Here is a 212,666-nt window from a genome sequence, read left to right as displayed (position 1 = left end):
ACGCGTATGTCTACTGGGAGTATTGCAGCGAAGATGACTGCAAGCTCCACTGGAAAAAGAAACACCAGAATCAGTTGTTTCCCCGATCCTCGCCCAGGATACACTTCAGAGACGCAGAGCAAGTTCACGCCCTCAGGCGAAGCCAGTCTGAAGGGGACTTGCCTATCAAAAGCGAACAGGTATACGAGAAATACCCACATCTGCTAGACGAAGCAGAAGAGTGAGGGAAACGATCTCCCCAAGGACGACCATTGGAAGCGGATGAATACTATGCTTCCTCGGACGAGTCAAAAAACTAGGAGTCCTCGACGGTAGGCCACTGGCGAGCGACACGAAGAGGCCTAGTACAGACCAGCTATGCGCCACGACGGGCAGCATGCAACTATATGTGGTCGCTAAGATACAACAGCGACACCTCCGAGCAATGATTGACTCAGGAGCGACGGGCAACTTTATGACAAAGAAAGTAGCAGACATGCAAGGTTTCAAGACGCAATTGAAAACCGAACCATACCCGTTAATGGTCATAGATGGAGAGCCCATCTCGACTAATGAAGGAATGGTGACCCACGAAACGGTCCCATTGGAAATGGTCATGCTACACGGGCACAAGGAAACGATTCAGTTTGACATCGTGCACATGGACAACCATGCGTGCATCCTTGGTGTGCCATGGCTCAAGAAACACAACCCCCAGATCGACTGGTGGAACGAGAAAGTTGTGATGAGCCAGTGCGCGTGTGAACAACGGACGGACACGCGACAACGGGAGAAACCCTCCCAGGGCCGGAAGGAGTTATGTGCAACCTCCGAGCTCGATGACCTAGCCCAGGCATCCTCACCGACGAGTATACCGGTGGAGTACAAGGAATACGAGCAATTATTCCAGGAAGGCCCTAAGAACGAGGCGCTTCCTAAGCACCAACCATGGGATCACGAGATACCCCTAGAGAAAGACAAGAGTCCACCGTTTGGACCAATATATCAGCTATCAGAAAAAGAGCTAAAGGTACTCAAGGAGTACATTGATGATAACCTAGCAAAAGGATTCATCAAACCATCCACATCACCCGCAGGAAGTCCGGTGCTTTTCGTACCAAAGAAAGACGGCTCCCTACGGTTATGTGTGGATTATCGAGCGTTGAACAACATCACAATCAAGGACAGGTATGCCCTGCCATTAATCAATGAACTACACGATAGATTTCAAGGAGCAAAGATCTTCAGTAAGCTAGATCTGCGAGGAGCATACAACCTGATCCGAATCAAGGCTGGGGAAGAGTGGAAAACAGCATTCCGCACCCGCTATGGCCTATTCGAGTATCAAGTCATGCCCTTTGGGCTAACAAACGCACCCGCATCCATGCAACGACTGATGAATGATGCTTTGCACGAATACTTAGACATCTTTACCATTGTCTACTTAGACGATGTCCTGGTGTATTCAGCAACCAAGGAGGAGCATGTCAAGCATGTCAAACTCGTCCTGAAGAAACTAAAGGAGTACAGCTTACTCCTCAAACCAGAGAAGTGCGAGTTCCATAAAAACCAAGTCGAATTCTTGGGTTACATTATCGGAACGCACGGCATCAAGATGGACCAAGCAAAAGTAACGGCAGTGTTGGAATGGCCAACACCGACCACGGTCAAGGAAGTGCAAGCCTTCCTAGGCTTCGCCAACTTCTACCGAAGATTCATCTCGGGATATTCCAAGGTAGCTCAACCACTCACGGAGCTTACCAGAAAGGATCTCGAATTCAAATGGATGGACAAGGCAGAGGCTGCTTTCCAGGAACTTAAGACGAAGTTCACGGAAGCACCTATCCTTGCTACATTTGACCCTGCAAAGAAGATCATCCTCGAAACGGACTCTTCTGACTTCGCAATTGGAGCATGTCTGAATCAACCAGATGAGAACGGTAAGTTCAAACCAATCGCGTACTACTCTAGGAAACTGTCACCCGCGGAACTCAATTACGACATCCACGACAAGGAGCTACTGGCTATTGTCGTTGCCTTTGAGCAGTGGCGAGTATATCTTGAGGCATCCACCTACCCTGTGCAGGTATGGACGGATCACAAGAACCTCATATATTTCACCACGACCAAGGTTTTAAACCGCAGACAAGTCCGCTGGGCAGAAACCCTCGCAGCCTACAACTTCACGATAACCTATCGCAAGGGCTCCGAGAATGCAAGAGCAGATGCTCTCAGCAGACGGACTGACTACGCCGGCCCAAAGGAAGAAAGACCTAGAGCAATTCTGAAGAAAACAGATGCAGGAATACAGTACAACGAGTTACTAGCGACGATCTCAGTCATCGAAGATACAGAACTCGAGGAAAGACTCAAGAAAGCTTACGCAACAGACGAATGCGCCAAGCGAGTCTTGTCCAAAGTCGAAGGCGACTTCACCATCGACGAACAAAGATTGATTCGATACAAAGGGTTAGTGTATGTCCCAAGTCAAATGAGATGCCCGCTGGTGCAAGAACAACACTCGTTACCAGCACACGGTCATCAGGGAGTAACACGAACCTTCGAACGAATCACCCGACACTACTACTTCCCAGGTATGAGGAAGCAGGTAGAGACAGTGGTAAGAGAGTGCGATATTTGCAGCAAGTCAAAATCCAATAGGCATCTGCCATACGGACAACTCAAGTCGACACCAGTACCAAAAGGAGCGTGGAAATCAATAGCTTTGGACTTCATCGTCAAGGTTCCACCCTCCAAGGACCCGTTAACAGGAATAGAATACGACTCTATCCTCGTCATCACGGAAAGACTAACGAAATATGGGAAGTTTATACCATATCTAGAAGCTAGCGACGCTGAGGCGCTCGCATATACCTTCATTCAAGTCATATTAGCCGATCATGGGATGCCAGAAGAAATCATCTCAGATAGAGACAAGCTCTTTACTTCGAAATTCTGGAAATCATTGATGGCGCTACTGGGAACAAATCATAAGCTATCAACAGCTTTTCATCCCCAGACAGACGGCCAAACAGAAAGATTAAATCAGACCCTTGAACAGTACCTGCGAAGCTATGTCAATCATCAACAGGATAACTGGGTTCAGATCTTACCCATCGCACAGTTTGCATATAACAGCGCGATGACAGAAGCAACGAAAGTCTCACCGTTCTTTGCCAATTATGGCTACCAGCCAGAAGCATATAGGCAACCAAGACTGGATGAATCACGAGCTGAACAAGCCCTGATCGTGGTGGAACAACTGAAATCGTTCCACGAACAACTTGCGACGGACATCCAATTCTTAAATGAACGATCCGCCGCATACGCAAACAAGAAGTGCAGTATGGAACCTGCCTTCAAGGAGGGGGATAAAGTATACCTACTCCGGAAACATATCAAAACGAAACAACCAAGCACAAAGTTGGACTTCAAGAAATTGGGACCATTCAAAATATTGAACAAAGTCAGCTCAGTTAATTACAGACTGCAGCTACCCAAGAAGTCTAGACTACACCCGGTATTTCATGTCTCACTACTGGAACCAGCAAGAGGAAATACCCCATTGCGACCGACACCGAACTCCAACCCGAGAATGAGATAATCGAATATGAGGTCGAAGCGATCCTAGACAGGAGGTTAGTAGGACGTCGAGAAGAGTTTTTGATAAAATGGGAAAATTACGAACCTACGGATAATTCGTCGGAACCAACAAAGAACATCAGCAAAGAACTGCTGGAGGAATATCGACGCCGCCATCCGCCAGCCATTGATCCCAAGATGCAGGGGAGTAGGCCAGTGGATCGGAGGAAGCGGGGGTCCCGATTACAGACGAGGAGGCAGCGCTAACTGCCTGTTCCTCGGCCTCAACAGCGTCACACTTCTCAGCAGCCACACGTTCGGCCTCCTCTGCCGCATCAAGCTCGTTGAGGGTTTTCAAACCTCGCCGGAGCATATCTTTACCACGGGTTCGGATGAGGCGTTTCTGCTTCCGCAGACGAAGTAACTTCGAAAGGGTTTCTTCCTCTTCGCGATCCAGGCGATCCTCCTCCCGTTCGAGCTTCACCCAGTCGGGATGCTCAGGACCCATACAGTCACATTTTTCTTTCAAGTTGCGACGAATACACTCGGCGCACCGCCGTGAATCATTTGGAGACGACACGCAAGTAACGTTTCGCCTCACGCAGTTCGCGCAAGAATCCATTTCGGGTAGTTCGTATCCGTGGTTCTTTATTCGACGGACAAGATCGTTGCGTTCCTGGAGTTTGCGGGCAGTGTCAGTAGGCATGTTGCATGTTGAAGGAATCGCTGAGGAGCAGCAGAGTCCCGGGGACATGGACGTACTTATAGGATTCGAGACGAATGCCCAGGGGAAGGGAGCGAGTGTTACGACGGAACAAGAAGGCTGGCCAACTACAGGACAGGAAGGAGGGAGGTCGCATGAGACCGGCCCTGGTACCTGGAGGGGCAGCGGGGAATAGTAGTTCCGAAAGTATCACGTGACGGACTCGCAGGATGATGAGAAGAGTCCTAAGAGTCCAGGACTCCGAGGACTCGAGTGAGTTCCCAGGAGTCCACTAGGCACGTGACGGACTCGCAGGATGATGAGAAGAATCCTAAGAGTCCAGGACTCCGAGGACTCGAGTGAGTTCCCAGGAGTCCACTAGGCACGACGCCACTATATAAGTAGATAGTATTTCCTTAGATAGGAGCTTCGTGCTCAACTCAATACAGTATTTGTTATATACTAGTAACGTGTTACTTGAAGCCTTTGTGTCTGATCCCCTGCCTCCTCTGATAAGTAAACCTTTACGCAAGAGAACCTCTGTGCCTTCTATCGTTTAGAAGTCAGCGTTACATGTACCCCAGAGCGAACAAAGCGAACTCTGGTTTCGCACACTAAACGGAGTCGATACAGCACAACTCTAGCATGACATACAACGCACCTTCCTGACACGGCATATAAACAGGGTTGTTACAGATGCAATTACAAACAGAATTACCGCCAACACAGAATGCTCTTCTCACGGATACCATTCGGAGATGTTGCGGAAATGATTCTCACAGTGTGTTTCGCGGACAAACACTCTCTTAAGAGGGGGGGTAGTGTAAGGATGCCTGTCCCTCAGTGACGGAAAGGATCTGAGTCGGGCAGGTTAGCCGAGTCGGACCCGTTTCGGGTACTTAAGGGGATTGATGTAATGGTGGGTGCACCAGATATGAGAATCTAGCCACCCAAGGAAGGGATGAATTTACTAAGACAACACACTGTCTTAGGAAACAGAGCCAAAGGGTTGTAGCTTAGACTATTCCACAACGCAGCAATCAGGTGTATGATGTGGTGAAGTGGTTTAGACAAGTTGCAACAAATGTTGAGTCTGAGAACTCAGGGGTAAGTCAGAGGTTAGCACCTCACTGACTTTTCAAAAACAGAGAATAACAAGATCAATGCTTGGAAGCTTGGAAAAGACGTAGAAGTATGTGCTAGTCGATTTACTGTATTGCCTGCTTGCCCTTTCTTAAGGAAAGGGCAATCCTATTTATGCTAAAGGAGTGTAGTTCTCTCATTTTCCAAGACTTTCCATGACTAACCAGGCTTGGTAACTGTAGTCGACATAAGAGAATCCCATAGAACCATCTCTTGGGTTCCTAGCCTAATCGTCGTAACCAACTTTTCGCTTCGCTCAAGGTTGGAGGAAGCGATCCGCGCGCACGAGAAATGGAGGGGAAGCGAAGTACGCGCACGAGAAACGTGCGTCTGTTCACCGCTACTCTTCAACAAAACCATTTCCATAGCTGTACATAGTAATTTATATTGTAACCTGATGTAATTCATTTAATGGAAGGGACTCCTATATCAAATGCCCGTGAGTGGCTCGCAGAAAATCCTTCTGAGTCGAGGCGTGTTGCTAGTCGTATTTTCAAGATCCCAGGATCAACTCTACGAGGAAGCATCAAGCGCCGTATTCAGAACCCACAGCAACGTAAAGGGGGGCAGAATAGGGTACTCTCTACTGCTCAGGCAGAGGCCCTTAAGAAATGGATCCTCGAGCAATATTACCTAGGGCTTGGAGCCAATAGGAATATGCTATTTACTGCAGTCTGCCAGCTCCGGAGCCCATTACCTCCACCGTCACAGAGCTGGCTTACTAAATATATTCAGAATCAGCTTCCGGAATTCCATTTTATCACTACAAAGCCTATTGCACAGCAGCGTACGAAAGCCCAAGACGAATCTAAGATTATTGAATGGTTTGAAAAATACTTCCAATTTATATGGGATCGCAATATATTACCGGAGTCAATTTGGAATATGGATGAAACGGGATTTAGGATTGGAATTCCTGGAGGTGAGAGAGTTATGGTACCACAGGCAGTAAAAGAACTCTATACTCCAAGCCCTGAGAATCGTACGTCTATTACAGTTATGGAGACAGTATCTGCAACAGGAAGAGTAATTCCACCTGTACTTATTGTACCGGGTAAAATCCATATGGATTCTTGGTACCCAGAAAATCTTAAAGGCAAAGAACTGATATTACTCTCTGATACTGGCTATTTGAATAGCCAGCTTGCCTTACGGTGGCTAGAGCACTTTGCAGTGCATACAGCTCCATATGCAAATGGGAATCCCAGGGTTCTACTCCTTGATTCTCATATAAGCCATACGAGCGATGATTTCATCATTACAGCAGACAAATATAACATCATCGTTTTCGCCTTTCCCTCACACCTTACACACATTTTACAGCCATTAGATGTGGGAATATTCCAGCCATATAAGCACTGGCACCGAGAGGCTGTGCTCTATGCCATACGGAATATGGACGTTACATACGACCTACCCTCATTTATGAGAGATCTCACCAAAATCCGGGAACAGACTTTTAAGGAGTCTACAATACTCTCAGCTTTCCGGAAAGCTGGAATCTGGCCAATAAGCTGTAATACAGCCCTCACGAAGCTACGTACATACTCGCAGCCTACTAGCCAGCCTCAGAAGAGCCTACGCCTACCTTACCAATACGGCCTATTACCCCTAAACCCTCCACTTTTCGGGGGGTTGAAGAGGGGCTACAGCGCTGGAAAGACCGGGTTCCGGAGGCCTTTAGTAGCCCCTCACGTACGAGCTATACGAACTGGCTTACTGGGGCTGAAGAGGTTATGGCGGTAGGCCGGCTCCAAGAACTTGACCTATGGGTGGCTCGGCGGCAGGTGGAGGAGTCGAAGAAGCGGGCGAGCCGAAGCCGGGCCCGGCTTCAGAACGGAGGTGAGCTCGTAGCTGCCGAAGCCCACGAGCTTCGGGCCCAGAAAGCCGAGCTTCTAGCCCAGAAGCTCGCAGCCAAAGAAGCCCGGGAGGCTCGCCAGGCTAGAAACCAGGCCCAGAAGCAGCTCCACCAGGCTGGAATTAAGGCCCGGAAAGAAGAGCGTTTCCGGAAGAAGAGCCTGGCTACTCTTCAGGGATTAGGCCTCCCAATTCCTGATCCAGAAACCCTCGAAAGTGAGGGCGAATATGAGAATGGGAGTGGAAATGGGAGCGGGAATGGGAGTGATCATGGGAATGAGGAAATGATAATTTTTTAAAATGGTGAAATTTTGTACCTTTACATACAATTTACTATAGGGAGGTACTTAGGACTACAATTTTTCTCGTGCGCGCACTTCGCTTCCCCTCCATTTCTCGTGCGCGCGGATCGCTTCCTCCAACCTTGAGCGAAGCGAAAAGTTGGTTACGACGATTATGCCCGTTCTAGCTTATACCCGTGATCTTAGCGCTGCCGATCCTGCAGAGCTCGCGCTCTCTGCAGGTATAGTCGCCGAGGGCCACGAGATAGTTGTAGCACGCAATTACGTCGTCGACGTCGGCGACGTATTCGCACCCCTCGCTAGGGGTGCGGCAGCGGGTCACTTGTGTGAATTCATCATCTCGGGGCGCGACTGTAGATGGTGTGTTGGTTTGCTGAACTATGCCCTCACTACTCAAAATACATCGCATCTCATCCCCCTTTTTAACCGCACAGATGGGACTGAAGCAAAGATAAGTCTCCGTTATTTTAAAAAAAAGGTGCGGGGTATATATATATATGGGTGCAGAGCTCACTTCGATCATTCTCATTTACCAGCCTCCAGCCCCTCCCTGCACCTATCAGCCTTTCTAGGTGCTCATAAGGCGCCTGTTATTCAGGGTTTAGATGTAAGCCAACAGGCCAATTTCCTGAAAGCAACTCCTTAATATCATAATTTCCCGCTGCCATAGCCACATCCAACGGACTCCTGCCATGGCCATCCCGTGCTGCCGTATTAGCACCTTTTTCAATGAGGAGCCGCACCATATCAACAAATACCTCCTTGGCGGCGGCGACGGCATGAAGCAGGGTGGTTCCATTGTCCAGCTTAGCATTCGCATCCTCACCTCCGTCGAGCGGGACTTTCATGGCATCTAAGCGCCTCCTGCTCAACCTTCGTATAGCGGCGTGTATCCGCAATCGAAACTCTTCAGATTGACATCGTAACCAGCGTCAATCAGCAATTTCAGCGAATCCGGTCGCGTAAAACGTGCTGCAGTATAATCCGCACCGTGGTGTCCAAGGGACCGCGCTCTCTCTAGAGTTTCGGGTCGGTCAATCGTTGCCGCCCAGAGCAGGTATTTCGGAGCTCCATCGCGGCGGTGGTAGAGCTCGGGGGTTAGTAAACTGTAGAGGTATCGCTTTGCCCTTAAGAATGTTGCTAGGTCGCTTTGTGAATGGAGTTCGCGTCCAATAACTAGTAGAAGCTCGCGTGGGAGATCAAGGAGCCGCATTGAGGAATATTATCTGAGTTTAATGTTCTTCGGGGGAAGCGCAAAGTCTAGATTGACTAATTGGCGGGTTAGTAACTGTGTTTTGATGCCCCTTGGGGAACGGCTTTGGTTGGCTGGACAAGCCAACCCCTTACATAGGACACCCCGTCACATTTCCCTTTACAGTGCAACAGATCCCATCGCCATAACTCCATCATAGAACTCATACTATGCCTTATATATATAAGGGTCTCATCCGAGTTTTAAGCCCCCACTACCGTGAGAAATCGACCAGCGTTGTGGCTGCTGTGGCGCGCAAATTCATCCCTCTATCTTCAAATACTTTTCCCTCCAACATACCCATAACCCCTCCCCTGCGCCTCTGGGCGGATCCGAATACTCATCGTACAACTCCTATGGTGCGGATGCGTAGTGTGCTGGAGATTTACGTATCCGATGATATTCGGGGTTTACAGAACGGAGGGATTGGGGGTGCAGACCAGGACTCCGAGGAAAGCTTCGCGGAATCCGCGCATGAAACTATCTACATCCGCTGAAGACGCTGGCTTGACCAGGTAGTTTGTTGTGTTCTCGGAACTGGTGCGGTCGGAGAGGATGGAGAGGATGAAGGCTTTGTCGCGCGGCGTGCCTTCTAGTCCGCGGTAGATTAGACGCTCTGAGCTGAATGAGGAGGCCATGTTTCTTGAAGTGTTGGGATGGATTGAGATGTTTGTATTGATTTTATAGTGGTGAAATGCGTTAATTTGCTTTACGCCATGGGCGAATCTAAGGTGGGAGACGCTGCCCCTGCCAGGCATGCAACCTGCGCCATACTGATCGAGTTAGTACACGTTACGCAACAACCAAAGGGACCTTCCTATATAGTATAGAATAATATATGAAGCTACTTGCTCATCTGATCCCGGGTTGAAGGACAACTTGCTTCATCCGATGATTAATTTGGATGGTAATTGAAACTTTGTTGGTTTTTTTTGTTATACAATGTCTAGGCTACTTGATACAACACTCTAGGTATAATCTTCTCCCTCTCTCTTTCTCACATACGTCTTCCTCAAGGGAGGTGGGAGGTTAGTTTAGTTTAGTCGCTGCGCGGTGTGTTGCGGTCAATCTCCTTGCGCATCTCATGCTTGATCTTTGTGAGCGTTCCAGCGCCGCCGTAGACGAGTCTGTTGGTTCTTGTCAGCTATTATGTCTTCGGAAAACATCCCCCAAAGGGCTTCGCGAGTAAAACAAAAAGCGCTCAGGAAGAAGGAAACTTACGCGGTATAAACCTGCACCATATCAGCCCCTGCCTCCAAAACCTTCAACGCCTCCTTCCCATTCGTAACACCCCCACTCCCAAACACCGTCTTCCTCTCCCCACCCTTCCCCTTATCCAACTCCTCCCTATACTTCCTCACCAGATCCACCGTCCCCTCAAACAGCTGCGGTCCCGAATACCCGCCCGCCTCCTCCCTCAGTATCCGCTCCTCGTCCGCGGGCAGCATGAACCCAGCCGGAACGGGCGCCGGCCGCCTCTTAGTGGTGTTTCCAACGATGACTCCGTCAACGCCCGAGTCCCACACCGCGTTACAGATTCCCTCTACCTGCTTGGCCTCCCGCTCATCAGGGGAAACCTTCACCATAACCCTCGGCACGACCTTCCTATCCGTCTCCCCCGCCGCCTTAACAACCGCCTTCAAAATCGCCGTCAACGGCGCCTGCGCCTGGAGGTCCCTCAGCCCCGCGGTATTGGGACTGGAGACATTGACAACCAGCACATCAGCGTAGCGCGCGAGGCGCTTAACACAGTACACGTAATCCGCGACGACAGAGTCAATATCATCGGGCGTGCTCGCGTTCTTCCCAATCTGCACACCCATCAATTTCCCCTCCGCCAGCGATCCCGGTGGTACACCAGCCTCGCCATTAAGGACACGACGCTCGCCATCATCACCACCGCCAAAGCCGGCAGAGATGGCGTAACGACGGACGCGCTCGCGGAGACGCGCAGCAACGGCGTCGGCGCCGAGGGAGTTGAGTCCGAAGCGGTTGATCAGGGCGTTTTGGGAGGGGATACGGAAGAGGCGCGGCTGGGGGTTTCCGGCTTGCGGCTTAGGCACTATGCCGCCGACTTCGGTGTATGCGGCGCCGAGGGCGAGGAGGGCGTCGGGGACGGAGGCGTTCTTGTCGATTCCGGCAGAGGTGCCGACGGGGGAGGTGAGGACGTGGCCGAAGATTGTGGTGCTCAGATCTGGTCCGGCAGCGTGGGCGCGCTCGCGGGGGTGGAGACCGAGGGTATAGAGTGTTGAGAGGGCCGTCAGGGTTACGGAATGGGCGCGTTCGGGGTCGGGGACAAGGTAGCGGAGGGAGGGGACGATGAGATGGCGGTGTAGCGCCGTGAAGCGGGTGTCGGTTGCGGAGAGGTAGGTTATGAGGAGAGCGGTGGTAAGGAAGGTGGTGGTGACGAGGCGCTTGAGGGCTGTGACGATGCGGGAGGGGGGAGGGGGGGTGCTGGTCGTGGAGGAGAGGCGGGTGAGGCGTGCTGGGGCGCGGGGGAGGGTTGGGCGCGTGAGGGTACGGAGGGCGAGGGGGGTGCGCGAGAGGCGCGGTAGGAAGCTCATCGTGAGGGGATTGGTGAGGGCTGTCCTCCGCTGCGTAGGTGAGGTGTGTGGGTGTTCAATTGGGGGGGGATGTTAGGGAGGGAAGTGATGTCGGGGAGGTTTCAAAAAAAAAATCGGCGGCTAGTCCCGACGTCGCGGAGGGATCCCTGGCAGAATAAAAAAATTAGAGTTATCGCGGATCGTGGAGATGTAGATCGATAAGGTAAGGGGGGCGCCACGGATTTATTATGGAATTATATTTTTGGGGGGATATAGTGGTTTAATGGAGAAATTCAGTGTGCATAGTGGGAAATATATAAAATATATCGCCGAATTAATACAGGGTTAGCAATTCGAATATAAACTTGAATACTAGGCTATATTCATATTCATGAATAAAAATTATACTTTCTTATATTCTACCTAGCCTTACCTCTAAGCTAGCTTATAACTTAAATAATAAGTAACTTTAGATAGGAAACTGGGCTGCTGATGATCAAAAGCGGCAATCCTTGCATCTCCTTAACTAGCATGGCGGAAATCTAGATTTAAGAATCTCAGCATCATTGTCCCACATGAAAAATTCCGACAATACTACCAACAGTATTAGTATTACCTAAACTACTACACATGAATCTCACCGAGCAGTCATTTCGACACTTTCCTCCAACATCTCATATAGCAAAACGATTTATTTTTAGATCAATCATTTATATTCCTTCTAATCCGACTCAATGGTCAGTCAAGACGCTTTTCAGGCTGCGTCGACTATTATATGCAACCGCGAGTCTGGTTCGTGACATTATGTCGTACCGTAACTATGCATCATAAGTAGGAGCTATCCCTATGCCCGGCCCATCTGAACGCCAATCTAAATAACAAAACGCATTCATTCATCCATCCACATTCCGCAAAATAAAAAAAACACATAGATCAAGTGGGAACGGTCCGCGCTCTAAGCTGCTAGGTGCCGTCCCAAAACACCACTAAACACCCCCTCTAACACATCTTGTACTCGCAGGCGCCCTCGGCCGTCCTCGTGACGTCCTCAGTCTCGAGCTTGTACGAGATCTTGACGTCGAGGTCACGCGGGTTCTGCTCGTTGGGCTTGTTGGTGAGGACGCCCTTGATCTTCTCGCCTTGCTGCACGGTAAGGACCTCACGCAGGTAGAAGACGGTCTGCTTCCAGTGAGTGTACTTGGTGTGTGGGCCGGTGGAGAAGCGGATGGCCTTGTGGCAGGCGGTGAAGTCGATATCGAACCACGCGATAAGGGCGTGGACGAAGTCATCGCGGCGGGCCTCGAGGACGAAGGGGGAGGTGAAAGCAAGGTCGGCGACGGTGCAGGTGTAGAGATCGAGGGTGAGGACGGCGGTGGGGTCGGTGACGACGGCCTTGATCTCGACGGTGTCGACGAGGGGCTCAGTGAGGGCGGTCTTCTTGAGGGGAGAGTAGTCGAATCCGTAGACGTTGTCCCAGAAGCCAATCTTCTCATCCTTGTACTCACCGTCCTCAATGCCAGCCATGAAGATGGTGGCCTTGTCGGGGAAGATCAGTCCGTTGGGAACGAGGTACTTGTCTCTGGCCCAGAGGACGGTGTCCAGCATGGACTCGTAGAGAAGGAAGTATCCCATCCACTCAGAGATGATGATGTCAACCTTGTCAAATGGGAGCACAACATCCTCCATCTTTCCTTGTAAGAGAGTGATCTTGTCGGTCAGGCCGTTGACCTCGACAATCTCCTTTGCCTTGCCAATAATCGTAGACATATCGACACCGATAACGTGCTTTGCGCCAGCCTTGGCGGCGAACCTGGAGACTGAAGTCAGTGGCGGCGCATAGTGAGCGACAAAGGGCAGGAACTCACATGCTGAGAATACCAGTTCCACAGCCGACATCGAGCACAACCTTGTCCTTGAACAGGTGCTTGTTCTGCACAATAGCGTTCATGTATGACCTGGTTCGGACCTCATCTTTCTGAGAAAATTGTCAGATAAGGGACTTCCGCCACCTGGGAAAGGGGCATAGCTACCAACATCTCCTCGTGAATGCCTTTATTGCAAAAGTCTGATTAGCGGAGAGGGACAGGGGGAAGTGGCGCTGTATATGTGCATACCATGGTGGTTGTAACTGGCAAGAATATTAGCAAAAGCTTGTCTACAAATTCTCCAACATCTCCATGCACGCACCTGTTGAAGTAATGGGCCTCGGACGGCGCCAGGGTCTTGAGATCGGTCGCCATAGTTGGAGATCGTAGGGGTAGGTAGGTAAGGGTATTGAGGGAGGGTGCGCTGCAAAAACAGAAGTAAGATGTTTATACAAGAAGGTTTTGTTGCGGTGAGAGAAATATAAGAAAGAGAGAATGGAGGGGTGTTTGCGTGGGGAATGTACGATGCCAAGACTTAACGGGCTGGGGGGAACCTAATCTTTTTATTTACATCCTGAAATTTTATCTCCCCCACTGTAAATGCCCGTTAAAATTCAAATGACCGTTATGATTCGAGAACCAGTTTTCTCCACGGTTCGAGCCGCTCAAGATGGCGCTAGACTATTCTTGGATGTGGATTTGCGCCGCTTATGTCGATGGTGCATCGTAGGACCAGCATCTCCTTAAAACAAGAGTTGCTCCCAAGAGTCAACTATAACATCCAAGGCTTGGCCCAGTACTCCAATTGCCACTATTCAGGATGATATTGAGGTATCTACGAAACATTGGGGGCCTCCCTCTTCTCCTTCTTGCCCTATGCCTCTTGATGGGGACAACCACTGCCTCAGTGGGTGACAGGCTGCCGGAGTTTCGGAAATGCTTAGAGGTCCGTCGAACCCCAGCTTCCTCCTGTCCATCCCCCTCCTAACCAGTCTCCAGGTGTGCAAAGCAGAGAACTGCAAGAATGGCGACTCCTCCGTTGGTACGTCCAGCGCTCTCCCACTACTCTCCCCCAACTGATCCCGCGACCAGCTCTCTTCCACCGCCTGCTCCTCTGGACCTGCCCTGCCGAATGCGACTACACCTGCCAGCATATAATCACCGACATGCGCGTTTCTTCGGACCCCCCCCTCCCCATCGTCCAATTCCACGGCAAGTGGCCCTTCCACCGCATCCTCGGCATGCAAGAGCCTTTCTCCGTCATTTTCTCCCTCCTCAACTATGCCGCGCACTACCAGGGCCTCCACAAGATCCGCAAGTTCATACCAGAATCCTACCCGCTGCGCAAATACTATGTCAACCTCGCATACGTCGGCATGGTTAGCTGGATCGCCAGCTCCATCTTCCACACCCGAGACTTCCAGTTGACGGAGGAACTGGATTACTTCGGCGCCGGCGCGAACGTGCTCTACGGCCTATACTACACCCCCGTCCGCGTCTTCCGTCTCGACAAGGGCGGCGCGCGGGCGAAGAGCGTAGTTCGCGCCTGGACGACGCTGTGTATTCTCCTGTTCCTGGCACACGTCACGTATCTGAAGTACTACTCGTGGGACTACACGTATAACATGGCTGCGAACATCGCGGCGGGGATCCTGCAGAATGCGATGTGGACGTGGTTCTCTATCACGCGGTATCGGGAGTCGAAGCGCATGTGGGCGGTGTGGCCGGGGATTGTGGTAGCCTGGGTCATGATTGCGATGAGTTTGGAGTTGTTGGATTTTCCGCCGATAGGGGGGCATTTGGATGCACATGCGTTGTGGCATCTGGGGACGGTGTTTCCGACTGTGTTGTTTTATAAGTAAGCAAGCTCCCTGTTGGTATGATGTGACATTTACTGATACTCTGTTGTAGCTTTTTGCTCAAAGACTCGCAAAATGATAAGCCTTCAACCTGGCGGTTGAAGGCTTAATAGGGGGCAGGTTTGAGTCTTAAAAGTTGGAATCTATTGTGGCGTCGCTTCATTGGAGCTTAATTAAGATACCCAGGAATACCATTAAATAATATACAATAATCGTGCAAGCCACCATACTCCACATCCCAGACCCAGCCCTATTTTCAGCTTTAATTTAACCCTCCTCCTTATCCATCTCATCTCTCCCTCTCTTCCCAGGCTTCGCCGGTCTCCTTCCCTTCAGCACAGCTCCCTTATTCCCACGATCCTCATGTAGATTCTTCATCTCGTTCCTCGCATGCCTCTGTGCCTCCTCCACCCTCGCCTTAAACACCATAACCTCATCCTTAACATACTTATACTCATTCTGCTTCATCCCCAACGCCGCCTCGATCCTCAACCAGATCTCCACATCATACTGCGTAACGATACTAATCGCATGACCCGACTTCCCCGCACGCGCTGTACGACCCACACGATGGATATACGTCTTGCTATCAGGTGGAAGATCGTAGTTCAGCACGACATCAACTGACGGAATATCAAGACCACGCGCCGCAACATCAGTCGCAACGAGAATCTCGCGCGATCCAGCGCGGAACTTGTTAAGTGCGCCCAGACGCGCCGACTGCGACAGCTGGCCGTGCAGCGGGATGGCGCCGAAGCCGAGGGTGCGCAGCAGGATAGCGAGGCGCTGCGTCTCGTTCACGGTGCGGGTGAAGACGATGGCGGACTGGCCGGCGAAGTCGTTGAGGAGGTAGATGAGGTAGGTGTCCTTGTGGGGATGGGGGATGAAGAGGTAGCTCTGGAGGAGGGTCGAGACAGTTTGGTACTTGTTGGTGCTGATTTGCACGCGGAGGGGGTCGCGGAGGGAGGCGCGCTGGAGAGACTCGACTTTGGAGGACATGGTGGCGGAGAAGAGGTAGGTGCGGCGCTCCCGGGGGAGGACTTTGAGGATCTTGTCGAGGATTGGGCCGAAGTCGAGGTCGAGGAGACGGTCGGCTTCGTCCATGACGAGGTACTTTAGGGCGCGGAGAGAGAAGCCTTTGGTGTTCTCCAGGTGGTCAAGGAGACGACCGGGTGTCGCAACGATGATATGTGGCTTCTTGCCTAGTGCTATGGATTGGGTAACCATGTCCATGCCACCGACTATGACGGCGCATCGGACTGAGATGAGAATCCCCAGGCCCTCGAAGGACTTGGAAATCTGGTATGCCAGTTCACGGGTCGGGGCGAGAACAAGCCCAAACAGAGGCTGCGGTTTATCTAGCAGAGCCTGTAGAATTGGCAGAGCAAATGCCGCTGTCTTTCCACTACCAGTCTCTGCGAGGCCGATGAGATCGCGTCCAGCTAAGGCGGGGGGGATCGATTCTTGCTGGATTGGGGTTGGGCTCTTGTACCCAAGGGATTCGCAGGCTTCGCATAACGAGTCAATGACTCCCTGTAAGGAATTAGCATTGAGCATGTCAAATGTCTATCTGGGTCCGTACGAGGTCTTTGAATGTCTTGGGCGCAACATCTTCTGCGTCGACTTCTACATCGCCCGCCTTCTCGGAGGCTTCAGGTGTGGGGGAGCTGCTACTCCTCGTCGAAGCTGCTGGCTCTACTGTTTTCGTCGTCTTTGGTACATCTCCAGATGCAACATCTTTAGTAATCTTCCTTTTTTTAACTACAGACGACATTGTGGTGTTTAATGTTCAAAAACGTCCCAGTAACGGTCCAGCGAAGAAAGTTGTGCATCGGGAGAAAATCTTTATCAGCTTATCTCAATCCCTGCGCTAATTTGTAACACAAAGTTACTACAGCCTCGAAATTATTCCTGACTTTTCATAACCCCAACTGCAACTGCCAGCTTGCAAAACGACGCAAAAATGGCACATAAACGCACCAAGAAGCGCACTCATGTCGGGGCCAAGGGTGGTGAGAACAAGGCCGTCACTGCGAACCAGGTCAATCGCACGCCGAAGAGCATGGTTATTCGCATTGGCGCTGGCGAGGTGGGACCGAGTGTAAGCCAGTTGGTCAAGGATGTACGATTGATGATGGAGCCTGGCACTGCCGCGAGGCTGAAGGAGAGGAGATCGAATAGGCTGCGGGATTATCTCACGATGGCTGGCCCCTTGGGTGTGTCTCATCTTATGCTCTTCTCGAGGTCGGAGTCTGGGAACACGAACATGCGCTTGACTGTTACGCCGAGAGGACCAACGCTTCACTTCAGAGTCGAGAAATACTCCCTCTGCAAGGATGTTAAGAAGGCACTTAAGCACCCGAAGGGAGGTGGAAAGGAATACCTGTCGCCGCCGCTGGTATGTTGAGCGCACTCCCATAGATTGAATATAACTAACCCACCCCAGCTCGTCATGAACAACTTCACAGCCCCAGCTGTAGATGAATCAAAGGCCGAGTCAAAGAACAAAGTCCCCCGCCACCTCGAGTCCCTCACAACCACCATGTTCCAGTCCCTATTCCCACCCATCTCCCCCCAGACCACACCACTTTCATCCATCCGCCGCGTTCTCCTTCTGAACCGCGTAATCGACCCGAACGATGACAGCTCATACGTTATCAACCTCCGCCACTACGCCATCACAACCAAGAAGACGGGCCTGTCACGACCGCTGCGCCGCCTGAACGCCGCCGAGAAGCTGCTGCACCAGGGTAACAACAAGAAGAGCAAGGCTAGCTTACCGAATCTGGGAAAGCTGGAGGATATTGCGGATTTCATGATCGGCGGCGAGAACGGTGAAGGGTACATGACTGATGCGACGTCTGGAAGTGAGGTGGAGACGGATGCGGAGGTTGAAATGCTGGAGTCTACGACTAGAAAGGTTCTTAACAGCAAGGCGAGGCAACGCGCGAGAGCCGCGGAAGGAAAAGAGGGTGATGCACCTGGTGTTGAGAAGCGTGCGGTCAAGCTCGTTGAGTTGGGCCCGCGGATGAGACTTCGCATGACCAAGGTCGAGGAGGGTGTATGCAACGGAAAGGTTATGTGGCACGAGTACATTAACAAGACCGCCGCAGAGCTGAAGGAGATGGATAAGGTCTGGGAGAAGAGGAGACAAGAGAAGGAGGCGAGGAAGAAGATTCAGAAGGAGAACGTAGAGAGGAAGAAGAGGGAGAAGAAGGCCAGCGGTGCAGGTGCCAAGAAGGACGGCGAGGAGGAAGATGATGATGATGAGTACGATGAGATGGATGTGGATGAGTGGGATAGCGAGGGGTTGGAGGGAGATGCGGAGATGGAAGTGAATGAGGATGCTGAGGAAGAGGGTAATTGGGAAGAACAGCAGAAGGATATTGCCGCTGGTTAGACATCTGGATTTAAGGAATAGGAAAGGTTTGGAGTTAGGGGCTATTGTACGGCTGGCGAACAAAGAGTTTTTACCAAGGATAATCTATATAATGAATGTATGGATTGCAAATATACTACGTGATGAGTGCATTCTGCATAGCATTCAAGTATCTCCATAAGCCGTAACCCATCACCAATACCCCTTTGTAGCTCAGTTGGATTAGAGCATCGGACTGTAATGTAACGCAAACCATCCGGGGGCCCCCGGTTCGATTCCGGGCGAAGGGACTATAACCCTTCAGACGAGTTAACTCGTCTACGGTATTCTTTTTTTGCAGTTTTTATATATATATATATCTATTTGTCTGCATTGCAAGTGAATCAGCATCAGAATTACTACAGGTATAAAAATCATAAATTTAATATTGCACGCCCAGCTCCATATTTCCCATTACCAAAACCACAACAGGCAGAGTTGTTGTCCTGCCAAAATTCACCTCCACAAGGCTAAGCGAAGCTTTTGCTTTCCACTCCAGAAAAAGTTTAAAAAAAAACTCGCTTAACCTCCCCCGACCGCCAAACCCCACAAGCCAGGAAATTTCATCTGAACCAGCCCACCACCCGATTTCGAGACTCTTGACCTTCCTCATCACCACTACACACCCGCATCCATCCAACATCCCCAACCTCGACCATCCATAAAGTTATCACTTTGATCAGAGTAGCTATTTAGCTCTCAATCCACCTGAGGCAACTCACGCAACCACCACGACAACTCCGATAATCTCGCGACGATCAATACACTGCGGGGTAGCCAGCCAAGCACCCCAAGAAGCTGCCAATCCCACCATCCCCCCATCCACCATGGGGCGAACCCCAAATCCCCCCAAGGTCAAACGGCCCAACCCCCTCAGCACCATCAAGCCCATTCGTGCCCCGACACCCGTGGCGCGCCCACCTCCCCCTGTCGGCCCTGCGAAGGCACGCAGGCTATGCCCCAACAAGACCTGCCCGGCGCCCAAGATCGAAGATGGGATCTGTAAGACCTGTGGTACTATCGTGGAGGAGTCGACGATAGTGTCGGAGATCCAGTTTGGAGAGAGCTCGTCGGGGGCGGCAGTCGTGCAGGGTAGTTTTGTGGGCGCAGGGTCGGGGGCGGCGAAGAGTATGGGTCCTGCGTTCCAGAGAGCTGGTGGGGGTACTGAAGATAGGGAGAAGACGCTTAGAGAGGGTATGTGAAAACTCGTGGAGAAGGGCTGAAGGGATATGGTTACTAACTGAGACATAGGAAAACGCATTATGCAGGGTTTCGCGGGGGAACATAAGATTCCAGAGTCGGTGCTCAACAGTGGCGTGCAGATCTTCAAGCTTGCTGCTATGAACAACTTTATCCAGGGAAGGAGGATGAATACAGTTGCTGCTGTATGTCTGTATACGGCAGCGCGTAAGGAGAGACCTTGTAGGGTCATGTTGATCGACTTTGCGGACTCTTGCGGAGTAAGTTATTCCCCTCTACATTCAGGGGAAGTATATTGACGTCTTGACAGGTCAATGTTTTCAAGCTCGGCCACACATTCAAAGCACTCCACCAGAAGATTTCGATCAGTGCAGACGGCATCATGCCAGTCCTACCAGAAGATCTAATCTACCGATTCGCAACCAAACTCGAATTCGGCCAAGACACCACCAAAGTCGCCGAATCCGCCGTCCGTCTCGTCCAGCGCATGAGCCTCGACTGGATGGTCATGGGCCGCCGACCCTCCGGCATCTGCGGCGCGTGTCTGATCCTCGCAGCACGCATGCACAACTTCCGCCGCACCGTCAAGGAAGTCGTCTACATCGTCAAAGTCACCACCGCAACGATCCAAAAGCGCCTCGAAGAATTCAAAGTCACCGCCAGCAGCGACCTCACCGTCGAACAGTTCCTCAGCAACCAATTCCTCGAGTCCGCACACGACCCGCCCGCTTTCTACCAGCAATCCGAGTCCTACATCGCGACCAAGAAGAAGCGCAAGCGAAAGCGCCACCCGCTCGAGGGACCAGAGGGGGACGACGAGGAATCAGAGATCCAGCGCATCCTTGACTCCGCGTCCCGCCAGTCCAGCGTCGCTTCCTCCATCGACCCGGGGCTCGAAATCAACCCCTCCGGCACCGTCCGCCGCGACGCTGATGGCTTCGCTGTCCCTCCCCTCCCTGCGGCGCGCGCTATTCCCATCGACCCCGCGCTGCTCGAAAACACCGACAACGACGCCTCCCTCAACCGCCTCGTAGCACAATACGGCGAGGCCCTCCCCCCCGGCGACGGCCCGCTCAAGACCTCCGCCTCGCCTGGCTCCCCCGGGAAATCAAACGGCAAGGCCACCTCACCGACCCCCCCGTCCGCTGCGAAATCAGTAGTCGACCAAGCGTGGGAAGAAGACGAAGAAGAAATCGAAGACGAGATCTCGGAGATGATCGCGGACCCCCACACAATCGAGCACGCCAAAGCCTTCGCCACCGCCGAGCAACGCGCGCGCGTCCACGCCATGCTCGCCTACGCGCAAGCACCACAAGTCTCGATCCCCATGACCGCCTCAGTCGACGAGTCCGAGTTCGCCGACGACCCCGAAGTAGCAAACTGTCTCCTCTCCGAAGCCGAAGCAGCGATCAAAGAGCACATCTGGGTTAACGCCAACAAAGACTGGCTCCGCGATCAGGCCGTAAAATTATACAACCAAAAAATCGCTGACAAAGCCCCCAAAGCGCGACGCAACAGGGTCAAAAGGCCGCGTATTGGGGAGGGCCAGACGAGGGCGGCGAGTTCGCCGGCGGAGGCCGCGGTGGAGGTGCTCAAGGAGAGGACGTGGAGTAAGAGAATTAATTATGATGCTATTAGGGGCATCTTTGAGGGGCCGGGGAGTAAGGCGACAAGTGTGGCGCCGAGTGTGGAGGAGGTTGAGGAGGAGGGGGATGCGGAGAGTACCGCGGAGGATTATAGGGTGGATGGGGAGGGGGGGGTGGGGAATGACTTGTTGGAAGAGTTGGAGGAGGAGGAGGATGTGGATGTGGATGTGGATGAGGGGTGGGAGGAGGGGATGGAGGATGAGGAGTTTTAGGGAGTGGGGTTTTGCTTCTGTGTGTGGGGATAGGTGGTGGGGGGGGCGTGAAAGGAGTTTATGGGATTCATGGATGGGTTTTGCAATTGCTGTTTCTGGCGCGCAAGGGATGGGTACAACAACTGGCGTCTAATAATGAACGAGGGATATACCAACACAGCACCACCAGGTACACGGAGTTCTATGCATACATACTTCTCAACACCAAACGAGACCAGGTAGACAGATAGTCGAAACGCTGCACATATCACGCTGTATAATACAACCAAGGTAGAGAAAAGTAAACCTTTATAAATACAACCACTACAGCCACCACAATTAAGTAAAGTGATCGCAGCACCCCTCGCTATGCCACCCCATGCACAAAGGAAACCTTTCTCAGCGCTGTAGCCTTTCTAATGCCCCCTCACCACGCTATAGCGCAGAGACATCCACCTGCACCGTTTTGATATTCAAACTTTGTGCCCCCCCCGGTACATGAGTCCACGACGTAGTCCCCTCACACTCACGCCATAACCCCCCCCTCCGGCGGCTCCCCCCCACCCGGCGCCGCATCCGCCGCCTTACTCCCCGGAATCGGAGCTAGCGGGATCTCCGCCCCCTGCCCTCCCGTTGCCTCCGGCCTCTTAATACTGCCACTCGGCATGAGTAACTTCCCCTCCAACTTCTCGCCCCTAATAACCTTAAACGCCTCCTCCTTATCCAGGGTCTCATAATTCACCAACGCCCGGGCAAGGAGGTCAAGCTCCTTGCGTTTCTCCACGAGCAAGGCATGCGCGCGTTGCCGGCCTTCTTCGATGGTGCGGCGCACTTCGGATTCGATGAGTTGTTTGGTTTCGGAGGAGAGGTGGTTGTAGTTTGTGTTTAGGTCGACGTTGCCGGCGGCGGCGGACATGCCAAATTGGGTTACCATGGCGTAGGCGATTTGGGTTGCGCTTTCGAGGTCCTAAGGGGGGTGTTAGTTGAGTCTGCATAGGAGGGAGGTAAGATGGGGGGAAGGGGGGTGCTTACGCCTGAAACGCCACTGGTAACCTGGTCAGCGCCGTAAATGAGTTCCTCAGCCATTTTCCCACCGAGACACACGTCGATGTGGGCGCGGTACTCGCTCATGGTCTTGGAGTACTTATCGATCTCCGGAAGATGCATAGTCATACCCAGGCTCTGGCCGCGCGGCATGATAGTAACCTTGTGCAGGGGATTCGCGCCCTTGGTGAACATACCCACGAGCGCGTGCCCGGCCTCGTGGTAGGCCGTCATCTCCTTCTCCTTGTCCGTGATAACCATGCTACGCTTCTCGGCGCCCATCATGACCTTATCCTTGGCCCACTCGAAGTCCTTCATTGACACGGCGAGGGCCTTGGCTTTGCTGGCGTGCACGGCGGCTTGGTTGATCACGTTCTCGAGCTCGGCGCCGGAGAAGCCGGGGGTGCCGGCTGCGAGCTGCTCGAGGTTCACGTCAGACCCCTTGACGACGTTGGTCATGTGGTGCTTGAGGATAGCCATTCTCCCGCGAACATCAGGGAGCCCAACGACGACGTTACGGTCGAAGCGGCCGGGGCGCGTGAGCGCCTTGTCGAGGGTCTCCGGGAAATTGGTCGCGGCTAGGATGATGACGCCGCTGTTCTGCTCGAAGCCATCGAGTTCGGTGAGGAGCTGGTTGAGCGTCTGCTTAGCGTATGATGCGTCGCGGGCGCTGCGCTTGCCGCCTATGGCGTCGAGCTCGTCGATGAAGATGATGGCAGGAGACTTTGATTTGGCACCTGCGAAGAGCTCGCGGACGCGCTTGGCGCCGACACCAACGTAGATCTCGTCGAATTCACTGCCGGACATGAAGAAGAAGGGGACGCCTGCCTCGCCAGCCACCGCGCGTGCTAGGAGAGTCTTTCCGGTACCGGGAGGGCCGACGAGGAGAACACCCTTGGGAAGTTTGCCACCGAGAGTCGAGAACTTGCCCGGGTTCTTGAGGAAATCCACAAGCTCCTGCAATTCCTCCTTGGCCTCGTCGCAGCCATGCACATCAGAGAAGCGAACTTTCTGGTGCTCAACCTTGGCCTCATTATCCGTCTTCGCATTCCCCACCTTCTTGAATATCCCCACCGACTCAATCAGTACCGTGAGGAGCGCAAAACAGACATAGGTGAACAGCGCAAAGTAAAGCACAAGCTTCACCCACTTGAAAATCACACTCCCAATCGTCTCCTCAACAACAACATAAAGCGGACTTTCCTTCACACCACTCCCCCCCTCATTCCGCCCCCTCGAAACCGCCACATTCCCCCCCTCGACGACGCCGCGACAGCTTGTCCAATAGCCTGGAGCTGCGAATTGTTCAGCCCCCCAGCATTATTCGCCATCCCTCCAAACCCGCCCACATCATTACCAACACCAAACCCCGCGCCACCACCAAGTTCAGAAAGCGCTTTCTGATACGCAGACTCGCACGCGTTGTTGGACGCAAAATGTCCATTCTGATACCGCTCCACCACAATCGCGCCCAAGTTCGCGCGCAGCAGCGCCTGGTAAAACGCATTCTGTGCTGTAGCGCTATTGGGGTTCTTGTTCGCCACCTCCTCCATGTGCGCCAGCAGGTTGCGGGAGGTGTTGGCGCCGAAGACGGTGCGGTGCTGGGGCTTGACGATGCGTGTGAAGGGTGTGCGTGGCTGAGAGAGGCGGAAGGCGGTGATGCTGCTTATTTGTCTGGACGTGAGGAGGGTGGTGGGGAGACGGCGGGCGAGGGGGTTGGCGGCGGCGATGGTGCCGCGGCGCATTGGGGAGAGGGTGTCGCGAGCGGTGAAGGGGGTGAAGGCCGCATTTCGATATTCGCAGAGTTGTGAGGTCAGGCCGCGGGCGGTCTGGAGACACTCTGGGAGGACAGGTTTCGATGGCTGGAGAAGTCGGGTTAGTATCAATGCGCTGAACAAGGCCGCCTGGGTTGATGAAGAAGTAGCAAGAGTGTGATTAAGCTTACTTGTATAACCGTCGCCGCTTGAGGCTGCGCAATTTCCGACCGCTGCGAAGGCCTAGACTGCTTCGAATGTGTCCTCGAGCCGGCACTCCGCAACGGCGCACCCATCACATTAACCATCGACGGCCATAGCTCCGTCGTAGCCGCAGCAACGCTCTGTAGACCACAAATCAGCACACTGCACTCATCACACTCCCTGTTCCTCCGCAATTGCAAGACGGGTTGTTGGGACAAAAAAAACCTACAGGCAAGGCAGAAGCTTGGAACGCCATCCTACTGGCTCCCCGTCTGAAACCCCTCTAGATTGCAACAAAGGAAAGAAAGATACAATAGATAAGAAACGGCGCTGAGATGACGGAGTGTTGCGGCCGATTGTTGAGGACCGTTTGGGGGTGCGTTCGCGAGATCGGTGATGTTGAGGCGACAGATCGAGGACGTCGGCATCACCAACATTTCGGCCCGTGTTCAGGGTTGGGGGCTAACCGGATATGGTAAGGTGGTACGGCATTTGTTGGTCTGTGCGGCGTTTACGAGATCGATGGGGGTGGTTGGGGGAGATAATGGTGGATGACAGATCTGATTAACGACTTTTGGGAATTTGGGTGGAAATGTGAAGTTGGCATTTGGAGTAAATGCTCGATATAAGGGCTTTGTAGATGGGATACTAGCTATACAGGTTAATATCTTCGACATCCTCATCGTCGACAATTATCCCCTAATCCTATAGACATAGTAAATATCTAATTGTTAAAGGCAATAGTCTATTCCTTTTCTTTGTGACAATGTTAGCTCCTTAGCTAAAGACCCGTTCTAATGCTGCTAATGTTGCTGGAATTGCTAAATAGTCTTGAGCTATTTTAATTATTAGATACTGATACTGCTTTGCTTGCTAATATTTAATGATATTAGTCTTAGGCATCATTAAGCCACCGTTGTCATACTGACATTCGTTGCACTCAGTTTGCTATCAAACTCAAGAGCAAACTTGGAAATCTCCTCCTCAAACCTACAAGTCACTATACATATTTTGGCTTATCACACCAACAACAAGAGCAATACTACTCAACGATTGCTACAACCATCTATGATTCATTACACGTCATCGCTCCTTAGTTACTGGGCCGATATTACCACATAGCATATCTCTACAACCCTCTATGATTCATTACATGACATCACTCATACTACCACATGACATATCTCTACCAACTAGAGGCCTAGGAGCATGAACGATAGCTCTAAAAGCTCCTACGAACCTCTATGATTCATTACATGTCATCGCTCTTTAGTTACCCACAAGATTGGTTAAGTTATGACATAATTTGTCTATGACATAATTTGTCTATGACATAATTTGTCTATAGGGGTACTCTGACCTTGGACCTCCTTTTACTTCCTATAGGCTACGAACCTAAGAGATGGTTCTATGGGATTCTCTTACGTCGACTACAGTTACCAAGCCTGGTAATCATGGAAAGTCTTGGAAAATGAGAGAACTACACTCCTTTAGCATAAATAGGATTGCCCTTTCCTTAAGAAAGGGCAAGCAGACAATACAGTAAATCGACTATCACATACTTCCACGTCTTTTCCAAGCTTCCAAGCATTGATCTTGTTACTCCTTGTTTCTGAAAAGTCAGTGAGGTGTTAACCTCTGACTTACCCCTGAGTTCCCAGACTCAACATTTGTTGCAACTTGTCTGAACCACTTCACTACATCACACACCTGATTGCTGCGTTGTGGAATAGTCTAAGCTACGACCCTTTGGCTCTGTTTTCTAAGACAGTGTGTTGTCTTAGTAAATTCATCCCTTCCTTGGGTGGCTAGATTCTCACATCTGGTGCACCCACCATTACAATGGTCCTTTTGCACGACTGCAAGTATGTTTATCGAAGTGATGAAGCCATTCTAGACCTGTCTCATTGTTGGTCCATCCATTGCTTGTTGGTTTAATTACCCAATTGTGAGGAAGGCCGGATTCAGTATACCAACTTGAAAGGTGACATTTCCCTTGAACTACTAAAAACGGAGGGATACTCCCGCCTTCAGCATTCACACAAACAATTGCTGTAGCCCATTCCCGATTGCCAGGCTGAACTGCCTTGCCTCTTGTAATGGTGGGTGCACCAGATGTGAGAATCTAGCCACCCAAGGAAGGGATGAATTTACTAAGACAACATACTGTCTTAGAAAACAGAGCCAAAGGGTCGTAGCTTAGACTATTCCACAACGCAGCAATCAGGTGTGTGATGTAGTGAAGTGGTTCAGACAAGTTGCAACAAATGTTGAGTCTGGGAACTCAGGGGTAAGTCAGAGGTTAACACCTCACTGACTTTTCAGAAACAAGGAGTAACAAGATCAATGCTTGGAAGCTTGGAAAAGACGTGGAAGTATGTGATAGTCGATTTACTGTATTGTCTGCTTGCCCTTTCTTAAGGAAAGGGCAATCCTATTTATGCTAAAGGAGTGTAGTTCTCTCATTTTCCAAGACTTTCCATGATTACCAGGCTTGGTAACTGTAGTCGACGTAAGAGAATCCCATAGAACCATCTCTTAGGTTCGTAGCCTATAGGAAGTAAAAGGAGGTCCAAGGTCAGAGTACCCCTATAGACAAATTATGTCATAGACAAATTATGTCATAGACAAATTATGTCATAACTTAACCAATCTTGTGGGTAACTAAAGAGCGATGACATGTAATGAATCATAGAGGTTCGTAGGAGCTTTTAGAGCTATCGTTCATGCTCCTAGGCCTCTAGTTGGTAGAGATATGTCATGTGGTAGTATGAGTGATGTCATGTAATGAATCATAGAGGGTTGTAGAGATATGCTATGTGGTAATATCGGCCCAGTAACTAAGGAGCGATGACGTGTAATGAATCATAGATGGTTGTAGCAATCGTTGAGTAGTATTGCTCTTGTTGTTGGTGTGATAAGCCAAAATATGTATAGTGACTTGTAGGTTTGAGGAGGAGATTTCCAAGTTTGCTCTTGAGTTTGATAGCAAACTGAGTGCAACGAATGTCAGTATGACAACCATATCGGATGTTGGTTTTAGACGGGCATGAAAGTCACGAATCAGCTGCGTTTCAGGAATATTGCAAAGCAAACAACATCATAACTCTCTGTCTACCTCCTCACTCGTCTCACCTAACTCAGCCACTTGATGTTGGGTGCTTTAGTGTTCTTAAACGCATGTATGGGCGTCAAATTGAGACCTTTATTAAGGCTCATATAAACCATATTACAAAGGTTGAGTTTTTTTATAGCTTTCCACGCAGCTTATAACCAGTCAATAACAACTCAAAATGCCAAAGCTGGATTTCGCGGAGCTGGTTTAGTGCCCTTTGATCCGCAAGTAATCATTTCAAAGCTAGACGTCAAGTTGCGGACTCCTACACCTACAGGACCCCCCTCTATAGACGCTGATCCTTGGGTTTCTCAAACGCCTCGCAACCCAATAGATGCTCTCTCACAGACTACTCTAGTTAAAAATCGCATTGCACGGCACCAAGGAAGCTCGCCAACCCCCATTTTTGCTACTGTTACTGCATTAGCTAAAGGGACAGAGATTTTGGCACATGAAATGACTTTATTGTCAGCTGAAGTCCGCACCCTTCGAGCAGCAAACGAAGCTCTTAGCAAACGCCGGAGGGCTAAAAAGTCTCGTGTCCGTCAAGGGTGTGCACTTTCTGTAGGGGATGCACATGATGATTTGTCCCAAAGGGCAGTTACGGAGCAAATAAATCGCGAGAAGCGCTCTGGAGGGGTTGGTAGGAATGAGGGGCAACCAGGTGTATGACATTGTGGCACTTGCGGGGGGGCTGGCCATAATGCACGAACTTGTCAGGAGGTCATAGAAGTACTTAGCTCATCAGATTCTGAATAGTTTTAGTTTTAATACAATATACCTTACAGTGGTGGGTATAAAAAAGTTTCACGACTCGGTGACATTCACGACTCGGTGTACAACCACGTTACCACTATAAGCTAGGTCATCATTTACTAGGCATACCTTCACGACGCGATATCTAAGCAAACTTTCTAGAGTAAATACGACTACTAGAAGGCTAAGTGTGAAGATCCAGAACTTATTCGTGGCTAGTTTGAGCTTGTGTGTAACACAATTGTGAAATATGGCATCCATGAAGCAGATACATAAAAATTTTATGAGACTAGGTTTTTAATAGGCATGCTCTTAAGCGCAAAGGTGGCTACAAGCTCTAAACGACGTGGCCGGCCCCCAAAGCAGCCTGGCAATCGGGAATGGGTTATAGTTATCTAGAGTGTGTGTGCAGACGGCTAGGTAGTCCCTTCATACATAGTTGTGAAAGGCAAATACCACCTCCTCCCTTGGTACTAGAACGGCAAATTCCCAAAGAACTAGAGGATTCATACAAGCGAAAATGGTTGGACTACAAACGAGATTGGTCTGCAATAGACCACAGGCGACAACGACGTCGCGGACGAAGGAGAAGGACTTAATCGCAGCAGATTGGGTAGATGGGATAGTGAGAGGGGGTTTATGACGAGGTAATATCTCTGTTTATGTAGGGACGAAGCCATGATGCAAAAGCAGTATGTATATCCTGAGCTATAGCTTCAAGGATTGTTCTAGTCAATCGGCTTCTGGAGATCAAGGATGATAGATAATGAGAGTGATCTACGATGTAATGTCTTCAGCTGCATGCTTCCAGAACCCACACCTGACAGGAACAAGCTTAAAGATGCCATTCTCAGCGAACTCCCAAGCAATTGTTATCGTGTGAGAGTTTCACACCCATTATCCGTGAGCGAGCATGGCCGTTCTGGGCTCCATAAGATGTTGTTGTTCCTTGGCTTCTCTTTGGTATTATGTGCTTAATATCGAGACCGTTGATGTGCCCCCAAATGCCGCCCACCTTTTGCTGCCGCCTCGGGACTTGGCTTGTGGGGTGTCGGCCTGCTTATTATTCGTTTGTGGGTCATGCTAGAGCTCCCCCTGTATTACTGTCGCGGCCCGCTATTTTATTCCACAGATGTCAGGCCGGATGCCTTTCAGAGCTGGTGAACGTTCCGATCCCGGAAGACAGGGCGATATAATAACGCGGGTCGTTGCAATTATACAAGTGGAATAGTAGGTATATGGGGCATGAGCCGCAGTTGTGATACGTGGCGGGCTGTAGTGTACCATGATACGTTTCTCTTGGGACAAATTCTTCAGCAAGAGCTTTTGTCTAATTATTTCCCATTTTATCCAGCATCGCTCAAACATACACTGACAGCGCTACCAACTATGCCCACGAAGCTCTCCTCCTAACTAATAATCGTCACAGGGAACAAAAATTTCATCGGCTCCCCCCTCACAGGCAGGATATCCGTGCGCGCCGTGGCATTAACCGTCTTCCCATCTCCCCTCAGATAAATATGCGCCACCCCAAGGAACTGACGCTCATAATCCGGCCCCTGCGTCCAGATAGCCTCAACTCTTGATGTGGCGGGCAACTCGCTGCCATCGACGTTGCGGCAGGGCACCCACAGCTGCTGGATGAAAATGGGGCTGCACTCGACGTTGATGCCTGGGGCGCCTGTGCGGTAGCGGGCTGCGGCGGCGAGTTTGAAATTCGAGCGGCAGCCACCGGGGGAGCAGCCCCATTTGTAGTCGGTTGCTTGGAAGGTGGGGATGTCAAGGCAGGTGTTGCGGGATTGGTGCTGGGGGATGGCGGAGGCGGAGGCGTAGGTTGCGGCTGTTGCCAGGAGGGCAGCGTAGAAGTCTGTACGCATGGTGGCGAGGAGGGTTTGTTATTGAGATATTTTATAATTATGTGATTATTATGAGTGTAGGGTGAGTGGAGTTGATTGGTCAATGGATAATACTGGGCATGATCAATGCAAAACCTTGGGAGTCTCCTCCCGTTTATAATCGTCGGTGTTTGCACCGACCACCCTACAGGTGGTCGGCGAAAGCCCAAAAGCGAGATGAAGCCCGCCAGGGGTCTTGTACATAGCCGAAGAAGAGATTTACACACAAATTATATACGTTTCTCCCTTTCATCTATACACTTGTGACAAAACTGCTTCGTCGTCGTACTTGAATCTAATACAATGGATGATGCCCTCCAATTCCTCCGCGACAACCCTTCAGAAAAGCCTATAACCGCTGCACGAATATTCAATATAAATGCGAAGACCCTCAATACGAACCTCCGATGAGCGAAACTCAAAGCCCAGGCACCAAACCCTATTTACGGAGGCCAGAATAAGATACTTTCAGAGGCACAAATCAAGGCTAACGTAGTTCACAAGCGAGTCGCCTACACAAGCTCACCGCCGATTATTCCTTGGCATCATACGAAATCATAAAATATCTCAACAATTAATTAATTAAACTATTCTAACTCTTCGGCATTTGAATCATCAGATGTATCTACAATATTTGGACAAGTTCGTACGTTGTGACCAATTTGTCCGCAACATCTACAACAACGTTTTTGCGGCTCAGTTTGCTTCGTACGACCCCTACTTTCTCGCAAATCAGCTTGTAATTGTATATTAGCCTCTCTTTGAGCCTCTGAGTCTTGGACAGCTTCGACAGTAAGTACTCCTCCTTCTTGCAATCGACGTTTCTTCGTACGACGACGTCGACTAAGTAAGTCATTTGCTTTGCGAAGTGCAGCGTTTTCTTCTCGTAATAACGTCAATTCATGTATTGCACTCGCTGCACCTTTCGCAACCTGATCAATGCTTCGTAAAAGCAAAGTTGGTGAACTATTCTGATGTCATATAATCTGGTCTTTAAGGTATGTTAATTGAGATTGTGTCTCAAGTACATTGTGAGGAGTTTTAGGTTCCCAAATCACAGGTAGAGTTGGCGTAGGCGTTGGTGTTGGCGTACGAAGTCGAACATCAAGCTTTGAGATTACATAGTCTGGATCGTACGGAACAAGCCCTGTAGCACGAAACCCTGCTCGAATGTTTGATTCAATCATTGCTGTACGAAACGCTATGTGAAAGGCAGGGAAAAAATCTTCTTTCGAGATGTGTGTAATATGCGCACGCATCAACTTCTCAATCTCAGTTCCGTACGAACGCTTTAATGGTCGAAAACAACCAACGTCAAGTGGCTGAAGGTTATGAGACGAATGTGCTGGCATGCAAAGAATAATAATATTCCAGTCCTTGCAATACATCTCAAATTCGATTGGGTGATGACTTTCGTGCCCGTCAAGAATCAAAAGTCGATATCTACCCTTCGTACGACTCTGTGTATGTCGATTAAAATGCTTAATCCAATCAAGCCCTCGCTCTTTTGTTGTCCAGACAGTTTGACGTAACAGCAACAACCCAATTTAACGGCAAAGAAGCATTTTCATACCAAGACGAAAGGTGATTTTTCCCTGCAACAATAATAAATGGCGGTAGCGCATATCCGTACGATCCAATGCCTTGAATTACTGTAATCCATTCCCTATTACCTTGATGTGTCATACGAGGTCTGCTCTTTCGTTCAGCATTCGTTACAACCATCTCAGATGATATTTGGCCCATTAAAAATCCCGTCTCGTCAAAGTTGTATATGTCCTCCTCGTGAATCCCATATTTAGTAATCATGTTTCGTACAAGTCGAAACCACGCATTATATGCGTCAGGATCTTCGCATTGAACTCGCTGATAGTCGATCTTTCGATTAAAATGTGTACAGAGTTGTGGTTGTCGTCGTACGAAGTTTGAAATCCAGTTCTTTCCGACGCGTCCGCTGTCGCGTTCAGCAAGCAATCGATTCGCCATATCTTCAACAGCACTGCGTCGAGGAGGAAATGCTCGCGAATCTAGGTCAAGAATATGTCGTACGACAACTTCTTCTTCTAATATTGTCAATTTTCGAGACTTAACTGAAGTTGTATATCGTGCAGGTTTTCCAGAGTGTCGATCTCTCAATGTCATACGAGGAAGATTGTAGATTCGCGCAACGTGAGTTACACTTAGTTTTGGGTTTGATTTAAGCACTTGAAGTGCAAGAATCATACTTCTTTCTTCGTACGAAGTTGCCATGTTTAAAAAAAAAGTTATGTAAGTTTAAAGTCAAAAGTATGATGCCAAGAAAAAATCGTCGGTGAGCTTGTGTAGGCGACTCGCTTGTGAACTACGTTATATACAAATATGTAGAGGATTCATATTTTGCAGGCTATGGGGCATCAAAAGTGATGGTTTTTACAGCAATTGGCCACTTGCGGGCAGTGGAAATACTGCCTAAACCAGCACCTTCATGGCGCTGGTTTCAGAGCTTTATAAAGAGCTCTTCGATCCTCTTTCAAGTTGTCAAAACGAAGCCAATTGCACGAGTCTGAGTTACGACCCATGATATTCCTGCGGTACAAGACTGGTTTGGAGTGTATTTGGCATGGTGTACTCAACACAATATCCAGCCACAGGATATTTATAACTTTGACGAGACTGGTTTTCGTGTTGGAGTAGCACCAGGGGAGGATGTAATAGTTCCTGTATCTATTACAGAAGTATGTATAATTCAGTACTTGTAACTTAATACAATTAAACTAACACTATTAAAGATGTATGTTCCAATGGCCGAAAACCGCAAATCTATTACCGTGATTGAGTCAATCTGTGCTGTTGGACAAGTGCTTCCACCAATTATCATTGTACATGGACGACAACATATGGCATCTTGGTATAATGAGAAATTGACTGGCGATGAGCTTGTATTACTTTCAGACTCAGGATATACCAATAGCGAGCTCGCAATGCTATATTTGGAGCTATCATTCATACAGGAGCTGGGCCTGATAAACCTCTAAAGGTCCTCCTTATGGACAGCCATATCAGTCATACAACACCAGAGTTCGTTATACGGGCAACTTCAATGAATATCCATCCATATCCGCTTCCTTCGCATCTTACGCACATTATGCAGCCACTTGATGTTGGTGTTTTTCAACCTTATAAACACTGGCACAAGAAGGCAATTCAATATGCTATGCGTAATCTTTATATTGATTATAATATAGCTTCATTCTTTCGGGATTTGAACGAAATCTGCCAGCAGACATTCAAGAAAGGAACAATCATTAGGTCCTTTCGTGAAGCTGGAATGTGGCCAATCAATTCTAAAGAAGCTCTCAAGAAAATGAAAGTTTATACGATTTGTGAGCGCACTCTTGATCCTCCACAAATTCCACAGACTCCAACAAAATTTGTGCATTCTGAGCTCAAATTACGGCACTGGCAAAGTAAAATACCATGTCTTTTGTCTAGTCCTTCAGCACGAGAATGGGATTCTTGGGCACGTTGCTCAGAAAATGTACTTGTTCAAGGAGAACTGGCTATTCTACAGTATGATTTATTATCTACAAAAGTAGCTAATCAACAGAAGGCGAAGCTCAAAAGCCGCTCTGTCGCTCAAGCAAATACTGGTCCATTAACTGCTAAGGATGCATGGAAAAAAATTAATGACAAGGCTAGAAAAGACAAGGAAATTCAAGAGCGAAGGGCGAAATACAAAGCACGAGTAGTGCTTAATAAAGTCAAAAAGGAGCTTCATATTCGTGGAGTTGAGGCCCGTAAAGCAGAGCTTTCAAGAAAGCGGCAAGTTAGCCAGATGTTAAAGGCGAAGGAGGAGGTGCCTTCTGATTTACTTATTCCAATTCCAGATCCAGAAAAAATTGCGCAGGAATCAGAGCTTCAAGAAGAAGCCAATACTCAATTAATTTCAACGATGGGGTACGAATCACAGGCTGACGACAATGATGAGACAGGATTTATAAGATTCAGTGGATTGGATACAGACCTATTTGCGGACAGGGAGGACGAAAATTTAGACCCAGGGTTGTTTTAAATTTGGGAATAGCTTTAATTTTATCACTCAATTGCTGGTATAATTGTTTAGATAGTGGTTGTATTAGATTCTACATAGTTATGATATCTGGTAGGCTTCAACTCGCTTTCAGGCTTCAACTCGCTTTCAGGCTTCAACTCGCTTTCGCCGACCACCTGTAGGGTGGTCGGTGCGAACACCGATGATTATACTCATCTCAAACATTTGTCTCACCACCTCGTATGTGGCCAGCACTGAGAAGGCACGTGAGTTAGGTGATTGACATGTTGACGTGTTGATCAAGTCCACTGGTGCGGAGTATGGGTTGAGCAGCCGCATAGCGTCGTAAAGAGAACCTGTCATGTTGGTCGTCTCATATTGTGAATCATTTAAGGAACCTGTCATGTTGATCGTGGGGTATCCATGGGACCTGTTTCTTTGGCTGAACCCTCGTATTTCGTCGTTGGGGAAAGCCACAATCCCGAGCAATTTAGCAACTGTTACTGTCACACTTTTAGCGTCTAACAGTCCCACTCCGGCCCCATGTGCCCAAATAGGAAAGGGGACTGTCACACTGTGACAGAGCCATTTCTGGCCTAGTAAATTAGTAGTGTATTGTGTGTAGTTTAGCCATAATCAACAATTTAAACGACATCCTATGTTTGAAATAGGTGAATACTGACTGTACTCTGTATATCTATAATCTATAACATATTACATTATGGCGACCCCCTACAGGATTGATTGGCTACAAAATGGCGAAATTCATGATTGGTTAAGGTGAATATAGACCCATTTATTACTTCTCTAGGCTTAAGGTGCACAGTTTTCACACTAGGATCCACTATTCTATGGTCTGTACCTGCCATCCGTAGCCCCTATATGCTCCCATAACTATTTAATGTATATAGCTCTACCTCCTAAAGGTAGCTGTACGCTGTGCCTTTGATATAGGTGTTCCCACTGCCATGTGTACTAGGAGTTGTCGCTATTCTGTACGAATCGCCTAAGTCAAAGGTATGCAACGTGCTCTCTATGCTCTACCTCCTAGAATTGTCACTATAGCATATAGGCCTGTGGTAGGGCATCACCACTAACGGTAGTACTTCCCTTTATACTTAGTGACTACCAGCTTACAGACTGTCTATAGCCTCCTACTGACGCCCTACTTAGTGACTACCAGATTACAGCCCGCCTACAGCCTACTACAGACGCCCCTCTACAACAGCGCAGCCATGGTTGCCCTTGCCGTTAGCCTACTATCCCCTTACCACTTCACTCTATTACTCTATACCGTACGTAGTCTACCCCTACTAAGGAGCCTATTGTGTCATACTGACATTCGTTGCACTCAGTTTGCTATCAAACTCAAGAGCAAACTTAGAAATCTCCTCCTCAAACCTACAAGTCACCATACATATCTTGGCTTATCACACCAACAACAAGAGCAATACTACTCAATGATTGCTGCAAACTCTTCTACTACATCTGTTTATGCTACATACATCACGGCATATCATTTGAACACTCATTGAACAAGTTATTAAGAAAATCTCCTCCTTAAGGGGGTGGGCCAATACTACCACATGACATATCTCTACCAACTAGAGGCCTAGGAACATGAACGATAGCTCCAAAAGCTTCTACAACCCTCTATGATTCATTACACGTCATCGCTCCTTAGTTACCCACAAGATTGGTTAAGTTATGACATAATTTGTCTATAGTGGTACTCTGACCTTGGACCTCCTTTCACTTCCTATAGGCTAGGAACCCAAGAGATGGTTCTATGGAATTCTCTTACGTTCACTACATGATTGGCAAGCTAGTTGTGGGTCGCACTTGATTTCTAATACAGTTACCAAGCCTGGTTAGTCATGGAAAGTCTTGGAAATGAGAGAACTACACTCCTTTGGCATAAATAGGATTGCCCTTTCCTTAAGAAAGGGCAAGCAGACAATACAGTAAATCGACTAGCACATACTTCTATGTATTTTCCAAGCTTCCAAGCATTGATCTTGTTATTCTTTGTTTCTGAAAAAGTCAGTGAGGTGCTAACCTCTGACTTATCCCTGAGTTCTCAGACTCAACATTTGTTGCAACTTGTCTAAACCACTCCACTACATCATACACCTGATTGCTGCATTGTGGAATAGTCTAAGCTATGACCCTTTGGGTGTGTTGTCTTAGTGAAATCATCCCTTCCTTGGGTGGCTAGATTCTCACATCTGGTGCACCCACCATTACAATGTTACAGCTACGGTAACGTGATGTCATGGTTAAGGACCAGGGATCGATGGAGAACGAGTGTTCCGAAGAGGCAGCAATTGAATTGTCTCAGGGGTGTTTCGTGTGCGAGGCGTTCGTTGCTCCGTAGCTTCGACTGTAGGTATGGGGGCGTCCACCGGCGGTGTGGACGGGATTCTGGTCTGGGCTGCCGTCAGGGTAACTAGTAGATCCTTGACCTCCTGTATCTGTGCTTCAAGGTGGGCCATTCGACTCGGGGTGCCTTCGGATGGCACAGCAGTCGTTGCTGCAGCAGTGGTTTGTCTGGTAGTCATTCTGGGCAGTTGACCATCGTTGTCTTGGGGTATTTTTGATGTCGGCTTTTTCGACATATTGCCTCGGGTGTGTATCGGTGCCGATACGAAAGAGCTTGACTTCCGGTAGCTTGTAGCTATCAATGCTCTTGTCCACAATTTCCTCTGTGCTAGGAGGGGGTTCTTAAGGATCTCGTATCCTATTTGGCGCCAACGCGTCAGCTACTTTACCAGCTTGTTCTGAAGAATCAAACCCTGATCCACTGGCTGTCCGTGAGATCTCTGGAATCACGGCTATTTGAAGTCGTCAGGTCTCTCCTCCGAAACGTCACCGAGTCGCAGTCGATGGTGTAACGGTAGTTCTCCTGAGTCGTTCCGGTGTGGGATATTATTAAGTACGGCCGTCCCCGGCAGGCGTGATCTTTTTTGTATAATGTAAGGACATGTAATGGTGGGTGCACCAGATGTGAGAATCTAGCCACCCAAGGAAGGGATGATTTTACTAAGACAACACACTGTCTTAGGAAACAGAGCCAAAGGGTTGTAGCTTAGACTATTCCACAACGCAGCAATCAGGTGTGTGATGTAGTGAAGTGGTTCAGACAAGTTGCAACAAATGTTGAGTCTGGGAACTCAGGGGTAAGTCAGAGGTTAGCACCTCACTGACTTTTTCAGAAACAAAGAATAACAAGATCAATGCTTGGAAGCTTGGAAAATACATAGAAGTATGTGCTAGTCGATTTACTGTATTGTCTGCTTGCCCTTTCTTAAGGAAAGGGCAATCCTATTTATGCCAAAGGAGTGTAGTTCTCTCATTTTCCATGACTTTCCATGACTAACCAGGCTTGGTAAATGTATTAGAAATCAAGTGCGACCCACAACTAGCTTGCCAATCATGTAGTGAACGTAAGAGAATTCCATAGAACCATCTCTTGGGTTCCTAGCCTATAGGAAGTGAAAAGGAGGTCCAAGGTCAGAGTACCTATAGATAAATTATGTCATAACTTAACCAATCTTGTGGGTAACTAAGGAGCGATGATGTGTAATGAATCATAGAGGGTTGTAGAAGCTTCTAGAGCTATCGTTCATGTTCCTAGGCCTCTAGTTGGTAGAGATATGCCATGTGGTAGTATTGGCCCACCCCCTTAAGGAGGAGATTTTCTTAATAACTTGTTCAATGAGTGTTCAAATGATATGCCGTGATGTATGTAGCATAAACAGATGTAGTAGAAGAGTTTGCAGCAATCGTTGAGTAGTATTGCTTCTGTTGTTGGTGTGATAAGCCAAGATATGTATGGTGACTTGTAGGTTTGAGGAGGAGATTTCTAAGTTTGCTCTTGAGTTTGATAGCAAACTGAGTGCAACGAATGTCAGTATGACATTTCGGCAGGGCCCGTAGGGCTCGGTAAACTAGGGCACAGGGCGCCTGGATAAAAGGGGGCTGGAGGCCTTGGAAGAAGGACTCCAGTGAATAGTCGCTGTATATACCTATTGTGCTTACTGAATACGAGACCTTCCTGCCTCCTGACCTGGTTCCCTGGACTCCCGTGAGACCTTGGGCTTACGCTTTACACGTACACGTACGGACTCTTATATTTACCATTCTTAATGCCTATAATAGCTTCATTAAGTGTTACATCAAGCTCACTAGCTTTACTGCTTCTTTGGCGTACCATGTTAATGTTCATGGTGTTGTTGTAAAGTTGTTGGTGGTCGGCCATCCCCACTACTGTAGTTACGCCACGACCTACGTTACTGATATGCGCAAGGTACTGATAAACCACGTTAATCAAATCCAATAATTTTGACATACATTTTAATTTCAGCTGATGTAGTTCCACTCTTGACCAAAGCTGACCAAGGCTTAGTTTGATACTATCGAGGACGAGAAGGGTCCCCGTAAGCTTGGTGATGAGCGCGATTGTGAATTTGCGATTTGTGGCTTCTGCAACAGGACCACCATCGGAAGGTGCCAAGTGAGCATTCCTCTACTTTGCCTGCAAAGCCGCCAACTTATCCTCTACAATCTTCTCAATCAACTTTTGCAACGCCTCCGGCACACCCCCTCCCTCAAAGTAACCCTCCACACTCTTCGCCGCGTACTTCCCCATCATATCAACCTCCACATTCACATCCCCACCCACCGGCTTCGCCACCGTCACCACTCGCTCCTGTGTATACTCAATGAGCATGACCTCAAACCAGCCCTCCACGTCATCCACCTTCGTGATCGTCAAGCTCGCCCCATCCAGCGCCACAAACCCCTTCTCAACAATATACTTCATCACCTCCTTGTCCCTCGGTCGCAGCCTGAACGTCACGGCCTCTCCATCCGGGGTCTTCGCATCAATAGCCGCAACAGTGTCGACATGTCCCTGCACGAAATGTCCGCCCATGCGTGTGTGCGACGAGACGGCACGCTCGAGGTTGACGGAGTCGCCCTGGGCGAGGGAGCCGAGGTTCGTGCGGCGCAGGGTTTCGGGCGCGACGCCGACGGTGAAGGTGGAGTCGGTGAAGGAGGTTACAGTGAGGCAGGTGCCGTTGACGCTTATGGAGTCGCCCTCGTGGCAGTCGATGAGGATGGGGGCGGCGTTGGAGATTACGAGCGTGGTGCCGCCGGATGCATCGGAGAGGTTGAGGGAGGAGACAACTGGGGAAAGGTTAGCGGGGCATTGAGAGCGGAGAGGAGGTAAGATGTACTTCCAAGGATTTCAACGATGCCGGTGAACATCTTGGCTGGTGGGAGGGTATTTTGGAGTGTTGTTGAGCTTGGTAATTGAGATTGGAGTCGCCTCGGGAGGGTTTGGCGGGGTGCAACTTTAGTACGGGGTTCTCCCGATTACCGGCTCGTCGCTTCCTCGGGGATTCTTCTGGAACACTGGAACGCCAACTCCCGAGCCTCGATGCACTGACCTCCTTCTTCACCTCCCGTGGTACCCCAAAATGATCGTCGGCGCCACAAACTTTTGAAGCCCATTTTTTGTCGCAGGAGGTGTCTCCGGTGAGACTGGTGGGACGGAGACATGGGTGTATATGGCTTCCTTTTTAACGCATCTGCTATTACTTTTCAGGTCGTACAGGCACAGGAACGAAATTTAGCCATTGGGAAGCCTTAGCGGGACTGGGGGATAGGGACGACCCCGAATTATTATGTCCTCGTTATGTTGGAACTGTGCGGGGAAAGGTATGTTTTTATTTGAGAGATTGCAGCCCTGTTAGTATAAGTACTGTTGTTAAGGCCCGTCGCCGTCATTCTCTCCATCCCATTGAGTCGCGATGGCATCACTGGCCATCATGTCCATCTCGAAGCTCTCACTCCTGGCTTGTCTCCGCCGCGGCTGCTCTGCCCGGAGGCAACAGCTGGACGCCTTCCCTCTCCTCCTGAGGAACCGGCACTTTCGCCCCCTTTAAGCCGATCATCACTTCGCCTTTCCCCAAACTCGGCGCGCCCCTGACGCCCGAGATTCTCGCGACCTTCGCGCAGCCGACTCTCGCCAACATCGCGCGCAACTCGTATGTCAGGCGTAAAGGCTCTCAGCTGCTGCTCAACGGCGAACGTTACATTGGCGGGGGTGCAAATGTTTATTGGCTCGGCCTTGACGAGAACGTGATCCCGCCTGATGGAGAGCCGTTTTACGAGCCGTTCAAGGCGAGTTACCCGACCCTCGGCCGCATCACGGAGGTTATGAACACGCTGGTGACGATCGGGGCGAAGACCATCCGGAGCCAGACGTTGGGGGTCAGCATGGGGAACCCGCTGAGCATCATGCCGACTCTCGGGGTGGTGAATGAGGAGGCCTTCGCGACGGTTGACTGGGCCGTTTTCCAGGCGAGGCAGCACGGGTTTAGAATCATTATCCCTCTCACTAACGCTTTTGTACGTAAAATATCTTCCTTACACCCTACTAACAGCACTTCAGGACTACTACCACGGAGGCCGATTCAATTTCCTCCGCTGGCGTGGCATCAACATCACGCAAAGCGATGCTTCCCCCCTCGTCGGCGAGTTATTCACGAACCGCCAGATCATCAACGACTTCAAGAACTACATCCGCATCCACATGACACACAAGAACCCCTACACCGGGCTCACCTACGCACAAGACCTCACCATCCTCGCCTATGAGACGGGCAACGAGCTATATGGCAACGTCTGGGGCGACATGAACGTTCGCGCGTGGGTTCAGGAGATCGCGAAGTACACCAAGAGTCTCGGCCCGCACAAGCTAGTCCTCGATGGCACGTACGGTGTCAACACTACGCATCTTGATATTCCGGAGGTGGACATCTACTCGGACCATTTCTACCCGCTGGACGCGAAGAAGCTGTCGGCGGGGATTGAGAAGGTGAGGGGCGCGGGGAAGGTGTATTGGAGCGGGGAGTATGCTTGGCGGGATTGAATGGGAAGGAGACGCCGCAGGGGGACTCGCTGGAGATGGTTTGCGGTTATTGAGGCGGATCAGAAGAGGGAGGATTCGGTGGTTGCGGGGGATGCGTTTTGGAGCTTGTTCATGCACAATGCCGGTAAGCTTGCATTCACCCACTCACCTTTCCTCTTCGTTCTGAAAATCCGAAGTTGACGTACCGGGGTATGATGCGCAGTACACGAATTATTAGGTGCGCGGCAAGGCGCGGCATGGCATGGCAATGTCTTGGGTGGATCTGCGCATGTTTTAAGGGAGTTCTCGTGCTATATGCAGTGTATTTTCGTCGCCGTCACCAGTATCATATCATATCATATCATCCTCTATCCCTCTTTCCTCATCCTCATGCCCATCCTCGGCACTCTCTCTCCACCTCCCGCCGGGTTCTTCCGGATCCAAGCATATTTAGCCCACACAAAAACTCACTCATTGGTCCAAAATCCGCCTTATGACAGAACTCTGACTCGTAACTGGGTACACGCTGAACTGGACTGGGCTTGTGTGGCCCGGCTGGTTAGAAAATGTCACCATAACATACCGGGCTGGCTGGTGGTCGTCAATTACTTACCTCTAAATACCCTAAATATCCTCAAATTGTCCTCCTACGTACCAAGTAGCAGTTAGAGTTAACCTCGCTGTCGCTCTCGCCCAGGAATAGACGACATACCTACCTACAATCCACCCACAAACGCTCTACAACCAAACCACCCGCAACAATGAACTGCCCCTCCCGCACCGACGACACCGACGGCCGCGAAGGTTGGAACCAGAGCCCCAACCTGCTCGCCGGCACCATACGTGCCGACTTCAACGGCCGCACAAATGCCACAGCGCGCCGCTCTTTAGATCTTGATGTACCAGGAGAGGATGTTCCTATAGCCCAGTCCCTAGTCGATACGCCGCCGCCCGAGAAGGGGGAGAAGGGGCCGGTCGTTGGGGAGAAAGGTGATCTGGCGGGTCATCTGACGACTGGAGACGGAGATGGCGGTGGAAGTGGAGGAGGAGGAGGAGGAGGAGGAGGAGGAGGAGGAGGGAGAATTCGGAAGAGGAAGATGTTCTATGAGAAGATGGGGAGGATGTTTATGAAATATGCCAGTTTTATCGGGCCTGGATTTATGGTAAGAAGAGAGAGTAGTTTGGGTACCGGTGCTAATTCCCAGCACAGATATCTGTCGCCTATATCGATCCGGGTAACTACTCAACAGCCGTGGCAGCAGGCGCAAGCTACAAGTTCCGGCTGTTGTTTATTGTGTTGCTGGCGAATATCATCGCCATCTTCCTGCAGTCGCTGTGTATTAAGCTGGGGACGGTGTCGGGGATGGATTTGGCGCAGATGTGTCGTGCGCATTTGCCATGGTGGCTGAATATATTTCTTTATGTGCTGGCAGAGGGAGCAGTAAGTGTTCTATTATGATTGCTATTTGCAGTGGGACAAAGCTGACTTGTGTATAGATTATTGCTACGGATATTGCTGAGGTATGCACTTTCACACCCTCAGACACTCTTCCCAAGAACCCATGTCCGCATATGACTACCCAGCCTTTACTATCACACTCAGACACTCTACAAGCAACATACTAACTAATCCTAGGTCATTGGAACTGCAATAGCCATCAACCTCCTCATTCCCCAGATCCCCCTCGTCGCAGGATGTGCCATCTCTATTGTGGATGTCATGCTGATCCTCATCTTCTACCGCCCAAGCGGCTCCCTCAAGGGCCTACGCACATTCGAGTTCTTCGTCATGGCTCTCGTCCTCGCCGTCGTCATCTGCTTCTGTATCCAGCTCTCCCTCATCAAGGATACATCCGTTGGCTCCGTTTTCCGCGGCTACCTGCCATCGAAGGAACTCGTCGAGCCGCAAGCGTACGTCTCCCCATCTCCCTCCCTACCAACTCCATACCCACAGAACCCCTCCAACTAACTCGCACCAGCATCTACCAAGCCTGCGGAATCCTCGGCGCAACAGTCATGCCGCACTCCCTCTACCTAGGTTCCGGCATCGTCCAACCCCGCCTTTACGCCTACGACGTGAAATACAAACACTACACCCCCACCCCCCCAACCAGCGGCACCTCCTCCTCCTCCGCCCTCCCCTCCAAAAACCCCTACCACCCCTCCCTCCCCGCCATCCGCTCCTCCCTCACCTACTCCATCACCGAACTCACCATCTCCCTCCTCACATTCGCCCTCTTCGTCAACTCCGCGCTCCTCATCCTCGCCGGCTCCTCCCTCCCCGCCTCCACAGCCGACGCCTCCATCTTCGCCATCCACTCCCTCCTCGCCTCCACCATCGCCCCCGCAGCAGGAACAATCTTTGCCCTCGCTCTCCTCCTCTCCGGCATCTCCGCCGGCATCGTCTGCACCATCGCCGGACAAATGGTCTCCGAAGGCGCCCTCCGCTGGACCACCGCACCCTGGCTTCGCCGCCTCATCACCCGCTCAATCAGCATCACACCAAGCATCATAATCGCCGCCGCAGTAGGCAAGGACGGCCTCACCGCCGCTTTGAACGGTAGCCAAGTCGCCCTCTCCGTCGCCCTCCCATTCGTCTCAGCACCACTCATCTACTTCACGTGCCGTAGCCGCTACATGACCGTGCGGCCGCCACGGCCGGTCGAGCCGCACGCCGATGACGACGGTGATGACGAAGCTGAGGTGGTGGAAAGTGCGGTTACTGCCGGGGAAGGACCGATGGGGGCTGCGGATGCTAAAACGGAAGGAGCGACTACCGTGCCTGCCGTTACAACGACGCTACCGCCGCCGGGTGGTAGCGAGGCGAAGACTAATTCTTCGCCGCGTGATCGCGAGCCGCGAGTTGATGTGGCGGATGTGGTAGAGGGGGCGCGTGTGGCCTCGCTGGACGAGGATGCGGATGCTGGGGTGGTGAATTTCAGGAATGGATGGGTGACGGGGGTGTTTGCAGTATTGGTGTGGTTGTTTATTACGGTTATGAATGTGGCGAATTTGGTGTTGTTGGGGGTTAATGGGGGGTGAAGGGGAGAAGAGGGAGAAGGGTGTGCTTGAGGAAGGCTTGGTGTTGGTGATGTGTCACGAGCTGTGGAATGTGGTGGGTTGTTTACGTGCTTTGGGCTTGGGATTGAGGTAGTTTAGGTGGGAGAATAGTCAATTTATACTTTGACTAACATAGAACTCTAACTAGAGAATAAGATCATTGAATATGAGGTCGAAGCGATCCTAGACAGAAGGTTAGTAGGACGCAAAGAAGAGTCTTTGATAAAATGGAAAGGTTATGAACCTACTCGAGTATAGACAATTCATAGGAAACGGTAGGAAACCTTAGCTGTCTAAAGTTGCTAGAGGCGTTTCACCGTCAACATCCTAGTAGTTGAAGAACCTAGACACAGTGTTGCCAATAGTATATTGGTCTTGGCAGTATATTGCAATATATATTGCAATATGGGCCTTGGCAATACAATATGGCCTCACGCCAGATGACTGTAATACAATATGGGAATTTCATTCCAATATATTGCCAAGACGCACTATTGGCAACACTGCCTAGACAGCAAAGACAGCAAAAGGTCGTGTGTTAAAGCATCGCCCCTAGAGATAGCCTTAGAGGAAGTTAGGAGGAGGGAACAAGCCTCAGCCTCACGCCACTCGCGTTCCTCTAACTCGTCTAAGGATTTTAGACCACAATGTATTATCTTAGCACCACGGGTCTTAGGATGCCCTGGTGTTGTTCAAGACGGTTAAGACAGGCCATAGCTGTCGCTACAGCCTCATAGGTTATGCGAGTTTCTAAGCGGAGACGATCCTCCTTTTTTTGTAGTGACTGCTAGCCGCTAGCAGAAGGGCCAGAGACGTTATAGTTCTAGGAATTCAAGCAGACACATTCATTATAGCGTTTCGAAGAGGCAGAAGCGACATAGCAGAGGCTGGGGAAGCGCGCAATAGCCTTGGTTGAGGAAATCGCCATTGTAGAGCCGTATGGTGCCCCGCTCTGTCGATTTATTACACTCACGGCCCTTAGTACACGGCATATATATGATGATGGGCCGGAATGCCGGGGTGTATGGGAGAAACTCGGCAAGTCACCGCCATCCTTTAGTATTAAAGAGTGGTATGAGAAGCTTGGGTATGTAAGCTGGAAGGAGGAGCTGTTGTATGAGGAGATAGCTTTAGACGGGCAGGTGGTTAAGCTATGGGGGGCGCCAAATCCAGGAGAGTGGAAACCGGGACTGAGTCTATAGTCCTTTGGGTACCTTGTTCACGTTATAAACTTATAAACTATATCTAACGTTTATTTTGGTACCCCTAACAACGGAACTACTCTAGCTTAAAATCAACAGACTTTTCTTGTTTTGCATCTCATAACTGCGTCTACATCCGATATCTAGCCTATCATGAAATGCTACCATTCTGCTTCACCACAGCCGCAACCTTGGCTGCGAGATCATCGGCCTCGCTCCTGGTGGCGGCCTCAGCGTAAACACGGACAGCATCCTCTGTTCCGCTGGCTCTCACAAAGGATCTGCCATCCTTGAACTTGGCCACCAATCCATCGATCTGAGCCTGCACACCTTGCGGCTCAACGAGCTTGCGCTCTGCGTCCGTGGTCTTGAAGAGGTTCCTGTTGCCGACCTCGACGCGCACGAGGCGGTTGGGGAGGTCAACATAGGTGAGATCCCACTCCTTCGGGGTCCAGGACTTGTGGGCAAGGATTACCTCCACAAGGAGCATGTCAGACAGGGCGTCGCCAACGGTCTGATTGATGAGGTCGTAAAGGGCGCAAAGAGTGTCCAGAGCGTTCTTCTGGGCGGGTGATTGGGGCTCCTTGGTATGGAACGCCTTCACAGCCTGCTGTGAGAAGACGACGGTACCATGGCCATTGGCCTCAAAGTAGACGCCGACATCGAACTTGGTGGCAGCGTGATGAAGCCACTTTACTCCAGTTGGAGTGCACACAGTTGGAAGCTTCAGCGACTTGGTCACGTAGTTGGTACTGGCGCCATTGGCGTATGCAGTCTGGACAACGCCGATCTTCATCTCCTGTGCAAGACCCGCTTCGCGAGTTAGGTCGCCAATGAAGGACGCAGCCAAAGTGGCAATCTTGTCTCCATCGAGAAGACGGAAACCATTCTCAGGATCGCTAAAGTAATAAATGATGCGGTCAGCATCTCCGTCGAGAGAACAGCAGCGCTCAATTGGGCCGGCTTTTGAGGCAGGGGGAGCTCTTTGTTTGGTCTTGACGTAGTCTGCACCGCACTGACTCTTGTTAGCTGGTCCGTGCGGAAATGGTGGGGTAAATAACAACGTACTTCATGGTTCAGAGACTCTGCCTTCAGGACATCATCGTTGATAATCTTGATATCAATTCCGCCTTCCGATGCCTTATCCAAGTATTTAATCAGCTCGGTAAGCTTGGGTCCTCCAACACCATTGGCACAATCTACGGTGACGTGGCCAGAGGTCGTCTTGCCCTTCATAGCCCTCTTGAAGGCAGATGACAGCTTCTCATAGTATCCCTTCTCACTGATCTCTCCGTATGATTGCGGGGTCCCCTCTGTGTTTGTGCAGCGAGTGAGGTAGTGTAACTGAGGTGTTGTCAAAGTTTTGTAGTCGGTGTACTCTGCCCCGGTAGCTTCGAGCGCATCAACCAACGCAGCGACGAGCTTAGGACCCGACGGGCGCGTATCACGGGCAAAGATGACACGAGCGGTCGTCTCGGGGCTTATCTTGAGCGAGGCTTCCAGCTTCGTGTAGATCTGAACCAGCTCCTCGTCCGACTGGGCGTTTGCAAGCTCCGTACAGTGCGCCTCCCAGGAGTTCTCGAGCATCTCTCCCATGGGATCAACGAGCTTGATACCATTGTCCTCAGGCGGATTATGACTAGCCGTGATCATGACGCCGATAGTCTGGCCGCCAAGTTTTCGAGACCGCAAGGCTGCTGTTAAACCCGCCCTGAACACGACAGAGTCCATGAGGCTCGCATTCATGCGAAAGCCAGCCGTGCCATATTGGAAAACCCGATAGGCAGGCTTTGGGTGCTTTTTCGAAGCAGCGAGGATATTGTCGGTGGAAGACATTGCGTAACTCGTAGGCTGTGGGAGGGGAGAAACAGATGCTGCGTGATGGCAAAAGAGCGGAGAAGCTCTCTTTATACGAAGATTGCCATGTTTGGGGCTTAATCCGGGCACACCCGCTTTGGCGTAACTTATGGGAACAAACGAGGCATAAGGGGTCCAACACGTGACCCCGCGTCCCCAACGCGTCGTCGATTTTCCCCGTCGCGGTTACCTCACCAACTATATCCAAAGTTCGACATCATCAACAATGGCCATTGCTCCGGCCGACCTATATAATTGCTATTGCTTGAATTGAGGGCAGAGTTGCTGTCCCTGGGCTCTTCCTGTGCTAAATTGCTTCTGTGGTATCTTTTGTATACTGGATTCTTGCGCAATGGCAGACGAACAGTGTGCCAATCCATTACTCCTTGGCTGGGTCAAAGAATGGCTGGATACAGCAAGAGAACGCAATTCGAAAGGGTTTACAGTCTATAGAAAGGCCTACGACTCCTTGAAGTCATGTCCACTCCCATTTCAGCATCCTGCAGAGGCACAACAATTACACGGCTTCGGACCCAAACTCTGCGAGCGACTGACGGATAAACTGAAAGACCATTGCCAGACAAATGGACTTGCCATGCCTGACCTGCCCCGAAAGGTTAATGAAGGGAAATCCAACGCCGATGATGGCACTGCTCCCACGAAGCCGGCCAGGAAAAAGAAGGCCTACGTACCAACTTTACGATCCGGACCCTACGCGCTGATCCTCGCGCTGTCCACCATCCCAGAGAGTGCGCCCTCCGGAATTACGAAGCAGCAAACAATTGAGCTGGCTCAACCGTACTGCGACTCTTCATTCACTGCGTCTAGTGACCCGACCAAGTTCTACACAGCGTGGAATTCGATGAAGACGCTCCTGGAAAAGGACCTCGTTGCCGAGAAGGGTCGACCGTTGAGGAAATACTGTCTCACGGACGAAGGATACGAAGTCGCCTCACGAATCAAGGCATCACAGCCGACTGCGGATCCCAAACAGAGTACGCTCGATGCCCCTGTAGTGCCGCCGAAATCTCGACAACGTGCTCCAGCTGGACCAACACTAGGTGTAGCGGACGATGATGGGTTCATGGCCCTTAATTCGAGTCCCCCCCCTCCTTCACGATCAGAACCGCAGTATGATAATGGAATGGATGGTATACAAAATGATATTGTACCATTCGGAGACGCGCTAGCAGACGAAATCGCCCTTCCCACATTCTCACCCATCACCATCCCATCCTCAGTATTCACGCTAGAACTAGTCCTCGACGTCCGAGAAGTCCGCGCCAAGGAAGACAGAGACTACATGCGCGTCGAGCTCACCAAGAAGGGCGTCACCCCCATCATGCGAAGTCTCGACCTCGGCGACGCCCTCTGGGTCGCAAAATGCAAAGACCCGCACTACCTCCAGCGCCACGGCCTCGAGGGCGACGAAATCATGCTCGACTGGATCATCGAGCGTAAGCGCCTCGACGACCTTGTCGGCAGCATCAAAGACGGGCGCTTCCACGAGCAGAAATTCCGACTCCGGAAATCGGGGGTCAAGAACGTCATATACATCATCGAGGAGATCTCCATGAACGCGGACCACTTCCAGAAGTACGAGGAGGCGGTGGAATCCGCCATCGCGTCGTCGCAGGTCGTGAATGGGTATTTCATCAAGAAGACACAGAAGATGGATGATACGATTCGCTATCTCACGCGCATGACCGTGATGCTGAAGGGGCTGTACGAGTCTAAGCCTCTGAAAGTGATACCAACCCGCGTCCTCACGACGCAAAACCACCTCCCCCTCCTAACCCAACTATCCGAAGAACACCCCGGCGTGACGCACAACATCACGTACCAAGCATTCGCCTCTCTCGCCTCTAAATCCGAGACCCTCACCCTCCGCGACGTCTTCTTGAAGATGCTGATGTGCACGCGCGGCGTGACGGGTGATAAAGCCCTCGAGATCCAGCGGAGGTGGAAGACGCCGCGGGAGTTTGTAAGGGCGTTTGAGGAGTGTGGGGGGGGGGAGGAGGGGAAGAAGAGGAAGTTGGAGATGGTGAGTGGGCGGATGAATGGGTTGGTGGGGAGGAAGAAGGTGGCGAGGGCGTTGAGTGCGAGGATTGCGGATGTGTGGGCGGATGCGTGAGAGTGAGTAGTGGAGTTTGTATATATTTGTTATACGGGACTGAGAGAGTCTAATCGTTATACCCTTGAATTTCAATGTTCATTTTTCCATGGACCTTGATATAGTTCCCAGCCGGGTCATACAACTAATAACAGTGATGTAATAATAATACAACCCTCTCAGATATAGAGCCACATATACACACAACCTAGCAAATCCGAGCCCAGCCCATCCATTGTTTGGTTTATATTTATATTTCTACACTTCTCCCTCCAGCGAAAGGGCGTCGACGAGGAAGACTTGACGTGAGGACACAGCCGGGCCGACAAGTCTCTCTTGACCATTCGACAAATTCGGGATGGGGTGTTGGCCGCTAAACCTAAACACTCAGTCAGCCCCTACGCCTATACCCAACACCTCAGAAAAACACATACCTCCTCCCCAAAGTCCGTCAACACCTATGCAGGTGTTGACCTGCACCCCCCCGCCCCCCTTCCGCCCTTCACCGTCAATCTTCACTCCCCCCAAAAAACAGCAGCTGCAGCTCCCAATAGCGAGCCAGGTCGACTTCCATGCGTGTATGGTTCCGGGTAGTAGCTTTCGTCGCCACCCCCCCCCCCCCCCAAATCCCAAATCAAGTAAAATTAATAATAATAATTAAGGATTAAAAACACAACAACAGCCACCAACAACAAACACAAAGGAACGATCAACGTTCACCAAGGTCAAGTCCCGTTCCCATATTCTGCCCACCCGGACCCATCTGCTGCTGCCCTGGTATCCCCTGCTGTCCCCCGGGTCCCATCTGTTGTCCACCCGGCCCCATCTGTTGTCCCCCTGGTCCCATCCCCGCCGGTCCCATCTGCTGGCTCGTCCTCACCTGCTCCATCCCCGGCCCCTGCTGCCTTCCACCATAAAACATCCCCGGCGGCTGCATCCCTCCCTGCCCCGCGAGGATATCCCCCCCTTTCGGCGCCAGCAACGGATCCAGTTCCGGGCCAGGCTGTTGGTACATCCCCAAGCTGCCCGGGGAACGGTTCGGCGGCATGGGTTGCATGAGGAGGTCGGGTTGCGGGGCGTATTGCTGTTGTTGGGGTGGGGGTTGCATGCCGTAGGGTGCTTGCATTGGGGGGGGTTGCATGGGTTGGTTGTATTGGAAGGCGTTTTGGGCGGGGGAGCGTTGGAATTGCGTGGTTTGGGGGAGGCTGGAGGTGGGTGATTGGTAGGGTGAGGGTGCTTGGAAGGGTTCGACGATGTCGCGACGCGGACTGAAATATCCTTGTTGTTGCTGGTCTCCTCTGTTAATTCTCTGCTGGGGGGTTGGCGCCATATATGTCGGGCTGAACTGGTCAAAGGTTTGCATTGTTTGTTGTGGGTGTTGCTGATACATCTGGAGAGGTTGTTGGACTTGAAATGGATCTGCGAATTGTTGTGCGCCGTATCCCATCCCTTGCCCTCCTGCAAACTGCGGTTGACCGGTGAAGGGTAGCTGAGCAGCTTCATCCATCTCCTGCCTTGAGCGCTTTGCTGCAGACTCATCTGCGGGTCCTCCATACAGGCTAGCCTGAGATGTTTGCGAGAAGCCGCGCTTCCTGTTATCCATGGGATACATCCCACCCTGAGAAGATATGGAACCTAGGCCTGTAGTATCAGGTGGTTCAATTTTTGCTGTCCTCGATGCGCCGGATACGCCGGCGATGGCCACTTTAGATTGGGGTGTTATTGGTGTTATTGGGAGTTGAGCTCCTTCTTGGGCATTGGCAGCTTCCATCTGCTTGCTCTGCCGCCGGCGACTTGTATTATAGTGGCGAGGTTCGTAGTTATCAGAGGCTGGACCTCTCGGGCCCAATCGAAACCGCGGCTCTTTTCGCAGCCTCAACCGCACACCCTGGTCGCTGAAAGATCTCGTCAGGAAGGTCGATTCGGCCATGCCAGGCCAGTTCTTTGCTGGATGGACTTTAAATGGTTCCGACAGGATGGAAGTGATATACTCCACTTCCTTATCTCGGACCTCATAGAGTGTAAACTGGAGCTTGAAGGTGCCTTCTATCTTGACCGAGAGGTCACCAAAGACAAAGAACCCGCCATCACTGTTATCGCTGTCTTTCAGCCGATGCAGGGACGAAACCAGCGTGCCTGCCAAAGCGTTCTTGACCTGTTCGCGATCCTCCGGCGATTTGTTCTCATCATCGTCAACCAACGTGGTTGAGATAAAATAGTAGGGGCCTGCGAAACATGAGGGTCAGTAGGTGGCGACACCAATTCACAACACGACGATGCCCTTACTTTGAAGAAAGTTCTGCGAGGGATTAACCGTCTCGCTGATCTTGAGCTGTACGATGGGTGGCGGGTCTATTGGTTTCCGATCTGCATAACCGTCAACACATACTCCAGGGTTATAATTCCATGCGCCGACTTGCCCTTCTCCTTGCCTATGAAGACCTTGGCATTCAGAGGCTTTTGCCTCACAATCAGCTCATGGTCCGCGCTGAAGTCCATGGTCAGCGACACGCCCAGGTTGTTTAGTCCGCAGTTGCGATTCGTCGAGAAGCTGTCGCGGAACTCACCTGTCGATAACCCGACCATGCGCGGTTGCCGCGGACGCGAACTGCTGCGACAGAGGTAGCTGGCTCATAAAGGTGGATGGCAGGCCCAGGGAGTGAGTGTTCCCTTGAGGCTGGCCGGCCTAGATGGCAGGTGCTGAGACGAGCGTGGATCCGCGAGTCCAAAGAATTAAGGTTGAGGTCCCTGCCAGGTTGTTCCTTGCCTGGAACCGTGGATGTGCAGTCTTTGGTAGGTAGAGGCGTTACTAGGCGATTAGATACATGGGAGGATCATGTACATATGAAGGCGCGAACTTATTGATCTTCAAGGTGGTTCTCAAAGCTACCTAACATGGCCAGCCGGTTCGCCCCCCAAGGTGGGATAGATACAGTGGGGTGGTAGTAGATCCCGCCACCGTCCGCTCGGTCGATCTAGCCAAGGAGCGTTTGCTGTTGACAGTTGACTACGTAGACAGTCGCCCGATTCTGGCACTTCCCGGAGGAGAATGGGTGGCGCGACGGAAAGAATATGGCGCTATCTAACGTCGATGTCAGTACACTTTAATTCGGCAGCCAGCCTTGAGTCTCTCGCGCGTGAGGAGCCAGGTGCTGCTGCGTGTTAAAACAATCAATCCCCTTACATTTGAAACCACGAGGACTATTGTGGCGAGAACGTCGATTGAAGTCTGGCTCCTCAAGATAACCTGGTTGGCGGTTGGTGTTGGGACCTTGATAATGGTCAAGTAGGTCGAGGAGCGCTGGAGCCGAACCGAAGACGTCGAACCACGGGATGACCAGACCAGTTCTACACTAAATAGCTGCGGAAGGCAGTCTCGAGGGTCGCCAATGCCGGTTTGAGAGCAGAACAGTGATATCGCCTACTTCCTCCAGGAGACAGGTTTGCCAAGATAAGCCACCAAAAAGAGGTGTTAAGAGATCCTTCAAATGGGCGGGTAGACAGCCAACAGATTCCCTCGAGCAATATGCGCAGCTGCTGCTCGTCCTGGCCTGCTCCCGGCCCGCCCTAACGGGAAGGAACGAACGGAAGCTGGGTCCGGGGGGGGGGGAGGGGTTTCGTTTGTTCGGGATGAGAGATAACACAAGAGGTGAAATTGGGAGTTTTTTTCTCGGGATGGGAAAGCGGATATTGATACCACGGTTGAGCAACGGATGCACAGGCAGGCAATAGAAGAATGCGGATCCAAGAGATCAGTAGTGCCGGCAGTGGGTGGCAGTGGGTGGCAGCGGTGGAGGGTGGTGTTGATGATATTGAAGGTCCAATGTCTGGTGGAAGAGGTGCGCGGCGATGGTGACGTGACGTTGCTGCCAGGCTGCATCAGGAAGGGAGCTATACTATGCTGAATCGGCGGTTGACGTCGCAGGGCCCAGTGCAAGTGCGTAAGCAGAAAACGACAAGGCTCGGGTCATCCGCTATAGAAGCAAGATCAAGGGTAGCCCGAAACGCGGGGCGGGGCAGATGGAAGAGAGGGTCTGTTAGGGCTTTGACCATGGAGGATGGAGGGGAGAGGAAGCAGGAAGATCGACCAGCATCAGCGGCGGTGGACAAAAAAGATATGCCAACGGTTGAAATGAGTCCGTGGCAGTGCATAACCATAACCAAGGCGCCAACGAGTATAACCATAACCAAGGCGCCAACGAGTATTTGACGTATGTGTGAATGTACATGTATATCAAGATTCTTGTGAGATGGGAGCGAGAACAGTGCGAGGAGGAGAAGGGGGGGGGGAAGGGGGGGAGGGGGGGGGAAGGGGGGGGCGGTGAGGGGGGTGGGGAAGAATTTGGTGGGTGAAGTAATGATGAGTGAAGTAATGATGAGTGAGGGGGCAAGTATGGCAAATATCACGATTTGTAGAGAGGAGAGTACATTTGGAGCTTACCGGTGGATTAAGTACAATAGAGTTGCTATAGGATTGATGTTTTTTTAGAGAGTATGTCATCGTCGTCGCCACCTACCCACGTACTTCTCCTGCACAAACTGACAGAGCATGTCCCGTGTCAAGGGGTACATGGGTGATATGATGCGCCCTTCGCCCTTCAGCATCACCCTCGGCATTAATTACATTCGCAACACTGTCCTTTTGTAATGCCATCCCATCAGATCGACCGCCCGACCGACCGCCAGACCGACCGCCCGACCGACCGCCCGACCACGGCGTGGGTAACATACAGTACCTGCTCAGATCACCAACATGGCCCCGATGCAGTGCGACGCTAATCTCTCTTGCCAAAGATTCAAAGATTACGAAGACGAACGAGTGCTGTGCTGTTCGCATTGGCCTGTGGCCTGGTATCCGAAGGCGGCAATGTGCTTGGACGGGCTTGTTTGGGGAAATGGCGACATGGAACGGCTTTTGGCCGTTTGCAACAATAACCTAATGCCGCCTCGTCCAGTGCCGCCGCACTGGACGATACAGTACTCGGTGTTCCACCCACTCGCTTCGCATAGGTGGCGACAGCAAGATGTGCGACACATCAATCGATACAAGGAAAGAAAAAGACGCCTTATACATACAGCAATTATATAACTATATCGCTATCCACTATCGCTACTACCATCACTTTGATCCCTACTATACCGTAAAATTCTCACTTTTGATTTCAACCCTTCCTTCTTCCGCTCTGCCTCCTTTCTGTAGTGATTTCCGTGCCCTTGCCTTTGCTGCCTTCTGCTCTACCGCTCTATCGCCCTGTCACCCGCTCGTCCCCTTCTGCTCCTTCTTCCCTATCATGATCAGCAATCATATGCCCACATATCCAGGGCGTTGACGGGCGAATCCCTGACGCTTATTGCCATCCTGCACCCTACAAAAACCGCCATGTGGACCTTGCATTGGACTAGGGTAGGTGGTGGGTGGCGGGTGGCCGCCTGTCTGGCCACTTCAACACGCCTACCGCTCGTGCATCCGTCGCTGTCAATCTGTGCGTCCCCAGCAATTCCAATGCGTGAGAGCGTGCGACGCCGACGCCGACGGCGCACGCGCAAAGGGACCTGATGTGTAAAATGTAAAACATCCATTCTATGCGAGCCACCAAACTCACCCTCCAAACACAAATTTCAGAGTCGTCGTATGCATCGTGCATGGTCACTCTTACAATCTCGAGGGAATCGCCAAGTTACTATAGGCATGGTCAGTCAGTCGCCAGGCAAGCAAGCGATCGATAGTACTACCGCACCATACCGCCGCGCATTTATCCCCAAAACACGGCGTCAAGCTTTCATTACCGACTCCTGCACTTGCGGCATTAGCTCCTGCCAGGGTCGCTCCATCGATTTTGTGAATACCTATTCACAAAATCGACGGAGCGAACACAGTCCTGTACAACAGAAACAGAACCTATCGAGCAGCGGCCGCGTACGACTTCCCAAACCTCTCTCCCATCCCTCATCCTCCTCCCAGCCCAGCTCAACAAGAATGCCGAAAAAAGTAGTCTCGTCGCATGATTCAAGCACCACTCAGCGAGCCGAGATAGTTATCTCAGCTTGCCCCCTGGCTTCGGAGCTCTCCGGTAAAGACAGAACCCCCACGTCGTCGTACAAATCGCAAAATGGAGCGACAGCCTCACTTACCTAGGCCATCAGTCACCCCGTCAGGTCAGGGCGATATCAGCAAACCCCAATGACGACCGACGCTCCCCACAGCCCTCGGCATGCCTCGCATGGCAAGCTCCGCCGGGATGGGGCCTTGATAGTCTGTGTGGGGAATGGCGGGCGGCGGGCGGCCAGTCGCATCTCGCACCGCCACTGCGGGCTGGCTGGGGATGCGCTACCAGGTGTGGATACATGGGGTGTTCCGCTTTTTACGGAGTTGTGCTAATGGTCCTGCCACGTGTGTCGAGAGTGGCACTTTTGGTTTGGGGTAGATGGGTGATGCGTGATGCGTGATGCGTGATGCGTGAGTATCTTCTGCTCGCGCTACAGTGTTTGGCATGAGGCGATATAACTACTGTACTGCGAAGGTACTGGTAGTCAATCTACGTCCCTGAAGCAAAAAAGAATCCCACGACCGCGCCCAACACTAACCGGGGACAAAACAGACGCCCCATACAACACGAGATACGCCACGAAACTCCTCGTCGTCCCAGCCCTCCCAGCACCAACCGCACATTTTAATGTCTGATGCAGGCAGCGCACCGCACCGCCAGGGTCTACGAAAGAGGAATACGATTTCCGACAGACGACGCATCGCATGCGCGACCCCACGCCACGCTGTCCCTGTGAGACTATAGCGAGGGAGGGAGTCTTATGCCCAAGAGGGGACGGGCAGGTCTGTGCGCTGGTTGTTTGTGGAATCAGGAAACGTGGAGGAGGGATGACTTGGTGTGGAGCTGGTAGTGGTGATGATGGAGGGATTCTTGACGTCGTCCAATTTCTGTGAGCCGACCCCTTTGAGCTGAGATTCGTGAAGATCAGGTGCATCCAGCGCTGTCAGCTGCCCTGCAGCTTCCATCCGGGGGAGAACTGCGGAGTATTGAGAGATCTAGAGTAGTAGTATTGGTTGACTTTTGAGGAGTGCAAGGTGGTTCAGTTGGTTGAAGCGGAAGATTAGACAGAACTCTTTCTAGGAGAAAGGGTATTAAACCTGCTGCCCTCCACCTACTTCTGATGTTTTGAGGTATAATAAGAAGATCTATGTCGTTCTTAATGCACAGTGCAATCATGTCGCTGGTAATATGACTAGAATGGCCATCTATAATCAACATCCGCGGGTGATTTCTAGACTTTTTGCGTGACTTGGGCTCAAATACCTTCCACAACCACTCAAATCCGTGACTATTTGAAGTCTAGCCGCTACTACTAGTTGAGAAGTGCCAGAATGTAGGTGTGTCCTTTGGAACATAACTTGAATTGGTATTCTTCGCCTTGAATATAATCATAGGTGGTAAAGCACCACCGTCCGCATCAATGCATTCAAGTATAGTTACCCACTCCTGCTTCCTAGCCGTCACCTTCCAATTGGATTTCAAGGTTGAATCAACAATTATACGCGTAGATTGAGTCTCTCTAACTGCAAAACCTATCTCATCCATGTAGATGTTACATAGCTTGTACTTTCGCTCCTCAATTCGTGCCTTAAACGCGTTAAACCAAGCTTAAATCTTTATAGGAGTAGCTTCTTTATATCGTGTAGACTCTAGTTGTCTTAAGTAGACGCCTTTAAAGTTCGGATGTCGTTTTATGAATCTGTAGATCCATCTGTGGCCTATGGGGGTGGGATTGGTCCGAAGGGTCGTTTAAGACGCGATTTAGACGCGTCGTACGCGAACCATTATTGCTTTCCTTAGAACGCTTATTTAAGAGATCCTCCGAAGTATTTGATATAATCCTCATTATATTGCAGTATTTATAAAGAAAGCCTGCAGAATTCCGAAAGCACCTACAACCACATGTTCTAAGGCACGAATCTATGTCTGGAAACTATTATATAACCCTCTTATATAAATCTCTTCTATCATCAAAGCAACTCGGCCCTGCAACCCCTTCCCGAAATTCCCCGGTTTCCAGGTTGAAACTATCATATCCATTATCCAACTTCCATCCACCCTCCCCCCCACTTTACTCAATCCCCCAGCATTCTCCAAAGCCAATCTATCTCTTTTTTAAACAATCGATAAATACACATGGCGCGCATATTCCTCCGGCCCCCATTCAGCACCCTCATCTCTCACATAGCGTAACCTAAACCCGTTGGACCCAGCGCCCACAGCAGCGGCCTATGCCGTTTCTATCTCCCCCCCCCTAGCGGCACCTCTCCTCCAGCGTGATTATTAGCCAGCGCTGCTGGTCTTGTTGCAAGTGTCCCATCATCTGCCATATGTGGGGTGAATTGTCATGGGAGGTGGCGGGGTTGATTGTGGGACGGTTGGCGTAGGCTCAAATATTATATCGGCGAGCTAGAGAGATTTGAGGTCCGAGAATTGATTTTCACTTACCTGCCATTGCAATAGAAGTTCCATTGTTGCGTCATATTGTCGGGGCCAGAAAGGAGGGATGCGCCGGAGTTTTCAAATGAGAATAAGAGATGGCGTTTCGACGTGCTGATAATGATGCACTGGAAGCAGCGTCTGCGAGTATAAGCATGTATATGACTATGAATCCATGGCTCACGTCTGGAAGATCTGAATATGTGTCTATAAGTGTATTTATATCAGGAACAGTTGTGGAAGTTTCAGATATCGCGCTACGAATCTATGTTGTGGCAGGGCATATGATAATGGCCCATAAAATGGTATTACATGTTTATATGATCGGCCGGTGAACTCGGTGAACTTGAACTGCTTTTATCTCATTTCCGCCGGCTCTAGAAGAGCTCTGAAAGAAAGACAGAAGAAAGCGGCGTGGGCGGCAGGGGGCGGCAGGGCGAGGAGCGGGTCACCAGGCACACCGAGGGGGGTGGACGCCTCGGCAACCACCCCCCTGCCCTTAGAAGTATGTAGGCGCTCATAACAATAGGCGGGTCTTTGTAATATTAAGGTCTTATTGTTGTCCGTCCGATCTTGCACTTCATCTTCACTTCCAAACACTTTGCGCAAACTCACCCCCTTTATCCACCACGCAACACACTCGATCTCAGCTCTTTGCATGTATCAAACCCACTTCAATTATCAAGTCTCTTGCAAGAAAGCATGAGAATCCAAATTCAATCCTAACTTCTAGCAATTCTTCAAACAAACCATCAGAGAACATGCAAGAAGCCATGGCTTCACCATCACCCAACCTCCTAGCTCCCTCCCCTGTCTCCTCCTTCCCCGCATTTGAAGACATCGTCAACTCTGAGTCTGCCCTCCTCAAACATGTTAGTCGCAACTACGCCCACACGTCTTTTGACACCTTCACGAGTTCAGGATATGTGGATTTCGCATACACCGTCGAGAATATGCGCTGGACTGCCTTGGCGCAGCTGGAGTGCGAGCCCCTGCCACGCAGGGAGATGGATCGCTTGTGGATCAATATTGTAATGGAGTTCTGGGTGAAAATGGCGTGGTGTTGGGAGGGGGATGTGGAGGGGATTGTTATTGCGTTGCTTGAGGTGAGTCTCTGGATTTGGTTCTAGATCGGAGATGGGATGCTAACTTGGTGGTAGAGAGAGGATGGGAAGGGAGTGGAGGAGATGTGGGAGGATAGAAAGATGGAGTATCCGGAGTTGGATACCAGCGTGAGTTCTGTTCCGATCTGATCTTTCGATGAAGTGGGAGATGATGGAAGACTAATTGCTGTGAACATAGCTTTGCTATCCGATGATTGGGCATAATGGCATCTTTGAGGATTACCTTGACCTTGGGATCCGCGCCGTGATTAATCCGGAGATCCGCTGCTATCTTGAGAAGATGGAGGATGGAACTAACTATGACTCTGAAATTGGAGAGGGGGTTTCTAACCTTGAGTTTGCAGAGCTTGGTATCGAGGAGGATGGTGAGATCGATGATGGTGCTGCGTTCGAGGAAGCTATTGAGGAAGCTATTGAGAAGGTGAAGGCGAAGATTGAGAGAGAGAGTAAGGATTCTGGTGATCTGGGGAGCGGTTTTGGGACGGCTGGAGCTGACTTTTATGTTATAGGATTTGGTGACAAAGACGGGGATGAGAATGTAATTGAGATCAAGAAGGAGGATGAGGGTACTGAGAACTCCATTTATGGGATTGGAGAGGCTGTTTCTAACCTCCACTTGACAGGATCTGGCAACAAAGATGGTGTTGACAATGAAGCTGTGGTCATTAAGCAAGAGAAAGATATCAAACAAAAGAAGGATATCAAGCAGGAGAAAGATGGTACTGACACAGCCACCTCCGCAATCAGGGATGCTATATCTAACTTTCATCTGACAGAATCGGCCCAGAACATTCCTGCTGATACCCAGGCCACCATCTCAACCCCTGGAATTGGCATCACTCCTCCCAACCCACCAAGCCGCCTTGGAAATACCATCTTGAGGCCTGAAGCTGCCATCCCGGCCAGCCACTATGCAGCCAGGCCAACTATGGATGGACCCAGTGCCCCTGGACCCAGTGCTAGCAGAGCGTCAAACAATCTCGGCGAGGTGGTGGAGAGATTTTCCATTGAAGAGTCTCCCAGGATTACGCTAAGGGTTATTGCACTACAAAATCCAATCAAGAAAGAACCGTACGATATGTTCCCACACCTGGCCAACGCTCCCTCGAGTTCCATTTTCCGTGGTGAAGATGCCGTTCAGGAACTCCTCCCCAAGGCAGCCCCTAAGGTGACGACGGCCCCCAAAGTGGAGACAACGGGACTATCTGGATCCTTCAAACTGATCGATGGAGTTTCTCACTTTATTCCCCGCAATGAGGACCCAGCCCCGAAGGATAGTATCTGCGATGTGTTTGACATGGCATACGAAGACGCCTGTAAAGTCCCTGGCTTCTGGGAGGAGCCCATGTGGAATGGAGTCCAAGTTTATAAGATGTCTCCTTTGACCCTTGCTCAGCACTATGCGGCTCACAAAAAAGCTAAAACTTCCCACGCCAAAACTTTCATCTTCGGCCCAACCCCCGTCTACCAGCCTCCGACTGCTGCCACCATCCCAGCTCCTGTTTTCCAGGCCCAAACTCGTGCATACAACCCAGCTCCTCTCTTCCAGGCCAGAACGGGTGCTCACAGCTCAGCTCCCACTTTCCGTGCTGTCAGCTACCCAAGTCCCAACACAGCTCCTGTGTTCCAGGCTAATTTCTATGCTGCCAACTACTCGACTCCCTACGGGCCTCCAGGCTTCCAGGCCCCTCCCACCATCTCCAGATCCGCCCCCAACTTCCATGCCGGCAACTACTCAACCCCCAACACAGCTCCAGGTTTCCAGGCCCCTCCCCCCGTCTCCAGATTCGCCTCCAACTACAACGACCCCAACTACATCCACCTCAACTACTTAGCCGCCATACCAGCTCCTCCAATCTTCATCAATTTGACGGCCGCCGATTTCAAAGAGATGTATGCTTCGACCTTCGTCAATCTGACTGCCGCCGACTTCGACAAGATGGAGGTGCATAACTCCTTGGCTGTTCCGAAAATCCGTCAGGACCCCAGAATCAAGGCTGAGGGGGATGATGATTTCAAAATGGAGTCTGAGCGCTGCTACTCTGACTCCATCCTTGCGAGGAAGAGGGCCCGTGATGTGGATTCCGAGGATGAGGAACTGAACCTCGAGCGCCCAAGGAAGTTCAGCGGATGAAGGGTTTTTACGACAACTGTAACTGAGTGGGATTTGTTTACTTTGATTACTGGATGGGCTGTTTTTAGTTTCAGTTTCTAGTTTTGTTTTCTTTTGTTTTCAGTGTCTAGGATGGCAACATGCAAAGAGACGGAGCTATGTTGACTTGATCGGGGGTTGGAGTCGGAGAACGGATTGCGCAATCTTTGAGTGTTTTTGTCTTGAAAGACGTGCGTGCGTGCCTGTATCTAAGAATTGCTTCTTTGATAACTTAGTGAGAATCAAAGAAATTTATTCGTGCAACCCAAAAGCGTGACGAGCGACTGTGCAGAATAACGGCGATTACGGCAACTATAATTAAAGTATTGGCATTCAATTACCCAGGGCTCAAATCAATAAGCTAGCCACTCATAAATAGAGGTCAAGAGATAATTTTATCATCTTAAATATTCGGCATCGATCCTCAGCTGGTGCCACAGGAGCAACACTACAGTAACCGACGCATCGCCCTAATATCCACAGATCACAAAATCACTCTCGTACATAATGGAACCAAATAGTCAAAAGAAGTTCGTTCTCCTATGGTATCATTAAAACGCAAACGCTCCACAAATCTACCCAATCAAAGTACTCTCCACCATTCTGCCCCCAATCAAACCCCCTTCTTCCCCTCATCACTACTCTCCTCCTCCTCATCACTCTCCACCGGCGGACTATTCATCCCCCTCCTCCTCCTCTCCCCCCTCTCCTTCATCGCCCCGCGAATCTTCATCGTCACCTCCTCAAAATCCTCCTTCCCATCCAGCGTACTAAACGCCTTAACCGGGAACCCAGCCGAGCCAAACGCACCCCCAACACTCGAACTACGGCTTCGACTTCGACTACTCGGCCGCGTGGCAAAGAACCCAAAGTTCCCGATATTGTGGAAAGAATCGTTGCGACTGAGCGCATCGGCGCGCAGGCCCGCGCTGCCTGTGGAGAGCGGGCGCTCGCCAGCGGATGGAGGGCTGCGGGAGGCGCCGTCCGTGGTGCCAGAGGCGTTGGAGTCGCGGCGGGAGGTGTTGAAGTCGTTTGCGGGTGTGGGTGGGGTGAGGGCGTCGTCGTGGAAAGGGTCGGCGACAATGTGGGCGGCGTCGAAGTCGGGGAACATTTCGGGGCCGAAGGTGTTGATTAGGTCTGTGACTTCGTGGCTGAGTTGCTCACGGGTGGCTTGGAGTTTGTAGAGTGGGTTGGAGCTTGTGGGGTTGAGGCAGAGGAAGAGAGGGCGGAGGGACTTGACGACGTCCATCCCGACCTCTCCGAAGCGGAGGGCGGCGAAGGTGATCATGGGGAAGACGGTGTAGCCGATAGGTGGGATCCACCAGAGAGGTAGGGATTCGGGCACGAGGCCGTTTACCCGGGTCTTGTATGTCCAGACAACAAGGATGACGGTGTAGAAGGTGTAAAGCAGCGGGGCGAAGGCCATGGATACGAGTAGCTTCCAGGTGGCAACAACATCGCGTGCCTGAATCTTCACTGTGCTGGCTGCCAACGCCTCGCGAGATTTCTTGATGGAGATTAACTTCGATGCAATGAAGACTGGCCCGAAGAGGATGAGGCCCGGAAGCACACCGATCGAAAGGGTCGCGAGCTTGATGATTCGGCCGATAAGAAGGAATACAACTTTGACGAGCGAGAGCTTTGCATATTCAACTTGATGATCTCGCAGATTAAGATATTTGAGCTGCTTGTTGTAGTCGATGACGGATTTCTTGAGAGCGACAGTTCGAGGGTCGTCTTTGTAGTGCGTGTAACCCTTAACAAGACGTCTGTTGAGCTCCACAACCATAGGCAAGGGCAATTTCTTCCCAGTTGGGTTATACAGTCGTCTCGCGGCTTGGATAAGCATGAGAGTATCGTAATCCGGGCTCGTAACTGTGACAGCCACCAATGACTGATATACCGTTTCCAGAAGCTGACTGACGGCTTCCCGTCTTTCACCCGACTTATACATCTCGACAAGCTTCTTAGGCACTTCGACGGGATTACCGAATTCGATAACTGCGCGAGAGCGGAACTTGTGGGCGTGGAAATAATTCATGCCACAGGGAATGATCTTCAAGCCACTATCCGGTGCGGCTGCCAACGCCCCGAGGGCCATAATCGCGACACCAGCCTTCAAGGGCAAAAGCTCCGTCCTGTCGTGGCTTCCTCCTTCCGGGAAGATTCCTACAGCGCCACCAGCGCTCAAGCGATCAAACACGGCGTCGTAGACCTTCGACTGGTCGACTTTAGGAGCAGTCTTGTATCTCGCGCCGTTAAACTCTGCCGCCGGGCCTTTCTGTTCTGGGTTCGAAAACGATCCGTCCTCGGTCACATCTTCACGTCCAGTAAGCTGGCTGAGGGCAATACTGCCCTTGAAGGGCTTCTTGAGCCTCAACTCCTCGGGACCCAGGACTTCCGCAATTTCGGTGCTGGCCGCAGTGCCGTTCACAGACGGCAGGACAAGTAGCCCACCAATCTGGATCTCTGGACCGTCGAACTTGGTGCCATATCCGCGTATGAGAAGACGATCGTCTATGTCGGGCATATATATACTTCCGGTAGCCGGCTTGACCATATCCAAAGCTCGTCCAACAGGCACAGCGCCCACATGTCTTGAAAACCACCCGATAAATTTTCTCCTGATCGACTTCTCCGCAATGAGGAAGGCGACGCGTCGATGAGCCTCGATCCTCAGCGTCCGCATCAACACCAACGGGTCAACAAACTACATAGCCGTCAGCTCCTTATCATCCCAATCTTCCATGTCAGAACACATACCTGATTTGCATGCGGCGCCGCAACAAAAATAACTGGCCCCCGCCGCGGAACCTTCCAGCTCCCACGCGGATGCACCTCCCGAAAGAACAAGTCGACGAGAATACTAAACGTCCACAGGAACACGTCGTACACCCAGTTCGTCATCGGGTTCGATTCCTTATGTGCCGGCTTCCCCACGCGTACGGACGGCTGGGCCCCAACGCGACCATCGGCGTGCGTGTCGATGGCACTCTGCGACTGGCGGACGGACGCCATGGCTGTTTTTGTAACGAGGCCAACGCGAGAGTATCGAGGGCGCAGAGGGCGTTTGTGGTGTTGTCGTTGGCAGGCAGGGTCTCTTCGTGGGCAGACTTTGGAGAGAGAACTAAGCTTAGCTAGCTAGCTTCTTAGCTTCAGTTTGACCACAGCGATGTTTGTATCAGGCTAGTAGCGATTTCGAAGAGGCATTATCTTCTCACCCATCAAGCTTTTCGTTATCTCCATGTATGAATTCTGGTATAAAAATATCTGAACGAGCGACAATGCAGGCAGGACTGTTACGAAGTATTGATATGGGGAAATCTTGGTGGGGAGAATCAGTCGGCAATATAATGTGGGGAGAGATGATGACGAAAAGATACTAGCGTGCCTGCGCGTAGCAAAGAGCAAAGACGCACAGCATCCTGTTTTTGCCTCAAAACTGCCCAACAGCGTCCTGCAGCCCCCACCACGGCTCTCCAACACTGTATCTGGGAGGCGGCATGCGAGAATCCAACTTGCCCGCGCCGAAAATCCCGGTCTCTCCCTCGCCGCTGCTTCCTTCCCCGACCCTGAGGTCCAGGGGGCGCAAAACGGCTAGTTTCCCCGCTGGAACGGCCCTTCTAGACGGCGAATAGCCTGGATGGGTCGATTCGGGGGAGCCGTATTATCCAACTTGAGCCTGGCCAAGCTGCATTTTGCACTTAGCTTGCTCATAGCACGCTGTTCCTGCAGTATATTTTCTTTGCATGTGGCGTTGCGTCTGCGTGCTAGCGGATCTGTATCACTAATGACGCTGTATTAATGCAGATCTGACGTTTGGGCGTTATGTGGATCTGGTCAGTCGCCGAGGTTGATCTGATATGGCACCGGGAAGTCTACTGAGCAATACAAAAATGCTTCATTCTTATCATACGTTCATAAATCGTACAGTTCAGAACCGCTTATGTCCAGTAGTACCAGGATCAATACGCCAACCTGGTATCTCAAGTCTCCAACACCCCCCCCCCCGAAAAAAACAAAACAAAAAACAAACCTGCACCCCGCCCCAAACACCCCTATGCCTTCTTCTTCCCCTTCCCCTTCCTCCCTTTCTCCTGCCTCACCTCCGGCAAACTCACCGTCCCCTCCCTAACCTCCTTCCCCAACTCCCCTCCAACCCCCTCACCTTCTCCTGACTACTAATAAAAAACCCCAAATCGCGATTCTGCTCCTTCAGATCCACATTCTCATCCCTCACCTCCTTCACCTCCCTCCGCACCCTCTCGAGCGCCTCGTTCAGATGGCCCACCCGGTCCATCAGGCCCCGTCCAACCTGCTTCTCCTCGTGGAACGCCTTCGTCATGCTTCGCGCCAGCTCACCCGCCTTTTCGGCTTTGGCCGCCATGCGATCACGATCTCGCTGCAGCCCGGGGATAACCTCCTCTCTCATCTCCCTGTGCTCCCTCTCCAACACCTCCAGTTGACCCCGCACCTCCTCCACCGCCCGCGCTGCCCGCTCCGCATCCCTCACCGACCCAGCCGCCTTGTCCACCGCTTTCGCTACTACCTCCTCGAAATACATCCTCTGTGAGTCAAGCTGCGTCGCGAGCATATGCCCGTACTCAATCCCGATCTTCTCCATCTTCTCCCTCGGCACCATTTCCAGATCCTGTTGCCCGCCGCCGCCATCGCGATTATTCCCCCCGCCCAGCACAGCGCGACTGCTCCCGGGTAGCTCTACAATCTTGCCATCCCCCTTCGTCTGCAGCAGTCGGTGCACCCACACATCCTCCGCATAATCCCACACATGCTGCGTCGTCGTCTCCAGCGAGTAATTATGCGCCGTCTCCTTCCAATGCCCCTTCGCATGGCCCCCGTTATAGCGGCCACACCCCACATTCCCGCAAATAAGACAGATCCACAGATCCTCGGGACAAGCGCACACCTGGCACAGATTAAGGTCGTGCGTCGCGGCTGTGAATCCAAAAGGTGTGCTGAGCGAGTTCGCAGGCTGCACGTGTCTGCACACAGGACAGCCTGAACCGCGCCATTTCTGGAGACAGGCGCAGTGGAAGACGTGTTGGCACAGGATGGTGAGGAGGCCGGTCGTCTCGTCCATGCGCTCGAGGCAGACGGGGCAGGTGGGGAGTTCGACGAGGGAGGCGGTCGGGGGCGGGAGGGGCTTGAGGGCGAGTGGTGAGGTGGGTGTGAAGGGGTCGAGGGACATGTCCGGGAAGGAGGCTGTGGCGTCGGTTTGGTTGGAGAAGGGGAGGGTGTCGTAGTGGATCGATTTGATGAACATGACATGGCAGTTTTCGGGCTGTAAAACAAAACGAAACAGTTAGGAGATGGACCTAGTAACGGATCAGATGCGCGCAACATACCTCCATCCCATTAAACACCTTCCCATCCCACTCCCTCCTCCACTTCCTCGCCTCTGCACCGTCCCGAAACTTCATAAGCATCATATACCGATTCATCCTCCCCGTCATAACCATCCTAAAATGGCTCACCAGCTCCCTCGTCTTCTCCCCAACCCACCCCAAAAAATCACTCGCAGTCATATAACTCGGCACCGCCGGAATACAAAGCATCGTCGTATCCAGCCCCTCGTCCCCCTCCACCACCCCCTCCCTCCCCTCCCCCCCTCCTCCACCTCCCCCACCCCAAAAGTCTCCTGCCCCTCTCGATACAAATGCACAATCCCCCACCCCAACTCCTCCTCACGCCCCCTCAACCTCACCTCCTCAACCCTCGCCCTCGCCCCCTGGCTCTTCGCCCCGCTCCCGCCTCCCTCCATCTCGCCCATCTGTATACTCGACGCCCGAACGCGGCCGAAGCGCCAGTCGCGCGCTGCTTCCTCGGCGCAGCGTCTGCTGAGCGGTGCGGGCGCTAGGTCGTGCCGGGGGGAGTCGCGGTGGATGTCGGCGCGGCGGGGGCCGCAGTCTATTATTGAGCCGTGGCGTCCGGGGGGTGGGGTGTTGAGCGCGTCTGTGACGTCGTCGATAGTAGAATGTCGTGTAGTTTCGTTTGTAGCTTCTAAAGTGGTGGTGCGATGGTTATTATCTCCCGCGACGGGAAGCTTGAAGTGATTTGGTAGGGAATCAGAGAATGATACTAGTGTAGCAGGTAATCTCGTTTCGCCGTCAACGTCGGGAGCTGTTTTGTCGACAAAGCCGGTGTAGGGTTTGGGGAAGAGCTCGAAGCGGAGGTGGTAGAAGTAGGCCCGGTTCGTCATGGCATAGTTATCTGGGGGATGATGATAACGGCAAATGCCGGTGATGGGCGTGTTGGCATGAAAATTAATTGTTGGAGACGGCAAGTGTGGTAGCCTTACTGGATGTTGCAATATACAGTTGGGATTGTCTGATGTTGGGTGGCGGGGTAGATCTTTTTGTAGTGTCATTTTGTGGCAAGGGCGAAATTGGAGATAATGGCGCAAAGCACGCATGATTCACACGATAATGGCAAACAATCCTACCTCTTTTAAAACTGGCAAATATCACGATTTGATCAAAATATCAAATTTATAAATTTCATAGCGACAGAATGTATTATGTGACCATCGCTTTGGGGGTCATTTCAGATATCCCCATACTTCTGTATGTATGTACTAAGAGCCCATTGCCACCTAGGTATATGACCAATACGCCGAAAAAAAGAGAAAACCACATCTATGCTAGCCTATTGGCCACCACGAAGGCGGAGCACCAAGTGAAGCGTGCTCTCCTTCTGGATGTTGTAGTCGCTCAGCGTCCTCCCATCCTCCAGCTGCTTACCAGCAAAGATCAGGCGCTGCTGGTCCGGTGGGATACCCTCCTTATCCTGAATCTTGGACTTGACGTTGTCAATGGTGTCCGAAGACTCAACCTCGAGAGTAATGGTCTTTCCAGTCAAGGTCTTGACGAAAATCTGCATACCACCACGGAGGCGGAGAACAAGATGTAGCGTCGACTCCTTCTGGATGTTGTAATCAGACAGGGTGCGGCCATCCTCGAGCTGCTTGCCCGCGAAAATCAGGCGCTGCTGGTCCGGAGGGATACCCTCCTTATCTTGGATCTTAGACTTGACGTTATCGATGGTATCCGACGACTCGACTTCCAGCGTAATTGTCTTTCCAGTGAGAGTCTTGACGAAGATTTGCATACCACCACGAAGACGGAGAACCAGATGCAGGGTCGACTCCTTCTGAATGTTGTAGTCCGACAGGGTGCGGCCATCCTCCAGCTGCTTACCAGCAAAGATCAGGCGCTGCTGGTCCGGAGGGATACCCTCTTTATCTTGAATCTTCGACTTGACGTTATCAATGGTATCGGATGATTCCACCTCAAGCGTAATCGTCTTGCCCGTAAGAGTCTTGACAAAAATCTGCATACCACCACGAAGACGAAGGACCAAGTGAAGAGTCGACTCCTTCTGAATGTTGTAGTCGGAGAGGGTGCGGCCGTCCTCAAGCTGCTTACCAGCGAAAATCAGGCGCTGCTGGTCCGGAGGAATGCCCTCCTTGTCCTGGATTTTCGACTTCACATTGTCGATGGTGTCGGACGACTCAACCTCCAAAGTGATGGTCTTGCCAGTGAGGGTCTTGACGAAGATCTGCATACCACCGCGAAGACGAAGGACCAGGTGGAGGGTCGACTCCTTCTGGATGTTGTAGTCGGAGAGGGTGCGGCCGTCCTCGAGTTGCTTGCCGGCGAAGATCAGACGTTGCTGGTCCGGGGGAATTCCCTCCTTGTCTTGGATCTTGCTCTTGACGTTGTCGATGGTATCGGACGACTCGACCTCTAGGGTGATGGTCTTGCCCGTCACTGCGAAGCGTTGTTAGCTGATGTTGTTGTGGTGGAAAGGTGAATTCATGGGGGTGGCGAAAGCCATTAGCGCCATGAAGTGAGGGGGGGCGAAACTTACGAGTCTTGACGAAGATCTGCATCTTGTCTGTTTGATGTGATGTATTGTCTTGATGTGTCTGTGTTGGAGAGAAGAGTATTGGAGTGATTTGGGCAACACGATCGACGTGTGGTAAGATGAAGAAGATGAAGGCTAGGTTTGGGAGGTGTGATGTTGAAGGAAGGAGGAAGTTTGTTGGTCGTAGATGGCAAAGGCTTGTTATATAGCCAGGCAGGCGCCTGCCTGCCTTGGCAACAACCGAATAATGGCGCAGTCGCTGCAATAGTCACAGCGGGCGGTACGGGGTTAGTAATCTGCTACCCTAAACCCGAAACGGCTAGCGCCACGATAAGAGGTTGGGGAATGTGCCAGAAGGGTCACCCGGCTGGTTGACGTTGATCAGGTTGACTCGGACTCAGGGAAATAGTCGCCACCAGCAAATCAGAATAAATTCATTATTTCAGTACAAAGGGGATGAATTATTTGAGGCCATTGTAGCTTGTTTTGCAGGACCTAGTCCCTATCGCCCGACACTCCCATAAACGCACCGACCACGTGACTGAGACAGTCTTAACTTACCCCTCATTACTTCAAGCGAGGCGGTGACGTCCATGTCCTTTGTCTACCAGCCCCCAGCGACCTTGCAATGCAAAACGTTGTCCCTGTTGCGTCTCTGTTGGGTGGGTGTTTCGACGGAAAGCGCTGTTGATGGTCAGCAACTCATTTATTACCGCTTCCTCTCAGCTTTCGCATTGAAGCGCGAGGGCTTACAAAGGTCACTTCGTGGATGAAATGCAGGGCCCTGGATGTGGCCATGTTACTATCCGTCAATCCCAAGCCGTGTCTTCCGGAAGTCCCAAGGAAGGTAGAACTTGTTTTTGTTTCTTCCCCGCTATATGTAATATCGTCTAGGTCATGTCTATCTACTTAGATGCATAAACCCAAGATCGAAAAAAATAAATCGCCCCATGCCAGACGAATGGATGATATGCATCCGCCTCCATTTCGCTTCATCAATCGTAAAATCTTATCCCATAATTCCAGTTAATCATCACGCATCAATGCGTTCCTCCCCACGTCTGTATAAGGCTGCCAGGTCTGCGATCCATCAAGGACGCGAGCCAGCGCACTCTCATGGACCAAGGTGTCGGCCGTTATCCACCCATCAACCATGATGCTCATATCGTCACAAACGTTCCGTAAATAAAATGTGTGTCGTAAAATCGCTATGCTCTTTAAAATCGACAAAAGAATCAGGGATAGTAAAATCCGCTCGCTGTGCGTCATGGGGTGAAGTGTCATAAATCAAAACAAATAAAAGGAAATAATAGCAGCCACTTCGCATGCCGTGTCGGAAGTAGCGGGGAGTGAGGGTGCGGGCGGGTTATAAGAGCCTGCGAATTAGGGCTTGCGTCGTCGGGAGCGAAGAGAAGCGGACTTAGTTGGCACGGATGACAAGTTTTGAGAGGAACTTGTTCGACAGGCAGTCGAAGTCATCACGGTTAAACCTGCAGTCCGCGCGCGACTTCAAGTAGGCTTCTGCAGAATTGATCAGTAAATGTTGTCATGAATGTTCAGGAGTAAAAGCTTACCGTGCCTAGAAACATGGGATCTCATTTCTGTCATAGCGTCGCAAACAGCAACGTTATTGTTCAGGAGTTGTCCATGTCGTCTTGTCTCCCACTCCGTAAACGCAGGCAGCTTTTGTGAGATGGCGTGGAAGAGTCCCACAATGACACCGACCGGTGTGGTCTCCATGTCAGTGCAGAACTTGTCCACGGAGGCTGGGTCGGGCACTCTGTAGTGGCAGTCGAATTGCATCTCCTCCCAGACAGCGAGGAGGATGGAGGCAATCATGAAGATAGTCGGCCAGTTCTTCAATCGGTCACCGCTGTAGACACTGGAGTATAATGAAGAGAGCTCCTCAAGGACATCCTTCTGAAGCTCGCGCCACATGTCTGCAAGGGCTACCTTGATCTGGAAGTTGATCATGACAGGGGCGAATGTCTTTCCAAAGAATTTCGATTCTTCGTCATCAATCTTTCCCTCCATCTCGCGCTCTTCACCTTGGTGCTGAACCATGGTAACATGTAATGTGAGATTGTATGCCAGAACAAGTTTTAATGCTTTGCGAATGACTGGGAGCTTCTCCTTGCGGTAATAGCGATGCGCGGTCTTTAGGATTTCGGTGATGAATGGGGTGCCTTCGAAATGGTTGTCAATGAAGTCTTCAAAGGGGCCTTCGAGATGCTGGTCAAGATATTCAGACAAGGCTTCTTTCGATACGCCCTCAGAGCCAGCCGACATACGCTCGGTGCGGATGTCGAATTCTAGCGGCTCCTCGTGTACCGATTCGGTCCAGTCAATGATGAAGCAGCTGTCATCGCTAACATAGACTTCACGTGCCATGATAGGAATGGCAAAGCCGTAGCCGTGCGTGATCCACATGAGCTCTTCGCTCTCAGAAAATCCCTTGATGTTGTAGACACTGACGCCCAAGCCAACATGTCGTTCGTAGTCGGCCTTCCAATCCTTCATGAAGTAGGCGATATCCTTGATGTCGATGCGGGTGCAAGGTACTTGCCATAACCTGGCGTGGGATGGCTGGCAACCAGCACAAGGCTCGCCCTTATCGCAGGTCTTCTTCAGGAACTTGCAACGAAGGCAAGCACGGAGTTTCCTTATCTCGCCAGCTTGCTTGCGTTGCTCGGGTAGTAGCGGGCCCTTCCTCCTTCCAACGCGCTTCTCTGTGTCCTTCTTTCCATTTGACGTGCGACGAATAACGGGTTTGGTTGCCTTGGTTGTAGGGCTCTTCTTCCCACTCGCACCAGAGTTTCTCCGTGGTGGGGGCGAGGAGCTTCCGGAAGCAACTTGGCGAGTCGAGGGTACTTTGATGGCAACAGGAGCGACGGCGGCCGCAGGGCTGATGATTTCGTGGATATCATGAGAGTGGTGGTGGGATTCTCCGTGGAAGCAATTACGATGGGTGTTCAGATCTAAGTACGTGTCCGACTCTGGTGAGTAAGGAGAGTATGGCGGGAAGGTAACTTCTTCGAAACTGCCAAAGCCTGTATCCGGGAATGGTGCCGTGGCGTCCGATTGGGATGAATCCGAGTGGCTGCGTAAGTGCAAGGTCTGCCCTGGGTTGAAGATGGCTGCGTTTTGCGCTTGTTGGAAGGTATCGAAGTTCTGGTAGGAGTCTACAGCGGTCCACCCATGGTCACTGCTTGAGCTGGGTAGCGAATGTACTTCGAGGTATGTGCCAGTGGGGGAATTGCTGCCGAGACTCTGTCGCCCTACTCCGGGCATGGGGAGGCCGTGGTTGGAAGTGAACATGGCATTTTGGAAGTCCTGCCAGTTGGCCAGCCCCACCATATCCCACTGCAAAGCCTGCGTATCCTGGGCCTGGTCCATATTGTTGAAGGGGGCGTCCAGCTGGAGACCAGCCTTGCTGTTGAAGGGAGAGTCCATCTGGAGACTTGCCTCGAGGGCGGCCTGTGTCGTTGGGATGTGGTAATCGATCGGTGCGTGCTGGAGGTTCTGCTGGAAGCTGCCATCGAACGGCGCGTACTGCGGTGCCCCCATCATAGAGTTGCCCTGGAGGTATTGTTGCTGGAGCTGCTGTGGCTGCTGTTGGTGCACAGGCCAGCCCGATAGAAGAGTGGGTGAGTTATGTTGGGCAGTCTGATACTGGTGTTGTTGTTGGTTGTCGTCATGCGCGGGTGGTGAGCCATGTTTCTCGTCGGCGCCTGTCGACAAATCCAAGGCCAGCGGCCACGAGTTCCTTGCTGTCATATTGGTGTTGGAGTATGCGTATCTCAGTTCTCTGGCATCGAAGTCTAAGCCGAGGAGTCCATCCGACGAGAAGTCAAGCCTAGACGCCATTGTGACGGATTGAGGGCTTTTGTGGGGGGGGGGGGTGGGGGGTGATCAATGGTATTGTACGAAGAAGTGTCAACGACACCGCCAGTTCCTTTGCAACAACATGATGTTGCGGTGAGGTTTTGGGGGGAAGGAGTTGGTGAGGGTCCCCAAATCTGGCGGTGAGCAGTCGCACACGGCGCTAGTCCCCTTAAGACCCACAACGCTGAAGCGAAGCGCCAACTTTGTGTGTGGGCTGTCTTTTCGGACGCTTCGTTGAGTTCGACCTACGTATGTCAGTCAACACAGTGGAATAGGGAATTGAACCCCAGCCACCCCCGTGCGACCCCGCCTGTGGTCAACAGCCAACGACAAACCTCGAGACCAGCCCCTCATGCACTGCACCGCAGTCTTGAGTGCTATATGATGCTGTATGATGCTGTATGATGTGGAGACGTACGATACACGACTGTAGTGTACATACTTGGTCCAGTTACTCCGTCCTCCTCGCTCTGTAGCCGCCAATTGACACGTTATAGTTCACTTATGGCCGTTCGCTTGTATCACCGGATGCGTTACAGTGCCATCGTACGGACCGCGTCCAAGTTGCAGGGGACGGATGAAATGATGGAATGGGGGCACCGTGCCATATCCCTGCCATATCCCTGCCATATATCCCGCGATAAAACCTCTTCCAGCCCCCCCAGAGGAGCCAAGCCCAGGCGTTTTGAGTCTCTTAGCGCCTCCAAAGACCTCACCTTGCCACGCACAGAGCATGTTTTTCTGTTAGCCGCTAGGACGAACCCCATCCCTGTGGGATCCTGCACTTTCTGCAATCCCCATATGGAATCACGCTCCCACTCCCACGGCAGCCCGCGCTCAAGGAATCACATCAGGGAGACACGGCAGAGAGCCCGTAGGAGACGCACACACAGAAACGTGAAGATGAGACTGCAGTTGCCCGCTTGCCGAAGCGTCGTGGGCGCGGGATGCAAGTAGGATCTCGATGTTGCCGCAGATGAGGGGTTGCCCAATCGCCACACTTCTTAACATGGCTGCGATGACTCCTGTACTCGTAGTACCGCCGTCTTGGATCTCCACCTTTCTCATTGCGCGCTCTGCTATTGTCCAGGACATCCCCCTACTGATCGATAATCACCTTCCCGTGATATATATTGATTCAAAGACTTAAAAACTTTTCATTTAAAAAAAAAGCTAAAGCTTTAATAATCATATTCCAATTGCTGACTACGTAGATGTAATACGCTGCTTCTTCTCTCTTGTAGCTATGTGCGTTCTCTTCTATTACTTAGGTAGGGTCTACTAGTTGCGCTTTGAATTTAATCAATATCAGACTGGTTTGACTGTAAGTTATACGTTTTTATACCGCGCTTTTACTCTACCTCGACAAATCTTCATATCTTGAAACGCCTACAATGGCGACGGTAGCAACATCACTAATCTATATTTAGGTAGAGTAGAGGTCAGGGATTACGCAAGTAGGAATAGAACTTGTTCCAAAGCTATGCACATTACGAATGACCTGAATAGTTCATATCATCATCCTGTCCCCAATCCCACTCGTCGTCTGAATCGTCCTGATCGCTCGGATCCGCCGAAGAGAAGTCAGACTCCGCAAAACCGCGCTCGACCCAATTTCGTCGTCGCTCCGCACGTCGTGCGGAACGACTGACGAAATTACGTGCGGCGCACGTAGCGACCTCCTCTCATCCCGCAACCTCGCCTCCCTCCGCACCCTCTCTAGTTCCTCGGCCGCTCTTACCCTGCCGGTTCTGCATCGAATGCGGGCGTCGACCGCTACCAGGCGTGCATCGATATACGCTGGGCTCGAGGTGGAAGGAGAATGACGTGCCCTTTGTACGAGCTTAAGGTGTAAGATAATTGCTGAGGGGCCGAAGGATCAGGGCAGTAGTGCATATGCAGGATCGCTTGAAACCCGCCAGGTATCTTCTTCCTCATAAACATGTTATGGCTAAAGGTGGCCATAGGACGCAGCCTCGTGCAGCCTACGCAGGCAAGTAGGCCGGATTATAACGTCTCGGCCGATAGAAGCTCGGCATGTGTAGGTGGAAGAATCAGGGCGTGAAAGTAGCAAGTGAGTGAGAATGGCGGCGTTGATCTCAGCGGGAGAGTGAGGAGAGAGAGAGGAGGTGATGATGGTTCTAGCGAGGACATTGTGGATGTCGGAGTTATATGCTCGCAACGAGTAATGGTATCTTATTGGACGATAAATACTAGACGGGTTATTGTCGATCAGCACAGTTGAGATGGAATCAATTTTGCGATGGGGTTGATAGGTAGTAGATGCATCATAGATCGCATGATGAAACCATTATTGAACCCCCTGGAAACAGAACACACCACTCGCGATCATAGGACATTATTGTTTATGAATTCTTCTCCACGTACTATATACTCAAGTAATTCCATTTCTCCTTCTTCCTACAGTCTCTCTGGCTCCTTGCTTGCGTCTCTCTCTGGCCGCAACCAAAACAAAATTCGTCACTTATTTGAGTGACAATTTGAATCTCGCGTGCCATTAAGTGAGAGACATGTGGATATCGAAGAAGGTCTCGAGACAGGGTCATCAGAACGAATGGATCGATAGTGTGACAATCTGGTGTGGCCTCGGGATAAAGCGAAGGTTCTGAGACGACAAGCTTCAGATGATAGGTTGGTGGATAGTAGAATCCTTCGAAAGTGAGATCTTTCTGTGTATGCAGTGTGGGGTGTCTGCAGTATGCAAGGCATGGTTCCACAGTCAACCTACATAACGCGTCGTAGCCGTCGTCATCGTGATTGTCCAAATCCCCAGCTTTAGCAACTGGCTGCGAGTATTCCCGTTCGAAGGAACTACCGCGAAGATCATCAATCGATACGGCAATCTGAAATCAGGAGGCTCGGCACATAACGGATGTTCATGAAACCTCGGGATCAAGACCATGACTTCGTACATGAGTGGCCCTTCGGTGAATCCATTGCATACGTTCTCGTCCGTTCTCTGGTGGGGAACAGACGCTGGATGAAACAACTGCCGAGATAGTAGAGTAGTGATCCCGTCAAGTCTCATCCCTTAGACAGACACTTCCCGAACAGTGACGGATCAATGCATCGCGGACAATATTTGCACCTCATTGCGATTGGCCAATTTGATAAGACAAACGGAATGTGTGGTAAAACACGGATCGAAGGTCGAAGGGATAGGGCACACCGCATACTCTTGGCATTTCATCCTAAGGGACTGACATAATCAGTAAGGTATCGAATAACTAGGCCTTTCCAAGAGGATTGCATTGGTCCTGTACGAAACCGAGATCATTATTACACAGCGCGTACTTAAAGAGCAGTGGGCCATCGCCGCCGAGGGAACCTTATCTTGCCGATTTGTGACCAGCTCGTTTAGTGATCAAAGCGTGGATGGAGCCTTTCCCAAAGTGCATTTAGTCACATGAGGCTCAATTCACGTGAGGTATTGAGGCAACATCTTCGTGATACTACGCCGATGAGGAGATGGATTTGTTGCAGTATAAGGTTGTAGGAGAGGATGTTTCTTTGATGAGGTTCTGCCAAGCATCGACGCTATAATCAGCTTCCCGCCCCTTACCTCCAGAGCTCCCTCACTTCTTTGCCAGTAAGCGAGCTAACCACAAACAACTGATTCTCACGGAAACAATATCAAGAGGTCTATCATCTATCGATCCGATGGCGAAATGACAAGTTCCACTCATGGCATACCCCGTCAAACGATCACAGAGACCAAAGCAACTCCATAAAGTGCGCTTCATGTCCCGAGCCATGGCTTCGCCTTCTTCCCCGCAACATACTTTACCCCGCTCACCAACAGACACGACCGAGAACTCTAGTGATAACACAGACAATATTTCTCAAATCCGACCAGGCGTATCGCCAGAAGAACTTTCTTCGGACACAGAGTCAGCAGAGGAAGAAATTTGGCAAGACGAACCCGCCAGTCCCGTGACTATGACGACGATGTATCAGATTCCCATTCTCTTCAGCCAGCAGCCGCCTATCCATGACCTCCTGGCAACAGAAACCTCCGAAAAGCAGGGTGAAGTTGTAGAGACTTGTGCCTCCTTCTTATCTGCCCAGTCGGATGAGTTCAGCTACTACAACGAGCATGGAGTCCCGCACTTACTCCGCGAAAAGCACGTCAACTTTTGCCACAAGCAGCTTAACCCTCTCCCTGCGCCATTTACTAGGGCTGATTCTGCTCGTCCATGGTTCTTCTACTGGACGCTAACTGCGTTGAGTGCACTGGGTGAGGATGTTGGTCAGTATAGGGAACGACTGATCAGTACCGTCAAGCCTCTCCAGAATTCCACTGGGGGTTTTGGAGGCGGTCATGGCCAAATGAGCCATCTCGCAACAACATATGCTACCGTGCTCTCGCTGGCCATGGTTGGAGGAGATGATGCGATTAACGCTATTGATCGGAAGGCAATGTGGCAATGGCTGTCCAGGCTGAAGCAACCAGATGGTGGATTTCAAATGTCTATCGGAGGAGAGGTCGATGTCAGGTGAGTACAGGCACATGATTAGCAGCTTGATTACGATCTAACATTCATAGGGGCGCATACTGTGCAGCGATGCTGGTGAAGCTTCTCAGGCTCCCTCTTCACCTAGCCAAGGGATCACCGGCCCAAGCTGAAAATTTCGATCTTTTTACAGGTCTTGGAGAATATGTGTCACGATGTACGATGTCTTATTTTAACGCCTGTGGCAAGTACTGACAAGCACAGGTCAAACATATGAGGGTGGTATTGCTAGCCGCCCAGACACAGAGGCTCACGGCGCGTATGCCTTCTGTGCCCTTGCGTGCCTTTGTATCCTGGGAGACCCCCGTGAGACTCTCCCGAAATATCTGGATGTGCCGACGCTTATATCGTGGCTCTCTTCTCGTCAGTACGCACCAGAGGGAGGTTTCGCTGGGCGCACGAACAAGCTCGTGGACGGTTGTTACTCGCATTGGATTGGTGGCTGCTGGCCACTGCTCGACGCTTGTCTTGCGGGTTCGGCAGAGAACCACGGGGCTCCTCACAATGACAGTCTCTATAGCCGAGAGGCACTGACGCGATATATCTTGTGCTGTGGACAAGATACCACCAAGCGTGGCGGATTGAGGGACAAACCCGGAATGTATGTCTCCCGGGCGCCACACACTCACGTTTTACCCACATACTAACGAGTAATATAGGTTCTCGGATGGATATCATACATGTTATTTACTCGTCGGACTCAGTTCGGCTCAGCACAAGTGGTCTTTACAGGCTCCAACCGATGACAGTATGGCCTCGCTGGGGTGGACCTCAGAGACCTATCCGAGGAAGCAGGACGACGGCTATGCTCAGATCTTCAACGAGGAGGATAGGGTCAAGAGCATCCACCCCGTCTACGTCATCCCTGAGGGAATTGCGGAGAGGATAATGCAATACTGCGACAGCCAAGAGCGCTTTTCATGAGCATCCTTCGCAAAGACGGCATCCGGAGTCCTCTCTGAAGGCCAGCTGAATGGCCAGCGGCATGACTTCGAAAGGGGTGGGCCGCAAAGAAGGCGGCCACTGAGGGGGTTGGGGGCTAGTGCGGGGGGGCTTGAACCAAGCCGATGCGTTGGCAGCTGTTGCAGGGGCTTTATGGTCTCGGAGGAAAGCCATGGGCGGATAGACCCGTCGAGCCGCTGTGGTATTGGAAATACCCAGTAATTGGGTAGTCATATGATTGTATCCGTAAATGAACGGTTCCGGCTCGGCTATGCAGTGTGCTTCCTCCGGTCACGTCGGCCGGGGCCGAGTGCTTGATGTAATGAAAGGCTCAGGAGGATCTCCGAGTAGTTCAGTAGTTCAAACGCTGTAGTTAGCACACCGATCTCTAGTCACCTCATCCGATGTGCAGCACGAATAGGAGAGCCATACCCACTCATCCGCCCCAAAGTCAAGTCTTGGATGTGCGGGAGGACTAAAATGTCGTGCAGATGTGTTGGCGGCTATGGATTTGCTGCCGGGCGTGCATGTGAGATTTGAGTGATGAGATTACGCAGGTCAGCCAGGAGGCCAATTCTACATTGTTGGTCAAAAGTTATTATACGCATGTGTACAAACTAAGCGGCCAATTGCGAACCACAGTCCCCTGCCACAGCGCCTTTCACCACTCGGCGCCAAAAAGTCACCTTCGTCTCCGCCAGTTTCTCCCGAAAAAGCATCTACGAGATTTCCCCCCCCTCAACGTTCTATACATCGTGTCGCCACGTTTTCTGAGGGGGCAAGGACTGATCAATGGTTACGGGGATACGGGGATACGCGCTCTTGCTCCATCGTTGTCTCACCCAGAGACGCCCGTTGCGCGATCCTTGACACGGTTGACGGTGCTATGACCTACGACGTGCAGGTGCTGGCCACTGCCCGCCGCCTCTAGCTGCAGCAATGACCCGGCCCTGGAGTCGGCGACATGTTGGAAGCGACGAGTGATGCCCCGCCTATCAACATCCATACGGAGGACAGTTACTCCATACAATACGCCATGCAGTGGTTCATACCATACAGCGGTACAGTAACTCCATTGTTCCATCGCTCCATACGAGTGAAGTCTGCAGTCTGCAGTCCTCTATCCGGCCGGCACGGTTCGGTGTACTATTCTGGACTGGATCTGGATAGTTACTTTGCTATGTAGTATGGAGTATATGGAGAACTGTGAGTACTGTGAGTACTGTGAGTACTGTGCAGGACCCGTAATGACTTATATGCGATAGGTTTTCGGTTTTCGGTCTTGGCTTGTTTGTGCCTGCTTCTCTGGCCGCCAACGGCACACATCGACCCCTCCAACTCTGCCATCAATTGGATTCCCAAAGTGCGGTTTCCAGGGTTCTTCGCATGATCTCAGCATGATCTCGCTGGTGCTAAGGGACATCCCGTAAGACTGGGATCCCCGAAGTGCTTGGTTCAAAAATAAAAAGATATGTGCAAACATATCGGAGCCTGGGAGCCGATCAAGATGTAGATCTTTTTTTTTCTACGGACTTCCGATCGGGGTATACTTCCAAGCTATTCTCCATTTTCATGCATTGCAATACATTTGGATCTTCCCGCATTTACTACTCCTGCTTGAAGTCGTAATTTCAGAAAAAAACGGTCTTACTCGGGCTCATCAAGCGTCTTGCCAGCTCATAATGCATGCGCACACAACCTTGCCAGGGCTAGTTCGAAAAGCATGTCTGGTTGCCTCGCGCATTTTCCTTCCACCCATCAATTCCCGTCTTCCGTCTTGTCTCTTGTCTCGCTCGTTGCTTGATGAGTTGGTCTACCAGCCACTGGCCAATGCACTCTATTTCTCACCGACTTCGTGTCAAGTCGTGCTCCAGTCGTTACATGCCAAGGGCAACGGTCCGATGTATGCACACTCCTCTTGACGTTCACCGATGGCCACCGATGCCGTGCGGGGCAAGACCTTGAGCGATGCGCTTATGTTCGAGAATGTAGGCCTGTTCCACTGCTAAAGATACATATCGCATGATGCAGCACTAGGACAGCCTTGAGATCTAGAAATGCCCCATAGTCTCGTGTTATTTCTGGCTTCTTTCTGGGGTCTGCCATGCTCAATTGGCATTAGCCCCAGTCTGATTGATCTCCCCCTGCGAAAAAAGAGTTGCCCCTCCCTCCTTCTCCCTGTTGCCCCTCCTGCCTGGCATAAGTCTCAAAGAGAGACGTACATAGCCGGAGGGTGTGGAAACGCGTTGTCTATTTCGCCACCAGTGCTGCAGAGCCAGTACCCTCTAGCAAATGCACACAGATGGTCAGATAGGAGCAACCTGCCTCTGAACAGTTCGAGATCACCCCTCCTGTGCCCCGCCATAACCGTGGTGGAGTTGGCTAATATCAGGAAATCATCAACTGGCAACGGCATACGCCAGCACATCAATATGGGTCACACCTTCTTGAGCCGCAGAACTTCGTGCATCTGGTTCGACTGCTCGCCCTATCTGATGTCCCCTTGGAATCTTAGAACCGATTGATCCCACCTATCCTTGCGGTACGCTAACTTTAGGCGTGGGCAATAAATCACACATGTCTCGCCTTGAGGGACGAAAATATCCTGCCCAAGATCTTCCAAGTCAACCACAGAACCGCCTCACTCCTCTTTTACCACGCCGTCGCCCACCCTTTTTCAGCCTTATCCATTCTTAATTGACAACGAGCTGCAGTACTACTGCTTCAATATCACAAAAAAGAAAAGTTAATTGACATTGACCTTGTTGGTTTTCCTTGCAGGGCTGTCTTGGGCAAAAAGAAACCCTGCAGTTGGGTTGTGATAACTTCATTGAATCGACGTAACCCCTGAGTAGAAGGGTCAGACAAGATCTAGTCTGCACAGAATCATGATGGGCGGCTTCTATATCCAATATCTTGACGGTATGTTATCTCATTCACACATATTGCCACCAGGATCAAGTCGTACTTGAGGCGTGCCTGCAGAGGCCTTCCCGTTGCCTGGTTACCTTGGGCATCATTTTAATACGAGGTCCCAACGTAGTGTCATCCCACGGCGAGGGCTAACGGGATGTACCACGCTTCTGCGTCCCGACGTCGATTTAGAGTGTGGTTGCGACGTTGGTGCCTGCCTCTGGGCATGCCGGCTTTCCTCTTTCGCAGGGCCAGCGGCTTGTTGACGAATGCTAATACTGTGTCTAGGCTTGTGCCAACGCCGCGGCTGGAGGGACCCCATGTACGAGGTCTACCGAAGCAGCTCCGGATTCACCTGTCTCGTGCTCGTCAATGGGCGAGAGTACCGTACCGACCTGGCGTACGAATCGGATCAGCTGGCGCAGGAGAACGCTGCCATGCGTGCATTCATGGTGTGCCGCAACTTCTCTGTCAATGGCGGGATGCTGGCCAGGAACGGGGTCGTCCAGGGGCTGCCGGCCACTGAGGGCGGATCGCGCCACAGGAAACGGGGTGGGGCCAGGCTCCCTAGCCGCCATTCGCCCAGCCCGAGTAACAGCGACTCGACATCGTCCTACGAATAGAGACTCGCATCGATTCTCATTTGCCTCAAAGCCGAAATCTCCTCCCGCAGCGTCTCCGAATCCTGGACTCGCTGGCTACCTATTATCCTACCCCATTTCCACATCCACTCCGTCTCCGCCTTTCCAAAATTGCCAAAAAGCCCAACCAACGGAGAATTTAAACGCATTACGACCTGTTACTCCCCCCTTTAACTAACGACTTTTAACGATTTTTATATCCGCATTTTTTTGATATTCACTTTTTAAGACATCCACAACGGCACGGGCTTCACAGGACCTGCCGCTCGCACAGCACAGAGGCAACTCGTATGCAGCCGTTTCGACAGGAGAGGCCACTTCCTTCTTGTTTTCGCTTCTATCACACGCAACCCCGGAACGGATCTGGGGGAGGGGGCGTCACCGGTTTGGCAGAGCAGAGCGGAGCGGACCAGAAAAACGGCCATCAGAGCTAGAACGCAGTCCGGTACATCTCCTCGCAGACTCAACATCGTTATTTTTGGACACCACGTGCTTTGACTGTTGCCATTGGGCAAATCGCATTTAGCGGGGCGGATTCAGAGTTTTGTTTTGCCAACTACTTATCATTATTATATCCATAGCGTTTGGTTACGTATATCACGACTTTGGGGTGGCTATATTGACTTGTGTGAGTGACACGTGTGTTGGTTTACTCATGGTTGGGAGCGTCGAGCGTCGAGTCGTCGTCGATGAGGGCTTTCGGGCAATGGCCCTCGAATGAATATTACGTCTCGCCTTTGTGTGCCTTACCTTACCCCTGTGCGTGTGCCATGAGTACTGTACTCACTCTTAACTCTAGTGAAGCTCAGCCTTGCAGTGAGACGACTGTCTGAAATGGCTTCCCAACCTCGTGGAGAGCATGCACTTCCCTCATACAGTATTGGTAGAGGATGTGGGGGTAGGTGGTGGATGGTGGGGGGGAGTCAGACACTTCATCGACTCAGATTGGTTGCGGCGGCACACAAGCACAAAAAAGAAGCGCGGAATTTTTGCACAAGAGACGAGGCAGAATGCGGGCATTGGTAGGGTGTCATGTGATCTGGGCGGTGAGTGGTGAGTGTCCACGCCCAGACAAATTCCCCCACTTTCCAACTATTTCAGAAGGCGAATTAGAGTACAACGATCCAGTACGGATTACGAACGCAGTACAGTAATATAAAAAAAGGGTCATCTATTATCCAAAACCAACAACCTCGTACACGCTCCAATTTGGAAATAAGAAATAAGGTGATGCCGTGCCACTATCTTCTTCCACTTCCCTTCCCTTTCCCATACCCCCTAACCCCCCCCCCAAACCCCCCTAACCACCCCCCTAACCACCCCCTAACCACCCCCCTAACCACCCCCCTAACCACCCCCCTAACACCCCCTAACCCCCCCCTAACCACCCCCTCCTCGACCCAGCTACCCAGCCTTCTTAGCGTACCCCCTTTCAAAGGAAATTTTGGGACCTCAAAATATACTGATCACCCGCAAGGTGGCCTCACATCTGATCGTCCCTTCTAAACTACTCGTACCAGTTCACGTTACTTCTCCGCCCCAAACTACCAAACTGCTCAATCTACTCCACTGCAATACATATCCTCTACCTCCTTCCTCGTCGACATTCCCCTCGCACCTTACTGAGAATCATTGTCCCTTGCTACCTTTGCATTCAGGCCAACACCAACCCACACCACGCTGCTCGCTCTCCTACTCTACACGGTGGGGTAGCTCTCTCGCCCCTGGAACCACCACACATTTCCTCATACCGCTCTTAATTCACAACCATCCACCATGAAGGGTAAGCAGCTAGCAGTCAGACAGACACCCTCGTATCACGGCAACGGCAATGGCTAACTCGGGGTATAGCTCTCATTCTCGTCGGCGGCTTTGGCACGCGCCTGCGCCCACTCGTACGTTCCCACCGACGAATTTCGAGCTCCATAAATCGAACCATGACTGATTCCCAATGACAGACCCTTACACTGCCCAAGCCACTGGTCGAATTTGGCAACAAGCGCATGATCCTGCATCAGATTGAGGCTCTGGCAGCCGCAGGCGTCACGGACATTGTCTTGGCCGTCAACTACCGCCCTGAGGTCATGGAGAAGTACCTTGCCGAAGTGCGTCTCCCGTCCTGGAATACCTCCCTGCCCTACGCAGCCAGCTGACTGGCGGTTTTCCTACAGTACGAAGAACAATACAACGTCAAGATCACATTCTCCATCGAGACCGAGCCCCTAGGCACCGCCGGCCCGCTCAAGCTCGCCGAGAAGACCCTCGCGAAGAACAACGAGCCCTTCTTCGTCCTCAACTCCGACGTCATCTGCGAGTACCCGTTCGCGGAGCTAGCCGCATTCCACAAAGCCCACGGCGACGAGGGCACCATCATCGTGACCAAGGTCGAGGAGCCGTCGAAATACGGCGTCGTCGTGCACAAGCCCAACCACTCCTCGCGCATCGACCGCTTCGTCGAGAAGCCCGTCGAGTTCGTCGGAAACAGAATCAACGCCGGTCTCTACATCCTCAACCCCAGCGTCCTCGACCGCATCGAGCTGCGCCCAACCTCCATCGAGCAAGAGACCTTCCCCTCCATGTGCGCAGACGGCCAGCTCCACTCCTTCGACCTCGAGGGCTTCTGGATGGACGTCGGTCAGCCAAAGGACTTCCTGTCGGGAACATGCCTCTACCTCGCCTCCCTCAGCAAGAAGAACTCCAAGCTCCTCACCCCGACAAGCACACCCTACGTCCACGGCGGCAACGTCCTGATCGACCCCTCCGCCAAGATCGGCCGCAACTGCCGCATCGGTCCTAATGTCACTATCGGCCCCGATGTCGTTATTGGCGACGGCGTGCGTCTACAGCGCTGCGTCATCCTGCAGGGTAGCAAGGTCAAGGACCACGCGTGGATCAAGTCTACGATTGTGGGATGGAACTCCAGTGTCGGGAAGTGGGCGCGTCTTGAGAACGTGTCTGTCCTGGGTGACGACGTCACGATCGCGGACGAGATCTACGTCAATGGCGGCTCCGTCCTGCCTCACAAGACTATCAAGACGAACGTCGACACCCCCTCCATCATCATGTAAAGTGGTGCAGCGAGCGAAACTCTGCCGATTCCTGGGCGCGCGCGCGTGCCACCGCGGCGGGCTGTCTGTCAGCTAGCTAGCTAGCTGCCCGTTTCTTGGGGGCATTTTGGTACAAAAAAAATGCAGCGTGCGTGCTTTCCTGCACAAAAACGCAAGAACATATATATAAAAAAAACACATAATTCCCCAAACCCTCCGCTTGCTTGCCGACGACCCTTCTAATCTCTCCTCTTACTGCCGCCTCTTTGTTGTCCCGGCTGGGGTTTGCGGCGGCAGACCATCATATCATATTACCATTCTTCTCATTGCTTCGTTATTTGGCCGGGGGGGTTATTACGGGTAGGACGGGTGGATTCATACATCGGCAGGCGGGCTGGACGCGCAAAAGGGTATGAGCAGGAAGAGGAGGGTATACTGTGTGTGTGCTGTGTGCGTTGCGCGTTTGGGCATCTCTCCTCGACACTAAGGCGGGGTTGTGTTGTGTACAATCTGCGATGAATGGTATGGATGGATGGATGATGTTTTTCTGGTTGTATTATAGTAGGTAGCTTATTTACCTTAGGATGAGGTAGTTTTCTAGAATGGGCTTTGCTATTGTCTCCTTTTCGCTCCTGGCATGTAGGCTTGTGCTATGCTCATAGGGAGTCAATACTGAGAGAGAGCTGGAGAGTTTGTGTATGGGGCACGTGATATGTGTGTGAGTTTCATATTTCTTCTACTTCAAGTAAAGAGGAAGGTACGAAGGAGTGCGCGGCTACGGCTCCTTCCGCCTCGTCCTGAAACCCCCCTTTTTATATAAGGCAAGAAAGGAACAACAACTACACGTGACTTATATATGGCATTTTTATACAAAAAAATATAGCTAGAACGAAAAATGTATTCATTTTATTTGAATGCACAACAGAGACAGTAATACAACGAGGCCCGCACTCCGTAGAGCACCCATGTATGCCAATGACAAACGAAACCCACCAACCCCCCCCCCACCCCCCTACCCATCTTGTTACATCACATCTCTAGGTTCCATCTATCCACCCGGCTCTTCTCCCGGGCCTAACTTAACTGCAATTAATCATCTATCCACCCCGGCTCTTCTCCCGGGACTACCTTAACTGCAATTAATCATCTACCCACCAACAACTAATCTACTCCCCCTTAAGCTTCTCCTGCCTAACCTCAAAAGCCATCTCAAGCAACTCGCTCTCCTCCTTAAGATGGCTAGCCTTAAGACCCGTAGCAACCGAGGCACTAGGGTTACGTCCAGCATACATGACGTGTTTCCTGTTGTGGTGCTCAGTGACGTTAAGGATAGTCTCGATACGCGGCTGCGTGAAGGTCCAAGCACCCGCATTGAGCGGCTCCTCCTGACACCACACGATCGTCTCAGCGTTAGGGTAGCTATCGAGGTTCTCCTTGACCTGCTGCCAAGGGAAGGGGTTGAGCTGCTCGATACGCGTGATGGCGGTGTCGGTGATTCCCTTGTCGAGGCGGTGCTTGTGCAGCGCGGCGTAGACCTGGCCAGTACAGAGGACCACGCGCTTGATGTCCTCGGGGTCGACGGCGGCACCGCCGTGCTCGGTCTCGGGGATGATGGGGCGGAATTGGGTGTCGCCGACGAACTCGTCGATGGAGGAGCGGGCGAGGGGGTGGCGGAGGAGGGACTTGGAGAAGAAGATGATGAGAGCTGGCGAGTTAGTTAGGTGTGGCTTGGGTGGTTGGGGGGGGGGGACTTACGTTTCCTGAATTGTCTGTTCATCTGTCTACGGAGGATGTGGAACAGGTTAGACGGCGAGGTCATGTAGGCGATCTGCATGTTGCAGTCCTGGTGGAGACGGTCCAGCTTCTCAGGGCTTGGGTAGACGCGGGGCTCTTCGTTTGAGAGCTGGAGGTAACGCTCCATACGGCCAGAGGAATGCTCGGGTCCTTGTCCGTCGTATCCGTGGGGAAGGGACATGACAAGTCCAGATCTCTGCATCCACTTGACTTCTCCGGAAGCGATGAACTGATCGATAATACATTGAGCATTGTTGGCAAAGTCACCGAATTGAGCCTCCCACATAACAAGGGCGTTTGGTGAAGTGAGAGAGTAACCGTACTCAAAGCCCAAGCAGCCAAACTCGCTCAGCGAGGAGTTGGAGATGACAAACTTGCCTTGGTCTTTGCTGACGTGTTGAAGAGGAGTGAACGTCGCCTCGTTCTCTTGGTCGTGGAAGACAGCGTGACGCTGGGAGAAAGTACCACGCTCAACATCCTGTCCAGAGACACGGACGTGGTGGCCCTCGGTAACGAGAGATCCAAAGGCCAAGGCCTCAGCAGTCGACCAATCAATATTCTGGCCCTCGTTGACAGTCTTGACTCTATTGGCGAGAATGCGCTTCAGGTTGCGGTGAACGTTGAACTCATCGGGAGCCGTACCAATGGTGGTGCCGATGTGCTCCAAGGTCTCCTTCTTAACACCAGTCGGTGGGTGTGGGAGAACCTCGGTGGCGAGCTCCTTTGGCGACTTGAAGCCGTTCCAGGCGGATGTGGTCCACTCCTTAGAGGTTGGCTGGTAATCCTTGCTCTTGGCAAAGGACTCCTCAAGCATACCCCAAACCCACTTCTTGTGCTCATCAATATCATCCTTTGTGAACGTACCGTCCTTGAGGAGCTGGCTAACGTAGATGTCGATTTGTGGCTCGTGGTCTTGGATGCGCTTATACATCAATGGCTGGGTGAATGAAGGCTGATCGGTCTCGTTGTGACCGTGCTTTCTGTAGCAGACAAGATCGATGACAACGTCAGAGCGGAACTCAGCACGCCAATCAGCGGCAAGCTGGCAGACGTAGTTGACAGCCTCAACATCATCGGCGTTGACGTGGAAGACTGGGGCATCAATAGCCTTGGCGATATCGGTACAGTATGCGGTGGAGCGGGCGAAACGAGGATCAGTGGTGAAACCAATCTGGTTGTTCACAACGAGATGGATGGTACCACCAGTAGAGTAGGCTGGAAGAGAGTGGAATCCGAGACATTCGTACACAACACCCTGAGCAGCGAAGGCAGCGTCACCGTGGAGAAGAACACCCATGGCGGTAGTGTGGTTCTTCTCATCGTTGTTGTAGTGCTGGATGGCGCGGGTCTTGCCAAGGACGACGGGGTCCTCAGCCTCCAAATGAGATGGGTTGGCAACGAGAGAAAGCTGGACACGCTTTCCGGAGGGGGTTGGGCGCTCAAAGTTCATTCCCAAATGGTACTTGACATCACCAGATCCCTCATCCTCACCGGCGGCGGTTCCGCCGAACTCGCTGAAAATAGACTCATTCGGCTTGCGAACAACGTTGGAGAGGACGTTCAGGCGTCCACGATGGGGCATACCAATGACAATGTCCTTGACACCATAGTCGACACTGCGATCGATGAGAGCCTTCATTCCGGGAACGAGGGTCTCGCAACCTTCCAGACCGAAACGCTTGTCGTTGGGGTATTTTGTGGCGGAGAAAGCCTCAAAGCTGGACGACCAGATAAGACGGTCCAGGATGCGGCGCTTCTCGTCGACGGAGTATTTGTATGGCTGTGGGATTTCGATACGCTCTCTGAGCCAGTCGCACTGTTCCCTGTCCGGGATGTGAATGTATTCGACACCATATGATCCACAGTAGATGTTCTCGCAAGCGGCAATGATCTCGCGCAGAGTCATCTTCTCGCGGCCATCCTTCTTAAACCTAGGCAGAATGCCGGGGCCCAAGGTGTATTCGGAATCAAGATCCTTCTCCGTGAAGTTGTAGTGGTCGAGGTGTAGTTCTTTCGGGTTGCTGTATCCAAACTCCTTTGCCTCGCCACGGATGCCGAGAGGATCAATACGAGCCTTGTGGTGTCCACGAGCCTGGTATGCGCGAACGAGGAGCTGGACCTTCAAGTGATTCGTGACATCGTTACCTGGTCCGGTTGCCGAACCTGGCATGAACGAGGGGACGCCACCGGCTGGTGTAGGCACCAAGGTAGGCGGAGGAGTGAAAGCTTGCGACATTGGCATATCGCCGCTCTCCATGTTCTTGAAATATACTTGCCACGAGACGTGGACGCTCGACGGGTCCTCCTTCCACGACAAGTACATCTCGTCGATATAGTTTGCCGTGTTGCCGGAGAGGAAGCTGTCGTTTGGTTCCGGCGCGTTGGCGACGGCAGCAGCATATCGTTTTTGGGCGGCAACCGCCAACGGACGACGTTTTGAAGCGATTGACGACTTCAGAGGACTGGGTGATGAGAAAAGGGTGGCTCTAGAGCTCGAGGTGGCTGACAAGGAGCGTGCCTGGCAGCCAGCTCTCAAGAGCTGACTGCTCGACTTTCTAAGTGAAGTTCTAAGCATTGTGTCAAATCAACGCAGGTATGGCAATTGGGAAAGTTGGAAAACGAAGGTTCGGTCATTCAGCTCCAGTTTGTCGAGGAATAATTGAGGGATGAGGGATAAAATAATAGGGACTTTGGAACTACTTCTTGAGCGAGTGACAGCATAACCTTTCTGGGGCAAGGGGACATCACGGGACTCGGCTCTAACCTTGGCTTCTCTTCGCGTTCTACCCAAGGTGGTCCGGGGATCCCGATGTTGATTTGTCAGCAGTCATTTTGTTTATGCCGGGCGAATTCTATTGGCCCGTCTGTTTACTTTACTCCAATTTACTCCAAGTACGTAGCCTTGGCAATCGGATACGACGGCCGATCGGATATACATTTTAGCGGCCTGTACCTTGAAGATTATATGGATTATATCGTCAGTGATCTTTCAAGAGGTTTCAAAGCTCAAACACAGATGCTTCATATTTACGGCTAGTACTGAGGCCGACAAAGAGAATCTGGCTTGGGGCAGCAAAGGAGGCATTGTCGATCATATTAGGCACACCCTGGAGAACAGATCACTGGACAACAGCAAAGAAAAGAGTCTGCCCAGGTGACGACTTAACGTGAGCCTTGCTTCATGTAGGCAGATAATGGTAGCCTCACATCTGGTACACAAGTCACAGCCAAGTGTCCGTGTGGAAGGATAAACCTAGACTTCTCTCGGCATTATGGCAAGTCCCAGAGGTTCTGCCGCTTATAAAAAGAAAGATGGCACAGTGACACTATCACCAGACCAGACGTCGATGGTATGGACGCCGACGGCGGCAGGTCTAGCTGGAATCACCATTAATATTGCTGATATTACAAGTATGTCCAGCGCGCTCTCAGGGCCAGCATGAGCTAATTTGGCATAGATCTCCAGCAGACGCCAGAAACTGCGGAGAAGGTAATGCTCAAGATATTCGTCAAACCTCCTGAAGCCCCAGAGCCAGTCACACATCTCTTCCATTTTAACGCGCCATCAGAGCCTCGCAGTGAAGCAAACGCCATAAAAGATGTCTTGACCAGCCTAATTGCGTCCCTAAAGGCGGGAGAGCCAAGCATTGTAAAGGCCAATGGCGCCAACGGCGCCCCGGGCGCAATGGCTATCGCGAGTGCCGTTGCATCAAAACCGTCCGGGACTCCTGCATGGTACGACGACAACCAGCTGAAAAATGATTTCGAGTTACAACAAGCATTGATGAGGAAAGACCCACTGCTGCTTCAAACCTATGAAGAGGCAAGGCGCACAAAGCCTGACACCACCTCAAATACCCAGTTTAATACCCAGTTTTGGTCAACTCGAATTAATCTTCTGCGGGCTTATGCTGTTGAAAACAATCAGCAGCGTGGTGCCTACAACGTCCTCTCGGTCGTAAAGCCCCGGCAAGAGGATGGCGAATTGAAGCTGCGAATCAGCAAAGAACAGGTGCAACTTATATTTAGTCAACATCCCCTTGTCAAGAGGGTATATGATGAGAATGTCCCGAAACTTAATGAGAGTGAGTTCTGGTCGAGATTTTTTCTCAGTCGGCTTTTCAAGAAATTGAAGGGTGAACGAATTGTGGAGGCCGATAGTAGCGATTCTACCTTTGACCGATATCTTGATGCTTCCAACTCCGACATCCTTAGCCAGAGATTAGCATCAGCACATATCCCGCATGTCATTGACATAGAGGGCAATGAGGAAAACCAGGGTGGCAGCAAAGGGGGCAATCGACAAGATTTTACCATGAGGCCCTCGTCATCAGCCAAAGCGCCAATTATCCGCACACTGAACAGTTTGAGCGAAAAGATAATGGAAAATGTCGCGCAGTCAGATGTTGATCCAGCGGCTCCAATCGGCCTGGATGAGAGAACATTTAACGAATTGGCCTTGCGAGATCTTCAAGCGGGGGAGGAAGAGAACCGGATAATGCTGAATATCAAAGAGCAGAGCCAGTTCTTCTCCAATGATAAATCTCAAATATCCGCTGAAGCAGCGGTATATGCTAAACAGGATCCGAATGAGTTATTAATGGAATTAAATACGGACCTCGACCCAGAGCTCATGGACACCGACGCTGCTGGCGGACTTGATCTTCGCACTGCGATCGGAGTGAATGAGGAGAGTGATAGCGATGACGATGAAGATAGGTCGCCCCACGTTGGAAGCAGAAGCAGCTTCATCGATGCGCAAAAACAAATATTTGAAGGCATCACTCAGCAGCGAACGCGAATGGACGGCTCGGATCCCCAATCAAACCTGTCTGGTCTTTCTCAGGCTCTCTTCGATCGCCTTACACTTACGCACGCAACCACCACGGAATTCTTACATCACTTTTGGTCTATATTCTTATGTGGTGACCCTGACCGTGCTGGAGAACTGGCGAAGTTGGTAGAAACACTGGAGAGAGCCTTGGATCGCATTAATGCTGTTGCCGCCGATGCAGAAAAGGAAAGGAATGATCTGATTAAAAGCCAGAAGCAACAGATTAGGGAACTATGGGAGAAGACTGGCAAGAAAATGCAGTATAAACCAGAGTTGGTCGGTGGGGGCGAGAAGGTGGTACGGGAGATGCTGGAGCCTACTATTTTCGCTCTGGATAAAGCCTCGAAGGAATATAGGAAGGCGCTGGCAGCAGAGGGTGTTGATACATCGCGAAAATAATTCGGGGATGCGCTAGGCTGGTTCTGTTATTGAAAGATGGCACTATGGGAAGGCGCGCCCAGAGTGAACCATCGCTCTTGCCTCGGTGGATGCAAGAGAGGTGTATTAGATGATATTCCTCGACAGCTAATGGTACCTTATCGAAACCACTTAACCACAATATTCTTGTTCTTTCGCTTTTTACTTTCCAACGTGCCAGAGCAGGCACATCACGGAATTGTTGGAGCCTGGTAGTTGGAAGTTTCGCTCGCTGACCAGATGGTTCATGGTTCTTGATACAATCATGGCTGAAGAGAGCCTCCTCGACTCCGACGCTCCAGGTAACATTCGATCACCTCTCATACCACATACGAATACCAAGCCTGTTACGATCACTGCCAAATCTGCGAAAAAAGTTAGTCGAAAATCGTCTTTTGCCCGACGACTAGACTCGTCGGAATCCATCCCTAGTTCCCACGGGTCCATATTTGCTGCTGAATACGTTTCACCTCATGCCAGTGAAGACGGCGGATTCAAGATTGAGAAATGGCAGGCCATTGGCAGCTCTGTTCGACCCTCAACAACTGAAGAGCAGCCACCACCACTTCTGGGCGTCGATGAGAACTCCGACGTAGGATTACCTGTTGGGAATACCCCGATTCTTTATGGCCATGGGACGGCCCTGACCACCATTATCGAACAAAAGTCGTCGATGGCGACTATCCGCACTATCAGTACCCCGTCTCCCGTTAGGACCCTCACCCGCCCTCGCTCAACGTCGGACCTATCGTCGTCTTCAGCCTCAGCATCCATACTGAAGCAACCGCCCAAGGCCAGTCCTATCAGAGGCGAGTTCTCAATCAGCGGCATGATCCATCGACTTGCTTCATTTTCGGACGAGGATGTAGGCACCATAAAGCTATCATGGCCCGAAGGCTACAATCCAATCGCAAACAAGCCCAAATGGGCCGCCAAGTCAAGCATTGACTGTGGTACTTCTGAAATGCAGGAGATTGTATTCCGTGAAATTTATGCTCAGCCTCTTAGCCCTATTGAGCCTCCTATTGAGCGCCCAGCAACTCCACCAGGAATGCCCTCCTGGACCGCAGCACAACAACAGCGACGACCACGCGCTGTGTCAAGCACCCCAGCTCGCACCGGCGGTTTTCAACGAGCCACGGCTCGTGTACAGCTTTTCTTCGGTTACGAGCCGTTGAGCAGAGCTGGCAACCGAGCATCAGGATTGGCACATGGACACGGGCTCTGTGGGCCATGGGATATGGTCCCATCCCGTAGACGATGTGTCTCTGTTCCAAATACCGCTGTTAGTGGTGCTCCACGGTTCAGGCCTCCAAGAAGCGGGCACGGCGTGACTTCGTTGGAACTGCATCCGTTTGCGCGAGCAGAGGCGCGTCCCACCACGGCCCGCACCCAGGAAGCAACTACCACAGGGAGAAGAATCAGCTCAGCGCCTATGACTACAGGCGGTTCAAGGTCTTCAAGACGGTCCAGCGAGCCGGTTCCTGCACGCCCTGTAAAGCCGAAAGGGAAACGAAAGCCAGGGCAAAGAGTCCGCTTTATATCAAGCACCGCGGTTGTTGCTACGGCATCGCAGGCCCAGGCTGACGGGCCAAACACAGAACGACGACGAGCTATTTTTCCGCAACCGTGCCGTCATCGCCGTGTCAAGACGTGCGACCTACCGCCACAGGAAATTACGCCATCCACGGTTGCGGGTGAGATTTCGGCGCCACAAACCCTGCCACATGCTCTGCCAGCGGGTAGCTTGGAGAATCACCCCGACCACTTGCCTAGTTTGCTGTTAGTCCCAGCTGCCTCAGGTCAAGAGCCTGATGGATCGACCGAGCCTTCATCGGAGCCCTCGCTCAAGTCCAAAAAGGGGGAGTGCTGGAAATGTCGAGTAAAGACTGCGATGGCCCAAGTGAATGATGTTTTGGAGTCTTGCACCATGTTGTGCTGCTAGTGTTGCTGTGGGATCGATGTGATGGGACTAGCTGATGACGCTGCGGCGAGGTAACTATTGAGCAATAGGGGTGGCGTAATGAGGTAGCATGAAGCGGCCATATCAGATTGCTTGGAAGATGAGCACTTGGGAATGGGTCAGTGCAAAGTCCATCGTGGAAGTATTGGTTTACTCGTGTTAAAAGTATATCCAATTGTATTCTTTATGCTCGCTAAAACGGTGTCAAATGGTACTATACCCGCCTGTCCATCAATCCTTTGTACTCCCCTTCCCCTCCGAGTCATCATCTTCCTTATCCTCATCATCGTCCCTCGCCCTCTCTTTCTTCCTCCTCTCCTTCCTCAACGCCTCATGCACGATCTCGCTCGCCTCGTCCTGCATCTCGTTCCATTCCACATCATACTCTTCAGCCACCTTCTTGACCTCCTTCCGCAGCGAGTTCGCCTCCTCCACTAGCGACTCCCACGTACCGATATCGAGGCCGCGTACGGTATACAGTCGGTTCTGCTGGTGCGAGACCGTGGCATGCAGCGCCGAGCGGTACGACACCTCGCGGTTATGCCAGAGGAAGTAGAGGTAACCGATCATGATCGTCGAGAGCCCAGCTAGGTACTGTATACTGTCAGCATTCATCCTATCCGGTCACACCAATGTAAATGGACTTACGGTAATCGGCTCCATCGTATCCCACCCATAGTCTGTCTGAAACGTAAAATGGTAAATCGACGCCCACCACGCGACAAGGATGCCGAACCCCCCCATCGCCAACCGTTGCGCGCTGCGATGTGCCAGGTCATCGCACTCCTTCTTGATCTTCGCCATTCCATCCAGCCTCCTCGCCAGTTTCCGAAGCCTTACACGCAAGTAATGCGTCCGGTCCGCGAAACTGGGCACGCCCACACAAATATCCCCCTCACGACTCCCCTCAATCTCAATCGCGAACTCCTTCCCGCGCGCCGCGTCGCGGATGAAATCCCCAATCTCAGTGCTAGTCGACCAGCGCACGAACTTGCGCTTCTTCTCAGCGGCACTGGGCTGGTCGTGGCCGAGGCCCGAGTACGTCTCGATGCCGCCCTCGCCAGGGCCGCCGCGGAGTGACTTGGCGATGTTCTCGCCATGGAAGGAGTCTTCGAGGTCGTCTTTGCTGATCTTGCCGGTCTTGACGAGCTTGCCGTCTACCATGTGCTCGTCGATGCCTTCTTCCACTCCGGCTTGTATGTCGTCGACTTTGTGGCTGTCGTGCTTCCCGTCTTCGCTCTCTTCCTCTTGGGCGGAGTCTTCGGCGCGGAACCAGACTTTGGGGATTTTGTCTTGGCCGTCCTTGTTTTTTAACATTGGGAGCTCGGATTGGATGAGGCGCCCGAGGTAGGAGAGTGGTTGCTGGGGGTGGACGAGGAGGGCGAGCGGCTCGATGTCTTTCCTGTCAGAGTTTTTGTCGAGCGTAGTGAGAGGAAGTATAAGCTTGAGGAGTCGGGATGGGGTTGTCAGAAGTTTTCCTGGGTTGCATATTAGTTCGGGCCTTCCTCGGGCAGGCGAGAAAGAGGATATACCTTTGGTCATGGCACCAGCGCTGCGCAACTTTCTCACTGGAGGGCTCTCCGGTCCTTCCCTCTGCCACGGTGTTCTTGCCTGCCTCTCTCTTGCGCTTCCTATTTCATCATCTAGATAACCATTACTTGACGACTTATTCTCCTTTTCCCCTCCCTCCGCATCATCACTTGGTGATCTCTCCTCTTCCTGAAGCTCCATGCCCTTCCCGTTGAGCTCCTTCTCTTGCGCCTTGTATTTATCCTCCCTCGGCTTCCATCTCTGCGCACCTACTCTGCGAATAGCTAGCGGCGGTTTAGGCTCTGACGTCGCGCGCAAGCTGCTGGTAACCCGTCGTTCAACGCTGTGATAGACATAGCCTTTGAGCAGGAAAGGCGAGCACTTCATCGCGTTCGAGGGTGTTTTTTCACAGGGCGTTCAAGGGTCGAAGAGCATTTCCGTATAACTGCACAGTGCCAAATAGATATTAATCGAGGCCGTTGTGACTGGCCAATTGATGCTGGGCCAGCTTCTTCACAGATTGCTTCGAGCTGCCCACGTTGCAGGGGTTGGGGCCTTGTATGTTCTTGGAGCTAAGCCTAAATAGTCATGAAATGGTTATCGCAATAGCGATTCTCAGTTCAGCATCTTCACCACAACAACGATTGTATCACATACCCCATATAACCTTTGATAGAGAAATATTTATGTACATATCAGTTATAGGCAATGTGCAAAACATCTCAATAAGAGTCAAACACTTCCCCCTCGTTGACTTATCGACCAATAGGACAAGGTTAATGTTATATTTTGTTCCGGCCCAACCAATACAGTCCCGAGCTGTGATATCGTCGTGGTGCCAGTCACCATCTTGCTCTTCGCCTCCATCTTCATCTAGATTTTCCAAATAATCCAAATAGTCATCAATACCACTCCTCGGCGCATCAACCCACTCATCATTTTCGTTGAGCACAGATGTACCTAACATATGTTCCATGAGGATGTCGTCGTTCCACGAATCTATCCATCTCTCAACTTGCTGATCATCCCACCCTTGGGCCGCCGCGCTCTCTAAATTCCCATTATATCGAGGACTCTGTGACAGCTTAATCCGATTCTCTGTTTCTCCGCGGATGCGAACCCGCCAAAGTGCCTGGCCCGTTTGGCGTAGCGTGGTGTTGTAAACTCCATACAAAGCTGGCAACACCGCAACGTCTTGCTGACAGTACTGGACGATTTCGAGGGGCCGCTTATCGAAAACTTCATATCGACCCCGCTTCTTAGGATCGAACAATCGAAGACTGCGCTCTTTGGCAAGGCGCCATTCAGCCTCCGCTACTATAGACATGGGGCTAGCCTTCTCAATGCACTTTGCTAGGCTAGAGACGAATGTCTGAGATCCCTTCCGGGTTGCGAGCTCCATAAGCTGGAGATCCTTGATCCCATTAACAGAGATCTGAAAAGGGCTGAACAGGGCCTCTGAGTCGTTGCGGATATCAAATACGACTTTAGGGATGGTTGGAGAGAGATTCGAGGATGGCTTTGAGCGAGGTTCCGCTAGTAGTGGTGGTTGAGAAGGCTGTCCCCTTGAGGCTGTGGATGTCGACGAGGTAGGTTTCCTTAGTGGGAGCGATGTGAAGCGAGAGAATTGATATAGTGCCGTGACGACCAAGTGCATTTCCCTCTAGAAGGATGTATAGCGAGGGAGGCTCAACTGCAAAACTGGCAATGCTGTCAAGTAGAGGTAGAAGACTCTCCTCTGAGTCTATGACCGTGATATTGCTTTCAGGCGATGCGTTCGTCATGATTGGTGATGGATTGTTGTGATGTTAATCATGATGATAGGAAAGGAATGAGAATAAAAGAGAAGGGTGAGGCAAACGAAGAGGTTGCTTGATAGTACTAGCGAGGCTGGGGTGAAAGGGAACTGTAGTGACAAACTCTTTCATAATGCAAACGCTGTACAGAGGGGGGAGAGCCATGTGACTGTCTTTTGACTACTCGGAAGGTAGACCATGTAAATATAGATAGATGTATGCACCCCAAAGAACTCACTGGTTTGTTTATATAAGCAAGAAAAGGATACCAGCATTAGACGCGGCGTAAGCATACTTTCACCAATAGCAACCAGGCCACACAGGACGGTAAAGACAGCAGGCTTTTGATTCCTCCACTTTCTTTGGCTCTATGATAGCGGAATGTTGAATCAGATCCCACCCCATTCCTTCCTTTTAACAACGCGGATCCACCCGAGATGTCCCATATCCTCCCAGTTCCAATCAGTAACAACGCCAACCTCTCGCCATCATCAACAACAGTCATTTCATTTACTCATCCTCGTCGTCAAGGTCAATCGTTTCGACTTCAGCTTTCTTGGGAGCCGCAGCGCCGTTCGTCTTCTTGGCGGAAACGGCGGCGTCGGCAGGCTCCTCATCTGCAGCCTCCTCCTCCTCTTCTTCGCCCTCGGTAGCCTCCTCGGCCTCCTCCTCCTCCTCATCGCCGTTCTCCTCAGTCAAGGTTGCGGTGCCGACCTTGCGCTTCTTCACTGGAGGGGCAACTTCTAATAAACAGTTAGAAGACGACAAAGGTATGAGTTGGAATGTTTGGATGGTATTGTATGATGGAAAGCTGCTGGGGCGGGCAGCCATCGATATTGACAGCCTTGGAAGTGTGCTTGGCGATGCTTATGGTCTTTCTTACCTTCGATCTCCTCCTCCACTTCGGAGCCGCTGGCATCCTCATCTTCCTCGGATTCTTCGGAATTCCCTCCTGGAGCCTCATCTTCTGAATCTTCGTATCTGTAATGAGTGGTTTGTTAGCCAATGTTCTTGGAAGATACTGATGATGTCACAGAGCCTCGGCGCATTTCAGGGCGCAAAGGGACTGGATAGCTGTCTAAAACGGCTTGTATGATAAAATTGAGCCGATTCATGAGTTCCCGGCACCCAATTAAGTCGGTATGAGATAGGGAGAGTTCTAGAAACAGATGAAGGATGAAATTGACTCACTCCTCTTCATCCTCGCTTTCATCCGAAGGAAGCGCAACGAGCTCCTCGTCTTCAGCCTTTCTCTTACGAGTAGACATTCTCTCTCCAATTGCTTCAAAAATCTATCCGGAAATACAAAAAAATGACACGAGATGGCCGGGTGCTTCCGGAGAGGTGATTTCGGTGATGGTGTTGGTGTTGATGGGAGAATGTGACAGATGCGTGAAGGATGTTGGAATATGGGGGGGTTTTATTCCCTCGTCTGTGCTGGAGCTGACCACCGACGGCCCGCAAGTGGTACGGAGTCCTTGTGCTTGCAACTAGTGCTCTACCCTCCAAAAGCTCGGACCTGCATAGCTCCACTTTGTTGGTCAATGCGCAATGCGAGTCAACACTTAGCTGCTTCAAGTTCGCGCTGGAGCGCGATGTGAGATCTTACATATTGACTGTCGAGACTCGAGTTTCTGAGAGAAATTAGATGCGACGGTGGCATCAGAGACATCGTTATTCGCAGGATTAAGACTTGTACTACTGCCACTGTCTCATACATTGTATGCCAGTAGCTTTGACACAACACAACCCGGCAAGGAACATGATCGACCCCCTCGTCCGGTCTTTTCGATACCACGAAAAAGAGAGCAAATGAGATCAAGTACAGATCTCAGATGTAAGCTAAGCCATTCGTAAGGCTGAATCGCGATGCCCAGTAGTATTGGCTAAGACTTGGCCGATCTGTCCCAAGATAATCTGTTCCCATGGGCTACAAACATTGTGGTCACAATATGCAGGCAAGTCATCTAAATGAGCGAAGTTTGGTGAAATATTTTTATTGATTCTATCTGACATTTTGTCGATAATATTTGAATCTTTGAAATTGTTAGTGGAAGCCCTAACATAGTTGGGGGAAATGCGAGCTTACCATGTGGTTGTGACGAGAAAATTTATTGTTGTGAAATACCTGCAACACGTCCGTGTTAGCTATTTGTGCACATTGAATGCAAAATATATATTCTTGAAAAGAATGACAGCAAAAGAATCTTTCAGGCTGCGAATTTACGTTAGCATTGTTTCGTAAACTCAGGAAAGGTTGCATAACATACCTCATTAAATCAGATTTTGTGTTGATGCGTTCAGTGACGGACCTAAGTCCGCCTCAAACAGTGTGAATAAGTATCATCATATGATGCAAGTGCTCGCCATGTAAAAAGTGAAGAGATCTGTGTAGATGTACCTTGGACGAGTCAGCGAGAGTCCAAGTTTCGTTTGTGAAGCCAATTCGTATGAATGGTTTTGTATCAGCTGACGAGTTCTCAACATGCAATCCATCACTGCTAGCTCCAAAGAGTTTGTACGCTCTTTGTGTTTCGTGAGTTCGCAATGTGGACACAGTCTGTCCGCCCGTTCGTTCAAAGTTCGTCATGGAAAACGCAGGGCAAAGAGCGAGGAGTAGTTGTAATGTACCTGAGGGAGGACTGTCAGCAAGAAGTCCTGAGATATATGTAATAATAAATCCAATAGGTTGAAGAGAGGTCAGACAAGGCTGAAACTGAAGACAGAATCTACATGATATATTCGGAATGAGGAATTCCTATAGTTGTCACTTGTTCATCACACCGGATGTGCGCTTTGATTGTAAAAACAAAATCTCTCTGGACGAACCTTTTGAATTTTTTTGTGGGGGTGGTGGCAGTGCACAATTGAGCTGTTAAGCGTCTGTAAATTGAAAGTTAGCCAGCTGTACAGGACAGAATATGGTAATTATCAATGGGTCTAAGTTGAAAGCTCAGAGTTCTCCGTAAAGTGGTTAATCCCCATTATTGTGTAAGAGTTGGATTGTTCAGTTGATAGGTTCTCATCACAGAAGAACTGATCGCATAGAAGTATGGGATAATCTTACCATTGAGCAGCTGCCACCATGATGAATATCATCCAATATTGCGTTGACAACAAAAGCGAAGGAGAATTGAAAGCTCGGAAAAGTTTATGAAGTCTGCTAGCGCCGTCGGTTAGCGCAAGTCCCTTAGTCGGCACGCTAAGGGCCACGTCATGTGATGTATCGGAAGGTGGCGGAATGTTGACTCGCACTCCCCGAATCGTTTCTTGTTCAAACAACCTTACGTTTACCTTGGTGAACATAAGGTGTATCAATCATGGCTCCATCCGGTGGAATATGGGCTCCTATAGCCTTGAATGTTATGAAGTAAGCAAATCGAAAGTCCCTATCATTGCCGCTTGCACTGGCTTCCTCATTTGAGTCCCCCCGCTAACACGCAAGCCAGGAATGCCATACGGGCATCACATCTTATCAGGAAGCGCCTCGCAGAGGCAGCCCAGCGCACTGCGACTGCTTCGTCGGAGCCACTCCCAATTCTTGTTCGAAACACCCCAAGACACCCCATCAGCAAGGCAGCCTGGCTGCGCCAGAGCAAGGGAAGATGGTACACAACGCACAGCACGATCAACGCCACCGTCCGGCGCTTTATGAGTACCGGCTCTGCGAATGGCGTCAAATTCGATCGGTCTTCGTTCCCCAAGTCTGCCATCGGCACGACCATTCTGCGCTCCACCACCCGCGCTCCGTTCCGCTCGACACTGCGCCCAAACCTTACGGGTGGCGCTCTCCCCAGAACTGCAGGCGGATACAGCCTCGGAGGCGGACGAACAGGCGGAGCAAGATACTTCTCTCACACCCCCGCCGCACCAGCGCAGGTCGTGAACAATGTCTCCGCCGCCGTCCGCGCCTTCTGGCTCTCCGGCCACAAGGCCCAGTTCGACGGACTCACCGAACGTGGTGACAAGCGCTACCGCACTATCAGCGCGCTACAGGACGAGACGAGCCGCAAGATGTCATCTGTCACCAAGGCCCTCCCCGGCGCCTTCGTTGACTTCCACTTCAACCCCACCGTCACGGCACTCAGCCCCCTCGCCGCCGCCCTGCCCACCACACACTTCACCGAAGCACCAACACTAAACACCGACGGCTTCCTCGACGTTCTCTCCGTCGACTTCGCACGTGCCCTCAAGGACTTCGCAGCTATCATGAATGACCTGAAGCGGCTATCCGCGCTCGGCGACCTCAGCGTGACTCTCGAGCCCGGCTCGATCCTGCGCGTCCGCTTCCCCGGCTGCGATGCCGACACCGTCGAGCGCCTCTGCGACGAGATAGGCGTGCGTCGCGGGATCATTCAGCAGGATCCCGATTTCGATGCCAGTTATGGGGGTCAGGTGGCGCTGCTCTTTCCGTTCGCGAGTACCACTGATAAGGCACTGTCCAGTCCTGGAGGGTCTTTGAGGTCGCAGACGGGCCATGAGTTAGAGTATGACCAGCTCAGCGAGTATAAGGAATTTGACGAGTTTGGCGATAATCCGTGGCTCTCGTCGCCGGATGGATATGAGACCATGGAGGAGCTGAGCGAGACGGAGAGTATATATTTTGGACAGGGGGGTAGTCGGAGTCTTAGTCGGCATGATCAGGATGCGGGTTATGTGGAGGGCATCTATCGGTTCATTGAGACTTGCGATGGTGCCAGGAGGATGTGATGTGTTATACTATTGGGCTTACTTTTTTCCTTTGTTTGATGGGCGAATAGGGGGTCGGGGGCTTGGGTCCGGTGTTTTAACGGGCTGTCTAAGCCGTCGTCACTCTCTACTATGGCTTTTCTATGCCGATTTTGATATTTTTTACCATGTATCTATCCTCTGGTGAGGTTTTAGGGATGGTATATCCAATCGCTAAATTTATATTTGAGATGACCGGTAATAAATCGTGACATGTAATAAAACCTGGGTACAACGTGAGCAATGGTCTATTTCCATGGACGAATATAAATATAGCAAAGCATTTTAATATGAATAATGGGCTGTAAGTTACCTAGCAAAACACACAATTGGGGATAGAATACATTATGGCGACCCCCTGCAGGATTGATTGGCTACAAAAAATCGAAATTCATGATAGACCCACGTACTCGAGTATTACTTCTCTAGGGCATCGTAGCGTAAGGAGTGGTGGCATGATAGCCCTGTCTGGCTTGTCGTGTGCACAAACATTGAATATTACTACTGTGCAGGATGCAGTGTAGGCGTCCGAGTGTGTTTCAAGGGAGTTCAACTATGTTTACTATAGCTATGACATGGCTATAGTTGAAGCCGTAAAACTGTTCCGTACAGTACAGATGAGTAACACGAACAAGACAAGTTAGAGTTTTGGCGGTGAAGAGGATAAGACCCAATCAGGCGGCTCCAGGCGGGGGTGAAAACGAAAAGTCAACGACAAATGTACCAAATGTACCAAATGTACCCAATTAACCTCTGCCGCCCCCCCAACTCAGCCAAAATATACCATCATGTACCAAAGTACCACCCCATAACCGAAGAATTATTCATACTCGCCCAGCTCCACCCTGACGAACTTCTTCCCTTCTCTCCCTTCCCTTCCCCTCCTTCTTCCATAACCACCAATTCCCATTCCCCAAACAAGACAACGAAGTCGAACTATATAATCCAAAAGATTACACCCCCAAAACTATACTCTTCGTCAGGAATCATGCCACAGGCCATCGCTGAGCTGTGAACGCCCACTGCGGGCATGCTCGATCGGAGCGTGTCCCGCAGTCCTTCAGCCACCGAGACATCCAATCACTATTCCATATTTGACGAAGATAACAGACTTTTACCTGTCTACAAGCCCCAGAGCGGCTTACGTCTGAACAAGAGTCTATTCTACTACAATTACCAAACTCGAGCCCTGCTCGCCCCGAGTCCACATAGTTCACCGTTTCCCCCGCCTCAACTTCGACTCTCACACCCCCGCGCCACCTCGACTCCTCAACCACGCCTACAGTCGAGTCTCTTCTCAATCCCTAATACCGCCATACACCTCATATCCGGATTTTGCAATCACCTACTGCAAGATTTCTTGCCTTTTCTTGCTACAATATTAGAGCATACAACTGTCCAAACAGATTCACCGCTACTTTTGCAACCTGCATATTGCATACAGCAAACCCTAATCAAATCCTATATATTCACACAAAATTAGACATAATGTCTCGAAACGTTCGCCAAAGGCCAAACACTTCCCACACGGGCCAGAAGACGCCCAAGCGTTCCCGGAATACCCTCACATCGGACGAAGACGACGATTACTCTGGCGTCGATCTCATCAGCGACTCCGAAGAAGATGAGCCAGATGTGGAGGTGGCTGAGGAACAAGCGATCATCGAATCCGAAGAGGAGGATGATATTGTTAACCCTCAGCCAGCCGATGACGAGGACGAGTTCTGGGGCCCATATGATTCCTTCAAGGGTGGCCCAGATCTCTTTCCAGAGGAGCAAACGGACCAAGCTTCTCCTGCAGATATCTTGAGTGGAGCGGCGGAGTGGATGGGGTCAGGTGATGAGAGTGAGCCCGAGGTTACCCGTCGTGTCCGTTTCGATCTGTCGGATAGTGAAACCGTGGAGTCCGACATTGATGACAATATCTTCCCTGACATCTTCCTGGATCAGGGTAGTCTTGACCCAGGTTTCCGCCGCACCATCGAGAATGACAAGAACAAGGACAATGATGACTCGGGAAGTGATGATGGGTCCTATTGGGACTTCAGAGGTGAGGACGACGAGATGGGTGAAGAGGAAGTTGATGACGACGGAGATAATAAGAGCGAGAGCTCTAGTGGCTCCAGTGGATATGAAAGTATGTAGTGCTGTCGAAACACAATTCATGAGATGATGCTAACACGACTCCTGTAGCCGATGAAGGTGAAACTACTGAAGAGGATTTGCCGCCACAGGCCCAATTCTTACCTGCTCGCACTGTCCTGAGGGGTTTGTCCTCCGATGCATCAGATTCAGATGATTCAGATGATGACATCCAAGTCATTCAACGCAAGCAATATCGCCCTCAGCGGACTGGCCCAAAGCTTGGATCATGGATCACTGATGCTAACAAGCCTTTTGCTGTCCTGGACAGCCGCGGCAAGAGGTTGATGATGTTCAGAGCACGGATCAACCGCAGGCACAGCACCGATTCTGTCACTGGTCCTGGCCGTATGATGACCATAGATGAGGATGACCGTGACGCCTCTTGCATGGAGCAGATGTCACCCATGATCAGCAACTCAGCCAACCTGATGATGAGTGCTCTGTACACTCCTGTGGACAACCTGGGTGGCCAAGCACTTGGACCCCCAGAAGCTTTCTACCCATTTGTCAGTATTTCCGCCAATGGAAACATGACCCAAGACTGCCCGTCATCGTCATTCGATGAGGACGACGTGGATGACGAGGATATATGGAATATCGGCGACCTGATCGACTTTGGCGACTCCAGCTCCGACGATGACGCCAACGAGGATGACGATGAGGATGACAGCTGCGATTCAAACACAGTTGGCATGCCTTCCTCTACCCCCGTGCGCCCAAGCACAGCCAACAGCGAGGACCAAGCCCATCCCCTGATCACCCATCTCACAGGCCGCGTTGGAGCCTTCCGATCAAACCAGAACCGGCACTCGCTGTTGAGCCGCAACTCCGCGTCCCGCGAGAGTCTGGCCTTCTCGGGCCGCTATGGCCAGGGCGCTATCCGCGGAATCAAAGGTGGCAGGCTCGCGGCGGCGAACACACCGATCACCCCGTTGCGCAAGTCAAAGATCAGCAAGGCGGAGCTGATTGTTAGCCCGTCACCTGCTGAGGGTGCAGACAAGAAGCGGAAGTTTTCTGGCGAGTCTCACGGACACAAACGCGTTCGTAGCTTGTTCTAATCCTACCATCCACTGTCGAATTTGACCCGAGTTCTCGAAGTTTGTATGCATGTCACGCGAAGACTGTTGTGTATAATCGCTCGCATCAATCGACCAAACTACTTGTTCGACGAGCACGACGGATTATCTGTCACAGATTATCTGCGTGCGCCCTTCAGTCCTATAATACGCCTGACGGACGGCGTGGCTCTCTCGAGGGCTGCCCCTGGCCTCAGCAACTGTTTTGCATTTATCTCATATGTTGTGCCTCCTTCACTTCGCATACATGACCGACACGCACCGAGCGCACTTCGACCGACATAGCGCAGACAAAAGCAACGTTTCTCAAAATAGACATCGCCTTTTGCCTCCGCGGGCGCGCATCTAAAAGCGACAATTCACCAGATCAAGCATGCAACTGTATCTTACCCGATATCTTGTTTCTTTTTTGCCTTTCGTTCTTTGCACTACCAACGCAGCGGATCTGAGCCTTCCAGCTTGTTTGCTTTGCCGTCCATCGGATCTACTTGACGAATTTTCTTCTCATCTCCTGTTACGTTCCAGCGCCTTTTTGAGTTGGATCGGAGAGGGGATAAAATGTTTGTTTTTTGACGAACTCAAAACGACTAGATCTGCGGTGTTTTTTTTTATTCTTTGTGTCCATTAGTACGCAAATTACGTGGAAAAACTCCATGTTTTTTTGAGAGATCTGATGTTTTTATGACGATTCTCTCACTTTAGAGTCTCAACAAGGAGAAATGGCGACACTTTGGGAGTGGACATGGGGGGAGGCGATTTGGGGATGGTGTTCTTTGATTCGTATATAAAGGAAGGCGAGGAGGAGTCCGCTTTTGTCTTGTTTTCCCGTTTCCAGCTGTTCAACGACTGAAATAAAAACCGTTTCTAAACCACCTAAACGCGTAATTTGTGTGACAGCCCGTTTCATGTCTACAATACGATCTTCCCAATCTCCAATCTGATCGCCACACATCACTTCGTGATCGTCCTACCAGCCTCCCGTAACCCCCTTCCCATTCGAGGAGCACCTCAACTACCGACCGTCCCCAAGCTCCCAAGCTCGGGAGAGCTGGGTTGGGGCGTTTGTAATGGGGGTTCTTTGAGGGGGTCCAGGGGTGTGGAGGCAGGGAGAGAGAGGTTGGGTTGGGGATGGGGATGCATGCATGCGATGTTTATCACGCAAGGGCTTGGGTGTCTCGGGGATGGCGGGAGCTGTTGTGAGATTTATATCTGGCCTCTTCTCTGCGCATTTTTAAAAGTTTCGTTTCGGTTCTATTATACTTATTGACGGTCACCAAGACGATTTTTACGAATTCCGAGCGAAGCTTCGATTTTGCATCGAGGGTACTGGAATACGCGCTTTAAGAGGAGACCGTGTATTGGTTGTGCTTGACTTGGGACAACGCAGAGACACCAATTCAGACAGAATATAATTGCTTTGTGCTACCTTGGCTCGGTCTGCTGCATACGGAAAATAACAACTGGTCATTTCTTCAATACCTGCCGTGAGAAAATCTTGACGGGTTGTGACATCGGCGGTGTGGAGAGTCACCCGGTTTATGTGATACTGTCGGATTTTGATTAGTATATAGCTTCATCATCCCATCGAGGTTTACGGGATCCGCAGAAATCCCTTGAGAGATTGACTGTGGGAGTCGTCGAAGATGAAGATCCAAAACCTTTTTGTCGCTGCTGCGGCATTGGGTAGGTGCCTTTTCTCAATTACCTCACATCTCATAGTTTACTATCAAGCATAGTCGTCAATGGAATCACCCAAAGCTAATACCCACCAGCATCCCCCGCCCTCGCAGAACTAGCCACCTTCTCCCCAAGAACACGCCGTCGGCATCCCCCATCACTCCAGCACCCACCGCGGCGACATCTTCATCTCCGTCTCCTTCCCCGCCAAATACCAATATGTCGGCTTCGGCATCAGCACGCACATGGCCGGCGCCACCATCTTCGCCGTCTACACCGACGGCAAGGGCAACGTGACCGTCTCCCCCCGCGACGGAACCGGACACTTCGAACCCCTCCACAGCTCCAGCAAGACCGTCACTCTCCTCGCCGGCTCAAAAGCAGACGCCACCAGCGTCGTCGCGAACTTCAAATACCGCGCCGACGAGCCGCTGCTGCAGGTTCAAAGCCACTCGTCGCCATTCATCGGGTCCTGGAAGGAGGGCCCGGCATTCAACACAACGGACCTCGCGCAGACGCTCGATCACCACGATGATCACAGTATCTACACGCTAGACCTGGTGAGCGCGAACGTGGGGGTGTCGCAGAACCCCTTTTTAGGCGCGAGCGCGGCGCAGCTGGTCGGGCAGCCGCAGGGTGGTGCTGAGCTTGACATAGCTCTGGGAAAGAGGCTCTTGAAGGCGCATGGGACGCTGATGGGTGTGGCGTGGTTGATTGTGTATCCAGCTGGTGCGATCCTGATGCGGTTGCGGTGGGGGGGAGTGTGGGCGCATGTTTTCATACAGCTGGTGGGGACGTCGATGGTGATCGCGGCGTTTGCGATTGGGTATACGTTCTCAGGGATGTATGGGATAGTGAGTTTATTTTCCCATGCCACTGTTGGATCTTGGTGGTTTGAAGAAGCCCATACTAACTAGCCTCGCAGCGCTTCAATAACACACACACCTTGTTTGGCGCCTCGATCTTCGGCCTCATCCTCGTGCAGCCCTTCCTCGGGATTGCACACCACTTGCTTTATAGGCGTGAAGGCAAGGGCACGCTCTTTGGCCTGCTGCACTGTTGGTATGGCCGCGCCATCATCATCCTGGCTGCCGTCAATGGGGGCTTGGGGCTGCAGATGGCCAGGAACTCGAGGGGCGGCGAGATCGCGTGGGGGGTTGTCGCTGGCGTCGCGTTGCTGGCGTACCTTGGGGCCTCTGTGTATTCGGTGAAGGGGAACAAGATGCAGAAGAAGGTTAAGGACAAGGACGATGAGGTGAGGGGAGGGGAGGGGAATTGAGGAATGTATAGGGGCGGAAGGGTATATGGTAGAGTGGGCTGGGTTGAGTTCGGGACGGATCGCTTTTATATCCTGTTTGAATGGCTTAACTTTTGCTCAACTTCCTTGGGGAGCTTGGGGGGAGCTTGGAGAAGTTTGACGTCTGGGGGAAGTACGTTAGGTTTACTGGATATGGGGGTGCATCAGGATGACGGGGGATGGTCGGGGCTGGAGATTCTATGAAAATGGGAAAGATATTGGCACCGGATGGATAAGATGGCTCGACTCAGCTTAGGGAGACAATTGTGTGATACATACTTAGGATTGTGATTAGAAGCCAAGGGGTCAGGGGCTGAGGTCTCATATGTGTTCTTATTCACGTCGTAGTTTGGTGTAATGTTGGACTTTTGTTGGTGGATGTTGGCTGATGGAGGGGGCCCTTGAGTGGCCTTGGGTGGCATGTGTTAGGCTCAATGGCTCTGCTCATCCGCCCTGGTTGAAGTAGTTTTTACTACACTATAGTAATGACGCGCCGGCTTGGAAGTGGGGTACAAGTGGGGTACCTCCACTCCTTCCCATTTACTCCCAATTACAGTACGAGTAGAGCTGATTAGGTGGTAAATAGTAAGTACCTTGCGGTAGAAGATGGAAATTCAAAAAAAGTAGAAATAATTCTTCCCCCGCGCTTTATTTTCCTTGCTTCCCCCATCTCCCCCAGCCTCACGCCTCACCTCACCACCCCAATACTACTTGGTGTGAATAATACGTGTCGAACCTATCTCGACTTCACTTCGACCTCACTTTAACGTGACTTCGACCATAACGAAACCCAACAGCAAATGCAATTCAAACACTCGCCCACCCAACGTTCGCACAACCTCTTGCATTATCACTGCCAGATGCAATCTCCAACCGGCCACGAGCAACTTCCACGCACTGATCGATCGCACCTTAGAGTAGATGCCGAGCGCAGACGTGGCGCACCTTGAATAATTCACGTCCATCCGAGAACACAACTGAATCACCCCAAACACACAGCGACACTACAAGCAAGTCGAGAGACAGAACCTACAACCCGATACAACCGTGCGGTCGACCAAGACCAAGGCTATGACAGCCACCAGAACCGTCCGCGGCTTCCATACCCCCGCTGCCTCTGGCGACGAAGACTCTGATTACTCCGGCTTCAATACCCCCCGCCCACACACGCAGACCCCCAAGCCCGCGCCCACCGGATCGGGCCTCAAGGACATGGTTTGCAACAACAGCTGCGCCATGGTCCGCCAAGGATCCAACCAATCCACCGCCTCAGCGTCGCCAACCAAGATGAGCGGCATCGGGCACCTGCTGCGACAAGAGCTTCAGAACCTCAATCTCGACGACGCAAAGTCACGCAGCCAGTCGTTTGTGAATGGCGTCAAGGACCGCTTCAAGAAGGGGTCGCCGGGGAGCAGCACGGGTTATACTACACCGGATAAGAGTGATAGTGATTCGGGTGAGCGCACGTACGAGGTTAGGATTGGCGCGACGGGGGGTTATGATTACATTGCCCACGGCAAGTTCCCGACCTGGGACGAGAGAGATAACTACGGTGCGGATTTCGGCGTGCCACTTGAGCCGGATGAGTATGATCCTGAAGTCTTGAGGACGGACCGCAAAATGTCGGCTGCCGACTTTGAGCCGCTTCGTTGTCTAGGCAAGGGCACATTCGGGACGGTGCATTTGGTCAGGCAGATTTCAACTGGGCGTTTGTTTGCGCAGAAGCAGTTCAAGAAGGCGACGCTCATTGTGCATACGTCACAGATTGAACAAACGAAGACAGAGCGCACGATCCTGGAGAACATCAACAGACACCCATTCATTGTGAAGCTCTACTACGCCTTCCAGGACCAGGCGAAGCTGTATCTCATCCTGGAGTATGCGCAAGGGGGCGAGCTGTTCACACACATGCAGCTCGAATGCTTCTTTGTCCAAGAGCGTGCCGCTTTCTACATGGCGGAGTTAGTCCTTGCACTGGAGCATCTCCACAAGAACCTCGGTGTCGTTTACCGTGATCTCAAGCCCGAGAACTGTCTCCTGGATTCCGAGGGCCATCTCCTCCTCACGGATTTCGGCCTTTCCAAAGTCGCTCTCGATGGCGAGAGCTGTGCAACCGTCGCTGGCACTGTCGAATACATGGCCCCTGAGGTCGTGCAGGGTAAGAGGTATGGATTCGCCGTCGACTGGTGGTCGCTCGGCGCACTGGGGTTCGACCTGATGACCGGCAACCCTCCCTTCCGCGGCAACAACAAGAACATTATCATGCAGAACATCGTGCACGGCAAGCTCAAGCTGCCCTACCACCTCAGCTCTGAGACGAAGGATCTTCTTACACGCCTACTACGCAAGGAACCCAAGAAGCGCCTTGGCTACGGGCCGCGTGACATCCAGACCATCAAGTCCCACCGCTTCTTCAAGAATATCGACTGGGCGGCCCTAGGGCGCCGCGAGGTCAGCCCTCCCATTGTGCCGTTCATCAACGATCCCGAGCTGGCTGAGAACTTCTCCAGCGAGTTCACGACGCTTCCCCTTAGCCCGGTAGTGGAGCGTGGGCACTGGGGGTCAAGAGAAGATCTAAACCCAGCGAATGTGTTCAACGGGTTTAGCTATGTGGCGAGCCAGAGCCTTCTGGATGGGTTCAGTGGTCACTCTCGTGGGGGGTTGAGGAGGGATGTGGATGATGATGAGGACGATGAGGATGCGGATGAGGAAAGCTTGGTGGAGAAGGATGATGATGGGTGTGGAGATGTGACGGGGAGAGGGCAGAGAGCCGATAGCGTGGCTTCGATGATTAGTTTATAGGGCAGCAATGCGTCTCAAGACCACAGCGATGCGAAGCATTCAATGATTTATTGATGGCGGCTCAGCGATGCACCGACATGGACAGCGATCCAGAGAGCGGGCGAGCGAGCGATACACGGCGTTAATGGGAGTACAGCGACAGAAGGGAGGGATAAGATCTATACTTGCTCAAGCTTATCACAGGACGGAGGACCCGTTTGTTTCTCTTTCTTTTTTTCTTCATAGGAGGACGATTGCATCTGCATCGGCATACACACAGGCCGGCAGCATAATAGATGGGGCGATCGATCGTTAGGTAGACAGACGGAGGACGTTTGCGTGCACTACTTGCCATAATAATGGATGGGAGGATTTTGCTTTCCTGGCTAAAATGTTGTCTATAATGCGATGTCTTTGAATGAGGGGTCAATAGAGTCCGAACAAGCAATCGCAAGAAATTCAAGCTATTCAAGGAATCCAAGCAAAAGCCGTCCAAGAAGTCCAAGCCATCTCAAAAGAAACCCCAAGCCCTCCAAGCTTCTTAAAAAAACCCGCCCTCCAAGCAATCTCACCACGAAAGCTTCTCCAACTCTCAGCCCTTCCCCAAATCCACACGTTATTCTCCACACCTCACAACCCCAAAACACCACGCAAACCCTTCAAACACGTGACAAAACCCCAACCATCTAACATGTGAAGACCGTGTTCATCGACATCGCCCCACCACCATCGCCCCACCACCATCGCCGCTCCAGCCAATCACACCCATACCTCGGCCCAAAACCGAGCGGACTCCCCGACATACGTACTCTGTGCTCATGACGGTCCGAACAAGTTCGAACGGGCGCATTATAAACCCTTCGTGCGCCCTTAAATTAAAAATCTCCCCTTCCTCCAAGTCTTATCTTTACATCCCATCTACATCTCTCCCATCCACCCATATACCCATAATCCAGACATCAACCATCACCATGTCTTCCGGTTCGTCCCATCCCTCCCTTCCCCCTCCCCCATCCCCCCGCAAGATCCCCAAACTGACATCATCAGCAGCACAATCCCGCGTCGGCCAAGTAGCCTCCCACCTCAAGCCTACCGGCCGTGCCGCCATCCTCTCCAAGAACGCAGACGACATCGTCATCACCGCCGCCCTCCGCACCCCCTTCACCAAAGGCGGCAAAGGCGGCTTCAAAGACACCCCCGCCGCTGACCTCCTCGTCGGCGCCCTCAAGGCCGTCGTAGACCGCTCCGGCATCGACCCTAAACTCGTCCAAGACATCGCTGTTGGCTCCGTCCTCCCCCCCGGCGGCGGCGCCACCGAGTTCCGCGCCGCTGCTCTCGCTGCGGGTTTCCCCGATTCCACGGCCGTCAGGTCGCTCAACAGACAGTGCTCCTCCGGCCTCCAAGCTTGCGTCGACATCGCAAACGCCATTTCAGCGGGTATGATCGATATCGGCGTCGGCGCCGGCGTAGAGAGCATGTCCCTCCAATACGGCCCCGGCGCCGTGACCGAGTTCTCCGAGCTGCTCGACTCGCACCCCGAAGCCAAGAACTGCAAAGTCGGGATGGGCAACCTGTCTGAGGCGATGGCCAAAGACCGCGGCGTCACCAGAGTCAAGCAAGATGCCTTTGCTGCTGCTTCCTACGCCAAGGCCGCACACGCACAAGACAACGGATGGTTCGACGCCGAGATCGTGCCCCTAAAAGTGAAATACGAGGACCTGAAGACAGATGAGTGGAAAGAAATCACAGTCAGCAAAGACGACGGCATCCGCCGCGGCGTCACCGCCGAGTCCCTCGCCAAGATCAAGCCCGCCTTCGCCAAAGACGGCTCCATCCACGGCGGCAACGCCTCGCAGATCTCCGACGGCGCTGCAGCCGTTCTCCTGATGAAGCGCTCCACCGCCGAGAAGCTCGGTCAGATCATCCTCGGAAAATACGTCACCGCCTCCGTCGTCGGCGTCGCGCCGCTGCTGATGGGTGTTGGCCCCTGGGCTGCTATCCCGTTGGCGCTGGAGAAGGCGGGGATCACCAAGGATGAGGTGGATGTGTATGAGATCAATGAGGCGTTTGCGAGTCAGTGTGTGTGGTGTGTTGAGGCGCTGGGGTTGGATGAGAAGAAGATTAACCCTGGGGGAGGCGCGATTGCGTTTGGTCACCCCTTAGGCTGTACCGGAGCGAGGCAAGTCGGCACCCTTTTGGGTGGACTGAAGAGGGGGGGTGGTAAGGTGGGTGTTACGAGTATGTGTGTGGGAACCGGTATGGGAATGGCCGCCGTTTGGGTTTCGGAGCAGTAGAGGGGGTGTATGATGTATATATGAGGGTTATAGATGGGGTGGGGTGTTTGATTATGAAGATTCATTTGTATTATGATTTATGTTTATGATGGTTTATTGTGATATTGTGTGAAGATCAGGGTTAGAAACTCGAGTATACTCATTAGTACAGTAAATCCTCGTACTCAATACTCATACAGTAATCACTGCCTATAGCGGACTCGGCTGTAGCACGTTCTTATACCAGAATTCCGGCCAAGACCCTCAACTTCTGGTATAGAAAATGGCACCTCCACCACCTAAAAAGCCTCGAATCTCAATTACAAATATACAAAAGCAAGCTTTACAAGCTTGGTACCATAATCCTACAACTTAGAGCACAAAGAAGACATTAGCAGATGCTTCAACTTGGTGGAATGATCAACATGGACATACTTTGAGCTCTTCAACTATAAGTGAAATACTATCCTTAAAATACGCCTTTCTCAATACTGCTACTTCTACAAAAGCATTCGATAATACTAAGAAAACAAGGAAACCAAAATGGGAAGTGTTAGAAAAAGCTCTAGTAGAATTCTAGACACGGCTACTATAATACTACAGACAAGATTGCCCTACATGGAGTGATGGATGTCACGGTTCACCAAGGCATAGGGCGCCAGTTGGGTATTATGAATTAAACTCAATCTAGAGAAGAAAGGAAAGAGAAGAGGAGCACTTGAGAAGTGGCTTGATCTATATACAGCTATGTTGTTGTAGAGTGAATTCTCTTGAGCGAGACCAGGCCTGCTCGCCCGGCTCACTGTGTTGCTGAGGCTTTTGAAATGGGAGTTGCGGTGAGAGTTTCAATGCTGGTCATGGGGTTGAAGGCGCTGCAAGGCGCACTTGATATCGTAACAAAGGATAGCTTAAAGGGTTTTAGAAAACACATAATCTCCACTGCTAAAGAAAAGTTAGAGAGGCAAGCTCTATGGAAATCATAATAGAAGTAACATAGCAGATAGACAACATCTAAGCAGTTAAAGCGAAATACCTACCTTGTGATGTTTACAACATAGATAAGACTGGATTTTATTAGAAAAAATTACTAAACTTACGATTATCAACTTCATCGCTTAGTAAAAAGGTTGACAAAACTTGAATTACAGCTAACCTCTGCTACAATGAAGATGGGTGTTACGATGGTCATAGAGGTCATGATGCCAGTCCAGGAAAAGTAATCTAGATTGAATCTAAAGAGAGAAGAAGAAGAAGAAGAAGGAAGGAAGGTGAGGCTATTCCTCATAACATACAGTTGTCTGCTTAGCGGTTGTAACCTTGGTGGCTAAGGCTACACCCGTAATCCCCATAACAACTGTAATAACCGTAATAACCGTAACAACTGTAACAACCGTAACAAGCTGTGACAAGCTGTGAGCTGTAATCGTAACAATGGGAGTGATAAAGTTCCAATTTGGTTTATTAGAATGCTAAACAACTAAGGTGATTTACTCAAAATCATATCTCGAATCCCAAAAACCTTAAGAATACATTTTTGTAATGCTGACTTCTAAACGATAGAAGACACAGAGGTTTCTTGCGTAAGGTTGACTTGACAGAGGAGGCAGGGGATTATGTCATACTCACATTCATTGCACTCAGTTTGCTATCAAACTCAAGAGCAAACTTAGAAATCTCCTCCTCAAACCTACAAGTCACTATACATATTTTGGCTTATCACACCAACAACAAGAGCAATACTACTCAACGATTGCTACAACCCTCTATGATTCATTACACGTCATTGCTCCTTAGTTACTAGGCCGATATGACCACATAGCATATCTCTACAACCCTCTATGATTCATTACATGACATCACTCCTTAGTGTCATACTGACATTCGTTGCATTCAGTTTGCTATCAAACTCAAGAGCAAACTTAGAAATCTCCTCCTCAAACCTACAAGTCACTATACATATTTTGGCTTATTGTAATGGTGGGTGCACCAGATGTGAGAATCTAGCCACCCAAGGAAGGGATGAATTTACTAAGACAACACACTGTCTTAGAAAACAGAGCCCAAGGGTCGTAGCTTAGACTATTCCACAACGCAGCAATCAGGTGTGTGATGTAGTGAAGTGGTTCAGACAAGTTGCAACAAATGTTGAGTCTGGGAACTCAGGGGTAAGTCAGAGGTTAACACCTCACTGACTTTTCAGAAACAAGGAGTAACAAGATGAATGCTTGGAAGCTTGGAAAAGACGTGGAAGTATGTGATAGTCGATTTACTGTATAGTGACTTGTAGGTTTGAGGAGGAGATTTCCAAGTTTGCTCTTGAGTTTGATAGCAAACTGAGTGCAACGAATGTCAGTATGACACTTATCACACCAACAACAAGAGCAATACTAATCAATGATTGCTACAACCATCTATTACACGTCATCGCTCCTTAGTTACTGGGCCGATATTACCACATAGCATATCTCTACAACCCTCTATGATTCATTACATGACATCACTCATACTACCACATGACATATCTCTACCAACTAGAGGCCTAGGAGCATGAACAATAGCTCTAAAAGCTCCTACGAACCTCTATGATTCATTACATGTCATCGCTCTTTAGTTACCCACAAGATTGGTTAAGTTATGACATAATTTGTCTGTGACATAATTTGTCTATGACATAATTTGTCTATAGGGGTACTCTGACCTTGGACCTCCTTTTACTTCCTATAGGCTACGAACCTAAGAGATGGTTCTATGGGATTCTCTTACGTCGACTACAGTTACCAAGCCTGGTAAGTCATGGAAAGTCTTGGAAAATGAGAGAACTACATTCCTTTAGCATAAATAGGATTGCCCTTTCCTTAAGAAAGGGCAAGCAGACAATACAGTAAATCGACTATCACATACTTCCACGTCTTTTCCAAGCTTCCAAGCATTGATCTTGTTACTCCTTGTTTCTGAAAAGTGAGGTGCTAACCTCTGACTTATCCCCGAGTTCTCAGACTCAACATTTGTTACAACTTGTCTAAACCACTCCACTACATCATACACCTGATTGCTGCGTTATGGAATAGTCTAAGCTACGACCCTTTGGCTCTTTTTCCTAAGACAGTGTGTTGTCTTAGTAAAATCATCCCTTCCTTGGGTGGCTAGATTCTCACCTCTGGTGCACCCACCATTACATAGGTCTATATACGTATTAACCAATCATGAATTTCGCCATTTTATATCTAATTAGTAGGGTTTCGCTATTTTGTAGTATGTTATATAAGCTCTTTTTTTAAATTAAAAGTCAAGATAAGAATTTTTCCATTTTTTATTTATCCCTTATTAATCCCTCCCCTTTTGTTTTCTCATCCATACTCCAAAAACGAGAAGAGAGCCCATCACCCTGTACCATCACTCATTTCTCCCATCAAATCAACAGCAGTGAAAAAAACCCAGCGCAAAACGTAAAACCCGTCAAAAAGCATCGTTAAAAGTAAATACCCTCTCCCTGAAACTCAGCGCGTTCGTAAAAGACAATACCAGCCGCATGTAACAATCTCCAGTGAACCAACTGTCCTTCCGCCCAGCCTGTCATTGTAAGCCTTTTCCCCGGCAACGATAAGCTGCCACCCTCGCGATGCAGCATCCCTCAATCCATCCAGCTCTACCCCTTCAACGAAAACCATAAGGTTATATTGACAGTGTGAAACGCGGTCGTGGTAGGGAATAACTTCTCGGAACCTCGTTATCCTTCTCCGGCCACGCCTCGTCGGTCGTTTCTTAACTTCGAGGAGGGATTTGATAATTTTTCCACTCTCTCCATGTTTGGCTCGATCGGATCGTGGGTGAGTGTCTTTCCTCCCTCTCCATGTCCAGCACTCAGTGTCCGGTGTCATAAGATCTCCGGATAATCATCTCCCATATCATATCCTCGCATCGATCATAAAGCTCATCTCAGCTCAACTCAGCTCCCATCCAGCACCACACAGCCGCATAATCTCCCATCTCCTCCCAGGCCATCAACTGCATGCCATCCATTCCATTCCATTGCCAGATCCAAACGCATCAGTAAGCGGTCATTACATCTCTGCGTTCGTCGTTTGAGATGGTGGGGAGGGAGGCACAATGGCAGTAGCAAGAGGGCAAGGTAATCGGGGATCATTGCACAACAACACGACACAATACACACGACATCTCAGAAAACTCTCCTCCTTCCTCATCTCTCTCATCAGTCTTCTCTCTTTTGTTTCATTTCTCTTTCCCCCCAATTTAAGAGGGCGAAAATAAAAACAGACGGCTCGACGCTCGCCATGCTTTCGATGCGTGCAACCCCCCCGTTTTCCCTCCAGCTGCTGCCCTCCAATCCCATGGTATTCCTCACAGGGGTATTTCCAGTGTAAAAAGGATAACAAATGCTGCTGACCAAATGCATATACCCTTTCGCGATGCAGTGCCTCCCCCTAAGCAAACGCAGGCCAGAAACCCAAATCGCAAAAAAAAAAAAACTCCCCAGCTCCATGCATGCTATGCTATGCTTTAATGCGTTCCCCCTTGTCTTTCCCCGCCAACCAAAGACAAAACAGTTCTCAAAACAAAGAGGTACCTCCTCTACCGCTTAAACATATAAAGCCCATACATCCCCCCCACCTCCGCCCTCGCCACCGGCACCTTCCGCATCCCCCAGTACGTCGCTCCCATCTTCCACCCTCTCGCCCCATCATCCCCTCCATCAACTTTACTCAGATCGCGGACGAGCCACCCCCGTCGACCCGCCTCCTTGACCACCCAACCCGCAGCCTTGAAGGTGCGCTCGCGGTCGAGGAAGCGGTCGTACACGCGCTGACACACCTCGATGACCTCGAGTGGCATGGAGAGCTCATCGAGCGCGGTGGTGGCCTTTCCGAATAAAGCGCTGAAGTCGATGCGCTCAGGCCCGAAGTCGGAGATATCGATGTAGCGCAGGGCATGCGGGACCCAACGGGCCAGCTCATCGGGTTTGGTAGCCGGTGGCGGCTTCAGGAGGGGCACGAGGGAGGTGTAGTTTAAGTTCCTGCCGAGGCCGAGTTCTTCGACGTGCTTGGTGAGGGGCTCAAGGAGGGAGAGGTGCGTGGCGTTCATGGCGCTGCCCTTGAGGTTTAGGGATTTGAGGGTGGAAGGGAGGATGGAGAGGAGGGAGGTGACGTGGGTTTCGGCGAGGAGCTCGGCGGACTTGGCGTCCATGTACAGGTTGAGGTAGAGGAGCTCCTTGACCGAGGGGTGGGTGGTGAGGAACTCGACGACGGCGTCGCCGGAGAGGGACTGGCATCTACTCAGGTTGAGGTGCGTCAGGCGCGCTGTCTCGGGGATGGCAGCGAGCGCCTTGTCGGACATGCGTGTGCGCGCGACGTCGAGATGGGTGAGGTTAGGGAGGCGCGGGAGAAGCGTCTCGAGCACGACAGATGGCAGAATGGTGCATTCGTGGAAGGAGAGACGCGTGATAGGCATCAGCTCGGGGAGGTCCAGAGAGCGCACAAAGGTCATCATGGATGTGCGGAAGATGGCGGAAGAGGCGGCGCAGAAGTCGAGTGCGCGCAGCTGCGGGTTGTTGAAGAGCTTGCGTAGGACATCCACGCTGAGCTCCTCGTCAATGTGCTCTTGGGCCAGGAACTCGCGCAGGTTGGGCAGCAGCTCCAGGCACTCGAGCATCGTCTGCTGCGTCAGGTTCTGCGTCTCGGCACGCTGCCGCGCAGTCACGCCGGATCCGGTGGGGTTGAAGTGCGAGAAGTCGAGGCGGCGCACAATCGTGCCCAGGGCGGGGTATTCCTTGATATGGTGCAGGAGCTTGCGGAAAACGGTCGAGTGCGGGATGGTGACCTGCTTGTAGAGCGTGGCGAGCGTAGCAGAGTGCAGCGCGCGCGAGGTCAAGAGGAGGGCCATCAAGTCGATGTTTCGCGGCTGCAGGCCGTTCGGAGGGATGTCCGCGACCATCTGGTCAATAATAGCGCCTAGTATAGTGTCAGCAGAATCGTCTAGTAAAAATATAGCCACAACAAAACTCACCCAGTAACTCAGTTGGCAGCCTCTCGAGCGGTGCTTCGCCTGCCGGGAAAGTCGATGGCTTGACGGGCTTGGGAGGCTGGATTGGGGCGAGGAAGGGGGTGGGCTCCCAGGTGAAGCCCTTGTTGGAGTATTGTCGGAGGTCGCTGAAGCTCCTGCTGGCCATCTTGCCCCTCACGGGGATCTCCTTCCAGCCACGGAAGCCATCGCAGGGGCAGACGAAAGAGTGCAGGGTCGACGCTGGGTTCGTTAGCGGTGCGCCTAGCGCCGATGCCATTAATTGAGATGGAACCTGTGAGTCCGCGTGCACGTTGTGAGCGGCCGGGGCGGCGGGCGAGATGATCACCTGTGCCACCGCAGTCGAGGCGTTCTCGTTGTCGTCATCGGTGGTGGTGAGGGAGGAGGAGCGCGAGACGTCGGTGGGCGAGATGGGGGAGGTGGCGTGGTCGGAGTCGCTCTCGTCGATTGCGTCGTCGGGGAAGGCGGCGTAGGAGGAGATGCGCGAGTCGAGGAATGACTGGGCGACAGCGGAGCGGTCCTCTTTGACCGAGGCGAAGGAGGTGCGCTCCTCGCGGTCGGCGGTGAAAGTGGGCTCGGTGATCTTGCGCAGCGTCTCCTCCCGCAGCGGCATCTGCTTCTCCCCTGGGGCGCGCTGCCTGGGTGCTGGCACTGCCACCGGCGTCGACACGGCCATGTCGTGGCCTGTCGTGGCCGTCGGTGTGTCACAGTAGTTGTTTATGGTTGCGTTTGGATTGTTTGAATTGATGTTCGTTTGTGGTGGGGGTGCGACGATTGTGGCCGTGGGAATGGCGTCAGAAGGTGGGCTTTTTTTTTTTTTTTTTTTTTTGGTAAAGTTGGTTTGAGGTTAAAAGAGTTGAAAGAAGAGAGCAGTGAGGATTTAAAAGATTTCCCTCGGTTTTGGCCACGCCTTGCAGAGCGGTGTTAGTCAAGGATATGCACGAAGGCAGGGTGTAGTTGGTGGTGTTGTTGTGGGAGCGGGGAAGGCGGAAGAGAGGTGGAGGAAGTGGTGAGTAGGTAGGTGGTGGTGTTGTGGTGTGAATTGAGGCGGGAAAGAAGGCTGATTGGTCGTACTGAAGTGTGTTCTGTGTACTAACCTGTGCGTACTGTACAGCGTAGCGTTCTATACGTCTGTAGTAGACAGGTACATATGCAGTATATATGTTCGATAACGAGGGCAGGAACGGAGTAAAGAATTGTATCTTTAGAAAATAAAGAGAAGGTTGAAGATTGCACTTTTTTCTGGGGATTTCTGGCTGTTCTCTACTGTAGACTGCACTATCTGAGAGAGGAGGAGGAGAAGAGAAGAAGTAGAAGAGAGGAGGAGGAGAAGAGAAGAAGTAGAAGAGAAGAGGAGGAGAGGAGAGGAGGAGAGGAGAGGAGGTGGAGCAGAGGAGAGGAGGTGGAGCAGAGGAGAGGAGGAGGAGCAGGAGAGGAAAACAGCAGTGGTAGGTATGTGGATGGATACTGATGTCCGAGTGACTTGTGCGAGAAGTAGCAGTACACATAGGCTATTGGTCCCTCTCTCTCTCTCTCTCGCTTACAGAGTACAGCGTTTTAAAGTTTGTTTGCCGTGGGAGAGGCTGGTTGGATACCGGCCGATCTGACGTGCAGTGCAGTGGAAAAGGTCCGAAGTGCTGCAGCCAGGCCTACATAAGTCGCTGTAGCGCGCACTAGGCGAGGAGGTATACATACATAGTCTGAGGTAGTCCCCTGCCGGGTTACTTGTCCTCCCCCACTACTTGTCCTCCCCCACTACTCGAGTACAGTACTTGTCCTCCCCCACTACCCACTGCATACCCCACAGTGGCCGTCCACCTCCCACTACCACCCACTCCTTTCCAGTGCATCACCACACTATGGTCAGTCACCATGGTCACATCACCACCGATCCCGTCGTCAATGCCGGTTTCGAAGGGCTAATGGAAACCCAACACGTCGCCGATGCCACTGCCCGCTTTGGAAGGACGTTGGCTTGGCCGTCTTACATAATACCCACGCCGCGACCGGGGCCTGCCGACGGCGGCCCCGCGTTGTGACACACCACCACCAACAGAGCTATCACGTGGATGGAAAGAAAAGTCTTGCCTCTTCCACACTCGGCCAGACCAGACCGGCTTTCGTATCAACCACCCCCCCCCCCCCCACCCATGGCTCAGCGCCACCATCCCCCGGTAACAGGTCTTTGATCTATCCCCTGGCTCTATCCCCCAACCCCAAGCCTCGCCGCCCAAGCCTCGCCGCCCAAGCCTCGCCGCCCACGCACCCACGCACAGACCTCGGCATCTACAGCCTTGTGTGGGGTAAGTGTGGGGAACAAGCTCCGTCCCTGGGCCTTATATCCGGCTCCCCTCTCCTGCTCTCTCTGCTTTTACCGAAACATTGTTTATTTACCGTTATGTCTCAATTCGCTAATCTGGGAGTTCTTTGTCGACGCGCTGCTGTGGTGGGGGGTGTGAGACCGCTGGTGAGGGGGAGGGGGCTGAGGATGGTGGTGAGTGGGAGGAGGGGGATGGCGAGTGCGAAGGCGCTGGAGGAGGATGATGGGAAGTTACCGTTGAAGGGGGTTAGGGTTCTTGATATGACGAGGGTGTTGGCTGGGGTATGTATCCCTTCCTTAACTGCTTGTTGCGCAGTGTGCTGGTGTGGAAATTGGACCTCTAGTGCTGATTGAAACCGCAGCCGTATTGCACGCAGATTCTGGGCGACCTGGGGTAAGTCAGCTATTCTATACCCATACCTCTCTATGCAACTGTCGGGATTTTCTCGCATACAGAGGCGTATCCGGGGGGCATATGCTGATCAATTGACTAACACACGCGCAGAGCGGAGGTAATCAAAGTTGAGCACCCCATCCGCGGCGACGACACACGAGCCTGGGGTCCCCCATACGCTCCATACACCAAGGAATCCGGCCTCTCCGGCCCTGGCGAAAGCGCGTACTACCTCTCCGTAAACCGCAACAAGAAATCCCTCGCCCTCTCCTTCCAGCACCCCTCCGGCGTCGCCGCCCTCCACAAACTCCTCCCCACAATCGACATCCTCGTCGAAAACTACCTGCCCAACACCCTCGCAAAATACTCCCTCGACTACGCCACCCTCTCCGCCCTAAACCCAAAGCTCATCTACGCTTCCGTCACGGGCTATGGACAGACGGGCCCGTATGCCCCGCGCGCGGGATACGATGTCATGGTCGAGGCAGAGATGGGGTTAATGCACATCACCGGCTCGCGCGACGGGCCGCCGGTGAAAGTTGGTGTTGCGGTGACGGATTTGACGACGGGGTTGTATACTAGTAACGCCATTATGGCCGCCCTCCTAGCGCGCGCGCGGACGGGGCGCGGTCAGCATATCGACGCCGCCTTGTCGGATTGCCAGGTTGCGACTTTGAGTAACCTTGCTAGTTCCAGCTTGGTGAGCGGAGAAAGGGATAGTGGGAGGTGGGGGACGGCACATCCGAGTATTGTTCCCTACCGCGCGTTTGCGACGAAGGATGGGGAGTTTTTGGTGGGAGGGGGGAATGATCGGTTATTTGGGATTTTGTGTGAAGGGTTAGGGAGGGGGGAATGGGCGGGAGATGAGAGGTTTAAGACGAATGCGGAGAGAGTTGCTAACCGCGTGGTGCTGGAGGGGATGATTGAGGAGGTTACGAGGGGACGGACGACGCAGGAGTGGTTAGAGGCGTTTGAGGGAAAAGGGTTGCCATATGCGGCGGTGAATGATGTTAGGAATACCTTGGATCATGAGCATGTTCGGGCGAGGGGCATGGTGGTGAATGTTGGGCATGGGGCGTGTGGGGAGGTCCAGATGGTGAATACGCCGGTGAAGTATAGTGAGGCGCTGCCGGGGATTAGGACGGCGCCGCCGCTGTTGGGGGAGCATACGGAGGAGGTGCTGAGGGAGATGCTGGGGATGAGTACGGGGGAGATTGAGGCGATGAGGAAGGAGGGGGCCGTGAGGTAGGTGTGGAATGTCTGCCATGGGAAACGGGTTGGGGAGCTGTGATGATAAACAAGAGCCTATAAGAGGAACACGCCCCCTGTTGTTCCGGCAGTTGAGGGTGCGCCTGTACGAGTGCGCACAGTTTCGGACACTCTTTGGGCATTCTAACACCTAACTGTAGCCCATGGGCTACCATAGATTAAAATCGACCTTTATGGTAACAAAGAACATACTCTTTAAAGCTTTCCAACACCGAAATGCAAACCCCTGAGCTACCATAGACCGAAGCCGACCTTTGATTAAATGGCCACTTTTTAATTTGCAATTACGGTAGCAAAACCTGCAATTCCTTATTTCTTCTACGGCTGTTATTGTACCAATCGGTGTAAAGCAGTGGACTGTTGATAATCCTGAGAATCGGCTCTCTGTTACTGTAAATGAACCTTTTTGGAACCTCGTCGCGAGTGACGAGATAAAAGCCAAAGATAAATGGCACAGCAGTGTCAAGGAGGACGACAATGACGATCGAGGAAAACGTAAGATTCCGATCCCAACATCTACTACGTCAGATATTATGGCGACTGACAGTGTATAGTCAAGCGGAAGAGAAGCGGCGAGGACGAGGTCAAGGATAAGGACGGGGCCAACGAGATACCCAGCAATCCAACCATTGATAATTTTATGGCCAAGATATAAAGGCAACAACTAGCAAACAGAATATAAATTCCACTTCTTCCTGGTCGTCGAGCTCCCTTTCTTAGAGGAACTTCAGTGGGTCTTCCCCGCATGAACCCCGCAAACTATACGCGCCTGTCCGCATATTTTTCCCACATCAAATTCCAATGAGCCAAGCTGGTCACCGCGGAACTTCCCAATCTACCCCACACTGGGGGTCGATCAAGGCCGGACTTCGCGGCGATGACGGGTTGGTATAAGGCCTATATAGAGCTCTACCAGAAGCGGTCGTGGACTACGCACTTACGGGAGTTGCACAAGGTCTATGGTGAAGCTCCCCTGCCAATCGCCTAATTCATAGCTTGAAGATTGAAGTCGCACTCCGTGATCCGTGATCGTCGCTGGGGTTCTACCATGACATCACAGGTTTAATGGGATCGTCGTAGCCCTTAACCTAACGTTGCAGCAACTTTTGACCAAAATGTGGCACCCGGAGCTTGTTGACAACCCCCGCCGATGATGTCACTGCTTTGTTGGCACTTGGGGGTACGTACAAGGGCAGGATGTATCACATCACGCAAGGTCAAATACATCATCATCTGTAAAACCGTTTGGCATCTGTGACTTTTACTCCTTCATACTCTTTTTTCTCCTTCCCACTATCTAAATCCCCGTATAATTGATCGTGGGTTTCTTATTTATCAACATTTGACGACAAAAGATAGAGAGGTTGACGAGCGAGCTATATTCTTGCCGAGAAAAGATATCATGAAGCTCTTTGCGCAGCTTCTGACCTTGGGCCTCGTGGGCCAAGGTGTAGTTGCTAGTAATTGGTTCAGCAAGTCTAGTAAGTTCGTTCTGAACCCTTTTTTGTCCCAGAAAGAAATATTTCCTTCATTCTTGGAGCTATCAGATAGCTGTTGTGGGCAGCGATTTTCGTGTGTCGTCATCGACATTTCACACAGCATCAACCACGACGCAAATGCAGCACTGGATTCAAATTGCTAACGGGTTCCCTAGTCTACAACAAGTGGCACGAGACCGAGCTTGAGAGATGGCTCTCAGACCATGACATTCCACACCCCTCTCCAGCTGATCGCGCCGATCTCGAGAAGCTGGTACAGGACAGCTGGCATTCGAAGATTGTTTCGCCATATAGCGACTGGGATACCACCCAGCTGAAGGCGTACCTGAACGAGAGGAGCCAGGAAGCTGCTAACGCGGCGGGGGCCAACAAAGACTCTTTAGTTGAGAGCGTCAAGAATTATTGGTATGAGACCGAGGACAAGGCCGAAGATGCCTTTTCAAGCGTCAAGGACTGGATCTTTGATAGGTGGGTTTGCTACCCACCATGATGGAACTTGAACCTTCAATACTAACCATCCTTAGCTGGACCGATTCTCAACTGAAGGCCTTTGCCGACAAGCACGGCATCCCGGTTCCCCAGCCACGCAAGCGTGATGATCTTCTCCAGAAGATCCGTTACGGTTATGGATCCGTCGCAAATAAGGCTGGCGACAGCATCTCTTACCCCGGTAACTGGCTATACGAGACCTGGTCTGAGTCGGATCTTAAGGAATGGCTTGATACCCATGACATCCCAGCACCACAGCCAGCCACGCGCGACAAGCTCATTGCATCTGTCCGCCGCAACTCTCTCCTTGCTACCCTGAAGGCACAGTCCTCCATGACCAAGGCTCAGAGGGAAGCTCAGAAGGCCGCCGATTCTATCAGCGACTCGATCATCGCCAACTGGGATGATAGCAAGATCAAGGAATGGGCAGACAAGAATGGTGTTAAGGTCCCACAAGGTTCCAAGCACGCCCAGCTCCTGGCCATTCTCCGCAAGCACCGCGCCAGACTGCTCGACGACACGCTTTCTGCGACCGCTGCTTCGGGCTACGGCGCTGCCACTTCCAAGGCCGGCAACCAGTGGGCGAAAGCTACTGAGGACACACAGCTGAAGGCCCAGGAGGCATTCGATGCCGCCATTGGTGGATGGAGTGAGAGCCGCCTCAAGGCATACCTGGACGCCCGTGGTGTCCCAGCTCCTCAGAACGGCAAGAAGGACGAGCTCGTTGCGGCTGTTCGCAAGCACTCTCACAAGGCTGCCTCTGGATACAACGCCTGGACTTACGACACTTGGACCTTTGATAACCTCAAGCAAGTATATTTCCCTCAATTGAAAGGGTTAGTTACTAACGCATAATTTAGGAAGTGGTTGTCCTCCACTGGCGACAAGCAGGCGAAGAAGGCAGCCAACAAGGCCGGTGCCACCCGTGACGACCTCCTAGCCGCCGCTCAAGCTTACTACTCGTCCGCCTCTGCTGCCTCTGGCGCATCATTCGCAACCGTAACCTCTTACCTCGCCGCCGCCACCGATGCCGCCAAGTCCAACACCTTCGATACCTGGTCCGACTCCGAGCTCAAGGCTTACCTCGACACCTATGGCGTCCCAGTCCCACAAGGTAGCAACACCAACGAGATCCGCGCATGGGCACGCAACCAGGCCAACTGGTTCCGCTACGGCACTACCACCCCACAAGGCACGCTCTTGGCAAAGGCGAAGGAGTACTTTGACTGGGCATATAACCAGATTGTGGTTGGAGTTCAGAATGGAATCCAGTCTGCGCAGTATGAGGGCACCAAGGGGAAGAATAGGGCCCAGGAGGCCGGAACGTACGCGAAGGATCGCGCATATGAGGAGAAGGAGAAGGCGAAGCACAGAGTCCAGGAGGAGCTGTGAGCGGGGGAGTGATATGTTGATAACCGCTGGTTTTTTATCTCTGTCAAGGGGAAGAAGAGTGGAGGAAATAAATATTATAGGAAGTTTTAGCAAGATGAGTGTGGTAACACTAGGATTATGATACGGAAAATTGAATGGCGTTTCCTTTATTACCGATGTTTCTTTCGGACGAAATGATGTGACTTCTAAAATGGCGTTGAAATAAGCAAGGAACGGCGGTGCGATAGTTGGTTGGCGATAAGCGCATCGGGAGGGGATGGTTGCCGCGTCAACCATAACAAATGTTGACCTGAACCATCGGACTGACACAAAGTGCCAATCCACGAACACGTCGCTGGAACCAACTACCTACTCACGTCCTCGAACCACGACTTTCGTTATGGAGCCTCCCCCAAAGCCTCAATCGGCGCTTTTCCAAGTGTACCTGCGCTTACGGCCTCCGCCAGCGCCAAACTCGCTCTACCCAACTTTAACCACTTTGGGGCGGTTTGTCACAGTCGAGGAGTCGAACGAAGGTGCCCCGACGCATATTACGCTCAACCCACCGAATGATAATAGGAGAAGGGCGGTGGAGAAATTTGCTTTTACAGAGGTGTTTGAAGAAGAGGCGTCGCAGCTGGATATTTTCCATGGAACGGGTGTGATACCCCTCGTTGAGGGCGTCCTTGCCGCAAACGGCCGGGATGGGAGAGATGGCTTGTTGGCCACCCTCGGGGTGACGGGGTCAGGAAAAGTGAGACAACGCGCCCTGAAATTTATGCGTAAAAAATACTGATGTGAAGAAGAGCCATACGATCCTCGGATCTCGCAGTCAACGCGGTCTTACACAACTTGCTCTCGATCTCCTCTTCCGCTCTATCTCGAACAACGTCCTCGACCCCTCCACAACATACTCCCTCCACGCCTCTATCGCCGCCTCAGACCCTTCAGAAGCACAGGTCCTCTCCTCACAAGGATTCTTGGACATCATCTACGGCGATCAGTCTTGCGCCAGCCGCGCAACCTCACGGGCTGCGACGCCGATGAGAGTACATACCCCCTTTCATATCCCCGGTTCATTCCCCCACCCCTCCCATTCCCCTCACGAGAAAAGTTTCTACCCCATCCTCCCACGGCTCAGTAGCCGCGCCGGAAGTCCCAAAAGTCAAGGACTTACCAGGCCACTTACCCCGCCAGAGCCGCATCGCGCACAAGCGTCCGCCCGGACTCCTTTTTACATGAAATCCACGAGAACCTATGCCGAGTTTCCAGGCCAGAAAGATGCTAAATTCCAACTCAAGGGCGAATCCATCCCGCCAACCCCTAGACGACCCCTACCCCGCTCAGCGCCCACCCCTGCCTCACCATCTATCGAAGATATCACCCTTCCCTCCGACCCCGCCACCGACTATGCCGTCGTAATCTCCATGTACGAAGTCTACAATGACCGCATCTACGACCTCCTCACCCCATCCCCCCGCACCCCCAGCGTTAAAGAACCCCGCCGCCGCCCCCTCCTCTTTAAACCCACCGAGGCCAGCCCGGATCGCAAGCTCGTCGCCGGCCTACGCAAAGTCATCTGTGCCTCTGCGCGCGAGGCTCTCATGGTCCTCGAAGCGGGACTGCATGAGCGCCGTGTCGCCGGCACGGGGAGCAACAGTGTCTCCTCTCGCAGCCACGGCTTCTTCTGCGTGGAAGTCAAGAAGCGCTCACGCAATGCGAGGGGAGAGACAGGGCAGTGGCGCGGAAGCGCGCTGACGATAGTGGATCTTGCCGGGAGTGAGAGGGCAAGAGATGCGAGGACACAGGGCGCAACGCTCGCGGAGGCGGGCAAGATTAATGAGAGTTTAATGTATCTGGGACAGTGTCTGCAGATGCAGAGCGAGCTAGGGAATTCGACAAAGGTAAGATTTCTAGCTTCAATTGTGCCATTGTGGTGCACATGCTAACCAACACAGCCCAACCTCGTCCCCTACCGCCAGTGCAAACTCACCGAGCTCCTCTTCTCCAACTCCTTCCCCTCCACCTCCGGATCTTCACACGCGCCGCGCCCGCAGCGCGCTACCATGATCGTCGCTGCAGACCCCGTTGGCGATTTTAACGCCACCAGCCAGATCCTACGTTACTCTGCGGTAGCGCGCGAGATCACCGTCCCGCGCATCCCGTCGATCACGGCATCCGTCTTTGGGGGGCCGCCGCCGCGGAGCACTAGCGGGAATAGCAGCTCGTATCAGGGACAGCAGGGTCATGATGAGAGGGCTACGATGGAGAGGGCTGCGATGGAGATTGCGCGGTTGAGCGAGGAGATGGATATGCTCAGGGCAGAGGTTGTGGCGGAGAGGGAGGGGAGGGAGGAGGCAGAGGCGAGGCTGGTGAGTGCGGAGGAGAGGGCTATGGAGATTGAGGCTGTTGTGAGGGAGGAGATGTGGGGGGAGATGGAGGAGAGGTTTGAGACTGAGTTGAAGCAGTGGAAGGCAAGGTGGGAGGAGGAGAAGGAGAGGGGGGGTGAGCATCTTGATCGTAAGGTTGAGGTTCTGGTGAGGGGTCTGGGAATGGAGGGGGAAGGGAAGGAGAACCATGAGGGAATGGAGGAGCTGGAGGAGGAGAATCGCGCGCTGAGGGCTATGGTTGTTAGGTTACAGAGGGAGGTTGGCGGAGGCAGCCCTACGAAGAGGACCGGGGAGTCGAGGGACGTCCTGGGTCACCTTGGGACGCAAACGAGTCCGGTGAAGGGGAGGGTGAGGAAGCTGGGTGGCAGGAAGTGGGACTTTGCCGCTGGTGAGGAGGGGGATGGGCTCTAGAAGCTGTTGTTGTGGGTTCCTCACGCAGGTTTCGCTGTGGATTTGGATTTCTGGATACAGGTGCGGGTGCTGTCGGCGCTTGGTGTACGCTATATTTCGTGTACGTGTTTGCTTTGATGGTCATAGTATATGAGCGAGATTTCCAGTTGGTCGATCCGACGCTAATTGCTCACTTATTTACGGTGTGCTCCCTGTGTGTGGTGATGCTTGCCTTCCTTTGTGGGGGAAGGCGGGTGGATCAGGAGAGCTTGCTTTTGTGGAATGCCGCCGATTGAGTTTTGCTGCTTAAAGAACCCCCACCCCGCTCCCTACATAAATGGTCGCTGTCCCGGGCATTAGGTCTTCCTATTTCTAATGTAAATGTAAAAGTCTAACATACATGTAATCGCCGTGACCAAACTTTTCGCTTCGCTCAAGGTTGGAGTAAGCAATACGCGGCTGCCCAACCCGAGAGGAAGCAATACGCGGCTCGTCACAATTGCGACTGTAAGTACCTCTCCATAGTAATTTGTATATAAAGGTACATAATTAAGCCATTCTATGAAATTATCACTTCTTCGCTCCCACTCCTACCCTCTCTCCCACTCTCGCCCTCGCCCTCGCCCTCGCCCTCGCCCTCACTCTCGCCCTCACTCTCGCCCTCAGTTTGGAGGGCTTCCGGGTCAGGAATTAGGTCCTCAAACTCTAGAGGCCAGCTTTCCGAAGTGCTGCCATCCCCTTCTTCCAGAGGCGCTCTTCCTTCTAGGCCTCAATTCCTACCCGGCGAAGCTGCTTTTGGCCCTGGTTGATAACCTAGCGCGCTACTCGAACCCGCTTGGCCTCAAGCTTCTGAGCTGCCAGCTCAGCGTGAGCTGCCGTAAGCTCACCTCCAAACTAAAGGCGAGCCCGGCTTCGGCTCGACCGCTTTTTGACTCCTTAACCTAGCGTCGAAAAGCCAGTAGGTCAAGCTCTTGAAGCTAGCCTCCTACTACAACCTCTTCCGTTCCTATGAGCCAATTCCTATAGCTCTCCCTTAAGGGGCTACTAAAACCCTCCATAACCTGTTGTTTCTAGTACTGTAGCCCCTCTTCAACCCCCCTAAAAGTTGAGGGTTTTGGTGTAGAAACCCGTATAGGTAGAGGCGTAGGTGTAGGCATAGAAGTCACGCTTGAATCTTAAGTCTTAAGACTGCGGCAGTTAGTTAATCACTTCGTTGCGTATTAGCTGTTGCTAAGCATCGTCAAGCTCCTCCCAACGTAAAACTTGGGAGCGATGAGCGTTGGAACTGGAGGCCGGACCTGCGGCATCTAATTCCCGATAGGTAAGATACAGTGATGATTTATTTGGACTTTTGTATGTGTATGCAATAATATTTATTGTAAGTTATTCATAATATCATAATATATACTCAATGACATGGCCATTGCGCCTGCCTACTCTGTATATCGGTGGCGGGTCGCACCTTCTTCCTTACGGAGTAGTTGCATACACAATAATTGACAACACCATTTGGCCGAATGGCCTCGCCAGTGTTTACTACCAACACATACTATACCAGACGCTTGCACAAGTTGTCGTCAAATATTTACTATACAAACTGATATTCCCACGTGCCTCCACAAGTTTATGAAGTACGACTGATTAGATCATAGCCAAGGAGCCAAGAAACTCCGAATTACCGACAGTATTGCCCATGCAACCCCCGCACTCCCCCGCGCTCCTTCTCGACGGAGAATTAACTTTGAGATTATCCATCGCCCATCTTTAACCCGAGATAAACAAGTGCTCGTTGGAAGCTTTGGACAGGAACAAGCGCGAGACATGGGCAGATTATCTAAACTCCCGTTCTTAGCTGCATCATGCATGGATAATATGGTGCAATCTCGGTGCACCATCTTCACCGAGGGCTCTTGCGTGCAAAAGTTAAGTGGCTACGTGATCTGCAGTTTTGACCCTCATTTACTATCCAACCACGGCAAGTTAAGTTTTGTCTAGGGCGTGCTTCATCCCCAAAAGCTGTTGGAGTGAATCCTCACGCAAGTGGCCTTCAATCATGCACCCCAGTTTATCTTGCCCTCTGCGGCTTATTTGGATTGGGCACGGCTTCACCCACTACCAATTCTGGCTCCTTGAACGCGGCAACTGTGCAATGGCTTGGTGACAAGCCGGCATACAACCTCGGAACAACATTTGGTGTCCCTTGGCCACGAGGTCAACACGACCCCAAGAAAAACAAGTTTACCGTCTCCAGTGGATCCAATGAGAAGATCGACCTCCAGTCGTGGGTGACTGGCTACTGGTCTGATGGCTCGGTCAAATGGACTGGACATGCAATTGCAGCACCTGAGAACATCCTCGACGAATACACTGTGACTGCTTCAAAGTCGGCCGCATCCATTGAGTCCAGCACGAACAGCAAAACTAAGTTCGTCGTTACCGATACCGCAAAGAAGATTACCCTCGACACGGGCAAACTGAAAGTGTCGTTCCCGAAAACAGGCAACAACATCATTGATACGATTCAGACTGCAAGTGGGAAGATAATTGGGCAAGATGGCCGACTTGGCCTTCAGAGCCAGTTGGGTGTCGATTTCAACTCCGATAATCGTAGAAGCCAGTCGATTAGGAACCTCGATTTCGCGAGTAATATCGAGGAAGTTACAGTCGAAAAGCATAATACCGTGCGCGCCTTGGTCACCGTCCGTGACAGGCATCAAGTCACGAGTGGAGGGCCCCATGATGACTGACTTTCCTTCGTCCTGCGTTTCTACCTGTACGCCAATTCCGATGCTATTCGCCTTGTCCAAGTCTCGTATTTGATGCACCTGCCGACAAGAACTTCATCACCGGCTTAGGGATCCGATTTGGAGTCCCTCTGAAAGGAGAGGAACTATACAATCGCCACGTTAGGATTGCTGGTGTCGATGGCGGTCTTCTTAGTGAAGCGGTGAAAGGGATCACCGGCCTAAGGAGAGGCCCTGGAGTGGCCGTGAGAACTGCACAGTACGATGGTGTTGTGCTCCCAGACATTAGTACGTGGGACACGCGGGTATCAACAAGAATGAAGTGGATCATCCGATGGCTTTACCCTCAAGAAACGCACTAAGGCTGGACAAAGTTGGATCAACATCTCCGGAGGCACACGCGCTGGGGGGCTTGCATACCTTGGCGGTGCTACGCAAGGAGGGCTGGCGGTGGGACTACGTGATTTCTGGAAGCGCTATCCCAGCGGTCTTGACATTTCCAATGCAGCTTCAGACCTCAGAGATATCACGGTGTGGCTCTATGATCCAGCATCCCAGCCACTGGACCTCCGCTCTTATCATGATGGCCTGAATCAGACAACATATGCCGATCAGTTTGGACGCTCTTGAGATTAATGAAGATTACCAACCGGGGTTCAGTACTCCTTATGGAATCGCTAGAACAAGCGAAATCTTCATATTTGGCTTTGAGAAGACGCCCTCCAAAGACACACTTTCGGACTTGACAGAACATATGAACAACCCACCTGTTTTGTCGGCAGAACCCGGCACATATTCAGGAAACAAAGGCCCTTGGGTCCTACTGGGGACTGCCCGACACCACCAGTGCCCTTTCTGCGGAAATTGAAGGCCATCTCGACTTCCTTTTCAAGCAGTATCAACGAGAAGTCGAACAACGTAGGTGGTACGGATTCTTAAATTACGGCGATTTCATGCACACCTACGATACGAATCGACACACCTGGCGCTACGATGTGGGCGGGTATGGCTGGGATAACTCGGAGCTTTCCCTGACCTATTCTTCTGGCAATACTTTCTACGCACCGGCCGCGAAGACGTTTATCGTTTCGCAGAGGCTGTCACCCGCCACACAGGTGAAGCCGATGTCTACCATATTGGTGATTGGAAGGGCCTGGGTACCCGCCACGGTGTCCAGCACTGGGCCGATAGCGCAAAGCAAGCCTGTATCTCGCAGCCGCAGTACCTACTTCTACTACCTGTCCGGAGGTGATGAGCGTATTAGAGAGTTACTCGGCGAGCTTCTAGACACGGAGAAGACCTACGGAATTCTGGACCCTCAAAGAAACGTACGCAAAGACGGCTGGATCCCAACCCCTAACTCCGCCGTTGCCTTCAGTGTCGGAACTGATTAGGCAGCCCTCGCCGGCGGATGGCTCATTGCATGGGAACGCCGCGGACTGAGATGGGAGGAGGCAAAGACCAAGTTGACGAGCACAATCACCAGCATCGCCAAACTCAAGTATGACTTTGTCACTGGATCTTGAAGTCTTCAGAATAGTACCTTAGGCCCCCCTCCATTGGATCCCGACAACAAAGGTCTCGTCGATGTCTCCCATCTCTCGGCCGTATTTGGTCTCCCCGAAGTCGTCTCCGAACCCGTCGAGTACTATGGTGATGACCTCCCGGCAGGGTTCAAAGAAGCATGGTACGACTACTGTTACTATTATGCCGCAACCCCCGCAGAAGCTCGTTATGGGGTTAAGGTCAAGGACATCAGCTTGCTACAGGCCCACTCGCGTGTCACAGCGTATGCCGCTCACCAAACCGGCAACACGACGTTGGCCAAGCGAGCGTGGCGCGATCTCTTGAACTCGGATGGTATTGGTCCAAACACCCCGGATACCGATATGAATGGTAGCTCGGTCTTGAGTGGCTCTTGACGAGGCGCCGTGGCTCGGCTCAACTGATGTCGCCCAGTTGTCATTCAAAATTTGGCCTTGGCACTAGATGCTCTTGATACTTGGAATTCTTAGGTAAAGAGCTATACTTGAGGATCTTCATTGGATAGTTTAACATTTAGTAGATAATAATAAATTATATTCGCACGCTTTGCTGTCTATTTAAACTACTTATAGGGCATCATAGGATCGCCGAGCTCTATAATACATTGGTATATTCCTCTACGTCGAGGCGCGGTTTGTCCCGCCATAGATCTCTGATACTGGCATTATCTAATCCAGAAGAACTAGCAAATAGCGAATACCCCCGTGATAAGCCATGCCTCGCTAGAATTACCTCGGACATGGAAGTGGTAATGTAACAAGGGAATGCGAGATCTCTGTGTCACCAAATTTGTGTTTGAATCTGGCCTCGAGAGATCGCTTCGACACTCGCGACCACCAAATACAGGATCGATGGGTGGCCGTTTTCGAGATCCGGCTGATAAATCAGCGATACCGCTCGCTCCTGCGTCGGAAAGAACCAAGCAATCATAATCTCCTTCCCAAATACCTTCCTGGGCCACGTCTTCTGCCTTTTCATCTTCACTGGACGACGATGATAGGTGTCTCAGCTCTGGAGTAAGAGTTGGCAGAATACCACCTTTAACTCCATTACTTGATATTGCAAACCCCGCATCCACTAACTGGAATAACGAGTCTGCATATTGGGCTTTCCAAGTCAATACATGTACTCGAACATGCCAACCTGGCCACCTCTCCAAGGGTGGAATAAGGATAGTTTCAATTTTAAAATCTGTATATTTCCACGGCCGCCACGCGCTTATGAGGACCGGCAATGTGGCCGTTTTCGGCCCACTCTCTTTTTGGCCCTCCATCGTGAGCTGGACCGGCTTGATATGAGCAGATTCTGGCTCCCACCGAGTTTTCTATGTGTCGCCGCCGTCATTGCTAACGAATAGAGTGCTGTCGGGCGCCATCTGGGAGAGGAGAGGGCCGGCTGGAACACTGAATGCGAATGCGGATGAGTAGGCAAGTTTGCAGTATTAGCTTCTATAGCTCTGTTTGATTGTCCTCCAGAGAGGAGGAAATGACAAGGTTGCAAAACATGAAGGATGGCGCAAACAACCGACGATATGATGATAGCAAGACCTTGGACTGCAGTAGAAATGGTGTTGATCTGGGCTACAGTGTAGGTCCCGTGCTCCTTTTAGCCTCGTCTTATGACGAACATTGAAGGCTAAAATATTAGTTAGTATACAATCAAAAGGCACTCGGTAGTAGGAGGATTTCTCACCAGACATATAAATGCCATCTCGTAAAGACTCTCTTTAACATAGCCTTCCCAATCTTCTTAATGGTTGCTCCTCAGCCTTCTGGCCTGGGATGTCCCGGTTGGCCTACATTGTAAGATAGTTAGCGAGTATCTATCTTACTTGCACCCCTGTCAAGTTATATGACAATTGCTAACTAATATGATTTTAGACACGGCGAATTTACTCCTTGGATTAACTTCTGCGGTTTACACCAATTTTGTTCCCTTGGGTGAACATAATTATGAAAGACGATGCAGAGGCAAGGGCATTTACAACAGGAGCGATGGTAAGTTTGGCTCGTAACGGTTGCATATGAGAACATACGACTTGACATTTTATCTTTCAGATGACCGTGGGGTGGGCCTTCTTCTCATTCTACCCCATCACAGTGTTCCCAGTGGTTGAAGGTAAGATATAACCGCACGTTCCCGCCACGAAGAGATACTAACGTGCTCTAGCGCCCAAATGGAGAAAGGGCTACACTGTGAATACCATCTTACTCTCTGTCTCTTCTAGCAGTCTTTATGCTTGGAATGTTCCTTCATAGACGTGGTTGCAAGGAAGAGCTCAGGAGAAGATTTGATGACTTTAAACATTAATATAGTATTAGCGAGCCGTGTAAGCAGTTCAGAAAGCATCATAATTAAGGTGGCATGAATTGGCTTAGATTTCAATCCTAGCTAATCATACAGGCGCCATTTAAGTCCTCCAATTCCGGAAATGCCACCCGCCCATTTCGTGACTGGAGAGCAATTAGGACTCGAGTAGTTCAGTGCTTAGCGGCCTCCTTGTGGACATCAGCCTGGGCGTTGTGGCTGGTCTCGTTGACCTTGTCGCTGACGGCATCCTTAGCGGCGGTGGCACGGCTGGAGAGGGATGCGTCGCTGTCCTTGGCGACAGTCTGGGATAGAGTTAGTATTCTGTCCTATCTTTTGCAATCTTGGAGAGTATTGCTTACCTTGTTGGCCTCCTTGGAAGCCTCGGCACCCTTGCCCTGGACGGTCTCAGTGACGTAGTTTGCGGCGTTCTTGATGGTCTCCATTTTTATTGAGTTTGGTTTCTTTGTTGGTTGGTTTGGTTTGAGTGTGTGAAGATGATGTTTGATGATGGAAGAGAAGAGGGTGTGAGAGGGAAACAGGAGACTATATGTAGTCGAGCGGAGGGGTTGAGTCTCTGAACCTGCTTAAGGGTATGTACGTCATAGTCATAGAGATAGGTCCGGTCGTCTAGGATTCCCAGACTTATCCTCATGCAATTTGTCGCCATCCCATCCGGCGGGGGGTTCTGGGCCCTTGACCACGGTGTAGCTAGGGAGAGGTGTTGACGTCATTGACACCAACGAAACGCTGGATACACAACCAACTGGGCAACCAGAACAACCACAAAAGAAGGTAGCCACTAAGATCAGCCACAGCCGCCACAAGTGGCAAAAAATGTGGGGAACTAGAGAGTACCTAGGCTCACTTATAAACCTTGTTCTTGTTTGGCCAGCCCAAATGCGGGGAATCCGCATATCATCACAGACCACCACCGAACAACGTTAGACATCACTATTTGTGCCTTGGTTGAAATGGAAAAGTGGTTTCTGTTCTATGAATTGTTGCATCTTTGGTTGCCCCTCCATTGCCCCTTCACCTGTCCCTCCCTGTGCCCCTCATTGCGGCGCTTCGAGATGTGGCTCATATAGCTCATACTTGGTTTCAGCGGTCTTATTACGTCATAATTCCCATCTGGGGCTTAGCACAACCGGAGTAAGGTCCAATTACGAATACTCCGTTGTATTTTCGTGTCCCTGCTTTGTAATATCGAGGCGGTCAGGCCGGTTTAGCTGGGAATCGATTCAAATAAACATGTTCGTCGAAGAAGGTGCTGCCTAGGACTATGGAGAATCACATCACGTGACCATCTGATATCAGAAACTGTTATAATATAGCCGACTAAAAGCTACAGCAGAAGTGGATTGATTCACTTTGCTAGTTCAACAGAAACCGGATAACCATATCACGTGACCATCTGATACCAGAAACCATTGGCAACGAGGCTTCTATGGCCCATTGTGGCAAGAAATAGTCGGTGTATGGCGAGTAGAAGTGTTCATGTGTCTATTATATGTGACACCGTGTCTAAAGCAACCCTGTTTCCTCACCTTTAGATTTTGCAAAAAACTCCCCGTTTGTTGTACGGCATCCCGATCTCTAAATATGTCCCCAAAGTATATGTCCCCAAAGTATCCATCCGCCCCTATGAACTCCTCTCCTCCCGAGTCTTCATCCAGCCGTCCAAAATACTCCCCACGTCCCTAAACCTCACCGGCTTTGTCATAAAAATGTCCATTCCAGAGTCAAACGCCATTTCCTGATCATTCTGACTGCTGAAGCCGGTCAACGCTATGACTAGTAAAGAGAATGCAGGCGGTGAGGGCGGGGTAGGTGGCGACGAGAGGGATTGGAGTTGGACCCCGTAGGCGGCACGGCGTTCGGCCTCGACCGCGCGGATTTTGCGGATGGATTCGTATCCTGTCATTATGGACATGGACACATCTGTTAGGAAGGTGATAGATGCCGGTGGCTGAGAATGGCCATAGCTCTAGGAAGTGGGTGGCAAAGCTTACCCATGAAAATCACATCGAACCCCTGAGGTCGGTTTTGAAATGCTTGCAGAGCTATCAAACCGTTCGTTGCCTCTTCGTAGTCCCAGCCGTTCCTCTTCATGTACGTTGCAAGTAGCATCATGTTGACTGGATTATCCTAAAATATAATCAGTAGCTTAGTTGTCCGCCATGGTGGCCTTTCAGAAACTGACCTCGACCAACAACATCTTTGGTGGCTCTAGTGGGGCGGGTGGTGACTCCGTAACCTATCCAGTATTAAATCTTGTTCCGAAGAGATAGATCTACCATTGTAGCTTATGCGGAAAAATGTATTACTCACACCCGCAGTATCTGAGATCGATGTTCCTTTCAATAGCTCGCTCAGTGCATTTTCGCTCGGTACATCGCTCGAGTTCAATCTCAGCCACATTACTCGACATCCTATGAATGAATGCCGGTCTTGGTTCGGCCGTTTCTCTAGCCTTAAAATCTGTCGTCAGCTGTATATCCAGACAAATGGCATTTGGCGCGAAACTGATAGGTGACTTCAAATCTCCCAATAGCCTCAAGTTACTAGTACCTGCACTTACCCTGATATTTCGTCGTGAGACTACAGGCAAGACTAGTTAACCCTGTGGTTCCGCCTGGATGGCATGGTCGGCTTTCGACCTTTTCAGAGCGTCCTCTGCGTCGAGGATATTCAGTAGTGCTTTCGCTAGACAATGTGGGCCACATGGTTTGCTGATGAACTCGACAAGTTGGCCGACTTCAAATTGAGATGTGTAGATACCGCGTCGGGCCCCGTTACTACACAGAATGAGTAATAGCTGCGAACTGCTTTCTATGAGTTTGGTCGATTTGAGGAACTCGGATTCATCCGAGATGACGATGTCAGCAACCAAATTATCAGAGTTAACCTCCAGGTTAAACCATTCCTCGGCATATTTTACGATGGAAGCCTTCAAGCTTGTGATCGCTTCTATCTGGAGATCTGATTTCCCTGCCGTATTGTCAAACCCACGGATGGTAACCGTGCGGCCATTAGCACGGCGTCGAACAGCACCGATGGAATATTCGGGTATTGGTATCATCAACTCTGGTGATTCGCTTGTTCGTCGTAGACGATCATCCGGAGGTAGGCTAAGCTTCATCTCTGTGCCCCTACCGAGCTCGCTGTGAACTTCGATTACCCCACCTGACAAATCGACGATTTGCTTCACGATACTCATGCCAAGGCCGGTTCCCGGAGCTGTTACATTTTCCTTGGATCCAGTTAGCATTAATTACAAAGACCTAGCATAATAAATCGGATGTGGTCGTTCAAACCTGTGTGAAAGGCATGAACAGTTTCGTCTTCATGAATTCACTTGACATCCCCTGTCCAGAGTCTGATACCGTCATCGTAATCATGGTTCTGTCGAAGCTGTCGCTATTCACACTTGGATTCACAGAAGGTATGCTTCGAGCTTCGAGCTTGACCTTGATATAGCCATCACTTGTATACTTTAAGGAATTCCCGAATAAATTCATTGTCAAACGTCGCCAGGTTCCTGGGACGGTGGGAAAATGCCAGTCATCTCTGAAGTCTATGTCAATGATGACTGTAAGCGCATCATTGGAGAAGTCAAACTGGAGCTCATCCATGGTTTTGGTGCCTGTATCACGACTGTTCAACGATTTCGGTCTTGGTTGTATCCGCCAGACCTTGTGAAGACAGTCCATTGAATTCGAATCCGGCGAAAACACCATCCAGCACCTCTTCAATAATTGCAGAGACGTCGAGGTTTGCAACACTTCCGATCGGCTGCGTACTTACTTGTCCGAAATTCTAGATTTTTGAAAAGTCTAAAACATGTTCGATCGTGTCCAAAATGTCCGTTGCTGTGGTTGGCACGGCGTTTCGAACGTTGGACACGACGGCGTGGTCCCGGCCTGACTTTATCGTCACTCGAGCTTTCAGAGTCCCTGTCTTCCAACCGGCGTGGATCCGTCTCGAGGGCGCTGCGACCCTTATAGAATCTGAACGGGGCATCAAAGAATACCGCTCCATCAACCTCCATGCCTTCTCTGATAAGATTCGAGGCACGAGAAAAACGTTGTACGAAGCTGATTTGAAAACCCGTCATTAGAAAATGCGGCATCCTTCCCGCTGGTGATCTTTCTTGCGACATCATCGGAGCCCTCAAATACAGACTTTAGCGTTGGGACTTGTGACGAGGAAGAGCTCCAGGGCGAGTTATTGAAGTTAAAACGCGCGTCCGGGTTGTTAGAGCTATGCTGCAGGGGGGACTGGGTTTGGCTCCTGAAGGTTTCGGATGCGGAGTTCGCAGATTCAGTCGATACAGATGCGTCGACGTCATTCGTATTGCTTTCCCAAAGGAAGCCCACTCCAGCCCCAGCTGGAAGGTTATACTTCTTGACTCCCTGTCAATCACCGTCCATCGTGCCCTCGCCTTCAACAAAAGCATGGAGAGCTTGGCTCATCATGGGAACTCCAACAATGTCTTCTTTCGCTCGTATATTCTCGAGATAGTCCATTACCATAGCTGCCATTGTAGTCAAGAACTGGGCTTGCTCAAGGCTGAAGTCTGTTCTCGGTCTGTCGTCGACGACATAAACACAGCCAATATTCACGCCCCTCTTGTTAGTCAAAGCCACGCCGCAATAGAACCTCAGATACGGTGCACCTTTCACGCAATCCAGCTGGCTCGTATTTTCATCCAAGCGGAGATCTGGAACCAGGAACACCGGAGTCATTTCCGCTGCTGTATCTTGATTCGGCACAAGGCACAGCGTCTGCTCACAAAGAGAGGCCGCGCGCGGGACCCTTGCCCCGCTGATAGATAGCGACGCATTTTGTGCATGGCCATCGTCATGACTCAGCTAGAAAATACTCATTCTCGTAATCAATGAGGGAGACGATGGCTCTTTGGGAGTCTAGGCGGAGTGCGATGAGTTGGGAAAAGGCGGTAAGCGCAGTGTCGGAGAACGACTTTTGCGTATACTTGGAGACAGAGGGCCGTTATCTGTAGAGTATTCCGTTCATACTGAAGGCTTTGGAATATTCGGCGGTTGGTAGTACCTACAGTTTGTAAGGTCCTTGCAACAGCCCACATTGTCTCGTCACTGCACTGACCTGTACACTTCTTTCGCACGAAACGTCTCTGCAACCGATATGGTAGAACTTTGGGTTCGTCGGGTTGGTTAAAGGCCAATCATGGGGGAGTGATGGGGTTAAAATCCCAAATGCGTGTCTCTCATCTCGCAGATCGCAGCTGATGGAAAACGGTTGCAAAGTATAGATTGTAGTGTGGTCCCTGATCCTGATGGAACAATTAAGGCCTCAAGAATCAGGTAAATAGCGGGGTAGGTTCAACGGGATTAACGCGGCATCATGTTCATTGGGCGCACTGGATGATTGTCACATTCACTGGGGCGCTATCCAGACCGTAATGGGGTGCCTTTTAAAGAGGAAATAATTTACAGCCTAGAATCCAGTTCCAGACGTACAATATTGTTTGGAGCATCAGTTTGTCCCGACGTCAAGTTAAACCTCCCCAATGTCTGCCACTTTAGCTCCCTGACGGAGAAAGGTATTACGCGCTATACCAAAGTACTAGTGAGCATGAGTTTAGTAGTATGTAGAGTAGTTTCGCCCTGTGAACAATGGCCGGCTTCCGAATTTGAATATTTAATGATTATATTCCAGTGTGGTACAATCGATCGACCCTCACGTTGAGCTTGGCCCGCTGAACACGCGGATGGATACGGTGATGGATACCGGATGGATACGGTGATGGATACCGGATGGATACGCTGATGGACACGCGGATGGATACAGATCAATAGCTCAGCGTGGCGCCGCCTCGTGTATGCACCCTTTTTCTTTCTCCTTTCTTTTTCCTTTCTTTTTCCTTTCTGTTTTTTTCTTGTTCTTTTTCTTTTTCTTTTTCTTTTTTCCTGTCTCGGGGAGGAGGTACACAGTGGGCGGATACAGACATTGTGGATACAGACGTTGTGGGTGGATACAGTACCAACCACCCACTCTCGGTGCGTTGTTCTGTCTGTTCTGTCTGTTCTTCAGCGCGTCGACATACCCACCTCAGCCGTCGGTGGTGCGACGGCGGCTCTGTCAGGTGGATGATGGTGGATGGGCGGTGGGCGGTGGCCGGCGGTGGGCGGTGGGCGGTGGGCGGTGGCGGTGGCCGGTGGCTGGTGGCTGGTACAGTACATCCAATATCGACGTGGGATATCTCAGAGTACAAGACACACCTCACTTTCTTGGCGCCAGTCGCAAGTCCCCGCCATCCCCAAAGTACCAAATCTACTACAACCCATGTCCACCCATTTCCACATCTCCACCCATTTCCACCCATTTCCACCCATTTCCACCCATTTCCACATCTCCCTCCCCCACCCATCGCTACCCATCTCCACCATTTCCTTTTTTCGCTCCCCCTATCCTATCGTCGCTCCCGTCGCTCCGTCGCTCCGTCGCCCCGTCGCTCCGTTGCTGATCCGTAGACTGACTTGCCTTGTCTTGCTCTGGTCTTAGTCTTGGCCGTGTCACTTTCTAAATACGCACCAAGGTTCGAAATGCCAAGGTTCGTATCCCCGTCACTGCTCAAAAATGTAACCCAGCCAGACTATCTATAGCTATTCTATTCCATGTAAGTTGTGTTACTACTTACACAATGCAATAAATAGTACCTTGTCTTGTTGTCTTGTTGTCTTGTTGTCTTGTTGTCTTGTTGTCTTGTTGTCTTGTTGTCTTGTGGTCTTGTGGTCTTGTGGTCTTGCTGTAGGGCTGTGTGTGTGTCTGCCAATCTACGAAATAAGGGTTCTTGTCTGTTCCCATCTCTCTCTGTCTCTTACCTCTCTCACCTCTCTCACCTCTTGCCCTCTCGTCTCTGTCTCCATCTTCTTCTCTCCATCTTCTTCTCTCCATCTTCTTCTCTCCATCTTCTTCTCTCCATCTTCTTCTCTCCATCCACTTCTCCTTCTCCTTCTCCTTCTCCTCCTCCTTCTTCTATCTCTCCTCCCTCACCCTCCTCTCATTGCTTTCGTTGTTGTCCTCTATAGTTGTACACAAGTATAGTTGTACACAAGGTACCTAACTTCCCCCTCTGTCACCAATCTCTACCTCCCGCAATTGCACCGTCTTGGTCTCACCCCACTCCTCCAACTCCAACACCTGCCAGCCTTCCTCCAACTTACATCTGCAACAGTCATATACCTCGGAACCTTCAACCACCCCAAAGGCTCTCACCGTTCAACCAAGGCTTGTCAACCTTGGTGAGTGAACATCCAATCCAGATCCCTCCATCGACGAGAGGCTTGCAGCAAACACAACGACACACCGCAACGCCCACCGTCGTGGAAATGGCCCGCAAATCCTCGCCCTCACCCTCACCGTTCGGTGATAGCAATGCCATCAGCTCAGAGACCTCGTCGATAGCACCGCATTCGCGACACGGATCCGAAGGCGGAGGCACAACAACACGACACAGAGACTCGGGGGAGAAGGAGAAGGAGAAGCACCAGTTCCGGAGCTACAGGCTCATTGGCGAGTGAGTTTGCTGGAGAAATTGCTGGGTGTGGGCATTTACTGACTGGCGTAGATATGAACAGCCATGGATCAAGGACAAGCGGATGAAGAAGACGAGATATAACAACTTGATTGTGTACACTTTCATGATTATCGGCTTCGGTGTGGCTGGATATATCTGCTTCGCCGCAACGCAGAGCGTTCCCAAGCATGATGTGCGTATCCATGTGTCTTCTGGTAGACCCCGACTAACATCCAATAGTACTGTCTAATCCTCGACGAGGACTTCAAAACCCTTGACCCGAACGTCTGGAACCACGAAGTCCAAATTGACGGCTACGGCACCGGTTCCTTCGACTGGACGACCACGGACCCCAAGAACTCCTTCGTCGATGCCGAGGGCCTCCACATCGTCCCCACGCTCACCAACGAATCCACCCCCATCTCCAACGAGCAGATCTCCAACGGCTTCACCGTGAACCTCACCGCTGACGGCTCCTGCACATCCAATACCCCCTTCAACTGCGTCATCCACAGCAACAACGAGCTAGGCTACACAATCCCCCCCGTCCGCTCTGCACGTCTCAACACCAAGGGCAAGAAGACGATCAGGTACGGTAAGGTAGAGATCACTGCGAAGATGCCTCAGGGAGATTGGCTCTGGCCCGCGCTCTGGTAAGTCGAGATAAACACCTGACACTGGCGGTCCATCTCTAATAACCTCACAGGCTTGTTCCCCAAGACGATGTATACGGCGGCTGGCCTCGCAGCGGAGAAATTGACATCGCCGAAGTCCGCGGCAACAGCCCCAGCTACCCCCTCGGCGGCCGCGACACCTACACCAGCACAATCCACTGGGGTAAGCCACCCCTCCCCCCTCCCATCCCCACCCCCACTAACCTCCCCCCAGGCCCGACCACTGGACTCAACGCCTTCTGGCGCACCACCGCCGGCCGCCAAATCCGCCGCACCGATTTCTCCAAGAGCTTCCACACCTTCGGCTTCGAGTGGTCCGGCGACTACATGTACACCTACCTTGACAGCCGCCTTCAGCAGGTCCTCTACGTCGGGATGGCGGGGAAGGGGACGCCGAAGGATTTCTGGGATAGGGGTGAGTTTGGGGATGTGTTTGTGAATAATACGATGTTGCCGAATCCGTGGGCGGGGAGCAAGAATAGGGGGGCTCCGTTTGATCAGGAGTTTTATTTGGTTATGAATGTCGCGGTGGGGAGTCGGAATGGGTGGTTCCTGTAAGTTCTTACCTCTTGTTTATAATACTTTTTTTTTTTTTTTTTTTTTTTTTTTTTTTGGGGGGGGGGGGAGGATGGTGGTTTTGGGGGAATACGAGCTAACGAACAACAGCGACGGCGTAGGCGGTAAGCCATGGGTCGACGCATCCACCTACCTCGCTCCCGGCGCCTTCTACCAACGCATCAACGAGTGGCTCCCCACGTGGGGCGAGGGCAATGCGCGCGGTATGACGGTTAAGGCTGTTAAGATGTGGCAGGAGGGTGCTTGCAAATAATCTCTGCTCTCTGCACTCTTCAATTTGTTTTTTTCCGGTTTTCACGATGCTGGATGGGTGGGTGGAGTGCGGTGTGTATCAATTTTTATTTTACTTTCAGGGGGACTTTGTTTTTGTTTTTCGTTGAAGTCGCTCATTTTTTTTTGGGGGGGGGGATGAAAAACATCAAAGGCATATATAGACGGATTATGGATATGGGGTTTCGGATGAATCTGGGGCCGCGTTGGGAGTTGGGGGGGGTTATATAAGGGATATTTCGAGGGGGGGAAAGGGTCGTTTGGTTGGTGGGGTGGGGGGGGAGGAGGGAGTTATCTTAATGTTGATTTCTTGGCACGACAGTATGTACCGAATTGAAAATACCCGATATTTTCCGTTTTTATATGGACTGAAAAGGTTTTTATGGGAGTGGGATTGGGTGGTGGTATGTGTGGTGTCAAGTTGAGACTCCGGCGATGGAAAGGGGTTTGATAGGTGAGGAAGAAGAGGCGACTCTAATGAAGAGCATCGAACCCATCACCTACTCTCCATCCTCCCCCCCCCTTCGATCTCCTCCTCACCCAAAACCGAAAAAATATGTTGATGGACGCCCTACTTCAGGGTCGGGCGAACCTGGCACAATATGCAAACATGAATAATCAGGGTAAATGTGCTGTCGTGGAGATTATATTGCGGTGTTATGGAAATTTCATTGGTTTGTTGTGGAGATTATGTCACGCTTCTGGGATGGCATGGTGTCGCAAGCTGCCGCCGTCACTACTGCTTTCCCAGCGCCACCGCTTTCTTTTCCTACTCTCATGTTCGAGTAGACGATCCGTCCATGTTGGGAATCGGGCCGGAGGTCGGAGAAAACTCTGTGTTTGTGGTTCTAGAAAACAATCGTAAGGCCCCTATCAGTAAATGCCTTTTATCGACATATTGGAACATCTCGAACTGTCCTTCTCTCTATGGATAACTTCTCTGGCCATTATTGTGGTCTTGAACTCAATCCTCCGCCTCCAAATATTCGAATCTGCTGGCTTCCTCCTAATTCAACAAGTCAATTTCAACCTCTTGATCAAGGAATCATACAGTCATTCAAAGCTCATTATCATCGACAATGGCTCTTATTTATGTTACAATGTTTTGATTCCAACGCTGGAATGTCTACTTACAAAGCACAACAATATATAATTGCTTTCAAAAAAGCACACTTTTAACTACACCACTTGCTCTTTCAACACCAATTAATCCTCTAAATCTATCTGAATTATATGATAACATTACAAGAGCTGGAAATATACAAGATGCAATGGCATTACACAATTTCTTAAATCCAGATGAGGAAACACAAGCCCAGAATAATGATAGTGAGACACTAACAGAGGAGGAGGTATTACAAGATATTATATCAAGTCATTTAAGTCAATGTGATGATGCTCAAATGAAGAAGAAGAAGAAGCCTTAGAGCGGCCTGTACCTTCAATACAGGCTGCTCGACAGGCTGTTCAAATTCTAATTGAGTTTACAGAAAGTTGAGATGATATCTCAACAGCACAATTAAGAGCTATTGAGCGATATGATGCAGATTTGGAGGCATTGGATGTCAATGGCAGAGTTCAAAGCAATCTAGATAGTTGGATTATATAAGCATTCAGTTGTGCGATATATTCATTAAGGCGATATTAAATTGGTGACTAGATTCCATCATACTAACGGGACTCTACTGTAGCAAGTACCCACCTGAACACTGTCTCCACTCTCTACATTGTACTGTACTTCAATATTTCCCACTTCACTTCCACTTCAATTCAGTTCCGGGATATGCAAATATCTCTACGAGAGTGACCATAGATAACCTCCCTTCAGAGCTCATAGTCAACATTGCTAGGCACATCAGTAACATCATCAACAATGTTGAAGTTACTGCTGGGTGCGTTACTGGTGAGGACTTGCCCTGATACAACTCAAGCTCCCTCCTCCAGCTCGCTCTCTGCTCCCGCTACCTTCACAAAGTTGTCGAGCCTGTTCTTTACGAACGTTTTTATTACAGCCCAAAGACGTCTGCCAAGGGCTTTCAGCTGTTTCTATAATGAATACTTGCGAGGCCCGACCTAGGCAAATGGATGAGGGTTTTCCACATAGATGATACTGAAGCGCCTAATCTCGGTATGTTGACGGGTGGGCTTCTTGACTACCAGAAGTACTACCACTATTCTTATAAGACTCGTGTCAATGTCCGCCAGTTTACACCTGAAGAAATGAAAGCTATCCAAAAGAAAATTGCCGAGACAGGCATGACAGACGAGGAGTGTCATTGGTGGGCACTTGGAGTTGAGCAAGTGGATCTAAATGCTATGATCACGCTGGTATTTACCCTTACGCCAAACCTTGAAGTACTCGATATTGATATGTGGATTCGTGAGATGGGACCTCCACTTCTAACATCTATGCTGGCCTTAATAGGGTGACTACAAAGGGAGAGAGAGCTTGGTCACCCCCTCGCATTGTGGGGCCTAAAAAGAGTAGTTGTGGGGTCCTGCTATGATGAAAACATGACAGACATTCATGGTGCCGATGCGACCGACTATGGTCATGATATCATCCTTGATATCGTATCACTCCTAATGATATCTACAGTGGAAAGCCTGTGTGCAATTAACCAGATCGCAGTTGTACATGATGGTTCTCTCCTTGTTGAGACTGAGAAAGATTTGAAGCCGAGTCACAGGGCAATGATCTAGAGCTGGCTAATATGAAAGATCTCTCGCTGTCCTTTATCAAAATGCGTCCAAATGTCCTTTTTTGTCTTTTGGGTTGTTACCCCAATTTAAAGAGGCTCTACTACGAAGACCTATTGGATCATCCAGACGAACTCTCGGTACCCGCGGAATTTAAGCATGCCAATATAATGTCCACAATATGTCGCGTAAACCCACAGCTACAGGACTTGACTATCTTAATAGGGAATATCTCTGGAGTTCTTTAATTAACTCTTCAGTTGGCTCTTTGAACCTTTTCAAAAACCTCTGGCGCCTCGAGACTAATCGTCGTAACCAACTTTTCGCTTCGCTCAAGGTTGGAGGAAGCGATCCGCGCGCACGAGAAATGGAGGGGAAGCGAAGTACGCGCACAAGAAACGTGCGTCTGTTCACCGCTACTCTTCAACAAAACCATTTCCATAGCTGTACATAGTAATTTATATTGTAACCTGATGTAATTCATTTAATGGAAGGGACTCCTATATCAAATGCCCGTGAGTGGCTCGCAGAAAATCCTTCTGAGTCGAGGCGTGTTGCTAGTCGTATTTTCAAGGTCCCAGAATCAACTCTACGAGGAAGCATCAAGCGCCGTATTCAGAACCCACAGCAACGTAAAGGGGGGCAGAATAGGGTACTCTCTACTGCTCAGGCAGAGGCCCTTAAGAAATGGATCCTCGAGCAATATTACCTAGGGCTTGGAGCCAATAGGAATATGCTATTTACTGCAGTCTGCCAGCTCCGGAGCCCATTACCTCCACCGTCACAGAGCTGGCTTACTAAATATATTCAGAATCAGCTTCCGGAATTCCATTTTATCACTACAAAGCCTATTGCACAGCAGCGTACGAAAGCCCAAGACGAATCTAAGATTATTGAATGGTTTGAAAAATACTTCCAATTTATATGGGATCGCAATATATTACCGGAGTCAATTTGGAATATGGATGAAACGGGATTTAGGATTGGAATTCCTGGAGGTGAGAGAGTTATGGTACCACAGGCAGTAAAAGAACTCTATACTCCCAGCCCTGAGAATCGTACGTCTATTACAGTTATGGAGACAGTATCTGCAACAGGAAGAGTAATTCCACCTGTACTTATTGTACCGGGTAAAATCCATATGGATTCTAGGTACCCAGAAAATCTTAAAGGCAAAGAACTGATATTACTCTCCGATACTGGCTATTCGAATAGCCAGCTTGCCTTACGGTGGCTAGAGCACTTTGCAGTGCATACAGCTCCATATGCAAATGGGAATCCCAGAGTTCTACTCCTTGATTCTCATATAAGCCATACGAGCGATGATTTCATCATTACAGCAGACAAATATAACATCATCGTTTTCGCCTTTCCCTCACACCTTACACACATTTTACAGCCATTAGATGTGGGAATATTCCAGCCATATAAGCACTGGCACCGAGAGGCTGTGCTCTATGCCATACGGAATATGGACGTTACATATGACCTACCCTCATTTATGAGAGATCTCACCAAAATCCGGGAACAGACTTTTAAGGAGTCTACAATACTCTCAGCTTTCCGGAAAGCTGGAATCTGGCCAATAAGCTGTAATACAGCCCTCACGAAGCTACGTACATACTCGCAGCCTACTACCCAGCCTACAGAAGAGCCTACGCCTACCTTACCAATACGGCCTATTACCCCTAAACCCTCCACTTTTCGGGGGGTTGAAGAGGGGCTACAGCACTGGAAAGACCGGGTTCCGGAGGCCTTTAGTAGCCCCTCACGTACGAGCTATACGAACTGGCTTACTGGGGCTGAAGAGGTTATGGCGGTAGGCCGGCTCCAAGAACTTGACCTACGGGTGGCTCGGCGGCAGGTGGAGGAGTCGAAGAAGCGGGCGAGCCGAAGCCGGGCCCGGCTTCAGAACGGAGGTGAGCTCGTAGCTGCCGAAGCCCACGAGCTTCGGGCCCAGAAAGCCGAGCTTCGGGCCCAGAAGCTCACAGCCAAAGAAGCCCGGGAGGCTCGCCAGGCTAGAAACTAGGCCCAGAAGCAGCTCCACCAGGCTGGAATTAAGGCCCGGAAAGAAGAGCGTTTCCGGAAGAAGAGCCTGGCTACTCTTCAGGGATTAGGCCTCCCAATTCCTCCAGAATTAGAGGTTCCAATTCCTGATCCAGAAACCCTCGAAAGTGAGGGCGAATATGAGAATGGGAGTGGAAATGGGAGCGGGAATGGGAGTGATCATGGGAATGAGGAAATGATAATTTTTTAAAATGGTGAAATTTTGTACCTTTACATACAATTTACTATAGGGAGGTACTTAGGACTACAATTTTTCTCGTGCGCGCACTTCGCTTCCCCTCCATTTCTCGTGCGCGCGGATCGCTTCCTCCAACCTTGAGCGAAGCGAAAAGTTGGTTACGACGATTAACTGGGCAACTTTTACCAGTGAAGTAAATAGTGCAAAATACCATATACGATATTTTTTCAACCCTACACTGCACTGGATTGTTTAAGAATTCAGTGCACTGCACGGTATATGGTATTGCACTGTATTTGAGCAATATCGTTTTATAATATCATATCACACAGCATGTAAGGAGCCGCATGTTCTAAGCATAAAACTAACCAAATTGAGTAAGGTTGAGGCTCAAGATCGTCTCACTGACCAAAACAAAATGAAGCTATTTGCAGCTACCTTATAATATAGCTAAGCTACATCATTGACTGATTTAATGCCATTTCTGTTGCCTAGCTGCGTGAATGAAGTAAAGGTAGAGGTCAAAAGAAAACTCCACAGAACCGTTTTAAGCTTGAATTTCATGCATACTATCTATTGCTTATAATATCAGGTATAATTTTAGAAGGCCCCTGTCTCCAATTATAGCTGTATCTAAGGTAAGCCCAACGTCGTCAACCCAAGCCACTTTGTGAGTCTTCGACCAGGACTTTATGAACTCAATTGCCTCAATTATATCAATCCCTAACCTGTTCCTGCGATCTTAAGGGTGATTTTTGTATCAGAGAAGAGGCGTTCTGGCTCAGCAGACATCGCAGGAATTGACAAAAGATCGAAAGGTTTGGATAGAGTGTTTGTTGTGTATCCTTAAGCCACCACTTTCGTACATCCTTGACCTTAATTCTTGGGGCCGATATATAGTTCTGATACTCATCAAATAGAGTAGGAAGTGCGACATCCTCTTGTTCGTCTTCCCATGCAAGGAACGAGTTCTTCATTGGTGGCTTTTCAACTAAGGACTTGGCCGACGACTCAACCGACTTAGCGACTGGTGCGTAATGAGACTTCCAGAGACCTTCTACAGTAGTCTTATTACTCTCAATCCACTCAGGATGCTCCTCCCAGGCGGTATCAAAGTAGTGCCACTTTCGATGAGGACTAAGGACAATAGCTGCAACATAAGCAGATGAACGCTCTGTAAGAGTGTAATATGCGTCGAGTTTCGCCCATCCAGCATCAACACAAGGCGCCATAAAAGCGTCATCTGCATATTCGATTCATGCAGCCTCAAATTTACTAAGAAAGAAGTCCATTATTGGTAGCGTTTGATCAATTGTATGTGTGTGACCTTCTGTAGCCTTAGTTGCATCAGCGAATGATTTGAGGAAGTTGCAAAGTTTTTTCAGCTCAGCCCAGTCTTGCTCTGAAACTATAAACTGTTAGAGTTGTCCTCTTAATAGGATGTGTAAGATACGTGAATCAAGCTTAAGGTCCTTCTCCTTTGAGCAATAGTAATCAATTTGATCTGCGCTTGCAGATCAAATTGATTACTATTGCTCAATTGGAGGAAGACTGGCCCTCTTGGCAAGCTTCACAACATCGTTGTCTTTATCCGATGTAGTCCACAATGCATACAGAGGTTTAAAGAGATCAGTAAGAAGAAGGGACTTCTTCACGACAATGATACAAGATGGAACTCAAAGTACTATATGAGTGCACGGTATAAAAATACCATGCAGGCAATATGATATTGAATATGATATCGTCTTATTTACGGCCACACTATTTACTTCACTGACTTTTACTGGTTGGCATGATACGAATGAGTTGGCGAGGGTCCTCTCATTAAACCAGACTATTATGAATGCCATCCCATAAAGCCTCGAATTATTGTGTATTTTGGGCAAACCATATGATGGCGTACCTTTTATTGAGAACGATAGACATTATGGTCTTGCATTGACTGTGATATTTATGCTTCTCGCCCAGAAACATCGCTTCCAAGTACTTAAAGTTTTGGGAAACGATGTTTCTGGGCGGAAGCTCTGCCAATTATCCGGGGGGACCATATCTAACAACATACATCACGGATTCATAAAAGAAGAGTGCCTAATGGTTTTGGGTCAATGTCAACAGGCAGGCGTAGAGTTGATTTTGAAACCTTAGTTGCTATGTCTAAGATATATTCACTGCAGCGTGATGGATTGTGGGAAGAGAATAACGTCAGGTGGCAACAACGTGGAACATATTATGCATTATCCATGATGGTCATGGGAGAATTTGCAACGAGAAAGAGTGCGAGTTAAAGACTTCGAGGTCACACGAATCAGGAGAGATAAGCGACACGGATGGAAACTACATAAATGGAAGAAGCACAGGGGCGGAAGTTACACGCGGGTAGTAACACGATTTGGAGGCAGAAGGCACATAGATGAGTAATGTGGCTTGGAGAGAGAGGAGACATAGATAGCCTGCGAGTCTAGTCATTTATTTACAGCTCGACTAAATTACATACAGGATTACTTTATAGGTGGAGGGCTTTCCCAGATTAAATAAGGTAATTGACTTCGTGTTGCGAGATATCATTTGTGGCAATTTGATCAAATTTTACTGATTGCTGTTTGATTTGGTTTGATAAAAGTCTAGTTGAATATATTTAGGAATGATCGAAATTGTTATTAAGTATTATTTTAACTAGGGATATATACCGAGGTGAGAATAGTTGAATATTACTTTTATAAGCGAGCAGGAAACGAAAGTGTGAAGGATGCGTAGATCATGAGGAATATAAGTAGATGATTTAAATATAAATATCAGGTTTGGATAAACCAACCAACCAGCCATGGTCACTAATCCAACTACATATATCTACTCGACAGCATTTCCACAGACTATCCTTGGTGCTTATTACACTATTTGTTTGGTGTCGTTGCCACCCAAAACTGAGCCATATAGGAGTTCTTCGTTAATATCCTCGGATTCAATCCATACCTCGCCTCTTTCCCCCTCACTGTTTTCCCGGGCAGTGTAATCTCTCCCCAGTGCTCATTGGTCTGTATAAACTTGAATTCCATAGTCTCTAGAACATCAATGATCTCGTCTAGGGATAATTCAACAAACGGTCGAGACCCATAAAGTAAGGGGCCAAGGTTTATCCACACGCCACCTGGTTTCAGCAGGTCTCGAATATTTTCAAAATAGTGTAATAGGTTGCGTGCTGTGTCGATGAAGAACAATGTTACTATAACGTCGAACTTGTCGTGGCGCTTAAACTCAGTAGTAAAGTCGCCTTCAACATGGATTAGGCTATTTGGAGACGCGATGAGATCAGGAAAATGGGCTTCTCGCTGAAGTTCTTCGGTAGTAGGCTGATGTGACCAGCTATCAACATAAGGATATAAAGATCCCCCCTTGACTTGTTTGAGGCTCGCGATGTAGCGGTAAGCTAGGTTCATGTATGTTGACCACTCATTGCTTATTACATGAAAACCTTGGAACAATCTATTAGAGACAACTATCATTACGCTTTCTGAAAACAAATTTCTTAGACTCACCTCCTAAGTCGGCGACTTCATGCGAAAGTCTCCCCAAGCCTGACCCGGGGATCAGTGCCCTGACGGTACTGTTCTGCCGTTCTGGGAACAGATCAAGAAGCGTTCCTAAGATTTGGGGAAACACCGCCCGTCTTTCATCTATTCCATCGTCCGCCCAATCACGTACAATATGTTTCAAGGCCTGCGAAACACTAGTATGATCAGATGATTCACCACTCTTATCCAGCTCCTTGGAAAAAGCCGACACCTCTGAAGGTTTAATGCCATAATATTCCATGGCGTGATTTGCAATTTTCACAGCTAGTTCTGCGTTTTGTTGGATTGCGCTCGAGGCGTCCTGGAACTTTTTTTGATAACCTGCGACCCTATCTACTGTCTAAACATGGGAGGTGTATTAGCTCTGTTCGTAATAACGAGTTGATGAAAGGCATTCAGATGGTAGAATAATAATAACAAGGTGACCTAATTCGAGAGGAAAGAATAATAGTAGACGGATGCGTACTTGTTTCTGCCAATGGGTTAGTTTTCTGTATGACTCTCTCTTCCGCTGGATGCCTGTCTCTGCAATCTTTCCAAAACGCTGAAATCCATCGATTGCTGACAATAGCCTATATCTCAAATTTCCCTTCTTTGCAGGCTTTTGCAGCTTTTTAAACAGAAGGGCTTTCTCGTTGTCGATTTCATCTATTCGATTACGGCGCTGGAGGTCGAGTTCTTCTTCCACGACATTAAAGCCCTTAACGATTGTTGTTGTCCGTATTTCGAGTATCCACTGGGGTTGGACGACAGGAAACTCTTCAGAGTGAATAGGATCATCGGAATGGGCGTTTGCAACGCAAGTTTCTGTAAATATACTGAGGAATAGGCCTAATATTAGGACAAAAGTCGGGGCTTTGAGTGCATTAAGAATCTGGACTTCAGAGCGCGCTTGCCACCACATATTCGTCGTCAACACTGTTCAGCTGCTGGTAATGGCCTTCGGTAGGGACTCTAGAAGTAAGAGATTCAAAATAAAAACAGCGCTACAATGAGTTGAAATTATACATTTTTGAAGATGGGCAGGAACTCTAATCTCGCTTAGACCCCCACGATATCCACCAAGGTTGTGCTAAATTTTGGGTACCTTACCAGCGCACAGGCTATTTCCAGTACGGTATGGCTGCAGTAGGGTCGCCGTCGCCAAGGAAATTGTGGTCGCACTACGGCCAACCACGCCAGCCACAGTCGCACGACGGTCGCGCGGCCAAAACGGTAGCAAGTTTGTCGACCGTTCATGTTTATGACCGTAGTTAGTATGTAGGCCGTAGTATAACAGCGTTTTTGGACTTACTGTGATGAAGCCGGCGACGGTTTGGCCGCCATGTCCGTATTCCCCCCCGAAACGGTGATCTCGGCGAAGCCATCATAGCTGCCAGTGACAGAACCATGCCTGATGACTGTCGTGCTATGGTCGGCGAGCCCGCCGACAGTAACAAACGGTAGCAATACTGCCATGCCATTGCATCCGTTGTCGGTGGGAGTGAGTGTCATCAGCGGGGGGCTGGGGTGCTCGTGAGGCTCCAATTCCTGGAGATATTAATTGTGGCAGGGTCGTGAAGATTGAGGCCATCGTGGAACGCTCTGGATCTTACATGTTCGTAGGATTCTAAGACCCCAGAGCGTTTCAGTAAAGCCATTTCTTGCCGGAAGAAATGAAGGAGAGGGAGGAGAGATATGACGCTGCGTAGCCCAAGGCCTCATAAACAGGCGTTTCAGTAAAGCCATTTCTTGTCGGAAGGAAGGAGACGGAGGAGAGATATGACGCCGCATAGCCCAAGGCCGTGTAGTCCAAGGCCACGTAGTCCAAGACCTCAATTGTAACCAGGAGAGCTGACTTCAAGCAATGATGCCAGGACAGGTAGATCGGGGGCGTTTCAAAGACCACAAAGACAGCAATAGCTTCCACGGGAGAAATGAAGCTTGGGTATGGGACTGTTGCAAGGCTCTCAGATGTTGAGGCTATCCAAAGATCGATGGTGAGACATAGCACCCTTCTTCAAAGTTAGAACAGAAGACAAAACAATAGGCAAAGGGTATATCAATAGGGAGCTCAAATATCACCGAAAGGGGGTTCAAGTTTCATTCAAGGCAGTTTTATTTGTATGTAGATCTAGCTACAGCCAAGCAAATATAAAAGCCTCAATCCGTTGACCCAGGATCACCAAGCACAGCCAGCTCAACAGCCATCCCAAAAGAAGCCCCCAATTTCAAGCCAAATCGTAATGCGTATATGTCGTTGATGTGATGCAAGCCAGAAAATCCACATCAGTGTCGCCTCTTCTGGCGATGCTTGCTGCCAGTGCCACGAGAGGCAGTCTTTGTTGCCGTCGATGTCTGCGCATGAGGCAGAACAGATGTTGGGGCAGGTGGTGGTGCTTCTGTTTCAGCGGAGGCAGCAGTTGGTAGAACCTGTGGAAGTATGTGTCAGTATTTAGAAACAGATAGCAAAAAAATTCCTTACCGTAGAATCAACTGGAGGTGGCGCTACATCTGAAGCAAAGAAACATTCCACACCCACAGCCAAATCTGATGTCTTCGGGACCATCTTCTCGCGGTTTGCTGACGTTTTCAAACCTGTCAGTTTGAACTCTGCACGAGAGAGGCCGTCAAAGTGCTCACTCAACGGGAAACGCATCATCATCTTCATAAAGGCGCGCTGCGAACGCGGATCTTCAACGACCCGGTCCTTTGAATTCTCCCAGTCCACAAGGAGTTTGCCATGACCACAGAAATGAGCGTACAGCTCCCGGCAGTAGTACTGCCCAAGCTGTGCAGTTTTGTCGAAGTCGAGATACCCGTCTACAAAGAAAAACACTTCGAAGAAATTATCCTTTGTAAATCTCTTCCGGAAGACCTCAACGAGGGCCTTCAGCGATGTGCATCCGTTTAGTAATTCATCAGCTGCTGCGTCTGCGGCAAGGACAGTTCGAACATGGCCCTGAAATGTTAGCTATGCCCTTTTGCACATACAGAATGGAGAAACTTACTGTAACCCGCCGGATCAACTTGCTTTTCCAATCCTTGGTCTTGTTCATGATCATACCCCGTGCAATTCCGAGCGCCTTCGACTATGGTTGCGTGTCTGGGAGAAGTTCTGCGAGTATCCGATCTTTTGCTCCTTCTACATCGTGACGCATGAAACTGAGCACCATTATGCGTGTTTCCAAGTCCAGCCGTTCAGTGATCTCATCCCAGAAGTCCTCTGGCTCCCTTCCGCGCAGCATCTCATGATCTCCTTCAAGCTCATCCAGTACTTCTGCATATCGGCGGGAGATGGCTTTGCGCATTGGTCCTTCCTGAAAATCGTCATGGTAGGTCATGGTGCGCTTGCGTTTCTTTCCGGTATCAAGTGATGCTTTCCGGGCAGCAGCCCGAAAATTCGCCGAGTGGAGGCCAGGAGGGGAGTTGTTGCTCTGGCTGGAGCGGCGTTCATCGTAACGTTCATTGCGGCGATATTGGTCACGAAGCTGTGGCTAAAAACACTTAGTAAAAGATTAATAAGATAATAAGAAACTTACATCCAAGTTCTCATCATCTATGAATATGGAACTCTGGTCCTCAAAGTCAGAAAACGGAGACGGGGACATGGTAGAAACAACAGAAATGTTGGGAGAATTGTATGAAACATAAAATATGTACTCTGCCGCAGTAAAAGAATGAATTGTAGAGATAGTAGATGAAAAGAAACCTATCTTACATCATAATTTTGAAGCCTGTTTGGATTGGTAGAGTTTGAAAAGAGAATGGCCAAAGTGAAGCAAGAACATGGTCACCGGCCAAATAAGGTCACATGACCTAGCACTCATAACTAGGCTGCGCACTGGGTACTCACGAGTCGAGTAGTAGAATTTTTACTCACCCAGCTGAGTTACTCACTCATGTCCCGAGTATTGTTGAATGAGGATTACTCACTTGCTGAGTACCTAGTATGGGTCTTGGCAACTCAGTTATATCACGTGTTTGATTAGCCATTACTTATGTTAAAAACGGGGCGCGACTTCATTGATCAAGACGCCATAACTCCATAACTCCATAACTCCATTCCCATATTGTTGATGTCCTATTCCACACTATAACCTTTGGCCTTTAGGTACCAGGTTACCAGAAGGTTGCCAGAACTCAATTCCTGGGTGAGACACATTTCCATCGATTAAGCCCACAGCTCCATGATTAAAACATCATATCCCGCAAACGCCGAACCAATATCATATCCTTTGCCTGAATTGTCACTCTCTTCGCATAAATAGCGAGAAGGTTTATCACTATAACTGTTAGTATGTCCCTGTCACTATGTTTAAACATCATACTCTCAAATTCTCGAATGAGGAAGCATTCAGCAGCTTCCTGAAGAGCTAGGATAGCAGATTGCTGGAAGCGAAGATTGGACTTGAAGTCTTCTGCAATTTCCCTAACAAGACGTTGGAATGGGAGCTTTGGGATAATTAGGCTAGTATTGAGTTGCTGTCTTCTGATATCGCGGAGAGCCTTGGTGCCTATATGTTTATTAGAGAGTTCTGGTAATCCTCTGGTAATCCTCTGGTAATCCTCTTACCAGACTTTGCGCGGCGCGTGGCCTTCTGAGCATGATTGTTGCTAGCTTGAGATGAGCGAACTGGAGCTTTTCTTGCTGTGCCCACGGCCTTTTCCTTTCCCTTTCCACCAAGCCCAGAGCCAGCTCGTAATCCAAGTGGCATCCTTGGTGCTGTGCCACTAGTTGATCTCCTAGCAGTTTGCTTGGTACGAGCCATTTGCTAATATCAAGGTGAGTTAGTGAAGTAAACACAAGACAAAGAAGTAGATCAAAAGATATGTGTACTTACAGTGAGTTTGTAGGAAGAATATTGCAGAAGAAGAGTATAGAAAAGAGGTAGAGGTTGAAAGGTATGTGTTTTATATGAAGGTGCATGTTGTGGTGTTGCTTTTGGAACAATAATTCTTTGTAGGTGAATATTCCTTCACGAATATTTTTATTTGCAACTTTAAAATAACCACGACCTTAGAACCACCTTCCTTGGTTACTCCCTCCAATCTACACATTCTTCTTCCCTTTTGCGCCTTCACCTCTTCACTAGGACTTCAAGTAAGTTTATTATCTTGATTCTATAGCCAGAACTTCTGGCGATCTTCTGCTAATCACGTGTTTAGTATGGCGAAACGCAAGGCACCTGAAGAACTCTCCACTAATGTGAATACTATCAAAGCTCACCACCGCGTCTCCAACCTTACTGAATATGAGAAGGCTGTTCACTTAGCACTCAAGGCTGACCATGCTGATCTGAGCTACTACTTAAAGAAGTTATATAAGTCTGCAAAGTATATCGCTGCCTCTACTGAAGACAAGACATGTCTACAGAATGAATTGAAGGTTGAGCGTATTCGTGTTCGGTAAGTTCCTACTGGTAATCTCTGGTAGCCTCAATCTAACTATAAACAGGACTGAGAAGGGTACCCATGCATCTTGCATTGCGAATCAGAAAGTCAAGAATATTAGCGCCTCTTCTTCTCCACAAGCCCCACCATCTACTCCGCCCAAACAACTTCTGTCTGAGCTTGCTGCATTTGAGGGTATCTCAAGTATTCCAATCGATGACAATCATAACAGCGAATGGGAGGATACTGAGGTTGAAGACGATTTGGAGTTGGAGCTTATGTTACAGCGCGAGATATTTTAAATGACGAGGCTGTTCTACCAGATGAGCTTTCCGATGAAGAGATCACTAGCACCCAGGCTCTCTTAACTCAAGCGCACATTGATGTATGCTACCTCATAATCTGGTAATCTTCTGGTGATACTAATAGTTGATAGGCCCATGAAGAGTCCAATTTCCGCAAGTGGCAACATTTCTGGGATAGCTGTATCCACTCATATACGAGAAAGGCTGGAAAGCTGAGAAAGAAGCCTGAGCGTCTCTTTGAGTATATGCCGTGGATTGATGTAGAGGAAGGGTACGTCTCTGATCATCCTAGCAATCTTCTGGCAATACTAATTGTTTATTATAGCACTTTTCACGAGGTTATCCCACCACATAAATATTTCTGTTTGTACGAGCAGGCAGTTTGGAAAGTGGGCCTAATTACCAGGACCTGTGCAGTGGTACCCAAAGTCTTACAATCTTGTCGACAATGGATGGTTGCAAATATCCACTCATAGTTCTAGCTTCAAAGAGGCGTTCTTACTTGTCTACTCTAAGAAGTTTGATAAGGAAAAGTGGGCTAAGGTATCAGCTGCACAGGATATGTTGTTCCTGGAGCTAGAGTAGAGGAGAACTTGAGTTGCTAAAGTTATAGCGCTGGAGTACCTTTCGCGTTGGAAAACCAGGTATTTAAGTACTTCATCGTAGCCAGACTTCTGGTAACCTTCTGATAATCGAGCAATTTGCCAAATGCCATCTCAATACTCAGAGTTGTTTGATTCTGACAGTATTCTCAGACTCTTTTCCGTCTTCTCAACGACTATCCTCATTAAATCAAGTCTGTAAGGACACAGGGCACCCAGCTCACAGTAATAGCATATGAGAGTGCGAGTCAGAGGCTAAACGGATGCTATCCTATAGGTCTACTACGAAGGATACAAAAAAGATGAAGAGAGGAACCCCCGTTGGGTCAATCTTCTTAAGTACCCGAAACGGGTCCGACTCAGCTAACCTGCCTTAACTCTTATCATGTGACCGTAACCTGCCCGACTCAGATCCTTTCCATCACTGAGGGACAGGCATCCTTACAAAGTCCCTGCAGGCCTTGAATACATTGGCAAGTTAAACCAATTCGTCAAATGGACTAAGGATACACACGATATATTCATTGAGTGGTGGAAGCTATCACGATGGTATGAACAACACTCAGATCATACTACAAAACTCCTTATGAAGATTGCATGGGATTCAACCAACTGGAGTTCTCAATACTGGAGAAGTTATCACCAAGGAGCAGACCGGCTTTCTGGAGAACCATGTGTTATTTGTACTTATTGTTCGAAGGCCCTTACGCATCCTGCAATCAAGTCTGCTGGCCCAAAGTCTATGGCAACACATCTTGCATCAGACATTTGCAAAAAGAAGTCACAGATGGGAAGGATAGTCTCTATCAAATGCGAATCAATCAAATGCAACCTCAACAAGTAAGGATTACCAGATTATTACCAGAATTATGTAGGTTAATACCTATAATAAGATCATATTCTCACACAAGAGACATTTTATGAACAAGTTCTATACACAGTTTTCTTGACTCATAGCTCGTTCCGCTCAGTCGAGGATCCTCATCAAGACCCTATAAATACTTTAGGTATTAGTAGGTCTGGCCGGCCTCATCAAGCAAGGTGGAGGGATGTTCTTAAGCATATATAATAGATAATAGCGTTCTAATAATCTTCTGATAATCATGGTACTTAGATAGAGGAATATACATGATTCGTTCTCACAGCTTACTAGAGATGGCGAGAGTGATGCTAATAGATGTAATACTTTAACTTAACCATAAAACAGTATTAATCGTATGAGGGACTGTTCACATGATGCATAAATCTTACACGTGATAGCCGAGTACTCACCGGGTTTTTACAGAGTAACTGAGTATTGACCTCACTCACCGAGTCGAGTAAAAGGTTCAGCTACTCACCCAGCTGAGTAACCCACTGAGCGAGTGAGCCGAGTATTGAGCGAGTAGTGCGCAGCCTACTCATAACTCTCATGCTCTCAACTTCATCACAGAGTTCATCCTAGATTCCTTCCAACCAGGAATCCAGGCGCCAAAAAGGTAAGTCAAGCTCAGATAGTGATATAGGAGACATATTAACTATTTGGAATAGAGTTCATATGTCCATATACCTCAAGGGCAACTCCAGAACCAAAAAGGAATCGCCCAAAGCGCAAACAGCACACCGCAGTATCAGAAATATTCTCTGTCATCACCGAGCGCTCGGTGAATCATTGCCTCAAGATTTCAAAGTACCTCTTCGAAAACCCTTTCAGCACTTTCTTCTATCTCCTCCCCAAGGTGACTCTGTGAATCATCACAGATATCACCAAGGTTCACACCGTGGACGGGAGCGACGTCTCGTCAACTCTCCTCAACTCTGCGCATAAAGTTGAATGGAGGCACAAAGTTAAAGCCTGCCCTGTGCTCAAGCAAAGTGCTATCTCCAGCCTTTGTGTACAAATCCCCCGACAATCCCTGTGTTAGAAACGAAGCCAGGAAAACTTCCCTGAGGTAAGACCCCCAGCTATGAAACTCAACCGACTATGGCACACAGAAAGCTGACATGAAGCCCTCCTTAGGTCTCTACAGCTCGACAGATGATCATATGCTTGACCTGCCTGTGTCTGGAATCTTGATATATCTCCATATTTGCCCTGAGAACTGCCGCTGTCTCCAAAGGTACGTGTAGCCTCAGAAATATCCCCCTGCTACAGACACAATAAAGCTGACATATACACCTCTGTATAGCCTCAACTTCGACAGTCAAGCATACTATCCCCTAGAATATGCAGAATCAGCAAGGCTCTCCCAGGATCATCCCAGCATCTGCTGCATGCACCAGTCAATCCGAAGCCGCTGCAGCAACAGGTGTGGCCTTGCCATCTGACAGTCCCAGCTTGTTAGCTCAAATAAATCAATTTAATTAAGCTTGGATTTATTGATTTATTCCATGAACATTTGCCATCTCCAGTCGGGCTGAAATCCAGATCATGTCCTGGTGCTGCCATTCAAAATCAAGGAAAAGTGACAAGTTGACCTCGGGCGGACGCTCAAATCCACAAGTTTGAGTTCTACAACCTCACCGGCCATAGCTCAACCATAGGAGGATATCTTGGTTTGAAATGCCTCGCCATTCATCCCGGCGGATGAGGCGTGGGAATCTGATGCAGCAACTGTATCGGATCCCTATTCCCCGGGCTGCTCTCCGGCAGCAAGATGACAGAAATAGAAATGTTACTTTTAATCATACGCACCAAGTTCTCAGTGCAGATGATATAAGTGATTCATTCTATGGTGATAGGGATATGAGTGGGTGGGAAGATCATTCTGATGCTGATGATGATGGCAACAGTGTTTTCGGAGAAGCGCCTTTGCCCCCTGCAAATATCCAGCAGGTTGCAGAACAGATTGCCCAGGGTTTATTAAACCTTGATGAGTCAATGGAACCAGCTGATGACGAATTTGACAATCCTGATTCATACAGTGTCGAGCTCCCAGTAGAAGACTCAGTTCCGGACGAAGACTTCCTCCCAATTGGAGATGCCCCTCCCGACGATGACCCTGGGTTGGAAATGCCGCCTCCAGCCCGCCCTGAGACAGAAACGCTCCCCCGCAACTTCACCGCACTTTCCGAAGAGTTTATCCAGCCTCAAGATGACGGATCAGAACCAGTTGGACACAAGCAAGCATCAAATTGCATTACCGACTTTGAAATGTATACGGCAATGTGGTGCGAGAAGTACTCTATCCCAGGTGATGCCTACGCTGGTCTCCTTGAGGGATACAAACTCGTTAAATCAATAGAGAATCTCATGGATCTTCCAAAGGATGTGAGAACCCTCAAGAAGAGACTCATTTCACAACTGCCGCTCATCTCACAACGGCACAAGCTCATAGATGTCAATCAGGAGAAGTTGCGCACAATGTCTCCCGCAGAGAGGTCACAGGCAGCACAGAAGAGGAGAGCCGACATGCATTGGGTAGATCTGTCGTCTTTGGTGACAAGACTCTTGTCTTCGAAAGACTTCGTTGGGGGGCTACATTCTGGATTCGGGGCGTTTGCAGATGCACCAACAGAAATGTGGGAATCGGAGGCCTGGCTGTGCTCCATACGCACAACTTCGGGAGCCACAATCAGGTACGAAGATGGGAGTCCAATATTGTGCTCTGATTTCGTGCGGTATCGTGGAGAGAGGTTTGGCCAGCATATTGGCAGGGTGTTTGCAATTGGAATTGATCGCCGGGCCTGTGCAGCAACGAAAGATGAAGTCCTTGTCCAGATCCAGCCAGTATATACACGAGGAAGCTTACCACCCACCATGAAAGATGCAATTAATGGGCTAGAAACTCCTTTATCACGGTCAGAGAAACTTCTTTATGAAGACAGCTTCGAATATATCTCGCCAAAGAATATTGTGTCCCGTGTCGAGATCTCCATGGATTACATATTTGAAGGCCCAGTTGCACTTGACAATGCATACGTCTTTAACGACAAGACCCATATCCGTCGCATCCTGAATATGGCAAGAAAGGACATTCGCCCAGCAGCCCAATCACGCCCACATATCGCAGAGTTGGAAATTGAGGCATACGGCAGGGCTTGGATTGTTGACGCCTTCCGGGACACTTTTATATCGCTGCCAATGATCATCTTCATGGATGCATTTGGATTGTTCAGGAACCGGTATCGTTCCATGATGGGCATATATATGACAACACCTGCGCAATGCCTACGAGACCGAATGAAACGATCAAACAACTTTGTTCTTAGCCGCATGGTGCAAAGATGGACGATGTGATATCATGCCTTACTGATATCCCGAAGCTTGACAAAGGTATGATTCTCCGAATCAATGGGGAGAATAGGTTTGTCATAGCGCCAGTGTTGTGCTTCACAGGTGACATGCCACAACAAAATGAAAATAGTGGCATCCTACGACCAAATGCAGGAAAGGGTTGCCGGTCATGCCTTGCGTCAATAGCACAGAAAGGAGATCTGGACTTTGACACAGTAGCACTTGGACGATACCATTACAGCCAGAAACAGATCAGAGAATACGGAGATACCTTACCGCCAACAGCGAAAAAGAAGTATTTTCAAGAATGGGGGATGCATGAAAATGAGCCCGCCATATTCAAGCTGACTCCGGCCTTGGATATAATCCAGACGAGGCCGGGAGATCCATGTCATTCAGAGTACAACGGTCAGGCAAAGCAGAGCCACAACCTCCTCATGAGAGCAATACTCTCAAAACCCGGGATGAGACGGTATTTCCAAGAGTTTGTCCAGTTCCCAGCACCAACTGGATGGAGCACGCGACAATCCCCCCTCAATCACCTCCAGTCTTGGTCCCTCTCAGAGGCGGGAATGGCCTCAGTCCTAACACCCCTTATCATGTCTCGTATGAAGCTCAGCGAAAATGATATTACGCTGAACTTCTTTGCTGCAATGAGGGGCAAGTTCCGGGAAGACACAAAGACCATGAAACTCACGATTCCAGAGATATTAGTGCATTGTTTTGCCATGATGGCAAAATCAAACGCCATCACTTGTGCACGGAAGATCAGCGAGCACCATCGTCAGGATGCAAGGCGCATCATTCTCCGGGGTCGACAGCTCTACACTCGGTTGTGCACATGTGCTTCTGTCGCTGAGCGGATGAGTAAATCCAAGGGCAGCAACAATAGCCAGGCCTCGTCCCATGCTCCATCTATGGTCTCAGCTGACTTTGAAGCGGCAATCGAGGCCATTGGCGTGGGAGTTGATGCTGTTGTTAGTGAGTTTGAATGGGCAACACAGATGAACTCCCTGAAACCAGGGACAAGCAAATCGAAGGAGTTCAGCAGCTGGGGATCTCGCCCGAATGTGCACCAGGGTTTGCATATTGATGAGATCATCAACCGTTATGGGACAAGTTTTGCTTGTAATGTCCTACATGGAGAGGATAAACACAGGTATGCTCAACCATCTTCTCTCTGTGGTTTTGATTTTCTTTCTAACTACAAAACAGAATGTTCAAGCATTGGGCCCAATATTTGAATGGCCGCAGTGTTGAGAAGGTGCTGATGCGGAGAGAGTGCATTAATCTCACGCTGCGCCTCCTCTTAAATGGCGCCTTTGAGTATGACGAGCCTGTACTTTCGACGCAGATGTGGAATCTACACAAGACATGTCCCATACTGACCAACCACCTTCTCCCGTCATCCGAGAAGTGGGACATTGTCGAGGAAGCCTCCATCAATGTCCTCCAGCCCGACAGCTCGCACATCTCGCCGAAAGCCACCCTATGCGTCCGCCGGGAGGATGTGGAGAAAGAGTTGGATTTGCCTTTGTGGCCAGAGCAGCTCCAGGAGGGGCTTCCATTCGTGCAAAAACTACGAGAAGCATACCGTGTAGATTATGAAGATCCTCATATTACAAGTCTTGGGAGCCGCCCATTGCAGTACTTCTCCCGGTTCAGTTTCATCGATCCGTAAGTTCAAGCTTTCATTTCCTTTCTATCAAGCACTGTAGTATCTAACATATATCCAGTAGCACACGCCACAGAGTAACTTTTAAAGCAGGGAATTGCTTTACCGTCCGGGGAAAGAGCATTTGCCGGTTCGAAGTTGGCTTCGTTCACGAAAAGATTCAAGGCGAGGCAAGGCTGTTTGCAATTGTGTCAGATATCAAAGAATGTGGGACAGAGGACCCTGTTCTTCAACTCCCTCAAATGAGGGTTGTCCACAACAGCCAGGGAATCGTAGGACTTCCAGGGATTGGAAGTAACCCGGTGTTCATAGTCAGTATTAATCAAGAAAGAAAGCAAGCCGCCTCAGTATATTCTAAGGGGCCACTGAGTGTGGATCAAACAGTACGCCGAGGTGAGGTAGATCTTGGCCTTCGAGGCTCATCGGCAGCAACGCTGGTGCACTGCTGGTGGGACGTGGGAGTAATGTGAGCGGCAGAACTTCAGGATCCAGGCGCTGGAATGGCACAGATATCAATTGAAATGTAAAGCAGTATAGAGAGAATAAAATAAAATTCCATTTCCATTTGAAATGATAACTTTGAGGTTCTATATTGGGCAATTCGGAGCTCTCTGGGCTGAAGCTGGGATCCTTCCATTTTGGGCCAGAATCGCACAAATCGCTCGCTTCCATACCTGTACTGAGTTCACCACTTCTTCACCTTCACCCATACTTCTATGTTTTGGATACTGTATTTCTACAGCTATTGTTTCCTTTCTACATGATTATCGACTTCACCTTTAGATAGGTGAGCTATCTAAATTGCTTTGAGGTAAGTTTGCTGCTCTGTTTCTGATGCACCCAGCACAACACAGGAAACCCCGCCAAAACCCAGCAGAGCTGCCACAGCTCATGCCATCATCTGGAGCATTTCCTCAGGGCATACGAATGCCAGTATCAGCTCAAGAAGCTTCATATTCCAAGGGGTCTAGTTATCCAAGCCCTCGTTGGTGCCACCGTCAGCACAGCTGGCGGGCCCATCAGATCATCTCGCCGGAAACACATCAAGACAAGCTCCCTCTCTTGCTCTATTATCATTTATTTTGATTAAGTCTCCACTGACTCTCCTCTTCCAGTCGCACAAGCCAAAAATGCTCTCGAATCCACAACCTCGCCGAAGCTAAAGCACCTACAAATCCTGCCCATTCCCCATACAATCCCGCCCCCCCGGTGGGCAACAAGCCGACCATCCCAGATACCGATCATCATGGTGGCAATGATCTCCTGATATTGGTCTCTATGTTGAAACCTCCCCGACCTTCAATGCCGTTTCTGGTCTTGAAGGGGTCGGCCTGCCGAATTCTGAAAAAACGGAGGTGGCATAGCTTTGGGTTGATTTTGGCTGTGTTTTAGGGTGTTTACTATGCCCGATCCGTGGAGCTGTTTTTGGGCAGCCAGCATAGGTGTGGCATAGGTAGGTATCTTTGGTTTGAATGAGTTCCCCATTTTCTCCTCAGCTTTTTGTGTCTTGGTTTGGAGATAATGATGGTGATAGCAAATGGTGATAGTGATAGAGGTGGCAATGGAGGCGGCGATAGATATGGATATTTGTTTGGGGTCCCTGGTCAGCGCCACATTTGGCCGATTATACTCAACAGGTATAAGTGCTGTTTCTTTTTCTTTTTCTGGGTCTATGTTTATCAGCAGTGCTGCTCACAACTCTGGTGATGATCACACTCGTTCAGTGGTTGGTATTTGGTTCATTTATCTATTTCAAATTTGTCTATTTCGTCCGTTTCTTCATTCTGTTTTTGGTGCCACTTTGGCGGCTTCTTTCCAGTGTTTCCACATCGGAGTTTCCTTCTCTGTCGTGCTCTCTGTAGCTGCTGACATTATGCCAGCTTTACACAAGGTAAGTCCAGCTTCTCGTCAGTCTCTTCTTTTCCTCTTCTTTTCCCCCGTTCATTTCTGCCTCAGTTAAGGACTTTCGGCAGCTCTTCCACAGCTCAGGCACAGATCCACCAGGTAAGTCTGCGGTCACCTAACAACCCCTTATCACAAACCACTAACAGATATCTGGATCCATCCAGAACAGTGCCAAACCAATGTGGATATATCCAGCTCTCGACAATCTTCTGTCTCCGACCAACAACCACACCCTCACTGAAGACCATCAACACAAACCATACACAATCGCTCAGCAACATCTTGGATATTACCCCCCCCAACAAACACCCACTTGACAGGGCAGCCTTGGGCCGCGGACTTGGCTGGATACGCAACTTCCAGACACTGGGGGGGGTGGGACAAGGGAGCTGGCGTTGGATTCGGGGTGGGGTGAAGGTCTGGAGTGCCGGGCACAGGGAGGGAGTGGAGGGGCTATGTGGTGGTTGGTGCGACTTTGGAACAGTCGCAGGCTGTGGATCCGGGCTGGATAGAGTAGGCAGATTAGAAATATACGGTATTATGTTTGGATTTCTGCGTTTCTTGATGACCACCATGATCTTGCCGCCACGGCTTCACCGAGAATACCGTATGGATACGGATCTGGCCACCATAACGGCGTCCACACAGAATTACGGCAGCATTGCCGTCGCCATACTGTGGTGAGAAATCTACAGCTTATGGCCGGCGACGGTGATCTTTCGCGATTACAGTAGTACTCTAACTACAGTATTACCTCCAAAATCTGTCGCGCCGGCGATACTGCCCAGATCAAGGGCACGGTCGCCGCTCACGGGCGGTGCAATACACCGTCGGTATTAGAGCGGCGATTGTACCGTCGCTCCAGTGCGACAGTCGCGCCGGCCAGTACGGTAGCAATACGGTATGGCCACCGTACTGGATTTGGCCTGTGCGCTGGTAAGGATAGACAATCCCTCGCCATCTTGGCAGTCAGCAAAAGTGCTTGGCGAGCATCTCCCACTAACCCCCACAGGCCCACGAACGCTGGATCCCCAACTTCTACACCATGCGCGACCAGGGCCCCCTCTCCACAATCCCCTACCTCCCCCGCATCATCATCGGCCAAATCGTTTATGGTAAGATAACACGCACCCTGCACGGGCAGGGCACCGGACGGTACTCGCCTGCTGAGATCACGACGTTGAAGCTGGAGACTTGGACGGCGCTTGACGTGCTGGTGGCGGAGGGATGGGTGCTGGGCGGTGGGGCCGACGGATGCAGATGAGTGTTTGTTTGGGTTTTTGTGCGTCGGTGCTGACTGCGCTTTCGTGAGTTTGCCCTTTCTTCTTTCTCCTTTCTACATCAGGAGATGCGACCTTGTGGCTGGATTCTAACTTTGACGTAGGAATGAGACGAGGGCGATAGTGCTGGGGCTCCCGAATATTCGGGCCTATGCGGAGCGAGTGCATGAGGAGTACTTTTCTGGTTATAAAAAATGGGATTGGACGGTCTTGTGTGTGGAGTTAGTGTTTTCTCTATGTCCTGTGTAATTTAAACATTATGGCATCTAATTTATTGGAGCTGCGGGTAGTACTCCCATTACCTGAGAGACTTTGGGTGGGGGAAATGGGCGCACAGTACTAGGTGCGAGATGAATGAATTTGTAACAACAAATTTGTCGTGCTATCCTCCTATATTACTATGTAGTAGTATCAAAGAGAGGACCAAGAAAAGTAATCCAGTTCAACTATTGTATAATGCATGTAAACGCCATGAGATGACCAGGTATAAGACAAGGTAGGCAGAATATGCACTCTCGTCCCCCGTCCCACGTCCCCGTCCAACCCCCATGCCACTGGGTAGACACAATAACGCTGTCGCAAAATATCTTCAAAGAAACCATCCCATCTCACGTGCATATCTGGGAAAAGTGCTGCACATTCCATCCGACATAGTATTCTGTGGCTCCTCGACCGCAAGACTTGATATGAGCGCGATCCTTCTCCATGCGTTGAGTAAACGACGCTGACTCTACTGTCACTGGTTTGAACAATTTCCACCTCAATGCTCAACATCATTTGCGCTCACTACATTCTCGCCCACTGGCTTATGTACCTGGACCCAGCTTTGCTCGGTACGCCCCCGGAATAAAAGGTGGATGAAGGATTTGTGGCCGCCGGGATGTTGCATGCTGCTTGCAAACATGATTCTAGACACTGTCTTGCATGTTCTGAGTTTGATTTATCCTTTGCAATTTCAGGGAACATCTCACACACCCATTTTCAAGTGCCACCAAATGTGCTCAATTGGGTTGAGGTCGGGTGAGTAGGGCGGCCACCCATAGAGTGTAGTAATCATATGCTCCTCAAGAAAGTCTGTAACCATACCCGCAGTATGGATAGGAGCATTATCTTGCATAAATGAGTAGCTAGAGTCAAGACTCTCAAAAATAGGGAGGAGTTCTGCTTCTAGAACCTCAAGGTATGAGTTTGCAGTATATCCAAACTTCTTTGACTCAAAGTCACGGTCCATAAGGTATAAATTGCTCCGGCGTTCTGCCCAAAAGGCCCCCCAAACCATGATCTTCATGTTCTTCTTTGTACTGTAGGTTTGGATCTCCCGCTGCCACTTCTGAGCAGGTGTGCGAAACACCACTCGCTCCTGTTACCCCGCCCCCGCTCAACATAGCACTCATCACTCCACACAACTTGACCCCAATCCTCTGCTGTCCAATTCCTCTGTGAAAAACACCATGCAAGCCGTTTAGCTGCATGTATTGGCAGTAGGAAAGGGCGACACTTTGCACGCCAATTGCCTATGCCTGCTTCTTGTAGTATCCTCTTTATAGTTGATGTTGAGCAAGCAACATTACAAGCATCCTTTACTTCTTGGTATGTATCCTTTGGGTTTAGGCGTACGTGGCGGAGTATAAGGCGTATATGACTTTCCCCGTGGTGTACGGGGTAGGCTCTTGCCTTCGGTGCGTATTGAGTCAACTGCAATTGTATATCGTACGGTGCTTCGGTCAAGGTTTAGGTCGTGTGCAATCTTAGTAGGTGTTGCACCCTCTGACTGCCTCCCAATAATCTGCCCGCGTCGGTATGGGCTTAATTGGCCACCAGGCTGTCGATTCCCATCAATTGGAGCCAAAGCCCACAGAGTTGGTGGCATAATTATGGTTGTTGTACAAGGAGGGGTGGGTTACGCGACGCGATTTATGCGTCAAATTGGAATTCGGTTAATAACAGTGGTCTAATCGTTGGTTCTCAAACCACCGCCTGGAGGCGGTTGGCGAAAGCGAACTGGGACGCGAAAGCGATTGTGGGACACTTCGGGAGCGGACTCGCGACGCGACACGACCGACCATGAACACGACTGACAACGTAACAATGCTGTAAATATATATAAGTTATAGAATTAAATAATTAAAAAAGATTTGGATCAATATTGTCAGGCAGTGATTGATCATCACAGCCACCGTCACTTGCATCGTGAATCATGTCGTAGTCCAAGCCTGCAAAGTTCACGTACCCACTCTCCTCGATGGCTAACAGTCGGTCCGCCTCCTCCTCCTCCTCACGTTTCTTCTGTGTAACGTCCGGGTCAATGATTTCTGTACGTAAGCCAATTGGTGGCTCCGTGTCTGGGTTACTTTTTTGAAATTCATGTAGGTCCTTTTTCCGTGTACGTTCTGCCTTCCGTGCATCGATGCCAGCACGGAGCTGCATCTTACGCTCAACGTTCACCATGCGTGTTCTCTCTCTTTTCTCCCGTGCTTCTTCTAAAAGTTGCTCCTTTACCTTCTTCTCATAAATCCTTTGCCGTGCATGTTCAACTGTAATAGCACCGCCTTTTTGAATAGATTTCCGACTTCTAACCTTCCGCTGTCGTTGCTCAGTCATAATAGTAGTAATTTGTACAAGCTCTGACTGGAACAGCTCAGCCTCTGTTAACTGAGTTTGGATTTCAGTATAAGAAGATGCCCACTTTTGCCGTGACGGTGAACTAAGGATCTTATCAAATGTTTGACTCCATGTTGAAAGATCATAACTTGCTTGAAATGCGCGTTGTGGTGTTTCTAAAACTTCTGGTTTTGCATATATAGCAACCTTCTCTTGAATCTTTTCATAGTTAGGTGGCCAAATACCTGCATCTCTAAAAGACTTGATACAGTTACCCTTTGTAAATGTCTGCTTACGGATAGTAGACAAGTCTCTAAAGAAAGATATAACATTATAATCTGTATCAAAATTCCGGATTGCTTGTTGAATTGCACGTCGGTGCCAATGTTTATATTGTGCAAACACAGTAACATCTAGCGGTTGTAGAATATGCGTAAGATGAGACGGAAACACATGTAAGTGTATATTGTGTTGATGTGCAAGTATTATAAACTCTGGAACTTCATGTGAGACATGAGAGTCCATTATTAACAATTTCGTTCTTATAGACGGTGTATGTTGAATAAAATGCTGTAGATATTCCATTGCAAGCTCAGAGTTTGTATATCCGGAATCGGATACTGCAACTTTCTCATCACCGTGTAGATTGTCATGGTACCAACTTTCCATGTGTAATTTTCCTTGTATAATAAGGAACGGTGGAAGTGCAATGCCAGCAGCTGAAATTGTCTCTATAACTGTAAGACTTTGTCTGTTCTCTGGAGCTTGTATATAAAGCTATAAATATTAGAATAATATAAAGTAAGATAAGTAGAAACAACTTACCTCCTTTACTGCAGATGGTACCAACACATGTTCACCGGTGCTCATTCCTACACGGAATCCAACTTCATCAAAGTTGTAGATATCACCTGCAGTAATATCTAGTTGATTACACACATCTTTAAATTCATAAAACCATTCTTTAATAGCTGATACTTCATGAGATGCAACCCGTGCTGCTTCAATTGGCCGGGTTTTTATTGTATGGAAGTTGTGTTGTTGTGTCTTAATCCATGTCTGGAACCACCGTTGTGATGGTGGTGCACGTGTTGGAGTTTCTGCTGCACGTAGTTGGCAGATGGCACTGAACACCATAGGCTTAGTTGCACCGTACCCATTTTCGTACGAGCGTTGGATGTATCTTTGTATAGCTGTAACTTGTACATCAGACAGTACTCTGTTCTGGCCTCCGCGTGGCACAGCGGTGCGTTGTGGTGATGCGCGTCGTTGTCGTAGTCGTATAGTCCGGAGCGTACTTGGGTTTACTCTGTACATCCGTGCTACTGTAGCACTCTTCTCTGTTGGGTTTTCATTTAAAAATTCAATGGCATTTAAAAGAGCTTCATTTTTATTTACTTCAACTACCGGCATAGTTGTGGTTGTAGTTGTGCTCGTTGTCGGTCATGTTCATGGTCGGTCGTGTCGCGTCGTGAGTCCGCTCCCGAAGTGTCCCACAATCGCTTTCGCGTCCCAGTTCGCTTTCGCCAACCGCCTCCAGGCGGTGGTTTGAGAACCAACGATTAGTACTGTAAGCCTAGGAAGCTCAGTTTGTTCGGACTTTAGGGGTTTACCTAGGGCTACAAATAGCGTACGTAGGCTTGTAGATTAGGTAGTAATTCAATTAATCTATTTTATTCTATATAACGTGGTTTATCAGTACGTCGGACATATCAGTACCTCGGACACTTTTCCCGAATTTCCTACCCTCTAACTTCACAATGCGTTTTTTCCACCTTTTATTATGTCAGTGATTACCCAAGAAACAAAAATCATTCTAGCTATTGAGGCTATCCGAACATCAAAAAATCTAAGTCGTCGGAAGGCTGCTAAGCTCTATGAAGTACCTCATTCTACACTCTGCGACAGAATGAACGGCTGAACTACTGTCTACTAACGCCGGCCTGCAATGATGAAATTAACTATACTAGAAGAGGAGGTGGTTATTCAGAATATATTCAAGAGGATTTGCACCCCGGCTTGCTGGTGTAGAAGATATGGCAAATTTTATACTCGAATCGCATGGAGGGAGGCGCGTCGGGAAGCTCTGGGCCCACCGATTTGTACAACGATGTCCAGAATTAAAGACGCGTTTTAATCGCGTTTACGACTTCCAAAGGGCCTTGTGCGAAGATCCTGAACTAAGTGGCGCGTGGTTTCGACTAGTGGAAAATATGAGGGCAAAATATGGTGTTTTGGACTGCGACTTCTATAACTTTGACGAAACTGGGTTTATGATGGGTGTGATTTGCCCTGCAATGGTTGTTACCCGTGCAGATCGACTTGGCAGAGGTAAGGCAGTTCAGCCAGAGAATCGGGAATGGGCTACAGCGATTGCTTGTATCAACAGTGACGGCTGGAGTATTCCTCCATTTTTGGTAGTTAAAGGCAAGAATCATCTTGCAAATTGGTATACAGACGGCGGCCTTCCACACAACTGGGTTGTTAAACCGACAAGCAATGGATGGACAAACAATGAGACAGGTCTAGAATGGTTGAAACACTTCGACAAACATACTGCTGTTCGTGCAAGGGGTCCATATCGAATGCTGGTGTTAGACGGGCACGAGAGTCATGAATCGGCCGAGTTCCAGAGTACTGCAAGGCACACAACATTATAACTCTTGGACTACCTCCCCACTCGTCTCATTTAACTCAGCCACTTGATGTCGGGTGCTTTAGTGTGTTGAAGCGGGCATATGGTCGGCAGATTGAGACCTTCATTAAGGCTCATATCAACCACATTACCAAGGTCGAGTTCTTTCTCACCTTTAGAGCAGCATATCTGGAATCCATGACAGCCCAAAACGCCCAGTCCGGGTTCCGCGGAGCTGGCTTAGTGCCTTTCGACCCGCAAGCAGTGCTTTCAAAGCTTGACGTGAGGTTACGGACTCCAACTCCCTCTAGACCCTCTACTGCCAACACCAACCCTTGGGTCTCCCAGACCCCTTCCAACCCAACTGAAGCTCTTTCACAAACAACCCTCGTTCGAAATCGAATTGCCCGTCACCAAGGAAGCTCGCCAACTCCACTCTTAGGGACAGTTATTGCATTGGCAAAGGGTACGGAGCGACTAGCACATGAGAACACCCTTCTGTCTGCTGAGGTACGTACCCTTCGAGCAGCCAACGAAGCCCTTAGCAAACGCCGCAGGGCTAAAAAGGCTCGTGTCCGTGAAGGAGGTGCACTTATAGTAGAGGATGCACAGGCTATTATCGCACAGAAGGATGTGGATGAGCAGGTACGATGCGACGTACGTGCGGTTGGGGGTAGTCGCAAGGAGGGGCAACCGTCTAGGCGATGCTGTGGGATCTGTGGAAAAGCTGGTCATAATGCGCGAACTTGTCAAGAAGCTATAGATATGTCTAGTTCATCTGATTCCGCTTAGTTATAGTTAATTTAATATGTTATGGTTGATTTATTGATATTCAAAGTAGAATGCCAATGAAAAGTGTCCGAGGTACTGATATGTCCGACGTACTGATAAACCACGTTACTGTAGTCTACTGTCGAGTTTTCCTGCCCGTTGCGCAAAAGCCCGAAGGCCTCCCCCCTAAATCATAGCGCTAAACTTCCCATCCACCTCCTCCACCTTCGCAATTGACTTCTTATACCCCTCCTCCTCTTCTAACATATCCACATACGCCTTTAACAACGGGTACTTCTCCTTCGGAATCAGTCCTCCACGTACCTTCGCCGCGATTAGGGGGAAACTAATCAAGATGTCCGCTGCCGTCAGGTGCTCGCCACACAGGTACTTCCCGCCCCCCGGCGACGTCTTGATCTGCTCCTCGAGAAAGGAGAAGGTAGTTTCGAAGTTGGCATCTAGGTAACTCGTCCTAATCTCCGAAGCGACGCGCGAAGTGATAGGGCGGATGAAGAACGGGACGGGCGCGTCCTTGATACCTGTTTCTCGTTAGCCTGCTGTCCTCGCCCACTTATCAAATCCGCCAGGGACGGGTGATAACATACTCATCCCAATCAACAAAACAATAAGCAACGGCATCAAGCTCCCCTCACAATAATGCAAGAGGTACTTATACCTCATCCACGCCTCCGTTTCCCCCCCCACCTGTCCCTCCTTCCCCTCCTGCCACCTCTGCGGCGCCAACGTCGTCCCAGCACCAAAATGCTCGGTCAGGTACTCGGCGATCAGCCCGCTCTCCGCGAGAACTACGTCTGGGCCGCCTCCGGGTGGTTTTATGCTGATGACGGGCGACTTGCCGAGGGGGTGGATGGCTTTGAGCTCGGGCGGGGCGAAGTGCGTTTTCGGGTCCCGGTGGAAGACGGTTAGGGTGTAGGGGAGGGAGAGCTCAATTAGGAGCCAGAGGATGCGTTGGGAGCGGGATTGCTCGAGCCTGCGGAGTGGTGTTAGTGGGGGGTCAAAGATGGTGGGCGTGACGGGGAGTTACCAGTAGAGGGTGATTTGGGGGGTATCAGATGTTTGCACCGCGGAGGCGAGTGCGGTAGTTTCGGCCATAGTGAGAAGATGTATAGGTATCAGAAATGAAGGATTGGCTATCTTATGTTTGGTGCGCGAGGCGATTACGACTGTGAAGGATGGGGGACATATATGTTGAGATATCAGTCTAGATCCGAGTCGCATCTAGTCTTAGTAATTCCAGTCGCATGATGCAACTGGAATTACTAAGACTTGCGGCCGTTAAAAAGCACCTCGGCGCATGTTTTTGGCCATCCCTATCTTCACAAGCTAGAGGCGTCGGGAATGTATGGTTCTGGCGGTGACGTACTGGCAGCCCTATCAGTTTTGGGGATCGGTGCTTTTGACGCACGCTATGGGTGGGAGATGACAAAGATGGCACATTCCTCATGTGTTTACGCGGGCGTAAGAGGGGTGGGCAGATGACGCGGATAAGGATAAGGGAGGGGTGAGAGTAAGTGAGGGTGAGAGCAAGTGAGGGGGATATAGTGACCAAAGAGAGCGAGTGTATAGAAAATAGGAGATGGGACTTAAATGAAATAGGGCGCTATTGCCGCTACAGTAGACTTATACAGTCCACTAGTTGCGCACTGAATTATATTATTGTCAAGGTAGCGTCTAAAACTGTTGGAGAAATACGATATTCCACACCTAAATCAGGTGATTCTCACGGGTTCCCTTGGGGTTGCAGTGCTGGCAAAGATCACAAGGTTGAATACAGTATATATAAATATAATAATCAATTGAATTGTCTACTCTACTCGATGGGCTAGGGTTTTGGCCAAAACCCTAAGTTTCTAACCGCTGTTCCGTCAGCTGTCACCAAAGCAGCAGACCAATGGGATAGCCCGGGGACGACCGAAAACAGGGCTGTTTCTTGGCAAATCCCAAGTCATCCCCCAGAATCTTCAACAAAAACAGCCACCTCGGTACATTTAGGCGCCATTGTCGGCAAACAGACCTTTAGAGTTTTCTTGATCACATGTTTCTTTCATGTGGTCTTTAGCTAGATGCATAGGCACCATCCCAATCTGATTATACATTTACCTCGGCTACTAATTGTCTATAGCACAATCATAAACGTGATGAACTCGATGGCTGGTATATATTTACCAACAGTAGCTAACTGTTTGGTTCAAACATCAAAAATTAAAACATTTAAAACAGACTTCCAAATACAGAGGGGGAAAATGGCTCAAGGACCCAACCCCAAAGACTCGATGAAGTCCACATGGCGCACCGCCGACAAAAGCACCTGGACCTTAAATCACCACATCATCAACTTTATCAACGTATACCCAACCTCACTAGATAAGGCGATCCCAGTGCATCCCAAACAGGACAAAGTACCGCATCTTTCGCAGTGGCCGCAGCATGCTTGGGTGCTGTTCTATGGCGCCATTCCTTTGCTCCTCCACCAAGCCCTGCTCTCCCATACGAGCATGAAAGGGGGGCTTAGCCACCTCACTATCTTTGCCCTCTACTTCATGTCGTTCAATATCATCGTTATTCGCGAAGTACACGTCCTACGCCGCCTCGGCCACCTTTATGGCTTTCTCGACGGTGATGTACACGAGCGCGATGGCATACCGGACGTTGGAGTCTCCAGAATCGCCCAATCGCTGTACAAGACCACCGGCTCCCGCCTGGTAATGGTTACTTGGCTGGGATATAACCCTAAAATATCCCCGATCGATGCCCTGAGCTCCTGGCAATGGTGGGCCTGGCTGTCGCTCGAAATTGGGCTGTATGGTATTGTCCTCGACTTCTGGTTTTATTGGTACCACCGCGCCATGCACGATGTCAACGGCCTGTGGCAATTTCACCGTACGCACCATTTGACGAAACATCCTAATATGCTCCTCTCTGCCTATGCCGACCACGAGCAGGAGTTCTGCGATATGGTCGTCGTACCATTCATGACGTATCTGACTTTACGTGCTATCGGGTTGCCACTAGGGTTTTATGAGTGGTGGGTTTGCCACCAGTATATTGCTTATACAGAGGTTTTTGGACACAGTGGTCTACGGGTACATTTGACCGCTCCGTCAACGTTGAGCTGGCTGTTGAATATGTTTGATGCCGAAATCGGAATTGAGGATCACGATCTGCATCATCGGAAGGGCTGGAGAAAGAGTCACAACTACGGGAAACAAACTCGTCTTTGGGATCGTATCTTCGGCACATGTGGTGAGAAGATTGAGGGTGTTGATGGCAATGTTGATTACGTTAATCAGGCGCATATGCCTATTTTCTAATTAAATCTGTTCGGGCCTAATCGTTGGAAACGACCCCTGAAGTTTACAGGGTCGGGCGGGGTAAGCAAACGGCGTTCGCGATCACCAAAACTTGTGTAAGTACCATTACATAGTAGTTTATATGAAAAGAGACTTCAATTGAAACAATTACTCGTAATTCTCAAATTCGTGCTCGCTCCCACTCCCACTCTCACTTTCGCTCTCTGCCTCTAGATCTAGAATTAGGTCTTGGTCCTCTATCGGAATTAGATTACCAGCTTTTTGACAGGCTTTTACCCTCTTCTTTTAGAGGCGTTCTTGCTTCTAGGCTTCAACTCCTGCCTTACAGAGCTGCTTAGTGGCCTAGTTAGTATAAGGGAGGCCATTATGTGCTACGACGTAAGGCCCCTATTAGTAGGGCCTATAGGGCTTGGTAAACTAGGTCACAGGGCACCTAGATAAAAGGGACTAGAGGCCTTGGAAGAAGGACTCTAGTCAATACTCGCTATATATACGTAGACCTATTGTGCTTACTAAATATGATACCTTCCTGCCTCCTAACCTAGTTCCCTAGACTCCTATAAGACCTTAGGCTTATGCTTTACAATTCTATTAACTCAACCTATATCTAGCCTACTAGATCAGGATGGCAAGCTAGGAAAAACAGATTACTTAGGTGACCTTAGGAGGAGCGATGCTAGGGACTGACTCTATAGAGACAGCCCTAAGACCTACGTCTATAGAAGCTAGCCACTCTATAGCAGGCTAGGGTGAGAGCATGGCCTTGAAGCTAGCTGACCTCTAGAGACAGATAGACGAAGAAAAGGTCTATATCAACACCGTATGCCTAGTTTCATCCATGTTGAAAATATCTTTATCTGCATATGTTGCGCATAGTTGTCAGAGATCTTCCATTTGCGTGATATTTGTAGAATTGTGGATGTCAGCTACAGCTGCTTCTCTATGTCGAACATATTCCTTAATCTTAAATCTCTTCTTGAATCCATCTATCCAGCCATTCGACCATTTCAGTTCATTCCTATGAATAGTATATTGTGGCAGACGGTCCCAAAGTTCATGAGCCTTCATTTTTAGAATGTCACCAGTAATGATCACATTTTTCTTTTGCATGCATTGTTGCCAGCTGAAGAGAGCTATCTCGAGTTCAGGATATTCACCATTACTTTTTCTCTTTGTACATGGAAGAAGACTGAACTTCTTCCATGTATCTGAGTTGAGATATTGGTACTTCGTGGAAAGAATTGAGGATATTTGGCCTTGTATAAGTTCGCGACCTTGAGCTTGCGCAGCATACCAGGCTATAAGTGCAGGCTAAGTGCATGGGTGGCTAGCATATCTATGTCAAATACATTGTTGCTAAACATCGGTGAGTTCGTGCCTTTTTTTTGGTTGCGAGGCCTCTATGGTGGAGTTGGTGACCATGAGTTATAAGGATTGTTTGGTATAAAAATAATTTTGGGACCACAGTTTTAAGGATCATCCTTATACAGAAATAATCCTTATTTTACAGCTAAAAAACTACAGGACCAGACTACCCATCCTTATATTGAGGATATCCTTATATCAAGGGATCCTTATATCTAGGTTCAACTATACTACCCTATATGTCCAACTTCCCCATATGTTACGTAAGTACTAATCTATTACTACTAACACTAAACACTTACTTAGATTCTACTAATGTAGAAATTGTTAAATGATCTTTAGTAATTATAGTAAGTATTAGATACTAGTATTGCCTAAGAGTTAGCTGTAATGCTACTTCCTAAACAATAGGATGTATAGGGGTTTCTTATATAAAGAATTAACTTAACAGAGGAGGTAGGGGATTAGACATAAAGGCTTTAAGTACACATTATAGTATAATGTGGTTTATCACTACGCAGCACATATCACTAAGTAGCACACTTCCCTACTACCCTATTGCAATATGATTAATTAACCACAACACATTATATTAATTAAAACTACTTAGAATCTAATAAACTAGTGCTTCTACAACCACTTAACAAGTTTACACCTTATGACTAATCTTTCCACAAGTACTACAGCATTGTGTAGTTAAATTTCCTTCACCTTAATTAACCCCTCTAGAGCGCTTGTTACGTTAAATCTACTCATCTACCTCCTCCTAAGCTAAAATATCATGTGATCCTCTACAATAAGTGCACCTCCTTGACAGATATGATTTTCTTTAGCTCTGTAATGCTTGCTAAGTGCTTCATTTGCCTTGTGAAGAGTATGGTGCAGTTAAAAGGGTAACCTTATGTGCTAAAATCTCTATACCCTTTGGTAACATAGTGACTATAGCAATAAGCAGTGTTAGAGAGCTTCCTTAATGAAGGGCAATACGATCTTTAACTAAAGTTGTCTAAAAAAAAGCATTGGTTGGGTTATGAGGCTTCTAAGAAACCTAAGGGTCAGCCTCTATAGAGGGGGCTTTAGTAGGCATAGGAGTCTGTAACTTAACATCTAGCTTTGATATTACTGCCTAAGGGTCATGAGGGATTAATCCAGCTCTGTAGAATTTAGCTTGTATATAGGCAGCTTTAAAGGCCATAAAGAATTTGACCTTAGTGATATAGTGAATATGCACCTTAATGAAACCCTTAATTTAATGACTATATGCTTGCTTTAAAGGACTGAAACATCTAATATCAAGTGGCTAGGTTAGATGAGAGCAATAGGCAGGCAATCTAAGAGTTATAATGTCATAGGACTTGCAATACTCTTGAAATGCTGCTGATTCGTGACTCTTATACCCATCTAGTACTAGCATTCAATATGGACCTTTTGCTTAAGCAGCAGTTTGTTTATCTAAGTGTTTTAACCATTCTTAACCTATCTCATTGTTTGTCCAACCATTATTCTTAGGATTTATGACCTAGTTGTAAGGGAGGCTACTTTTAGAGTGCTAATTCGCAAGGTAATTAATGCCTTAAACCACTAAACATGGAGGGATACTCCAACAACCTTCACTATTAATTTAAACAATCACTATCACCCATTCCTAATTACCTAGCTAAATGGCGTTGCCTCTGCTATGTCAATTAGCATGTGTATTAACCATTCTAGTGCAAATAACACCCATTATAAAGCCAGTCTTGTTGAAGTTGTAGAAATCACAATCTAGAATGCTATATTTAATCTGTATATTCTCTACAAGTGAGAACCATGCTCTAATAAGCTTAGGATCTTCACACAAGGCCCTTTGGAAATCATAAACATGAGAAAATCATGTCTTTAGTTCTACTTGGCGCTTTACAAATTGATGCACCTAGAGCTTCCTAACAGGGTGTAACAGGGTGCTACTGTTATAGTACATGTGGTATATAAAGCGTGTTACATGTATTCTAGGTGAGCTAGAATACTATAGTCTTTTTAGCTTAGTAGGATGTAGCGTAAGCATAACTGTACATCATTACAAGAGTATTCCAGCTCCCTAGTTAATGGGTTTTGATTAGCGCGCTAGTTGGGTGGGCTAAGCGAGCAATTAGTGTAATTCCTTACCTAGCTAACAAGGGGGCGTCCTTAGGGGCTTAAGCTATTATATACACACCTTAGCATCCTAAGTAGTAATGGGCCTAGAAGCAAGTACGAGATGATAAGCTAGAAGCCTCTACATCTGTGCTAGGATGTCATAGACTAAAGGGGGGGTTATTGTAACAGGGTACATCGACTAAGCCAAAAAGACTACAGTATTCCAGCTTGCCTAGAATATACATAACATGCTCTATATTCCACATGTACTATAACAGCGCTAGCGCAAGCATAACTGTACATCATTACATGGTGTCTCTCCTACAAGATTCTAAGAGAAAAAGGAGCTGCTACCTCATTTCTAGGTGAATCTTCGTTAAGAGTGGACAGTACTCTATGATTCAGTATACGGCTCCATTTCTCGTTTAAGTTCCTTAAGATAGGTCATGAACTTACAGATACTCTGTCCTTTCCATTAGTAGGCGCCGTTATATTTCAAGGCTGCTGCTAGTTGGCTAGGTCAACATAAGAGGTCCTAAAGGAACTCCTTAAACCTAGTGATGTCTAGGGGGTCTATATACCCCTCTTCTTTAGAGGCGTACTAGTTATCCTACTCCTTTATAGGGTCCCCCTCTAGGTATTAGGCTGCAAAGGCCACCTTTGATTGCTTAGTTAGAAACATCCTTGGTTGGTACCAGAAGATGGTGCGGACTAAGGCCATGAACTCATTAAGCTCCTAGGTGGATTTTCCCTTATACACCTTAGGTTCCTTAACCCTTCCCATTGGTCTATAGGTTGACGCAAGCTCTGTTAATATGGTAGAGGCAGTTTCTATCCCCTGCTCTTCCTCTCCTCAAGGTTGTTCCCACCCGTCTTTGATGTCTTAGTGTTGCCTTTTCTAACACTTCTCTTCCTAGATTAAGGCTTGCTTCTTTGCGAAGTCTTGTACAGCCTTAGGGTAGGCATTATGGTCATCACTATACCGCAAACTCAATCGCTAGCCACTAAAGCTTTGAGTGGGGGAAAGAAATCCAAAGATAGGATTACTCTCGCATTTATTTGACTAGAACTGAGAAGCTAGATATATGGGTTGTGGGAAAGTTGAAGAATCCTCGATGTTTTAAAAATATTGATGTTAAGCGCATGCGGATTCAATATTAATACAACAGGACAAAATGAATGACAGGGCTAATTATAAAAGAATACCTAGACTGGTTAAATGAGAAAATGAAGCATCACAAGATACTGTTATTACTTAATAACTTCTCTAGACATGAAGTCAGAGTTGAACTTGTTGGTGGATTACAAGGTTTGTCAAATGTTTGAATTGCTTGGCTTCCACCGAATACGACATTCATTGGCAACCTCTTGATTAGGGAATAATTGCAAGCTTCAAACTTGGGTATCGAAAACAATGGATTAATTACATGTTGCACCAGCTCGAGGCCAATAAGAACCCTAATAAAACAGTTAATATTCTAAAGGCAATACAGTGGAGTAGACTTACGTGGGAAGCACTTGAAGCACCAAAAATTTAGAAGTGTTGGTGGCGGTCGACTCTCATAAAAAAACCAGAAAATATAGATATGCGTCAAGATAATACTACTAAGGTCGAGGAACTAGGAATGGAAATTGTGAGGCTACCAGGAGATGTCATGCCAATTGCAGATTTTCTCAACCCTATAGGCGAAGAATAGTTGACAGAGATGAAGATATTTTTGAAGCTGTAGTACAGAGATACACTATTACAGAGGAGGATGGGATTGCAGACAGGGACGAGGAAGGGGAAGAGGAAGAGATCTGACCATCACTTACAGAAGCAAGCTAGGCACTGAATACCCTTTAATTATTTACTTCCCTTGCTAAAGATAGAGGTCGGATTTCAGTAATAAAGGCATTAGAACAATTGGCAAGGATATTTCGCAAGAGAAAGTCGCGAAGAGTATGCAACGTTTACTAGATGGCTGGGTATCAAAGTCACATACAATTTTTTTTTTTTACATATATCCTTAGATTTCCGTGAACCTCCACATGAGGATATCTTTGCTATAAGGATGCCACGCCCAGTCCCGAGGGCATCCTTATATATAGGTTCAAGTATAGGACAAAACTTTATTCTACTCTAGTTGACCTAGTCCTACGTGCCACACACTCCTCCAATTCCAATTCTAAGTCGCTTGAATCATTCTCTACCTCTTCCTCTTCAACTGCCTCTTCTACTGTAAGGATGCCTCCGCCCTCAGTGATGGAAGGGATCAGAGTCAGGCAGGTTACGGTCACGTGGGGAGAGTTAGGGCAGGTTAGCCGAGTCAGACCCGTTTCGGGTACTTAAGGGGATTGACCCAACGGGGTTCCTCATCATCTCTTTTGTATCCTTCATAGTAGACCTATAGGATAGCATCCGTTTAGCCTCCGACTCGCACTCTCATATGCTATTACTGTGAGCTGGGTGCCCTGTGTCCTTACATCTACTTCTTTAATTGGTCATTTGCATGGTCTTTTCTCACTCGACTTCAACTCTGCCTTATGGACAATTTTCAACACTTCCTCTATACTAAATACAAATTCACCCTGTAGTTTAATTCTCTTGCCCCTGGTTCTTTCTTCCATGTCTCAAGTATCTCTTTGTATTCTTTCACCTCCTTCTGAAGGATTGTGAGATTAGCATTCTGACTTTCAACCAGCCTAGTCATTCTCTTGGCATAACGCCATGTTGGCGAAGCAGGAGAATCACTAGTTGCCATGCTTGAATTAAATACTAAATTCGCATGTCTTAGTTCAGCTCTATCTAGAGGAGAACTGAGAGTATGAAGAAATCTAGAGTAGTAATATTAGTTGACTTTTAGGGAGTGCAAAGTGGTTTAGTTGAAGCAGAAGATTAGACAGAACTCTTTCTAGGAGAAAGGGTATTAAACCTGCCGCCCTCCACCCACTTCTGATGTTTTGAGGTATAAGACCCTTCTCTCAAATACACTAGAAGATTTCAACCTAGTAGGAGTGCTAGATTCGCTTTATTCCTGCTTAAGTATACCGATCCACTTCCTAAGCATGAAATTGCTCAAGAGGTTCATACACCCTAACATCAAGTGGCTAGAGCAGATAAGAGCAATAGGGAGGTAGAATAAGAAGATCGATGTCATTCTTAATGTATAGTACAATCATATCGCTAGTAATATGACTAGAATGGCCATCTATAATCAACATCCATAGGTTATTTCTAGAATTCTTGTGTGACTTAGGCTCAAATACCTTCTACAACCACTCAAATCCATGACTATTTGAAGTCTAGCTGCTACTACTAGTTGAGAACTGCCAGTTTGTAGGTTTGTCCTGTAGAACCCAACTTGAATTGGTATTCTCGCCTTAAATATAATCATAGGTGGTAAAGCACTAGCATCTGCATCAAGCATTTAAGTACAGTTATCCACTCCTAATTCGTAGCTGTCAACTTCTAATTGGATTTTAAGGTTGAATCAACAATTATACATATAGATTAAGTCTCTCCGACTGCAAAACCTGTCTCATCCATATTGTAGATGTTATATGGCTTATACTTTTGCTCCTTAATTCTTGCCTTTACCGCATTTAACTAAGCTGAAATCTTTATATGGCTTCTTTATATCATGTAGACATAGTTGTCTTAAGTAGATGCCTTTAAAGTTTGGATGTCATTTTAGGAATCTATAGATCCATCCATGGCCTATAGGGGTAGGATTGGTCCAAAGGGTCATTTAAGAAGACATGTAGACACGTTGTATGCGAACTTCTTTAGCCATTTCCTTGATCAACATAGGAGTTGCAGGAAAACCTATGGTAGTGAGACGTGTAATCCACTGTATAAGTGTATTTTCTTTAGCGTTTAAAAGAGCTTGTTTAATTTTGTGAGCTACAGCATGCATTTTCTTTCTAGACATCATATTAGCAAGGGTTGACTTAGGAACTTCAAAGTGCTCTGTAGCAAGTCTAATTGATTTGAATTCCTTCAATTAAATCACAACAATGGTCTTTTAGATGTTGTCTTTAATTTGAGCACAGCTGTAAGGTTGTCAGATGTTCATGGTAGACGGTGTGAAGATTCTAAGCTAGTGGTAGGGCATTTTTGTCTAACTACCCCATATTGTAATGGTGGGTGCACCAGATGTGAGAATCTAGCCACCCAAGGAAGGGATGAATTTACTAAGACAACACACTGTCTTAGAAAACAGAGCCAAAGGGTCGTAGCTTAGACTATTCCACAATGCAGCAATCAGGTGTGTGATGTAGTGAAGTGGTTCAGACAAGTTGCAACAAATGTTGAGTCTGGGAACTCAGGGGTAAGTCAGAGGTTAACACCTCACTGACTTTTCAGAAACAAGGAGTAACAAGATGAATGCTTGGAAGCTTGGAAAAGACGTGGAAGTATGTGATAGTCGATTTACTGTATTGTCTGCTTGCCCTTTCTTAAGGAAAGGGCAATCCTATTTATGCTAAAGGAGTGTAGTGTTACGACGGAACAAGAAGGCTGGCCAACTACAGGACAGGAAGGAGGGAGGTCGCATGAGACCGGCCCTGGTACCTGGAGGGGCAGCGGGGAATAGTAGTTCTGAAAGTATCACGTGACGGACTCGCAGGATGATGAGAAGAGTCCTAAGAGTCCAGGACTCCGAGGACTCGAGTGAGTTCCCAGGAGTCCACTAGGCACGTGACGGACTCGCAGGATGATGAGAAGAATCCTAAGAGTCCAGGACTCTGAGGACTCGAGTGAGTTCCCAGGAGTCCACTAGGCACGACGCCACTATATAAGTAGATAGTATTTCCTTAGATAGGAGCTTTGTGCTCAACTCAATACAGTATTTGTTATATACTAGTAATGTGTTACTTGAAGCCTTTGTGTCTGATCCCCTGCCTCCTCTGATAAGTAAACCTTTACGCAAGAGAACCTCTGTGTCTTCTATCGTTTAGAAGTCAGCGTTACAGTAGTTCTCTCATTTTCCAAGACATTCCATGACTTACCAGGCTTGGTAACTGTAGTCGACATAAGAGAATCCCATAGAACCATTTCTTAGGTTCGTAGCCTATAGGAAGTAAAAGGAGATCCAAGGTCAGAGTACCCCTATAGACAAATTATGTCATAGACAAATTATGTCATAACTTAACCAATCTTGTGGGTAACTAAAGAGCGATGACATGTAATGAATCATAGAGGTTCGTAGGAGCTTTTAGAGCTATTGTTCATGCTCCTAGGCCTCTAGTTGGTAGAGATATGTCATGTGGTAGTATGAGTGATGTCATGTAATGAATCATAGAGGGTTGTAGAGATATGCTATGTGGTAATATCGGCCCAATAACTAAGGAGCGATGACGTGTAATGAATCATAGATGGTTGTAGCAATCGTTGAGTAGTATTGCTCTTGTTGTTGGTGTGATAAGCCAAAATATGTATAGTGACTTGTAGGTTTGAGGAGGAGATTTCCAAGTTTGCTCTTGAGTTTGATAGCAAACTGAGTGCAACGAATGTCAGTATGACACATATGTCTGACTTCCCTATACATTACTTTATCTATAATATGATATCTTATATGTCTTAGGAATTAGGGCATGGTATTAGAAGGTAGGACTTAAGAGGAAGATAAGGATACATAATTACTATATTTCTATATCATGGTATAGGATAGGATAGGATAGGTAGGTGTAAGACTACTAACTAGTTAGATGCATTTATCAGTACCTAAAAGTTTATAGGGGACTAGGGTATACCCTATAGCTGTAACCTAATTAGGCCCTTAGATTGAAAATTATTTTCACGTGCCCTACACATCACCGAGCCGCCCCTCACTTGCCTAAGCTACCTCAACATTATCTAAGATTGGTGGGGCGGGAGCATTTGTTGATAGCTGAAAGTTGTGGGGGACCAGGACGTACCCGAAGCCCTAGCCTAATTAGGCCCTGAAATCGAAATTATGTTTCACGTGCCCCGCACATCACCGAGCCCCTCACTTGCCTATGTGGCGGGAGCATTTGTTGATATCTGAAAGTTTGCGGGGTGACTAGGGTGTAACCGAAGCCCTAGCCTAATTAGGCCCTCAAATCGAGATTATTTTTCACGTGCCCCGCACATCGCCGAGCCCCTCACTTGCCTACCTCAACATTATCGAAGGTTGGTGGGGCGTGAGCATTTGTTGAAACCTGAAAGTTTGCGGGGTAACCAGGGTGTACCCGAAGCCCCTCACTTGCAACTTACATGAGCTACCTAGGCACATCACCGAGCCCCTCACTTGCATGAGCTACCTAGGCATTATCTAAGGTTGTTATTGCGGGCGCATTTGTTGATATCTGAAAGTTTGCGGGGTCCAGGGTCTACTACCCAGGGTGGAGTTAATTGAATGTGAAGTGACAGGGGGCGAGAGGGGAGATTGTGGGGTGCAGAGAGGGGAACGATCGAGACCACAATTGGAGTTGTGGGGAATCTGGGGTCGCTTCATCCTATGGAATTTCTCTTCTTCCTCTTCTCCTCCTCCTCCTTCTCCCCCCATCAGTCTCTCTTCTTTTTACGTCCTACAAAGTCGTCACTCGCCACCGAGCGGTTAGGCTTTGCACTGTTGCTCTCGATCCCAGTTTTGTGTCCAGAAAGAGTGCCTATACAGCATTTTTGGGGTTCAAACTCCGACAATGGCTGCTATTGGAGAGCCTAAAGACGTCGTTACTGCGAACTGGCCGGACTCTTCTAGGCTTTCATCAGCTCGCGAAGAGAAATCGAATAAGGCGAGCGATGATCAGGTTGAAAATATCACCACAGAAGATGAGAAGCCCGGCCTGGCTGTGGGAAAAGAGGGTTGGTTGTTGAGGTTATGGAAGCATGGGAAGCGTTGGTGGCTTTGCTATGCAATTGGGCTTCTTATCCTTCTTGCAGTGCTGCTTCCAGTATTGTAAGTACTTGTGTGCAGGCCAGACTGCGTGCGAAATAATATAGCCCCTTTCTCTATATTCTTCCTGGGAATACTTAAAATTCCAAGGAGCCGCTGGGTTGCCAATCGAGGTTAATGTACGGTACAGTTTTCTAGTCATATTCCCAGCAATCGCTCAAAGGATGGTTAACGATGCAAACCTCCCCATATCCTCGATTGGACTTTCAAATCCAACATCGAATAGCACTGAGATATCTCTACAAGCAAACATTAAGCTTCCGACGCCGCTATCTGTTCACATCAACCCGATTCCTCTCAGCTTGTTTGTGAACGATGGTACGAAAAACATTGTTCCTTACACTAATATCGTCCTACCCGAGAATGATTTGCATGGCAATACGACTTTAACCATCACCGACCAACCAGCAAAGATTCTGGACACGGATATATTTACAAAGTTTGTACATAGTGTTGTTTTTTCGGAAGCATTTACACTTTCGGTGACAGGCTCTGCAAACGCTTACGTCGGAAAATTAAAAGCCCGCGTACACTTGCAGAAGGACATTCAATTGACCGGTCAGTTCTCAACTCATAGATGTGGGAAAGTATTTCCTACGATAAATATTTACTAAATCATATTACAGGTCTCAACGGCCTGACAGGATTCGATATTGCTGATGCTCGTCTCATTCTTCCTCCCGAAGCCGATGGAACAAATCTCCTGGCAAACCTGTCCCTACCAAATGCATCCATTTTAAAAATTAACCTCGTAAGTAGCCTTCAAACCTCTTAAAACTTTCGTTCGGAAAATAACCGGCTTTTAGGGAAACATGACATGGAACTTGATAATTGGAGGGGTTAATCTCGGCACGGCCGCCCTCCAGGATGTTATTCTAAACCCTGGCAGCAACATAATTCCAGCTCGATGTGTACTTGATCTGAAAAAGGCTGTCAAGCACTTGCCTCAAATTATAGCTTCTGAATTGGACGCCCTGAAACACGGCAACCTTTCAATTTCTGCATCTGGAAACACGACGATTTACAACGGTCAGCACATCGATTATTTCGAGAAGAGTTTGAATCAGCTTACTTTGACCGCACAAGTTTCACTACTGTCGCTTATAGTCGATTCTATGAGCGGAATTCTGAGTTCGCCTTTAGGCTCGGGGCTACTAAACCTTTCCTCTTTTTCCAATATAAGTAACATTCTGCCTCTATTATCAGCGCAATTAGTTTAGAATAGTACCTTATTTATGCACCTGCTGTATATCTCTGTATTTATCTTCCCTCAAGGGAGGGTATCCGGTCCAAGGCCGGATACCCTCCCTTGCAGTCTTTTGAGAAGAGGATTCAAATTTGTCACCATATCGCGTCTCTATCTCACGTAAATATGCCCACTGCCCTTGCTTTGACCTCTACAAATGCCAGTGATAGCCGGTGATTGGCGTACTCATTTACTGTTGATTGCACCACTTTTCACTTGAGTAGGGTATCAAAGAGCAGAGTTCGAAGATCCTCTATGATATCAGTGTTCAAGGAGAATAGGCCAGCCATCTGCCTATTGTGATTATGGGATGACAGTCGTCTGTGCTCAAAAAGCGCATACACGTATTTTCAAGACCCGGAGACCTGACAAAGTATTTCAGGAGGAAGCACCTGGCCAACATCAGGGATGGAAGGCGGATAGAGTACAGGGTCTACCAGATGACTCTTCTAACATAAGACGCACCGAGAGCACCATGCCCACAAAATACATGGAACCGCCTCCTAGTACCTCACTTGCCCCATGATGGCGCGCGGCTGCATACCACATCACCGAGACTGGCTATCGCTAAGCATGGTGAGGGGAACTGCGCACCGTATAACCCGAATAACTCGAATGGCGCGTTGGACCCAACGCCGGGGTATTCATCCTGTTGATCTATCAGCTCCCTATCTCTCCATGCTGTAGCCGCATCTCGATCTAATTTGCAACTCTTGGCACAAGCATATCAGATTTCATCATCGATCGGAAGCTAAGGCTCGTTGTGTTGCTAGTCAATAGGTGTTGGTAGACGCTGAACTGTGCTGCTGGCAGAAACATCTAACTGTCGGATAGCCTACTAAGCTCGACGTTTTTTCTAGTCTAAACAAGTTCTTGGGGCGTTAAGTTTGATTGAAGTGCAACTGTGGTACATCCAGAGGCTGTCGATGTCGTGCATGAGGCGGTGGTAGACGTAGAAACAAAAGTCAAGCATGACACCAGGCTATGGGCGAAGGTACCTGGTTTGTCTAGTAGCTGAGGAAGATGGCCATCAACGCGGAAGGTGGACGTCGAGAGGGGACCCGTTTGAATCGTTCCCATTCTGCCACGCTGGACTTAGCCATTTTGGCGAGAAATGGGAGAGCTGCGGAAACCGGAGTTCAGCTATGACCCGACAAGGAAAATTACTAGTAAATTGTATGTAATTCTCCCCATCCGGCCATACCCCCCACGGCGTTCCTTTGTATCCCCCACGTGACGTAGAGCCGCCCTTTGTTCCCTCTGTAGAATACTGGCCTTTAATTAATTTTTCTACTCCAGTAAGTGCTTCGGAACAGGGCGAGCGAAGGGAGGCGGCGGTGGTCGCAAAAAAAAGATACATCACAGTACTTATGTTTTCATACAAATATGTATGCAATGGGAAGTATTTAGATGTATCATTTTGCGACCGCCACCACCTTCGCGCCCACGGTCGCTACATGACCCCCCCTAATTGACGATTCTGATTTTCATGTAGTACTTCTGTACGCTCCTAATTTGGGTGCGTACAGAAGTCACTTCTGTCGCAATATTGTAAAAAATTGCCAGGTAGATAGATGTGTTTGCTACTGTAGGTAGCTTAGTTACCCGTCAAATCACCTACCGGCAATTTTTGAATATTGCGACAGAAGTGACTTCTGTACGCACCCAAATTAGGAGCGTACAGAAGTACTATGTGGAAAATAAAAATCGTCAATTAGGGGGCGTCAACCCGAAGAGTGTAGCAGTCGCAAAATGCACCTTCCTTACTGTAAAATTCCAAAGGTACTTAAATTTGTATATAAATTATATATAAAATGAAGTACCTAAAAAAAAATCGAAAAAATTATTCTTCCATTTGAAGCGCATTACCCAACTGCCTGCATATAAATCTGCTCTGCCGAGAGCTGGAGTACAGTATTTGTAGCCTCAGATAATTGACCAAGCCACCACGCAACTAGCTCCTCAGATTGGGGCATTCCTACTAGATCTGCCTCAATTTTATAGAATCTAGACCTAATTAAGTCTAGATTCTCCTTTAGCTCAAGCTACTGATTGGCTAGAGCACGCTCCTCTGTAGTAGGTGCCTGAGGCACTACTAAATTTCCCATTGTCTCATATACCTCAAGGCCAGAGTCTTCATATAAGGCTGCATACTATAGCCAATTAGGCTCCTCAATCTCGCCTAGGTGGAGCCACCCATAGAACACATGCTTACATGGTAACTGGTATGCACGTGACCAAAAGCATGTGCAGTAGCTATTTTCGTCTAGATCGGAATTGCGGACTCCTCTTTCAGCTAGCTTCTCTGCTTTTTGTATCTGTTTAGCCAATAGCTTTTGAACAGCATATGGAAATACTGCTAGTCCAGGGTAGGACCCACAAATAGCTAGCCTACGGCCTCAGAAATTAAGTGTAACGCTGACTTCTAAACGATAGAAGACACAGAGGTTCTCTTGCGTAAAGGTTTACTTATCAGAGGAGGCAGGGGATCAGACACAAAGGCTTCAAGTAACACGTTACTAGTATATAACAAATACTGTATTGAGTTGAGCACGAAGCTCCTATCTAAGGAAATACTATCTACTTATATAGTGGCGTCGTGCCTAGTGGACTCTTGGGAACTCACTCGAGTCCTCGGAGTCCTGGACTCTTAGGACTCTTCTCATCATCCTGCGAGTCCGTCACGTGATACTTTCGGAACTACTATTCCCCGCTGCCCCTCCAGGTACCAGGGCCGGTCTCATGCGACCTCCCTCCTTCCTGTCCTGTAGTTGGCCAGCCTTCTTGTTCCGTCGTAACACTACACTCCTTTAGCATAAATAGGATTGCCCTTTCCTTAAGAAAGGGCAAGCAGACAATACAGTAAATCGACTATCACATACTTCCACGTCTTTTCCAAGCTTCCAAGCATTGATCTTGTTACTCCTTGTTTCTGAAAAGTCAGTGAGGTGCTAACCTCTGACTTATCCCTAAGTTCTCAGACTCAACATTTGTACAACTTATCTAAACCACTCCACTACATCATACACTTGATTGCTGCATTGTGGAATAGTCTAAGCTATGACCCTTTGGCTCTGTTTCCTAAGACAGTGTGTTGTCTTAGTAAAATCATCCCTCCCTTGGGTGGCTAGATTCTCACATCTGGTGCACCCACCATTACACTATGGATACAATGAATCTACACTTAGCTATTCGATGGATTGTACGAAGCTGGAACAACTTGGTTACAAACACAACAATCTACAACTGCTTTCGAAAATCAACACTTATTTCAATGCCAATCCCTCTTCCTACAACTATTACCCCTCTTGGAATCGGAGAGCTTTATGACAAGGTAATTAGAGCTGGGAACATACAAGATGTCATGGCAATATCAAACTTTCTAAACCCAGAGGAAGAGAAGGATATACAAGATGGGATGGAGGAATTGGGACCAGAAGAGGTTTTAAATGAGGTCTTAGAGGAGCATCTAGGCCAAGGCAGTACCCAAGATGATGACGAAGAGGAGGAGCAGCTAGAGCAGCCTGTATTTACTATACAGAGTGCTCGTCAAGCTCTACAAGTTCTGATTGGGTTTGCTGAAGGTCAAGATGCTCTCAAGGCAGAGCATTTATGAGGGTTGGAGCGTCTAGAGTCTATTCTTGATGCTTTAGATCAGGATAGCAGGATACAGTCACGGCTAGATGGGTGGATTATGCAAAATTCAGTATAGCGATATATCCTATAGTACGATATGATTTGTTGGCACCGAATACATTGTCTTAGCAGCATTTGACTGTACTATAAAAAGTAATAATTCCAGGGCTAAATTTATTTAAATGGGTAGGTAGTAGAACTAGGTATTAAAACGACTAGGGGCAGAATTTATTTAAATGGGGGGGCATGGTTTATTTGTTTGAAATTAACGCAACGTAGTTCACAAGCGACCCATCATCCCAAGCCACCCGTCATATTTTGACTTTATATCTAAATAACTTTTTTTTTAAATATGACACATTCGTACAAAGAAAGAAATATGATTCTTGCACTTCAAGTGCTTCAAACAAATCCACAATTACAACTTAGCCGCGTTGCTTGAATCTACAGAGTTCCTCATATGACATTAAACAATCGGAGAGATTGTTGCAAGGTATAACGTTAGAGGTGCTGTATTGGTCATGGTGGCGTAATGGTCACCAAAATGTCATACTGACATTCGTTGCACTCAGTTTGCTATCAAACTCAAGAGCAAACTTAGAAATCTCCTCCTCAAACCTACAAGTCACCATACATATCTTGGCTTATCACACCAACAACAGAAGCAATACTACTCAACGATTGCTGCAAACTCTTCTACTACATCTGTTTATGCTACATACATCACGGCATATCATTTGGACACTCATTGAACAAGTTATTAAGAAAATCTCCTCCTTAAGGGGGGTGGGCCAATACTACCACATGGCATATCTCTACCAACTAGAGGCCTAGGAACATGAACGATAGCTCTAGAAGCTTCTACAACCCTCTATGATTCATTACACGTCATCGCTCCTTAGTTACCCACAAGATTGGTTAAGTTATGACATAATTTGTCTATAGGTACTCTGACCTTGGACCTCCTTTTCACTTCCTATAGGCTAGGAACCCAAGAGATGGTTCTATGGGATTCTCTTACGTTCACTACATGATTAGCAAGCTAGTTGTGGGTCGCACTTGATTTCTAATACATTTACCAAGCCTGGTTAGTCATGGAAAGTCATGGAAAATGAGAGAACTACACTCCTTTGGCATAAATAGGATTGCCCTTTCCTTAAGAAAGGGCAAGCAGGCAATACAGTAAATCGACTAGCACATACTTCTACGTCTTTTCCAAGCTTCCAAGCATTGATCTTGTTATTCTCTGTTTTTGAAAAGTCAGTGAGGTGCTAACCTCTGACTTACCCCTGAGTTCTCAGACTCAACATTTGTTGCAACTTGTCTAAACCACTTCACCACATCATACACCTGATTGCTGCGTTGTGGAATAGTCTAAGCTACAACCCTTTGGCTCTGTTTCCTAAGACAGTGTGTTGTCTTAGTAAATTCATCCCTTCCTTGGGTGGCTAGATTCTCATATCTGGTGCACCCACCATTACACAAAACCCCACCTTGTAACTTCAAACTTGTAAAAAAACAACAATAAAAAAGCGTTCGGGTTTAGGAAACTAAGGTGTGTATGGCTGAAGCTATAGAGGCATACAACAATCGACAATTTACAACCTTAAAAGGATGTAGCAGAACACTTTAAAGTCAGCTGCTTAACATTAACGCGTTAGGTGGCAGGACATCTTTCTCAAGTGCAAGTGCGACATAACATCTGTAGTTGAAGAGAGTACTTTAGTGAAGTGGATTTGTTAATTTTCATCTATAGGACGCCCTATTAGACACTAACTAATCAAGGAATTAGTGGAAATAATTAGGATCTAAAGAGTGCAACATGTTAATGACACATCATCCTAAATTATACGATATCTACCGATTGGTCAACAATGGATTCAATGCTTTATTCAATGCCATATAGAGCTTGTTATAATTACTACTTGACAAATCGAGTCTACAAGACATTAAGAAGCAACATTTGAAGTGCTTAAACACTGGTTTACAACACCACAAACAAAGGTGTAAGAACAAAGCTATGATATTTATAACGTGTATAACATGGATGAATTAGGTTTTAGGATTAGAACCAGTTAAATGAACCATGTAGTAGTTGACGCAACTATGTGTACACATTAGAAAGTTGTTCCTAGCCATCAAGAGTAGGTGTTAGTCATTAAGTGCATCTCTATGGATAAATGCGTCTTGCCACCACTTGTAATTTTTAAAGCTAACACTATTAACAGCACTTGGTCTACAAATCCACACGTAGAGGATTGGTGATTCTTAGCAAGTACGAAGGGTTAGATATCAAACGTCCATCAAGTGTATGATGTAGTGGAGTGGTTTAGACAAGTTGTACAAATGTTGAGTCTGAGAACTCAGGGATAAGTCAGAGGTTAGCACCTCACTGACTTTTCAGAAACAAGGAGTAACAAGATCAATGCTTGGAAGCTTGGACAAGACGTGGAAGTATGTGATAGTCGATTTACTGTATTGTCTGCTTGCCCTTTCTTAAGGAAAGGGCAATCCTATTTATGCTAAAGGAGTGTAGTTCTCTCATTTTCCAAGACTTTCCATGACTAACCAGGCTTGGTAACTGTAGTCGACGTAAGAGAATCCCATAGAACCATCTCCCTAGCCTATAGGAAGTGAAAGGAGGTCAAAGGTCAGAGTACCCTTATAGACAAATTATGTCATAACTTAACCAATCTTGTGGGTAACTAAGGAGTGATCACGTGTAATGAATCATAGAGGGTTGTAGAAGCTTTTGGAGCTATCGTTCATGTTCCTAGGCCTCTAGTTGGTAGAGATATGTCATGTGTAGTATTAGCCCAGTAACTAAGGAGTGATGTCATGTAATGAATCATAGAGGGTTGTAGAGATATGCTATGTGGTAATATCGGCCCAGTAACTAAGGAGCAAGTGTAATGAATCATAGAGGGTTGTAGCAATCATTGAGTTGTATTGCTCTTGTTGTTGGTGTGATAAGCCAAAATATGTATAGTGACTTGTAGGTTTGAGGAGGAGATTTCTAAGTTTGCTCTTGAGTTTGATAGCAAACTGAGTGCAATGAGTGCAACGAATGTCAGTATGACACATAGGATTTTGATTGTTGTCAATGGCTTCAAGCATATATGAAAGCCATTGTCATCGATAATAAGCTTTGAAAGATTGAATGATACCTTGATCAAGAGGCTGATATCGACTGGTACTGTTAGCTGGTAGCCAACAAATATAAATATTTGAAGGAGGGGGGTAAAGCTCAAGAGCAGCAGCATGTGCTGTAAAGTTATCCATTGTAAAGAGAACTTCTCGAGTGCCAATATGTCGATAGAACACCTCAAGCCATTCGCCCATAATAGTTGTATTCATCCAAGCCTTCTTATTCCATCTCCATATACCACCCATTGTTGAAATGCTAACATTTCGTAAAGCTCACGGTGTTTTGCCTTTCCAATGATCCAGACTGGAAGTCTATCTGTTCCAGAAGCGCGTTGACACAAAATACAAGACTGATCCGAGTCTTATCCTTCTTTAATCCAGCCTGAGATTGAGTAGCAAGTCCTCGAGATGGCATCATCTTCCAAAAGAGTCCTGATTCATCCATATTATAGATATTTTCCTCCGAGTATTCCCCTGCAATTGTTTGTAATGCCTTCATTTCATCTTTGCAGACTCTGGAACTGAGCCTGCTTCTCCGTGTTGAATTCGTACTTTGATATTATGTCGTTCTTTAAATTGTCGAAGCCAGCCTACACTGAAGTCTGGGCAGACTGTGCTGTCATTATGTGGAAGGCGTTCCCAGATTTGTTGCGCCTTTTGTTGAAGTAGATCACCAGTTGTAAACCCTCCATTCGACAAAATTCAAAGTTGCCAAGTAAGAAGAAGCTTTTCGACTTCAGGCCAGTTTCCAGTTCGTAATCGTGCTCTGTTGGTATTAGGAGCTTCGTCAAGGCTATCAAAGTGATGGCTGAGAGACTCAGAGACTGTCGACTGGCTAAGTTTGTGGTTATATTGCTGGAGGAACCATTCAATACACTGCTTTTGAGTTGGCTTTTGATGTTGTTTCAGAGCCCAGGCACGAAGGGCACGGCGTTGTTCGAGTAGAATAGGCTGCTTTCGAGGCATTCTGAAGGTCAAGAAACACACATTAGTTGATGGATAATACGATAATTGGAGGCAGAATGACGATTATCTTGAATATCGGACAATATATGGTGTTTTGATTCGGTGCGAGAAAATATATCGCACAATTGAATATATCTGCTAACCGAACATCGTCTTAGTGGCATTTGACTGTAGTAGAAACTAAGGATAGGACTGTACTGCACGGGCACGACAATTATGGATAGGAAGAAGCCTAAAAGTCTTAAAGCGCATTTTCAAGGTAGGGTACGTACTCCTGACTAGCACGGCCCACAATTTCGCAGTTGTGATACCGAGGCTTCGACGGCTTCGACTACCACGACGCTCCAGGGAGTTTCACGTTCATTTATTTTCGCTCCGGAGAATCCCCAGATCTACAAGTATATTAAGAAGACGCTCTCCCCTCGCTCTGCCTTTTTTGTATCCTGTACCTTAACTTTCAATCTCTCATCTTAATCCAACATGACTCTTGGGAAGTATGTGGTGGCTCTGCTCACCTTGCCAATTCGGCTCGTAGCAACAGACTTTCGAGTTCAAATCCCTCTTCTACTTGCTATTACTTACTACCCCGAGAGAATAAAGTTTCCCCTACCCGAGAAAGTTTATTCTTGTATCACAGATGCAAGATTCCTTCAAGCCTTGAAAATCCTCATCGGCTTCAGCGTCGCCCGAGCAATCAACAACAAACTCTCGCAATATGTCATCAACAACTGGAAGAGAGATGCCAAGTTTATCAATGCCCAAGAGATTGTTTTGATAACTGGAGGCTCGAGCGGGCTGGGGGCGTTGATGGGCGAGGATTTCGCCCAGAGAGGCGTGAAGGTCATCTCGTTGGATGTCAACCCACCGCAAGAGACCCAAGGTCAGCTCATACCTCCTATTTAGTGAATCCAGACTTATGACATCATTTAAAGCTGGCATTCACTTCTACAAAGTCGATGTCACCTCTTCTGCGGATCTCGCAGCCGCGGGGGCAGAGATCCGCAAAGCCCACGGCGACCCCACAGTCCTGATCAACAATGCTGCCGTCGGCTACGCCATGACCCTCCTCGACGAGCCCGAGGAGTGCATCCGCAGATCCTTCGAAGTGAACACTTTCTCCCATTTCCTGACGGCCAAGGAGTTCCTGCCCGCCATGATTAAGAAGAACCACGGCCACATCGTCACAGTCGCTAGCATGGCATCTTATGTGACCGTCGCCTCTATCATTGACTATAACTGCACCAAGTCAAGTGCGGTTGCTTTCCACGAAGGTGTGGCATCTGAGCTGAAGCATCGATATAATGCACCTAACGTGCGAACTTCGTAAGCCCCCCCTTTCTCCCCGTGGGACCACTTACGAACAATGCACAGCCTCATCAATCCCACCTGGATCCGCACGCCTCTGATCGAAGCCCTCACCTCTGACCCGAACTTCAATGACATTGTTCTGGAGCCCACAGATGTCAGCTCCCAGATTGTGAAGCAGGTTATCTCCGGACGCAGCGGCCATGTCGTCCTTCCCAAGTTTTATACACCCATCACCGGCATACGCGCATGGCCCTCTTGGCTGCAGGAGAGCGTGAGGAACCACATGGGCTCTCTGTTTGACCTGAATGTCCGCTCGGTTAGCAAGCCTAAGAATGATCCTACGCTTACGGGAGGGACCGTTGCTGATCTGAAGTGAGGTGCGGGAGGATCAGAGGCATTGGATATACCGGCGCGTTCGAATGTAAACAAGATAAGAGGTATTAGACGCAATAGAGATATTCCGAAAACATACCCTTTTGATAGGTGGCACGATATGATGTGGTACACTGGTCTCGCACCGCAGCCACCGCCCATATCAAAGCAGAAGAGCTCGATAAACCCAAAGTAACTGCTGAAGACTGTCTGCCCCGTCCATATGCTATGGCGTAGAGGCCGAGGCAGTGGAGCTCACACCCCAGCTAGGAAAGATGGGTTACCCCGCAGGTCAGTAGGAAGCACTACCGTAAGCACATGCCCATCGTACGGGCCGTTGCAGTAGTTACCCCTTAGGAGTCAACGTCACATGGTAACTCGGGGATATGCTCGGATTCAGGTACGCTATATGGAGAGGGGTAACTGGCTCGGGGAGGGGGAAGCACATGCCACTACGTATAAGGCCCGGTGATTCTTTTACATTAAATTATCTACACCCCTGGCAAGCTTATCTATACATTTGTTCGTACTTGGTACCAACGCGGTACGATTGCCATTCTGGATGTTGTATTTGATACCGTTTGCTCTACGCCAGAACCCTAAATGGACCTACACACAAGCGCTCGGGGTGCGTATCGTGAAAGGATACCTGTCTTTTGCCTCAGCCATTGAAATGAAGACCACCATAGACCTCCGTCCGGCCAGGCGGAGAAGGCCAGGTTTATTACTGTCGGGCGCGGGAAACCAGACAGGTACGTCGGAGCTGTCGCACAGGACGCCGAGATCATGTTGGGGTAAACGGACATTCCCCTGGGGATACGGTGGGCGTTTGCGCCCAAAATGACGGGTTTTTCTTGGGGGATTGTCCAGGTCCGCTGTTGGTCTACTACGTATTGGGCAGTGGTGCCAGCCCAATGTCTCAGTTTCGGCTGGGCTGAAGAGTTCAACTCGTCAGGGTCTTGGGGGTTTCCCAGGTCTACAAATAGCGTACGTAGGCCCGTAGATTATTTAGTAATTCAATTGATTTTAATAACTTATAACGTATTTCACAGGCGAAGCGATATCATCCGGGCGAAGCGATCACTGAACTTCCCACCTAAAATTGAGAAATTTACAAGATAATAACTCAACAACAACTTCATAATATATTCTAAAAATGTGTGTGTATCCTTATATATACACGCAAATTCCTTTATTCAAGCTTTAAAGCAATTAGACTAGTAGATATTGAAATATAAAGACCTAGTCTAAATTTCAGTGCCTAAACTTAATATTTTAAGAACTAATCGTTGGTTCTCAAACCACCGCCTGGAGGCGGTTGGCGAAAGCGAACTGGGACGCGAAAGCGATTGTGGGACACTTCGGGAGCGGACTCGCGACGCGACACGACCGACCATGAACACGACTGACAACGTAACAATGCTGTAAATATATATAAGTTATAGAATTAAATAATTAAAAAAGATTTGGATCAATATTGTCAGGCAGTGATTGATCATCACAGCCACCGTCACTTGCATCGTGAATCATGTCGTAGTCCAAGCCTGCAAAGTTCACGTACCCACTCTCCTCGATGGCTAACAGTCGGTCCGCCTCCTCCTCCTCCTCACGTTTCTTCTGTGTAACGTCCGGGTCAATGATTTCTGTACGTAAGCCAATTGGTGGCTCCGTGTCTGGGTTACTTTTTTGAAATTCATGTAGGTCCTTTTTCCGTGTACGTTCTGCCTTCCGTGCATCGATGCCAGCACGGAGCTGCATCTTACGCTCAACGTTCACCATGCGTGTTCTCTCTCTTTTCTCCCGTGCTTCTTCTAAAAGTTGCTCCTTTACCTTCTTCTCATAAATCCTTTGCCGTGCATGTTCAACTGTAATAGCACCGCCTTTTTGAATAGATTTCCGACTTCTAACCTTCCGCTGTCGTTGCTCAGTCATAATAGTAGTAATTTGTACAAGCTCTGACTGGAACAGCTCAGCCTCTGTTAACTGAGTTTGGATTTCAGTATAAGAAGATGCCCACTTTTGCCGTGACGGTGAACTAAGGATCTTATCAAATGTTTGACTCCATGTTGAAAGATCATAACTTGCTTGAAATGCGCGTTGTGGTGTTTCTAAAACTTCTGGTTTTGCATATATAGCAACCTTCTCTTGAATCTTTTCATAGTTAGGTGGCCAAATACCTGCATCTCTAAAAGACTTGATACAGTTACCCTTTGTAAATGTCTGCTTACGGATAGTAGACAAGTCTCTAAAGAAAGATATAACATTATAATCTGTATCAAAATTCCGGATTGCTTGTTGAATTGCACGTCGGTGCCAATGTTTATATTGTGCAAACACAGTAACATCTAGCGGTTGTAGAATATGCGTAAGATGAGACGGAAACACATGTAAGTGTATATTGTGTTGATGTGCAAGTATTATAAACTCTGGAACTTCATGTGAGACATGAGAGTCCATTATTAACAATTTCGTTCTTATAGACGGTGTATGTTGAATAAAATGCTGTAGATATTCCATTGCAAGCTCAGAGTTTGTATATCCGGAATCGGATACTGCAACTTTCTCATCACCGTGTAGATTGTCATGGTACCAACTTTCCATGTGTAATTTTCCTTGTATAATAAGGAACGGTGGAAGTGCAATGCCAGCAGCTGAAATTGTCTCTATAACTGTAAGACTTTGTCTGTTCTCTGGAGCTTGTATATAAAGCTATAAATATTAGAATAATATAAAGTAAGATAAGTAGAAACAACTTACCTCCTTTACTGCAGATGGTACCAACACATGTTCACCGGTGCTCATTCCTACACGGAATCCAACTTCATCAAAGTTGTAGATATCACCTGCAGTAATATCTAGTTGATTACACACATCTTTAAATTCATAAAACCATTCTTTAATAGCTGATACTTCATGAGATGCAACCCGTGCTGCTTCAATTGGCCGGGTTTTTATTGTATGGAAGTTGTGTTGTTGTGTCTTAATCCATGTCTGGAACCACCGTTGTGATGGTGGTGCACGTGTTGGAGTTTCTGCTGCACGTAGTTGGCAGATGGCACTGAACACCATAGGCTTAGTTGCACCGTACCCATTTTCGTACGAGCGTTGGATGTATCTTTGTATAGCTGTAACTTGTACATCAGACAGTACTCTGTTCTGGCCTCCGCGTGGCACAGCGGTGCGTTGTGGTGATGCGCGTCGTTGTCGTAGTCGTATAGTCCGGAGCGTACTTGGGTTTACTCTGTACATCCGTGCTACTGTAGCACTCTTCTCTGTTGGGTTTTCATTTAAAAATTCAATGGCATTTAAAAGAGCTTCATTTTTATTTACTTCAACTACCGGCATAGTTGTGGTTGTAGTTGTGCTCGTTGTCGGTCATGTTCATGGTCGGTCGTGTCGCGTCGTGAGTCCGCTCCCGAAGTGTCCCACAATCGCTTTCGCGTCCCAGTTCGCTTTCGCCAACCGCCTCCAGGCGGTGGTTTGAGAACCAACGATTACTGAGATTATTCCTAAATGATTAGGTACAAATTCAACTAAATAGGAAAGGCTAGAAATACATTTTTAATATATATTATGAAGTTGTTGAGTTATTATCTTGTAAATTTCTCAATTTTAGGTGGGAAGTTCAGTGATTGCTTCGCCCGGGTGATCGCTTCGCCTGTGAAATACGTTACTATTTTACTCCTATTTACTGTACTCTACTGTGAAGCCTCTGTTCCGTTGCCCGAAGGAATCGATTACGGAAGCCAATCACAGGCCTGATCTGTTGGGAGGAACCACACTCAAAATCGGGTGTGGTTCCTCCCAACAGATCAGGCCTGTGATTATTGGGGGTACGTGGTAGCCAGCCCAGCCCTGGCTTTGCTGTCGGATTGCGCCAAAGACAATCTTACCCAATACTTCAGTTAGTCACGCCTTTGCCCCGCAATATGGGCTGGCTTCGAACCCAGTAGCACCAGGTCGATTTCCTGCATTCATGGCGATGACCCCGGTGCTCTGGAACAGGGTCTCTTGGGACACATCGCCATGAACCGACAGACGACTGAGTACCTTGTTGAGCGATTTGGTATGTGGGGGGTGCTCGTGCTATTAGTCCCAGTGGAATCACTCTAGAGCACACTAATATTTGTATTCTGGTTAACGCATTTGCAACTCCAACCCCATTGTTCTTCCCAACTGGAGAGTGCTGTACGATGATGCCGTGAGGATGTGCGAGTTTCAAGGCCATACAAGGAAACAAGGTGGGCTTAGAGATTGCGATCACGGCTGTACACGATTTCATTTTGGTAGGGCATATTGTGAGATTTCATAAGGAAGCGGCGTTGGCAGCAGAGCGTGCAGGAGAATTCTGGAAAGCACATGGATAGATGACGGTATAGCTACTAGGTAGACATGGATGTATGATAACTCGAGATATACATACTCTAGTGCCCCCGACTTGAAATATGGTTTCTCACAGAGCTGCCTTCTTGATATGTTGGAGATCTACTCCGTAATGGTAGGACAGATCGCTTTTCGTCATTACTTTTAGTCGAATAATACTTGGGGTGATGGATACACCAACGAATCTTCACATGTCAGGCTCGGCACTGATCATTCGAGATGGCGGGGCCCCGCACTGAAGTGACCAAATCGTTCAAACGCCATCACGAAATGCGGGGTGACGCTAATATTCAACGAGCCTAGAGAATCAGGCCCCCCTCACCACCCTAGTGCCAAACTTGATTAGCCGTAATAAGTTCGTGTAAAATAACAATAACGGGACTAGCTTCTAAGAGTGAATGGAACCTTTACAGCCTCAATACCACCCCCTCGAACCTTAACTGTGGGGATCGGCCCTCGGCAACTTGTGATGGGCTTTGATGGGGTAGTACATAGTACAGACGATCTTAACTAAATACGGCCATGTAAATAAAGATATACCCCGCTCAATTTTAGTAATCGATTTTTTGGGTGATGTTCTTGCTTCTGCTCATTTACCTTTATTATAGAACGGCACCAGCGTCAATCACCTTTTGTTTTGGTCTATCGCCGCAAAACGAACGGGACAAGTGAACGAAAGAATCGTGTCTACCGCGACAAAAACAAGACCAAAAAAAACGTCAAATATGCGTCTCTCCCTAGCAGCCTCAGCGGCGCCGCTAGTGGCCATGGTCGTAGCCACCGCCAACTTCACGGAGGAAACTCCTGCCCTGCAATCGCCTACAGTACCTATTTCGCTTTCAAGCCTGCTGTCAAATTCCCAGCCTACTCCGGTTGATGGCCCGGTGGACTCTGCCTATTCTTCCCTTCCGTCCGAAGTCGCGGTTACAAACTCACCAGTCGTGTCTTCCTCGTCATCGGCAGAGGCTCATGACACGTCTCCTGCAGCGACACCCTCGACAGCATCCTCCCGCATTGGGACTAACGGTTTGAACGGGATTCTCGGCTCCACGAGTAGCAAGGTTGGGGGTCCGCTAGGGGACTTGCTTGCGGGCATCGCTGGTCTTTTGGACCCTTCTCTGCTCCTTTATGTGGAAAAAACCGTTAAATATCTTTCAATTGTCCTATCCCCTCCGGTTGACAGCCAGCTGAGGACGCTGGTAGCCAATGCCGACGCCCTCCTGACCTCACAGTTTGTTGGCGAGGTGAACAGTCTTATCAGCAATGCCAATACGCTGTTGACACTTCCGAATACGAAGGTTATTACATCGCTCTTGACAAATGCCGACGATCTCTTAACTCCGGGCTTCGTCAAGAACGCAGGCGACTTGATCAATATTGCGGGTCCTCTTATTACGGAAGTCGGAGGATTACTCACTCCTGGCACTATCGGGGGTATTGAAGCCCTTTTGGCCAATGCCACCAGCCTTTTGACGCCTACCTTCGTCAAGAACGCAGGCGACTTGATCAATAGTGCGGGTCCTCTTATTACGGAAGTCAGAGGATTACTCAGCTCTGCCAATATCAAAGATATTGAAGCCCTTTTGGCCAGTGCCACCAGCCTTTTGACCCCAACCTTCGTCAAGAACGCAGGCGACTTGATCAATAGTGCGGGTCCTCTTATTACGGAAGTCGGAGGATTACTCACTCCTGGCACTATCGGCGATATTGAAGCCCTTTTGGCCAATGCCACCAGCCTTTTGACCCCTACCTTCGTCAAGAACGCAGGCGACTTGATCAATAGTGCGGGTCCTCTTATTACGGAAGTCAGAGGATTACTCAGCTCTGCCAATATCAAAGATATTGAAGCCCTTTTGGCCAGTGCCACCAGCCTTTTGACCCCAACCTTCGTCAAGAACGCAGGCGACTTGATCAATAGTGCAGGTCCTCTTATTACGGAAGTCGGAGGATTACTCACTCCTGGCACTATCGGGGGTATTGAAGCCCTTCTGGCCAATGCCAACAGCCTTTTGACCCCAACCTTCGTCAAGAACGCAGGCGACTTGATCAATATTGCGGGTCCTCTTATTACGGAAGTCGGAGGATTACTCACTCCTGGCACTATCGGGGGTATTGAAGCCCTTCTGGCCAATGCCAACAGCCTTTTGACCCCAACCTTCGTCAAGAACGCAGGCGACTTGATCAACAGTGCGGGTCCTCTTATTACGGAAGTCAGAGGATTACTCAGCTCTGCCAATATCAAAGATATTGAAGCCCTTTTGGCCAGTGCCACCAGCCTTTTGACCCCAACCTTCGTCAAGAACGCAGGCGACTTGATCAATAGTGCAGGTCCTCTTATTACGGAAGTCGGAGGATTACTCAGTCCTGCCAATATCAAAGGCATTGAAGCCCTTCTGGCCAATGCCAACAGCCTTTTGACCCCAACCTTCGTCAAGAACGCAGGCGACTTGATCAATAGTGCGGGTCCTCTTATTACGGAAGTCGGAGGATTACTCAGCTCTGTCAATATGAAAGACATTGAAGCACTTTTGGTCAATGCCAACAACCTCTTGACCCCTGACTTTGTCAAGGACATTCAAGGCCTTATTGTGCAGGCTGTGCCCCTTATCAATAATGCAGGCCCAGTTCTCATAGAGGCGAAGGCCCTCCTCACACAAGGAAATGTGCAGGAGATCACTGCAATTCTGGGCAACGCCAATTCTCTGTTGTCACCGGACTTCGTCAGCAATACCAAGTCATTGATTCTTGACGCTGCCCCGTTTATCAAGGACTTGACTTCGTTGTTGACTCCCGCAGTCCTCCAGGGGATCCCTGGACTGCTTACCAACGCTATCGACCTGTTGACTCCCGCTTTCGTCAACGGGACTGCGGGTCTTATCAAGAGAGCCGGTGATCTTCTGAGTCCTGAGACCGTCAGCACTTTGCAGGACTTGCTCACTCAGATCCTTCCGCTGATACCCGAACTCAAGTCGCTATTGACGCCAGCCACCATTACGAACCTTGGATCCCTCCTCACTAATGCCAGTGACTTGCTGACCCCTGCCTTTGTTAAGGAGGCTGCCCAACTTATTAGCAACGCAGTGACACTTCTGTCACCCGAGTTAGTTACCCAGATTGATCAACTGTTACCTAATGCAGTTAACTTGTTGACTGCGGATTTTACTACTAAGACCGGTGGTCTCATTCGGAATGCGTATGATCTGCTCACGCCTCAATTCGTCAACGATACTTCTCACATTATTACGGATGTTTCACCCCTTATCACTCCTGGCCTTGTGGGAGATATTGGCGGTCTCTTGCTTAATGCCAAGGATTTGCTTACTGCTGGCTTTGTTAAGAACACAACAGCCATTATTACAGATGTGGCCGGATTGCTATCCATTCTGTCGAGTATACTGCAAGTACTGATTAATTAGACTTTGTGTTATTAGCTGTAGCATACGCCGTAAACCTGTTGTTGGCTAAGGTGCAATGTTGGGTTTGGTTAGTGGGTAGGGACAATGCCATTGATCAAGATGTATAAGATTGCCGTTCCTAAGTATGTGTGAAGATACTTGATTTGTATTAAGCACGAAGCTCTCGGCGAGGAGGATGTTGATGTGGTGGCACAGTTCTAGTAGACTGGTGTCCCTAATACCTAAAGGCTCAATGAAACATGCAGCAGAGCTTGTAGCTAAATTCGAGGCTCGGTTGGCCCAGATTCAAGCGCGCCGCAAATTCAAACGAGGGCGAAGGAAATGGCCGTACCGTACGGAGTCGACCGGCGGTAGATGCTGATGTACCGGCGGGACAACATCAGAAGAGACCACAAGGGCGGCCATGAGGGCGGTAACGGAAGCAAAATTAAGACCACCATCAACAGCCATGCATGCTACTGGAATCCGTATGCAACTTCTCCTCTGTGGACAAACGTTTCAAGATTGAGTAGGGCGATAGAAAGTTCCTCATTTTAGTATACATCAATGGTCAAACTGTGAACTAACTGATAACGTACGTACTTGACAAGCGAGCTGCACATGCATGCGAGCTGCGCACTCCCCGCCAATTCGATGACGTTATTAGTCAATTAAACAGCAACACAATGTATTAATCATGGGCAAAAGTTTTACAGTATATACCCTGCATTTGACGTGATAAGTTTTATATACCCTACATAATATGAAACCCCCTGCGACCAGTAAAAACCCCCCAATCCCCCCCCCCGTAGCCCCCCGTAGCCCCCTCGCCGTCGCCCCCTCGCTGTCGCTCCTTTCAACAGCCTCATTTGGCCCAGTCGTTAAGGGCTCTCGACCAGGCGTCTAGGTCGAGGTAGAGCTGACCGTTCATAGGAACGGTCAGCTCGCCAAGAGAAGCCATCCTCGTGGGCCTGAGCCGAGCTCAGGACTTCCGTGCCTCGCGACGAGGGCTTCCGAAGAGTCGTCGAGTGCCTCAGTGAGGGTAGCGGCTAGCGAGTTAGCTGGGAAGCGAGGAGGGCGACGGCGAGGGGGAGCAACGGCGAGGGAGGCAACGCGAGGGAAGGCAACGCGCCGAGCGCGTTGAGTGGTTTCCTGCTTAGTAAGAATCACCATGGTATATAAAACTTATTTATGAACTTACCGGGTAACGTCCTCCACAAGCGAGTGTCGCATACAAGTGAGTGTCGCACGCAATTGACAGATCGTAACAAACTTTCTAACAACAACAACTATAGACTAGAAAATCAATTAAATTAATTATACACCTATTCTATAGTATCTTCTTAATCCCTTTGACATGTGCGAGCATTATGCCCAGTCTTACCACACATTCTGCAACGTCGTTGCTGTCTTTCACCCCACCACCCTGTCGTAGTTCCTGAGATATCTGCTCTTCCACAGCTAGGTGAGCAAGTACATCCTGACCTTCTTGAATTGTAAGGCACCCTCCTTGTTGTATACGCTTTTTTTTTTTCGCTTTTTGCGCTGACTTGCAACTTCATTTGCTTGTTGTAAGGCCTGAACTTCCGCCTTCATTAGAACAGCAGAATGCACCATTGTTTGAGCACCTCTTAACAACTGGTCTAGTGCATTGTTAATAGGAGTTAGTGAGCTATTTTGATGGCATATAATGCGATCTTTAAGATGCGTAGTTTGACTTGCTAGCTCTATTAGATTGTGTGGTGTTTTAGGTTCCCATGAAGCATCCTCAAAGGTTGGTGGTGTTAAAGGCCGTAGTTGAATGTCAAGCTGTGACAACACAACATCAGGACAGAATGGAACTAGCCCTGTAGCTCGAAAACTACTGCAGATGTTCTGCTTTGTGATTGCGTCTGTGAAAGCCTGCTTAAAGGCAGGAAGAAACTCAACTTTCGTAACATGGTTTATATGAGTGCGGATTAAGCTCTCAACTTGCCGTCCATATGCCTTCTTAAGTGGTCCAAAGCAACTAACTGAGTGCGGAGGCATATAAAGCAATATTATACCATTCTCCTTACAGTATTGCTCAAACGGTAGAGAATAGTGACTCTCATGGCCATCTAGAATTAACAGGCGATGTGCACCAACTGTACGATGCTTTGTATGCTTATGAAAATGTTGGATCCATTGAAATCCAAGTTCATTTGTCGTCCATCCATTCTCACTTACTGCGAGAATCCAATCTTGTGGTATATCTTCATCATACCATGTTGAGAGATGGTTCTTCCCACTCATAATAATGAATGGTGGGATTGACCATCCTTGCGCGTTAATCCCTTGAATTACTGTTGCCCACTCTCTGTTTCCAGGTTGAATTGCTTTAGGTCGATTCTGCCGTTCAGAGTTTGTAACAACCATTGCTGTTGTAATAATGCCCATTTGAAAACCCGTCTCATCAAAGTTGTAGATGTCTGCATCGGTAATTCCATACTTTGCAGTAGTGTTTTGTACAAGTGTAAACCATGCTTTTATGAGCTCTGCATCTTCACATAGAGCTCTCTTATAGTCGTATTTGCGATTAAACTTTGTTTTAAGCTCAACATGGCGTTTAACAAAGTTGGAAGCCCAATTAACTCCAACCTTGCCCACACCTCGAGATGCGAGTAATTGATTGGCCATATCTTCAACAGCACGAAGCCTAGGCGAAAACCCCCGTGAATCTAGGTCGAGGATATGTTGAATAACAACTGATTCTTCCAAGCAAGTGAGTTTTTGAGTTTTTGGTGTAATGTCGCGTCGTGGGCATATTCCCTTTAGGCGCCTCTCAAGTAGCTTAGGACAGACATTTGAGGCCTTTGCAGCTGCCCTAATGCTATTAAATTGGCGTAATCTAATAGCTTCGATAGCAATATATATTCTACCTTCAAGATTAGTTGATGGAATATCAACTTGTTGAGGCATCTTGCAGTACACATAAGGAGCGCATTGTGTTCGTCGCGTGCGACACTCACTTGTATGCGACGCTCGCTTGTGGAGGACGTTATATAAAACATTTGCCCATTAATCATTATAGAACTAATCGTCGTGACCAAACTTTTCGCTTCGCTCAAGGTTGGAGTAAGCAATACGCGGGCTGCCCAACTCGAGAGGAAGCAATACGCGGCTCGTCACAATTGCGACTGTAAGTACCTCTCTATAGTAATTTGTATGTAAAGGTACATAATTAAGCCATTCTATGAAATTATCACTTCTTTGCTCCCACTCCTACCCTCTCTCCCACTCTCGCCCTCGCCCTCGCCCTCGCCCTCGCCCTCAGTTTGGAGGGCTTCCGGGTCAGGAATTAGGTCCTCAAACTCTGGACGAATTGGGAGGCCAGCTTTCCGAAGAGCTGCTACCCCCTTCTTTCGGAGGCGCTCTTCCTTCCAGGCCTCAATTCCTGCCCGGCGAAGCTGCTTTTGGGCCCGGTTGGCAGCCTGGCGGGCTGCTCGAACCCGCTTGGCCTCAAGCTTCTGAGCTTCCAGCTCAGCTTTCTGGGCCTGAAGCTCGTGAGCGTGAGCTGCCGTAAGCTCACCTCCAAACTGATGGCAAGCCCGGCTTCAGCTCGACCGCTTCTTTGACTCCTCAACCTGGTGTCGAAAAGCAAGTAGGTCAAGCTCTTGAAGCTGGCCTCCTACTACAACCTCTTCCGTTCCTGTGAGCCAATTCTTGTAGCTCTCCCTCGAGGGGCTACTAAAACCCTCTGGAATCCGTTGTTTCCAGTACTGTAGCCCCTTTTCAAGCCCCCTAAAAGTCGAGGGTTTTGGTGTAGAAACCCGTATAGGTAGAGGCGTAGGTGTAGGCATAGGAGCAGGCTGTGAGTACATACGTAGATTTGTGAGAGCTATAACGTGGCTTACTGGCCAAATTCCTGCTTTCTGGAAAGCTGATATAATTGTAGACTCCTTAAAAGTCTGTAGCCGCATTTTGGTAAGATCCCTCATAAAGGACTGTATGTCATATGTAACATCCATATCGCGTATGGCAGCAAGCACAGCCTCTCTATGCCAGTGCTTATACGGCTGAAAGATCCCCACATCTAGTGGCTGTAAAATATGAGTAAGATGGGATGGGAATGTGTACATGATAATATTGTGTTTTTCTGCCATAATGATGAAATCATCGCTTGTATGGCTCACATGAGAGTCAAGTAGTAGAACCTTCGTTTCCTCAGAGGGAGTATGCTCTGCAAAGTGCTCTAGCCACCGTAAGGCAAGCTGGCTGTTTGAAAATCCAGTGTCAGAGAGCATGATGAGCTCTGTGCCTTGAAGGTTGGCATGGTACCAAGAATCCATGTATATTTTGCCCGGAATGATAAGTACAGGCAGTATGACTTTTCCAGTTGCAGACACAGCCTCAAGTATAGTAATAGACGTACGATTTTCAGGGCTTGGGGTGTAAGGATGCCTCCGCCCTCAGTGACGGAAAGAATAGGAGTCAGGCAGGTTACGGTCACGTGGGGAGAGTTGGGGCAGGTTAGCCGAGTCGGACCCTCGGGTACTTAAGGGGATTGACCCAACGGGGTTCCCATCATCTTTTTTGTATCCTTCGTAGTAGACCTATAGGATAGCATCTGTTTAGCTGTCATCCTGACATTCGTTGCACTCAGTTTGCTATCAAACTCAAGAGCAAAAATCTCCACCTCAAACCTACAAGTCACTATACATATTTTGGCTTGTCACACCAACAACAAGAGCAATACTACTCAACGATTGCTACAACCCTCTATGATTCATTACACATCATTGCTCCTAAGTTACTGGGCCGATATGACCACATAGCATATCTCTGCAACCCTCTATGATTCATTACATGACATCACTCCTTAGTTACTGGGCTAATACTACACATGACATATCTCTACCAACTAGAGGCCTAGGAACATGGACGATAGCTCCAAAAGCTTCTACAACCCTCTGTGATTCATTACACGTGATCGCTCCTTAGTTACTCACAAGATTGGTTAAGTTATGACATAATTTGTCTATAAGGGTACTCTGACCTTTGACCTCCTTTCACTTCCTATAGCCTAGGAGATGGTTCTATGGGATTCTCTTATGTTGACTACAGTTACCAAGCCTGGAAAATGAGAGAACTACACTCCTTTAGCATAAATAGGATTGCCCTTTCCTTAAGAAAGGGCAAGCAGACAATACAGTAAATCGACTATCACATACTTCCACGTCTTTTCCAAGCTTCCAAGCATTGATCTTGTTACTCCTTGTTTCTGAAAAGTCAGTGAGGTGCTAACCTCTGACTTATCCCTGAGTTCTCAGACTCAACATTTGTTACAACTTGTCTAAACCACTCCACTACATCATACACTTGATTGCTGCGTTGTGGAATAGTCTAAGCTA

The 212,666-nt window shown here is 49.4% G+C and overlaps 63 protein-coding genes and 1 non-coding gene across 64 annotated transcripts; 32 read left to right on the top strand and 32 right to left on the bottom strand.

Annotated features, from left to right (window-relative positions):
• Positions 1–7,729: 7,729 nt before the first annotated feature.
• On the bottom strand, positions 7,730–8,414 carry VC83_07435 (uncharacterized protein; the record flags this gene model as incomplete). The annotated part of the gene is made up of 4 exons (XM_024471006.1): positions 7,730–7,917; positions 8,081–8,153; positions 8,252–8,272; positions 8,325–8,414. The coding sequence occupies 4 exons, from the start codon at positions 8,412–8,414 to the stop codon at positions 7,730–7,732; spliced, it is 372 nt and encodes a 123-aa protein (XP_024321422.1).
• A 20-nt stretch (positions 8,415–8,434) lies between these two features.
• VC83_07434 (uncharacterized protein) lies at positions 8,435–8,779 on the bottom strand (the record flags this gene model as incomplete). Its single annotated transcript, XM_024471005.1, has 1 exon — positions 8,435–8,779. One exon carries the CDS (start codon positions 8,777–8,779, stop codon positions 8,435–8,437), a length of 345 nt encoding a protein of 114 aa, XP_024321423.1.
• Positions 8,780–9,228: 449 nt separating this feature from the next.
• On the bottom strand, positions 9,229–9,576 carry VC83_07433 (uncharacterized protein; the record flags this gene model as incomplete). The annotated part of the gene is made up of 1 exon (XM_024471004.1): positions 9,229–9,576. The coding sequence occupies one exon, from the start codon at positions 9,574–9,576 to the stop codon at positions 9,229–9,231; it is 348 nt and encodes a 115-aa protein (XP_024321421.1).
• Positions 9,577–9,857: 281 nt separating this feature from the next.
• Positions 9,858–11,670, bottom strand: URA9_3 (Dihydroorotate dehydrogenase (quinone), mitochondrial; the record flags this gene model as incomplete). Its single annotated transcript, XM_024471003.1, has 2 exons — positions 10,040–11,670; positions 9,858–9,945 (listed from the first exon to the last, which is right to left on the bottom strand). Exons 1-2 carry the CDS (start codon positions 11,380–11,382, stop codon positions 9,858–9,860), a joined length of 1,431 nt encoding a protein of 476 aa, XP_024321415.1. The 5' UTR covers positions 11,383–11,670.
• A 381-nt stretch (positions 11,671–12,051) lies between these two features.
• On the bottom strand, positions 12,052–13,743 carry RMT1_2 (type I protein arginine N-methyltransferase Rmt1). The gene is made up of 5 exons (XM_024471002.1): positions 13,549–13,743; positions 13,476–13,489; positions 13,392–13,411; positions 13,227–13,336; positions 12,052–13,171 (listed from the first exon to the last, which is right to left on the bottom strand). The coding sequence occupies exons 1-5, from the start codon at positions 13,599–13,601 to the stop codon at positions 12,361–12,363; spliced, it is 1,008 nt and encodes a 335-aa protein (XP_024321419.1). The 5' UTR covers positions 13,602–13,743; the 3' UTR covers positions 12,052–12,360.
• An 85-nt stretch (positions 13,744–13,828) lies between these two features.
• Positions 13,829–15,311, top strand: VC83_07430 (uncharacterized protein). Its single transcript, XM_024471001.1, has 4 exons — positions 13,829–14,172; positions 14,226–14,268; positions 14,319–15,084; positions 15,138–15,311. Exons 1-4 carry the CDS (start codon positions 14,047–14,049, stop codon positions 15,193–15,195), a joined length of 993 nt encoding a protein of 330 aa, XP_024321420.1. The 5' UTR covers positions 13,829–14,046; the 3' UTR covers positions 15,196–15,311.
• On the bottom strand, positions 15,312–17,021 carry RRP3 (ribosomal RNA processing protein). The gene is made up of 2 exons (XM_024471000.1): positions 16,668–17,021; positions 15,312–16,618 (listed from the first exon to the last, which is right to left on the bottom strand). Exons 1-2 carry the CDS (start codon positions 16,857–16,859, stop codon positions 15,353–15,355), a joined length of 1,458 nt encoding a protein of 485 aa, XP_024321439.1. The 5' UTR covers positions 16,860–17,021; the 3' UTR covers positions 15,312–15,352.
• VC83_07428 (uncharacterized protein) lies at positions 17,008–18,565 on the top strand. The gene is made up of 2 exons (XM_024470999.1): positions 17,008–17,483; positions 17,532–18,565. Exons 1-2 carry the CDS (start codon positions 17,049–17,051, stop codon positions 18,483–18,485), a joined length of 1,389 nt encoding a protein of 462 aa, XP_024321438.1. The 5' UTR covers positions 17,008–17,048; the 3' UTR covers positions 18,486–18,565.
• A 101-nt stretch (positions 18,566–18,666) lies between these two features.
• VC83_07427 lies at positions 18,667–18,755 on the top strand (the record flags this gene model as incomplete). Its single annotated transcript has 1 exon — positions 18,667–18,755. It is a non-coding gene; the product is annotated as a tRNA-Tyr (tRNA).
• Positions 18,756–18,868: 113 nt separating this feature from the next.
• Positions 18,869–21,561, top strand: BRF1 (transcription factor TFIIIB subunit brf1; the record flags this gene model as incomplete). Its single annotated transcript, XM_024470998.1, has 3 exons — positions 18,869–19,697; positions 19,755–19,963; positions 20,014–21,561. The coding sequence occupies exons 1-3, from the start codon at positions 19,331–19,333 to the stop codon at positions 21,559–21,561; spliced, it is 2,124 nt and encodes a 707-aa protein (XP_024321523.1). The 5' UTR covers positions 18,869–19,330.
• Positions 21,562–21,595: 34 nt separating this feature from the next.
• VC83_07425 (uncharacterized protein) lies at positions 21,596–23,391 on the bottom strand (the record flags this gene model as incomplete). Its single annotated transcript, XM_024470997.1, has 2 exons — positions 21,596–22,507; positions 22,573–23,391. The coding sequence occupies 2 exons, from the start codon at positions 23,389–23,391 to the stop codon at positions 22,067–22,069; spliced, it is 1,260 nt and encodes a 419-aa protein (XP_024321528.1). The 3' UTR covers positions 21,596–22,066.
• Positions 23,392–23,789: 398 nt separating this feature from the next.
• On the bottom strand, positions 23,790–25,259 carry VC83_07424 (uncharacterized protein; the record flags this gene model as incomplete). The annotated part of the gene is made up of 3 exons (XM_024470996.1): positions 24,772–25,259; positions 24,530–24,682; positions 23,790–24,446 (listed from the first exon to the last, which is right to left on the bottom strand). Exons 1-3 carry the CDS (start codon positions 24,796–24,798, stop codon positions 23,790–23,792), a joined length of 837 nt encoding a protein of 278 aa, XP_024321527.1. The 5' UTR covers positions 24,799–25,259.
• A 4,478-nt stretch (positions 25,260–29,737) lies between these two features.
• VC83_07423 (uncharacterized protein) lies at positions 29,738–30,398 on the bottom strand. The gene has a single exon (XM_024470995.1). The coding sequence runs from the start codon at positions 30,288–30,290 to the stop codon at positions 29,823–29,825; it is 468 nt and encodes a 155-aa protein (XP_024321525.1). The 5' UTR covers positions 30,291–30,398; the 3' UTR covers positions 29,738–29,822.
• Positions 30,399–36,600: 6,202 nt separating this feature from the next.
• Positions 36,601–37,402, bottom strand: VC83_09663 (uncharacterized protein). Its single transcript, XM_024473076.1, has one exon. It carries the CDS (start codon positions 36,954–36,956, stop codon positions 36,618–36,620), a length of 339 nt encoding a protein of 112 aa, XP_024328844.1. The 5' UTR covers positions 36,957–37,402; the 3' UTR covers positions 36,601–36,617.
• A 1,297-nt stretch (positions 37,403–38,699) lies between these two features.
• On the bottom strand, positions 38,700–41,259 carry RIB5 (Riboflavin synthase alpha chain). The gene is made up of 2 exons (XM_024470994.1): positions 39,579–41,259; positions 38,700–39,528 (listed from the first exon to the last, which is right to left on the bottom strand). The coding sequence occupies exons 1-2, from the start codon at positions 39,607–39,609 to the stop codon at positions 38,867–38,869; spliced, it is 693 nt and encodes a 230-aa protein (XP_024321524.1). The 5' UTR covers positions 39,610–41,259; the 3' UTR covers positions 38,700–38,866.
• On the top strand, positions 40,667–42,308 carry VC83_07421 (uncharacterized protein; the record flags this gene model as incomplete). Its single annotated transcript, XM_024470993.1, has 2 exons — positions 40,667–41,402; positions 41,481–42,308. The coding sequence occupies one exon, from the start codon at positions 40,667–40,669 to the stop codon at positions 41,276–41,278; it is 612 nt and encodes a 203-aa protein (XP_024321526.1). The 3' UTR covers positions 41,279–41,402; positions 41,481–42,308.
• A 22-nt stretch (positions 42,309–42,330) lies between these two features.
• VC83_07420 (uncharacterized protein) lies at positions 42,331–45,218 on the top strand. The gene is made up of 5 exons (XM_024470992.1): positions 42,331–42,420; positions 42,468–42,698; positions 42,755–42,778; positions 42,894–43,168; positions 43,237–45,218. The coding sequence occupies exons 1-5, from the start codon at positions 42,355–42,357 to the stop codon at positions 44,297–44,299; spliced, it is 1,659 nt and encodes a 552-aa protein (XP_024321509.1). The 5' UTR covers positions 42,331–42,354; the 3' UTR covers positions 44,300–45,218.
• A 325-nt stretch (positions 45,219–45,543) lies between these two features.
• Positions 45,544–49,486, bottom strand: PCM1 (Phosphoacetylglucosamine Mutase). The gene is made up of 2 exons (XM_024470991.1): positions 46,588–49,486; positions 45,544–46,534 (listed from the first exon to the last, which is right to left on the bottom strand). Exons 1-2 carry the CDS (start codon positions 47,353–47,355, stop codon positions 45,671–45,673), a joined length of 1,632 nt encoding a protein of 543 aa, XP_024321340.1. The 5' UTR covers positions 47,356–49,486; the 3' UTR covers positions 45,544–45,670.
• MUS81 (Crossover junction endonuclease mus81) lies at positions 47,729–49,510 on the top strand (the record flags this gene model as incomplete). The annotated part of the gene is made up of 1 exon (XM_024470990.1): positions 47,729–49,510. The coding sequence occupies one exon, from the start codon at positions 47,729–47,731 to the stop codon at positions 49,508–49,510; it is 1,782 nt and encodes a 593-aa protein (XP_024321341.1).
• A 598-nt stretch (positions 49,511–50,108) lies between these two features.
• Positions 50,109–53,085, bottom strand: VC83_07417 (uncharacterized protein). The gene is made up of 5 exons (XM_024470989.1): positions 52,674–53,085; positions 52,057–52,571; positions 51,910–51,977; positions 51,776–51,856; positions 50,109–51,715 (listed from the first exon to the last, which is right to left on the bottom strand). Exons 2-5 carry the CDS (start codon positions 52,122–52,124, stop codon positions 50,199–50,201), a joined length of 1,734 nt encoding a protein of 577 aa, XP_024321366.1. The 5' UTR covers positions 52,125–52,571; positions 52,674–53,085; the 3' UTR covers positions 50,109–50,198.
• Positions 53,086–54,513: 1,428 nt separating this feature from the next.
• On the top strand, positions 54,514–55,201 carry VC83_07416 (uncharacterized protein; the record flags this gene model as incomplete). Its single annotated transcript, XM_024470988.1, has 1 exon — positions 54,514–55,201. The coding sequence occupies one exon, from the start codon at positions 54,514–54,516 to the stop codon at positions 54,817–54,819; it is 306 nt and encodes a 101-aa protein (XP_024321367.1). The 3' UTR covers positions 54,820–55,201.
• Positions 55,202–58,736: 3,535 nt separating this feature from the next.
• VC83_07415 (uncharacterized protein) lies at positions 58,737–61,423 on the top strand (the record flags this gene model as incomplete). Its single annotated transcript, XM_024470987.1, has 6 exons — positions 58,737–59,081; positions 59,136–59,207; positions 59,278–59,545; positions 59,609–59,665; positions 59,723–59,818; positions 59,876–61,423. 6 exons carry the CDS (start codon positions 58,737–58,739, stop codon positions 61,231–61,233), a joined length of 2,196 nt encoding a protein of 731 aa, XP_024321368.1. The 3' UTR covers positions 61,234–61,423.
• Positions 61,424–61,591: 168 nt separating this feature from the next.
• VC83_07414 (uncharacterized protein) lies at positions 61,592–64,719 on the bottom strand. Its single transcript, XM_024470986.1, has 2 exons — positions 64,015–64,719; positions 61,592–63,961 (listed from the first exon to the last, which is right to left on the bottom strand). Exons 1-2 carry the CDS (start codon positions 64,267–64,269, stop codon positions 61,865–61,867), a joined length of 2,352 nt encoding a protein of 783 aa, XP_024321369.1. The 5' UTR covers positions 64,270–64,719; the 3' UTR covers positions 61,592–61,864.
• A 618-nt stretch (positions 64,720–65,337) lies between these two features.
• VC83_07413 (uncharacterized protein) lies at positions 65,338–67,785 on the bottom strand. Its single transcript, XM_024470985.1, has 3 exons — positions 66,961–67,785; positions 66,618–66,910; positions 65,338–66,553 (listed from the first exon to the last, which is right to left on the bottom strand). Exons 1-3 carry the CDS (start codon positions 67,682–67,684, stop codon positions 65,369–65,371), a joined length of 2,202 nt encoding a protein of 733 aa, XP_024321416.1. The 5' UTR covers positions 67,685–67,785; the 3' UTR covers positions 65,338–65,368.
• Positions 67,786–69,606: 1,821 nt separating this feature from the next.
• VC83_07412 (uncharacterized protein) lies at positions 69,607–73,031 on the bottom strand. Its single transcript, XM_024470984.1, has 3 exons — positions 70,713–73,031; positions 69,892–70,659; positions 69,607–69,822 (listed from the first exon to the last, which is right to left on the bottom strand). Exons 1-2 carry the CDS (start codon positions 73,003–73,005, stop codon positions 70,559–70,561), a joined length of 2,394 nt encoding a protein of 797 aa, XP_024321364.1. The 5' UTR covers positions 73,006–73,031; the 3' UTR covers positions 69,607–69,822; positions 69,892–70,558.
• A 3,697-nt stretch (positions 73,032–76,728) lies between these two features.
• Positions 76,729–78,482, top strand: RAM1 (CAAX farnesyltransferase (FTase) subunit beta; the record flags this gene model as incomplete). The annotated part of the gene is made up of 4 exons (XM_024470983.1): positions 76,729–77,540; positions 77,591–77,715; positions 77,763–78,159; positions 78,218–78,482. 4 exons carry the CDS (start codon positions 76,729–76,731, stop codon positions 78,480–78,482), a joined length of 1,599 nt encoding a protein of 532 aa, XP_024321533.1.
• A 3,055-nt stretch (positions 78,483–81,537) lies between these two features.
• Positions 81,538–82,036, top strand: VC83_07410 (uncharacterized protein; the record flags this gene model as incomplete). Its single annotated transcript, XM_024470982.1, has 2 exons — positions 81,538–81,619; positions 81,702–82,036. The coding sequence occupies exons 1-2, from the start codon at positions 81,571–81,573 to the stop codon at positions 82,034–82,036; spliced, it is 384 nt and encodes a 127-aa protein (XP_024321365.1). The 5' UTR covers positions 81,538–81,570.
• A 1,425-nt stretch (positions 82,037–83,461) lies between these two features.
• Positions 83,462–85,728, top strand: MPG1 (mannose-1-phosphate guanyltransferase). Its single transcript, XM_024470981.1, has 4 exons — positions 83,462–83,837; positions 83,906–83,949; positions 84,013–84,159; positions 84,226–85,728. The coding sequence occupies exons 1-4, from the start codon at positions 83,831–83,833 to the stop codon at positions 85,120–85,122; spliced, it is 1,095 nt and encodes a 364-aa protein (XP_024321336.1). The 5' UTR covers positions 83,462–83,830; the 3' UTR covers positions 85,123–85,728.
• A 389-nt stretch (positions 85,729–86,117) lies between these two features.
• KGD1 (2-oxoglutarate dehydrogenase E1 component) lies at positions 86,118–89,638 on the bottom strand. Its single transcript, XM_024470980.1, has 2 exons — positions 86,857–89,638; positions 86,118–86,806 (listed from the first exon to the last, which is right to left on the bottom strand). Exons 1-2 carry the CDS (start codon positions 89,468–89,470, stop codon positions 86,268–86,270), a joined length of 3,153 nt encoding a protein of 1,050 aa, XP_024321335.1. The 5' UTR covers positions 89,471–89,638; the 3' UTR covers positions 86,118–86,267.
• Positions 89,639–90,167: 529 nt separating this feature from the next.
• Positions 90,168–92,128, top strand: TFB1 (RNA polymerase II transcription factor B subunit 1; the record flags this gene model as incomplete). Its single annotated transcript, XM_024470979.1, has 2 exons — positions 90,168–90,306; positions 90,354–92,128. The coding sequence occupies 2 exons, from the start codon at positions 90,168–90,170 to the stop codon at positions 92,126–92,128; spliced, it is 1,914 nt and encodes a 637-aa protein (XP_024321441.1).
• Positions 92,129–92,411: 283 nt separating this feature from the next.
• VC83_07406 (uncharacterized protein) lies at positions 92,412–94,091 on the top strand (the record flags this gene model as incomplete). The annotated part of the gene is made up of 1 exon (XM_024470978.1): positions 92,412–94,091. The coding sequence occupies one exon, from the start codon at positions 92,412–92,414 to the stop codon at positions 94,089–94,091; it is 1,680 nt and encodes a 559-aa protein (XP_024321440.1).
• A 181-nt stretch (positions 94,092–94,272) lies between these two features.
• Positions 94,273–96,125, bottom strand: VC83_07405 (uncharacterized protein). Its single transcript, XM_024470977.1, has 3 exons — positions 95,642–96,125; positions 94,758–95,587; positions 94,273–94,703 (listed from the first exon to the last, which is right to left on the bottom strand). Exons 1-3 carry the CDS (start codon positions 96,024–96,026, stop codon positions 94,341–94,343), a joined length of 1,578 nt encoding a protein of 525 aa, XP_024321338.1. The 5' UTR covers positions 96,027–96,125; the 3' UTR covers positions 94,273–94,340.
• VC83_07404 (uncharacterized protein) lies at positions 96,106–97,486 on the bottom strand (the record flags this gene model as incomplete). Its single annotated transcript, XM_024470976.1, has 2 exons — positions 96,332–97,486; positions 96,106–96,217 (listed from the first exon to the last, which is right to left on the bottom strand). Exons 1-2 carry the CDS (start codon positions 97,294–97,296, stop codon positions 96,106–96,108), a joined length of 1,077 nt encoding a protein of 358 aa, XP_024321337.1. The 5' UTR covers positions 97,297–97,486.
• Positions 97,487–97,945: 459 nt separating this feature from the next.
• VC83_07403 (uncharacterized protein) lies at positions 97,946–98,703 on the bottom strand (the record flags this gene model as incomplete). Its single annotated transcript, XM_024470975.1, has 3 exons — positions 97,946–98,178; positions 98,319–98,416; positions 98,627–98,703. The coding sequence occupies 3 exons, from the start codon at positions 98,701–98,703 to the stop codon at positions 97,946–97,948; spliced, it is 408 nt and encodes a 135-aa protein (XP_024321444.1).
• A 1,366-nt stretch (positions 98,704–100,069) lies between these two features.
• On the top strand, positions 100,070–102,363 carry VC83_07402 (uncharacterized protein). The gene is made up of 2 exons (XM_024470974.1): positions 100,070–100,805; positions 100,885–102,363. Exons 1-2 carry the CDS (start codon positions 100,756–100,758, stop codon positions 102,143–102,145), a joined length of 1,311 nt encoding a protein of 436 aa, XP_024321443.1. The 5' UTR covers positions 100,070–100,755; the 3' UTR covers positions 102,146–102,363.
• Positions 102,364–103,060: 697 nt separating this feature from the next.
• Positions 103,061–106,428, top strand: VC83_07401 (uncharacterized protein). Its single transcript, XM_024470973.1, has 2 exons — positions 103,061–104,300; positions 104,357–106,428. The coding sequence occupies exons 1-2, from the start codon at positions 103,652–103,654 to the stop codon at positions 105,364–105,366; spliced, it is 1,659 nt and encodes a 552-aa protein (XP_024321339.1). The 5' UTR covers positions 103,061–103,651; the 3' UTR covers positions 105,367–106,428.
• Positions 106,429–106,813: 385 nt separating this feature from the next.
• VC83_07400 (uncharacterized protein) lies at positions 106,814–108,360 on the top strand. Its single transcript, XM_024470972.1, has 3 exons — positions 106,814–107,067; positions 107,157–107,915; positions 107,987–108,360. Exons 2-3 carry the CDS (start codon positions 107,307–107,309, stop codon positions 108,338–108,340), a joined length of 963 nt encoding a protein of 320 aa, XP_024321442.1. The 5' UTR covers positions 106,814–107,067; positions 107,157–107,306; the 3' UTR covers positions 108,341–108,360.
• Positions 108,361–109,429: 1,069 nt separating this feature from the next.
• Positions 109,430–111,160, top strand: PSK1 (serine/threonine protein kinase psk1; the record flags this gene model as incomplete). The annotated part of the gene is made up of 1 exon (XM_024470971.1): positions 109,430–111,160. One exon carries the CDS (start codon positions 109,430–109,432, stop codon positions 111,158–111,160), a length of 1,731 nt encoding a protein of 576 aa, XP_024321455.1.
• Positions 111,161–111,989: 829 nt separating this feature from the next.
• POT1 (3-ketoacyl-CoA thiolase with broad chain length specificity) lies at positions 111,990–113,601 on the top strand. Its single transcript, XM_024470970.1, has 2 exons — positions 111,990–112,120; positions 112,190–113,601. Exons 1-2 carry the CDS (start codon positions 112,111–112,113, stop codon positions 113,431–113,433), a joined length of 1,254 nt encoding a protein of 417 aa, XP_024321454.1. The 5' UTR covers positions 111,990–112,110; the 3' UTR covers positions 113,434–113,601.
• A 3,022-nt stretch (positions 113,602–116,623) lies between these two features.
• On the bottom strand, positions 116,624–120,816 carry VC83_07396 (uncharacterized protein). The gene is made up of 3 exons (XM_024470969.1): positions 120,546–120,816; positions 119,434–120,358; positions 116,624–119,378 (listed from the first exon to the last, which is right to left on the bottom strand). The coding sequence occupies exons 2-3, from the start codon at positions 120,122–120,124 to the stop codon at positions 118,003–118,005; spliced, it is 2,067 nt and encodes a 688-aa protein (XP_024321449.1). The 5' UTR covers positions 120,125–120,358; positions 120,546–120,816; the 3' UTR covers positions 116,624–118,002.
• An 847-nt stretch (positions 120,817–121,663) lies between these two features.
• On the top strand, positions 121,664–124,321 carry VC83_07395 (uncharacterized protein). The gene is made up of 3 exons (XM_024470968.1): positions 121,664–122,050; positions 122,131–122,162; positions 122,274–124,321. Exons 1-3 carry the CDS (start codon positions 121,847–121,849, stop codon positions 123,409–123,411), a joined length of 1,374 nt encoding a protein of 457 aa, XP_024321448.1. The 5' UTR covers positions 121,664–121,846; the 3' UTR covers positions 123,412–124,321.
• A 331-nt stretch (positions 124,322–124,652) lies between these two features.
• Positions 124,653–126,992, top strand: VC83_07394 (uncharacterized protein). The gene is made up of 4 exons (XM_024470967.1): positions 124,653–124,912; positions 125,086–125,398; positions 125,455–126,228; positions 126,280–126,992. Exons 1-4 carry the CDS (start codon positions 124,834–124,836, stop codon positions 126,809–126,811), a joined length of 1,698 nt encoding a protein of 565 aa, XP_024321447.1. The 5' UTR covers positions 124,653–124,833; the 3' UTR covers positions 126,812–126,992.
• Positions 126,993–127,067: 75 nt separating this feature from the next.
• VC83_07393 (uncharacterized protein) lies at positions 127,068–129,900 on the top strand (the record flags this gene model as incomplete). Its single annotated transcript, XM_024470966.1, has 4 exons — positions 127,068–127,544; positions 127,597–127,839; positions 128,092–128,694; positions 128,749–129,900. 4 exons carry the CDS (start codon positions 127,068–127,070, stop codon positions 129,589–129,591), a joined length of 2,166 nt encoding a protein of 721 aa, XP_024321397.1. The 3' UTR covers positions 129,592–129,900.
• Positions 129,901–131,623: 1,723 nt separating this feature from the next.
• VC83_07392 (uncharacterized protein) lies at positions 131,624–132,317 on the top strand (the record flags this gene model as incomplete). Its single annotated transcript, XM_024470965.1, has 2 exons — positions 131,624–131,727; positions 131,822–132,317. The coding sequence occupies 2 exons, from the start codon at positions 131,624–131,626 to the stop codon at positions 132,315–132,317; spliced, it is 600 nt and encodes a 199-aa protein (XP_024321396.1).
• Positions 132,318–133,267: 950 nt separating this feature from the next.
• On the top strand, positions 133,268–134,236 carry VC83_07391 (uncharacterized protein; the record flags this gene model as incomplete). Its single annotated transcript, XM_024470964.1, has 3 exons — positions 133,268–133,642; positions 133,709–133,815; positions 133,855–134,236. 3 exons carry the CDS (start codon positions 133,268–133,270, stop codon positions 134,234–134,236), a joined length of 864 nt encoding a protein of 287 aa, XP_024321451.1.
• A 305-nt stretch (positions 134,237–134,541) lies between these two features.
• On the bottom strand, positions 134,542–135,132 carry VC83_07390 (uncharacterized protein; the record flags this gene model as incomplete). Its single annotated transcript, XM_024470963.1, has 1 exon — positions 134,542–135,132. The coding sequence occupies one exon, from the start codon at positions 135,130–135,132 to the stop codon at positions 134,542–134,544; it is 591 nt and encodes a 196-aa protein (XP_024321450.1).
• A 1,104-nt stretch (positions 135,133–136,236) lies between these two features.
• Positions 136,237–136,670, bottom strand: GRG-1 (Glucose-repressible protein). The gene is made up of 2 exons (XM_024470962.1): positions 136,529–136,670; positions 136,237–136,471 (listed from the first exon to the last, which is right to left on the bottom strand). Exons 1-2 carry the CDS (start codon positions 136,610–136,612, stop codon positions 136,340–136,342), a joined length of 216 nt encoding a protein of 71 aa, XP_024321342.1. The 5' UTR covers positions 136,613–136,670; the 3' UTR covers positions 136,237–136,339.
• Positions 136,671–137,811: 1,141 nt separating this feature from the next.
• VC83_07388 (uncharacterized protein) lies at positions 137,812–138,590 on the bottom strand (the record flags this gene model as incomplete). The annotated part of the gene is made up of 4 exons (XM_024470961.1): positions 137,812–138,086; positions 138,182–138,317; positions 138,373–138,426; positions 138,501–138,590. The coding sequence occupies 4 exons, from the start codon at positions 138,588–138,590 to the stop codon at positions 137,812–137,814; spliced, it is 555 nt and encodes a 184-aa protein (XP_024321343.1).
• Positions 138,591–138,786: 196 nt separating this feature from the next.
• On the bottom strand, positions 138,787–139,440 carry VC83_07387 (uncharacterized protein; the record flags this gene model as incomplete). Its single annotated transcript, XM_024470960.1, has 1 exon — positions 138,787–139,440. The coding sequence occupies one exon, from the start codon at positions 139,438–139,440 to the stop codon at positions 138,787–138,789; it is 654 nt and encodes a 217-aa protein (XP_024321348.1).
• Positions 139,441–139,480: 40 nt separating this feature from the next.
• Positions 139,481–139,909, bottom strand: VC83_07386 (uncharacterized protein; the record flags this gene model as incomplete). The annotated part of the gene is made up of 1 exon (XM_024470959.1): positions 139,481–139,909. One exon carries the CDS (start codon positions 139,907–139,909, stop codon positions 139,481–139,483), a length of 429 nt encoding a protein of 142 aa, XP_024321349.1.
• A 678-nt stretch (positions 139,910–140,587) lies between these two features.
• On the bottom strand, positions 140,588–140,917 carry VC83_07385 (uncharacterized protein; the record flags this gene model as incomplete). The annotated part of the gene is made up of 1 exon (XM_024470958.1): positions 140,588–140,917. One exon carries the CDS (start codon positions 140,915–140,917, stop codon positions 140,588–140,590), a length of 330 nt encoding a protein of 109 aa, XP_024321350.1.
• A 550-nt stretch (positions 140,918–141,467) lies between these two features.
• Positions 141,468–142,942, bottom strand: VC83_07384 (uncharacterized protein). The gene is made up of 2 exons (XM_024470957.1): positions 142,871–142,942; positions 141,468–142,821 (listed from the first exon to the last, which is right to left on the bottom strand). Exon 2 carries the CDS (start codon positions 142,579–142,581, stop codon positions 142,003–142,005), a length of 579 nt encoding a protein of 192 aa, XP_024321351.1. The 5' UTR covers positions 142,582–142,821; positions 142,871–142,942; the 3' UTR covers positions 141,468–142,002.
• A 161-nt stretch (positions 142,943–143,103) lies between these two features.
• VC83_07383 (uncharacterized protein) lies at positions 143,104–145,463 on the top strand. Its single transcript, XM_024470956.1, has 7 exons — positions 143,104–143,269; positions 143,389–143,730; positions 143,782–143,923; positions 143,971–144,383; positions 144,437–144,567; positions 144,619–144,958; positions 145,071–145,463. The coding sequence occupies exons 2-7, from the start codon at positions 143,543–143,545 to the stop codon at positions 145,231–145,233; spliced, it is 1,377 nt and encodes a 458-aa protein (XP_024321344.1). The 5' UTR covers positions 143,104–143,269; positions 143,389–143,542; the 3' UTR covers positions 145,234–145,463.
• A 5,448-nt stretch (positions 145,464–150,911) lies between these two features.
• On the bottom strand, positions 150,912–151,427 carry PLC1_7 (Phospholipase C; the record flags this gene model as incomplete). The annotated part of the gene is made up of 1 exon (XM_024470955.1): positions 150,912–151,427. The coding sequence occupies one exon, from the start codon at positions 151,425–151,427 to the stop codon at positions 150,912–150,914; it is 516 nt and encodes a 171-aa protein (XP_024321345.1).
• Positions 151,428–153,021: 1,594 nt separating this feature from the next.
• VC83_07381 (uncharacterized protein) lies at positions 153,022–154,750 on the bottom strand. The gene is made up of 3 exons (XM_024470954.1): positions 154,231–154,750; positions 153,729–154,104; positions 153,022–153,664 (listed from the first exon to the last, which is right to left on the bottom strand). Exons 1-3 carry the CDS (start codon positions 154,666–154,668, stop codon positions 153,087–153,089), a joined length of 1,392 nt encoding a protein of 463 aa, XP_024321346.1. The 5' UTR covers positions 154,669–154,750; the 3' UTR covers positions 153,022–153,086.
• A 1,134-nt stretch (positions 154,751–155,884) lies between these two features.
• Positions 155,885–157,646, bottom strand: VC83_07380 (uncharacterized protein). The gene is made up of 4 exons (XM_024470953.1): positions 157,465–157,646; positions 156,755–157,240; positions 156,229–156,705; positions 155,885–156,176 (listed from the first exon to the last, which is right to left on the bottom strand). The coding sequence occupies exons 2-4, from the start codon at positions 156,806–156,808 to the stop codon at positions 156,033–156,035; spliced, it is 675 nt and encodes a 224-aa protein (XP_024321347.1). The 5' UTR covers positions 156,809–157,240; positions 157,465–157,646; the 3' UTR covers positions 155,885–156,032.
• Positions 157,647–158,913: 1,267 nt separating this feature from the next.
• VC83_07379 (uncharacterized protein) lies at positions 158,914–160,027 on the top strand (the record flags this gene model as incomplete). The annotated part of the gene is made up of 5 exons (XM_024470952.1): positions 158,914–159,152; positions 159,202–159,332; positions 159,425–159,522; positions 159,574–159,713; positions 159,925–160,027. The coding sequence occupies 5 exons, from the start codon at positions 158,914–158,916 to the stop codon at positions 160,025–160,027; spliced, it is 711 nt and encodes a 236-aa protein (XP_024321464.1).
• Positions 160,028–164,108: 4,081 nt separating this feature from the next.
• On the top strand, positions 164,109–166,479 carry VC83_07378 (uncharacterized protein). Its single transcript, XM_024470951.1, has 3 exons — positions 164,109–165,419; positions 165,476–165,937; positions 165,997–166,479. Exons 1-3 carry the CDS (start codon positions 164,251–164,253, stop codon positions 166,403–166,405), a joined length of 2,040 nt encoding a protein of 679 aa, XP_024321463.1. The 5' UTR covers positions 164,109–164,250; the 3' UTR covers positions 166,406–166,479.
• Positions 166,480–167,808: 1,329 nt separating this feature from the next.
• VC83_07377 (uncharacterized protein) lies at positions 167,809–169,556 on the top strand (the record flags this gene model as incomplete). Its single annotated transcript, XM_024470950.1, has 7 exons — positions 167,809–167,826; positions 167,909–167,939; positions 168,010–168,520; positions 168,589–168,808; positions 168,853–169,147; positions 169,225–169,341; positions 169,401–169,556. The coding sequence occupies 5 exons, from the start codon at positions 167,809–167,811 to the stop codon at positions 169,102–169,104; spliced, it is 1,032 nt and encodes a 343-aa protein (XP_024321529.1). The 3' UTR covers positions 169,105–169,147; positions 169,225–169,341; positions 169,401–169,556.
• Positions 169,557–175,127: 5,571 nt separating this feature from the next.
• Positions 175,128–176,682, bottom strand: VC83_07376 (uncharacterized protein). The gene is made up of 3 exons (XM_024470949.1): positions 176,173–176,682; positions 175,733–176,118; positions 175,128–175,666 (listed from the first exon to the last, which is right to left on the bottom strand). Exons 1-3 carry the CDS (start codon positions 176,364–176,366, stop codon positions 175,314–175,316), a joined length of 933 nt encoding a protein of 310 aa, XP_024321458.1. The 5' UTR covers positions 176,367–176,682; the 3' UTR covers positions 175,128–175,313.
• Positions 176,683–177,107: 425 nt separating this feature from the next.
• Positions 177,108–178,591, top strand: VC83_07375 (uncharacterized protein). The gene is made up of 2 exons (XM_024470948.1): positions 177,108–177,213; positions 177,271–178,591. The coding sequence occupies exon 2, from the start codon at positions 177,287–177,289 to the stop codon at positions 178,457–178,459; it is 1,173 nt and encodes a 390-aa protein (XP_024321531.1). The 5' UTR covers positions 177,108–177,213; positions 177,271–177,286; the 3' UTR covers positions 178,460–178,591.
• Positions 178,592–188,281: 9,690 nt separating this feature from the next.
• VC83_07374 (uncharacterized protein) lies at positions 188,282–191,373 on the top strand. Its single transcript, XM_024470947.1, has 4 exons — positions 188,282–188,844; positions 188,972–189,399; positions 189,468–189,592; positions 189,648–191,373. Exons 1-4 carry the CDS (start codon positions 188,588–188,590, stop codon positions 190,059–190,061), a joined length of 1,224 nt encoding a protein of 407 aa, XP_024321530.1. The 5' UTR covers positions 188,282–188,587; the 3' UTR covers positions 190,062–191,373.
• Positions 191,374–198,196: 6,823 nt separating this feature from the next.
• Positions 198,197–199,581, top strand: VC83_07373 (uncharacterized protein). The gene is made up of 3 exons (XM_024470946.1): positions 198,197–198,716; positions 198,769–199,159; positions 199,208–199,581. The coding sequence occupies exons 1-3, from the start codon at positions 198,317–198,319 to the stop codon at positions 199,518–199,520; spliced, it is 1,104 nt and encodes a 367-aa protein (XP_024321460.1). The 5' UTR covers positions 198,197–198,316; the 3' UTR covers positions 199,521–199,581.
• A 4,933-nt stretch (positions 199,582–204,514) lies between these two features.
• VC83_07372 (uncharacterized protein) lies at positions 204,515–207,315 on the top strand (the record flags this gene model as incomplete). The annotated part of the gene is made up of 2 exons (XM_024470945.1): positions 204,515–205,687; positions 206,228–207,315. The coding sequence occupies exons 1-2, from the start codon at positions 204,625–204,627 to the stop codon at positions 207,313–207,315; spliced, it is 2,151 nt and encodes a 716-aa protein (XP_024321459.1). The 5' UTR covers positions 204,515–204,624.
• Between the last annotated feature and the right edge of the window lie 5,351 nt (positions 207,316–212,666).

Source organism: Pseudogymnoascus destructans (assembly GCF_001641265.1).
Source record: "Pseudogymnoascus destructans isolate 20631-21 unplaced genomic scaffold scaffold_20, whole genome shotgun sequence".
In the NCBI taxonomy this organism is placed as follows: Eukaryota; Fungi; Ascomycota; class Leotiomycetes; order Thelebolales; family Thelebolaceae; genus Pseudogymnoascus; species Pseudogymnoascus destructans.
This window is presented reverse-complemented; position numbering and strand designations above follow the sequence as displayed.

What these genes read in the sequence shown, in the direction of transcription:
- VC83_07417 (XM_024470989.1), bottom strand. Translation starts at nt 52,124, where the DNA reads ATGAGCCAGCTACCTCTGTCGCAGCAGTTCGCGTCCGCGGCAACCGCG. An exon ending in CATGGTCGGGTTATCGACAG is followed by an intron (nt 51,978 to 52,056) that starts GTGAGTTCCGCG and finishes CATGGACTTCAG; the next exon opens with CGCGGACCATGAGCTGATTG. An exon ending in CTCGCAGAACTTTCTTCAAA is followed by an intron (nt 51,716 to 51,775) that starts GTAAGGGCATCG and finishes CATGTTTCGCAG; the next exon opens with GCCCCTACTATTTTATCTCA.
- VC83_09663 (XM_024473076.1), bottom strand. Translation starts at nt 36,956, where the DNA reads ATGTCGAAAAAGCCGACATCAAAAATACCCCAAGACAACGATGGTCAA.
- GRG-1 (XM_024470962.1), bottom strand. Translation starts at nt 136,612, where the DNA reads ATGGAGACCATCAAGAACGCCGCAAACTACGTCACTGAGACCGTCCAG. An exon ending in CTTCCAAGGAGGCCAACAAG is followed by an intron (nt 136,472 to 136,528) that starts GTAAGCAATACT and finishes ACTCTATCCCAG; the next exon opens with ACTGTCGCCAAGGACAGCGA.
- VC83_07378 (XM_024470951.1), top strand. Translation starts at nt 164,251, where the DNA reads ATGGACGATGTGATATCATGCCTTACTGATATCCCGAAGCTTGACAAA. An exon ending in CATGGAGAGGATAAACACAG is followed by an intron (nt 165,420 to 165,475) that starts GTATGCTCAACC and finishes ACTACAAAACAG; the next exon opens with AATGTTCAAGCATTGGGCCC. An exon ending in CGGTTCAGTTTCATCGATCC is followed by an intron (nt 165,938 to 165,996) that starts GTAAGTTCAAGC and finishes ACATATATCCAG; the next exon opens with TAGCACACGCCACAGAGTAA.
- VC83_07374 (XM_024470947.1), top strand. Translation starts at nt 188,588, where the DNA reads ATGGCTGCTATTGGAGAGCCTAAAGACGTCGTTACTGCGAACTGGCCG. An exon ending in GCAGTGCTGCTTCCAGTATT is followed by an intron (nt 188,845 to 188,971) that starts GTAAGTACTTGT and finishes TGTACGGTACAG; the next exon opens with TTTTCTAGTCATATTCCCAG. An exon ending in GAAGGACATTCAATTGACCG is followed by an intron (nt 189,400 to 189,467) that starts GTCAGTTCTCAA and finishes ATCATATTACAG; the next exon opens with GTCTCAACGGCCTGACAGGA.
- KGD1 (XM_024470980.1), bottom strand. Translation starts at nt 89,470, where the DNA reads ATGCTTAGAACTTCACTTAGAAAGTCGAGCAGTCAGCTCTTGAGAGCT. An exon ending in GAACAGACAATTCAGGAAAC is followed by an intron (nt 86,807 to 86,856) that starts GTAAGTCCCCCC and finishes CTAACTCGCCAG; the next exon opens with CTCTCATCATCTTCTTCTCC.
- VC83_07396 (XM_024470969.1), bottom strand. Translation starts at nt 120,124, where the DNA reads ATGGCCGTGTCGACGCCGGTGGCAGTGCCAGCACCCAGGCAGCGCGCC. An exon ending in GCTGCCAACTGAGTTACTGG is followed by an intron (nt 119,379 to 119,433) that starts GTGAGTTTTGTT and finishes ACACTATACTAG; the next exon opens with GCGCTATTATTGACCAGATG.
- VC83_07384 (XM_024470957.1), bottom strand. Translation starts at nt 142,581, where the DNA reads ATGGGTGGGGGAGGGAGATGTGGAAATGGGTGGAAATGGGTGGAAATG.
- VC83_07395 (XM_024470968.1), top strand. Translation starts at nt 121,847, where the DNA reads ATGTCTCAATTCGCTAATCTGGGAGTTCTTTGTCGACGCGCTGCTGTG. An exon ending in TGACGAGGGTGTTGGCTGGG is followed by an intron (nt 122,051 to 122,130) that starts GTATGTATCCCT and finishes TTGAAACCGCAG; the next exon opens with CCGTATTGCACGCAGATTCT. An exon ending in CAGATTCTGGGCGACCTGGG is followed by an intron (nt 122,163 to 122,273) that starts GTAAGTCAGCTA and finishes ACACACGCGCAG; the next exon opens with AGCGGAGGTAATCAAAGTTG.
- VC83_07423 (XM_024470995.1), bottom strand. Translation starts at nt 30,290, where the DNA reads ATGCGTACAGACTTCTACGCTGCCCTCCTGGCAACAGCCGCAACCTAC.
- VC83_07430 (XM_024471001.1), top strand. Translation starts at nt 14,047, where the DNA reads ATGATATTGAGGTATCTACGAAACATTGGGGGCCTCCCTCTTCTCCTT. An exon ending in AGTTTCGGAAATGCTTAGAG is followed by an intron (nt 14,173 to 14,225) that starts GTCCGTCGAACC and finishes ACCAGTCTCCAG; the next exon opens with GTGTGCAAAGCAGAGAACTG. An exon ending in CCGACTGTGTTGTTTTATAA is followed by an intron (nt 15,085 to 15,137) that starts GTAAGCAAGCTC and finishes ACTCTGTTGTAG; the next exon opens with CTTTTTGCTCAAAGACTCGC.
- PCM1 (XM_024470991.1), bottom strand. Translation starts at nt 47,355, where the DNA reads ATGTCTTCCACCGACAATATCCTCGCTGCTTCGAAAAAGCACCCAAAG. An exon ending in CAGAGTCTCTGAACCATGAA is followed by an intron (nt 46,535 to 46,587) that starts GTACGTTGTTAT and finishes AACAAGAGTCAG; the next exon opens with TGCGGTGCAGACTACGTCAA.
- RIB5 (XM_024470994.1), bottom strand. Translation starts at nt 39,609, where the DNA reads ATGTTCACCGGCATCGTTGAAATCCTTGGAA. An exon ending in CATCGTTGAAATCCTTGGAA is followed by an intron (nt 39,529 to 39,578) that starts GTACATCTTACC and finishes ACCTTTCCCCAG; the next exon opens with TTGTCTCCTCCCTCAACCTC.
- VC83_07380 (XM_024470953.1), bottom strand. Translation starts at nt 156,808, where the DNA reads ATGATCATGAACAAGACCAAGGATTGGAAAAGCAAGTTGATCCGGCGG. An exon ending in AGTTGATCCGGCGGGTTACA is followed by an intron (nt 156,706 to 156,754) that starts GTAAGTTTCTCC and finishes CTAACATTTCAG; the next exon opens with GGCCATGTTCGAACTGTCCT. An exon ending in CACCTCCAGTTGATTCTACG is followed by an intron (nt 156,177 to 156,228) that starts GTAAGGAATTTT and finishes ATACTTCCACAG; the next exon opens with GTTCTACCAACTGCTGCCTC.
- VC83_07428 (XM_024470999.1), top strand. Translation starts at nt 17,049, where the DNA reads ATGGCACATAAACGCACCAAGAAGCGCACTCATGTCGGGGCCAAGGGT. An exon ending in AATACCTGTCGCCGCCGCTG is followed by an intron (nt 17,484 to 17,531) that starts GTATGTTGAGCG and finishes AACCCACCCCAG; the next exon opens with CTCGTCATGAACAACTTCAC.
- VC83_07375 (XM_024470948.1), top strand. Translation starts at nt 177,287, where the DNA reads ATGAACTCGATGGCTGGTATATATTTACCAACAGTAGCTAACTGTTTG.
- VC83_07394 (XM_024470967.1), top strand. Translation starts at nt 124,834, where the DNA reads ATGAAGCTCTTTGCGCAGCTTCTGACCTTGGGCCTCGTGGGCCAAGGT. An exon ending in AAGGACTGGATCTTTGATAG is followed by an intron (nt 125,399 to 125,454) that starts GTGGGTTTGCTA and finishes AACCATCCTTAG; the next exon opens with CTGGACCGATTCTCAACTGA. An exon ending in TGGACCTTTGATAACCTCAA is followed by an intron (nt 126,229 to 126,279) that starts GCAAGTATATTT and finishes CGCATAATTTAG; the next exon opens with GAAGTGGTTGTCCTCCACTG.
- VC83_07420 (XM_024470992.1), top strand. Translation starts at nt 42,355, where the DNA reads ATGTTCTATGAGAAGATGGGGAGGATGTTTATGAAATATGCCAGTTTT. An exon ending in TTATCGGGCCTGGATTTATG is followed by an intron (nt 42,421 to 42,467) that starts GTAAGAAGAGAG and finishes TTCCCAGCACAG; the next exon opens with ATATCTGTCGCCTATATCGA. An exon ending in GAACTCGTCGAGCCGCAAGC is followed by an intron (nt 43,169 to 43,236) that starts GTACGTCTCCCC and finishes AACTCGCACCAG; the next exon opens with CATCTACCAAGCCTGCGGAA.
- VC83_07405 (XM_024470977.1), bottom strand. Translation starts at nt 96,026, where the DNA reads ATGAAGTGCTCGCCTTTCCTGCTCAAAGGCTATGTCTATCACAGCGTT. An exon ending in CGCTGGTGCCATGACCAAAG is followed by an intron (nt 95,588 to 95,641) that starts GTATATCCTCTT and finishes TATGCAACCCAG; the next exon opens with GAAAACTTCTGACAACCCCA. An exon ending in ATACGATGGAGCCGATTACC is followed by an intron (nt 94,704 to 94,757) that starts GTAAGTCCATTT and finishes GACAGTATACAG; the next exon opens with TACCTAGCTGGGCTCTCGAC.
- RMT1_2 (XM_024471002.1), bottom strand. Translation starts at nt 13,601, where the DNA reads ATGGCGACCGATCTCAAGACCCTGGCGCCGTCCGAGGCCCATTACTTC. An exon ending in GCATTCACGAGGAGATGTTG is followed by an intron (nt 13,337 to 13,391) that starts GTAGCTATGCCC and finishes CAATTTTCTCAG; the next exon opens with AAAGATGAGGTCCGAACCAG. An exon ending in GGAACTGGTATTCTCAGCAT is followed by an intron (nt 13,172 to 13,226) that starts GTGAGTTCCTGC and finishes TTCAGTCTCCAG; the next exon opens with GTTCGCCGCCAAGGCTGGCG.
- VC83_07401 (XM_024470973.1), top strand. Translation starts at nt 103,652, where the DNA reads ATGTCTCGAAACGTTCGCCAAAGGCCAAACACTTCCCACACGGGCCAG. An exon ending in TGGCTCCAGTGGATATGAAA is followed by an intron (nt 104,301 to 104,356) that starts GTATGTAGTGCT and finishes CGACTCCTGTAG; the next exon opens with CCGATGAAGGTGAAACTACT.
- VC83_07373 (XM_024470946.1), top strand. Translation starts at nt 198,317, where the DNA reads ATGACTCTTGGGAAGTATGTGGTGGCTCTGCTCACCTTGCCAATTCGG. An exon ending in CCCACCGCAAGAGACCCAAG is followed by an intron (nt 198,717 to 198,768) that starts GTCAGCTCATAC and finishes CATCATTTAAAG; the next exon opens with CTGGCATTCACTTCTACAAA. An exon ending in GCACCTAACGTGCGAACTTC is followed by an intron (nt 199,160 to 199,207) that starts GTAAGCCCCCCC and finishes AACAATGCACAG; the next exon opens with CCTCATCAATCCCACCTGGA.
- VC83_07381 (XM_024470954.1), bottom strand. Translation starts at nt 154,668, where the DNA reads ATGTGGTGGCAAGCGCGCTCTGAAGTCCAGATTCTTAATGCACTCAAA. An exon ending in TAACCCATTGGCAGAAACAA is followed by an intron (nt 154,105 to 154,230) that starts GTACGCATCCGT and finishes TCCCATGTTTAG; the next exon opens with ACAGTAGATAGGGTCGCAGG. An exon ending in TGAAGTCGCCGACTTAGGAG is followed by an intron (nt 153,665 to 153,728) that starts GTGAGTCTAAGA and finishes GATTGTTCCAAG; the next exon opens with GTTTTCATGTAATAAGCAAT.
- VC83_07414 (XM_024470986.1), bottom strand. Translation starts at nt 64,269, where the DNA reads ATGGCGTCCGTCCGCCAGTCGCAGAGTGCCATCGACACGCACGCCGAT. An exon ending in CGGCGCCGCATGCAAATCAG is followed by an intron (nt 63,962 to 64,014) that starts GTATGTGTTCTG and finishes ACGGCTATGTAG; the next exon opens with TTTGTTGACCCGTTGGTGTT.
- VC83_07400 (XM_024470972.1), top strand. Translation starts at nt 107,307, where the DNA reads ATGGCCGGCGCCACCATCTTCGCCGTCTACACCGACGGCAAGGGCAAC. An exon ending in TCTCAGGGATGTATGGGATA is followed by an intron (nt 107,916 to 107,986) that starts GTGAGTTTATTT and finishes CTAGCCTCGCAG; the next exon opens with CGCTTCAATAACACACACAC.
- VC83_07383 (XM_024470956.1), top strand. Translation starts at nt 143,543, where the DNA reads ATGGCCCGCAAATCCTCGCCCTCACCCTCACCGTTCGGTGATAGCAAT. An exon ending in AGAGCGTTCCCAAGCATGAT is followed by an intron (nt 143,924 to 143,970) that starts GTGCGTATCCAT and finishes AACATCCAATAG; the next exon opens with TACTGTCTAATCCTCGACGA. An exon ending in AGTCGGAATGGGTGGTTCCT is followed by an intron (nt 144,959 to 145,070) that starts GTAAGTTCTTAC and finishes AACGAACAACAG; the next exon opens with CGACGGCGTAGGCGGTAAGC.
- VC83_07376 (XM_024470949.1), bottom strand. Translation starts at nt 176,366, where the DNA reads ATGCGACTCGGATCTAGACTGATATCTCAACATATATGTCCCCCATCC. An exon ending in CCCCAAATCACCCTCTACTG is followed by an intron (nt 176,119 to 176,172) that starts GTAACTCCCCGT and finishes ACCACTCCGCAG; the next exon opens with GCTCGAGCAATCCCGCTCCC. An exon ending in TGTTTTGTTGATTGGGATGA is followed by an intron (nt 175,667 to 175,732) that starts GTATGTTATCAC and finishes AACGAGAAACAG; the next exon opens with GTATCAAGGACGCGCCCGTC.
- MPG1 (XM_024470981.1), top strand. An exon ending in GCACGCGCCTGCGCCCACTC is followed by an intron (nt 83,950 to 84,012) that starts GTACGTTCCCAC and finishes TCCCAATGACAG; the next exon opens with ACCCTTACACTGCCCAAGCC. An exon ending in TGGAGAAGTACCTTGCCGAA is followed by an intron (nt 84,160 to 84,225) that starts GTGCGTCTCCCG and finishes GTTTTCCTACAG; the next exon opens with TACGAAGAACAATACAACGT.
- VC83_07413 (XM_024470985.1), bottom strand. Translation starts at nt 67,684, where the DNA reads ATGCGTGCTTTGCGCCATTATCTCCAATTTCGCCCTTGCCACAAAATG. An exon ending in GGAGGTGAGGTTGAGGGGGC is followed by an intron (nt 66,911 to 66,960) that starts GTGAGGAGGAGT and finishes CGAGAGGGGCAG; the next exon opens with GAGACTTTTGGGGTGGGGGA. An exon ending in AGGTGTTTAATGGGATGGAG is followed by an intron (nt 66,554 to 66,617) that starts GTATGTTGCGCG and finishes TTTGTTTTACAG; the next exon opens with CCCGAAAACTGCCATGTCAT.
- RRP3 (XM_024471000.1), bottom strand. Translation starts at nt 16,859, where the DNA reads ATGTCGTCTGTAGTTAAAAAAAGGAAGATTACTAAAGATGTTGCATCT. An exon ending in CCAAGACATTCAAAGACCTC is followed by an intron (nt 16,619 to 16,667) that starts GTACGGACCCAG and finishes AATTCCTTACAG; the next exon opens with GGAGTCATTGACTCGTTATG.
- VC83_07412 (XM_024470984.1), bottom strand. Translation starts at nt 73,005, where the DNA reads ATGGCGTCTAGGCTTGACTTCTCGTCGGATGGACTCCTCGGCTTAGAC. An exon ending in ATCCCATGTTTCTAGGCACG is followed by an intron (nt 70,660 to 70,712) that starts GTAAGCTTTTAC and finishes TCAATTCTGCAG; the next exon opens with AAGCCTACTTGAAGTCGCGC.
- VC83_07402 (XM_024470974.1), top strand. Translation starts at nt 100,756, where the DNA reads ATGGCTCCATCCGGTGGAATATGGGCTCCTATAGCCTTGAATGTTATG. An exon ending in ATAGCCTTGAATGTTATGAA is followed by an intron (nt 100,806 to 100,884) that starts GTAAGCAAATCG and finishes CACGCAAGCCAG; the next exon opens with GAATGCCATACGGGCATCAC.